A 288,358-nucleotide genomic window follows, 5' to 3' on the forward strand; every position below is an offset into this window, starting at 1 on the left:
AACTCCTGACTCGATGGACTCAGCATCTGTCATCTACCATTACCAGCACACATATACACTAATGGTCTCGCAGAAGAAATTGTGTGCCCATTTCCAGGCACAAATACTGTATATCTCATGCTTTGCTATGCTATATGCAATGGACAGCATTTTACTAAAAATTATAAGACACTCATACAAAAGCAAGGGAAAAACCCACTCCCAAAAGACAAAGCAATCAACAGTACAAAACTAAGAGATGACCTAGGTGTTTGAACAATCTGACAGGAAATAATTACTATGATTAATATCTTAAAGATTATAGTGGAAAGGATGGAAAACACATAAGAACAAAAGGAAAATTTCAGCAGAGAGAAAAATCCAATATAAATGCTTAGAAGATTAAACACATATAATAACAGAGATGAAGCATGCCTTCAATGTTATAATTAGTAGAACTGATGCAGTTGAGGAAAGAAAAAGTGAACTTTAATGGTAAGTCAATTACAATGATCTAAACTGAAATATAAAGAATAAAAAGAATAAAACAAACAGAACAGAGCATCCAAACACAGTGGGACAATTCATGATGTAACATACATGCAATTAAAAATCCAAGAGAGGAGAAAGAGAATGTGGTGGAGGAAGAATTTGAAGAGAGTGTGGTTGAGAATTTTTCAAAAATAATGAAATACATCAAACTATAGATCCAAAAATCTTAGAGAGCCCCAAGTAAGATAGAAACCCCCCATAAAAAGCACATAGACACATCATATTTAAACTTCAATATGTAAACCAAAGAAAAAGAGAAAGTCCTGAAGGCAGCTAGAGGAAAAGAACATGTTGCATCCAGAGAAACAAAGGTAAGAATTACAAAGACTTCTTGTCAGAAACTATACAAGCCCAAAGACAATGGAAAGAGATCTTTAAAGTGCTGAGGGTGGGAATGGGAAGGGGTGGGGAAGTTCAATCCAGATTTCTACACTTAGCAAAAATGTTTTAAAAATGAAAGTAAAATTAAGACTTTTTTAAATAAACAAAATCTGTTCTGAACAATAAGGGTTCAAAAATAGGAAACAATCCTTGCCCTTAAAAGAATCATGGGGTCTAATCAGGAAGATATGCTCATAAAAAGAATTGCGATATAATGTTATAAGCGAAGGAAAGATAACCACTTTGATGTGAATGACATCTGTGTCTGTGAGATGTCCAGTGAGTAAATGGAAATCGGGGTCTGGATTTCAGGAGAAAGGAAGGGGATCTAGGAGTCACTGATATATGGTTAGCAGTGTTTCAGAAAACATTGAAATCACACTGGAAGAGTCTGTCGTGACAGAAGAGATAGGAGGCGGTTCCAAGATGGAGCTGGAGAACACCAAGACTAAAAGACACAGAGAACGAGAACTGTGCTGGGCTCCAGGTTCATCTGCTTTCTTAAACTGACCATGAGCCAAGAAACAAGTGGAAGAGGCCAGATGAAAGGGAAAAGAAGAGCTAACACCATTTGAGCTCTTAGTAATGCCAGGTATTGCTCTCAGCACTTTTCATTCTTATTCTTATCAATTTATTTTATTTAATTCTCACAGCAGCCCCACCAGTCAGATGCTTTATCCCATTTAACAAATGTGAAAACTGAGGCACAGAGGTTAAAAAATTCCCTTATGGTCACATAGTAAGTGGTAGAGCTGGGATTCTGATATGGTTTGGCTGGGTCCACACCCAAATCTCATCTTGAATTATAGTTCCCATAATCCCCACATGTCGTGGGAGGAACCCAGTGGGAGGTCATTGAATCATGAGGGCAGTTACCCTCATGCTGTTCTCATGATAGTGAGTTCTCATGAGATCTGATGGTCTTATAAGGGGCTTTTCCCCCTTTGCTCAACACTCATTCTCTCTCCTGCCACCTATGAGGAGGTGCCTTCTGTCATGATTGTAAGTTTCTTGAGGCCCCCCCAGCCACGCAGAACTATGAGTCAATTAAACCTCTTTTCTTTGTAAATTACCAAGTCTAGGGTATTTCTTCATAGCAATGTGAGAATGGACTAATACAGATCCCAAGCCAGATGTTTAACCCACACCCCTTGTTCTTCCCACTGTGCTATACAACCTCCAAAGGTGATAGGAAGGAAGCACTGCTATACTCATAGCCACACAACCCTCAGTCACAATGGAAGCCTAAAACCTACAGGGGAAGTAGATCCTCCAGCTTTTTCCAAGACACTGACAGAGGTTCCTGATGAAGGATATCTGGCATTGACTTTCCATGAGATACAGGGACTCATATACCCTGAAGGTGTCCAATCCAGACCTTGGCTCCATATTTTGTTTCCTTCTGAATGGCAATGCTGGCCCTAAGGTCATATTTCCTCATTCAACAGAAGCCTGCTGCATATCTGTGGAACTCCTCCTAACAAAACAGGATAAGTAACCCAACCCTAGGAAGATGGGATTAATCACAGAATTTTTAAAAAATAATATAAGGTACTTCTTTAGTCATGAACATAATTTCTATTAGTCTGGGAGAGTAGAACATGGCTCTAAAATGCTAGTTCTGCAAAGCCAGGGAAAAGACTTTATAAACGGAAACAGTGCATTGTAATAAATGAATGATCTGTTTGCTGGCATGAGGGACAGTCTTCTCAGCAATGCTCTATCCCAAGGATATTTTTCCCGACAAAGATGGTGGAATCATTGTACTGAGAGTGTAAGACTAAAGAATAAACAGAGCTTTGTCTTGTGCTTTGGTTTTATTTTAACTACTATACAATGGGGGAAAGAGAACTGGTATTTCACATACCAGAAACTAGAATGGAATTTTTAGAGTGTTAGAACAGGGAGTTTAGCTTTTGGTAGAAACAGAATTTAAAACTAAGGCTTATTTTAAGTTATATCTAAATTGACTAAAAAATACAGTTTATAAACCATTATTACCTTCTATACTAAGTCATGTTTTATGACTTCCCATAATTGTCTAAAACATATTCCATGGTTCTTGAAGGGCACAAATACATGGTAAGTTTACCTGTCACGTGGGCAAAAATGGCAAAGACCTTTACCACCAAGGATAGCAAGGCCAAGTTGATTTGTGACCTTGTCTCCATATGATTAATTAGTAAATATTTAGCTCTTGAATGGCAAAAATATACTAAACTCTGTAGCTTTTCCTATGAGCAGATAGAAAAGAAAACAATTTACAAACAGCATTGGAATTAATGGTTTCAGTGTCTCCTTGAGAACAAAGGAAGACTCACATCTCTGTTTCCTGTTTTTCTTTCTCAGAGAGGAAATTTGTATTACTCTATTTCCAGAGAAGAACATACCAACAGACTGATGGGGAAAGGTAATGAAAATAAACTGTAGGAATAGGACCAGAAGAGTAGAAATAAGAATGCAGAGTCCTAGGCTGTAGGTCTGTGTGGCCTGGGACTCCAGGCTCCCAGGTGATGCTTATAGTGCTGGTCTGAGGACCACACTCAGGACAGCAAGGGCACAGGAAGCATCCCTGCAAGTACACCCCGAGACATTGACTCTGGGTGGCTGCAGCCATGAGCTGGTCACCTTCAGCCTCTGCAGCTTCCCGTGGGGCTCCAAATCTTGCCAGTTTGTCACAGTGTGTAACAAAACTATGTAACAAAAGTGTGTAACAAAAGTATCTTCTCAGTGTGCCCTGATGGGTACAAGGTTGGGAAATACTGCTTTAGAGGTCTGGAGGTGAAGATTTGGCTTTCAGGAGCAGGGGCCTAAGAAAAAGTCCTTAGAGATCATGCAGAGGGCAAAACGTGGAAGAAAATTTGAGTAAAAACAAGCTCAACATGGGAGTGCTCTGAGGCCAAGAGAAGGCCAGGCCAGAGTAGCTACATATGAGTGCACTGGAGCATGCTGGCAAACACTCAGGCCTTAAGAGACATTCCAATTTAAAATTAAAATTAAATTAAATACAATATAAAAAGAGATATTCAGGACTCAGAGAGCTAAAGACCAATATGAGATTTTACAATAAACATAGGCCAGGGCCAGAAGGATGGAATTTGGAAAAAGTGGGCTAGAATCAGATTTGGGATTAGCCATTCCTGGAAGGGTTTGCCAAAATCTTGAGAAGGAATTGGAATTTAAGCAAGAACGCATTTGTCATTATATTAGATGATGGACATGCATGTGACTGCTCCTTTTTTTTTTAATAGACTTTATATCATTCATCCATAGTTATATTGCTGTTCTCAGCTCTTTCATTTTGTTTCCCATGATTGGAGCATTAAGGAATGTCTTCAGATATTGTAAACGAGTCCTGGGTGGTGAACCCTGGACATACTCAGTCAAGCATCTGGTCTTAATGCCTTATATAAGGACTTTCCTTAACTAAGTTAGTCCCATATCCAGTACTTACAAGAGATCTCAGCGCCTGATTGCTTGCAGCAAAGAAACTCTGTGGCTAAGTCCTCCTGTCAGCCTTTCGCCAAAGTCCTGTACCAAACAGGACCTTTGTCAATCCACTGGTTCCCACACTGAAGACGGTGGCCGTGAGCTACACTCTGTCTTCATCATGTTAGTGTCATAACGTCATTCCCTGGAGAACTTTGTCTTCACTCTCCCAGCAACATTAGCTGGGCCTTTTCCAGGGGTTCAAGCTTATCTTCTTTCCTTTCCTGGAATGCTCCTTGAATGCTTGTAACTCTTTGACTTAAAGAAGTCTCAATATACGAATTAAACCTATTTGCTGTTTGTTCCAATATGGTGAATAGTTCAGACATGTAAGGTTGAGTCCATTCAGTCCAACCCACTTGATACCTCAGAGTTTCTCCTTTCTTCCTTGTGTGTTAAACAGGCACAAATTGAGTTGTAATCAAAGTGTAACTTGATTTTTATCACCCACTGACATGTTAAAATCAAATCCCTGCCCTTGGATGAAAACTTGGTAGGTGCCATGGCCTCTTCTGTTCTTTCTTGGGTTGTAGACTCTCCTGGGGCCCATAAATTACAAAACAGTTCAACTGAGTAATTTGAATGTTCAGTCCAAGACATTAGTCAAAACTTCGAATTTGATTTAGTGTTAAATATACCAAATATACTCTCCTTCTCCAGTTCAAATTTTCTTGCAGTGGCAAAAAGTGATGTGATTGGTTTTGTCTCATGACCATTGCTTACAGTTGTGCAAGTTGGGCTCTAGGCAACTCCAGGGAAGTGGGAAAGGGCCCACCATTCCTACTCAGGCCTTTTCCTGTGTGCACAAAGATGCTGTTTGGTGGGACACTTCTTGGCTTCTTCCCCTTCACTCCCCCTGCTCTGGCTTGCCAGGTAAGGGACAGGAAATAGCTTCTCCAAACTGGTGCCCCTCTCAGTTACAGTTACACTCTCTGCTCTAGTCAGAGTTTAAGGCTGGCATTCTTTTGTAGGCTCTTCTGAAGATCTGGGGGGAATTCTCCTGCAGGCCAATCCAGCTGCGATTCAGTCATGGGAGCGACACCAGCTTTCCCCTGTCTGGCAGCTTCCAGTCCCCCCCAGCTCTCCTTTCCTGGGAATTTACCCACACCTACTTGCACTGTTGGAATTCCCTTCTCTCTGGTGAAGACCCTCTTGGTTAGGACTCAGGCAGGTCCAGGCCAGCTCTGTCTCTGGTATGTGGGAATTGCTGCAAGTCCACCCCAGCACAACCTGTTGCCACCACCTGTGAGTTCTTGCGGTTGTGAGCACAGGTCACCTGTGTTCTCAGCTGCAGGGAGCACATGTCAGCCCTCCAGGGGGTCCCGCGGCAGTCCCTCTCAGCAGACTTGAAATGGGGGTAGCCCTCACCTCTCGCCAGAGGGGAGTGGGGCTTACAACCAGATGGCATTTCTCTCCAAAGAAATTCATTTATGCTGTGTCCTTGTTTCATTCCAACCCTCCTCTATTTCCTTAATCTGGCTAAAGGGCTGAACAATATGGAAGAGTTCCACACAATTTCCTATGTAAATGAAGGAATCAGTCTTACACTCGTTTTGGTGCCTGTTGGTTATTGTATTGGGGCATCTTGAAATTAAACCTCAATTATATCCATTTTAGAGCCACTCCACTCTTCTTCTCCTAGTATTAACAAAGCATTAAGAGTAAACTTTCAGGGAAAACCACAATTCTCCTTTCCGACTCAACGGGAAAGACAATAGCAGAGCTCATGGGGTAATAACCTCTGTCCAGCCCTGGGCAGCCAAGATGAAGGTCTACTTGGAGTTCTCTCAGGCATAAGCTCCACGAGAGCCAGGCATGGGTGCATGCTCTAGTGATCCAGGGAAGTTTGAACTTGAGAGTGATGACCTAGAGTATCTGGTAGAATAAACTTCTAAGCAGCAAAGTATTCAAGATGTGACCTGGCTGCTTCTAATAGCCTACATTCAGATGTGGGAGCAAATAAATAACTTAAAGTTGGAATTTATATTTAAAAGGGAAGCAGACAGAAAGTAGAGGTATGGAAAATTTGCAGCCTGGACATGTGGTAGAAAAGAAAAGCCTGTTTTCAGGGGAGGAATCCAAGCAGGCTGTGGAGCAACCACTTGCTAGAGAGATTTGCATAACTAAGAAAGAGCCAGGTGCTGATAGCCAAGACAATGGGAAAAAAAGGCCTTGAAGGTATTTTGGAGATCTCAGAGGCAGCCCCTCCCATCACAGGTCCAAAGGCCTAGGAGAGAATGGTTTTGGGGACCAGGCCCAGGGCCTGCTGCTCCGGGCAGCCTCAGGACACAATAAATCCAAATCTTTGCTAAGGCATAAGAAGGGTGACCTTTGCTCCATTTCCCAATAAGATCTTCATTTCCATCTGAGACCTCAGCAGCCTGGACTTCACTGTCCATATTGCTATCAGCACTTTGGTCACAATGAATTAACCAGTCTGTAAGAAATCCCAAACTTTCCCTCATATTCCTGTCTTCTTCTGAGCCCTCCAAACCCTTCTAACTTCTGCCTCTTACCCAGTTCTAAAGTTGCTTCTACATTTTCAGGTATCTTTATAGCAATGCCCCACTCCCAGTACCAGCTTTTTATGTTAGGCCATTCTTGTGTTGCTATAAAGAAATACCTGAGACTCGCTAATTTATTTTAAAAAGAGATTTATTTGGTTCACAGTTCTACAGGCTGTACAGGGAGCATGGTGCTGATACTTGCTCAGCTTCTGAGAAGGCCTCTGGGAGCTTTTACTTACAGCAGAAGGCAAAGCAGGAGCTTGCACATCACACGGTGGGAGCAAGAACAAGAGAGAGTTGGGGCCAGCTCTCATGAGAACTCACTCACTATCAGGAGGACAGCACCAAGCCATGAGAGATCTGCCCCATGACCCAAACACCTCCCGCTAGGTCCCACCTCCAACACTAGGGATTACAATTCAACATGAGATTTAGCAAGGACATACAGTCAAACTATATCACCAACTGTGAGTAAAACTCATATTTGAGGAGGTTCAGAGGGTAAGGAGAAGGGAAAGGCACAGAGACTGGATATGGCCTATAATTTCTTCATTTTAACCTCATTTTACCCATGGCTAGCCTGAGGCTGAGAGATTGATTGATTGATCGAGAAAGGGTCTTACTCTCACTCAGGCTGGAGTGCAGTGGTGCAACCATGGCTCACTGCAGCCTTGACCTCCTAGGCCCAAGCAATCCTCCTATCTCAGCCTTCTGAGTAGGTGGGACCACAGGTGTATACCACCACATCTGTTCATTTTAATTTTTTTTGTAGAGACAGGGTCTCCCTATGTTGCCTAGGCTGATTTTGAACTCCTGGGCTCAAGTGATCCTCCTGCCTTGGCCTCCAAAAGTGCTGAGATTATAGGCTTGAACTACCACGACCAGCTGAGAACAAGTTTTAAAAGCCAAGTTATTAAGAAGGATTTAAAGTTAAAGCCGATTACCTAGTTCTAGTTCTAGTTACTGCTCTATATTGGACTTGGGCAAGGTTCTTGACTTTTTGGGACCTCAGTCTCCTTCTCTTATAAAATAAGCACGTGGTAGCACCCTGAGAGTAACAGCTTTCAGGATAGCCTGGGCTGACCACAGGATTAAAACCCACCAAGACTAACCCAATCACAAACTGGGATTTGATGCATCTCTTCTCTCTCCCAGCACTCTTCCCTTTCTACACTCAACTCAGATCCAGACTCTCGTCTACACTGCAGCTCCTTCAAACCACAGATCAATATATATTCCCATTTTATAGATAAGAAAATTGAGGTTCAGAGGGGCTTAAGTAACTCATTCAAGGTCACATGGCCAATAAATCATAGAACTGAGATTCTTCTGACTGAAGTATTTCATCTTTCTGCTTTGCCACTCTTTGTAACTCCCGACCTCGTACTTTTTTCCACACACCATACGCTTTGAATCCTAGTCTCAGCCTAGCATACCTGACAATACCTCCATTTGAGCCTGTGCCCCTCCTTTCATGCCCTTCTCAGTTACGAAACACTAAAGCCAGGAAGGGGGCATTTCTTATCCTGCCTGCGTCTTCCCACTCTTGCCACCTGGCATGATGAGCACAGGGTCTCACCATCTTCAGCTGGGCTGTTTTGTGAAAGGTGTAAGCTACAGGATAGAATAAGCTCTGTAATTTATTCCTGTCACAGAAAACTTGAATATTAGCTAGATCACAACAGGAAACCAGCCATTCAAGAGTAATACAATCAAACATTTTGTTCAGTACAAACATACCTGCAGAAGGGAAAACAATTCCAGCTGTCTTCCAATCTGGAGAAGCCAGAGTTTCTTGTATTCCAGGCATGAGTACCTGATGTACTGTCTCCAGGACAAAAAGGTTTTGATTTGAACATCAAGCATTTCTAATTTGGTTTCAGTTAAAAGGCAGTAGCACTCCTCCCTAGGAAAGAAGGGTGCTGGGGCATTGTCCCAAATTGAAAAGCAGGCAGGGCACCCCAATGGCAGAGCCCAGGAATGCCTTGGACACCTTCTTCTGTGACCTCACCACTGTCAGGGGATGAGGCCACCAGGAAGGCATCTGACTACTCAGGACCACCTTATTCCATCTGCTGAAATATAGAAAAGCCATGCCAAATGAGGGCTGGGAAATGAATGTACATGAAGGATTCCAGCATTGCTGAGAAGTGGATATGAGTGTCCATGTACAGTTTTAAATGCTTTGTAAGGAATGTAATCAGAATAGGAGTATTGAAATCACCCTATGGGTGAGGGACACAAATGATAAGAAGAAATAATGAACTCACTTTGAATTGTTTTAAAAGGGCCAGGCATGGTAGCTCCAACCTGTAATCTCAGAACTTTGGGAGACCAAGGCAGGAGAATCACTTGAAGCCAGGAGTTCAAAACCAGCCTGGTCAACATAGTGAGACCCTGTCTCTACAAAATAAAAATTAAAAAATTAGCCGGCTGTGGTAGTAAACACCTGTAGTCTCAGCCACTTGGGAAGCTGAGGTGGGAGGACTGCTTGAGCCCAGAAGGTCAAGGATGCAATGAGCTATGATTGTGCCACTGCACTCCGGTCTAGGTGATAGAGTAAGACCCTGTCTCTAAATAAACAAACAAACAAATAGGGGCCAGGCACAGTGGCTCACACCTGTAATCCCAGCACTTTGGGAGTCTGAGGCAGGTGGATCACTTGAGGTCAGGAATCCTAGGCCAGCCTGGCCAACATGCTGAAATCTCATCTCTACTGAAAAAATAACAAAAATTAGCCAGGCTTGGTGGAGAGCACCTATAATCCCAGCTACTTGGGAGTATGAGTCAGGAGAATCACTTGAACCTGGGAGGCAGAGGTTGCAGTGAGCTGAGATTGAGCCACTGCACTCCAGCCTGGGCGACACAGCAAGACCATGTCTCAAGAAAAAAAAATAGGAGAGGTTGTTTCAATTAAGATGTTTTTCTTATACGTAATTGAAGCCATGAGTAAGAGTGGCTTAGGTAATTTTGTTTATTTACTGTTTTACAGAACAGGAAACGGGTGATAGGAGGTTTCAGGGCTGGTCCAGCCATGTAACAGTATATTCAAACCCCAAGTTTCTTTTTCCTTTTACCTCTTCCATTATTAGAATCAAGGCTTTTTGGTTCCTCCTTGTGTTTGTTGCCTCATGGTCACAAGATGGCTGCCATTGTTCCAAGGATCATATCCATACAGAACTGTTTGAAGGCAGGGTACAATAAGGCATGCCTGGCAGAGACACTCTTTTCACAAACCTCACCCTTAGCAAGGAGGAAAAAGTATTTCTCTACAAGACTCCAACAGACATTTCTTTGTTTCATTAACTAAACTGGGCCATTTGGTCATTTTGAGCTGCAAGGGAGTCTGGGAAGCCAAGTATGTGGTTTTCCCAACTTCTATCATTGGAAGTGGGTAAGGGCTTGGAATGACTTTGGTAGATAGCTAAGAGTATCTGATATGGAGATAAATAAATGTGTGGCCAAAAAAATAAAAATAAAAATTCTTCCCATTGGGCCAAAGAAAAGGTTTTAGAGTATATCTACAGTTTTAGTAAAAAGAAAGTTTCTAATATTGAAAAAAGGCCTGTGTATGTGTGCATATATATATAATATATATACATATGTACATATATGTATGTATATATGTGTGTGTGTATATATATACATGTGTGTGTATATGTATACCCACACACAGGGCAGCTTCAAAATTCTGTATTCTTCTAACCCAACTTACCCCAGGGAAAAATCGTGGACATGTACAAAGTCATAGATATGTGTGTGTGTATATATATATACACATATATGTACATGTACATGTAGACATATATGTGTGTATATACACACACACACACACACACACACACACACACACACACGCACTACTACTACATCATCCTGCTTTGCCAGGCACTGAGGTCAATTACAGAGTTGGTCTGGAGAAAAGAATGACCCTCTTTCCTTTGTGTTACCCTCTTTGTGCTTTGTACCCCAACAGACCAAGTTTTGTGAAACTACTCTTCAGTTCTACCTGGGAAGGTCTCTCAAATGCCATCCATGCTCCATTCAGAATCTTTGCCCCATCCCATCACTTAGGGTTCACCCCCCTCAGTTCTGTCTCCTTCCCCAGATTTGATTCTCTCTGAGGAGAACCTATGCATAGAAACTTTGGTTGAGCCACCATTGCAGTTTTCTCCACATACCCAACCATGCCCAAATCCATGGGTAGGGCCTAGTCTCAAACTGAGCTCTGTATTGCAAATAATAACCAGTTTGAATTCTATTCATTGCAAGGAGATGCTTTAAAGACAGAGGGGCAGCAAGTCTGCACCCTTAAGCTATCAATCCAGTTGAGGGGACAGCAGGATGAGATCTACTGGGACCAGGGGCTTTTCTGAGCAGTGACATACTGCGCTGCTAAAGTTATTTGACTTTGCCATTTGTAGAATGAAATACGAATTGTTCCTTATTAGGGCTTGTGATTTGTTAATTAGCCTTAAAAGAAAATGTTCATGATAACAGCGACAAATGATGTTAAACCTACACAGATAATTAAGGTAAACGGAATGTCAATTGCTCCTAATGCTGTCAGCAGAGTAAAGCTATCTTATTTGTTAAGGAAACATAAGAATATATTTCCCAGCCAACTACAATGCTAGATACTAAGAATACTTAGAAATTTATGCTAAAAATGTCCACAGCCAGTCTGCAAGATGGAACTGAAAACCTATACAATGAAGAAATTGTTAAAGGTGATGTATCAGGAAGCCATTAGCTTGGCCTTAGAAGACTTCTTAATTTTAAGGCCCCTCTAAGCTAATGGAAATGTTCCAACATAGAGTTGAAATTTTAGTACTAAATAGAAGCTTTGAGATAATAGCTTCAATTATTGAGTGCTTACTGTGTGCTGGGTGCTATTTGAAGTGCTCCACATATTTATATAACACAAGAAGTCCATACTACTGTTCTTCGCAGTTCACAGATCATGAACTCCAGGCACAAAGACAACTAATTTGTCAAAGTCACCCAGCCAGCAAGTGGAAAGCTAGGATTTGAACCCCAGCAGTTTGGCTGTAAAGCCTGTGCTCTTCCACATCTCACAGTGCAGAGTCCAACATCTCGAGGGACTGTCTATGGGTTGCCAGTGAGTTACCCGGGTCAAGATAGATGTAGGTTTCATAGGATGCAGCATCATCTCATGACCCCCTCTCTCCCAGGAAACCTGCTCTCCAGATCTGATTGTGCAAACACCCACATCTTGTCCTGACCAGAGATACTGCCCTCCTCACATTGAGAAGGGCGCCTCCACATACCCAGGGCCAAAGGACCTCACATGACCCATTCTGGGACAACAGACAGGCGCTAGTGCATCCTGCTCTATCTCCAGCTCTTCTCAGAATAGGCTGGAGGATTAGTGCTGTCTGACATTTCTGACCCTCCCCTCTCCACCCAACTGGTGGATTAGCAAATATCAAAGTCACAGGTATTCATGACTAGTCCAAGCCACCTGATACTTCGAAAAGGTGTGTGGTGTTGTCGGTTGTTTCATAACTGCTTGGGATCCGTTTATGGAAAGAGGCTCTTCCTCTTTCAGTTGGTACCAAAACAAGAGTTTCCCCTTGATATCATCCCCTAGACTTTCATCTTTGTACAGCCAGTCAGGGGAAAATTCCTCCAAGGGCTCCTACTATAATTTTGCCATCCTAAAGGGCCAGGGCTGAGCACATATATCTTCTGTGTCCGAAGGTATCTCTCCTGCCGGACACCAAGCTCCTCTGGAAACAGAATCTTCTGTCTTGAAAATCTGCATCCTCAGTTCCCTCCGTGAAGGAGCAGGCTCTGAGAAACCAGTGGTTCAAGGGCTCCACCATGAGGAAAGCAGGAAACAAGCCCTCAAGCAAGACATTTCTGTCATTTTCAAAAGCAGGTGCTACTCACAGGAAGGCCAAGCCCAGAGATGGGGAATGGGGACGAGGGGAGCAGCCAGGTCATGGCTCTGGCCTGTCTGGTGAGGAAAGGGACTCGGCACAGTGTCTCTCCTGTCCCCTCATCTGCCCCGCCTTTTGCTTCTCCTGGCCCCAGAGAAGGCAGAAGGCCACAACAGCTTCTGTTGGCTTTCTCCCCACTCCATTCAGGGCACATGGGGGCTACTGACTCTGAGCTCTACATTGGTAGCAGCTGGAGATGCTAAAGCTACTCTTCCCTCTCGGATAATTAGATGCAATTAGCTTTGCTAAATTCTCCCATCAGCCCTGCCCACTAAAGTCCTCACTGACTGTAATAGCATTGCCTACCAGCTGCTGCAGTGTCTGACCCTCACATCTGCTGGCTTCTCCCCTGGAGCCAGATCACTCCTGCAGCTACCAGCTCTCACCACCCACACCCCCATCCCAGGCCACCAACCCTTTGAGATGGGTTGGAACTCTGTGCCAATTAGAGGTGACTGGGGGATTCTGGGGAAAGCATAAGCTTTGGAATCAGTTAGAACTGGGACAGAAATCTGGATCTATCTGTATCACGTTAAACGAGGAGCAGAACTGCTCTGAAACTCATCTCGAAAATGAGAGAAATGTTTTATTTCCTTTTCTCATTTATGTTTCGACCCCACTCTGCGGGCAGACATTGTGTCTGTTCTGTTCATGGTTTTATTTCCAGTACCTAACACGGTGCCTGGCACTTAGAAGATAATAAATATTTGTGGCGGGAAGGAGGAAAAAGACACTTTCCCAATAGGATTAAGAGCACTAAATGAGATAACATGTGTAAGAATCTGGGTTACACATGTTCAATAAATGATGGTTTCTAACCAGCAGCTTATTTTGATTACATGACACCAGTCTTCTCGATTCAATTAATTATGATTGTCACCTCATCCATTCATTCACTGAAGAAATACTGAGCATCTGTTACAAGTCACGCAGGACAATAAAAATGTAAAGAGCATGGTCCCTACCTTAAACTAGTTCAATTACAATTTCAGTACACCATATGCCACAGCAGTCATAAGTACAGAGAGCCATGAGCATGCAGAGACTAGCCAGGAAGGAAGGCAGAAGCAGGGAAAAATCTGGAGGTGGAAAAAAACTTTCTATGTTGAAGTCTGGTGCCCATTGACAAAGCTGAGTCCCTGGAAATGAGTAGATGATGAATTTTATCACACACAAAAGATATGCTTGGAATAATTTTTTACCAATCTCTTTCCTTAGAGATGTATCTGGATGTTGCCGTTAGCTGGTTAGACTGTCTCTTGGAGAACTGTATGAAGGGCAGTCCAAGTTCTCTGAGACTTTTGGCTCCAATAGACCCAAACCACCAGACAGCAGGAATTAGAAACGGGTGCTACGTATGGTCTGTGTATTAGTCCGTTCTTGCACTGCTATAAAGAAACTGCGACTGGGTAATTTATAAAGAAAAGAGGTTTAATTGACTCACAGTTCCTCAGGTTGTACAGGTAGCATGGCTCGGGAGGCCTCAGGAAACTTTCAATCACAGCGGAAGGTGAAGGGGAAGCAGGCATGTCTTTCATGGCCGGAGTAGGAGGCAGAGAGCAAAGCGGGAGGTGCTACACACTTTTAAACAATCAGATCTCGTGAGAACTCACTCACTATCATGAGAACAGCAAGGGAGAAGTTGACCCCTTGATCCAATCACCTCCCAACAGGCCCCTCCTCTAACTGGAGATTACAAATCAACATGAGATTTGGGCGGGTCCACAAATCCGAAACATATCGGTCTGGAATTTAAATAAATTGAAGCAAGCATATCTTTATTTGCCACCACTTTATTACCCTAAGTCCTGGGCAAGACTTCTTGGAAAACTCCTCTAAACCCTTTGAGCAACATCTAACATTTTACACAGTAGACCACATGATGTGTTCTCAGGTTTCCAAAATTTGTCATAAGCAACCACTGGCTGGACATGCCATTGTGAGTTTCACCTGTAATATTTCTTTTCTTAACGCTTTTAAATTACTTTTTTACTTAAAAAAAAAAAAAAAAAAACTTTTCAAGGTCAGGCGTGGTGGCTCACGCCTGTAACCGCAGCACTTTGGGAGGCCAAGGTGGGCAGATCACTTGAGGTCAGGAGTTCGAGACCAGCTGGCCAACATGGTGAAACCCTGTCTCTACTAAAAATACAAAAAATTAGCCAGGCATGGTGGTGTGTGCCTGCAATTCCAGCTACTTGGGAGGGTGAGGCAGGAGAATCACTTGAACCCGGGAAGCAGAGAGCCAGGAGCAGTGAGCCGAGATCACACCACTGTACTCCAGACTGGGTGAAAGAGCAAGACTCCATCTCAAAAAAACAAAACAAAACAAAACAAAACAAAACTTCACAGAGGATTTTCCAAATGTAATTAGCAAACAAGTATCAACTGCCCTTGCAGTCTCGATGTCTTCAAACATTATTGCCATTCCAGTCATGAACTGATGCTCAAACACAATTCTCAGCATGCCATGACGCATGACCTTGAGATGGACAAATGCAGCTCTAAACTGACACCTGCCAATGGAGTGTGTTATGGAGGGTGTGTAGGTCTAAGGGATCATATCCCACCAAAAATTGTCTTGACTTCCACCAGCTGTAACAATAGAAATGTAGGTGCATTCAGTGAAAAGATGATGCAATTTAAACCATGATGCCTGAGTTAGGGTCATGCCTCTACCCCTTACTAGTTGTGTGACTTTGGACAAGAAACTTAACTTCTCTGAGCTTCAAGTCCCAAATATCATTGTTATCATAATAATAATATTATTATGACAGCAATTTCTCATAAAATTGGTGAGCCAATGAAATGATTGCAATGGTATGACTGCAAAATCACCTTGTAAACCCTAAAGTATGTATAAATATTTATTAATTTCTGAGATCAGATGATATCGGGCACGTTCAGGGTGGTATGGTCGTAGACTATTAATTTCCTGAGAAATAAATCCTCAAGATACAGTGAAGCTTACACTTTTACTGTCAGAACTTGGACATTATCATTATTGATGAGAGAGTATAAAGAACATAGCCTTTGACCATTACTCAGACAATTGAGTAAGCGACTGGAGAATGCTTCTCACCCCTTCTTTCTATGATGTGTAAACATGCTAAGCTGGAGAAATGATCAGAGAACAGGAGATGTGGTTGTGAGAGTTGGCACAGGAGCAGAAAGCCCAGATGCGCAATGAGTGCTATCCTGCCATAAGCACATCACCTAGCAAGGTCCCATAAAACCAGGACAACTCTTTCCTTCACATGGTGGATCTTCACTGCACCTCAACCCAGCCAGTTTTAACAAGTCAGTACCACTCCCAGCTATCTACAGTTGCCTCACCATAGTCCTGATAGTGCTGTACATGGCCCCATTCCTGTCCCAGCCTCACTTGTCTACCCCTCCCAAATGCTGGCCCTGAGCCTTTGGGTAATCCCTGCTCCAAAAGCAGTCAGTCGGTGTCTCCCTCTACTGGCCTTATGTTACCTGAAACAGGGCATTGCCCTGGGAACTCTTCCCATGTTGCCTTCGGAAAGAAAGCTTTTATTTTCTCATACCCCATGGACCTCTCAGGTATGTGGGGAAAGTTGCGCTGGAGTCCTCTGATCCCACTGACACCTCTAGACCATAGACACCCCATTCTTTTGTTACAACCCTGCTCTTTTAAGACTCACAACTCAGCTATACCTCCCTCTCCTACTCCTCATCTTGTCCTCCTGACAGTACCTCTCTTTCACTGAAGACTTAAATACTTGGCTCTCAGGATCCACCCAAGATGCAAAACCCTGGACTCAGCTCCCTGATGTTCTCATCACTAATGAACCCACCCGCTTCCCCAGCATCAAACCCCAGCCTCCTTCTCCCACACTTACCATGTTCTGAATCACCAATTCTAGCACCTCACTCTGACCACAATCTCCTCCCTTTCCAGAGCACTTGTTCACCTACTCCCCCCATCACAGTTCTTAGACTTAATCAAGACCCCCAAGTCCTCTCATTCATCTACTTTCTCCCAATCCATGAGCCTCTTCTCTTCATGTCTCTCTAGCCAGCTAAGATTCCAGAGTCCATCATATTACTAGTAGTGCCATTCCTATTAATAGCCCTAACTCTGTTCCTCATCTACATTTTACCATACATACATATATTTTACCATACATAGAAAAATCCAGGAAAATCCCATTTTGAATGCAACAATCCAGTTTTTACATATTTGTACCCTAGCTGCTGCTAGAGAAAAACCATACACTAAGGTAAACTGAATCTACTATGATCTCCATCCTCCACAATTGCTTCTTCACACCTTCCCTTGCTGCCCCTACCCCCACTTCCCAAGGAGGTGACCTTATCATCTCTTTCACAGAGAAATTAAGTCAACAAACAACAAGTTTACAATGTCTCTTCACTAAACTACAGACATACCCCATCACTATCCATTCACCTTCCCTGGCTTCCCTCCTGCTACAATAGGGGAAGTGTCTGAGGTCAAGCCCTCCACCTGCGCTTTCCCACCTTCTCAGGAGGCTTACATTACCTTCTCACACCTCTCTTCTTACCTTTGCCAAGATTGTCTTAATGAATTCTTATCTCAAGAATTTTTCTCAGTCGGGCACAGTGGCTCACGCCTGTAATCTCAGCGCTTTGGGAGGCTGAGTCTGGCAGATCACGAGGTCAAGAGATAGAGACCATCCTGACCAACGTGGTGAAACCTCGTCTCTACTAAAAATACAAATTAGCTGGGCGTGGTGGTGCATGCCTGTAGTCCCAGCTACTCGGGAGGCTGAGGCAGGAGAATCGCTTGAATCCAGGAGGTGGAGGTTGCAGTGGGCCGAGATCGTGCCACTGCATTCCAGCCTGGCGACAGAGCGAGACTCTGTCTCAAAAAAAAAAAAAAAAGAAAAAGAAAGAAAAAAGAAATTTTCTCAATTCCAACCTTATTTTGGGGGTTTACAATCAGCCTGCTTTTTCAGCCCTGCAGGGTACTTAATTTTTTGTCTCTTGATTTCCTTTTGGTTTTTCTTACAAACTTACTAATTGTTTCCTGAGCTCATCTCTTTCTTGTATTTCTTTGAGGAAAGTACCAATAATTTCCAGCACTCTTTGTGACATGTCTTCTATATGTCCTCCGGATCCATTTTCCACCCTCCTCCTGGAGGCTGATCTGTAAGGATGGCATCAAGTTCCCTTGCCCTCTTGTGCCTAGTTGGTTTTGGCTAATGGGGAGCCATTGAAGGAGAGAGGAGGCAAGAGGAACAAGGTGAGAGTATTTATTTTCTGGCTCTTTCTCAGCAAAGTTGCCTTAGGCTTGCTGTCTCCTTTAAATAAAGATCACATCTTATCAGTAATTCTCTCCCTCTGGTTTAACTGCTCCCTCAAGCTTAACTCCTTGAATGCAGGGGTGGTAACAGCCCTGTAATTAATTGGCAGCCCCATGCACTACACTATTTCCTATGGTTTCCTGTCCATAACTTTCTAAATTGTCCTTTTGCCAAACTTCTTTTGAATTACCCTAACTTGAATTGCCATCTGTTTCTTGCTGACCCTGATACTCACATAAATACCCGGATTATTTCCACTTACTTTTTTTTTTTTTTTTCTTCCAGGGATCAACTTCTGTTTTAACTAGAATCCTTTTGGTTGAAAATCAAGAAACATAATTTGACCTATCTTAGGCCAAAAGTAGCATTTATTACCTTGAAAATGAAACAACGCAAAGAACACAGTTGAGCCTCAGAGAGTTTAGAACTAGGACTCTCTCTAGCTTGTCTTTAGAATAAAAGTAGTTCTCTTTCTTCAGTTTCTTTTTTTTTTTTTTTTTTTTTTTGAGACGGAGTCTCGCTCTGTCGCCCAGGCTGGAGTGCAGTGGCGCGATCTCGGCTCACTGCAAGCTCCGCCTCCCGGGTTCACGCCATTCTCCTGCCTCAGCCTCCCGAGTAGCTGGGACTACAGGCGCCCACAACCGCGCCCGGCTAATTTTTTGTATTTTTAGTAGAGACGGGGTTTCACCGTGGTCTCGATCTCCTGACCTTGTGATCCGCCCACCTCGGCCTCCCAAAGTGCTGGGATTACAGGCGTGAGCCACCGCGCCCGGCCTCTTTCTTCAGTTTCAACTAGGAAAACCCTAGGTAAGGACCTGGCCCAGTCTGGATCACATGCTTAAGCCTGTGCCCAGACAGAAGCAGTGCCTACTAGCGGATTGGCAGCCCTGGGAGAACCGCATGGTGGGAATGAGAGAAGCAGTCCCCAAAATTAAATGGCTGTTAGTCCCAGATATTTTCAATCACTCCCTGATTGTAATGACTCCACAGCAGAAAAAACACATGGGAATTTATATCTACTGCTAACTTCTTAAGTTCTAGATTTGGGGCTCTTATATTGTCAAAGTTTTCTACAAACTCTGAGAATACCTCTATGTGTGCAAAGTCCACAAAGATATGGTCACCTCTTTGGGAAACAGGGGTAGAGGTAGAGAGAGGAGGTGTGAAAAAGCAATTGTGCACAACGGAGGTCAAGTTTACCAGGAAATTGTAGTCGGATTTCCAGATAGTGCTGAGATAGGGAAATCATGAATTCGTAGAGAATCTAACTGCCTCGTTGTATGACTTTTCTTCTAGCAGCATTTGGCTGCTGGGGTGCAAATACTGGAAAAACTAACTTGTTTCATTCAAAACGGACGTGAGGGTTTTTCTAAATTTTTCTATGTATGGTAAAAAGCAGATAAGGGACAGCATTGAGGGTACTGCTATGAGTGCCACTACTAGTAATATGATGTTTGTAGAATCTCAGCTGGAAACAAAGAAACATGAAGAGAGGCTTATGGATTGGGAGAAAGACAGGTGAGAGAACTGGGGATCTCATTTAATGTAAAAACTGTGGTCGGGGTGACAGTTGAACAAACCAGTATGTATTTATCTGCAGACACAAATAGTAAATATATACATTCCTTTATTAGGGTAGCCCTTGCACTTCCTCAAAAAGGAAATGGACAAAATGATGAAGCTATGATGGTTTATTTCAACATACTGAACCAAAAAAATAAGAAAACTAATTTATTTGGAAAAGAAACAAATTCTGTACACGCAGGGTTGGCTTGATTGACGATAATGTATTTCAGCAAAAAAAAAAAGAAATTTAGATAGACTACACATAATAAAACTTTCTATGTACACAGTAAATAGTAAATACTTTGGTAAATGACCAGACATTTGAAAAAATGAAAACACAGTTGTAAAACAAAGTACATAAGAATATTGTGACCTTATTTAACTGTACAAAAAGCAATCATTCTCTCCAGTTTTCCATTTTCACTTACATTTTCTTTAACAGGATTAAGCCCCAAATTGAAGGGATTAAATCCTTTCTTCCTAATCCCTCGCGAATATCAGATTCTCTTTCAAATCTTTAACTGTTTACAAAGGAGCAGAGCACTTAAAGGGAAATGGTGGGAAACAAAGAGATTTCAATTCTGTGCCACTTATCCAGATTCTAATGGGGAATATTTCCCAAGTCCACTATCAATTCACTCAACTTGGTTGAAAAACATAATACCTGATTGTAGGACTAATTTGGTTTTTATTTAGCCCATCTGCAGCTTTAGCATTAAAAATCAGGTCCTGACATTAGCCCTTAGCTCAATATCTACAAATGAAATTTGGGAATTATATGACAGTGATATTAGCATATTTAAATGTAAAATGCAAAATGATTAATTTTTAAATATGCAAACTGCTACATTTTCTCAATAATCAATTCATGCACAAATAAAAAATGGCAATAGAAAAAGCAGAAAAATATGGATGTTTCTAAATGAGACAATTATAAAAATTTCATATATTAATATCAAGACAAGACTGGGGTCAGATTACATTGTAAGAAAAACTATTACTGTATATGACTGGACAGCAAAACCCAGTCCTGTCTAAAAGCAATGGATCAAACTGTCTTCTCAAGTCCTTCCTGGCCATATTTCTATGTGCTACAATGAAACATTTTTAATAAATGCAATCTATCATAGAACTACAAGTTTTTATATTCCTAAATAATGAACTTAACTTTATTATAGCAATGATTTAAATACATGTGCTGTAAAAAAGAGAAAACAGCTGTAAACACACTCTTAATTTTTTTCTTTACCTGCAAGATATTTTTAAAAGATTACACAACTTCTTGATTCTTTAAGAACTAAGAACCAAAGTATTGAACATAATAAATAAATGTGCAACCTGGAGGCCTGGAAAAAGAGACAGAATACCAAATAACAAACCAGTGCATTAAAAATCCAGTATGTCAGTATTAAGACTTCTTCATCCAAATCCAGTTAGGTTTATTGCTATTATAAATAAGCTTCACATTAAGGCATCAGTCATTACCTACGAAAAAGATTTAGATTCAAAACAAGGAATATACACTGTACAACTTTTTTTCTCTCATTCTGATGTCATTACAGATATTATCAGTTTTAAATGTTAAGTTTTTGTATGGCAATATATAAATATCTTTAAACATATTACCTGAATATAGTTCAAATGTTTCTCTATATTTTGATACTTTAATTAATGTATATATTTAAAGTATATTCAATTAATGAGGAAACAGACAAAAGCAAATCAACATAGATGGCAAAGGACTAAATATGAGACATTACAACCTCTAAAAAAAAATACTGTACAGTGACGATGAGCAGATCTTGGCCAAGTCATTTAACTTCCCTGAGCCTCATTCTTTCCATCTGTAATATTTCAATTACAGTTGTTCTGTCAAGCTGTTTTGAGATCAAATGAGATGATGTAAAAACACCTAGCAAACTGTGAAGCAATGCAAAAATTAATGGTATTATCGTAGGCCAAAAGATCTCAAGTTTCCGACAGTCTCTCTAACAAATAAAGTTATGGCCTGCTCCTTTTGCATTCACTTGAGAACTCCCAGTTTTGATTAGATTGTTATGGAAAGAATGGAGCCAAAATTTATGCAAAGATAAAATCTCTAAGTTTTAGCATTCAGAACTGTATAAAGTACAGTTTGTTGGGAGTGGGAAACAACTGCTTGAAGGGGTATACAGAACACCAAATAATAATGTATTCAAAATTCAGTATTTCAGTATTAAGACTTCTTCACCCAAAGACAGGTTTAACTTTAACTAGGCTCAGGCTACCTATTGATACTTACTAAAAACAAATAGGGGCAGACTTCTCAAAAACCTTGGTTCCCGGCCTTTCATCAGTCTCTTCTAGAGAAACCTCCTTTTCCCTCATCATTGGCTAGCATGTAGCATAGTCACATTAAAAGAACTATCTCTTAACAACAGCTCAAGAGTTATAAAACCATAAAGAAACACAGCCAAAGTCAATTGCTGGTACATTATTCAGCCTGGCATAAATTTGAAATGATTCAATAATCCCTACCATGTTCTCCCTTTCTCAGTCCATAAGCCCTTCATCTACGTATAAATGGTTCTGGGCCAGCTTTTTCCAATCTTTGTTCTGAGGAACACTAGCTGGGTGAGATGTTAACAGGTAAAAAACATCTGTGTTAAGTATGCTGGGAATATGCAGGGCGAGATAAATTTATGTACCACATTGAACTGCTCAGTCTTTGATGTACTGACTGTACTTGCTAAACAGCATTTCCCAAACTCATCTGACCATAGAATCCCATTTTTCCCCTACAAAATATCTGGAGTTCTTAGAATATTATTTGAAAATGCTATTCTGGCCTGATTCTAAACATTCCAGGGCTAAATCTGGCAATAGTTATGTTTTTAATTTCTGAAGAAGAATCATTTTTCTTACAAGGTCAACTACCATGATAACCTCCTGGTTTCCACTCCGTAAGTAGGCTTCCCAAAGCAACTAAAAACTAAATTTTCTTTACTACATACTGAGGAATTCAAAGAACTTATTCTTGCGTTAATGAGAATTAAGTTCTTTTTAAGGAGATACTTATATTCTTCCCCTAAGCATTAAAAATACAAAGATCTAATTCTAGATCCTAGGGCCTAGAATCACAATTACTTTAAGGAAAAGAAAGTATTTTATTACAACATCACTGCAATTATTATTATCAACGACATGATAATTAGTAGTGGTGCTAACAGTAGTAGTGTTGGTTAAGCATTTATTTTTGCATCCTAATCCTCATATCCACTCTATGAATGTAGGACCTACTATTACTCCCATTTTAAATATAAGTACACTGAGGTTTACCAAGATTAACTGACTTGCCAAGGATCACACATTGGAGTAAGGGCAGAACCTTAAACTCACGTCTGACCCCTCACCCCATGCTCTTAACCACATAATGCCATCTTTTATTTCAGTGACAAGACAAAAGCGTTTAGGCCACACTCTTGCTGTTAAACAGGAAAATTACATAAATGCAAATTGTGTGGAATAAGTTTTGGATTTCCTTTTGAGCAAACCCCCAGTCCTTTAAAGGATATACTTTAAAATTTTTTTTAAAGCAGAGGAAAATAGACTACTATTTACCAATGACAAGTTTATAGAGTTTTAAAACAAGAGGTTTTTTAAAAATCTGCATCCAAGGTGAAGACGTTATCTGTGGTTTCTGCCATAACTGCAAAACGCTGATACTCCGAAACTCGTTTCTCAAAGAAATTTGTTTTTCCTTCTAAAGAAATGTTTTCCATAAAATCAAAAGGATTTTCTGCCTGAAAAATCTAAAAAGGAAAGAAATATCATTAGACATTCTGAACAGATCAAATTACATCCCACAATAAGAGCAAAGATGACCAAAACAGAGGTCAGGTTTCTGGAAACTTGTCTAGTCAGTTACAAGATCCCATCATTCCCCTAAGACCCTGGAGGCACTCAAGGCTGACAAATCGTAAGATGACCCAAGATCGACCACTAACCTCCTCAAGAAACTCTACTAGCATCTCTGGCATTCTCATAAATAGAAAAAAACACAACTATTTCAGGAATTGAAATATTTAATACTGCCCAATTGAAAATGTTCTCACAGCTTGAGATATCCAATACACCATGAGCATTTTTCATAGGTATTACTATTAGTCACACATACATGATACTATAAAATGTTAAATTAGCAACAATCTACTGTGGTTCTAAATATGTTTCTTAGTTAATAAGAGAACAGATAATCAACAAATTGTCATTAAGGGACCATGATCAGGGAAGACACAATAAATGTTATCCATAGTCACTAGATGTCTCCAAATAAAAAGGGGGACTATGCTAACAAGAAGCTTTTTTACTGCTTCAGAATTCAAGAAGCAAGCCCAGGCATGGTGGCTCAAGCCTGTAATCCCAGCACTTTGGGAGGCCGAGGTGGGTGGCATCACCTGAAGTCAGGAGTTCGAGACCAGCCTGACTGACATGATGAAACCCGTCTCTACTAAAAATACAAAAATTAGCTAGGCATGGTGGCAGGTGCCTGTAATCTAAGCTACTCAGGAGGCTGAGGCAGGAGAACTGCTTGAACCTGAGAGGCAGAGGTTGCAGTGAGCCGAGATCACGCCATTGCACTGCAATCTGGCTGACAGAGCAAGACTCCATCTCAAAAAAAAGAAAAAGAATTCAAGAAGCAGACTTGGAGATACAGCTTGATGGAAAGTGTGGGATATTTCAGTGATTCACAAGGGTAACAGAAGAGGATTTCTCAATTTAGGAGTATCCCAGCAAAAAATAAGAACACCACAGATAAACATATATTCAAGTAACCCAATTTTAAATATGGGCAGAGTGTCTAAATAGACAAACTGATACTTCTTTAAAGAGGATATACAAAATGAAAAGATGTTCAACATCACTATCCATTAGAGACAAGCAAATCAAGATCACAATGAGATATCACTTCATACCTACTCGGATGGCTATACTTTTTTAAAAAACAGGTAATAAGTGTTGGTGAGGATGTGGAGGAATTGGAACCCTCATACAGGGTGGGAATATAAAATTGTGCAGCTGCTTTAGAAAACAATCTGGAGTTCTTCTAATGATTAAACATGGAGTTACCATATGACCCAGCAATTTCACTCCTAGGTGTATACTTAAGAGATATGAAAATACATCCACACAAAAATCTGTACATGAACGTTCATAGTAGCATTATTCACAATAGCTCAAAAGAAGAAACAACTTAAATGCCCATCGAATGGATAAATAAAATTTGGTATATCCATACAGTGGAATATTATTTGGTCATATAAGGGAATAAAGCACTGATACATGCTACAATATGAAGGTACCATGAAAACGTTATAATAAGGAAAGAAGAGAACCACAAAAGACCACATATTATTATGATTCCATTTGTATGAAATAGAATATACAGAAGAGGCAAATCTACAGACACAAAAATTAGATTAGTGGTTGCCTAAGACAAGGTGGGTAAGAGGAGGAAAGGGGAGTGACTGACTGCTAATAGGGATAGAGTTTCTTTTTGGGGTGATAAAAATGTTCTAAAATAGGTTGTTATGATGGTTGCACAACTCTGTAACTACGCTTAAAACTATTAATTGTACATTTTAAATGGGTGAATTGCAAGCTATGTGATTTATATCTTTAAATAAAGCTTTAAATATCTATATATCTTTTTTCCAAAAACTCATATGCTGTGTGTGGCTGAGTGAAATTCTATGAAATTCCCCCATCAGAAATTGTATGTAAAAAGTGAGGGAATATTGGAGCTGTGATACACAGCAAGATACAGTGAAAGGGCACTGAACCAACAGTCACAGACTCATTGGATTTTAGAACTGAAGACTTTTCAAAAAATTAGATCTAAGTCATTCACAGCACGGACAAAGTAACCAAGACCAAACTAAATTAAATGGCTTGTTTTTGGTGTTTTTTTGGTATGTGTTTTTTTTTTTTTTTTGAGACAGAGTTTCGGTCTTTTTGCCCAGGTTGGGGTGCAATGGCACAATCTTGGCTTACTGCAACCTGCCTCCTGGGTTTAAGCAATTCTCTCACCTCAGCCTCCTGAGTAGCTAGGATTCTAGTCACCCACCTCCATGCCCAGCTAATTGTTGTATTTTTAGTAGAGACAGGGTTTCAACATGTTGGCCAGGCCGGTCTTCAACTCCTGACCCCAGGCGATCCACTCACCTCGGCCTCCCAAAGTTTTGGGATTACAGGCGTGAGCCCCTGTGCCCAGCCTTATTATTTTTATTTGTAGAGATAGGGTCTTGCTATATTGCTGAAACTAGTGTGGAACTCCTGTGTCAAGCAATCCTCCTGCCTTGGCCTCCAAAGTGCTAGGATTACAGGAGTCAGCCACAACGCCCAGCTCCTACAAGTTTTGATATATAGTAATCATATTGTCATTTACTTTATATTTTCAATTAATTTTTATTTTCATTTTAAATCTCATTTTAAAGAAGATATACGTATATGCAGAGAGAGAGAGAGAGAGGGAGAAAGGGTCTCACTCTGTTGCTCAGGTTAGAGTGCCGTGGCACAATCTCAGCTCACAGCAACCTCTGCCTTCCGGGTTCAAGTGACCCTCCTAGCTCAGCCTCCCGAGTAACTAGGACTACAGGCATGCCAACATGCCTGGCTAATTTTTTGTAGAAATAGGATTTCACCATGTTGCCTACGCTGTTCTCAAACTCCTAGTCTCAAGTGATTCTTCCACCTCAGCCTCCAAAGTTCTGGGATTACAGGTGTGAGCCACTGCACCTGACCTAAAGGATATATATTTTTAATCTCTAAGTAGATGAAGCTTTTGGCAATTATTAAATCAATTTCTACTTTTATTGCATTAAAAATCTAAGGCCTCTATAATTTCTGCATTTTAGAATTTATTCAGATATTTTGAAGCCTGTGGAAAAACAAAGTTTTACATTGTGTTTAGATCTTCTTCTGCAGGAGGTGGCATGTTTTACATACCTACAGTTAGCAAGTTCCCAAAAGGAAAATCAGACCCAAGGGTCAGCAGTTTTCTAATAAGCAGCAGAACATGAACATGTGGATGTGAGGATATGGTAACAGGTTAAAGAATAGCGAATTCACTATAAGGCTTAAATAAGCAAATTCATTTTCTAATAACAAAAATATTGGTAAAAGTTATGAGCAAACACAATTTCTTTTAATACACATAGTTTATAAGTTTTTTTGTTTTGTTTTGTTTTGTTTTGTTTTTGAGACGGAGTCTCACTCTGTCGCCCAGCCTGGAGTGCAGTGGCACGATCTCAGTTCACTGCAAGCTCCACCTCCCAGGTTCACGCCATTCTCCTGCCTCAGCCTCCCGAGTAGCTGGGACTATAGGTGCCCGCCACCACGCCTGGCTAATTTTTTGTATTTTTAGTAGAGACGGGGTTTCACCATGTTAGCCAGGATGGTCTCGATCTCCTGACCTTGTGATCCACCCGCCTCGGCCTCCCAAAGTGCTGGGATTACAGGCGTGAGGTTCATAAGTTTAAGAGATTATATTAACATAGTTATAATCTTGATTTCTCATTAATTAGTAAACACAGACAAGATCTTGCAACTAAAACGTTAAAATGCAGTTTATCTTACCAAAAAAACCTACGCCACACTTGACTCTTTAAGTACCTGGGTGGTTATCAGAATATAATTCTGCTATATCTGCTAATACAACATTAGCAAAATAGGTAATGATTACCACAGCATCATAGATTTCATAAGGATTCTCATTAAAGACAATTTAAACTTACATTTTCACGACAAGAAATCAAAATCTGTAATTTCTAATTACCATGGTATAGTACATAGTGAATTTCTGTGTTTCACTTAAGTACAAAGTGACCATCTAGTGTGAGTTTATGTGTCTAATATTATTTTAAATGCTTTAAGTGTATCAACTCATCAACAATCCTTTGTAGTAAATATTATTACTATCTCTATTTTATAGATGAGGAAATTGAGATAGTTAAGCAACTTGCCAAAGGTCACACAGCTAGAAAGTGGTGGAACAAGGATTCAAACCCAGATAGTGTGGCTGCAGGCTCCATGTCTTAAGTAATAGGAAAATCACACGTGATGAAATTCAGGTACATTATCTCTGATAAATGACAAAAATAACTTGGATAACTCTGTTCAAAGAGTTACATTATGACAGTTAATGTCTTCCTAATAACTATTCCATATTTAAAAGTATTAATTCCCAAACTACAACATAGACACATGGAGATTTATAAGCGTGAATATACGTATGCATATTAAACCTAACCCCTTGAAAATAATCCTATTAAATATATAGCTGAAATTATTGCAAAATAATTTATTGAGCTTATTAGTTCTAATATTTTACCAGCCTCCTACTTCAGTTATTAATTTTAAATTTCAAAGGATTTTGTAAAACCTTGTTCATATGAAACAAGTCTCTGTCATGGACATTTAAAAAATAGAACAGTATGTTACAAATGCTTTCAGTAAAATATATTTTAGGGTCCTTGCTTTCCTATAATATTTTAACTAGTAGTAACACATTTTTAAACACATTACCTTTGAGAATCCAAGTTCCACAAGTAATCTGTCAGCTACAAACTCAATGTACTGTTTCATCAAAATGCAATTCATTCCAATGAGGCCAACTGGCAAGGCTTCTGTTAAAAACTCCTGGGATGAAAACAAAAACAGAATAAAGTATAAACAAAACTATAAATATGTATGTTCCAAATAGAAATAAAACTTTTGTTTTATTTCTAAGACTGATTTTGTCCAAGGAAATATATTAGGATAAATTCTTTCAATGTAGCAAATGATGTCCGTATGTTTAAAAATGGTTGGGGTATTACTATTCACATTTTTTCACATTTTCAAAGAGCCAAAATAAATGGAAATGAACTACCAAATTACTGGATTTCTTAAAGTAGCAGATATAAGACTTGGATTTGTATGCTTTCTCAATAGAAAAAAAAAGATACTTTGTTCTAAAATATCTGGAAAAAGATTCAAAGATGATCATCATAAAGAACAAGACCATGGAAGGGAGCTGGGAAAGAGAGAAAAACTCAATTAACAAAGAAAATGAGAAAAAAGAAAGAAACAGATTTGGGGGTTGGGAGATAAAATGAGCTCTAACCATACTGAAAGACTATGTAGTGGTAAAGTGTTAAGAGGAAAAATAAAAATATATTAACCACTTGGATTTAGTTCTCAAAATGACTAAAGATACCAAAGTGCCTGTTATGCCTTTTTCCTCTTCCAATATACAAACTATGCCTGTTAAACTATGCAGTGTTACCAAAAAAAAAAAAAAAAGTAATTTTAGAATGATAAAAACACATCGTAAGTAGAACATGTAGCTCCTTCTAGTAAGAAATCTTTACATACTCTAACTTAATTGTTACTTTTCATTAATTTACTTATTCTTTCTATAAAAATTTGTGTATGCTTCAAGCTAGGTACCTCACTACATTATTAAAAATACAAAACAAATAAGAAATCATCACTGTTCTCTAGTCACTAAAAATAAATAAATACAAAGCTACTATAATTAGCTGATTATGGCATAAAATTTGACAGAGATCAGTAAGACAGAAAAACAGCCCTGAAACAGGTTTTAGTATACATAAAACCTTAATATATAATAAAGACTGACTGAATAAAGCAAATTGTAAACTGACATAATAATTGTAATATATCATGTACTGGCATTGTCAGATCGACCATAATAAAATTGCTGGTATTTTTATTGACCTACAAAATGACCTACAAAATTTTTATTGACTTACAAAATTTCATATGAGTCAATATAATAGTGGAACAAACATCAGAGAAAGAGAGATGTGCTAATTACACAAACTTCCTGGTTTACCTGCTCAATTTGGACAGCATCAACAATGATCTCCCTGACCCTTTCTTCTGAAGGCTTATTTACTAAGTATTGGAACATCAGGCAAGCAAAGTCACAGTGAAGTCCCTAAAAGAGAAGAAAAACGCCACTGTCAAATAACTGGTCATCAGCTATTTGCACACAGTGATGGGTCAAGCATCATATAAAGTGGTTCTAGGAATATAACGCAGAACTTCTGGAAAATGGAAGAGGGTTAATAGGACTAGGAACTTCCTTCCTTCAAATCTCATTAAATGCCAATACAATAACCTATAACAAAAACGTTCAATGCCAGCAAATCTTAGTTCATCAACATTATAGAAAAACTAATTTATGAACAAACAATCTGCAAATAAAAGCATTTTGGAAAGGAAAATAAAGCAAGAAAGCCTGAAATGAAAATTCACTAATTTTTAAATTTCAAAAATAATTAAGGAATGATTGAAAAATAATGAGTAGTATTTAAATAACAGATTTCAAAAATACAACATTTGTAATTAAATAAGAAAGGCTCAAGATAAAAATAAATTCAGTTCCAATGAAAATGGAAACTAACGTGGGGCTCGGTGGCTCATGCCTGTAACCTCAGCACTTTGGGAGGTCAAGGTGGGCAGATTGCTTGAGTCCAGGAGTTCAAGACCAGCTTGGGCAACATGGCAAAACCCAGTCTCTACAAAAAATAAATAAATAAATAAATAGAAATAAAAAATACCAATAAGCAAATAATAAGAAAATGGAAACTGAACAACGATGAGTATCACCTGAAGTGATATAAAGCAGAGATGATCTTACAGATAACTCAACCAAAAATGAAAATAAACTTGTGAAATACCCGAGTATGGTTATACAAATGCAATAAATAGTATAGAATCTTAAGTAATTGGAGAATAGGCCAAGGAGAGTCAACCTAAAATAATCAGGACTCCAAAACACAGAATAGATAGTATAGAGCTAAATATCAAAAAAACAAAAAGAAAATTTCAAAAATTCAAAATGAAAAGAGAGAGAGCTCAGATATAGAAAGATGGAATTCCCAGGCCGGGCATGGTGGCTCATGTCTGTAATACAGCACTTTGGGAGGCCAAGGTGGGCAGATTCCTTGAGTTCAGGAATTTGAGACCAGCCTGGGCAACCTGACAAAACCTCATCTCTACAAAAAACACAAAAATTAGTCGGGCATGGTGGTGCATGCCTGTAGTCCCCGCTACTCAGGAGGCTGAGGCAGGAAGATCCCTTGAACCTGGGAGGTCAAGGCTGCAGTTAGCTGAGGTCATGCCACTGTACTCCAGCCTGGGTGACAGTAAGACCCTGTTTCAAAAAAAAAGGAAGAAAGAAGAAATTACCATCAAGGCTGAAAGATGTTAAAGTGTTGATGAAAACTGACAGGTAACTTATTACAGAGCGCAATACCAATCAAAATCTCAATGGAATTGGTGTGTGTGTGTGTGTGTGTGTGTGTGCTTGTAATTTATTTTAAAAGGCTTTAGAGCAGAAAAGAACGGAAAGTACACAGAGGTCAAGTCCCAAGCAGGCACAGAGGTCAAGTGCCTAAATGGGATTGTTTTTAATTCAAAAGTTAATCTGGAAGGCTGGGCACAGGGGCTCATGCCTGTAATCCCAGTACTTTGGGAGGCCAAGGTGGGCAAATCACTTGAGCCTAGGAGTTCCAGACCAGCCTGGGCAACACAGTGAGACCCTGTGTCTACAATAATTTTTTTTTTAATTAACTGAACGTGGTGGTACATGCGTGTAGTTCCAGCTAATTAGGAGGCTGAGGTGGGAGGACTGCTTGAGCCCTGGAGGTCAAAGCTACAGTGAGCCAGGATCATGCCACTTGCACTCAGCCTGGGTGACAAAGAGAGACCCTGTCTCACAAAAAAAAAAAAAAAAAGAATAGAATAAATGGACAGAATCTTGTAAGAACACTTTCAAAAGAAAAGTTTCAATATTTACTCTACAAATTATTAAAATATATGAAACTATAATAATTAAAATGGTTTGTTATAGAATAAAATCTGATAGGTCAATAAGGAAGAAAAAATAGCCATGAAACTGATTTTAGTCTAATAAAACCTTAATAGATAATAAAGAAGACAGTGCAAGTCAATGAAGAAAGGATGGATTACTTAACAAGGCAAATTGAAAAAACTTCCTAAGAGTGTTTGGAATAAAATTAAGCTAAACTCTAACGTTTTAATATATTATATTTATGCTAAATCCTACTTAGACTAAACAAATTCCAACTGTACTAGAGAGTTAAAGGTTAAAAAACCGAGAAGAAAATATGTGTAATCAATTTATCTCTGGAAGAGGATTACATAAAATTTAAGGTTTTGTATGTTAAAAGAACAAAAATTTAAAAGCAAAGGAAAAATCGGGAAAATATATGAAATAAATATAAGCAAATGTATATTTTATATTATATTTGTGCTATAAATATAACAAATGCTATAAACGTATACTTGTTGAAAGGACCCAATCAGTCACTGTACATTGGGAATACACCAATGAACAAGCAAGCATGACCTCTTCCTTTAAGGATAATAGACTACTGAAGAAATAACCTTAAAATAGTGAGAGCACTCAGAGTTAAATAAGAAAAATGTTAATATTAAACCGGAAACAAAAGCAAAAGATAAAAGTAGGCAACTACAGAAAAAATACAAATGACTAATATCATTATGAAAAAAGTGTTCAATTTAAGTAATAAACAATGCAAATAAAACCAATAATGAAATACCAATTACCCCTATCAAATTTGCCAAACATTTAGCAAATTAATCTAAATTCTGGTGAGAGTATGGTAGAAAATGTTTATACATTGCTAGGTGGGGCTGAAAATTGTTATAAAATTACTGGAAAAAAAAATCTGCAAGTATGTATGTATGCATGGCTTTATAACTTAGTAATTCTACTTTTTGTGATCAAGCTTAGGAAAATAATATAAAGGGAGGACAAAGCTCATATATATGTAAAGGTATTCATTTTACACCATAGTAAAACAAAAAACCTGGAAATAATCTAAATTTCTAATTATAAAAGTCAAATAAATGATTCATTCATTAGCTCATATATCTAACAAAACTACTATTTTCAAAAGGTGCTTAATGCCATAGAAAAATGATTGCAGTATTTTGCCAAGTGGAAAAAGAACAGCTCAACTCCTAAATATATGAATGATTAAAATATGTTTATATATCTAAATTGAATTAAATGTAGGAAAAAGTCTATAAAGAAATCCACAAAACAGTAAATGTGGTTCTCTGTGTGTTGAGATTAATTTTTTATTCTCTCAATTCTCTATAACAATCCTATATGACATTTCTAACAAAAGTTATTAAAAATTTAAAGACATGAAAAAGCAAAAAGTAATTATACGAAGCATTTTATGGCATTTAAAAAAATACTTTCACATACACTATTTCATGGCATTCTAACAAAATGGTTAATTTTTATAGTTGAAGAAACCAAAGTTCAGAGAAGTTAAGGATTAGCATAGGCAATAAATGTTAACTGAATGGCTATAATAGCCAAAACATTGAGAACAGAAAGATAAATAAAACAAAGTCCCTGCACTAAGGAGCTTAAAGTCTAGCAGAAGAGAGAAATAAGAAGTACAATACATACTATGGACTCCAAGATATGGACAGGTGCAGGTTTCAAATGGATACATAAAAGAAAGAGTGGCCAATTTCACCTAATTGATCAGGAAAGTTTTGAGATGTCTCTTCTGAGAAGGTAATCCAAAAAAGGTTAAAGAAAAAAAAAAGTGGTAAGAAAGATGGAAAGGGTATAGCAAGCAGAGGGAGACCAGGTTTAGTTACTGATTGGATGTGGCTGAAAAAGAAGAAGCAATCTAAAATGACTCCTAGATTTCAAATTAGATGACTGGAAAAGAAGGATAGAGACACTCAATGAAATAGGAAAAACAGAAGGAACAACAAATTTTTGGAGAAAGATGATGAGTTTGATTTCTGAAATAACAGGTTTGAGACACCTGGGGGAACTTCAAGGAGAAAATGTCGAACATGCACTAGCATACATGCGTTTGGCACTTAGCAAAGAATATCTGGGACAAAGGGTAAGTTTTGGGAGTTATGAGCATTTAGATGGTAGCTGATTTCATGACAGTAAATAAGATCAGCCAAGAGGGCATATACAGTAAAGGAGCAAGGCCAGCGCGGGAACCTAGGAGGACACTGATATTAAGAATGACCAGGAGGCTGAGGAGAAATGGTAAGAGACACAGGAGGAAAATGCAGTGTCTTAAAAGCAAGATGACGTGACTTCCTATTTTAATTACCAGGATACCTATGTCACCATAGCATTTTTCAGGAGAAAGAAAAATAAATGGGCTGGGTACAGTGATTCATGCCTGTAATCCAGCACTTTGGGAGGCTGAGGCAGACAGATCGCTTGAGCCCAGGAGTTCAAGACCAGCCTGGGCAACATGGTGAAGCCCTGTCTCTAAAAAAAAAATACCAAAATTAGGTCAGGTGTAGTGGCACCTGCAACAAGGGAAGGCACCTGCAACAGTCCCAGCAACGAGGGAGGCTGAAATGGGAGGACTGCTTGAGTCCAGGGAAGGCGAGGCTACACTGAGCCATGATCGTGCCACTGTACTCTAGCCTGGGTGACAGAATGAGATCCTATCTCAAAAAAAAAAAAAAAGATAGAAAAGAAAAATAGATGAACATCAAATATGAATACAAATATAGCTAGAAAAACATTCCGCTCCTTACTTCATCTCTGCTGATGAGTTCATTGGAAAAAGTGAGTCCTGGCATAAGACCTCTCTTCTTTAGCCAGAATATAGCAGCAAAAGATCCTGAGAAGAAAATTCCTTCTACAGCAGCAAAGGCCACCACTCTTTCCCCTGGGAGACATAAAATCATTTCAGTTTTTGAAATATCAGATACCGCAAACATTTGCATATATATATGCAAATATGTATATTTGATAAATAAATTTAATAAATATTTATTGATGTATATGGTGTATATATATCAATAAATACCATGACTGTTTGCAAAGAAACAAAATACACAAGTTAGTGCCATGGCCAAAGATCTCCATAGGAGAAAATGTGCCACCTCTACCTACTGGAGCAGAAAGGTATGCCTCCTTCAAATCCTCTGTCAGACAATGGACTTCTATAGGTCTTGGTGTCTGGACAAAGAAGGACCTTCCATACTCAAAACAACAGGTGATTTATGTGTGCCCCACACATGACTGTGAGTGCAGGTACATGCATATGTGTGCAGTATGTATACATATGTGTGTGTGTACTAGACTGGTGAGTAGAAGGTAGACTTTATGACAAGTGTCTTCCTCTGAAAGTAGGAGAGGTTGCTTAAGTTTATATTTTCAGAAACTTATGGTATCTTACAGACCATCTGCAAACATTTCAAAAACCATTGGCATGGATCTGCAATTTAAAAAAAATAGATAAGCCCAACTGAGGATAATAAGTATATCTATTAGATAAAATATCACCATAAAATAAGCAAAAGTACGTTTTCTGCTAAATACGAAAGGGCCAATTTTAAAGGTTACTCATTGTTAGGCAAGGACTTCATAGAAATCCATCTCCTATTAAGAAACTGTCTACAGTGGCAGCATATCTGTGACATTATACAGGATGATCAGAGCTCTAACCCAAAAGGTCATTCACAAGGTGCTTATGTCACCACACTGCATATGCTTGAGAAAAGTATTTATATATGTCTAAGGAGAAAGGTTTGGTCTATTAGACTGTGAGATACAGGCAGCTGAGTGCTTGAGTGCATTACAAACCTTTTTCATAGATGACATCACGGTTTATACCTCAGTACATGTCACAGGACCACACACAAAGAAGTCACTTAATAAACAAGTCCTAGGCCGGGCGCGGTGGCTCAAGCCTGTAATCCCAGCACTTTGGGAGGCCGAGACGGGAGGATCACGAGGTCAGGAGATCGAGACCATCTTGGCTAACACAGTGAAACCCCGTCTCTACTAAAAAATACAAAAAACTAGCCGGGCGAGGTGGCGGGCGCCTGTAGTCCCAGCTACTCCGGAGGCTGAGGCAGGAGAATGGCGTAAACCCGGGAGGCGGAGCTTGCAGTGAGCTGAGATCCGGCCACTGCACTCCAGCCTGGGTGACAGAGCGAGACTCCGTCTCAAAAAAATAAAAAAATAAAATAATAAAATAAATAAATAAATAAACAAGTCCTGAACTGACTCATTGGAACCTATAGAAGTACTAGATGAGAGAAGACATTAAAATCCACTCTAGGCTAAGTGCTGCAGTGGCTCACATCTGAAATATCAGCACTTTGGTAGATCGAGGAAGGAGGATCACTTGAATGCAGGAGTTAGAGACCAGCCTGGGCAACATAGCAAAACCCCATCTCTACAAAAAATTTAAAAATTAGCTGGGTGTGGTGGTGCACACCTGTAGTCACAGCTACCTGGGAGGTTGATGTGGGAGGAATGCTTGAGCCCAGGAGGTCAAGGCTGCAGTGCGCTATGATCACACCACTGCACTCCAGCTGGGCAACAGAGTGAGCCCATTTCAAAAATCATCATCAGCATAATCACTATTCTTAAGATAGAGACTTGTCATTAGTTTAACATATAACTTACTGTATCTTTTATCTTACTATTAGGATAACTTATAGTTATTGATACATTTTTCATTGACATTAAGGTAACATCAAAAGGATAATTATCTGTAAGGAAAGTAGACTATAATTAAATACAAACGTGAATAAAAGAAAAATTGATATTTTTATTTTTATTAGAGAGTGGGGTCTTGCTCTTGTCACCCAGGCTGTTGTGCAATGGCGCATTAATGGTTCAAACAGTCTCAAACTCCTGGGCTCAAACAATGCTCTCACCTCAGCCTCTGACGTAGCTGGGACTACATGCGTGCGTCACCATACCTGGCTAATTTTTTTATTTCTTTAGAGCTAAGGTCTCTCTATGTCGCCCTGGCTGGTTTGAACTTCTGGCTCAAGCCATCCTCTTATCCCAGCCTCACAAGTAGCTGGGATTATAGGCACAAGCCACCGTGCCTAGTGGAAAATTGGTATTGTAACCATGCTATACATTCATGTGAATACTAAAGAATGAAAATCATAACATAGTTATAGAAGGCTATTCTTTTTTGGAGAAGATTAAAGGATTACAGGTGGCACATTTTACAATTTTTTGAGATATATGTGAAATAAAAAGAGGGTTCCAGAACATTTCTCCTAAAAACTATAGTGAATGTAAAGGCCTCATGATTCATTTTAGAGAGGGGAAGGTTGGATATATTTTTAAGATACAGCTGACCTCTATGATGGCAATGTACTAAGATTGTGTAGCTAATATTTTTTGAGGCTTGAAATAAAATTTCATTACATATATTAAGTTTTAATCTATATATTTTAAAGTTCTTTAAAAATATTTTAAAAATTAAACAAGATGTCTCAATTTTTAAAAATCTATACAGATATATAATAAGGAAAATTTTTGCTCTATAGGAATTGAATCTTGTTATAACATAAACTTTCAGACAAACTAATAATTTTTTAAGAAATATTCTTAGTTTCTCTTTAGCTAAAAATAAAGGCTTATAAGAGTCTGGATATAAGGAAAGAATAGTTGCTATGCTGGATCTTAGTGCAAAAGGCACTAAGAAGGTCACCAAAAATGTTAGGCAAAACCCTAAGCCAGATGAATGAGCTGTCCTTGTCAACTTATAGCTACTAACGGTGCAGGTAGCCCAATCAGTTCATAAAATAGCACTTCCTCAGCTGGTTAAAGGAAAGTAACAGTGTGCAGCAAAGCAAGGCGATATTTCCATGTTACTGTCTTTTAGCTCCACTCCCAAAAACGAGAGTCACCAATGCACTCTTCACCCTTTCCCCTTTCCCTGTTCCACTCTACATTCATTCAACTCCCCCTCCACAATTTTAGAACATGTTCTTTCCTCTGAGACCCTAAATTAGAACCCGAAATGGGGTTTCCCTTGAGATTAAGCAATATGAAGAATCTAGCTGGAGTCCTCATGTAGTTACATAGTGACTGCCAGCCTTCTCTGTTTTCTCTATTTCTAGGTTGTCCTTCTTGGGTAGTTCATGAAATACATGCTTTCTGTGGGCCTGCTCATCATTTTTCATCACTACTTGTCCATACTAGTATTTTCAGTGTATATGGAACACTCTGCCTTTTCCCTTCTTTTTTCTCTAAAGCCAGCATTTCCCATAGTGTTTCTGAAGCTCCTTGGGAGGGAATCAACTGAATACAAAAATGCAGATTTCTCAGTCCCATCTGGGCCTCCTACATCACTTTTGGCAGGATTCTTAAGAGTTTTTCCACAAATTCTCCAGATGATTTTTACATATATTGAGAACCAGTGCTTTTCTCATTCCTATTTAATTTTTTTTTTTTTCTAGAGTCTGGGTCTTGCTCTGTCACCCAGGCTGGAGCACAGTGGATCATAGCTCACTGTAGCCTCAAACACCTGGGCTTAAGTGGTCCTCCTCCCTCAGCCTCCCAAGTAGCAGGGTCTACAGATGCATGCCACCATACCTGGCTAGTTTTAAAATTTGTTGTAGAGATGGGGGTCTTGCTTTGTTGCCCAGACTGGTCTTAAACTGCTGGCCTCAAGTGATCAACCTCAGTCTCCCAAAGCACTGGGATTACAGGCGTGAGTCACCATGCCCGGCTGCCTTTCTCATTTTCGAAATGAACTGAAGGCAAGGAGGCAAACATATCTGCTTCATCCCTGGTATACTACATGCTGGCCCATATATGCACTACATCACTGGTTCTTCAGTGTGGTCCAGGAGTCCCTGAGAGATCTACAGACCCAGGAGACCTGTGAGGTCAAAACTATTTTCATAATAACATTAAGGCATTATTTATTTTTTTTAACTACCAGTCTCTCATACTTTACAATGGTATTTTCTAGAAGCTACATGACATATTCATAATAATCTGAAAAGCTAAATAAAATATTTCTCCCTTTTCTAACTATAATATGTATTTAAATGAGGCATATACTACATACATATACACTGCAACAAATCGAATGCAAAGGCAGATATGGTACTCCAACTGTTTTCTATTAAGTCGGACATTTAAAAGATTTATAGAAATTTAAAAGCATGCTATCCTTTTTTTTTTTTGGGAAAATACAGAAACTTATATAAAAATGTTATCCGTATTAAAATGTAATGGGTTGATTATTGCTATCTTAGAATGCACTAATACATATTTTTAAATTATCTCAATGTTAATTTCTAATGCAGAAATATCAATACCTATAACCTACCCAAGTAAAGGCACTTTGGAGCTCTTAATAATTTTTAAGAGTACAAAGAGGCCTGAGACCAAAAATTTTGAGACTTGCTTCCTCACATAATGAATAAAACCAAAAAGTAAAGAACACCAATTAAAAACAGATAAGAATGAGATGTGTACTTAGAGCTATCCAAATGAAAGATAGAAATATTTTAATTAAATGTAGTAAATATTTATTGAGCAACTATTATGTGTAAGACATAATATGATACACTTCCTTAAAAAAATGCTATGGGATCTCAAGTCAGCCAGAAGGGTGTTTGCATTTAGCTTACCTATGAAAAATAAGCCTGTTATTACAAATTGTTTTTTTGTCCTGGTTGATTACACTAATCTTTAGTTTTTGAGAAACTAGATATTTGTTTCCTCAAAAATGTTAAGTTTTCACTTGCTTTAAATTCCTAAAATAGGCCAGGCGTGGTGGCTCATGCCTGCAATCCTAGCACTTTGGGAGGCCGAGGTGGGCGGATCATCTGAGATCAAGACTAACCTGGCCAACATGGTGAAACCCCTATCTCTACTAAAAAATACAAAAATAAGCTGGGCATGGTAGCAGGTGCCTGTAATCCCAGCTACTTAGGAGGCTGAGGCAGGGAGAACTGCTTGAACTTGGGAGGCAGCAGTTGCAGTGAGCCAAGATCACAGATCACGCCACCGCACTCCAGCCTGGGTGACAGAGTGACACTCTGTCTAAAAAAAAAATAAAAATTCCTAAAATAAACTTAAAAGCCAGGTACAAACTGTGAATTGCTATAATACTCTTGTTATTGCTATATGACTGACTCCTATTTAACTGTCATTATGCACTAACATCTTAACTTTTCAACTTCCAACTTATTAAGTAGAATAGATAACAGCTTTATTTTACCAACACTTTCTAATTAATTATTAGGAATAATGATTTTGGTAAAGGTGCATTTGAGATATTTGTACTCCTTTTCCATGCTGTAACTTTGATTAGTACTGGCTAGTCACACCACATAAAATATTGTCATATCACCTGAGGCAAATCTGATCATATATAAATTAGAGCCACATACCAAAAGTAGATTTTCTATCTGCTATCCATCGCAAGGCCCAATCTGCTTTTTTCTTAACATATGGCATGGTTTCAATTGCATTAAATAAAAATTCCCTGTAAAAACAAAAGAATGAACAGCAAAGTTATTCACTTGTTTTTCTTTTTTTTTTGAGACAGAGTCTTGTACTCTTGCCCAGGCTGGAGTGCAGTGGCGCCATCTTGGCTCACTGCAAGCTCCGCCTCCCGGGTTCACGCCATTCTCCTGCCTCAGCCTCCCTAGGGACTACAGGTGCCCGCTACCATACCCAGCTAATTTTTTTGTATTTTTAGTAGAGACAGGGTTTCACTGTGTTAGCCAGTATGGTCTCGATCTCCTGACCTGGTGATCCACCTGCCTTGGCCTCCCAAGGCGCTGGGATTACAGCCCTGAGCCACCATGCCTGGCCTCACTTGTTTTTCTTAATTGGACTAAACTTAATCAGAGATAATAACTGTAACTCTATGGTATGATACCAGATCGGCAGTTTTTATACATTTTTACATGCCCATAAAATAGAAATAAAACTCAAATTATTAGTTTGAATCTGATTCATACAAAACCAGCTAAATCTGAGTATTCAGTTTCTAAACAGAAGATGCTACTGAACAGTTCTTAAAGATAAAATATCTAAAGGTTAACTGGTTCTATAACAAGTTTTTTTTTAAACTCAATACATTATTAAGCAATAGAAAATATTATGCTCAGAAACTTCCATACTTGAATCTTTCCTTAACATTGAATTTTGGAATAAATTCTGATCTGAATATAACCAAGCCATAAGCAATATTTTGTAAATAAAATCCCAACAATACCTTTTCTTGGGATCTCTGATGTAAGTGTCTATCAGCAAACTGTACATCTCTGAATGAACATTCTCGATGAGAATTTGAAAGCCATAGAAACAGCGAGCCTCTGGAACCTGCACCTCCTGACTAAAGCGCTCCACCTAAGAAGAAAGGGAAACAGACATATCCAGTTCTATAGGCTCTCATTAAACACTGCAAATCAGAATCCGGACATCAGCATTATCACTTAAAAACTGCCTGTCACATAACAAACAGGTCAGAAAGACCTTATGGATTATTTTAAGCAGTATCCTAGGCAGTACTGTTTATCCATCAATTATCCGTGGTAAATTAGTTGCACAGTATATATATACACATATATATACATATATACACACATACATATCTATATACACACACACACATTTTTTTTTTTTTTTTGAGATGGAGTCTCACTCTGTCGCCAGGCTGGAGTGCAGTGGTGCCATCTTGGCTCACTGCAACCTCTGCCACCCGGGTTCAAGAAATTGTCCCGCCTCAGCCTCCCAAATAGCTGGGACTACAGGAACGTGCCAACACACCCAGCTAATTTTTGTATTTTTAGTAGAAATGGGTTTTCACCATGTTGGTCAGGATGGTCTCAATCTCTTGACCTCGTTATCCGCCCACTTCGGCCTCCCAAAGTGCTGGGATTACAGGCATAAGCCACCGCACCTGGCCTATCTTTCTATTCTTTTTAAAAAGAAATTATGCCTTCTGATCAACCATAGTTAAGTTTCAAAATGGGGAGCCAGAACCCAGTATTCTATTACAGAGCTCCAAAGGTTATTAAAGTGCAGGTTCTCTATTAAGCTTACCATCTGAGGGTAAAAATCAAACTCATGTTACTGCACTGTAAATAGTTTTGATTGGTATAATTTATGCTTGATTTAATAACATTTGCTGGTCAAAGGATAAGCAATTCATCAGAAAAACATTTAAAGAGTTAAGCTTCATCTAGTTCATTTTTTAGACATCTTTCCTCTGGCTCAATTTAATAATCTTAATGACATTATCATCATTTAACTGCTAAAGGAGAACAAAAGTTAAATCAAGCAAAAATCTTACCAAATTTTCATTTACAATTCCATCACTGGCTGCAAAAAAGGCTAAGATGTGAGAGATGAAGTACTTCTCATCTGCTTTAAGCTTGTTCCAGTGAGGGAGATCCTTTGATAAGTCGACCTGGAATAAAAAGATTTTCAAAAATTTTAATTTGGAGTTAAGTTCTTCTCAACGTGTTTGGGAAACTGTTGGGAAACTAACTTCCATTGTAAAGTTAAGTAGGAATATCCCACTACCAGTAAACTATGGAAAAAGAAAGATGTTAGCATTGCAAAGAAATAGAACAAAAATGTTATGCTAATAAGTGTATTATATTGAGAATTTTTGTTAAATGATAGATTACAGCTACTCTTGGTGGGGGAGGGGGAACAGCTAAACTACATGAGGCAAAGGAAATGTTAATTTATTACACCATGGTAACCATTTTACTATATATATGTATCTTATAACATCATGTCGTACACCTTAAACATACACAATAAAATTTATCTTTAAAAAATTACAACAGAATCAAATTTTCTGGCTAAGAAGCTGGCCAGGATGTACTTTAAAAATATCCAAATTAACATAATCTAGTGGCACCAGAGCAAATGAAAGAAGGGCTAAAAGGGGAGTAGGGAGAATAAAAACTAGTCAAGAAGGCACTGAAGTGAATAAGCTAATGATTCTCAACAGTCATTGCTTTAACATTTTATACAATATTTGCTATGGTGTTAGCTAATTAAGCACCTATTAACCAACTGTAGCTGCTACTTTACTGCCAGGTAATCAGTCTACTTTTATATCCAGAAGTAATGCCAGGCAGGTAACAACCTGAGTTTTGTTTTGGGACGGAGTCTCGCTCTGTTGCCAGGCTGGAGTGCAGTGGCATGATCTTGGTTCATTGCAACCTCCGCCTCCTGGGTTCCAGCAATCCTTCTGCCTCAGCCTCCTGAGTAGCTGGGACTACAGGCAGGTGCCACTATGCCCAGCTAATTATTTATATTTTTTAGTAGAGATGGAGTTTCACCATGTTGGCCAGGATGGTCTCGATCTCTTGACCTCATGATCTATTCGCCTCGGCCTCCCAAAGTGCTGGGATTACAGGCGTGAGTCACCACACCTGGCTTTGTCTTGTTTTTTTAAAGAGACGGGGTCTCACTATGTTGCCCAGGCTGGTCTCAATCTGCTGGCCTCAAGCAATCCTCCTACCTCAGCCTCTCAAAGTGTTGGGATTACAGGTGTGAGCTACCACAGGTGACCAATAATCTGGTTTTTTGTTTGTTTTTGTTTTTGCGTTTTAGACGGAGTCTCGCTCTGTCGCCCAGGCTGGAGTGCAGTGGCCGGATCTCAGCTCACTGCAAGTTCCGCCTCCCGGGTTCGCGCCATTCTCCTGCCTCAGCCTCCCAAGCAGTTTATACGTAGGCATGGTTTCCATTGGGAATGGAAATATTTTTGAAAATGTTCATTAGAATTAGTCTTTGGAATTAAGGGAGATATACTTTAGAATTTGGTGAAACCTACAATTTAAAAATTGTCTATTTTTTAAATTTTTGAGACGGGGTTTTACTCTGTCACCCAGTCTGGAATGCGGTGGCACAATCTCAGCTCACTGCAACCTCTGCCTCCTGGGCTCGAGCAATCCTCCCATCTCAGCCTCCAGAGGCACAGGTGGGACCACAGGCGCACAAAACCATGCCTGGCTAATTTTTTGTATTTTTGGTAGTGACAGGGTTTTGCCATGTTGCCCAGGCTGGTCTTGAACTCCTGAGCTCAAGTGATCTGCCCGCCTCGGCCTCCCAAAGTGCTGGGAGTACAGGCCTAAGCCTCTGCACCCAGCCAAAAATTGTCTTTCAATGTACCCTGTCTTAGTCAGTTCTGGGGGCTATAACAAATTACCATTGACTGGGTTGCTTAAACAGCATACTTTTATTCTTCTTTTTTAACATTTCTGGAAGCTAAATGCCCAAGATCAGGATGCCAGCCTAGTTGGATTCTTGGTGAAGGCCCTCTTCCTAATTTACAGATGGCCACCTTCTTGCTGTATCCTGACATAGCAGAGAGAGATCATATCTCTCATGTCTCTTCTTATAAGGGCACTAATCCTATTCATGAGGGCTCCACCCACATGATCTAATTACCTCCCAAGATTCCACCTCCAAACAGCATCACACAGCATATGTAGACATCATTTTGACAGGGACAGGAGGCAGGGAAATTCTGGGCAGAAGAAGGTGGTCCCCGGCGAGGGCTCCACCCTCAATCCTGGAACTGCAGCCCAAAGTGACAACATGCATTCCTGTTCTCCCACTCGAATGTTACCTTTTCCAAAACCATCCGTGGCCCTGCTACCCCACCCTATGCCCATAAAAACCCCAGGCTCTACCAGCAGAGAAGAGGAGAGGAGAAGAGGAGAAGAGGAGAAGCAGCTGGATGCCAGAGACTATGGTTGAACATCAGAGAGAAGCAGCTTAACTTCAGAGGGACAGCTTGACAGCATCCTTTGGAGAGGAGTCCACTCTATCCTCTTTCCAGCTTCCCTTCCCACTGAGAGCCACTTTCATCAGCAATAAAATCCTCTGTATTCACCACCCTTCAATTTGTTCATGTAATCTGATTTTTCCTGGATGCTGAACAAGAGCTCGGGTGCCACAGGTGTGGATGCTAAAGGCTGTCACACTGACCCTCTGCCCTCACTGGTGGAGACCAACTGTTTCATGTGAAAAGGCAGAGGGCCCACTGAACTGTTAAAACAAGCCATCCACGGACAGCAAAAACTAAAAGAGAGTTGACTATAACACATTCCTTCTGGGTCTTCAAGGGTTGTGGGTACTCCCCACAGATACTGCCACGAGGCCTGCATGGAGTTTTGCTCCTGCTGGTGCCCAAAAGAACTTGCCCAAGCTCCTGCACCTGCTCACCTGCATGCTCCCTCCCTCAAGGGGTTGAGCACAGTGGGTTCAAGTGAGTGGAGTTTGCCCCTGCCAGCGCAAAAGCGGCCAGCTAGCTCCAGCATGTGCATTCCAGTTCCCACCTGCGAAGGGATCAGAGAAACTATCCTGCTTCAATTTTGTCAGAAAAAATCTTTTAAATATTTCTCAGGATTAACTTCATAAACAGTTGAAATATGTAACTGTCCTTGTCTTTTGCCTTTCTTCTATTTACTCTAACAAAGCCTCACCTTGGCACAGTAGCTCATGCCTGTAATCCTAGCACTTTGGGAGGCCGAGGCATTCAAGACCAGTCTGGCCAACATGGTGAAACCCCGTCTCTACTAAAAATAAAAATAATTAGCTGGGCATGGAGGCAGGTGCTTGTAATCCCAGCTACTTGGGAGGCTGAGGCAGAAGAATCACTTGAACCTGGGAGGCAGAGGTTGCAGTGAGCTGAGATTACGCCACTGCACTCCAGCCCAGGGGACGTTGGGAGGCTGAGGCAGGAGAATCGCTTGAACCCAGGAGGCGGAAGTTGTAGTGAGCCAAGATTGTGCCACTTGGCAACAGAGAGAAACTCTGTCTCGAAACAACAACAATAACAAAACAAAAAACACAAAGCCTCAATCTCTTTGACCTTTCCAAAAAGGACTTAATGTCCCAACTTTTTAATAACATGCTATTTTCCAAACCCTTTTTCCCATTGATTTATTCTTTAAGTGTTTGCTGAGTACTTATGCTATTTTCCAAACCCTTTTTTCCATTAATTTATTCTTTAAGTGTTTGCTGAGCACTTACTGCACACCTGACACTGTGCTAAGCACTGGGGATACAACGGAGCAGGGTGGAGGAAACATTTGTCTTCATCTTTTAATATGCAACCTAAAAATCAAGTTCTATTCTATTAAAAGCTCAACTTAGGTTTAACTGAAGGACATCTTCTTCATTCTAATATATTATAACCCCTCACTTTTTTTTTTTTTTGAGACAGTCTCACTTTGTTGCCCAGGCTGGAATACAGTGGCATGATCTTGGCTCACTGCAGCCTCTGCTACCCAGGCTCACGCGATTCTCCTGCCTCAACCTCTGAGTAGCTGGGATTATAGGCACCTGCTGCCACGCCTGGCTAATTTTTGTATTTTTAGTAGAGACAGGGTTTTACCATGTTGTCCGGGCTGGTCTCGAACTCCTGACCTCAAGTGATCTGTCCACCTTAGCCTCCCAAAGTGCTGGGATTACAGGTGTGAGCCACATAAAATATATGTTTGATATTAAATGTTAATATTGTAAGATGCTTCCTTTTAAATATTAAAATTATCTCTTTGAACACTCACTTTCAAAGGTCTTGTAAACTTTATTTACACTACATTAGTCATATTTCCTTCCTGCCTAGCTTTTTCTTATTTGAGCAACTTCTCAATTTCATCATTTAAATACTGATTCCAAACTATATAATTATCGTAATTGCCTGAGTGGCTTTAAAGAAAAAAGTCCCAAACCCCAGATTTTTGTCTTTTGATCAGGGTTTCTGTTGATCAGCCATATTTAAGAATTAAGCTCAACCATTTAAGCTTATCAAATGGTAATTTACATAATTTGTAAATGAAAAATATGTGGAACTAAAAATGTGTTTGACTTATCTTCAAAATACGTATTTGAATCTTCCTATAATTACCTAAAAAACATGTATCAACCTGTAGATTTCAGTTTTTAAAAATTAGTGCTTCTTTGTTACAGGTCACATATTATCTTTGCTAAAAGATGCAAGTTAATTTCCAAATGAATTTCAAGAATCCTAAGAATCCTAAGTACCTTTTTAACATGATGAACCAAAAAGCCACCTGTGTATTCCACTTGTTCTCTGAACTGTATCTTACAAAAAAACTTTCTAAAAACCACAGACAGTTAGGGACAGTCAGGTGTGTCGAGCATTATGACCCAGTATGAAAATATTGGGTGTTTGTTTTTGTGTGGTTTGGTTTTTTGCTGTATATGTCAACTATAATATAACAAAGATGTTGACAATATATAACACTACAATGTAACAAAGATGGCATATGGGTAAAATTAGTGTAATAGAACTTCAAACATTGGTGCCTTCTGATTTCTCAGTTAAATTTTCCCCCTTCTGTGCATAAAATAATAGTTTACATTTATTTAGTGCTTACTAAGTGTCAACTACCATTTTAAACATCTCATTAATCCTCATAACAACTCAAATAGCCAAGTACAACTAGCCCAATTTACTGATGAGGATACACAGAGAAGTCATGCAACTTTCCCAGTCCCATATCTAGTAAGTAGTGGCACAGGATTTGTACCTAGGCAGTCTGACCCCATAGCCTGCATTCTTAACAGCATGTATTTAACATTTATAGAATTAACTTCTTGAAAAAATAGATAGATTCAAATCTATCTATCCAAATAGATACATCTATCTAAAAAGATACATATACAAACATATACAGAACAAGAGTGCTGTACAGGTAACACCCATCAAAGATCAAGACAATAACTATTTGTTCAGTTAGACTACAGGGCAATCATCTTCATGACCACTGTCCTTACCAACCAGCAAATATTTTCTAGTTTGCTGTGTTCAACTGATCTCCTAGGTGGAATTAACAGAAAGCATTCTACAGCTGGTCTTTCAGTGGCAACTCTGTCACGTCTGATGTAGCTGAGGGCACGGCCAAACTGGGAGCAGCACTGTGAATTCCACCTGGCTGACTCAGGAGTGAGTCCATGAAGAGTTTGAAGATCAAACTCTTCATGCAGCACCTCCCTTTGTACAATCAGATAAGTCTCTCAGTTGGAAGCAGAGTTGCTCCAGCTTTCACTCATTTTTTGACTAAAGCTGCAATTTTACTTATTCTGCCGACCTTATAAGACTAGTGAGACTAGTCTTACTTGGCCATATCAAACTCAAAGTCTGTTTAAAATTTGAAAATGTTGGCCGGGCGCGGTGGCTCACGCCTGTAATCCCAGCACTTTGGGAGGCTGAAGTGGATGGATCACAAGGTCAGGAGTTTGAGACCAGCCTGGCCAACATGGTGAAACCCCGTCTCTACTATATATACAAAACTTAGCCGGGCGTGGCAGCGGGTGCCTGTAATCCCAGCTCTTGGGAGGCTGAGGCAGGAGAATCGCTTGAACCCGGGAGGTGGAGTTTGCAGTGAGCCGAGATCGTGCCACTGCACTCTAGCCTGGGTGACAGAGTGAGACTCTGTCTCAAAAAGAAAAAAAAAAAGAAAAGAAAAAGAAAAAAGAAAATGTTCTAATACATTGGAAATAAAAATCTGGGAGAATTAGATGCCATTGTTGCAGCAGAAAACTAGTTTATAGATAGTAATCTAAACTAAAACATTGAGAACATCGTATTTAGTCTCAGTAATTCCAAAACTTATCTTCTGCAACTGATCTTCTTCAACGTATAAGTTAAAGTTTTTCAATATCCTGTAAAACAAGAAGGGAACACTGCACTATAGGACATGAATGCTCATGAAGGCAATGCCACGTACCTCTTCTGCTGTCCAGAAGGAAGCCTGTGCCTGTTTATACATTTTCCAAATATCAGGGTACTGGATTGGAAAGATGACAAACCGGCGAGAACTCTTTCTTAGGAGGGGCTCTTCATTTGACTTTATTTCATTGTCGTTGGTATCTGAAGATGATCTCTTTGAAAAATAAAGTACAAACATGCTTTTTATATAGACATTTCTCCTTTATTCATACCTAAACATACATCTAGGGAAGTCAGGGAGACGGCAATGGTTTGAGAGCCTGTCTGCCTGGGTTGAATCCTTACTGTTACCTGGTAGCTGACTAATACTGTTAGGAAGTGCGTGTGTCACCATAGGAAGCTGCTTAACTTCTCTAACCCTCAGTCTCCTCAGCTGTAAAGTAATTCCTGCCTCATAGGTTTATTCTGATGATTAAAAGTGCTTTAAACAAAGCCTGGTATACAATAAGCACTCAAAAATTATTGTAATTATTGCTAGTTTGAGGATAAGTAGAAAGCTAGATCCATAAATGTCATGATGGACAAATTTCTAAGTTTGTGAACAAAATGTCCCTTTAGAGTCTCTCTGATATAGAATGCTGGAATGAATAAGCTACTGGTATAAGCTACTTTATTTTAATGTTTTTTCTTTCTGCTCTTCACTGAAATACTATAATATTTATCTGAAAACTCATTACCTACAACTTAACCTTTGTTCATCTTAACCTTCTGATACTCCAATTTGTTACTTCTATTTACATTTTAACATTACTGCATATGATCTCACTGTGGGCTGTCTCAAAGCTTTGTGAATAAAATGAGAAACACAAACCTGTATTCATACTGCTTCAAAATATGACTGCACTCTAAGAGCAAATGGTGCCATGTAGATATATTTAAAATAGTCAGCGGGAACATCAGAAGAGGACCAGAAGAGTCGCACATGCATGAGAATGAGTATACACAAAGGACATACCAATAAGCTAAACATGTATAAACCAGGATTAGAACACATACAAATTCTAGACTCCTAACCAAAACTGTCTCTCTCTACTGTGACAGGCCCATTATGTTCCTTACTCCAGCCTCCACCCATTGTCACCTCACCAAAGCAAGTGTTATAGAGGAGGAGGCTAAGCCTTCGCAAGAAGAAAGCCCAAAATACAAGCATAAGGCTATGCAAATACCGGGGGACTTGCATGCTTTATACCTACTGCCATCACAGTACAGATTGTCTTGATTTTAACTATTTGTTTAAAGGTGTGGGCCTCCTCAGATACAACACTTGAGCCCTGGAGAAGAGGAACCAATTTTTATTTGTTGTGATGTTCCCAGAACTTAGGATCGTGCCAAGCATGTTAGCTAAGTAAATGGGCTGCTAATTTCTCTTCTTCCTGTACTCAGATTTCTAGGTACCTTTAGAAAATTGTAATTTAACATAGGACCTCAATACATCAGTGACACAACACAATAACCACTAAATCAATCATATTTTCCCCTCTTCATATTACCCCAAAGGCCTGGGTTAGGTTCTAGATATAAGTACATAGCTCATTGCAATGTAATTCCCTGTTAATTGTCTATAGTTTCCTGTGCTTCTTGAAAGTAAAAACCATTTTCCCCCTTGTAGAATCCCTGTGCTTAGCACAGTACCTGGCACTTAGTTGGTACTCATTCCACAAATATTTGAGTAATTTTTTTTTTTAAGACTGGGTCTTGCTCTGTCACCCAGGCTAGAGTATATAGATCATAGTAGTGTGATCACAGATCACTGCAGTCTCAAACTCCTGTGCTCAAGTGATCCTCCTGTCTCAGCCTCCCAAGTAGCTAGGACTATGTGCACACATCACCACGCCTGGATAATTTTTAAATTTTTTGTAGAGATGGGCGTCATGCTATGCTGCCCAGACTGGTCTCAAACTCCTGGCCTTTGCTAGTTTTGTTACTGAAATTTGGGATATACTGAAAGTATGAAAGTTGGGAACTTCCATACTTTTGTTACTGAAAGTTGGGAAGGACACCACAAGTAGTCACTCTTCAGCACCAAATGCCCTGATGATGAATGAAGTTTTTAAATGATGATAAATAAATGATCTGCTGAAGACTAGTACCTTTAAGTTAGAATGAAAGTCACATTTGTATATACATTCTCCTGTTCTATCCTGAAAACCTGTAGACTATTAAGAGGAGGAGCTGGATTAGGAGTGTATTACAAAGGATTTTGCAATGTGAAGAGAAGGAGGTTAACCAACATCAACCCTTGAGCTGGGCTAGAGATGACATATTATTTCATAATGCTTAGATACGTGCACAAACATACATGTAAATACAACTTCAGAAATGTCATGCATCTTGGAACTCTAGGCTCTCCAGAGTACCATCTGTGGACCTAATCTAAGAACCCATATTTTAGAAGAAAAAAACAATGTGAAAAAAGATATGATGAGCAGGGCACAGTGGCTCATGCCTGTAATCCCAGCACTTTGGGAGGCATAGGCGGGCGGATCATGAGGTCAAGAGATCGAGACCATCCTGGCCAATGTGGTGAAACCCCCTCTCCACTAAAAATACAAAAATGAGCTGGGTGTGGTGGCACGTGCCTGTAGTCCCAGCTACTCGGGAGGCTGAGGCAGGAGAATTACTTGAACCTGGGAGGCAGAGGTTGCAGTGAGTTGAGATCACGCCACTGCACTCAAGCCTGGCGACACAGCAAGACTCCATCTCAAAAAAAAAAAAAAAGGTATGATGGTATGTGACATTTTTGAAGAATTAGAAGTCATTTTCTATTTGAAGAACTAGAAGTCTGGACTTCATGGTAGTGGGGGACAATGGGAGGAGATGAAACCTAAAAGGCAGCAGAGAACACTTCCCAGTGAACTCTGTGATCCCCTTAATGTCACAAACACCAGGAGAAAATTTCACTTTTAAATGTTTTTATCCTTTTAAAATAGTAATAAAAATAACCAAAACAAATGTTTTATACTGTACAGAAAGGAAATCAGCAAATCATCAATGCATAAACTTGTGTTTCCAGGTTCTCTTTCTTTTTTTTTTTTTGGATGACCTCAGATGAAAGTGTCTCTTGGTATCTCTGCTTAACTGAAGAATACCATGAGAGTGAAAAATAGGCAGTTAAAAAAAAAAAATTTAAAACCCTGTAACCATTTGTATGGATTTTTCAGAGTTGAACCAAGCTTTTAATTTTTTTTCCAAAGCCAAACAATATTGAAAAAACAATATTTATAGTGACAATAATACAGTAGAGGCTTTATTATGCAAAGCAATCCAAACAGGTACTTGAAAATTGGCTAAAGGTAGGAATCATAAGAAAATGGTGTATTCCTTAAACTATGTGACTTAAACACATCATTTTTTTTTTGAGACAGTCTCGCTCTGTCACCCAGGCTAGAGTGCAATGGCATGATCTCGGCTCACTGCAACCTCCGTCTCCCGGTTCAAGCAATTCTTCTGCCTCAGCCTCCTGAGTAGCTGGGATTACAAGTGCCCGCCACCATGCCCAGCTAACTATGGCATTTTTAGTAGAGATAGGGTTTCACCATGTTGGCCAGGCTGGTCTCAAACTTCTGACCTCAGGTGATTTACCTGCCTCAGGCTCCCAAAGTGCTGGGATTACAGGTGTGAGCCACTGTGCCCAGCCTAAACACATACATTTATTTACATTTATTTTTACTAATCTTCTGCCATATGGTCAAACTTTTTTAAACTTGGCTCACCGACTAAAGCCCCAAGTGTTTTGAATATTCCACACCATAATGTATCACCTACACTTTCGAGCTTTAAAATTTTTCTTTTTTTAGAGACAGAGTATTGCTCTTTCACCCAGCCTGGAGTGCAGTGGTATGATCATAGCTCACTGCAGCATCAAATTCCTGGGCTCTAGGGATCTTCCTGCCTCAGCCTGCAGAATAGCTGGGACTACAGACACATGACACCATGCCTAGTTAATTTTTTTTAATTTTTGTAGAGATGGGGTCTTGCTATGTTGCCTAGGCTGGTCTCGAACTCCTGGCCTCAAGCGATCCTCCTGCTGCAGCCTCCCAAAGTGCTGGGAGTACAGGTATGAGCCACCTCACCCAGCCTCTAGTGGGAACAGAAATATATCAGTGCCAGCTGGATGTGGTGGCTGGCCAGGTGTGGTGGCTCATGCCTGTAATCCCAGCATTTTGGAAGGCTAAGGTAGGCGGGCAGATCACTTGAGGTCAGGAGTCCAAGACCAGCCTGGCCAACATGTTGAAACCCCATCTTTACTAAAAATACAAAAATTAGCCACGCGTGCCGGCGCATGCTTGTAATTCCAGCTACTTGGGAGGCTGAGGTGGGAAGACTGCTTGAACCCAGGAGGCAGAGGTTGCAACGAACCAAGATCACTGCACTCCAGCCTGGGCGACAGAGCAAGACTCCATCTCAAAAAACAAAACAAAACAAAAAGAAATATATGGATGCATGAGAGAGCAGCCTACTAGCCACAGAAACTTCAAAGCTCATGGGTATCTATATTTTTATAGGGTTAGTAAAGGAGCAAAATTGGTTAGTAGTAATCTGATTTTTAAAAAATTGTGGAGCAGGTCGAAGTGGGCTGCTTATATATAAAACACTTTGGCATCTAATAACTCTAACATGTATGCTATTGGGAGCCACTGAAGGTTTTTAATCAGGCAAATAACATAATCAGATGTATGTTTTAAGATTGCTTTTGTAGAAACATTGCTAGATTAGAAGAGAAATTAGAGGCAGATAGAACAATGAAAAGATTATTGTACTACCCATCTCTTGCCTGAACTAGAAACACACAAAAAAATTGATTTAAGTGATATTCAGAAGTAGAATGAATTATTCTTGCTAAAAATTTGAATTTGGGACAAGGGGACAAGGAACAGTTAAAGATGCCCTTGATGTTTCCAGCTCCAGTAACTGGGTGATAACAAGACATAAAAAATACATAGAAGGTGCTCAGTACCTGGAGAATAAATGAATAAATCAGACAAAAATTTTGCTTCTCACATTAGATGTTTAACAGAAGTTTAACTCCTCCCACCAAGCCGGGTGATAACAACAAAGTTACAAACACAATATCCTTACAAAGTCAACTAGGTCATTAGAAAAGATAACGAATTCAGGTCGTGTGTGGTGGCTCACGCCTGTAATCCCAGCACTTTGGGAGGCCAAGGCGGGCGGATCACGAGGTCAAGAGATTGAGACCATCCTGGTCAACATGGTGAAATCCGGTCTCTACTAAAAATACAAAAATTATCTAGGCATGGTGGCGTGTACCTGTAATCCCAGCTACTCGGGAGGCTGAGGCAGGAGAATCACTTGAACCCAGGAGGCAGAGGTTGCAGTGAGGCGAGATGGTGCCACTGCACTCCAGCCTGGCAACAGAGTGAGACTCTGGCTCAAAAAAAGAAAAAAAAAAAAAAAAGGAAAGAAAGGAAAAATATAATGAATTCAGTTTCAAGATGTCCAGTAAGCAGTTAAAAATATAACACTGCAGAACAGGAGTGATGGAGATCCCATTAGTGGCTGCCAAGGGAATGGATGTGATTATCCAGAGAGAACATACAGAGTAGCAAGACAACTAAGGATACAGCTTTAGAGAATGCTGATATTTAAAGGGCTGATGAAAGAAGAGGAGCCAGCTGGGATTAAAACAGACTGAAATGGATGCAGGACAAGGAAAAGCAAAAGTAGGAATGATGTGATTTGGCTAAAGCAAAGGATCCAGACTTTTAAGATAAATCAGACTAAGAAGTTAGGAATCAATTTTATGGCCAAAGATCTTCAAACACTTGGAGGTCTGGAAGGCTCATACTCCAATTCTCCCCATTTGCCCCCATTTGCTGGCGTTCACTGCAGGGTACAGTTTGAAAATCTGTACCCCACAGATTTGGGGGAACAAATAGTCATGGAGAGTTTCTGAATGGGAATTAACATGAATAGAGGTTGCATTAGGAAGACTAATCAGAAACCCACGTATAGGATTAATTGATACAAAACTAGATTTTGCAAGCAACTAACGAAACAATTTCAAAGATGGAAATGAGGACTTGAATAAAGATGTGGCAGTTAGCATGAAAAAAGCAGCTTCAACAAGACTTCACCAGCCTAAGGTGTTGGCCAGGCTTTTTGGTAGGAACTGCGCCCCTTTTGGGAGTTTTTTGGGGGGTACAGGGTCAGTAACACAGAGGCACTGGTCTAATGAAGGATTAACTTGGCAATGGTAATTAGGATTGAATGGCAGGTAATATAGGAGATAGAGAAACAACAAAATTATTGTAGCTGCACAGGTGTGAAGCGATGAGAATTTGAAATAAAGTTTAGCAGTAGGCATTCCTTAGTGACATTCTACTGCCTTTTCCAGAATGGTACTTTCAGTTTCTGACTGACTCAATTTCTGGTCATCCAGTTGGGAGATATGCCTGGGCATGTCAGGACAACAATTTAGGTCAAGATTCCCCAGCAAGCATCTATGATGCCCCAGTCTAGGCTGGCATCATACCAGGCTCTTACCTCTCATCCAGCCCCAATTCTACCACTTCTGTTTCTTTGCCTTTATGTCTCTTCTACATCTGTAAAATATCTGCATGTTGTCATAGTCATACACTACTTGTAAGTATCATTTTCATCCCACAAAATCTGACAGAACAAATGGGATACTGGCCCAGGTGCAAGAACTTGGTTTTAAATTTAGCTCCACTACTGAGTCCTGGGCATGCCATTTAATGTTTTCTGGCCTAAACTTTATCTTGAAAATAGACTACGAATTAGATTAGCAATAGTTAACTCTGAGAAACTGACAAAAACTATGGACCCCTTTCTCAGAAGATTTTTTTTTTTTTTTTTTTTTTGAGACAGAGTCTTGCTCTGTCGCCCAGGCTGGGGTGCAGTGGCCGGATCTCAGCTCACTGCAAGCTCCGCCTCCCGGGTTTAGACCATTCTCCTGCCTCAGCCTCCCGAGTAGCTGGGACTACAGGCGCCCGCCACCTCGCCCGGCTAGTTTTTTGTATTTTTTAGTAGAGACGGGGTTTCACTGTGTTAGCCAGGATGGTCTCGATCTCCTGACCTCGTGATCCGCCCGTCTCGGCCTCCCAAAGTGCTGGGATTACAGGCTTGAGCCACCGCGCCCGGCCTCTCAGAAGATTAACATCTGCACATAGAAAATCTACATACCACTTCAGACTTATAAAGCCCCTTCTAGTCTACCTATGGACTCTTTAAGACAGTGGGGGGTTTTTGTTTTTGTTTTAATATGTGTACCAGGATCAGCTGAAGTACTTGTTAAAAATGCAGATCTCAAAAGATTTTGATTCATTATGTTTGGGGTGTGGGTCCAGCAATTTACATTTTTTACAAAATACTCCAAGTCACTCTGATGTAGGTCTCCTATCATGTATGCACTCTGGCATCTAGAAAAACAAAGTGCTTCAGGCATCCCAGCATCTCAAGTTAAAAACTTTTGGACCACTAAAATTCATTCTGAATCTAAAATTCTGTCTGTCTTTGCGGGTCTGTATCGAGATAGGAGTAATAAATAAAGTTTAATATCCAGGTGTTAAGCCTGAATCACTGCTGGTGTCATTAGCATAAACAGCAAAGTCTGAATTTTCCCCTTTGAGTAAGGAAGTTGGTACTAAACGCATTTGTTTAAAAACAGGAAGAAAATGCTTGAGGGGTATTTACAGTTAGTTACTAAATGCTTACAAAAATCAAGTCAAATAAAATAAAATCCCAAACCTGGAATCTACAACTTTCTAAAGAAATGTAGGGCCAAGCATGAATCTCTTGGGGGTGGAAACGTTTGTTTCCTCCAAATCTTCACAGTATTAAAACAAAGGCACCACAGCAACAGGTTCCAGTAGTACAAAAAGCATTTCTCTTGTTCACAAACGACTTAGAAGTATTTACAAAATGACAGCTTGAAAATTATACAGCAACAGTTTAAACTACCATACAATCCTAGAGTCTAACAAATTCTGGTTTATTTTAGGTACTTTTATCAGCATAAGATCTGTGGACAGGATGAACAACTTGGGCTTAAAAGCACTTACAACTTTCTTGGCACTTTGCATAAAGCATTTTCCTTAATTCTCTGTGAAGTATCACTTCCATTGTATAAAGGAAGAAAGTGACCCCCAAGATTCAGTTAGTTAAGGAGCCGGGCCAGAGCAAAACCGGCCTCCTACCCTGATTTTTTCATTGGGAGGAGGTCATGAGGAATTCGTATCCCCTTCTACGTGTCATCTTCACCCCATCCACCTGTGTCAATTTCCACACGCGTTCTCCATCCCAAATGGTATGCACCTCTCCAGCAGAGCCGCCACAGTCCTCGTTCCTTGCCTCAGTTTCCCTAGCCAGGGCTCCAAAACAGGGAAGGAGGGTGGGAGAGCGTGAGGCGGATAAACGCAGGGGTAAGTCTCACCCCGGCCTGAGGCCTCCAAGCGTCGTCCTTGGCTGGCTCCGGGGCAGAGCAGCGGAGCGGGACGCAAACCCAAAGTCAGCGCCTTCCTCCGCCCTCCCCGGGGACGGCCTCCTCGGCGCTCGCAACTACGAAACCAGGCTGCGGCGAGGGAGGGCGGACAGGCCTGTCCTGACCGCGACGAATAACATTTCCTACAGCGGTCCTGCAACTTGCAATCTAACGGGCTGGCGTGTCTGCGGGGAGGGGGAAGAAGCGACAGCAACATTTACCTCATCCAGATCCAGCCCGGCCGCTTCCGGCCTTTCCGGGTCACCCATCGCGCAGACTCCGCCGAAGCTACAGGCGCCGAAGGAACTGAGCTAAGCAGGCTACCTCCAACTACCACAGGCCGCAGGTGGTCCGCTGGTCCGCTGGGTCCGCCCCGCCCCCAGCGCTAGGGACCCGGCCGGCCCCGCCCCGCCGCGCCGGCCCTGCTTTCTCGCCGGTCCATCGAGTGACTCTCCCAGCGCCGGCCTGGCCCCGCCTCCCCCACCTCGGGACTCCGCCTAACCTCGGCCAGCGCCGCCTCCCCGCCTGCGGCCTAAGGGAATCTCCTCGCCTGGGCCGACCCGCTTCCCCAACCTGCGGCCTAAGGGATCCTCCCCGTCTCTGCCCGCCCTGCCTCCCAGCCTGCGGCCTTAGGGATTCTCCCAGTCTCGGCAGGCCCCGCCTCCCCTGCCTCGGGGCTCCGCCTATCCCGGCCAGCCCCACTTCCCCGCCTGCGGCCTAAGGAAATCTCCCTGCCTCCGCTGGCCCCGCCTTACTCTATTGCACCGCCCAGTCGCCCGGCTTTCCCCTGAGGGACGCCGCCGGCTCTGGACGGCCCAGCCTACTCCAGCTGGCCCCACCTCACCGCATCGGTCCCGCCTCCTCCGCTCGCCCCCTCCGGGCGCCCACTCCTGAGGAGATCGCCTAGAGCCCTCGCGGTCTCTTTTTACTGCCGGCCCCGTGAGGGAGTCGGCTCCCTGCCCACCCCGCCCGGTCCCACCTCGCCTCGCCCTCCCCGGGTTCTAGCCACCTGGTGCGGCAGGTGTCTTGCAGGTCGGCTCGAGATTCCCGAGCTCACCCTCGTGGTGCACCAGGAACACGGTGCTTTGCGCTAGCCCGGACTGTCCTGAGACACTGCGGGAGGCCAAGAGAACGCGCTGTTGCTGTGTGAAGCGCCAGGGACTGGGCAGCTACACCGCCAAACACTTCGGTAGGGAAAGGGCTGGCTGGTTTTGTGCGTAAACAACCGAAAAGGGGAAGTGGCTGGGGGAAAGTGTGTGTGTCAATGCGGGTGAGTGAGGGGGAGAGGGACAAGTTACTAAAGTCAGGAAAACATTTTGAAAAAAAAATTTTTTTTGAAAAAAAATAGTTTGGTCTAACAAAAATAAAATGGAAGAGAGATTTAAGTAGTTTGAAGCTGAAAGACTGACGGGATCTTGCCGTGACCCGAACAGCATGCACCTGTTTTGTGGATGGCTGAAGGATGGTAAATAGGATCAAGATCTCACTGTAAGCGTTGAAAATGCCGAAAGCTCTTTCTCAAACCTGCCATAGAGTGGGGGTAGACAGTCCTTCTTAAAGCAACTACTGGGGTCAAATGCTGAGTGAAATTTTTTTCATCTGTGAACTTTAATAGCCACATAGATTCTACTAAGCAACTGAGTCTCAATTTACTATAGGCCACTTGGCAAATAATCAGATTCATTCACTTAATGTCATCAAACAATATTGTGTGTCGGGCATCATGTTTAGGCGTTCATGATACAAACATGAATGAGTTTGGTGAAAAAGAATCATCGTGGGCATGCATTCTAGTTCCCTCACTTGTTAGCCATGCTACCTTGGGTCAACCTCTCTGAGACTCAGCTTTCTCATCTATAGGGTAAGAATAATAATCCCTTCCTCATAAGGTTGTTGTGTGAATTTAATAATATATTACTTGTTAAAACACTTATGAGGTGGGAAATTACCTTGATGTAATGGTAGCTTCCACGTACAAGTCAGGCCATCCCAGAGGGTCATGGAACTCGAGACCAGGAGTTCAAGACCAGCCTGACCAACATGGCAAAACCCCATCTCTACTAAAAATACAAAAATTAGCCGGTCGTGGTGGCGCATGCCTATAATTCCAGCTACTTGAGAGGCTGAGGCAGGAGAATCGCTTGAATCCGGGAGGCAGAGGTTGCAGTGAGCTTAGATGGCGCCATTGCACTCCTGCCTTGATGTCAAGAGCGAAACTCCGTCTCAAAAAACAAAACAAAACAAAACAAATGTCCTTGGCTTTGCAGTCGTAAACGAAATACATTACAATTCTTCAACTGAAGAAGATAGGCAAAAACTGTTATGGTGTTTTGTTTGTTTTATGTGTGGGTTGTTTTTTGTTGTTGTTGTTAAAATGGAGCAAAATAACGAATATAAAGATAAGACCTCAATGAGCATGGCACTAATGGAGAAGGGATTCTTCACAAAACCATATTTCTTCCCCCATCCTGTCTTCATTTGATGTGGATCAAAAGATAACACTGGCCATTTGGTTAAAAAATGCAATACACTTTTATGCATTATAACTATGGCGTATACAATATGCCATAAAGACTATATGAAGATGTAGAATTCTGTTACTCCTAGAGATCTTGTAGTTACACATTTAATTGTTTACATAGTTACATTGTAACTAATATATACTTTACATACAATAAAGTAATGGGGAAGAGGAAAATGAAAGGATAGAGAAAATTATAGTAGTCAGGGTGTGGTGGAACCAAATTGCAGTTTTCTAAATGAAAATGCATTCTTGGTACCTAAGAACAGAGTTCTGTATTAAAGTAGCAGACTCCTTTTTCAGTCAAGACCTCCTGTCCTTGGAACACATTAATTGTATCTTTAGCCTCCCTCTCCAACTTTACAGGTGTGTCTATTTCATTGATTGGTTGCACATGAAGTCTAGAATCTGATCAGCCTCATTGCCTAACCCTGTTCACAATAGGCTTTCATTAATTTACTAAGCAGTATATGCCTTTTTTTTTTTTTTTTAAAGATGGAGTCTCCTTCTGTCACCCAGGCTGGAGTGCAGTGGCGGGATCTTGGCTCACCGCAGCCTCTGCCTCCCGGGTTCAAGTGATTCTCCTGCCTCAGCTTCCCAAGTAGCTGTGATTACAGGCGCCTGCCACCACACCCAGCTAATTTTTGTATTTTTTTAGTAGAAACGGAGTTTCACCATGTTGGTCAGGCTGATGTTGAACTCCCGACCTCAAGTGATCCGCCCGCTTTGGCCTCCCAAAGTGCTGGGATTACAAGTGTGAGCTACTGCGCCCAGCTGGAATATGCCTTTTAATCTTAAACTGCACCACAGACCCATTCTGCCCTGCCACTTTCAAATTAATAGGATTGTTGTTCTCGATCTTGCCTCCTTCCTTGGGCTTTCCGTCAGCCAGTCTTCTTAGCTGCCACTTCACAAAACGGTTGTCAGTTCTGTGCCAAACAAGCATACAAGCTGTACCCTATTAAATCATTTTAAAACATAACAGCAAGGGGAAAGAGATTGAGGGGACTAACATATTTTGGTTAGGATGTGGGAAGGGGAGAGAGTGGAAGGATTATGCCGTCTGAATCTTAATGTTCATGTACTGTTTGATGCATCAGCCTTCCTTGCTGGTGGAAGGACCATATGGTCACTATGAGGACCATAGTGAGGATGAGCAAGAGTGCTCAGCAGGTAGAAGGTGGAGCCAGCACACATTTTTCTTTTGGAGAACTGCTGGAACCTGACTCCAGCTATAACTGGATTTATAACCAGTTATAATAAACCTACTGAGCAGTTATGGATGGTATCTGTGTTTCTTGGACAGAGCACGTGTGGGGCCAGAGTGGATCTCACCAGTGAGTGGCTGATTTAGGGATAACGTAGTTGTCAATCTGGCAGTAACATGATCATTCCCTTATGAATATTTAAGATTTACTGGGGGCTGGGCACAGTGGCTCACGCCTGTAATCCCAGCACTTTGGGAGGCCGAAGCTGGCGGATCACCTGAGGTCAGGAGTTCAAGACCAGCCTGGCCAACGTGGAGAAACCCCGTCTCTACTAAAAATATAAAATTAGCTGGGTGTGGTGGTGCAAGCCTATAATCCCAGCTACTCGGGAGGCTGAGGCAGGAGAATTGCTTGAACCTGGGAGGCGGAAGTTGTGATGAGCCACGATTGCGCCACTGCACTCCAGCCTGGGCAACAAGAGCGAAACTCCATCTCAAAAAAAAAAAAGATTTACTTGGTCTTTCCAGCCCTTTTAATCTAAAAATGGAACTCTCATGTGTTCCATTATTTTTGTGTATGTTCAATACACATATGTTCCGTTCATCCTATTTTTAACATGCCTCACAGCATAATTATTTATTTATACATAATACATCTTACAAATTTCATTATGTCTAACAAGTCATTTGCTCCCATACTTAGTTTCTCTCAATTTCTGTGGCAGAATTGCATATTCTTAAATAACATAGCAAAAACACACAACAGTATTTAGAATAGTGTAGTCTGGATGAGTTTCCCCCAGGATGTTCAAAGTTATTGGGAGAGCAAATTAAAACAATAACGTGTGCAACTGAAAGATCTCAAGGAGTAAGAGGATTCTGCATCTTCATATGGACTTTATGGCATGTTTTATTTTCCAAAAATGGCCATACACTATTTCTGGTACCATATGCTGTTCCAGAACTTGGATACACCTCCCATTAAAAGGTGATGTCTAATGCACTTCCCTTTGCATATGGGCCATCAATACTAACTTTTGTTTGTTTGTTTGAGACGGAGTCTTGCTTGGGCGCCCGGCTGGAGTGCAGTGGCACAATCTCAGCTTACTACAACCTCTGCCTTCTGGATTCAAGCGTTTCTCCTGCCTCAGCCTCCTGAGTAGCTGGGATTAGAGGCACGCACTACCACGTCTGGCTAATTTTTTGTATTTTTAGTAGAGACAGGGTTTCACCATGTTAGCAAGGGTCGTTTTGATCCCTTGACCTTGTGATCCGCCCGGTGACCCATTTCTCAAGCTTGATGTCTCAACACCCACACCTTTTTTTTTTTTTTTTTTTTTTTTTGAGACAGAGTCTCGACTCTGTTGCCCAGACTGGAGTGCAGTAGCGTGATCTCAGCTCACTGCCATCTCCGCCTCCCAGATTCAAGGGGTTCTCCTGCCTCAGCCTCTGAGTAGCTGAGACTATAGGCACGCGCCACTATGTCCAGCTAATTTTTGTAGAGATGGGTTTTCACCATGTTGACCAGGCTGGTCTCAAATTCCTGACCTCAAGTGATGGGCCTCCCCTGGCCTCCCAAAGTGCTGGAATTACAGGTGTGAGCCACCGTGCCTGGCCTCAACCCCTTTTAAATAAAAAAATTTTCACAGCCACTTTGTTTTTTTTTTTTTTTTTTTTTTGAGACGGAGTCTTGCTTTGTCACCCAGGCTAGAGTGCAGTGGCCGGATCTCAGCTCACTGCAAGCTCCGCCTCCCAGGTTCACGCCATTCTCCTGCCTCAGCCTCCCACGTAGCTGGGACTACAGGCGCCCGCCACCTCGCCCGGCTAGTTTTTTGTATGTTTTTAGTAGAGACGGTGTTTCACCGTGTTAGCCAGGATGGTCTCGATCTCCTGACCTTGTGATCCGCCCGTCTCGGCCTCCCAAAGTGCTGGGATTACAGGCTTGAGCCACCACGCCCGGCCAACACAGCCACTTTGATACTGACTTAAACTACATATGTATTGTTACTTAAGTATGTACAAACCTAAGACCAGTAACAAACTCCTTATTCTTGGAGCTTTACACAACTAAAAGTAGATTTATAAATTAAATACAAACAAGACTATAGAAATGATAAAATTCCAGTTTGCAACCAAAAGCAATGAATGATGATGTTGCTTTGCTAAAACTATATTGCATCAGTGTGAATTTTATAGTGACCATTAATGAAGCATGTTTTTTTGCATCCTAGCCATGGGATAGATAACTTTTTCTATAACTCTTTTTATCAGTTGCCTTTCATAAGGAACAAATGTGTCATTTACATATTAAATTCCATTCTTTAAATTTTTGTCTATTTGACATAAGTGCCATCATAAATGGTTAACCAGGTAATTCAAGATACTGCATATATGTTAAGAATCAAAATAAGATGCTTGTGGAAAATTGGCAGATCCTGAACCCTAGTTTGAAAACCACTAAACAGGTCTATATTTAATGAGCCATTCTTTTATAATTCAGGAAGGCCTCCAGTGTGAAGGAAGGTGAGAATTTTGGAGTTAGGTTGGTTTAGAGCTAATTGGAATAGGCCAAGTGCAGGATAAAGCAAGCTTGAAATAAGGCAGTGGTAGTGAGGAATGCAAGAAGAATCCGTGCATGTGAGTTAAGTAAATGTACTCAAGATGACTTGATCAGTGGTTGGATATGGACTTTAGGGTAGAGGGAGGATTCTAGGATGACTATAAGTTTCTTTTTTTCTTCTTCTTCTTTTTTTTTTTTTTTGAGATGTAGTTTTGTTCTTGTTGCCCAGGCTGGAGTGTAATGGCACGATCTCAGCTCACTGCAACCTCCGCCTCCTGAGTTCAAGCAATTGTCCTGCCTCAGCCTCTCAAGTAGCTGGGATTACAGGCATGTGCCACCATGCCCGGCTAATTTTTGTATCTTTAGTAGAGACGAGATTTCTCCATGTTGGTCAGGCTGGTCTCGAACTCCCGACCTCAGGTGATCTGCTTGCCTCAGCCTCCCGAAGTGCTGGGATTACAGGCATGAGCCACTGTGCCTGTCAATGACTACAAGTTTCTAATCCAGAGACTAGGCAGTTAGCAGTGCCTTTTGCCAATGAAGTCTTAGTAGGAAGACAGTGAGTTGTTTGGACATGTCAAGATCATGATTCTCATGAAATCCAATTGGGGGTTTCTAGTTATGTGGTTCAGAACTGATGGGCTCAGCCGTAGATCTGATCCAATTGTGACAACCTGAAAGCCATACTTAGCAACCCTTCACATTAATAGTAAGTAAAGTAGTTTTTGCAAAAGAATTAGCAAGCAATATATATTTTTTCTAAAAAATTTCAAGTTCAGTACAAAGAACATTTTCCCTCTTAACTATTTCACAATAAGTTGCTAATATGTCTAGGCTAAATGCAGAAAAAAAGAAGTGAGGCAATTTTCTTTTACTCATAAGTGTGAGAGCATTGGAAAGACAGGAGTTTTGGGTCATAAGAGTTGGATAATAAGACAACACTTCAAAGGTGCAGAGTTCCAGGTGAGATAAAATCAACAAGTTACAACAGTATGTTCCTAAATTGCATTGAAGTTGGTCATTTGAATCCATTGAATGAATTTTAACATTCTACTGGGCACTGGAGAGGAAAAGGTAATTGAGATGGAGTTCCTACAGTAAAGGAACCTAGAATAGAGGAAAAGGTAATTGAGATGCAGTTCCTACACTAAAGGAACTTAGAGTAAACGGTAATTGAGATGGAGTTCCTACACTAAAGGAACCTAGAGTAGAGGAAAAGGTAATTGAGATGCAGTTCCTACACTAAAGGAACTTAGAGTAGAGGAAAAGGTAATTGAGATGGAGTTCCTACACTATAGAAACCTACAGAGTAGAAGGGGAAATCAAGCAGACACATTATTCAGAGGGAGTACAAAGAAAGTAAGACAGCTTTGTCAAGGTGGAGGGTGGAGGGCAGGTCAAGGAGAGCACCTCAAAGAGGTGGGTAAACCGGATTCTGAATTATGAATAGGAACTAACCATTCCAAGATGAGGGGCCATGGAGAGTGGGCAGTAAGGTCAGAGGGAGCAGTATTTATACAGTCTCCAAGGTGACAGAGGTCATAACCTACCAGGGAACTGCAAGTCTTTCAGTATAACAAGATAGCAAGTAAATATAAGGCTGTAAAGCAGGATACCAATCATGAAGGGCCTTGTCGAGTTTGAACTTCATTTTACATAGCCATCTGTGGAAAGTCAGTGTATTTTAAACAGGTGAGGGAGTAAAATGGTTAATATGCATTTTAGAACTTGTTCTGCCTCTACATATTAAAGGAAACAAAACAAACAGAAACCAGTTAGTAAGCTACTGACATAATCTAGGTAGAAGGTGGTGGATGTGGATGTGGAGAGAAGTAGATTAACTCAAGAGTTCAATATTTAGTAACTGTAGGGCTTGATGGTTAATATGAACATAGGGGTAAAGAGGGAATTGAATGGAATATGATATGGGAACTAGATAATTTACTGATTCATAAATGATTTTTTGACCAGGCATTGTGGTACACACTGGGCTTAAGAGAAGCGAACAAGGATAGAGTTTCTGATAGCCTCTGCTATTGTGGAGGGTCACTAGGAGAAGTCAGACAGTGAGCACGTAAACTAGTTTTGGATAGTACATGGATGGACCAAGAGTGGTGAGAGTTGGAATATCTGTGAAGCTGTTAAGGTGAAGTCATAGCTGTGGGAGGGCAGGGGCCCTCTTGTTACTGTTTAACTTGCATTGGTTTAGGGCATTAGCAGTAGGGGAAAGTACAGAATGACCAAAATTTGCCCAGAAACCATAGTTCTTTTTCACTTTCTCAGATCACTTAAACACTTCAGCTGCTGTACCTTAAACTTGGCTAGTTTTTGCCTCCCTTAAACAGGTGTCCCAAGATCTGCTGAAGTTTTATTTTAAAAATAAGAGAATCAGTGTTTTACAATGCTTCCAAGAAGTTCATGTGATCAAGAAAATGTACATCTCATGCAAGTCAAGGACCATAGCTTTTCTATATAGTGCTCTACTGATGCACTTATTATAGGTAATATAGTGGTTCCAGGTATTTGGCACCTTTTATAAATAAATTCTTTCATTCAAAAATTATGAGTGAGGGCCAGGTGCGGTGGCTCACGCCTGTAATCCCAGCACTTTGGGATGCCGAGACGGGCTAATCACCTGAGGTCATGAGTTCAAGACCTGCCTGGCCAACATGGTGAAACCCCGTCTCTACAAAAATACAAAAATTGGCCCAGCATGATGGTGAGTGCCTGTAATCCCAGCTACTCAGGAGACTGAGGTGCGAGAATTGCTTGAGCCTGGGAGGCAGAGGATGCAGTGAGCCAAGATTGCACCTCTGCACTCCAGCCTGGGCAAAAGAGCGAGACTCCATCTCAAAAAAAAAAAAAAAAAAAAAAAAATGCTTACTTTGATCAAGGCCCTGTATTTCAGGTTACAGAATTTAACATCTTAAACTTTATCAACATTGGACGTATCTTTTTAAATGCATGCTTCTCCACTTTCTTCCAGAGCATATAGAACAGTTTTGAGTGGATAACTATCCTGACGTAAAGTAAATGTTAGCCTTGAGTGCTATGTTTGAATTGGGTAAGGCTGATGGCATGTCATCCTTATGTAGCAGGCGCAATATTTGCAGTATTCAGACTTCTAGACCTGGTGCTAACCAAATGTTTCTACATTAAATGGCTTAATTCTGTTGTGTTTTTTAATGTTTTCTAGCTTCCTTGATCTTAATTTTGCTATTTCTGGTCTGTGTTAAAGCAGGAACCTGATGATCAAAAACTCTTAAGAATTAAACCCTCTCCTTCTAATCACTGTACTTGGACTTCAGTGCCTATATTTTGAGGTTACTATGACTTTTTTTTTTTTTTTTTTTTGAGACGGAGTCTGGCTCTATCTCCAGGCTGGAGTGCAGTGGCGTGATCTCATCTCACTGCAACCTCCGAACCCCTAGTTCAAGTGATACTCCTGCCTCAGCCTCCCAAGTAGCTGGGATTACAGGCACGCGCCACCACACCCAGCTAATTTTTGTATTTTTAGTAGAGATGGGGTTTCACCGTGTTAGCCAGGATGGTCTCGATCTCCTGACCTCGTGATCCGCCTGCCTCGGCCTCCCAAAGTGTTGGGATTACAGGCGTGAGCCACGTCGCCCGGTTGACTGTTTTGTTTTTACTCACTCTTCCATACCCCAACCTGTTTCTTGGTAGTTGAGGATCACTATGACTGTTTTTATGTAGGCAGAATTTTTAAGAAAACAACACAAATTCAGGTATTTGTTCCATAAAGGTACTAAAAAGTAAATGTATTAAAGGTGATTGTCATATAAGCCTTCCATTTCTACAGGTAGTAACAGTGCCTGTGATTTCACTAGACAAAACTGAACATATAAAAACGTAGTCGGCTACCTGGGAGCCTGAGGCACTTTGTTTACAGATAGTTTCTTAGGGCTAACTCAAAACACATCTAACCAGAACCATGCCATAAGCTTGCCAGAGAATCACAATGCATTTAAACATCATAAATAGCCAAATTTCATCTTCCCCATTGAAGACAGCATTTCAGATACAAGTACATGGGCTGGTAATGTTTTTCCTGAAGAGATCCTACTTGTATCAAAGTCAGCCTGTAGCTGATTGAAAGTTTAAACACTGATTTAAAGTTTAGCAGCTAGAAATAGAGTCTGAAAAAGATTTAGAAAACTGAGTTATTTTACCCACGAAACACACATCTGCCCTTTTAGAGCAAGCAGCTCTTTATACCTTATGAGAAAACTTAAGAACAAAAAGTTAGCTTTTCACTTTAAGGTACCATGGATGATTTTAGACAGTTCTCATATTATCAGAGTTCAAATTGTTATCCTTGGGGATAATTGCGCAGGACAAAAGTGTTTTTTAGAAATATTTAGCAAAAATGTCTGAATTACTGCCTTTTCATAATGCAGCCAGGACTTTCATTGGAATGTTTGATTATCCTATGATCAACTCACTTATAGCTTCCACAGAATAGTACTGCACAACGTGTAGTATATACAAGTTCCAGAATGCTTGGAGTTGTACCTCACTTTAGCACTAATTAGCTGTGTAACTTTGCGGAAGTTGTTTAACCTGTGTCTCCATTCCTCTTGAGGATCATAATAGTCTCTTTCTTATGGGGTAAAATAATATATGTGGAACACTCAACAAGATGCATGGCACATACTAAGTACTATGATAAAAGTAATTTAGAGAAACAGAAGATACTTTGTTTAATCCAAGATACCTTGAGGTAAATTTAAAAGTCACATTTTAAATACATTCCTATTGTTTTTCATAAAACTATCACTTCTGTGGTAATCAAATGGTGTTTAAATAATCTATGTTTATGCCTACTTATATAGGTTGATATAAACAGTAAAAATATTTTCATTCACTACCCAAGCACAGTCTATTGAAAGCACTTCCACCAGCCCCTTATCAGGAGGAAGAATCCAACCTAGGACTAGTTTCTCAACAGATGTACTTTTCCGTAGGTGGTAAGTAGTTGTCAGTAGGAAAGGTTTGTCTCTCAGGAGCTTTCAGCAGGACATTATATTTGTAAATAGAAAGGAAATATTCTTTGGGCAGTGTTTCACAATCACCTGGGATAATCTGAACGAAGATTTCTGGCCTCTACCGAAGACTCACTGAATCAGAAAGGAGGCAAGAGGATGAGGAATGCTTAAGAATCTGCATTAACAGACTCTACAACTGAATCTTACTACAGACGCATGGAAACTACTGCCTCAAGGGATTATCTCAACTTGAGTTTAAATATAGGAATTGCTGACTACCTTTAAACATGTAAAAATAGTAGCTTTATGGGAGGGATGTTGTTTGGGGGCAGCTACTAGTGAAATCATTCCTTTAAAATACCCTCTCAAGTCTGCCCCAGTTATCCATTATTCTGGGTAGTCTTGGTATTCAGATGATTTAGGGAAAAAAATAGTAGTAGCAAACTCTGAAAACACTCAGTAAAGTTCATCCTTGGTCTTCTCTTCCTAAATTTGTTTTCAATTGTTAGATTTAAACACTAAACAAGACCAAAAGAGAACTTTATTTTACATGTCTTTATTTTACATTTAGAACCATTTTATGATTTACTTAAAAAAAAAATCTGTTTTTAATATTACTAAAAGTATTTTTTAACCAAAATCTTGATTTAGGAAGACTTAAGACATTGTGCATTATTTTAAATATTTTCATTTCAGTAACTATTAAAAATAAATTCACAATTAGGGTTTCAAATGTCCTAATCATACCTAGTTTGTTCTCATTTAATATTTTATCAATCCCATCATGTGCATACAGAGGTTAAGGTGATATATAAGTTTTATATCTTTCAAACACATTGATGCTAATCAGCTCTTGATCTAATTACTATTTCATTTATTCAGAAATAGCATTTAGACATAAAAACCAATGTCTCACTTTGTAAAATAACCTTTGGCTAATTTACACACATCTAATACAGCGTGTTATATAAGTTTTAAGTAATACAATGAGTCACTACTATCATTCAGCTTTAAATATTTTTAGTGTTAACAGGGCTGAGAATATCATGTGGTTCAGTCTTCTGAAGGAAGTTATATAATAAAAGCATAGTGCCTTTGAACATGAAGACTATCCTCAAGGCCGGAAGTCCTACAAAGGAACTGAGAGATTCCAGAGAATTGCTCTCCTCATTTTTAATATGTAAAGTGACTGTTTTAAGTCACTTCACTGAAGACTTAGTGAAGAAAACAGTGTTGTTATGCCACTGAATAAAGCTACTTAAACCAGAGTAATTTTGGGATATTAATCCTAGGCTACATAATTAATGGGTCATCAAAAAAAAAACCTGTCAGTTATTAGGTGTAAGTTAACTTCCTATACCAAGTAAGGGGTCACACTTCACTTCCCCCATTTGTAAAAAGAAAAGGTGGCCAGGCCAGTGCCATTTAGGATTCTCTGCTAACTGTAAAATGTGGACTGATTTTCTTCTGTTTCTTATAGTCCAGGTGTATATAAACTTCCAGTTCTTTAAATCAAAATTTTTATGCACATAACCATGTCAGTGTATTGCCCTTAGTTTAAAAATGTACAACTACATAAATAAAAACTATTGTTTCTTCAATGTTACTTGACATTTCTTCTGTAATTTCTTTATTTAAAAAAGTAAATGTAACAAGATACTTAAAAAAGGCTAGATACAAAAGTAGTTAAGCTGCTCACGAACATTTAAAATTTTCCAAAATGTATCTTCAATAATCATGATCTTATAAAACATTTTACAGTTATCAGAAAGTGCCCAGGCTGAGTTTACATAACTGAAATACCTTAGTACAAATGTCTAGTTAGAACTGAAGTGCAGTAACCTCTTGACTGACTGCTCGTTGAAATAGGGATACAAAGAAAAAGTTGATTGTGATAAAAGTATTGTGCATTGGCCCCATCATATGTACAAAAAAAGTGCCCTCACTCAAATGAGCAAATTACATGCAAAATATTAGTGATATCATTTAATATCCTAGAGCTCAATGCAGTCAAACCGCAATAAAAGTGGTTTTTGTAGGTAAAAGTGATTTCATCTCTTAAGATCTGAATGTCGAACTTTTTTACAAGTTCCATATACATGATACACAGTTGCAGCCAACCACAAATTAAACACCATAAAAAAAGTTAAAATGAAAACACAGAACATACTTAATTTTTTATTTTGAAATTCCCTATTCCCTCTATACAAGAACCTTTGCTGAAACAGTTTCCACAAAGGCAGCAGTGAATTTTCAGAACATTTACATTTTTTCCCCCTCAGCAAAAAGATAAATCACAGTGTAAATTATGTTGTTCTGCTGTCATCTTTGGCTGGGGTTAGACCCAGAAGTTGGTGACTAGCAAACCAATATAGCCAAATGTTGCTAGTGCTCCTCAGGCCTTTAAGCTATAAACTGAGAAAGGAATGTCTGCATTTTATCTCTTTAAGGTACCACCAGGGGGGTATGACAGCATTAACTTCCATAAACTTTTATAGACAAATGGAAAAAATCTACAAAATTCGCTAGTAATATTACACAGCAATACACACTTTTTATACTCTACACAAAACCAAAATTCTTGGTCTTAATGGCGAGTAACAATTTCTGTTTGAGAATCTGTTTAGAGGAATAGAGTGGGACGTAAAGTCGAGAAATGCAAGTATTTGCAGTAGGAAGATGTTGGTCATCTGGTGGTCTTATTGTGATTGAGGGCATAGGCTGGAATCCTTCTTCACTGGCTGGCAATGATGGGCTTGATGTCCAAAAGTAAACCTAAACAGGAATTTAACAGGTTAATATTTAACTCTCAACTCTGGCAATATATACACAAAGCCCTATTGTTATGAAAGGAGATATTATTTTGAATTGGGTTTTAAATATATTTTCTTATACTAAAAAGGAAAGGGATCATTCATACCTCAAGACAGGTTTTTGTTGTTTTTTTTTTCCCCAAGGAAGTAAGTCCAGAGTAGAGGAAAAAAAGGTGACTTTCTGTTACAGAGCCTCAGTCTTTTCATCTGTAACATGAGGCTGTTGGACTAAATGGTTTCTAAGAGCCTTTCTTGCAGCTAAATTCCATAAACTGTCTATTAGTGGAAAAAAGGCTACCAAACAAAAGATATGGTCTTAGGTTCAAAACTCACACAGGTTATCTTAAAAAGTTATTTTGCATTAAGGAGCAAAATAATGTAAATAATAAAGCAAATAATAAAGCAAAAAAAGTATTTACTGCTACACTGTGATACGGAATCATTTTATAATAGTAATTATTGGGGAACATCTATGCATCAAAATTCATGCAATAAGCCATGTTAACACTAAGTTATATATCTATAATAAAACTTTGTGCAACACAGTGTAAATGATGCTCAGTAAATGTTAACTTACGCTTTTTAACTTAACCAAGGATACGCCTCCCTGAAATATTTCACTGAACATGTAACATTCCTCATCAATCCATCCCTTCATACATACATATGCATGTGTCTCTCTCTCTTAAGGAAAAGCTTTTTTTTTAATCTAATCATTTTAAAACGCACAATTTAACAATGAAGTATATCCAACTTCCTAGAATGACTAGGAAACCTAAACAAACTTATGATTTCCTGAAGCACAGTTGCATGGGAAAGCTCATCTAGAATTCTATATAAAGGGACAGAAAAAAAAGAGAAAACCTAAGTATCAGGATCTATAAAATCTGAAAAGAAATAGAAAACTGGTACTCTGGAGATGAAGCTGATCCAAACCACTCATTTCATAGATAAGAAACAAGCTTAATGTAAAGTGTTTCTTCAAGGATGAATGTGGTTAACCAGGGTAGATGACCTCACTGCTGGATCTCCAAGAAGTTGGAAGAAGAGAAATACTTTTACTAGTGAATTATACACTCCAAGAGGGAAATAAACTGTAGCGTTACCCAGTAACTCTGGAAACCTATAATTTGCAGGACTAATTAATTCATGGGAGAACTGTTTCAGAAACCCCATTCTTATGTCCTCTAGATGCATCAGGATGAAACCAACAATATGTGAAGGATGACTTCCCAAAAAGAGGAGAAGGGTAAGGGGGAGGAAGATACCATGATATATTGCTTACACCCTAAACACAGATTTTCAATAAGAGTTTAAGGTTCACAAATTAAAGCTGTTGACAGGAAATTCTGAGGTCTTCATAGAAGGTTTTCTTTTTTCTAAGATTGAGTCATTAGCAAATTTTTCTTTCAGTAGAAGGCAGAAACTCATGAGATTTAAGTTGGCTGACTGGACTGAGGAAATACTGGTTTAAAAACGGCAGAAAATTAAAACTTGGGAATAGATTAAAACAGATAACTTAGAACTTATACCGGATAGCCAATCATTTCTATTTCTGTTTTTGGTGGTTCTTACAGACTTGATATGGCCCTTGTCTTAAGGAAACAAGGTGCCCTGAATCTAAAGACTGACTAAAGGTGGCAGAACTTAAGCTATTTAGGTGATCCTGAAACCAACAGGGACAGTTATGGTATATGACACTAGTGGGAACTTTAACAGCCACAAGACTGGGGAAGTCAAATGCTGACCAATTATATCAAACCTACCTGGTGAACAAACTAAGTCAAAATTACCAGGGTGGCTAAAAGCTGAGAAATGAACTGGGTGGCAGTTAGGACTGCTGAACAAACCTATCTCACCATAGCAGAGAAATATTAGAATACACTTAAGAGCCATGTAAAGATGAGTTCCCCTCCTTCCCTCCACCACCTCCAAAATAAACTCTTGCCTATATGAAGGTAACTGGGAATCTGCAAGTTTTTTCTTTCCTGCACAAGTAACCACTTCCCCCTTATTCAAATAAAATAAAGGATATATCTAGAAATCTGATCATTTTAAAATATTTCCATGAGTGGTGTAGTTTAGAACTAAGGCTGGTTAGACAACTAAGGCTGGAAACGTTCCAGGAACCATGAAGAGTACGAGTATAGAAAGGATCTTCCAAGGTTTTTTACATAAGGAATGTCCTTCAGATTTCTACAAGAAAGTCAGCAGCATACTGCCTTTCAAGATGAATGGGCAGGATGACTTGGTTATGGTTTTACTTGATGGGTGGACATCAGTTCCATTGAGAGGCAGACTTTCCACTAAGATCAAAGCTGCTGTTGTCTAATTTATGACTCTAAGTTAGCTGGGGCTCTGTACTAATAACATTCTGAACGATTTAGTACCCACATATCACAATTAAGCTACTCTCTTCCTAGTATGCAGATAACAATCAAGATAATACTCAGAAATTCTGTCAACACTTGGCACTAGTCAAAAGGATTAAGGATGTATACAGGGAGAAGCATACGTAGGCAGTAGAAGAAAGAAAGATAAAAAGCCATGTTGCAACAATAAACTGTTATCTTCTGGGACTAAGGACAGCATATTAACAGCTAAATGTACTTCACTCTGCTTACAGCTTTAGTAATACTTCAGATATTGTTATAGAGCAGAAAAACAAAAACTGCCTTATTTGTGACCTTCTATAATTGCCCTACCCCAAATTAAAATGACCAACCATTACAAATCTAAAAGGCCATCATACATGGTATTTTTAAATTTTATATCCTTCTACAAATCTTGTGAAATTTTGTGAAATAAATTTTAACTTACAAGATCTTGTCGTTCTGTCATGCTCATCTTCTCTACTATTGACCAGAACCAACGCTTGAACTGCAGAAGCTTCTCAGCATTTTCTCCTAAGAATGAAGAATGTAAATAAAATACACTATACCAGTTGTTGTTATTATCTGTAGAACATTACTAATCTTCTTATAATAAAAGGATGCAAGATTAAAACATTATTTAAGACTTGGGGGGAGTGTCTAATTCCTAATACAGGAAATTAAGAGCATTTGCATAATGTAAAACCTCTACAGTTCATTAGTCAATCCTGACTCAATATGACCAAAACAAGACAAATGAACCACCAGCCTTAAACTTGGTATTTGCATGACCTTAATCTCATCTGTATGTCATTATTCTTATGATCTCAAGAAATGCAGATTCTCATTCTTTCACCGGGTGGGGAATGCAGAGAGGGGAGACCAGAGATTCTGCCTGTCTAAAATGCTTTCAGATGATGCCAATGCTGCTGATCCGAGGATCATACTTGGAGTGGTAAGATCTTAGGCAGTTTCTTTCGATACTCTGTCTTCCTTCCTAAATTTTTGGTTTGTAAATGAGACAAATTCTTATTAGTATTAAAAACTGTATTACAAGGTAGCACAAAAACTATTACAATTTATAATTTGGCTGAAGCTGCTTGCAAAATAGGAAAAATAAAGGGGAAAAAATCAGTACCTTTGTGTACATAATAATCTTGGAATATAGGTATAATCCTTTCACAGAGAACTTCTTGGAGCTTCTAATGTACAATCACAGCTAAAAAGCCTATTCCTAGACCATAGGACTTTCAAAAGAAAGAATTGCAGCAAATCAAACACTGGAGACAAAGGTTTTTCTTTCAAGAGGATTATCACTACCACTCCTTATTCTTCCTAGATTCCTAGAATCTAGGAAGTGTTTGTGTGCTACTGTGTTTTTAGAAGTGCGATTTGGGTCCAGCTCTATAAAGCAATCATCATACAAATTCTTTCATTAGGGAGTTTAAGCAACATGAATCAGAAAAGCCCAGAGTTGTCACAGGGATTACTTTTTCTTAATCAATATATACGAATCCTTTTTTACACAGTTGCTCACCATGAAAAATTTTTGTTTGTATTCATATTTTTTGAAATCTAGAAAAATTAAGCAGTAAAAGAGAGTTAAGAATAACCTAATGCTAAGCCATCAAAATACTATTTACTTCAAACATACCTTTAAAAATAATGTAAAAAAATTGTTTTAATGCTTGAGTAATACAAGCAATTTCCCAAACCCTATAAAGAGATCTAAGAACTTCAAACTCAGAAAATGCTGACTGACCTATCTACAGAGTTCATTCTTTAAACTTTTTAAAAATGTCCTACCTGATTCATCATTGAAAGAGGTAAAACTGATCAGCATTTGCACGTTGACTTCACCGCAGCCATTTACCAAAAGCCTAAAATCTTCTGCCGTTAAATCTTCTAATGAATTTTTTGGAAGCACATCTAGTAGACCTTTCCTCATTGCCTAGGGAATTTCAGAAACAATAATACTTCATTTTCCATGTAACATTTATTTATATTATTAAAGCACAAGATCTAATTTTAGCAGCCTTCTCTAAGAATGTTAGTTCCCATTTTAAACCAGAAAGGAAAAAAATTCAGTCCTGTATTTTTTATTAAGATTCAAAAGAGAGAAAGGCAGGAAGTGGGGAGGGAAGGCACAGTGAATAAGCTATAGGTTCAAAAGTGAAGTAGTAGTGTTATATACCAGTGGTTTAACAATTTTAAAAGTTATGTTAATAACAAACAGGCTAGTCATCAAGAATAGCTTCAGTCTTCAAAAGTGGTATCCTGTCAGCATCTCAGGAAAGATACATTGACAATAAACCTCCCAGATACAAACTCAAAAGCTAGATGTTTACTGAGAAATTATCATGTGCCAGGAATTGTCTTAGTACCTTACCTAATTCAATTTAATCTTACCCTCATTTTGCAGAGGAGGGATACAAGGCACAAAAAACTTAATTTGGTAACATCATACAGCTAGAGGGTGGTAGAGCCATGATTTGAACTCTAACAGTACGACTCCAAAGCCTGCACAATTATTGTAGCACGGGGATCAGAAACACTGAACACCACCAGTCATAAAGCTATATAAACATTTTACAGGCTGGGTGCGGTGGCTCACGCCTGTAATCCCAACACTTTGGGAGGCCGAGATGGGCAGATCACGAGATCAAGACCACCCTGGCCAACATGGTGAAACCCCGTCTCTACTAAAAATACAAAAATCAGCTGGGCGTGCTGGTGCGCACCTATAGTCCCAGCTACTCAGGAGGCTGAGACAGGAGAATAACTTGAACCCAGGAGGCAGAGGGTGCACTGAGCCAAGGGTGGGCCACTGTACTCTAGCCTGGTGACAGAGTGAGACTCTGTCTCTCCAAAAAAAAAAAAAAAAAAAAAATATTTAACCCTGGATGGGGAAAGAATTAACGTAGTAGGACTGGTGTTACTCTTCAGAAGGGCCTGACTGTACAGCTGGCGTTGGCTGGTGTCTGAGAACTTGGTTTTTGCAATATTCCAACATTACTGGACAAGGCTGTTTTGAATGTCTGGAGCAATGAACCATGCTGTATCAGACTGCCTGGACTATTTGTGCAAACAATGCAGTTCAAGATGAATGTGTGCTTTCTTCAGGGATTCTGGAATTTCAGTAATCATGGCTGGTTGTGCAGACAGAAAATGCCAATGGAACTAGCCTCAAATAAAAACACTGAGCTCTGACTCCAAAGTGGGCTTCCCTAAGCACAAACAATGTATACATGTTGATACATTTCACTGGTGGAAGAATTGTGTTCTTTGCAATAACTCATCCCCCTGCCTGAGACAGAATTTTGAAACCCTGCACCTGGATTCCTCAAGACTCGGCCTAATATTTCTTTTTTCTCCTACTGATCTTGCTATGGGTCCTTTTGCTACAATAAACCATAGTTGTTAAGTACAACTGCTTCTGAGTCCTGTGAGTTCTTTTAGCAGGTTACCCAAATTAGCTTTGGCAATAAAACTAAAGGTGTTTGTGGTATCGAAAAGATTGGTTTGGGTCCTACCACTAACATTGTAGGACAAAGGACTAAGATATATTATTTTACACATACATTTTAAAATATAAAGACAATTCTTTATCTGACCAGAGCGTAAGCGATGGAAACATTTTGGTATAAAAAGCCTTTGTTCCTCTCAGTCTGTCTCAGTAACTCTACCACTAAAACAGTAGGACCCTACAACAGTCGTTCTGGTACCATAAGCACCTTTTCCACACTTTCGTTTGCCAACGCTACTGTCTCACGATGGCGTGGTTTTTCCAATAGTTTTATCAAAAAGAAAATGAGTACTTCGTCTGAATTCTTAAAATTAGGTGCAATTTACATTGTAAATAAAATATTTTGGTCTAAAAACTTTGGCCTTTTATAAATAAGCTGAATATACTTAGCTAGGTTACCACACATGAAGACACAAATAGCCTCACTGGATCACACAACACTTTCTAGAAACACTTACATGTAAGGGCTGTTCTGCAACTACCAACATTCTGTGTTCTGCATATTTCCGCACATACTCATATACATTCTGTGGAGTGACTGGTATATTTACACCATTAGGAATGAGTTCGACCTGTGAAAAATTTACCAGTGCTATTTAAAGGCAATTTTGTCAAAGCAGTAAAACATTAACTGTTTATAAAACTAGTTCCTAAAATATTTAAATATAAACACAGTTCTTTATTTGACCAGAATCTAAGAGATGGAAACATTTTAGGCCATAAAAAAGTACAAGCCGCTGGGCGCAGTGGCTCATGCCTGTAATCCCAACACTCTGGGAGGCCGAGGTGGGTGGATCACAAGGTCAGGAGATTGAGACCATCCTGGTCAACATGGTGAAACCCCATCTCTACTAAAAATACAAAAATTAGGTGGGCATGGTGGCGCATGCCTGTAATCCCAGCTACTGGGGAGGCTGAAGCAGAAGAATCGCTTGAACCAGGGAGTCAGAGGTTGCAGTGAACTGAGATGGTGCCACTGCACTCCAGCCTGGTGACAGAGCAAGGCTCCATCTCAAAAAAAAAAAAAAAGTACAAGCCCTTCTACCTCAGTCTGGCTCACTAACTCTTGATCCATCTTTAACACCTACAGTATCCATTTCTCCTATGTGTTCACACATGTTCTTCTCTTTCAGTCCCTAACTAAACTGTCTATACATAAGACAAGCACAGTAGATTAACCAAATTCTCTTGCCAGAATCAGAAAAGTGCATATTTGCTTTACCTGTCCTCCACCTTCTTCTTTACATAGGTCAATTGCAAATGCCAAATCCATTGCTGAGAAAACAGCATCAGCATCTGAACTCTGAGAAGCGAGGATTAGTTGCCGCAAACTCTCATACATTACAGGGTCAAAAAAAGCAAAATCATGCCAATTGACCTAAAAAAGTAATCATATGAAACTCAGTTATGAAAGAAACAGCTTCATTCAATTAATTAGTAAATTAAAATCTGATAAAGAATTTTATCTAATTTGAAGATATACCGACATAGAATAACTTCCCACTCGGTATATAACTGTTTAAAGAGGTAAGTTTAATAAATATTTGGCTCTGACAAAATTTGCTTTTCAAAGCATAAGAAGGGTTATATTTTGAAAAAATATAAAGCCAAAAGCATAATAGTTTTAAAGTTCTAAAACTGCAAAACTTTGCACTACTATTAAACACCAATTATGGGGAGCAGCTGGCTCTGAACTTAATATACATCTTATTCTTGATAATAACATAAAATACAGATTATTAAATTCAGATGATAAATCTGACACCCAAGGATATTTAGTAACTTGCCCCAAGGTCACTTTATTGGGTTAAACTTGGGTCTATTTGATTAGCTGTTTCCTAAACCCTGCTGAAGACTCAATGTATCAACCATTTTATGTTGCCAAGCTTTGAGTCTAGTTCTTTAAATAAGGACATTTTAGCTGGAACACTTTAAGAATTTAATTGGGTCAGAGTTAAAAAGAAAAAATCATATGATATTCATGTACTAATAGAAAATTATTCATCAGGTCTGATTAAAGAGAATTATTAGGAGACTACAGCTTTAACATGCTTATTTATCAGATGTGTGACATGTACCTCTGGAAAAAAACTAACATAAGTCCTCAAAGCCACTGGCTGGACATGGTGACTCACACCTATGATCCCAGCACTTTGGGAGGCCGACGGGGGGGAATCACTTGAGGTCAGGAGTTTGAGAACAGACTGGCCAACATGGTGAAACTCCATCTCTACTAAAAATACAAAAATTAGCCAGGCGTGGTTGTATGCGCCTACAGTCCCAGCTACTTGGGAGGCTGATACAGGAGAATCGCTTGAACCTGGGAGGTGGAGGTTTACAGTGAGCTGAGGTCACACCACTGCACTCCAGCATGAGCAACGGGGCGGGACTCTATCTCAAAAAAATTGACTAATTAAAGCCTTGATAGGTTCTTGGCTGCAACTTTGAAATGACAACAGCAGGTTCTCAAATAACATTATTTCATTATAAAGTTGATAAGAAAAAACTGGTTGCATTTCAATTAGAGTTGCAGTTTCCAAGAACTTGTTAACGACAATAAGAACTTACTCAATCCCAGCTACTCGGTAGGCTAACGCATGAGAATCACTTAAACCTGGGGGGTGGAGGTTGCAGTGAGCAGAGATTGTGCCACTGCACTCCAGCCTGGGTGACAGAGACCGTCTCAAAAAAAAAAAAAAAAAAAAAAAAATGACTTAATCTATTCCATTTATTTTGTGTCAAGTAATTTCTCTAAAGTATTTTTAGGAACGTGGGCGGTTTTGTTTTAAATCAAAAGCTGCATAATTAGCATTGTATATTAATTTTAAAGCAAATAGTTTTTCTTTTCCCCCTGCCATCATAAAGGGAAGTGAAGGCTATCAAACTATCAAAACGCATAAAGAAGATAAGCTAATTCCATCATCCACAGATCAATATTGAGCATGCTGTGTTGTACTTCTTACATTCTTTGGCCACCCCCATGTACCTCTTGTATGTATTTTTGAAGTTGGAATGCTCTTTTTTTTTTTTGTTGAGACAGGGTCTCGCTCTGTCACCCAGGCTGGAGTGCAGTGGTGCAATCATGCCTCACTGAAGCCTCAAACTCCTGGGTTCAAGCAGATCCTCCTACCTCAGTCTCCCAAGTATAGCTGGGAGCACAAGTGCATGCCACCACACTCAGTTAACTTCTTACATTTTTGGTTGAGTCAGAGTCTCTTATGCTATCCAGGCTGGTCTCAAACTCCTGGGCTCAAGAGATGCTTCTGCCCTGGCCTCCCAAAGTGTTGGGATTACAGGTGTCAGGCATGAGCCACTGTGCCTGGCCTGGAAGGCTCTTTTCAATACTACTACCTTCTCTACCACCCGGTACAACTAATAATAGTGGATACCATTTACTGAGCACTTACTATTTGCCAGGTACTTACGATGTTGTGTTTCTTACCAATTTATAAATGGGGAAACATGGCAGAAATGTCAGCATATTTGTTGGCAACAGGACGTAGGTCTGTCAGACCCCCAGCCCCGCCTGTGTTATCCACTCTGCTATGCCATCTCCCCATAGTCTTTTTCTGTCATTAATTTATTATTATTTTTGTTGACCATAATTGTATAATTAAATGTTTTAAAGTTACTTATAATGGCTGTAATGCTTTAAGATTTAATAGTTAATTAATGCTATAAACAGTATGCTAGCATTTGATTATTTTATAAAAGAAAATTTCTGCAATTGTGAATACAATTAAGTTCATCAAAATCACTTACTTTTCTACCAAGCAATACTTTAATTACATGTCTATTCAATGTGATAGGACATAGTTCATTCTGTAACAGACATAGTCCAAGAATCCTAAAAACAAAGACAGAGAAATAAGATTTAAATAATTCTAGAATACATATATCCCCCCACACATATTTTGAGAAATTCTCTACAGCCTCCTTTCTATTCAGCATAAAGTACAGCACATACACTTTTTCAAAAAACAAAAAACAACAACAAAAAAAACAACAGGAATAGCAGGCTGAGAATGTTTTGTTTTTGAGACAGGGTCTCACTCTGCCACCCAGGTTGAAGTGCAGTGGCACAGTCAGGTGATCCTCCTACCCCAGCCTCCCAAGTAGCTGGGACTATAGGAATGCAGCACCGTGCCTGCTAATTATTTTTTTTTTTTTTAAGTAAAGACAGGGTTTGGCCATGTTGCCCAGCCAGGTCTCCAACTCCTGGGCTCAAGTGATCCTCCCGGCTCAGTCTCCCAAAGTGCTGAGGTTATAGGCGTGAGCCACCACACCCAGCCTACATACATTTTAAAACAAATATACTTTAGAAAATCTCATAAATTGAAATGTTTTAAAAAAATTCAAACCCAAGATTAAAGTTCTTTTACCTGCCAATGTTTCTGAAACAATTCAACCTTGCTTCTGTGTTCTTGCCAGGCCTTGGAGTGTAAAATCCTCTTTTCCCAGGTTGGTAAAACAAAGGGGCATTGTCATCACCATCGTCTGTATCATCTAAGTCCATATCTACTACACTTCGACTAGAGCCATGACGCTTTCGGTTTTCCTGCTAACAAAGAATATCAGAGAGTGAGCCCCAAGATTCATTGAAAAAACAAAACATACGAAATGGTTCTCTGAAATCATTCAAATGAAGTCAGGTAGGAAGAGCAACATAAATATTTAAACATATGTGTATAACAATATTAAAGGTAAATCAACTTTTAATTTGCCCTTTCGGAATGTGACACACAAAGCTTGTGTATTATTAGGTCTTTAACATCTCTGTTGTTAAAGTCATTTAATGAAAACTGGGTAAGCTTCTTTCACTTTATTACCTGAAAATTCTTTTCACTGGATACAGAATTCTGTCATCACTTTGCTGAATTTCTGGACTTTTGGCTTCCAAAAGTGAGAAATCCACTGTCTTTCAAATCACTGTTTCCCTATAGGTAAAGAACCATTCTTTGGCTGCTTTCAAGACTATTTCTTTATTTTACAGAAGTTTGATGATAATGTATCTGGACATAGTTTTCTTTCAGTTTCTTCTGTTGAGTTCACTGACTCTTGAATCTGGAAATCTATGTCTTTTAACAAATTTAGGAAGTGTCCAGCCATGACTTATTTCTTCAAATATTTTTTCTATAGCAATTTCTTCTCTTCCCCTGAGTATTTCAGTGACATATATGTTAGGTCTTTTGAAGCTGTCCCACAGGTCTCCCTGAAACTATTTTTTTGTTTTAAATATTTTCTCTATCTGTTCTTCGGAAAGGGTAATTTCCATCTATCTTCAAGCTGACTGACACCTTCCTCCAACACCTTCATTCAGTTATTGACCCATCCTGTGAATTTTTTTCTTTCCGATATTGCACTTTTAATTATAAAAATTTCCCTTTGTTCTCTTTTGAAGTTCCTATGTGTCTGCTGAGAACCTCTATCTTTCCATTCACTAGTGTTCACCATTATCTTGCAGAACACGGGATAGTCTCTGATAATTCCAACAAGTGGGTCATCTCGTGGTTGCCATCTATTGGTTCTTTTCCTGAGAGGTGGGTCCAGTCTTTCCTGGTTCTTTGTATGCTGAGTAATTTTAGAGTGTGTCCTGGACATTGCGAAGTAGTTGTGAAAACTCTGAGTCTTAGTAAATCAATATGAATTTAGCAGGCAATCAACCTAGTTAGGTTCAAATTGGAAGTCTCACCTTCTATGTGCAATTGTTTCAATGCCAACTAAAAAGCCTCCCTTATGCTATAGCATGATATGTCACTTGTTTTCGTAACGTTGCCACCAGTTACTTCTTTGAAGAATGAGTCCTAGAACTCCTGACCTCGTGACTCACCCGCCTCGGACTCCCAAAGCTGGGATTACAGACTTGAGCCACTGTGCCCAGCGAATTAGCCCTAGGATTCTATACATCTTTCCCTCTCTGCTCTTCAATTTGTTACATATTCAAAGTAAAGCTTAATTCAAGCTGTGCTCAAATGGACACCAACCAATGGGTGGCATTACACTGAGCCGTAATTAAGCCAACCTTATTATTTGATTCTATGCCTAATACCGATATATTTACCTTTGCTTCTGTCTCTCTACTGTAAACATTCATTTTATTTATAAAGACAGTTTCTTCGGAAATCCTGCTTTCATCCCCTTTATTTAAATTTCCTTACAATTTAAATTCTGTGATTATCAGCACATGAATAAAATGTTCCTTACCTGTACCTTTTCTGAGGAGTCTACTAATCCAAGATCCAGGATACTATCAGCTCCATTTTCCCTGAAAACAAAAAGTCTTTCACATTCCAGATAACGGAGACTTCTAGAATTTAGTGTATAATTTAAATTTAAAAGGACTTACTTAAAAAATACATTCAAGTTTTGGAGTCAATAAATATCCAATGCATCCGCTAGTACTAATGCAGTATGAGCAGAGAAGTTGGTAATACAAATCTTTAAAAAAGTATATCACTAGATCCTACATGTATGATTCAAGATAATGGACTAAAGGCTACCTGACAAAATGAATGTGGTCTTCATAGGGGTGCTGGGACACTTCTACAATGCTCAGAGGGAGCACTATAGAAGAACAGAAAAATGTTCAGAAAGCAATCCAATAGGAATCAAATTCTCTAATGAATTTAATGATTCTAGAACACTAATAAATTCACGGTTTACTCCAGAAAGCCAGGTGAAAGCCGTCAATATTGTTGAATATTGGTTGCATTCAACAGAAAACATGACTAAATATGCAACTCTTAACATATATTCACAAAAATTGTTTTACCAAAAATGTACACTGTTCTTGATTTTTCTATAATGGACTAAGCTATATCAGTGTGCTGTAGCTCCAGAGACAGGGCAGAGGAATAAACAAACAGTACATAAAATCCAGAGAAGAAAACCAGGAGCATCAGCGAAGAAAATACAGTTCTCTCAATAGTCTATGGCTTGGACCATTAAAGGCTCTGGAAGTGGCTGTTTAGCTCTAGTGCACAGCCTACCAGCTTATACATCTCTAGGACTGTATCTAATCTAAATTCCTAACTCAAAATCATGATTAGGAAGAAAAAAATACAAATTTTCATCTAAAATAATAAACACTTCAAAGCTTCAAACTGGGTATCAAGAGTAGCCCCAGGATAGAAACTACAGCATAAATGTGACCAATTTTTTTTTTTAAGACAGAGTCTCACTCTATCACACAGGCTAGAGTACAGTGGCGCAATCTCAGCTCACTGCAACCTCCGTCTCCCGGTTTTAAGCAATTCTCCCTGCCTCAGCCTCCAAGTAGCTGGGATTACAGGCGCTCACCACCACACCCAGCTTATTTATTTACTTATTTTATTTATTTTTTGAGACAGAGTCTCGCTCTGTCGCCTAGGCTGGAGTGCAATGGCATGGTCTTGGCTCACTGCAACTTCTGCCTCCTGGGTTAAAGCCATTCTCTTGCCTCAGCCTCCCGAGTAGCTGGGATTACAGGCGCCTGCCATCATGCCCGGCTAATTTTTGTATTTTTCATAGAGACGGGGTTTCACCATGTTAGTCAGGCTGGTCTCGAACTCCTGACCTCGTGATCCACCCGCTTCAGCCTCCCAAAGTGCTAGGATTACAGGCATAAGCCATCGTGCCCAGACATTTAAAATTTTTTTTTTCAGTAGAGACACGGTTTCGCCATGTTGGCCAGGCTGGTCTTGACCTCCTGACCTCAGGTGATCTGCCCGCCTTCACCTTCCAAAGTGCTGGGATTACAGGTGCAAGCCACCACACCTGACCTTATCTTCCTAAATCACTTTTACTTGTCACCTTGGAAAAAGGGATATGTAATCTGTTACATATTTTTTAGATTTTATATTAAATTCATACTTTACAGAACAGAAAGCAAAAACCTGCATGAATTTTTAAGATAAATCAGGAAGACTAAAAGAAATTTCATGGTTATGGCAAGAACACAGGTATATTATGGCCTTTGCCAGGAGGGTATTCTGGTAAGTGAATTTGAGATTTACTTTCTTTCAAGTAATTTCTAAATAACCTAGATAACTATTAAAACCCTACCTTTCTAATACATGAGAAGAACTAAGCTGTCTCACTATGGAATTTAAGCTATCATTGAAAAATACATTAAAAAAATAAAAATGCATTTAAAACCTTATACTTTATGACATATTTTTTAAGATACGATGGCACCCACATACTGAAAATAAGTAGCTGATGTTTAAACTGAAATGCCTTCCCAATTGTACACATTACCGTCCATGTGCAATAATGAGTTCCATGGCCTCATCCACTCTTGCTCTCAGAGAATCTTCACTTGCTAGAAGGAGAAGCAGTTGAGCTGGGGATAATTCCAACAGCATGCCAGTGATTTTACTTGCAAATGCCTGTAAATGATGAACAAATGTTAACTTGACTACTCTCTAAAACCTCTTGTCTAATTACATCTACAATCTTTTATTTAAAAAATTAATAATAAAACAAGAAACTTGGGTAACACATACAAAAATTTCAGAACCAGATCTTTTATGAAACTGGAAGGTCTTTTATGAAACTGGAAGATCAATCGTAGAAAAATTTGGCAGGGAATAAACAGTCCTTGCACTACCACATCTTGTTAAGGCTACTTATAATATTTGTATGACAAGTTTTCTTTTTAGGTTTTTTTGTATCTCTGAGTTAAACATACATATACTCAACTTCCATATATTTTTTTTCTTCATCAGAGAGCCAGAAATATCTTTTACTTAGGGTTAAAAAAAAAAGGGGGGGATAGGGTAAAGAAAAAGATACCTATGTTTAAGGCTGAGGACTTACCAGAAGAAATAATAGTTTTCTGTTATTCCTTCACTATAAAATGTGTACATACAGTTATGCATAAAGACAAAAAACATAACTAATTTGTGTATTTCGTATCATATAAAGAAAAACTCTTGATAGAACATTCAAAATAAAATTCTTCCTGCTATACTAATCAGCATTAATGTGTTCCAACTACAGTTTGCTAACAGTCTGCTCCAAAAGTAGTAATAATTTGTTCAAATAAAGATACAAATAAATATAATGCACAGCAAATTATTTAGTATGCAAGGAAGGTAGAACGGAGACAGTGTCCCAACATAAGGTGGGTGGAGGAAAAAATAAATTCAAGCTATACAGTTACCCTTCAGTAAACACTGCCTTATTCCCTCCTGAGTTTCCTTCCTACTGCAGAGCTAAAAAGAGTCCTCAACCATGTGGTTTTGCCAGTAGCTGACAACTTTTTTTTAAACACCACCTTTAATTCAAAAGCAAAAAAATAACACAGCCAGTTAAGAGGTAACTAAGTACACAGTACACACTGGTTGCATTGCTTGTACACGAGGATAAAGTCTCTCTCCAAGTGCCTGCCGATGTGCTGGCAAAGGATCGGGATCATCACTGGGATTCCCTTCAGAGGCTGGCCTAAAGGGCCTAGTGTCGATGGAAAGCTGTCTTCTAAAGTCTCTGTAAGAGAAGGAAAACTATTATGGCTTCATTTCCTTTGACTAACAAGTAAAAATATCAGCACAAATAGTAAAAAAGTTAGAAAACTAGAGCATACAGATTGTTCAGTTATGGTACCAAGGTGGCAGAATGCCAAAACAGATGATGGTTAGGAAATAAAGATTATCTAGATTTTTGTTACTTAATTTAAAAATTTTATTGTAAGGGAGTAGGACCTTAACATACCAGATATCAAGAGTCCACACACAATTCTGGAAATTTTAGTCAAAAGTAAAATGCAATCCATCCTAACAAGAGAAAACCTCAAAGATTTTAAACAGCACAATCTGCCAAAATTAAGTTTTTTTTGTTTTTTTTTTTTTTTGGAGATAAGAGTTTTGCTCTTGTTTCCCAGGCTGGAATGCAAGGCAATGGCACGATCTCCGCTCACGGCAACCTCTGCCTCCCAGGCTCAAAGAATTCTCCTGCCTCAGCCTCCCAAGTAGCTGGGATTACAGGCATGCGCCACCCCACCTGGCTAATTTTGTGTTTTTAGTAGAGACAGGGTTTCACCATGTTGGTCAGGCTGGTCTTGAACTCCTGACCTCAGATGATCCACCCACCTTGGCCTCCCAAAGTGCTGGGATTATAGGCGTGAGCCACCACATGTGGCCTGAAAAATTAAGATTGTTTAAGATAAACTTAGGAGAGAATGATACAGGTAAAAAAATTCAAACAGTAACTTGAGTCAGATAAAGAGAAAATAATTTCAACTGCCTCTGGGTTTTTAAAGCAGAACTTTTTATTAGTTAATAGACTATTCTTAGTTATTGTATTTTATTAACAGACTATTCTTAGTTACTATACATATGTTCAAAATTAAAACTTTACTTTTCTAAAAAACAATCCATAATTAAGATTCTTTCATTTACAGGCCTATCTCCAATTCATCCAAAAAGGTGGTACTGAATCAAAGACACAAAATTTACCTATCCCGGTCCCTCCGAGAACCTGCTCGCAAACCACTACTCCTCCTCATTTCCCTTTCTCTCTCCCTTTCCCGATCTCTCTCTCCTCGGTTCCTTAATCTCTGCATTAAACCTAGAAGAAAATAAGAAATATACTGTATTTAGATGAATGCAAATTCAACTACCTTAAATTTCAAAGTCAATGCAAAGAAATGAGACAAACGTAAAGAAACCATGACAGCTAAAGATTATCCTTCCCTCGCATCTGTGTTGTTAACGCCTTTCTCTCCCTATGGGTTTTCAGGGTTAAAGGTGACTGTGTAGAATATACCTGGCACAAAATAGATGTTCACTCAATATTTGTTAATTTTCTCCCTTGTCATGTCAAAGTTGTGAAATAATATAGAGCAAGTGAGGTTATGATAGTGTCACTATAAATAATGCTGAAATTTCTTACATGACTAGACTCATTTAAATATCATCTGTTCTTAGTTTTGGGCATGAAAGCATTAAAGGCAACCAGAGTATTATCTATGATTATGTTTAAATTCCTAAGCCCAAGCCAGAGTACGGTTTCCTGTAAGTGTACAAAAAAGATAGTTTTGAAATGTTATGATTTCCCAGTTTCCTCGAGTTTCCTCATTCACATCTCATTTCTTTTCATTATAACATTAAAGAAAGTGAAATGGTGAAACTGATGAAAAGCTGAGGAACTCTCACCATCAATCCTTTCTATAGCTCATTCAGTCTCCATCCACCTACAAGTCTGATAATCTTCTGCTCCTACTTGATGTGAATCTCCTAAGGCTTTTGTAATTTTCACAAATTTTAAAATTTGCTCATTATAATCTTAAAACTTAGCTAAGAGTCCTAACCCCAAAGTGCTGATCCTCAGTGAGGTAATAAGCTTGCACCAGGATTCTTTTTTTTTTTGTAAGTCTTACTAAACAGTGAGCTTAGTGACACAGTTGATTTACACTTGGCTGCAAAATCTTCTTCTCACTGGGGAACAGCAACAAGTTTGGAAATCGTAATTTGAACAGCACTGCTCTTAGAATAGCATTTTCTTCTCAAATATCCATGTGGGTTAAATACTGAAGTGGAGGAAATGCTGCAATTTGCTCAGTGAATTTTTACAGCACTATGTATTTTACAACCTCTTACCCACCCGCAACATGTAACAATTGAGATGAAAAACTAGTACAATCACAAACATTTATCAAAATAAATTTATCAAAATAAACGTAAAGTAAGAAATTGTCAATTGGAATAGTTTAAATAACATTAAATCAATCTAGAATAAAATTATGTAAAAATGTAAATTTATACTCTCACACATATATAAACCATGATTACCACTGTTGGTTTGAGGGACAAGGAAAGAAGTTTTATGATGCTTGTTATCTGTGGACTACTTACTTGTGTGGGTGCCTTTGTTGGCATTTTGGATACACTCTAGATTTGGCAATTTTTCATTTGACAAAAATGCTTGTGCAATGGCTGTATAAAAACTTCGTGCTACACCACTGCCCTCTCCTGGCTCATCCTTAAATGTGACTTTTACTCTGTGTACAGCCATTGGTGTAGTAGCACATCTTCGACCAAAGTGATTGTTAAGCTGCCTCATAGTCTGCTGAATGAGAAGATCTCGATCCCGATCAACCTATTAAAACACATCAAGAAGTAGTAAATTCAATGTTGGAAAGTAGTTAGAATTTTTTGTAGTTTGAATTTTTCTATTTTCAATCTGAAAATCTAGTTTTAGCTTTTCCTTGAGAGTTTAAAAAACTACAAAGTAATCAGAGTTCTCAGAAGCTTATCCATTACGAAATACAATGTTTAAACCATTAAAGCACACAAGAAGGTCTTGCAAATTAAATCAGGACAACAGAATTTAATTCAATTCTAACACTTTCTTTCAAAGGTTTATTGGAAAACAATAATCTTGTTCAATTTTGGGATACACCAGAATACCAAATAATCAGAGATGTTAAAAAAAAAAAAAAAAAAAAAACAGAAAAAAACACAGATGAATTCCTTGATGACAAGCTAAGTGGGCGGGAGGCTGGAGGGGAATTAACCAAACTGGAAAATTGTTTGCATCTTTTCTCACAAAGATATATATAATCATTAATGAGTGTGTCTATCACCTGTAGCTACATAAAAAGCCTCTGAAATCTGAGAGAAAGCCAACTTAGAAAAAAAAATGGGCACATCAACTGAGTTAAATACAACTATCCTAAATATATGAAATAATGTTTAACTTTGCTCAAAATAAGATAAATTCAAATTAAAACTATACTGAGGTGCTATTTCTTACCTATCAGATTAGCAAAAATCTAGAAGTTTAACAAATGCTGGCAAGACTGAGGCAAATCATGCATTCTCACATTGATGGTGAAAATGCAAAATTATGCAACTGCTATGCAGAAGTATCCGTCAATGTCTAGCAAAATCACATGCACATACTCTTTGACCCAGCAATTCCACGTCTAAGCATCTATCTCAGGGACACACTAGCAAAAAAACACAAGGCCATTCATCACACTATCTGTAATAGCAAAAGACTGGAAATAAGCCTGAATACCTAGCCTGTAAGGGATTAGCTGCAAAAACTGCGATAACAACCATAAAAGTGCAGTATATTAAGCAGCTATAAAAGGAAGGTAGAACATTTCACATTTTCTCTGGGATATACTATTAACTGAGAAAAGCAAGATGGAATAAAATGTATAGTATGTTTGGGGAGGTGGGAGGAAGTATGTAATTAATACACACATATGCTTATATGTTTTAAAAGGGAGGGAAGGAAATAAACTTGAAAAAATGGGTAAAAGAGACAAGAATAGACTTATATTCATTCTTTTGTAGAGTTCACTCTGCCACACTGTAGATATTTTACATTGATTACAAAATAAAACCAAAAGAGGAAAAAGGAATCCCTAAAATCTGAAAGCAAAATGAAACAAAAGGTCCTAATCATATAGAGCTGGTAGCAAAACCTACAAAGAGAAATTACTTCAAGTGACTTTAAAATAAACCTCCTTTAACTGTGTTATCTCTAACTGTATATGATCTAAGTACAAACATCTGCAAATAAATCTTTAATTATTTTGAATAATCATTTTGTTAGTGGTAGTGTTGATGTTATAATTCTTTTTAAGAGACAGAGTCTCTCACATTATGTTGCCCAGGCTGTCCTCGAATTCCTGGACTCAAGCCATCCTTCCACCTCAGATTCCAGTGATGTAATTCTGACTGCTACTGTGTATGTTGTGGCATTAAAACAAATGAGTAATTTGATTAATGTTGTTGGGAAGTTGGATATTCAGTCTGAAAGAAAGGAGATAAAGACTTAAGATCCAAGAAGCAAGGCCAGGTGTGGTGGCTCACACCTCTAATCTCAGCACTTTGGGAGGCCAGGGCAGGTGGATCACCTGAGGTCGGGAGTTTGAGACCAGCCTGGCCAACATGGTGAAACCCTGTCTCTATTAAAAATACAAAAATTAGCCAGGCATGGTTGCAGACACCTGTAATCCCAGCTACTCAGGAGGCTGAAGCAGGAGAGTCTCTTGAACCCAAGAGGTGGAGGTTGCAGTGAGCCAAGATCATGCCACTGTGCTCTGGCCTGGGTGACAAAGCAAGACTCCGCCTCAAAAAAAAAAAAAAAAAAAAAAAAATCTAAAAAGCAAAAATAACAAAAACAACCTTGTGGTCCTACATCTTGAATTTGAATTGGGAGTATCAATATTAATTCATTATTTTATTTTTTTAAAAAAAGAACAAAATAAAATGCACTGCCAAACTGTTATCAATTAAAAAGGCCTAGAAACCATGATCAACCCAGTAGCAATTTGCAATCTTAGAGCACAGACTGTAATCTCAAAACACAATTTCCTACTAAAAGGAATCAAGGCTACTTTAAGAAATGGCTGATTTAAGGTCTGCGACAGGAAATGCACAAGATGAAACATACCAGGAAGTAAGAAAGTTATCAAAAATTACTGGGCCAATGCCAAAAGGACTGAGGAATCAAAATTGACTCAAGACTCCCATTAGCCAAAGAAGACACAATTTGAGCATCAATATGAATAATAATCTCAATGGAATTAAATACATAAAAAAATCTTTAAATCAAGGCATGCATAATGATACTTAAAAACTAAAACAAAAAAATTCATAGAGGATGCTAGGGAACCAAACTGCCAGAGAAAACCACTATTCTAAATTTGATGGTTACAATAAGAAAAAAATAAAAAGAAACCACACACACACACACACACACAAATAAAAAATAAATTTGGCAGTTTAACATGTCTTTTATTTTCTTTAATTTTTTAATTATAAGTACATATACCTAAGTAAAGCTATTGTTATTTTGTATGTTTTAAAATTTATATAAATAGCATGCTACAGGTATAGTATAAGAAAATCTAAATACCTTTACCTCTAGTGATAAATCTCTTGACTGCTGGTTTCTCAGTTTTTCCATTTCTCTACGGAATTTTGATTCTTTCACCTCAAAACCACCCAATTCAGTCAGGATCTTAAAAAAAAAAAAAAAAAGCATGACAGATTATTCCCTGAAATATGTGCTTATCAGGCAGAATGGAATTTAAAGTGCACAAAATACATACTGATCCAGGTTCTGCTCCAACATCTTCCATGAATACCCTGCCGAACAGTTCTAAAGAAAGGCGCCAACGTCCTAGCAGCATATCATGGGAAATAACCATTCCCATAAAGCTACACTGTGGCCTGTAAGAAGTTTAAGGGAAGGGGCGGGGGGGAGGAAATACTTTAGCCAATTTCAAAGACTGATGTTTTTCGTTCAATGGTAGTAACTTACTTTATTTATTTATTTTTTTTAATATTCTGAGGTCTTAACTTCTTCAAACTGCATCCTAACAGAGAACTTTTCCATAGCTACTTGTTCCCCACAGAACTTATTATTTTTCCTCCCTTATTCCTTCTGTCTTCTACATACGGATAAATCCCTGGGCTATGTCTTACCTTCATCTTTCATTTTATCTCCTCTCCTTAAAGTCCAATGTCCATCTCCATTTAGGTGACTCCCAGATTCACCTCTACTTCAAACTTGCACCATGAACCAGAATTTCCATTTGTTAAATAAATATGTCCACGTCAATGATGCTCAATTCAAACTCAGCATGGCTAAAACTTAATATGGCTTCTTCACCACAATGACAATTCTGATTTTTTTTCAATAGTACCATCTCTTTCCCTAATGCCCTGACTTAGAGCAGATTTTAATTTTTCTTCCTCCTGTTCCATCAAAGTAATCAAGTCCATCTTAAGTCTCTCTTCCTTTCCACCATGTCCTTTCTATCCCCAAAGTCAACATTCTGCCTCAGCATCTTTCCCCCAACTAACTGAAACTATTAATAATGACAAACACCTTTCTAACTGGCCTCCTTACCTCTAATTCTCTCCAGTCTGTTTCTGCACATTCTAACCACCTCAATTCAATCCATACTGCTTCTAGGAAGCTTGGGCCACCCAAGTCCACAATTCTCCCCTGCCTTATGTGGTTGTTAGACAATGTATATACAATGTATCTTATTTTCAAACTAGGTTTTAACTCCAATCTAAGCAAAAAAATTATGCCATGTAACCAAAAAACAGAGTCAACAAATCATACTGAGCCACAGTATATACTAACAAATTTTTATTAGATAAATAAAGAACCTACCTCTTGTAAGAGAATTACAGACTTGGAAAAGGAGCACAGATAAGTGTGAATCACAAATCTAGAGAGTTCAACTCTTTCTAATTATTCAGTTTCCCCTTAGCTGAACTGCTAACAGCAAGTCTATAAATAGTAACTAAACATGGATATACATTTTTAACACTGTACTGAACAATAAAAACAAAGGGTCTTAGCAAATACCTGAAAGATGTGAGAGGTGGCCCTTCACTTTCAGTAAGTCCTATTTCTGCTAGTAAGCTACTTTTTAATTGTGCAGCAAGATCATGAGCAGATGGCCCTGGTTTTGAACTCTCAGCTTCTTCTGGCAGCACGGGCTGTTCTTCCCCTTCTTTTTTTTGCCGGTTTTGCATGTTCATTACATTTTTCAGATTGGCAGCATAAGACATTTTTGTTGGAAGAACCTATGAATATTTGCATTTAAAAGTTACAAATGAAGGGAAAAAAACTAACTAGATTTTGTCCTCAACTTAGTAATACAGGAATCATATGCAAGTTTTTTTCCCTTTCTGGAGCTTCAATGGTTCTGATGGCCCTAGCTGACCACCAATTTCAATGCATTTACCAAACCAACCTCAGACAACAATTTTTTTTTTGAGACGGAGTCTCACTCTGTTGCCTAGGCGGGAGTACAGTGGCACAGTCTTGGCTTACTGCAACCTCCGTCTCCTGGGTTCAAGCGATTCTCCTGCCTCAGCCTCCCAAGTAGCTGGGATTACAGGCGCCCACCACCATGCCCAGCTAATTTTTTTGTAATTTTAGTGGTAGATGGGGTTTGGCTATGTTGGCCAGTATGGTCTTGAACTCTTGACCTCAAGTGATCCACCCACCTCACCCACCCAGCACTGGGATTACAGGCGTAAGCCACCACATCCGGCTTTTTTTTTCCCCCTCTTAAATTCACTTTTTGGCCTGAGCACAGTGGCTCACGCCTGTAATCCTAGCACTCTGGGAGGCTGAAGTGGCCGGATCACTTGAGGTCAGAACTTGGAAACCAGCCTGGCCAACATAGCGAAACCCTGTCTTTACTAAAAATACAAAATAATTATCCGTGCGTGGTGGCGGGCACCTGTAATCCCAGCTACTTGGGAGACTGAGGCAGGAGAATAGCTTGAACCCAGGAGGAAGAGGTTGCAGTGAGCCAAGAATGTGCCACTACACTCTAGCCTGGGTGACAGAGCGAGACCCTATCTCACAAAAATAAATAAAATAAAATAAAATAAATTCACTTCTTGCCTTGGAACTTCAGAGAACTTTTAAATAAATCTTTATAATATCAGTGGTACTTAAGTCTCATATATTTTTAATATTTTCAGTACTGCATTCTCTTTTTTATTACTGAGATAATAAAAAACATTCTGTTCAACTACATGTCTTCTAAACCTGCTTTTTAATGTTTTACTACATTTTCAGTGGACAAACAGTAGAGTATAATTTTAGGCTCCCAAATCGGAGCTATATCTGAAAACTAGATCTACCACTTAACTAGTTGTGTGACACAGACATTCCCACATGAAATTTACTTACTCTCTTCAAGACTCAATTTCTTACCCAAAAAATCAGGGTGATAATGCATTCTACCAAATATAGTTATGAAGATGGAGACCAATGCCCAGGAGACAGATTTAGTCCACAAATATTAGGTATCATCATTAATGCTATCTTATTTATCTAGTCTTGATTAAAATTAGTTCAGCAAGTTAAAGTTGTAGCCAAAATTACACATGCTCATCTACAGACTTTTATTATACATGAAAAATTTAAATTTTCAGCCACATACAGCAGTCAGCTCTGTGAAACAGACAAAGCACATAAGGAGGATGGTATTTTATGGATGAAGTGATCTGACAGCAAGTTAATGACAGTGTTGGAATTCTTCCTACATTATATCACAAGGCAGGAAATTCTGACACTTCATTTCAGAAAATATAATAGTCTAAATTAATGCATTTCTAAAAATCTATATGCTGGTACAAGTTGTCCTTAATAAATATTATATTGCAAAAACTTTTACTGTCTTACCTCTAGGCAGTTTCTATCCACTGTAACCTCCATTAAACATTTCCCACTACTGGCAGATGAAGAATAAAGACCCTGACTTGGACGGCCAAAAAGATCCTCCTTTCTAGCATTTGGCTGAAATTTTAACAAAAATACTCTAGTTACATTGAATACTTTAAAGAAAATAAACTCAATTAGAAAGAAACCTTAAGACTAACTTGTTTAATTCACCTGCAACAGATGTGGCTGATCAGCCAAGGGGATGGCTTCAGCCAGAGGCACTTCAAATGGATTTGGGGGTATACACCCAAGGAATGTCATGGAGTCTGAACGTCGGAAAAATGGATGGTTTTGGCCGGTTTCTGCAGGAAGAGAGTCATCATCCTTATCATTCAAGGTAGCACCTAAACATAAAAAGATAAAATGTTTTGTTTTTTAGGAAAATTATTTAATTACTGGATTAGGGTAACAGACCTTTAATCTGCTCAATCCAAAATTCCTACTACCTCTTTTATAAAATTTTAATGCCACACAAAAACAAGTTTATAGTCCAAACTTTTGGTATTTTAAAGTAAATGTAACAGTTTAATATGGTTACAATGTAAGTTTTATGTTATGTGCAAATTTTATGTTATGTGTATGTTACAATAAAAAATGCAAAATAAAAACCAGCATTTAACAATATTGTGCCATTTTGTATTGGACAGAGGTTTCCCATATCCTCCTCTTTATCTTTTGAGATACCCACCACCCAAATACAGTTAGATTCATGAGTATATTCAGGACCCAACTCACTGACAACTCCAAACAGAGGAGATGATCAGGAGCGGAAACCTGAGCATTTGCTAAGCAGAGAGTAATGTCTGAACAATTTACATATCTTGATAGTAAGTCAGTACACTAGCACCAAATCTCCTCAATGGAGTAAAACTTTGGCAGTGCCTTGTTTGCATATCACATATCAACAGCAGTGAGCTATGGCTGGGTTCTCAAAAAATGGCAGTTAGGCCAATTGTCTTTCCACAGGTTGAATAAAAGTACTAGCTGACAATAACAAAGTGGCGAATGCATTATTTAGCCCCATTTGAAATAACTGAAACCCACAAATAAACTCCACTAGACCCCAAAGTGTGATATTGAAACTTTTGGATAAAAGCATGGAGTTGGGGTATTTTCTCTTTTCATTGTATTAATTGCTAGCATTCTGATATTTAGGAGCTGTAACTGGTAATTCTCATTTTCTTGACTAAATCTATTTTGCATCAATATTAACAAAGGTTTTGCTAAGATTTTATTAAATGCAGTAACAGTACATTAAGAGTAAAGGTAAACATAATACTAAGACAAATATAAGATAGAAGATAAAGAAAAAATACTGTTGGAAAGTTTGTAACATTTCTTTAATACATCCTTAGTTTTGCAATGTATAATGCAAGAATGTGTAAGCACAAATGGACAGAAAATGTAAGAAATGAGACATAGAGAAGAAAAGAGAAATTCCCACCCAGACAGAAAATAATGAAGTTAAAAAGCTTGAAGGGGAACTACTGAGGCAGCCATTTCTTGAAGTAGATTAGCAGATTTTCTGTGCACTAACTTTGATTGGTGTCATCATCATTTTCATGTTCTGAATCTTCATTATCAATACCCAGTTCCAAGAGTTCTCGCGTCCTTTAAAAAGACAAGTGAGTCATTTTACCTAAAGTATTTGTATAATATGAACAGTAGCAAAAGTCAGGGAAAACACAAGCAAAAACACACTAAAAAGGTCACTAATGTATCTAACCAATTTCAAACATTGCAATATATTGTCAGAATCTGGGAAATGGTAGAGTGAACAGGTTTATGTACTATTATTACAAAATGGACTCAATAGAAGAAAAAGCAAATCACCTAAGAAATAGCGAGTACCTACATAAACTCTAACAGAAAACATGGACTGGGCATGGTAACTCAGCCTGTAATCCCAACACTTTGGGAGGCTAAGGCAGGGGGATCACTTAGGCCAGGACTTCAAGACCAGCCTGGGAAACATCATGAGACACTGTCTCTCCAAAACATTAAGAAATTAGCCAGGCATGGTAGCACACGCCTGTAAGTCCTATCTACTTGGAAGGCTAAGGCAGGAGGATCTCTTGAGCCCAGGAGTTCAAGGCTGCAGTGAGCTTTGATTGCACCACCACATTCCAGCCTGGGCAACACAGTCAGACCCCATCCGTTTAAAAAAAAAAAAAAAAAAAAAAAGGAAAAAATGAAGATGACAGATAATCAGGCCAAACTATCTCAAGCATGAAGTTTAACCAGATTCTTAGGTTTCCTATTTTAAGTGAAGAGTGGCAATGGGGAAAGGTTGGATAAATTCAAGCCCACTTTCCCACATAAAATGGTCCTGTGCTAGTTCTCTTTTGCAATGCTATTCTCCTTACTTCAAATTTTGACAATGTACTAATAGAGACCATACCAAGCAAGTATTTCTCAAATCAATCTCATGGCAAGAATGGATACCTTTTGCGTTCTAGTTGAGGTGTATCCAATGTTGTCTGCTGATTCATTGCCTTAATCCAGTATATAAGTGCTTGAAAAACATATGCCACATGCTTCAATGAGCAAACATCCAAAACTGGAAGAACATCAGAATGCTCATCATTATGAGACCGCATTAGAGACAGAGCATAATTTAGGAAGTCTCCTCGTGCAGACATCATCCCTTGACGGGCGCTAAGCAAGGTGGCACGTCTATAAGAACAGAAAGAAATGACAATGTTTATTAGAAGAACACAAATGTGAAATTTACTATCATAAATAAGCAAAATTAGGAGCTGAGAATATTCATAAATACAAAGTAGTTAAGCCTGCTGCTCAGCTTTAGAAATATAACCACTATGCATGATTTACAGTCTTATACTTTGTATAGAAAAGGAATTCCAGTATCCTTTGGAAGGGCAAAAGGAACTCCTTCCCTGAAGAGAGTGATTCTCAAACTTCAGGGTCCATCAAAGTCACCTGGAGGGCTTATTAAAACAGACCTCTGGTCTAATCCCCAGAGTTTTAGTAGGTCTGGGGTAGAGCCCCAGAATATGCATTTCTAAATAGCTCTTACGTGAGGTTGATGGTGCTGTTATCTAGGGACCATACTTTGAGAATCACTTCATTAAAATCACACCAAAAACACAAGCAATGAAAGAAAACATAGATATCCTGGGCAACATGGTGAAACCCTGTCTCTACTAAAAGTACAAAAATTAGCTGGGCATGGTGGCAGGCGCCTGTAATCCCAGCTACCTGGGAGGCTGAGGCAGGAGAACTGCTTGAAACTGGGAGGTGAAGGTTGCAGTGAGCCAAGATCACGCCACTGCACTCAGCCTTGGCAAGAGAGCAAGACCCTGTCTCAAAGAAACAAACCAACAAACACCCAGATATAAATTGGAATTTATGAAAATTAAAATTGTACTTTCAAAGGTACCATCAAGAAAGTGAAAAGATATCCCGGAGAATGGGACAAAATCTTCCCAAATTATATATTTGATAATGGGCTTATAAGCAGAATAAAGAACTCATACACCTCAATTTTAAAAGACAAGCCAATTTCAAAAATGGGCAAGGCCGGGTGCAGAGGCTTACACCTGTAATCCCAGCACTTTGGGAGACCAAGGTGGGTGGATCACTTCAGGTCACGAGTTCAAGACTAGCCTGGCCAAAATGGCAAAACCCCATCTCTACTAAAAATACAAAAAAGTTGGCTGGGCGTGGTGGCAGGTGCCTGTAATCCCAGATACTCAGGAGGCTGAGGCAGGAGACTCGCTTGAGCCCGGGAGGCGGAGGTTGCAGTGAGCCAAGATCACACCACTGTACTCCAGCCTGGACAATAAGAGCCAAACTCGTTTCAACAATAACAACAAAAAAAGGTGGGGGGTAGGATCCAAATAAGACATTTCTCCAAAGAAGATAAACGAATGGCCAGTTAGCCCATGCAAAGATGATCAACATCACTGACCATTAGGGAAATGCAAATCAAAGATACTAGGTCACACCCACTGGGATAGTTATAACAAAAGACAGATAGTAAGTGTTGGTGAAAATGTAGAAAAACTAAAACTCTCATACATACACTGCTACTGAGAATGTCTTCCTCTTTGGAAAACAGTATTGCCAGTTCTTCAAAGGGTTACAAACAGTTACCATATGGCCCAGCAGTTCCATAACTAGGTATACATTCAAGAGAACTGAAAATACACATCTACACAAAAATCTATACACAAAAGTTCATATGAGCATTATGCATAATAGTGGAAAGGTGAAAACAACCCAAATGTACAACTGATGAATGGACAAACAAAATATAGTATGCTCATACAATGAAATATTACTAGGAAATGAAAAATAATGAGGTACTGATGTATGCTACATATAGATGAACCTGAAAATCATTATGCTAAGTTAAAGAACCCAGTCACAAAAGACCACATACTGTATGACTCCATTTACAGGAAATATCCAGAATCTATTGAGAGGGAAAACAGATTAACGGTTGCTTAGGAAGGGGAAGGGGGGGAAGTAGGGGAAAATGAAGAATGATTGCTAATAGGTTTTCTGTAGAGAAGATTAAAATATTCCAAAATTCATTATGATGGTTATACAAGGCTGGAAAACTATGGAATTGGACACTTTAAATGGGTGAATTCTATATGATATGTGAATCATTACATTAAAGCTGACAGAACACCGCCACCAATCATGATCCGTTATCAGAATTCTATGTTCTCTGGGGTAAGGACTACAGCCTAACAAAGATAAGGCTTTCGTCTTTGTGAAGCAGCCTTCCTAGGACAGGAAAGCTGCCACCTCTCAAATCTCTATCTTTAGAACAGATACCTTTACCAACCATTCAATTCTGCATAATTGACATTTCTACCATTTTTTCCCCAGTTCTCACGTGTTCAAAAGCAAGTTTGTCCATTACACTACTCTAGGTTTTTCTCTTTAATTTTCCTATTAGTTATTCAGGATCAAGGTCTAAATATAAATGATGCCCCTGCTACTTAATCCCTCAACAAGGCCCTAAATTCTGTTTTTGATTTCAATGCTTCTCTCCCCTCCTTTTGGTCTTCACTGCTCTACTTTAGTAACTATTACCTCTACTGTAGATGCCTATCACTGTCTAAGTAATCTCTTAGACCTTTGTCTTTCCTCACTTTATGATCTGCCCAGAGTAACAAAGTTGTTTATCCTGAGGTCGAGATAGAACCAAATCCTTGGATTTTGACTTTAGGTATGAGGTACTTTTACTATATTACTGCTGTTGCTCTGTTGTTCAATATTTGAGCTGATACCTACTCCTGAAAAAGGTCACTTTATAACTGAATAGAAAAGAATATAACAAATACATAGATATATATTTTAATTATAATTCAACAGGCTAGGGGAGGCAGAAAAAAAGAAATGTGATTTGCGAAAAAAAGAGCAGCACTGGTAATCGCACATACTTTCCCCCTCCTGAGTACAAAGTACATTCATAACCAATCATAGTCAAATAACTTTCTAAGAGGAGAAGGGGAGGTCTTCAGGATAATGAGACAAACATAGAGACCAATAACTTCAAAAATAAAAAGGCTTTAGTATCAGATTCCTATGATATGAATGGATTTTTAAAAATAGCTTGGATGGTAACTAGCCTATTCTGCCTCAACAAATAATGCAAGCAAGTCATTTCTTTCTCCCTTCACAGTAAGATGAGGTCTTACATAACAGCAACTAAAAAGCTTTACCCTTCTAGGATACAAAGATTCTATCTAAACACACAAGTATAGATACTCCTCGACTGAAGATGTGGTTATGTCCTGATAAACTCATCGTAAGTGCATTTAATACCACCAATAAACTCATCATAAAGTACAAAAAAATTATAAATTGGGGACCAGGCAAGGTGGCTCGCACCTGGAATCCCAGCACTTTGGGAGGCCAAGACGGGCGGATCACACGGTCAGGAGATCTAGACCATCCTGGCTAACACGGCGAAACCCCGTCTCTACTAAAAATACAAAAAATTAGCCGGGCGCAGTGGCGGACACCTGTAGTCCCAGCTACTCAGGAGGCTGAGGCAGGAAAATGGGGTGAACCCGGGAGGCGGAGCTTGCAGTGAGTCAAGATGGCGCCACTGCACTCCAGCCTGGGCGAGAGTGCGAGACTCCATCTCAACAACAACAAAAAAATTGTAAGTTGGAGATCCACTTTAAGTTGGGGACGTTCTGTATATATGAAGAATTTCATACCGTCTGCCTTCAAGTGTTCGTAAGCTAGCTTCTTCTCGCGCAGTCATCCTCTCTCTTCTCGCTGAATTCTGAGAAGCGTGAAGAGGATGATTTGGATGTCCAGGATCACCAGCAGATGCTAATGCAGAACCATAACGTAATTGAGCTTCAGTAGAATCCATAATACTGACCATCCAGTTCCAAGTGGGAATAAGCTTTTCTTCTACATAGTTCTATGAAGACCAAACTAAAATAGTTAAAACTATCCAAACAGAGCTAAATTCGATACAGCAGCAGTATGTCAACTTTTAAACATTTGTAACATTTAATTCCCCTAATACTGGAATTCTCATAACTGACAGCCAAAAAAATACACTGGAATGAGAAACTTTTCAGTGCTTTCGTACCTGTAAGTTTACTGCATCTTGGTAAGTCAATTTCACGGCTGCTGGAATCTGAGAGTATACTAGGTGATTATACTTAGGAATAAGGCCCATCAAGTCCGAGATTTGTCTAATGACAATGCTGTAAGCCCTGGCTAAACTGCTTGCAGATGTTAGGTAACTGCTGGCGTTGCTAGCTTCCAAAGCAGCTGCTGCAGCTGCAGCACTTGTACTGATGGTACCACTCCGGCGTAAGTTTGAAGGATCAATATAAATCAAACCCGCTGAACTTGCTATAAGGAAAAACGACAACGACAATGAGCTAATGTTAGTTTTTAATTGTGTTTCTCTGGGATTATATATACTTATGTAAATCTAAATGGTCAATTGTGGTAGCCAAGCAAAAAACTTTGCCCAAACCACACTATTTTGGGGAGGGGAGTATGGAGGGGACAAGAATTAATATAAAGTTCTCAACTGGGGGAAATCTGATCCCCATAGCACCCCCCCCCACACCCTGCCAAAGGGTCTATATATTTGGCAGTATCTGCAGACATTCTTGGTTATCACAACTGTGGGAGCCAAGGGGCGGGGAAGAAGGGTGAGAGGGGTTTTACTGGCATCTAGTGGGTGTAGGTTAGGGATGCTGCTTAACATCCCACAATGCACAAGACAGCCTCCCACAATTATCCAGCCCAAAAATGCAATAATGCAAAGACTGGGAAACCCTGCTATAATCATATGTGCATAATTTTTATATTTGAAACTCAACAAAACAATGAGGAACTATCATAAAACTAATTTTATCCCCAGATGAACATGCATAAGTTTAAAAATCTATCTAAGTATTCTTAGGAATACCAAGTTTTCAGACTTGCCTGCTGGTGTAGATGTACTGGAAGGGGCTGTACTGGCTGCTCGCTGATGCTGGGTGTTGCGGACAGCCCACTGCATTGAGCGGGGAGCTTGGGCAGCACCATTGGCATGGGAGCTATTTGTGGTTCTTTCTAATGGTTCATCGAGCATAAAGGTCTCCTGTTCTATGTCGTCACTCTGACTACTGCTGCTATCAGAATCACTCGAGTCATTCGATTGAGAATCATCTTCAGAAAAGAAGGCAGGAACACTGCTTGCTCCTAAAATTTTTATTTTTAAAACCAAAAACATTGTGAGTTTAATAATTAAAATTACAATCTACTCCCTCATTCAGGAAAACATACATAGTAAACATACATATTAAACACAATGCCAGACTGTATTTAATAATCCACAAAACCCACCACTAAAATAGTTTTTATTAGAAAATAACTTAAGTCTGGCTCTGCGGCTTAGGCAGGAGTGCAGTGTCACCATCTAGGCTCACTGCAACCTCTGCCTCCTGGGTTCAAGTTATTCGTATGCCTCAGTCTCCTAAATAAATAACTTTTAGTTGGGTGTAGTGGCACATGCCTATAATCCCAACAACTGAGGAGGCTGAGGTGGGATGACTCCTTGAGCTCAGGAACTCAAGACCAGTCTGGGCAACATAGCAAGATCCCATCTCTTTAAAAAAAAAAAAAATTAGCCCGATGTGGTGGCTTGCACCTGTAGTCCCAGCTACTCAGGGGGCTGAGGTAGGAGCTCAGGAGGTCAAGGCTGGAAAGAACTCTGACTGCACCACTGGAATATCCAGCCTGGGTGACAGAGTGAGACCCAATTCCAAAAAAAAAAAAAAAGACAAGAAAATACAAATCTTTTAAATAAACTTTAAAATTCATTCATTATTTAATAAGCAGAAAAGCTGGAGAAAGAGTTATTAAAATAATACTTTCTTTTCTAATACCCAGAGAACAAGGATGAAGTTATAAAAATGCTTAGCTACCCTTGCGTATATCACACAAAGTATGAACAAATCCACACTGAATACACACACACAGCCTTAGCATAAGCAAGAAGGTTGTTGGGATAAGGCAACATACCTGCTTCTGAACCAGCAGTTGCTGCAGTGACAACGCTTCTGCGCCCACTAGCATTATCTTGGTTGCTGTGGTTACTTTCACTATCACTTTCTGTTTCAGCTGCTGCTAACAAGTCCAGCTCCATATCACTCCCTAAAAAAATACATTTAAATAAGAAAAAAGCACACACTCACTATGGTTTAAAACAGGGTCTGATAAGTCAGAACATCATAAGGGTGGTAACTAAGAAGGTATGGGGGGTGGGAGTTGGGGAGAAGGGGAATTGTGTGAGAGAGAAGGGATAACTACTAAAAAAAGACTCAGTAACTACTCAACCTTAGAAGAATGGCTAGGGAAATTATGGTAGTCAACAGACTAGCACATCAGGGCAGTGCAGGGGAGGACTGAAAGTAAATATACAAGTTATCAGCATCTGGGTGTAATTATGGGTGATTTATTTTCCTTTTCTTTAATTTCCAAATGTTTCATAATGCACCTATGATTTCGTTTTTAAAAGTCTTTTAAGAAACTGACTTAAAAAGAAAAAACGGAAATTATTTTATATATGTATTATATATAGCACCTAAATTTTCCAAATAGATGCTATAGAAACCCTTGGCAGAAAGTTTAAATTGACCATTTCACTACACATTCAAATGAAGTTTCTCGCTGTATTTAATATCTCCCTTTAAAAGTACCTGATTTACTCATACTGAGTAATTTCTCAAATAACCTGCATACCATCTTCATCATGCTCATCATGTTGTCCCTCTGCCTCAGCATTTTCTTCCCCATGTTCTTCCTGTTCATCGTGATGATCCTCTTCTCCAGCCACACCCTCCACCACCTCAACCTAAATCCAGAATCTTATTTGTAGACAATCAAAGTACATAATAAACCTTTATCTCTACCAGTGTTCTCCCAAAGTAGCTAGTTAACTAAAATGCAAAGATCCCTAACCATAGAGAATTCAAAATCATGTATCAAGCAGTTTTGAAAATCTTCATCTGTTAGTGACAATTTGCTATCAAAAATTACATCCTGGCCAGGCACAGTGGCTCACACCTATAATCCCAACACTCTGGGAGGCCGAGATGGAGACGGGCGGATCACAAAGTCAAGAGATCAAAACCATCCTGGCCAACATGGTGAGACCCCAAATCTGCTAAAAATACAAAAATTAGCCAGGCGTGGTGCGTGCCTGTAGTCTCAGCTACTCGGGAGGCTGAGGCAGGAGAATCGCTTGAACCTGGGAGGCAGAGGATGCAGTGAGCTGAGATCGCACCACTGCACTCCAGCCTGGGTGACAGAGTGAGACTCCGTCTCAAAAAACAACAACAACAACAACAAAAAAACAGAGTATCTTTGCTGTTAACACTGAGACTATCTCAACTCTTAATCCTTAGGTAAAGACAAGTTTGTGTCCAATTTCCTAATATCCAGTAAGTCACAAATTACTAAAATAATTTTACTATGTATAACCACAAATGAGAACATATAACAAACACCTACAAACTGGATGCAAATGCATATAGTAGTCTCAAGCTACTATTAACGTAATTTCTAGTGACTACTCTTCTTTTCCCACAAAATAAAAGCTTTTTAAATCTACCACAATTAAAATCACCTCTTCCACATCCGCTGAAACAATATCATCCTGTTCTTCATCTCTGCCCCGAACAGGCTGTGACTGGCTGATGCGCCTCTGTTGTGGATTCCTGATGATGTAGGATGACTGAGACTGACTGGAGCTGTAAAGAATCAGAAGCTTATGAGTATACTGCTGCCACAGCTCAGATATGCAACACATATTTTTATCTAACTCATTTATTACATCTGAGACACTTGCTAGGATGTGACTTTAAATCTGAGCTGAGAATTCTTGGAAACCAACAATACTTAATCTATAATATATCAGAAAATATAAATCTCAGAATATGTTTTTTTCTTTTTAAGTCATTTCAAATCTGTGTTGATGCACATATTTGTATGAGTCCATCCCATCGAAAAATTCTACAGGAAAATTTTTCCTCCTCCACCAGCAGGTCTCAGTTTCCAAAGGCTCTGACAGCACCATTTGTCCATTAATAGGAAGTGTTTAATACAAGTGATCTAACTTTTAGGAGATCTGACATGATTTCTACTTTGAATGAGCTTATTAACTAATGACTTGCTGATGTTTGTGGGGAAAACATCAGTTCAAAAGCATGATTTTAAAATAGAGTCATAACCAAAGGCAAAGTGGCAAAAGTTTCACTTCCCTAAACACCTGACTTGGAAACAACCAAGAAAAGACAGTTGACTGGATTATAAAAGGAAAAGGGAGAACCAGAAAATACAGCTTAAAATACAGGCCAGAAATCTGAAATTGGCTAAATAACCCTGTCACCTATTATTTATAAAGAAATGGGGGGTAAAAGATGTTGAAATCAAAAGATCTTTAAGTGATTGCACTGACAGGTTCTTTCCTTATCTCAGTTGCTATGAGAAATGAGAATCAAACCAATTACACCTGAGAGTTGACTGAAACATCATGCTTTCAAACAAACAGATAAGTGGTCTCAATATGATGTTTAACACTAGAACTGTAAGTAACTGGTAAAACGGAGATTATGGATTACAAAAGTGGGAAAGGCTAAGAGAAAATCTGTAGAGATGAAAAAGGGTATTTCCAACCACTAAAGAGATTTCAATATTAAAACATAAAAGTCAGCATTGTGTGAAGCCACAACTAATGAGTATTTCTTTTTTAAAACAAACATCCTGGAACAAACATCCAAAGAACTATAGTCCCCTCAAAGTGCTTACTTTAAGAAGTTATGCACTTAGTATGTGTAATACTGCCAAAACAGGCTGGGTATAGTGGCTAATGCGTGTAATCCCAATGTTCTGAGAGGCTGAGGTGGGAGGATTGCTTGAGGACAGGAATTTAAGACCAACCTGGGCAACATGGCGAGACCCAATCTCTACAAAAAATTTAGAAAGAGTAATTTAAAAATACCAATACATAAAACTTATTACATGAACATCCCTTACCTGAAATGCTTGGGACCAGAGTGCTTGATCTTGTGTGTGTCGGTTTTTTTTTTGTTTTGTTTGTTTGTTTGGAGTATCTACATTACATATATTTACCAGTTGAGCATCCTCAATCCCAAAATCCAAAATGCTCCAACAAGCATTTCCTCTGAGCATCATGGTGGTGCTCAGAAAGTTTTAGGTTTTGCAGCATTTCAGATTTCACACTTTCAGATTAGGAATACTCAACCTGTGTAACTCTCCAGTTACTTGTGTGACTTCAACTTTTTTCCCAACAGACTTGCTGGCACAGTGAAGCACAACAGTCCTGAAACCTCGTCTAAAAAGTCCTGTTAATACACTTCTAAGTTTTGGGGACTTCTAGTTCCGGCAATTTGGCAGACTGTGCAGAGAAACCACTCTTGTTAAGGAACACACATATATGCTAGATATTTGGGAAAAAAAAAAAAAAAAAAAAGGACAGCTACACTGGTGATAAAGAGAAATGATTATCCTGTATAAAACTTGGAGAGAATAGTCCCAAAGGTACCTACTGATGTCTCTTGGGCTAGAAGGGCTTCAAGGAACCACAGATTTCACATGAGAGTCCGGAGGCTAAGCAAAGGATAAAAAGTCATCACAGTAATCTCCTCTTCTGTCACCCTCACATATATAACGCTGAACATAAATCTTAAAAGGACAACACCATGAAGCAGTGAAACAGAAAAATCATACCTCAAGAGACTTACCTATCTCAGCCATGAACGGATGCAGAAGTTCTCTTTTGAGAACTTCTAACTACAAGTCTGCATTTTAGAGAGTTTTGGACTGCACTCTACACTATAAAGCCTGGTTCAGTGTTGGTTAACTGTGTGGTGGCTCAACACTATCAGCAAGCACCAAGCAGTCTTCCTCTCTACTCTGTCATCTACTATCCAGGAGAATACAAAAAAAAGGAAGGATCTGTCAAGACAAGTCTAGCATCTAAACCTTAACTAGCTGTGTTACACTGGAGAAGTTGCCTAACTTTTCTGAGCCGTAGTTTCCCCATTTTACAAACTAGAATGATAGTGGTTATCTATGACGTATTGGGAAAATTAAAACAGGTAATGTGTCTACAATACTTAGGAAAGTTCCTAGTACATACTAAAATTTCAGTAACTGTTAGTTACTGTTATATGAAAGACATGGAAAGAAAGTAGAAACAGATTATTTGTTAAGAACATAACAAGAACATTTTCAAGAGGTGGAAAGAAGCAACGGAAAAAACCACTCTTAAGACTTCACACTCAATGGGGTGATATACACCATCTATAATCCAACACAAGTGAAATCCCAGAGAATGGTCAAGTCTGTGTTTTTAAACTTAAGATATCCTTGGAATACTAGTCAAAATACACCCTTTATGGGTAAGAATGTACTGTACTATAATAGAACTTTTAACAGTTGAAGAAAACATTAGCACTATTTCTTGATTATAACATGAGATCTCCTGCTGGGAAGATTTAGGAAGTTGCCTCAAGAAACAAGCAAAGGGAATGGAATAAAGAGAGTTTAAGAGTATATAATACTTTAATAACGAGACTAAGAACAAGATGACACAAAATCTTGAAACTTACTAGGAACAGTTTCATGGGCAGTGTTTAGAGATGAGATGATCCCAAAATCTGTTCAACAGCCATCGATTTTTTATGTTCCAGAACAAGATCAAGGGAAGGATACTAAGAATTCACAAACTAATACCACTTAAGTAACTAATGAGTTCCTCACAGGGTATCAAGATCAGGAAAATCATACGGAGTTCAAGCAGATCTCACTAACAGAATCATTTAACAACGGGATAGATTTGACAAGTCTGAAGATAATACAGCTTGATTTCTAAGTTTTCAACAAGTCCTGGAGGTATATCAGTATCAAGGACACTATGGGAGAGCTCTGTCAGACAAAACTGGATTTAAAGGGACACCTGACATTAAAGGAAAAATTGGGACACATATTATACTGGCATATAGGAGAATAGTGAGAGCAGATACTCAACACCAACCCAGATCAAACCCAAGGATGACAACTTGGGAGCTATCCCAAATACTAAAGCAGGCCGCCCTTAGTAACAGAGATGTTCTCCAGAAAAGGAGGAGAAGGGTCTTTAGATCCTAAAGGTCCCTATTAAAACATCATCACACGTGCACATGGTTATAAAATCAGACTTGAAAAAACAAAATACACTAAATATTTGCCAAAGATCTAGAGCATTACTACTGAAAAGTCTGGTACCTAAACCAGCAGAAGTGGCATCACCTGAGAACTTGAAAGACATACAAAGTTGGAGGCCCCACCTCCCGACCTCTAGAGTGGGCATTTATATTTTAATAAGAGCCCCAAGTCATTTTCATACATATTAAAGTTTGAGAAGCAGTGTGCTAAAGAACGTCAGAAAGTTTTAAGTTGCTCAACATCCTGATTCAACAAGCTTACAGTGTAATTAGGGAAACTATCAAACAAATAGAAAAGATAAATGAAACTTAAGAACAAATAATCTTATAATTAGAAACATTTATAATGGAGTTATTTTAGCCCTGTCCTTGATAATATCGTTGTTGTAGAAAAATATTTAAAATTCCAGCTTTTTGGCTGTTATTTATGTTATACAAATGATCATGTACACCACCTGAGTGCTTATGCAAAGGTTTTAGAAGTCAAACACGACATTTCCAAGGAAAGGATTAATTGGAATCTGTTACCTGGTAGCAATTTTACCTGCTAGACTGATCAGATGACGGTCGTGGTGGTAGTGGTTCCACTGAAAATAATTCTTCACTGCCCTGCATGGCATCTATGCTAGTACTAGCCAGGGTAAATGGTGCAGTTGGACGAGCAATCCCCATTCTGACAGGAACAATCAGTGACTCTGCTACGTTGCACAATTCTTCCACAGCATAAGGTAGCAATGCTTGGAATACACGCTTGCATTTTCCAATTGGCTGTGGAATAAAGTTGCTAGAACAAAAAGAGAAATATAAGCAATCTATCTCTTCATATACATAAATCGCTATCACAAAAACAGTGTGAAAATGGTATCCAAGCCAAAATCAAAAAGGATGCCTTACTTTTTCTTTTTGGATGAAGCCATTTCCACACTCAGAATGACAAAAACTCTTGCCACTGAACGTAGAAACCTCATTGTCACAGCAATAGCTTCTTCTCTACGTCCAGGTGTGTATTTGTTTTGGAGTTCTTTCACTAGTGTACCTAGTAGAGTATCTAAAAGCTTTACAAAATTATATTCACTCTATTAATGTTAAGATATTTTATACGATGTTTAGACACTCATAAAGTTATAAGTTCTAACGTTTTTTAAGCATTAACATTTCATAATAAAACCTCAAAACAAATTTAACCAAAACATTTATAAGGTCAATTTATGAAATATACCTGCCAATGTGCTTGACATATAGTGATTCCTAAATGTATGATTTCTTATTTTTTGTCCCATAGTCCTCGGTATATCAACTAATATTTAGAAGAACAATACCAAATATATCAAATCAGAGGAAGAATATGTTTAACTCAGTCTGGGGCACTTTCCAAAACAGCAAGGCAGACTCAACTGTTCATATGAATAAATTCATAATCCCATCTCTCCCTCACGGAACCCCTGTTACTTTCTAGTCTCTTTTCTGTGCGTAGTTTCTTGTATAAATATTAGCTACAGAAAACACCCAATTTTCATAGTTTGGTTGTTGTTTTTAATGTTATTTACAATAAGATTTATTTTTAAATTACTGCATCACATTCCAGTAAGTGGTCAGGTTATAATTTGATTCAAGATTACACTATTATTGGGCTGATAAAAGTATTTTTCTGTTTTTAAATTTTACATTATTCTGTGACATGCCTTTATTTTTCTCATATCGTAAATTTCTTTATGACAGGTTCTCAGGGCACTGATAGTTTTATGGCTTTCCAGAGAGAAGAAGAGATGCAATCCCACCCCATCCCTGAGTGTGTTATTACCATAACCTCATTAGCACTGGATCTTGAGGTTTAAATTCTTTCCTAGTTTCAGAGCAAAGAAGAGTACTTTAAAAGCATACTTTTCAGGTACTTGCAATACATATTCAAAGAACTTACCAAAATATCTGCTGTACACTTAACTATAAGGCAGTGAGTGAAACAGTCCAGTCGAATTGTGCCACTTTGCTGATTGAGGTATACTTGCTCCTCTGGCAAAAGATGGCCTATTCTACTGCTGGCACTAAGACTTGAGGAGGGAGGAAAAACAGAATGAACTGTAAAAGGTCTACACTAATGTAGGAAATACATAAAGCTAAAAAGGTTTTAATGAATACGTACGGGTCTTTATTCTCCTGCGACCCAAACATAATCATAGATTTCAAGGCATTCCAGTCCTGTAGAACACGCTCCAATGCAAGCTGGGCAAATCTTGGAGGCTCTAAATCATGATCAGGCATATCTGAATCTAAAATGAAAAAGAAATAGTGACCAAAACAAAAATAAAACATATTGCTTCCCACAAGTGTCATAAATGTCTAATTTACTCACCTTCAGGACTGGCTGTTTTTCGGTTACGATCTTCCCTGATTCGAGGTGGTCTGTACTGGCAATGCTCCACCGTCTGCCTTGCGACTGTCTGTACTAAGAACAGTAAGAGATGCTCTCCCCTGCAAAATAGAATGTTGTCGTGAGAAGGGAGGCCGAAAAGCTACTCAGGTATGCTGCGCTCTTCTGATTTAACTTACTGTAAGTCCTAAAAATCCTACTTGCCTGCTGTTTGGCAGAGTAACCAGATTAGTAGCAGTGAGCAGGCGATAAAGTAGATCAAGACGAGCCGATTTCTGTCCAGCAATAAGAGTTTTACATTTACATTTCTCCCAACAATCACAGTAGGCTGTTGGTGACGTCCGTTTGAGTCTATAGAGAATTTATACACAAGTACAAAAACTGAAAGTTTTTAAACATACAAAGGTTTATGTTGACATTATGAAGGTATAACTCACTGAAACCAGAGAGAGCCCCTGTTAATTCCTAAATGCAAAGTATAACTGTCAAAGCTTATATGACAAAAGGATTACTTGGTAGTAATGACATCTATAAACCAACACAGAATTCCTATGAGAAGAGGTACTCTAAGGTATAGCCACTTTTGGAATTTCTTCCCTAATTCCCCACCGCTCCAGTCCAGTTCAAGTGGTCCTCCCATATGACCTAATGAACCCTATAACTCTATGGGCAGATATTTCTTGCTTGTGGCCTCTGATAGGATTGGGAACACTGTCAGGACTATTCACCACCACCACCCTGGCATCTAGTACCCTTGGCAAACAATCAATAACAACAGATTATCACACTTTTAGGTGCTTAAAATAAGGAAGACAAAAATACCAACCAGAATTCTTTTAACAAAAATTATAAATAAGCAATGCAATATCTATTAAAATTTTTCACTTGTCCTATACAATTACTTAATGGTATAGTAGATGGTTTTTACAGTCCAATTCTCTATTATAACATTTGTAGCCATTTATACTGAAGTCCCTATCCATAATCCTAAAACACCACAGATGTTAGTGCTAGGTATTTCATTGCTTCTCAGGTCTGTGAAAACCAACAAAACTAGTTGTGGTAACTGTTGCTGAATGAAAGATTGTTGCATTTAGTTTAAGAAAGACACAGTCCAAACATTCACCATGATTCCCTCCAGGCCTATGGCAATTTTCTCCTAGTACACCCTACTACAGGGCACCTGAGACCTCTGCTGCATAATACACTCGGGAACATTCTGTAGATATATTTCTCAAAATACTAATCTGATCCTAGTTACAATGTATAATCACCTACTTTTATTTAAGGAGGGCAATGTTAGAACTAGCAAAGAAACCAAACATTTCACAGTATAGTTTAAATCAAGAATCACATTATTATACATAAACTGACTTAAACAAGAGAAACATAACCTCATGCTTTCTAAATTAAAACATGACTATCGATTATTTCCATACAGCAATATAAATCTAAACAGTTTATAATATTAAACTAAAGAAAACTAGAATTGTACTCACTTGCAATCATGACCTTTATGACAAACCCTTGCACATTCCGTACAACAACAAAGTGACTCCAGCAAGCCACAAGTTCGACACTCAAAAATATCCTAAAATTAAGAGTGTACTTTTAAAGGAATAATTATAAGTATGCGTATATCTCATCATAATTATCATTTCTGGTATTTTCTAAAACAATTCAATCTCAAAATTATTGTGCTTTGGAAAACTAGGACTTATAAAGGGCTACAGCAAATACACAGTTTATAATATACAAATAGAAATATTACCAGTTGAAAAAAATAATTTGTATCATCCCCAAAAAGGCACTGTAGTTATAAAATCTGTATCAAGATTTGCGGATCAGATTATACCACCCAGTGAAAATTTCCACTTTTCATGGTATGCCATATTTAACTGAGCAATCAGCTCTTCTGCCTCATTTACTTAGGAATTAAATCAACTTTCTTCATATCAGACTTAACAATTCCAAAGCTGAAAACTCTAAGTCTAGTGATAGTCATAGGGAAAAAAGACACAAAGATATGATTAATACAGGAAAATGTAAAAATAACTTACCTGGTTAATGTGCTCTGCTCCAGTCCATGTAAAACTGCAAGTGTCATTACAACATAAGACATATAAAGGAGAGTCATCAGGGTTGGTACCTGATGGGCAAACCATTCCCATGAATACATCTTCCTCTTTTTCACTTGAGGATACTTCAGCTAAAAAAGCAAGAACACATCAGTTCATCTTGCAGCAAAGGACTTAATTAGCCATCCAATGTCTTCAAATGGAAGGCCTTAGCATACACACAGTATAAACCAGAAATTATATATCAATTTTAAAAAGTGATATACAAAGATGACATGCAAAGAAATCTAACCAACTCTGGAACAATGTAAAGCATAATTATATCATACCCACATACGACGCCCATAAACACACTATACATCAGCCATCTGAATCCTTAGCTCTGTTTCAGGCGGTTAAGACTCAAGTCCCAGCTCTATTTAGCAAATTATAGACCATCTCATAAACTATCAGTATTTTAAAAAGATAACTACTTTAATCTTTCAAAGGCTGGAAGGTAAGAATTGATATTCCTTAATGCTTTCTATTTAGTAGGAATTCTAAGTCAGAAATAACAAGACATTTGTCTATTATTCTGTAAAGTTATATCACTTAACACCAATTAACTACCAAGAGGTTCTATGAGTAACCCATCTTATTTTCCAAAGATTTTACACTGTTCATTATGGAGTATTTTTAAATCAATAAATTTATATTAGTTGTATTTTGATGGAAAGTTGGAAGATACAGTACACTTCAAGAAAGAATGATAACACATGAATTTCACACACACACACACAAATCTTGATCGTTTCCAACCAATTGTATCATTTACATATATGGAAATTCAGTCTGAATAATTATAATATGTGTACAGAAGAGAATCTATCCAAACTGAAAAATATGTAACTCACTTAGGATCTGAAATAAATTACCTTTTGCAATTTTCTGAGCAGTTTCCAAGATGGTAATTGCAGCAGGATAAGCTCGGCCACTTACAGCTGACATAAATGGGGTCATCCCTCTTGCATCCCTAAAATAAGAAAAATTATATGTAAAAATATTAATTACTACTTATTTTCCTTCCTGATAAAATAAATGTTCATGATAAAACAAAAACCTAAATTTTTAGTCTTTCACATACAAATATACAACTCCAACAAGCTAAACATAAAAGCCAGTTTGTATTCATTTAGTGTACACTACATGATATTGAGACGGTCTCTTTCACTCAACAGAGCTTAGTAGTAGAGGGAGTATCATGCTGGATTCTGATCAATTGTTTTAAATTTACACAACTGTTGTCCATATAGTGTCAGAAGATAAACTTTAATAGTAAAAGCTAAGCTAAGCTAAATCTTCATATGAAAAATATATCAAAACCTCTTACTTGGCAGAAAGAAGTTCTCGTAGATAGGGCTGGAGAACCACACTGTCACATAACAATTTTAATATAAAATGAGCATTCGCCTTTCGATCCTTGGATTCTACTACAGATGGCTCTGTGGAAGGACCTGTAATTAAGCAGATCCATTTGGTACAAAACAAGAATGAAGAAGACACAGTAAAAGAATATTCTGGGCTACTCTGCCTATGGGGTACATAAGCACATAGATAATAGGGCACACTGCCTATGGGGTAGCTAGCCCTGCTCTGCAAGGAGCAGTTACAATTTTTTTTTTAAGAATATCCTGGAATAATATATCAGGCATATAAGCCACCAGAACAGTATTCTAGTATCAGTAATAAATTAACTTCATCACAAAGAATTTAAACCTATGAACATTTTACAAATCTCATCTGATTTCTAAATGTATGTACACAGACACCACATATTTGCACTGACAGATGGAAGGTAATTCAGAGAATTAGATGTTTTTCAAGCAAAGAAAAGTCTCTGTGAAATAAAGTGTAGATCTGTAGAACCCTATATCCAAACTGTGTCCTTTTTTCTTCCAGATGACTAGGCAGACAAAGAGTACAGATTCTTACCTGGAATAGTGGAGGTGCTTGGTCCTTGACCAGTACCGGTCGCTGCTGTGGTAAGAGATCCCACAGCGGGGGCCAGGATAAAATCAATGTCACCATCTTTCAGTAAACAGAACAGTAGGATGTATATCATTATAGGCAACATATTCCTAACATGTTCTCTTAACTGGCCTTAAGGCTTTTCTCTGCAAGCCAAAGGTCAAACAGGATAGAGTTTAAGTGGAAACTTCTTTTCCAAACTATAAGAGAAGGAATCCACTAGGCAAATCTATTGACTTATCTTGATAAATTACTAATAAAGGGATTATTGAGCTTCTTACCGGTACAGAAATAAATATTTCAGTAAAAGTGGAACACCTGACAAGAGTTCTGGAATTTTAATTTTTAAAATATAAATACCTTAAATCTAATTTTTATAGCTAAACTAGTTATAATATTCATCATACTACTTTCAAATCTCTCAAATTTCTACATATCCCTTTAAAATGTTAAAATTATTTCCTTTCATGACCTGCTCTTTTTGTTAAACACTAAATGAAATTAAATAACAGCTCTTACCAGGATCCATCGCAGGAGGGTCAGGAACCCAACTAGGGGGAGCTATGGGGGGTGAAACTGGATCCTGGTGGTCACTGGATGAAGCTCCAGCTTCATGTCTACCCAAACCAGCTGCTCTCAACGAACGTCTCATCATTTCCCGTAATCTCAAACTAAAAGAACATGAACAAAATCAGAGCTCACTACCATATCTACACATAATGAAATGGTGTACAGAACTTCTCATCTGAGAAGATGAAAGTATGTCCTACAAGCAAGCACTCCAGGCAAGGGAAGTGAAGTACAAATGCCAATTCTGGAATCACAGAATAAGTCAGTGAGGGATAGAAATAAAACTGGGGGCTCCTAGTACACCGTTCAGCACTAAAGTCACTATCTTAAGCTCCCACACAAACTTAAGCACAGGGAACGAAAGCTGCGGTGAAGTAAGATTAGAAATAATCTTTCATACAGTTCAGATAAAAGAACAGCTAAACATTAAAACGAAAAGTTTCTATCCCCCATTTATAATCAGTAATAATTAAGTTTAATAGTAGACATCAGCAATCATACTGATTAGCACAAAACCAGTACTGTTCAACACTAAATCCCTTTTATAATCTCAAAAGCAACTGAACTAATATCCACGCAATGAGTAGTTTTAAAACAAACACCAATTTAGATTTTTACACACAAAAAAAGAATTTTTAACAGTATAACTTGCATCCCAAAGAAATGAATGAATGAAACTAGAGTTTATAAAATGTGTTGTTAGATTAATGTGTGGGCATGATTTTTTTTCCTCCTGCTATAAAAAAAAAAAATACTGTACAGGTGTACACATCACTAAAAAGAAAAAGAAATAATCACAAACACAGAACTCGTTAGGGGAAGTGGGAACTACCTGTATGAAAATCTATACTTTACCTTTGAATAAAACCTTACAACGGCTACAAAATTAATACATTTAGAACTAACAATGATTTAAGAGAGAGCACAAAAGGCAAATCCCTTCACTCAGTCACAATTTTAGAGCTTGTAAATGGATAAAGAGTAAAAATTTCATGTTGAGGGCCAGACAACACATAAGGGACTTCATTCTCCCATGTAGAATTAATCTCAGACATGACATTCTCATGTGAAAGACCTAACACCTTACTAGATACGCATAATACATCTAGAAATAATTTCAAGTTTTATTAATGTTTAAATCTCTATTGCAATTGTTATTTAATTGAGGATAAATGTGTTTTTCCATATCAATACATTTTTAATTTTAGAAGGAACTTTTTTTAAAAAGGCATTCACAAAAATTACTTTTAGAGGCTATGTTCAGGAACATATCTATTTTATAAGACTTATTTATGACTTTTTTTTGGAATAAAAACACTCTGGAAGATTCTGCAATGTAAATGTTACTGTCTCAAATAATATATTTGCCATTATAGTATTCACTATTAAAAAATAACTATAGTTAATTCTTTTATAGTATCAATATCTTTTTTCCAATTTAGAAATTGGAGTTTAAGAGTTTTTATAATGTGGATGGGAGCATGGCACAGTGACTGTTTCAGTCCAGGTCACTTCCCTGTCCAAAGACGTCACCGAGAGGAAAAGGAAGACTCTTTACCAGTAACAGCACACACCATGGTGACTGTTCACACTGTGATGCTCCTATACAATTTTAATTAAGCTCAACAGACACCTGGTATCCTAATGTGTCTTGCTCAAAGCACAAAGAAAAAAAAAAATCAGCAATAATTGGGAGACACTACAAATAACCTGAAAATAAATGCATGTTTTGGCCTTTTCAAGAATGCTTACACCAGAGTCATAAACTCAATGGCTAATGGGTCAGAAAGGTAAAATAAGGGCAGTCAGGTGTAAGAAATGGGGGTAGTGACAAGCTAGAGGCACACATGCTTATCTAAAGGCATTCAAATTAAAGGAAAAAAAAAATTTAACATTGCGCAGGCCAAACAAAAAACATGTGGGCTATTCTCCAACTTCTAGCTTAAAGCAGATTAAGAATAAATGAAGATAAATTGAGACCATAGTCTCATCTTGAACTTGCAAACTCCCAACTTTGTTGCTGTGATGTAGTCAATTCAATATTAAATGAGGGGGTCATTCCTTGTCATTTTTAAAATTGTCCTTAACCTCTTTTCTTCATTAGGTCTTGGGAACATTTTTAAGTACAATGCCCAGCTCCTCATATAGATTCTTAAAAAACAAAAAACAAAAAACAAAAAAAGAAAATTATTCTTCAAGATGTTGTACACAATTCATGAAGATTCACCTGTATCCTCAGTGGCTGAGGACAATACTGAGGAGATACCACCTTGGCTGCTAAGATTCAGAGTTTTGACATTTCTTCGTATAGGCTTGCCTGGAGTCATCGTATTTTCTGACAATATGGAAGAATTCAAGGATGATGTAATTTCCTCTTTGTAAGCACGTTATATCCATGCTACAGAAGCCTTAGAATCCAGTCATGTTCAAACATAACACTGTGACAAAAAAGCGAAGGTCATGTGTCTTCCAGATTAACAATCTCTAGAGTACATACACCTGCAATCAGATGCATCAATCAAGCTTTCCACTAAATCTGCCCTTTGTACTCAGGAACTATTGAGTCACATAATAAAACTTCTGAGTCAAATCATCATCTGAAGGCATTTAACAGTATTCCATTCAATATTGAAATTGCATCAGTTTTGAGCTTACAGCTCATGAATCCCAGCCTGCATACTCATCAAGGGGCATCGCCTAGAAAATCCATTGGAGGCTAGAGGAGGGTTTCACTTCAATGAAGCAGTCTGTGGACTTCCTACTGCCCGGCGTGGATAATAAGACTCCTGTGCTTTCATCTGTTCAACCAGCAGCCCTGAGTTTGAACTGGTTAAGAGCACTGCAGTGAAATCTTCGGCAAATTCCTCAAAGGAGCTTACTCTGCAAATTATTTCTGTGAGCAACACATCACCCACTCTTGAAGCTCCTTTTAGTCTTTGCCTTCAAAATAATCCTGACATGAAAAAAAGATGGCAGCACTGGCATTGGACCAACCATATCAGAGTCCAACTTGATTTGCACCTGTAATTTCCCTGAGGAAATGAAATACCTGAAATAATTCAGACACTAATTTCTTCATGAAGAATTTAAGTTGCTTCCCACTTTAGACCAAACACTTTGTCTGCCTAGTATAGTCCTGAATAAATAAATTGGTGATAATTTCCATTTTGTTTAGTCTATATAACGCTTTTGCACTGTTTCAAATTATAATTTGGTCACCCACGAATACTTTTTGATAAATCTCACTTCAGGATGTTTTTGAACCTGGGAAAGTATCAACTTGGATCAACTTGGTAGCCTTCCTGTTGCCAATTTAAGAATACACATTTTTAAAGGAATAGTTAACTACGAAACAGAAAATAGGCAAGGAGAATCTTCATTTTGCAACCTACCACATTAGCACATAGTAAGCAGTGCTTCCATTAATGATCTTGTCAAGCAGACAATAAATTTTTTTCCTACAGAAAGAAAACTATATCCTGAATTCTTTATATTCATTATCTAGTCAAATACCTAGCAATATTTAATGTGTTATAAAAGTTTGTCCATCCCAAAACTCAGCCTGAAAATTTAAACATCAAACATCCATAATACACATCAGCCTTTCATTTTTTTTCCAGATCAAGATATCTGAGAAACTGACCTAAATAAGCAATCTCAAAAGATTAAGGTTCCTTTAATTATTATACTACTTGTTCTTCAAGTAAGACAGTAACTTCCTAGGAAGCAAGATGATGAATTTAGAACAAATTAAAAGAAACAAATTTAAACTACTTGTCTAAATTATCTCAAATTTATTAAGTGTCCCAGCTCTACCTTAAACTTTAATTTGTTAGATTATTTTTCCCAGGGTGTTATTGGGAGGAACAAAAATGAAACAAAAAAGGACCCACCAATTCATGTACACGACAGGTAAGAGATACACTGCTCTCTGTACTTGGTTTTTTCCTCCAATTAAAGTTTCCTGGTAAAAATCACATTACCTTCGGCTACTTGACGATCCAGCCCGATTACCTGGGCCATTACTTGAGACAACTGATATTGCATTTGCAATGGCCTCAACAGCAGAAAGCCTTTCTGCAAATGTATTTCTTTCAGAACGCTCCGCTTCTGAAAAATGAGAAAAAATTAAGATCAATTTAAGTTTTAAAACTAATACACTGAGTATGTACAGTCCACTAAACACTAATTTCTATATATTTAGTACTCTAATTCACATATTAGATAACCAATTGTTCAGTTTTTCCTCCTTAGAGCAACTAACACTTAAGACAGATTGAACTATAAGATCTTTCATATGTGATTTATTTCCTTATTCCGCCTTACTTCTCAATCCACGAAGGGAAAAAATAAGGTCATTAATAAGAAGACTGAAATTTAGCTTTCACAATTAAATTAGAAAAAGACCTACTTACCAGTATTTCAGTCTTAGTTTATGTATTATGTATAATACTTACTGATTCAATGATAATGATAGAAAGGTCAGAAACCTGCAAACCACTATTCAAAAATGTAGCTACCAGAATATCATCAGCAAATTTAAAATTAATTTAAAAAAAACATTATGAATTACATATTTACACTTTGTTCTCAATTTCTGCCTTCATTTAGCCAATTAAAAAGTTTATGTCAAAAAAAAAAAAAAGCTTATTTACCTTCCAAAAACAAAACACCTCACTAAGTGATTTTTCTCCTCTATATTCTAAAAATTTAGATAAAAGTTGCCTCAATGTAACTTGGCTTAACTTGCTAAATAATTCTCATGTAATAAATGTCATCTGCAATTATAAAATCAGTAAAGTTCATTTAGTATTATATATCCAGTTTGTATGTATCATATAGTATTAAAGACAATAAAAACACACTAGTGGAAAATTTTGTTACATACCCATCTTTACCTTCCGAGAAAGTAAAAAAAAAAAAGACACACAAATCTTTATAGTGATTTGCTTTTCTTTAACAACTGTTACATTTTCAAAATTGCCTAAAAACTCCCTTTAAAGACCTTGCTATAGTTCTTAATCTCACCCTCTTCTTCTTTAGTTTCTTTATTGCTGGTTGGAAAGCAAACTGATACACAAGCATGCAAAATATTTCGATTTCCATCACATCTGTGGCTGATGAATGTCTGTAGCATCTGTAGATTCTGCTCTAAAACAACCGCTTGCTCAAGATTCATTAGATATTGTCGACAGGCCTCATAGTCACAGCGCAGAATGTGTTGCATTAAGGTTTGTTTCTGTGCTCAGACAAATTAGGGGGAAAAAACCTCAATGAATTTGAGTAGCACATTACATATATTAAAAATTTCTCACGGCCAACACAATAATATATAATCAGATTTGCAAATAAGTAGAGACAATTTCAGGTGGCCTATCAAAAGAAACAGAACTTAAGGGTAGACTTTAAGCAGAACATACAATCGACAGGAATAGAGAAGGGAGGATAAACTTTATGTTAAGGACAAGTACATATTTTTAGCTTTCTCAACTAACTCAACTCTGCAACTGAAACGGGAAAGCAGCCACATACAATGCATAAATGAATAGGAGTGGCTGGATTTGGCCTTTGGGCCATAGTCTGCCAATCCCTGGTTTTTACTTCATGTTATGTAACTATCTAATTAGAACCCTATTAATAATGATAGCCAATTAAGCGAAGGATATAAATTTTATTCCAGGCTTACTCTCACCTTCTTAGGCTTTTGTGTGTGTGTCAGACAGCGTCTCACTCTGTCATCCAGGCTGCAGTGCAGTGATGTGAACACAGCCCACTACAGCATCAACCTCCTGGGCTCAAGTAATCCTCCCGCCTCAGCCTCCCATGTAGCTGGCATGTACCACCACAGCAGGCTTATTTTTTGTGGAGGCAGAGTCTTGCCATGTTGCCCAGGCTGGTCTCAAACTCCTGGGCTCAAGTGATGCCCCACATCAGCCTCCCAAAGTGCTGGGCATGTGCAACCTACACCCAGCCCTCTTATGCTGTTAAGAGTTTATATGAAAACCAAAACCTTCAATTCTGCAGGAATCATGACAGGTGTAATTTAATTAACAAAGACACAGTGGTATTGGTAAGTATTTATAGAACATATCATTCGCTTTCTGACAAATAGCATGAACATACCAAGAAGTTCATTCTTTCAGAATGGAAAACTGTAGTTGTGGAATATTTAATGAACCGAATATAGAGCTTTAGTTTTATAAAATAAAGTCATTCATTTTAACTATAACTAGAAAAAGGCAGGTGGGAAAAGAGCATGTGGGAGTATAAACGAAAAAAGAAAACTGCATTTGAACAACTTGTCACCTTCTGGAAAACTGTCAAAATAAGCTCTCTCCTCTCCCCAACTTGAGAGCGGGTGGAGAATAGATGTCCACACAGGAAAACACACTTAAACAACTATTTTCACTAACAACCACACGTGAGATAGGCCACTTTGACTGTGGAACTAACTATGGCTCTGAAGTCACCTCATCAATAGCAAGCTCCAGTACACAAAGGGCTTAATACTAAATGTTCCAAAACATAGGGAAATTTATACATAATATGTTAAGAGAAAATGTCAAACAAAGTCTCCCTGAAAACAAAGAACAGAGTACTTTCAAAGGGCAACTAAAATCAAGATATTTTGTGGTACACTGCTGTCATATACACTAGTTTCACGCAATAGCCAATTATTTAGTCAGAAGCAGCTACTACTCTACAGGAAACTCATCTCCAACCTGCCAGACTGTAGTAGATGGGCTCTCACACTGAGGGTGTCAATACTACTTAGTTGTGTTACAAGCAGAAAAGTTTACTCTGCATCATTGTATGTTACATCTGTCACTTATTCTTATAGCAAAAGGCAGAGTGAGTTCGATAAAAAATTTCTTGTGGGACTACTGTGTGGTAGGCCCTAGTCACTGAGGTATAAAGACTAATGATGACACACCTTATCCCTACCTGTGGGATGATGACTCTACCTGTCAGATGCTGACAAAGTGAAGAGGTCACAGAATCAAATGCCTACACTTGAAGTAATATATGAAGGAGGCTGTGTGTAAAAGAGATAACAGAAGTTGTATACTAAATGGCATCACTAGCACTTGGAGCAACAAACTCTAAGTAGTGAGAACTGCAATGAATTGTAAAGACCAGTCTAATGTTTTTGGGATATAGATTACAAGGCCCAATCTCACCAGATCTTCTATCTTTTGAGAGCAACTGAAAATCTGGATTTTAAATATAAATCCTGTGGTTTTTCAGTATTGGTAACCCATCAAGAATTCTAAAATGATATGAAGGTTATTTCTAGACATCAAGTTCAGACCACAGCTACCTCTATATCATCACCTCCTTTAGTTTGAAACCACTAGTGCAATAGGTTACAAGCAAACCTAAGCTAAGAATGAGTCTGGGTCTCTATTTTAGATGCAGTTCTAAAAAGTACTGTTCACCTCCAACCTAATGGAGGGTGAATATGCCCCCATATTAAACTCCATTTCCATCCTTTATAGAAAAACTGCTCAAAAAAGTTGTATTTATCTTCAGCTCCTCACCTCTCATTTTCTCCTAAGTTCACTCTAACAATGCTTTCATCCCCGCTATCAACAATGACCTAGATGGAGCTAAATCCAACAGTCAATACTCAGTATTCACTTCACTGACCTACTGCATCATTTGACACAGTTGGTCCCAGCATCCTGATTGACACGTGCTCTTCATTTGACTTCCAGGACACAACTTATTCTAGCTTTCCTCCAGCCCTGTGGATGTTCCTTCTCGATCTCTTGTGCTCGTTCCCCTTTATCACCCTGACATTTAAATGTTGAGACTATTCTCAAGGCTCAGTCCTTGGACCTTTTCTCCTCACAACCTCTATGATCTTGTTCAGTATAATTTCTCTAAAAAAACAACTCCCAAGTAAATTTCTCCAGCTTGAGCCTTCCTCTGTTAGTCAGACGTATACATCTAACTTTCTACTCACCATCTCCTCTTGGTTCAGGAATCTGTCAATAATCTTCTAATAGACAACTTAAATTTCACCTGTCTAAAACCAAATTCTTGAACCTTCACCTTCACTTCTTCTATCAGAAGAGAATCTATTACAGTGTCTTCACCTTCACTTCTTCTATCAGAAGAGAATCTATTACAGTGTCTTCACCTTCACTTCTTCTATCAGAAGAGAATCTATTACAGTGTCTTCACCTTCACTTCTTCTATCAGAAGAGAATCTATTACAGTGTCTTCACCTTCACTTCTTCTATCAGAAGAGAATCTATTACAGTGTCTTCACCTTCACTTCTTCTATCAGAAGAGAATCTATTACAGTGTCTTCACCTTCACTTCTTCTATCAGAAGAGAATCTATTACAGTGTCTTCACCTTCACTTCTTCTATCAGAAGAGAATCTATTACAGTGTCTTCACATTCACTTCTTCTATCAGAAGAGAATCTATTACAGTGTCTTCACCTTCACTTCTTCTATCAGAAGAGAATCTATTACAGTGTCTTCACATTCACTTCCTCTATTGGAAGAGACATCTTAAACTTCACATGTCTAAAACCAAACTCTTGAATCTTCACCTCTACAGTCTTCAACTCAATGACAACTTCATTCTTCCAAAATCATTAACCCTCTTGCTTCGTCTATTTGATACCCTACATTTAGCCACTAGCAAATGCATTAGTTCTGCCTTAAAAAGATACCTAGTACAGTCATGTGCTTCATAAAAACATTATGGTCAATGATGGACCACATATATGACTGTGGTACTGTAAGATTATAATGGAGCTGAAAAGTTCCTATTGCCTAGTGACATCATAGCTGTCGTTAAATCATACTGTTCATGGCAATGCTAGCATAAACAAACCTACTGTACTGCCAATCATATAAAAGTACAGTACATACAATTTATGTACAGTATAACATTTGATAATGATAAAAAAACTAGGTCACTGATTTCTAAAGTATTTACTATACTTTCTTTGGTTATTTTAGAGTGTACTTCTATTTTTTTTTTAAAGTTAACTAAAACAGCCTAAGGCAGGTCCTTCAGGAGGTATTACAGAAGAAGGCACTGTAAATTGTACATTTTTTTAAAAGGCAATAAAAAATTTTAAAAATAGAAAAAGTGCTTAATACCTGGGTGATGTAACAATCTGTACAAAAAACCCTGTACATGAGTTTACCTTGCAGTAAAAGCTCACACGTACTCCCAAGCCTAAAAGTTTTTTTTTTTTTTTCAAAAAAGAAAATAAAACTCTGACAAAAACAAAACAAAACAAAAACCTTAAGGATATAGGAAAGAAAACATTTTAGATAGCTACACTGTGTGTGTGTGTTTTAAGACAGTCTCACTCTGTCGCCCAGGCTGGAGTGCAGTGGCATGATCTCAGCTCACTGCAACCTCCACCTCCAACTACCAGGTTCAAGCGGTTCTCGTGCCTGAGCCTCTTAAGTAGCTGAAATTACAGGCACAACCACGCCCGGTTAACTTTTGTATTTTTTATAGAGACAGGGTTTTGCTATGTTGCCCAGGCTGGCCTCAAACTCCTTGCCTAAGTGATCCACCCGCTTTGGCCTCCCAAAGTGCTGGGATTACAGGTACGATCCACTGTGCCTGACTGTGTACAATGTGTTTTAAGTGTATTATTACAAACAAATCAACAGTTTTAAAAAAATTTAGTGTAGCCTAAGTGTACAGTGCTTATAAAGTCTACGGCAGTGTACAGTAATAACATAAGCCTTCATATTCACTTATCACTCACTCACTGACTTACCCAGAGCAACTTTCAATCTTCTAACCTTCATTTGTGGTAAATGCCCTATCAGGTGCACCTTTTTTTTTTATCCTTTAGACCATATTTTTACTATACCTTTCCTATGTTTATGTAAACAAATACTTATCACTGTGTTACAAATGCCTACAGTACCCAGTGTAGAAATACACTATATAGGTTTGTACCCTAGGAGCAATAGGCTATACCATCTAGGTTCATGTAAGTGCACTATATGATGTTTGTACAACAATGAAATCACCTAACAATGTGTTTCTCAGAACGTATCCCTGTCATTAAGCAACACAAGACTATGTATCTAGAATCTAGTCACATTTCACTCATAACTCCATCCCCTGGGCTAAGTCACTATCATCTCCCACCTGGATTATTATCATATCCCTCCTAACTGGCACTCCTACTTACTCACATTCACCCTAGTACTCTCAGCACGTCATAAGTGATCCTTTTAAGATGTTCAGTGATACCAGGTCAATCTTGGCTGAAATTGCTCCAATAGCTTCTAATGCACTGTTTCCACATCTAACAAATACTCAATGACAACATGTTTAAAACTACATTCATCCTTTTCCCTTATCCCATTTGTTCCCCCCTGTTATATTTCCTCCCTACCATCAAACATGTCCAAATCAGAAGCTTTATTAATTCTTCCATTTACAGCTAAAATCCAGTTACCAAGCTTTGTAGGTTCTAGTTCCTTAAGATCTCTTAAATCCATCCCCTCCTTCCTTGTTTCCAAAAGTTGACATTTACTTTGTTTCTAACCTGGATTATTGCCTTAACTTTTTTTTTCTTTTTTTAGTGTTTCTTTTGTTTTGTTTTGTTTTGTTTTGAGATGCAGTCACGCTCTGTTACCCAGGCTGGAGTGCAGTGGTGCGATCTTGGCTCACTGCAACCTCCACCTCCAGGGTTCAAGTGATTCTTGTGCCTCAGCCTCCTGAGTAGCTGGGATTACAGGCGTGCGCCATCATGCCCAGCTAATTTTTGTATTTTCAGTAGAGACAGGGTTTCACCATGTTGGCCGGGCTGGCTTCAAACTCCTGACCTCCAGTGATCTGCCCGCATCTGCCTCCCAAAGTACTGGGATTACAGGCGTGAGCCACCACGCACAGCCTACATTAACCTTTTTATCTGATCTCTAAACTCCTGATCTCTATCAACTGCTCTCTAAACACCCACCAGCCACTGCTCATCTTTTTTAAAAAATCAAAAGCATGTCATTCAATGGCTTATAATCCTCCTCCTCCTCCTCACTTTCAGGCTAAAGTTTAGGTAATGTTAGTGAGCACACAAACACCCTAGTGCCTCTCTCCAGCCTTTTCAGTTGCTACTCACTGACCCATAGGATCCCTACCAGAATTCTGGTCATATCAAAAAAAAGTACTTTCTCCCAATTAAGATTCACAAAGGTTGCTCTTGGTGCCTGGGATAATACCTCCCAACTCCATCCCTGTGTCTAGGGGACGCCTATCTGATCTGTCCAGGTATCGTTTCTTAAAGGAAGTCTTTGGTACAGTCACAGTATGATTTATATCTCTCCCCTTTGTGCTCCTACAACATTGTGTACACCTTGCTCAAACACTTAAATTACATATAATCACTGATGTACTTGTCTATGTTGTCTTAATAGACTATTAGCTCTTTCAGGGAAGAAAGGGGCAATGAATGATCTATTTAAGATTGTTGCAAGATCTATTCAAGACTATTTAGTGGTGTTTTCTGAATAAAAATGCCCAGTAGTTTCAAAACTCAAATTACCTCTACAGCCATGATGATAATAGCAGCTTTCTTTTTGATTGTTGAATTGGCAGGAAGATTTATTAAAGAATGCACACCCATTCCAAGACTACTAATAGGTGGAAGATCCAGCCAATCGGGATCCCTTATTCCTCCCATGCAATCTTTGGCCATTGGATAGATAGTACCATTTCCATCTCGAAGAATAATGGGAGATTCCTATAATAATGGGAAGACGGTAAAGTTTGACTCCTAATCAAAAGATGTATCTGATTTTTACGACAGGCATATTTGTTTTCAAATTAGATTTTAGTAATAACAATAAGAAACCTAGTATTCAAATGTGTTAAATATTCTAAATTTTCGAATAATTAACAAGCTAACCAGAGCCAGACAGACCCCCTAACTTCAGAAAAATGCCACTGTTGTCCTATCACTTTTCAAAAGCAAAAATGAGCCTCTACCTGTCCAGCAGTGAAAATGGCTACATTCCTCTCATTCTGACCAAGGAAAGCAATGCTGCTTGTAGGAAAATTATTTTCCTGTTCTGCTTTTCCTGTAGCAAGATCAAAGATACAGTATCGTACCCAATTTCCAGTCTTCAGAACAGCATGAACACCTTCAGAAGCACATAAATGAGAAGAAAAATTGTTATACATCTTATCTCTAATATAACATCTACAATATTTTAACTTCTCTGGCCACACTTGTACGTCATTTCAAACAGATACATGCCATTCCATAATGTTACAGACAGGAAACAAAAAAATGCCAATGCCCTGAATTATTTTATCATATTCCCATTTCCTGAACAAGTATTAATGGAATATAGAATATGCCAGCTGAAAAAGTTACAAAATTTACCTTTGGAATCTACATTCACTGCTAATATTTCTGTTTTTTCAGGTATACAAAGCTTTTTAGGAGTCCTTTGGAAACAGTCGGGAACCTTCGGTGTTCCACCAGTTTTGACAACCTGCATGACACAAAAGGAATTTTGCTTTCAAACTCCATAATAAACTCAAGGAGTCAGTTCCAATATTCACTTGCTGAATGACTTCTTTACACTTACCTGCAATTCATCAATCCTAAGTAACCTACAATCCTGCAGGAGAGAAGAAGGGTCAGCATCTGGACCAGAACTGCTCTGACAGTTTGTATTACTGGAAGTTCCTGGAAATTTTACAGCAACATAGGCACCATCCACTTTTAGCACCTGGAAGTATAGGCAAATTCAATGAACATTAAAATAAAATCAACACACAAATTCTATTCACTGAACTAATTTAATGTTAAAGGAATCCAATTCTTTGTATGTTTCTTCAGTGATCACCAAGTTATAAAATTAACCTAGACAGACTCACCAAAGTTTTGCTATTGACATCTATATGCAAAGCTCATTTGCTAGAGAAAACTGACCCACGCAGCCACTGATTACAGTCTGCGAATGTTTTCAGCAATCAACTGAAAAACTTAAGTATATAGCCCATGGGATCCTCCCATCTCCCCTCTTAATTACATTAAAGCAGCTTTCTGTCTGACAGAACTTTCTTGAAAATGGCAACATTCTACATGGGCAGTGTCCAATGTGGCAGCCATTAGCCATAAGTGGCTACTGAGCCCTTGAAATGAAGCTAATGTGACTAAGGTGCTGACTTTCTAAGTTATTTGATTTTAACAAATTGAAACAGCCACATATACAGCTAGTGGCTACAATACGGTCAGCACAGGGATAGGGTCAGCAACGCACAGAAAGACAAGCACAGAACTTGAAACCAGGACAAATGTGGGTCCCGCTTCTGCTACTTGATGCTTTTTATTTTAAGCCAGTATCTTATTCTTAGAAGAAAACACCCACCCATAAACTACAGGTCTATTTTGAGAATCAAATGAAATAGTATATGAGAAAGACCTTTGTAAGCTGCAGAACCTGGTATATCTGCTCTTTCCTTTAAGTATAAATGAAAGACTATCACATTTCAGAAACTACTGAGTAATCCTGAAAACCTTTACTTTACAGACATTCTACAACTGCAAGTGCATTTTAAATATGTATCAGTAGAAGAGTGAAATTAATGGCATTCAAACTGATGATTTCTTACAAGGCAAAACTTTCTTCAGGGTGAAGAGAAAAAGTGGAAGGTGACTTGTAATAAGATTTTTCAGTACTATGTAAGAATTTTAAATGTCATGGAAGATGATCTCAATTAGAACTGTCTAACAGATCCAAAGAATGGGCTGTACCAAAAAGTAACGTATCTCTGTGCAACTTTTCTACAAATCTAAAATTATTCCCAAATAATAGGTTTTTTTTAAAAAGCAACAGATCATCACAAATGCTCAAGGAGAGGCAAAATCTCTTTGTCTGTCAGGGACTGAGAAGATAGATCTGCATCAGATGCAGGGTGCAACTAAAGATACCACTGAAGCTAATCAATAAAACAGCCCTGAAGAAAGGACTCAAATATGAACCACAAATCCCTGGATAACCAAGATCATTATAGTTCTGTTAGTAATTAATTCTTAGATATTTTGAACAAACCTTGCCAACAGGAACATTCTTGACATCTTCCACAAAAACCACTTCCCGAAGAGACCACTGCTCTTCATTCACCTTTTCTTCTTCTTTTGGTGCAGGGGTTGACCGTCGTCGTTCTTAGACAACAACAAAATGGTAAGTACCAAAAAGAAAATGTAAAAGAGACTTTATAGATTTCATCTAAATTTATAAGAAAGACTATCTTTAAATGGATACTAAGTGAAGGTTCTCAAAAATTTCCTAAGCTACTGCTTTATGAATTGGAGTTTTCTAATCAATCTGTACTTCAAATAAATTCACAGTGAAAAACAACAATAACCATTAATGTTTAACTGTATTAACACTAGTATAAACAAGTGCAAAGAAATAGGATAAAATGTATTTTGTACTCCCAAAATTAGGGTTATCTAACCAAAGTTTAAAAAGGAAGATCTGCCAGATAGTTTTAAGAAAATTATCGCATAACTACTAAAGTCTAACTTTTAATTTCCTAAATTGCAAAGCAATTACATCATAAAATTTATTTTAAGGGACTTTTGAAAAAATTCTATCCATGGTGTGGTAGTAAGTTTATAAATTCTACAAATTTTGAGCAAAAGTTGTGACCAAGACATAACCAATTTACAATAATAAGAGTCTCAACAAAAGTGAGTAGACAGACTAGCTAGTGGCAATTATTTCCTTCTATTACTATAATGAATTTCACATATCTTTTTAAAACTCTAATTCTGAAAAACAACAGAAATAGTCAACACTGTAAATACCATCTTTCTATTCAAAGAAAGTTATGCAAAAAAAAAAAAGTAATAGAGATACAAATTATATAAAAAGATGTAAAAAATGATGAGTTGCCTTAAATCAGAAACAAACTAAACACAGCTGTCTGCATGAGACCAATTTTGACCAATGTGTACAACAAATAAAACTTACTATATGGCATTGATGCACTGCTGGCAATTGAGGACGCATCACTACAGGTGGATGCTGGAGATGGTGGAGGACCCATTTCTGTTTTCACTGGCTCCTGCTTACTTTCAGGCCTGAGATAAGAAATAAGATTTTCCTTATAATTAGATAAATGAAATAATGGAAACTAGTATTTTTTAAAGACACCACAAGTATTTTCTTATAAGAGAATGAATATTAAAAATATTTTTATTAAATTGTGTATTTATACTAATTTTTTATTGTATATTTTTAAGACTCAAGAATAAAAGGTACACAATGCATACTTTCAAATAGTGGTTTAATATGGGAAGGAAAAATATAAAAGCTACCAACAACTTGAGACAATGATTCAGATAAGCTTTACCTAAAAATAACGACAAAATTTACACTTAATTTATCAACACAGCTTTATCAAAGCCTCTTGAGCACGTAAGTTTCACACTGCAACACTGCTAAGATTTGGATATGGCAATTTAACCGAAAAAAAAAAAATGGTAAAGGCAAGTAAGTAAAAAGCCCATTAGACCATTAATTTCTTAAGAGTTCAAAGAAGAAACTCTAGTCACAACGGTTTATAAAAATTTATTCTTAAATGATCTGGTGACAGGATTAAAAAACTGCCTTCTTTTGAGTTATTTAATACTCTGTTTAAGAAAATAACTACAGCAACTAAACGGCATTCTACAGATGGTACAAACATAAATATTTTTATTCATTAAAGGGTAGAAATCAGTTTTTAATCAGAAAAGCCACTGATTACTCACAAATTTGTTATTTATATACCTCTTATAATCTGGACCATCATCTTAACCCTCTTGTCTCCTATTACTCTCATCAGAAATTTCACCTGAGTTTAGAAACAATCCAAAAGAAAGCCGGTATTATTTTCACTGGGATCTTAACAAGAGTGATCTGGATAAGCACACAGCGAATACTCCTGGCTGCTCCACAAATGCTGCGATGGTGGGGAAAAGCCAATACTGACTAATCACTAGCACACCTTTAAAGTGAATGCATTTCGATGACTGGCAAACAAGGGTACTACTGACATGAAAAAGACTATATTCTTAACATTTAATTTCACTTAGTTCTTTTGCTAATATTTGAAATGGCTGACTTAAAGGAAGATCTTGAAAAACTTCATAAATTACAGGCTTTAAATAGCATGTTCTATTCTAATCTTGTTTATATTTGTACACATCAAAATTATTTCAAATGTTCTTTACAAAGTTCGTAAGACAATGAAAATGTTTTATTACTTTTATTTTTAGTACAAAATTCAACGTAATTAGAAGAAAAGTCTACAAATCTTTTTTTAAAAACCAAGACAGAGAAAGAACACTAAAACTAAAAGCAAAACCTTAATTAGGTATAAAGTGCAATAGCTTTGGTTTGTTAAAAATTACATTTAACTTAACAGTAATCACTGTTTCTACATTTAAGTTTGCACTTTTGACACTGAGAAGAATGACAGCAGTAAAGTCAGTAAATTTATAATCATAACATCTGAGTATAAATGGAAAGTAAACTAAAAAAGTTTGGAACCTTAAAAAGCTGTAGGTACAGTAAAATCCCTATCATTTTTCAATGACTGAATACATTTAGAAAAAAAGAAAATACACTGATGTTTTAAATGTTATTTCTAGAACGTGATTATCACTACTCTCCCACATAACTATACTGGTCACCTATATTTTATAAGATTAAGAAAAAATGTTATTTAACAATTTTACTAAAGTTTTAAAGTTCACATACCAAACAACCAAATTACAGTACAAACGATTATTTTTAAAGATGAGTAGATGTTTCTAAAAGCACAGGTGTTAAGATCTCTGTACCACTCTCCAAACAATAAGCCAGCCCCAGAAATGTGGGGCTATACAAAATTCAGTGGTGTTTCTATTCACAAATCCCTTCAACCCAAAAAACGTTTACAAATTCTTTACAGATATTTCCCTCTTGAGTACATTAACCTGTAAAAAACCATTTCAATAATCAAGATGTAGGGCAGGAAGTTAGGTAGAAATTAAGATGATTACACAAGGAGAGAGGAGAATGTCGGCTTAATAGTAAGGCTTAAACATATTATTACTGCCACAAAACACCTGCAAAGGATATCGCTAATAACAAAACAAGGGCATCAAAAGAACGCTACAATGTCATCTGGATATTAAAATCAACTGTTTTAATACACAAATATTAGCCAAGTTACAAACAGTAAAATTTAGCAATTCCTTTCGAATTTCCTGGGAACCTTAACAAGACCCTATCATATTAAGAGTTTACAACTTCACTATATACCTCTAAGTCTTCCTGGATTATTCCCATTCATATGCAGAGCAAACAAGGAACTGGTGTAAAAGCACGATTAGTTAAGGTATAGTACTTACTTAGCTTCAGTGGTTTTGCTAGCTTTTTCCATGTTTTTCAAGCTTTCAGGAGATCTAAGTTGAAATCTACAGCTGTCATTCATATTCCAAACTGACTCCATTAAGACACCAACTTTAGGAATCCCAGCACTAATTGAAAATGCAACTGCTCCAGCATGATAAAGAGGGTTATTTCTCAAGCATACCTAGCAAACAAAAGAAAACCATCATCAAGATGACATAACTTTAAATATATATATACATATAAAATATTTATTTCAAATGGATGAAATATAATACATAAAAGTACTGGGCTTCCTAGTTTCCCAATATAATCTTACCCAATCAATAAGGCTGAAAAAGCATCACCTTAAAGGTCTTCATTAAGAAAATTTGTTTCTAGGCCGGGCGTGGTGGTGGCTCACGCCTGTAATTCCACCACTTTGGGAGGCCGAGGCAGGTGGATCATGAGGTCAGGAGTTCAAGACCAGCCTGGCCAAGATGGTGAAACCCCATCTCTGTTAAAAATACAAAAATTAGCTGGGCGTGGTGGCATGTGCCTGTAATTCCAGCTACTTGGGAGGCTGAGGCAGAGAACTGCTTAAACCCGGGAGGCGGAGGTTGCAGTGAGCCCAGATCACACCACTGCACTCCAGCCTGGGCGACAGAATGAGACTCCATCTCAGAAAAAAAAAAAAAAAAAAAAGAAGAAGAAGAAAAAGAAAAGAAAATTTGTTTCTAATATTAAGGAACAGGAATAATTTCAACAATTTTGCTAAAAATTTAGCATTAACTTTAAATTTTCATGCAGCAGATATCCCAACTATTCTGCTACAAACAGAGCAGAAACAGCAGAGAAGAAACTAGAAGGCATTATCACTTAAAAAGCAAAATGTGAATAAAACAATTATACTTGTCTGTTTCCTACAATTTGAAATAACTTTTTCCCTTAATTCATGATAGGCTCTATAACTTCATCTCTATAGATGTGTCTTTCTTCCAGAAGACTATTGTTTCTTGCTAGCCAGAAGGTTCCATGAATAATTTTTCTTTTAAATTAAAAAAGAATATGTAGACATTAGTGTCAGAAGTTTAACTGAGTTCAGGAGTAAATAACCTACAGAGGAAAAAAAAAACTCTCACTGTCAGGGACTAACCTCAGGTCATACTCTGAAAACCAATGGCCTTCAAGACAGCACTGTTAAACACACCAACAATATCTCCATCTTAGATAGGAACATTTTTTCTGGAGATACCTTTTGATTTCTCCAATATCCCAATCTTACTATGTGATAGATGACCAGAGGTATATACGAAGATCATGATTTTTTGTGGCTTATAATTAAATGAAACAAACAAAAGAAGATGGTGGTACATTTGAAAAGTGCAGGAACTGGAAACATTGGCTTAGAGGTACAGTTCTACCAAAGAATAGTTGCGTATCATTAACTCTAACTCCGTGGCATAAAATCTTAAGATGACCTATAAATACAGATGCTGCTGAATACTCTAAGTGACCAACAGTTATTTTTGATGTTAAGACATGAATATTTTCCTTGTTCTGCAGCTGCAACTGCCCTCAGCCTCCAGTATTCTACAGGTTTAAAATACAACTTTGGTTCTACACCAAGGTATTTTAATATGTTATCTTTCAGCAATTTAGTGTCAAGCTTTTTTATTGATAGCTTTTCTCCAGTGCATCTTTAAAGTATTTTTTCTGCTCTCCCTGCCTACAGTAATGCCATCCTACCTGCTGATATGGCAGCTGCTGCAACATCCTGCTAGTACATGAGTGCAATTAAAGAATGTCCAGGACATCTGAAATCAGTATTTAAATTAAATAGGCAAAGGGGGGATCCTACAAAGGAGGAAAAGAGGGGCAAAGAGAGGGGGTAGGAGCAGAGGGAAAAAGAGAGAGCATACCCTGTCCAAAGAAACTAATATAAATAATGAAGGCCAATCAATAATATTCAAAATAGTGGGTAATCGCTGAAAATTTTCTGGTTAGAAGACCAATAGGCAGAAGAAAACCATGAGTAAGACCAAGAAAAAAGGTGTCATGAAGAAAGAGAATAGGTACATTTTACTACCTTTGTACTGAGAAAAAAAAACCTGCATTTAAAGTGCTAGATGAAGAAATTAACACATTCTATAATTAAAAACCACCATTTTGTCTTAAGTTTTAAGGATTACGTTTTTAAACCTTCATAACAGCATTTGCTGTAATGAATATAAGCATTAAGTTTTACCCAGAAGATAAACCTCAACCAGAATGTAATAAATTAGACGTTCTCAGACTCATTTGATCTCAAGACCTTTTTTCACTGTTAAGTATTACTGCATATCCCAAAAACCTTATGTTTATATGGGTCATATCTAGTTTTAATAATCAGTAAATTAAAACTGAGTAAATCAAACATATTAGTAATTGAAATTGAGAAAATTTTAAATATTTTACAGTAATAAAACCCCACATTCATATAAACAATTTTTATGGAAAATAGATTTGCAAAAAAACAGCGGCGAGACAAGTAACATTGTTTATATTTTAGCAAATCTCTTAATGTCAGACAGCTGTATTCTCATGTCTGCTTCTGCATTCAATCTGGTGATACCTTCTTCTGACAAAGCTAATTCAGCTAATAGGAAACTAATAGGAACCTATTAGCTAACAGCTAATAGGAAACTAATAGGAACCTATTAGCTAACAGCTAATAGGAAACTAATAGGAACCTATTAGCTAATAGCTAATAGGAAGCTAATTCAGCCTGACACAAATATGTAATAGAAAAAGAAAGGAAATTTTCAGACTCTGAAAGGGTTGAGGAGAAGGCAGGAGTCTCTGGACCACACTTAGAAAACCACTGAGATATTAAGAATATCAGCTTCCAGAAAATAGTACCTGTAGAAGCCTAAAACCATCTCATTCAGGGTCAAAAACCAGAAAGTGGTAGAAATGGGGATTTGACAAAGCCCCCTGCCTCATGCTGACAACATCCCCACAGAGCAGTATCTTTCAAACTGTTTAGTCATAAGAATCACCCGGGATGTTTGTTAAACACAATGATGCCTGGCCCTAACACCAAACAAACTTAAACATTTCAGGTAAGAGGTTCCAGATTCTGCATTTTAAAAGTAGCAAGTGATTCTTAAAACCAGGGAACCTTGCCCCATAGGGAAAGGTTACTAAATCTATACAGTATTACTCTAAAATCTGGAGTAATACTGTATAGATTATACTGGACCAAAATCTATACAGTATTACTCTACTGAATGAAGGAAGAATGATGTGACACATACATGTTACTGGAAACTGATTCTTCAAATGATGCTTACCTGTAAAATTGCTTACAAGGGAAGAAAGTGATTCTGAAGAGAAATGAGGTCCCTTAAGACAGGAAGACAGGCTTAATTCATCACTTACCTGGGTACCAACAGTGATGTTCGGCATTGAAGAAATACCAGCACTGGATTTAGGCTTTTTATTTTTCGCTCTAGCTTTCTCTAACATTTTCTTCCTTTGACTAAAAGGAACTACACCCCTGAAAACGAAAAACACAAATTGGTCAAATAAGCAGTAAAACAGCCCACTAAATAAATTTGAAATTACACATATTATGAGTTAAGCATTTCTGGCATTTCTCCAGTAATTTCGCCTCAGAAAACTATTAACATGTACAATTTCATCTTAATTCTAATTTGTCCATAAGATTAATAACTGGATCTACTTTTATTAAACCTTTATAATTAAATTTTATGGGAAATTCATCAATTGATTTCCTTTTTTTTTTTTTGAGACAGGGCCTTGCTCTGCTGCCCAGGCTAGAGTGTAGGTGGCTGATCTCAGCTCACTGCACTCACTCTCTCCTGGGCTCAAGAGATCCTCCTGCCTCAGCCTCCCAAGTAGCTGAGACTACAGGCACCCACCACCACACCCAGTTACTTTTTGTATTTTTTGTAGAGACTAGGTCTCACGGCATTGCCCAGGCTGGTCTCGAACTCCCAGGCTCAAGTGATCCTCTGGCCTTGGCCTCCCAAAGTGCTGGGATTACATGTGTAAGCCACTGTACCTGGCCCTAATTGATACATTTTCTTCCAAATAATTATACTTCATTAAGAAACTCCCCTGTATATTGTTTCCAAAATGCAAATTTGCTGTTAACTCCTTAAAATACAACACAGAAAAAATGTGAGGTCACCTTCTAACAGTAAAGCTATAATTAAATAAGGTAGAGAATATTCATACAATGAAATAAAAAAAAAATTCTATAACCTATACTTTCAATTATGTAAAAGCAAAGTATATGATTATGTAGAGAAAAAAAGATTTAAAATACCCCCAAATGTTAATTGTAGTTATCTCTCGTGGTAGGATTCTAAAGGATTTATGTTTCTACTTTATATTTTATAAAACTTATTAATTATATTCACTAAGTATGTACTACTTTTATAAATGTAACTGTTACAGTTTTTTAAAATGTTACTTTGTTCCAAAGTGAAATTTCCCTTCCATAAGGCATTATCTTTTAATTGACCTTCTCATGTTGGTATTCCACTACTCAAAGCATCTCTCTATACATATACAAGCATTCGCTGATAAATTCCTCCTCCCTATAGACTCACCACCAATATAAATTGTTCTCCAGCTGAGCGCAGGTGTAAAGGGCACAGCAATGTAAAGAAACTATCCGCTCTCCTTGAAGTTCCGAGTAAGTCTGAGCAGTGTGCTCTAATTTAGAAGCCACAGAACTTAAAGTTTCATCCACCCATGTAGCAACCTAAAGAATAAAATATTAGAACTTTAAAAAAAATCAAGCCATCTTTTCAAAAGGATTGTGGTAAAAACTAGGGCAAGGCATATACACTTTAAAGACTGGAGTTCTAAAATGTTTTGAGTTAAATGCTATAAAAATAAGTAATTCAGAGAGGTTCTTAGTAAGACTAGAAACTAAAATACCTTCTTCACACAAATCAAAATAGCAGTTATTGAAATGAATCTCTAAGGCCATCTTTAAGGTCAGAAGTAAACATCTGCTCTACCAATTTTTTAAAAAATTTAGTGACTTTAGGCCAGGTGGCATGCCTGTAATCCCAGCACTTCGAGGGAGGATCACTTGGGGCCAGGAGTTTGAGACTAGCCTGAGCAACACAGTGAGACTCTGCCTCTGCAAAAAGTTTTAAAAATCAGTAGGGCACAGTGGTGTGTGCCTACAGTATTAGCTACTCGGAAGGCTTGAGTTCAAGGCTGCAGTGAGCTACGACCATTGCACTGCAGCCTGGACAACAAAGCAAGACCCCAACTCAAAAAAACAAAACAAAAGAATTCAGTGACTTTAAAGCCAAACCGATAATTTGAGGCATAATATCCATACTTTCTCATTTGGTATTTCCTAGCTTCTCAACATCTTTTCTTAGCAATTTTCTTGAATATTTTTGCCTTTCCTTAAACCAGAAAGCTTTTTTTTTTATGTGAGACGGAGTCTTGCACTGTCGCCTGGGCAGGAGTGCAGTGAGTGGTATGATCTCAGCTCACTGCAACCTCCACCTCCCAGGTTCAAGCAATCCTCCTGCCTCAGCCTCCTGAGGAGCTGGGATTACAGGCACCCGCCACCACATCCAGTTAATTTTTTGTATTTTTAGTACAGATGGGGTTTCACTATGTTGGCCAGACTGGCCTTGAACGCCTGACCTCATGATCTACCCACCTCAGCATTTCTATTTTTAAAGTTACAGTATAAACTAGCCAACAAAAATATACATTAGATTACTAAGGCTTGAGACACTTTGTATTTATGTTAACATAGAAACATCGAAAATGAAAAGATGGAAAAGGAGCAAAAAAAGAAAAAAAGAAAACAATAGTTAAAGCATGAAATGTTTATCAATGCAAAGTGTTTCATACCTTGTTATTTTCTGTAGCTACAGTTGCTCTTATGCTATTTGCAGACAGGAGGACTATCTTTTCATTGGTTAACCCCAAAAATGTTGCTCGTGGATGATGTAATGAAGGATTCTTTGAAAGCATAAAAAAAAATTACTATTTTATATGCTGATATGTAGAGCTATTCAATCCAAAATTTCATAAAATAAAATACCTGGGCATTTCTGTAAGGCTCAGATTCACTCCATTTCCACTGATAAAGTTCTCCTTTACTGCTGACAGCCAAAAGTTCAGAATATAGAGCCCCAATACAGATGAATTTTGTTCCATCCTATAAAGTAAAATACAATACTATAAATATAAAAATTGCCAAATCTACTGATTTGAACACTGTCACTTTAATCACTTTATCAAATCTAGATTAATTATGAAAACACATAAACCACAACTACATCAAGTCTTTAGCACAGCCTACAAGGTATCCAATTAAGGTGGCCCTGGCTCCCTCCATTAACTCACCTCCATTCACACTGGCCTTCTTCCTATTCTTGGACCATGTCCACTATGACCCTACCCTTGGACCACTGTCCTTGCTGTTCCCTCTGTCTTGTTACTCTTTCTCAGGTGACATTCCCTCAAGAGACTGTCTCTGATGACACTATGTACAGAACCACCACTCTCACATTCAGTTCCTTATACTGCTTTCTTTTTAATCCACAGCACTTCACAACTTGACACATCTGTTTATACACTATCTCACTCAAGTATAAGCTTTGTCTTATTCACCACTGTAACTTAAGAACTTAAGTGTACAAGTAGGTGCTCAATCAATGTGCTGAATGAGTGAAGGGAAAAAAAGAAAAACAGAATAAGGAGCTGACGCAGAGAAAAACGATGTCAAATCAAAAGATTCTTTCCCTGTAAGCTCTTTCAAGCTATGGAAACAAATGCCTATATTTAAGGTAATAATTTGTTCACTTTTATGTTGACATACATGCAGTAAGTTGAAATGCAATTAAATTATAAAAAGCTTGGCTAATAAATGTAAATAAATAATAATTTTCTTTAACATAAAACCAATGATCAGAGCCACAAAGCTACCTAGAAATCTCACAGCAAAATTTGCCAATAACAGATTTTAGGTTGCAAAAATGCTATTGGTCTATACACGTACTTCTCCACTTTCTTTGGGATTCTGACCCCAGGGTATGATAAACAAACGGTGTCTTTCTGGTTTTCTGCCAAAATTTAATTTTATTTGATCAGATGGTAACGTTATAGAGCTCAGCTAAAACTTGTGAAGTTTACAAGATTTATTAATATAACACAATAATAACAGGTTATGCCTGACTGTTACACAGAAATAATACTAATTTTAATCTTCTATTTTACCTGTACCAGTCAACCCTATTTTCAAGTCACTTTTATTGGGGGATGTAAAAGAGACCAAATTTGGAATTCTCCAAGTTAGCAATTCTTCCCTTACCTTTAGCATGGATATCTACAAACCATTACTGACTTTCTCCATAGAAGCTGCATCAAATTTTACCTTTCTACTTCATACTCTCTTCTCAATCCTACGGTTAAGAATTAACTATAATAGAATCAGACTAAGTGAGTCCCAAACCTAGATCCAACACTTATTAAGTATGTGACTTCAGGTAAACTATACAATTTCTCTGGAACCATTTCTTCATTTCTAAAATGGGTATTAAGGTAATGCAAATCAAGGTAAGGGAGAGGGGACTGCAGGGTAAAAATCAAATGGAGTAACATATAGTTGACCCTTGAACAATATGGGTTTGAACTGTTAGGGTCTGCTTATAGTTCTCTTCAGCCTCTGCCATCCTTGAGACAGCAAAAACAACTTCTCTTCTAACTCTTCCTTCCCCTCCTCAGCCTATTCAACGTGAAGATAATGAGAATAAAGACCTTAACGGTAATCCACTTCCACTTAATGAATACTAAATATATGCTCTTTTCCTTAGGATTTTCTTAATAACATTTTCTTCTCTAACTTACTTTATTGTATAAATAGAGTATATACTACATATAACATACAAAATATGTGTTAATCAACTTTATGTTGTTGCTAAGGCTCCCAGTCAACAGGAGGCTATAGTAAGTTTTGGGGGACTTAAAATTACGTGGATTTTCAACTGCATGAGGAGTGGGTGTTTCTAACCCCTTCATAGTTCAAGGGTCAGCTGGATAAAGTACACAGCACAGAGCCCAGTGCAAAAAGCACTCAATCAAATTCGACTATGACTAATCTCCTCCCCTGACTTCATCTCTGACTCAACCAGAAAATGACAGCTCTCAGGCACAGGCTTCCTCAATATTCCTAGCTCTAGATTTGCTTAATGAAAGCGCCATTCTCACCTCTTCCCTTCTCCCCATCTCAGAGAAAGAAGGATTTTCCTCCCCTATTTAAAGATAACCCACAGACGCATTGTAGGCAACTCCTTCTCATATCCCCCAACAACCATCCAAACAAATCTCTCCTTCAGTCCTAACATGGTAAAGTGAATTACTGCCTGGGCATGTTTCACCTTACCAGTTTTCAGTGATGGCTACAACATGTTTTCCAACTGCCAAATCAATGCCCAATGTATTTCATCAATCCATCTTCTCTTTAAACTCTTCAAATGATTTGCCTCAGTTCATTATCTGTTATGGAACCCATCCTTCTCTCCTCACTTCACAGGTTACCATTCTCTACTGGTCTTCCATCTACCCTCCATCTCCCTGGCACTACTACCGTGCACTACTATGCATGGTCTTCCCTCCATCTCCCTGGTACTACCATGCACTCCCTGCCACTGATTCTGTCTTTGTCCCTGTATTCAAATTGTGCTTCACCTTCAGCCTCAGTGACTGCATCCACTAGAGCATCATGCTTTTAAATGCGTAAATCTCGTATCTCCAGACTTACCTACAGCTGTCTTAAAAAGCACAATGACATCTCTAAAATGAATCTGCCATCTCCTGCAAAGCTGTGCCTTCCCTGTAGTCCCTATCTCTATGAATGACATCACCACCCACCTGGTAATGGGAGACATGACAAATTGACTGATGAGAGAAAAGAAAGAGATGAGGGGTGCTCCCAGGTTCCCATGTCTACGATGCTCTCAGATTCTTTTTTTTTTTTTTTTGAGATGGAGTCTTGCTCCATCGCCCAGGCTGGAGTGCAGTGGCGTGATCTCGGCTCACTGCAAGCTCCGCCTCCCGGGTTCCTGCCATTCTCCTGCCTCAGCCTCCCAAGTAGCTGGGACTACAGGCGCCCGCCACCACGCCCGGCTAATTTTTTATATTTTCAGTAGAGATGGGGTTTCACCGTGTTAGCCAGGATGGTCTCGATCTCCTGACCTCGTGATCCGCCCGCCTCGGCCTCCCGAAGTATTGGGATTACAGGCGTGAGCCACCGTGCCCGGCCAGATTCTTCTCTTTCTCTGTCCCCATAACCCTGCTTTGGCTGAGATCCTCACAATTTCCTTGAACAACTGTAGCATTCTCATAACTGACTTTCGATTTTTCCTGTTTCTTTCTCCCATCATGCCAGTAATGTTCGCCTCCTTAAAACTAATCAAATACAACAAAACAAAACCCCACCAATCACATCAAGTCACTTCTCTAAGGACTCTATTGACGTCTAAATTGCTGCAAAACAATATCCTAACTCCTTGCTTGGCAAACTGCCTAGTCATCCCACCTCTTCTCCTTCTCCCCACCACAAAGCAGCAATTCTGAATTTTTCATTGTTCCTCAAACACATCATGACCTTTCGTGACTCTGGGCCCATGCCTAATACGTTTTAAATACCTTTGAGTCTTGGTCAATGCCCACCTCACCTTACAAATGCTGCTTAAATGTCGCCTCCTCTGCGACGCTTTTGCCAGATCTCTCAGGCGGTATGGGCCATTTCCCATTCTGAACCCCTATGGCACTTTATTCATACTTTCAGTCTAGCGTTGACCATACTGTGATCACATTATATTCTATTTAATGTTTGTGTTCCCCACTGAATTCCTTGTGGAAAGGCCAATATCATACTCACAACTACATTACCATATGCCAGTTTGGTATATGACACAAAGCAGGAACACACTGACCAATTGTTGAATGAGCAAATGAATCTTAACTCCAGCTTCTTTGGGTAAAAATGCCTTACGAGAGCAGTACAATCCTGAACAAACCATCCCAGTAGCAAGAGCCTGGTGCATGGTGCATGAGGCCCTCTCGGAACTGCCTTGCCTTTATCTTTCAGAAATAGGGCAATGTCCCCCAGGGTGATAAGGCCTGGATGAGCCAATTAAACCCCTACAGGCCCTGAAAATCCACTATGAACAAATGAAGATGAATAGCACAACTATGAACCCACAGGAAGAGGACAAAAAAATCACCTACTACGTCTTGCCTTCTTCAGATTTATCCATATTAAAGAAAATTATTATATGTAGAGAAATACAAAATAAATACATACACAAGGACAGTATTTTAGCTCACTCACTTCATAAGTCATAGAAAATAATGTTTTTATTAAATATGAATTGCTGCTTCTGAGCAAGCTGACATCTGCTCAATCCAACTAGAGAAAGTGGCTATGCACGTTTCCTTAAAGAGCAGTAGTTTGTAGCTCTATTTTTCAACAAAAAGAAGTTGAATCAGTAAATCTGCAACTGTCCAACATAAATGGATCGTAAATTTAACTAGAAATCCTTCCTCAAAGGGGGAAGGAAAACTATTAAAAATATGAGACATGAAATAGTGGCCAAAGCTTTAAAAAACACTTGGCCCAGCAACACCAACTCTATTAACTGGCCACACCTATGTTTACTAATTTATATTGTGAAAAAGTTAGCCTCTCTATTCCTAAATTTTGCCCCACAAAACTTGGTTTTCACATATTTTCTACTATGAGCAAACACTGGTTTCATCATTAGGTAGCAGCTCCAACTCCTGTCACTAAATACAATGTACTGCATGTCATGATTGGAATGGATGGCAACTACAGGATACACTGCAATTTGGCCAACTGTGTCCATTCACACTTCATTTCTCTCTGCCTATCCACTTTTTCATATGCTTTTTATGCCAAGCTTTTCCTTTTTATGATCATTTTTCATTTTGTTCTTACTTCATATTAAATTACATTTGTGACACATCTAGTTAATCCTGGAAGTTTCCAGATGTCAATAAAATCAAATCAAAGATCTTCCCCAGCCAACTTCCACTTTTAGAACCCTCTGCCTTCATTCTCCTCAGTGTGGGAAGCACAATGAAGGTGAAGCAGTATAACCAGCAAGTCTGATCAGCTGGTTCCAACAGGGAGATTGCTCCAAAGAGCTTAAACAAGGGGTCAAATGAAATGGTCCATTTCCTCTCAACACCATTCAAAGAAACAGAGTAACATACAACTCTACAATATAAAGGGAATAAATCTACTTATTGTTTCCTCTAGACTAGATAAAAATAGACCCAGAACAGTAAGGAATATTAATTTTTTTTAGCGTGGGAACAGAACCTCGCTTTGTCGCCCAGGCTGGAGTGCAGTGGCACGATCTTGGCTCACTGCAACCTCCGCCTCCTGGGTTCCAGCGATTCTCCCACCTCAGCCTCCCAAGTAGCTGGGACTACAGATGCACGCTACCATGCCTGGCTAATTTTTGTATTTTTAGTAGAGACAAGGTTTCACCATGTTGGCCGGCCTGGTCTCGAACACCTGATCTCAAGTGATCTGCCTTGGCCTCCCAAAGTGGTGGGATACAGACCTGAGCCACCAGCCCTGCCAGTTAATGTTAATTAACAGGACTGAGTTGGGTGCAGTGGCTCATGCCTGTAATCCCAGCACTTTGAGAGGCCGAGGTGGGTGGATCACGAGGTCAGGAGATCGAGACCATCCTGGCTAACATGGTGAAACCCCGTCTCTACTAAAAAATACAAAAGAATTAGCTGGGTGTGGTGGTGGGCGCCTGCAGTCCCAGCCACTCGGGAGGCTGAGGCAGGAGAATGGCGTGAACCTGGGAGGCAGAGCTTGCAGTGAGCCGAGATCGCGCCACTGCACTCCAGCCTAGGTGACAGAGCGAGACTCCACCTCAGGGGGAAAAAAAAAAAAAACAGTTCTGAGTTGCTGAATCACTTTTGCATCTTCATCACATAAGTCTCATCGAGCACTTTCTGAGAGCTTAGTGAAAATACAGAATGTATGCACCCCTTAAATTGAAACAGTTTTGTTGCAGAGCACAAAGCAAAGTTTTTATGTTCAGCTTCAGCAAGTTTACCTAGCATAGATTTCTCTGTAATTTTTCTCTCTCCACTCCCATCAACTTTTATTACTTAGCTCTTTGTGTTTGACTTTTAACAGTCTTTGCTACTACTGTGGTTTCATCTTCCCCTTTTAAGTCCCTTTAGATTCTTTCTATTAAAATAAATTTTGGTCAGGCGTGAAGGCTCACGCCTTTAATTCCAGCACTTTGGGAGGCCGAGGCAGGTAGATCACTTGAGGGAGGCCAGGAGTTCGAGACCACCCCGGCCAATACGGCAAAACCCTGTCTCTACTAAAAATACAAAAACTAGCTGGGCATGGTGGCACATGCCTGTAATCCCAGCTACTGGGGAGGCTGAGGCACAAGAATCACTTGAACTCGGGAGGCGGTGGTTGCAGTGAGCCAAGATCATACCACTGCACTACAGCCTGGGTGACAGAGCAAGACTCTTATCTCAAAAAACTAACTAACTAAATACATAAATAAATTTTATTGTGTATATTTGAAGTTTACAACATGTTATAGGATACATGTAGATATTTACATTGTTACTATAATAGATCAACATATCTATCATCTCACAGTCACTATTTTGTGACAAGAGCAGCTAAAATCTACTCAACAAAATCCATAATATGATACCATTTTATTAACTGTAATCCTCATGACATACATTACAGCTCTAGATTTGCATCCTACATGTCTGCTGTGGATCCTTTAACCCCATTTTCCTTCCCTCACACCCCCACACCCCTTGTCAGCCCGTGGTAACCACTGCTTTATTCTCTACTTCTGTATATTTGACCTTTAAATAAAAAATAAAAAAAAGACTTCACATATAAGTGAGATCACGCAGTATGTTTTTTCCCTGTGTCTTGCTTATTTCACTTAGCATAATGTCCTCTAGGTCTATCCATGTTGTGGCAAATGGATCTTTATTAAGCTGAATATTTTTCATTTTTTTCTGTTGTGTCTGTGTGTGTGTGTTTTCTTTATCCATTTGTCCATGAAGGACACTTAAGTTTTTTCCATATATTACCTATTACAAATAATACTACAATGAATATGAGAGTGCAGATACTTTTTTTTTTTTTTTTTTTTGGGAGACAGAGTTTCGCTCTTGCTGCCCAAGGTGGAATGAAATGGCACAATCTCAGCTCACTGCAACCTCCGCCTCCCAGGTTCACACGGCTCTCCTGCCTCAGCCTCCCGAGATGCTGGGACTACAGGCACATGGGACTACAGGCACATGCCACCACACCCAGCTAATTCTTTGTATTTTTAGTAGAGACCGGGTTTCACCACATTGGCCAGGTTGGTCTCGAACTCCTGACCTCAGGTGATCCACCCAGCTCGGCCTCCCAAAGTGCTGGGATTATACACGTGGGCCACCATGCCCAGCCCAAGTACAGATATGCATGATTTCCTCTCCTCTGCATATGTACATAATAGGGATTGCTGGGTCCTACGGTGGCTCTATTTCTAACTTCTTTAGGAACTTTCATACTGCTTTCCAAAATAGCCGTACCAATCTACGCTCCCAATAGCCTATAAGGGTTCTCTTTTCTCTGTATCACTGTCAACATGTGCTATCTCTTGTCTTTTCCATAACAACTATCCTAATGGGTGCGAGATGGTGTATCACAGTGGTTTTAATTTGCATTTCCCTGACAATTACTGACTTATTAAGCACCTTTTCAAATATCTGTTAGCCATTTTTATGTCTTCTTTGAAGAAATGTCTTATAAGGTCCTTACCCGCTTTTTAATCAGGTTATTTTTCTGCTACTGACTTCAAGTGTTCTTTATAAATTTTGAATATTAACTCCTTATGAGATGCATGGTTTGCAAATAGTTTTTCACAGTCTATAGGATGCCTTTTTATTTTGTTGATTGTTTTCTTTACTGTACACAAAGACTTTTTGTTTCATGTAGTTCCATTTACTTATTCTTGCTTTTGAAGTTTGAGTTTTTGGTGTGAAATCCAAAAATCACTGCCATGAGCAATGTCAAGGAGCTTTCCTTAAACTGTCTTACAGTCTGTAAGGTTTCATACTTCACATTTAGGTCTTTTGTCTATTGAGTCGATTTTTATGTATTGTCTAAGATAGGAATCCAATTTTACATGTGAAAATCCAGTTTTCCCAGTACCACTTATACTATCTTTTCCCCACTGGTGCCCTTCTCAAAAATTAGTTAATAATGTATGTTTGAATTTATTTCTGGGCTCTCTATTCTGTTCCATTGGTCTATGTTTCTGTTTTTATGCCAGTACCATATGGTTTTGATTGCTTATAGCTTTGTTTATTTTAAACCAAGAAGTATGGTGCCTACAATTTTCCCATTATTGCCTTCACTATTTGGGGTATTTTATAGTTCTTTACAAATTTTAGGATTGCTTTTCTATTTCTATGAAGAATGCCACTGGAATTCTTATAGAGATTACGTATGAATCTGTACGTTATTTTGAGCAGTATAACAATACTAATTCTTCCCATCCATGAAGCTCTCTAGACTCAAGAGATCCTCTCACCTCAGCCTCCCAAAGTGCTGAGATTATAAGCACGAGCCACAGCACCTAGCCAAGATTATTTTCTTAATTTCTTTTCTAGCTAGGCTGTTATTTGTGTATAGGAATACTGCTGATTTTTGTATGCTGACCTTGTAGCCTGCAACTTTAATGAACTTATTAATTCTAACAGGTTTTTTTGTGAAATTTTGGAGGGGGTTCTACATATAAGATCATGTCATCTGCAAATAGAGATAATTGTACTTCTTCCTTTCCAATCTGGTTGTCTTTTATTTCTTTTTCTTGTTTGATGTTCATTAGTGCTTCTAGTACTATGATGAATGGAACTGGCAAGAGCAGGCATCCCTGCCTTGCATTAAATATTAGTGGAAAACCTCTGAGTTGTTCCCTGTTGATTGTTAGCTATGGGTTTTTTCATATATGGTTTCTATTATATGGAGGAGCTTTCCTTTCACACCTAAACTGTTAAAGAGTTTTATCAAGAAACAATGCTCGACCGGGCATGGTGGCTCACGCCTGTAATCCCAGCACTTTGGGAGGCCGAGGTGGGTGGATCATGAGGTCAGGAGATCGAGACCATCCTGGCTAACACAGTGAAACCCTGTCTCTACTAAAAATACAAAAAATCTGCTGGGCGTGGTGGCGGGCGCCTGTAGTCCCGGCTACTCAGGAGGCTGAGGCAGGAGAATGGCATGAACCCAGGAGACAGAGCTTGCAGTGAGCCGAGATCACGCCACTGCACTCCAGCCTGGGCAACAGAGCGAGACTCCGTCTCAAAAAAAAAAGAATGCTCAACTTTTCCAAATGCTTTTTCTGCGTCAATCAAGGTGTTCATGTGATTTTCAGGTTTCATACTGCTAACACGATCTATCACATTGATTAATGTGTATATATAAAGCCAGCCTCATGCCAGGAATAAATTCTACCTGGTCATGATGTATAATCTTTCTGATATGTATTGAATTCAGTTTCCTGAATTTTTTTGGAGGATTTCTGCATCAATGTTCAAAGATATTATTAGCCTATGGTTTTCTTTTCCTCTGGCGTCTTCGTCTGGCTTAGGCCTTGTAAAATGTGTTTGGTTCAGATTTTTATTGGAAGTAGGTTGGTATAAACACATGTATAATTACAATTTACTTGCAGACATTCAGCAACATACTAAATTTCTAAACTAGAAAAAATAAATTGCAAAAATGACCAAGAGAAAATACAGTCATGTTATAGAACCACCTAATTGAAAGATTACCTCTTCTCACCAAAGTAAATGAATTATCGAAGCTATTCCAGAAATACAAAATGTAACGAGCAGTCATACAAGTCAAAAAAACAGTAAAAAACAGTAGATGCAGAGATGGTTAGATGGAAAGGTGGACGGACGGAAGGATGGAAAGAATGGCTAGAGAAGGGTGAGTAAAGGGAGCAGGGAGAAAGGAGTCGGAGGCAGAGTATGGGAGGAGAGAGGAAGGAAGAGAGGGAGGGGGAGACAAGAAAGAAAGGATGGATTTTAGGGAGTAGGGATAGCATAATAAGAAAGTTGATGTTTTGGGGTAAAAACCTTCAGAAACCAGTATAAACTTGGCTAGTTTGACTGTGAGCATCATAACCTTGGACTTAGAGCACAGACTTAGTTAGGCACTCCCTCCCCTTCTCACTTTGGTACATATAGGCTGCCCTTAATTTCCTATTACACTAAATTATTACTGTAATAAAATGTTTTCATAACTTGAGTTCATTCTAGTCCAGTCAGATAAAGGGGGCATGCATGATCTGTATCTTTTTGGTCTGTGTCCAATTCACTACCAACAGAGAACCTGGCACATAAAATACAACTCCCACATAAACGTACTTGGAAATACCCAACAGGGCTCTCTCACCCTCCCATGATCTGCAGGAACTGCCTGTTCTCCCTTTGTGGGACAGGACCATGTTTCTCCTTGCTCTTTGCACTTTACATAAACTAACTCATTTAATTCTCATAACAAACCCATAATGTAAAAATTATTACTATCTCTATCTATATGAGAAAACCAAGGCAGAGAGAAGAAAGAACTTGATCAAGGTCACACAACTAGACAGTGGCAGGGTTAAGATAGGAAATCCAGCAGCTTGACTTCAGAGTCCACACTCTTTGTAATCATTCTGCGCAGCCTCCTGTGATTTCCCAATGCCTCCTGTGCTATTGTGTAGCTATTATGTATGTATGTATGGAAATCTATTATAGTACTTACTCAGATTACTATTATTTTTCTTCTTCCTATAAAATCTCTTACTCTAACATCTAACAAAAGGTCTAACACATGGCATATATTTAGTCAAGGTTTCTAAATTAATAATGATTGAATGACCCTTACTTCTGTCTTTATGGAGCTTTCAAGATGCCTATAATTTTTAATTATGCTTTTATATTATATTAGTTTTGATATTTAATTCAAAGAATAATTTTGGGAAATCTTTGTATTTTACAGTCACCTCAAATATTTTCAGTTCAATATTATACCACAAAACCTTAAAGAAAAGAGAACATCCTATCATTAAAATAATTTTATTAGCTTACAAATGGTAAAACTGCCAGGCACAGTGGCTCACGCCTGTAATCCCAGCACTTTGGGAGGCTAAGGAGGGTGGATCACCTGAGGTCAGGAGTTCAAGACCATCCTGGCCAACATGGTGAAACCCCATCTCTTCTAAAAATACAAAAAACTAGCTGGACGTGGTGGCGGGTGCCTGTAATCCCAGCTACTCAGGAGGCTGAGGCAGCAGAATCATTTGAACACAGGAGACAGAGGTTGCAGTGAGCCGAGATCGCATCCCTACACTCCAACCTGGGCGACAAGAGCGAAATTTCATCAAAAAAAAAAAAAAGGTAGAATTTTGAGGAACTGGTTGTTCCTCTAAATGGATGCTGGGAAAGTAGGCACTAATCCAGTTCCTTTACCAACAGAATTAACTTTGTACCCTAACAAGAGGCAAAATGAAAAATACTATGAACATTAACAACCATACTTAATATTTAAGAGTATTGTATTAGCTCATTTCTGAAATTAAACTAGGATGCATATTTTGATTGCCCCTACTCCTTAAAAAAAGCTACTCCTTCCCATATTTAAAAAGAAACTTCATTGCTACATCTGCCATTTACAAGCCATGTGAAATAAGCAAAGACATGAAGTTTCCTTCTCCATAAAAATGAATGGATCAGAGGCAAGCCAAAGGTCTTTTCCAGCTATATTCCAAGTTTACTACTGTGTACAAAACTGAGACTATCCTTTAGCAGCCTGGTATGTCAAGAACGTAGAAATAACACTTTCAATCAAAATAATGCAAGTTACCAAGATTTTTTTTTAAAAGCAAACCCCAATCAAGATTATAAAGGAAGCCACATTTTAAGAATATTACTTTGAATGAGTAATCATCACCTGTCTCCTAAACTAAACCTCACAAGTTTCTTAGGACTGGCTCAATATCCAATCTTGTGATTAATATAGCCCCCATAAGTAGCAAGGTACTAGGCAATTAGCAGCAATGTCTGTGGCATGAAGGAGATAAAATGATAGATGCATGCTCTGCAACTGCTCTAGTTTCCCAGTGTCAGCCTTAGTATGACATTCAAACTGTCTTGAGCTGGGAATTCCTACTGGATCCCTCATTAGACAAGCCCCTACTCTTGGCAGACCACTCTCATCTGGTGCTGGTACCTCCTCTTCCCAGTGGTAAATACCAAATGCATCCTGACACCCTATCTCCCTGCATTCTCCACCTACCTCTCTATTCCCTGTCAAGCCTCCCCCCAAAACCTTCTGCTCCTCAGGAATCACTACCCCTAACTAATTTTGGGAAACCAATATAGGTCTCACATATTGCCAGTTTCTGCACGTGGTATTTATCCTGTGCCTCTGTATAATACTTTGTTTTCCTAAAGTTAGTTAAAAACAAGATCTTCTTTCCCTTTAATAGCTCTCTATATTCTCTTGTAGCATTCAGCCCTGCAAACAAGCACCTAATGGTATTTATTGATCACTATGCTAATGCTTAACAGTTTAATTAAAGGCTTAAGCTGTTTTCTTTCCCAGAATTCAAGTATGATTTTTAGATTTCAATCATGTGCTAATAAAAAGTGTTTTTCGATGTTGCTATTTTAAATTTGGTGTTTAATGGAAAAAAGAATATAGGTAGGATATACTTTGTTTCACATACCACTCTTCTTCCATTCACTCGGTGGCTAAACAAACCAAGGAATAATGCACTAAAAGTCTAAAGTGCCAGGATTTCATGATGCACTTACAACTGTCTATAAAAACAAAGTGTACTTAAAAACATATCTATCATATTTTTAGCTAGGCCAACAAGGGCTAGCTAAATCTAACAGAGAGTATAATGACTAGGCTTGCTAAACTTGTACTATTCAGAAATACTTTCATTAATCAAAAATAATACATGACAAAGAAACCTAGATTAATAATACGTGATGGCCCTATTAAAACATAATTCAAGAGTCCTCTTTTACTTCCTGCCAATATGAAACAGACACAGCTCCAGCATGATTCAGGCAAGAGAAATAGGAAACGGTAAATGATGTACCAAAAGAAAAAAAAAAAAGTGAAAGCCCAATGGTTTAAATCACTCCCTACCACATGAAGTAAAAGTAGAACTTGGGACATTTCTAGTTTTAGGGAAATAAGTAAAAGAATGCAATTCAGGGAAAGTTTGGCATTTGCCAAAGAAGACAGAATAACCTTTTGCTTCCAAAGAGACTGATTAAAATTCAGGTTCCTTCTTGCATTCAAGCTTGCCACATGAGCTGAATGCAGAGGAAAATAAATGAACTACAAGACTCACAGTAACTATGGAAACGTAAATTTGGAAAGTTAAATAATATTTCCCTTCAATATTCCAGATTCAAGTTCTAAATCAAAGAAAGGAAAGAAATCCTTATCAGGCTCCCTTTATCTGCTAATAGGGCCCCAAAGTTCCCATCTTCTTTTAGTTTATTTCTGCTTCAGAAAAATTCCTACCCAAATGGTTCTGGAAATAAGAAAAAAGAGACACAGTAAAAAACAAGTGAAAAACATGGGTTCCAATAGGAGCCTCTGGAGATGAACTATCAATTACATACATACCATGAACAGGATGCATCAACTCTGTTTCACTTATGGCAGTGATGGATTTTTAAAGATTCAAATCAATTACCAAATCCTAGATGTTTTCTATAATCCAGTCATTGCACTGTTCCTCAGGATGCAGAGCATACTCCCCTAGACCATTCCTGTTCAGTCAGCTTTGTCTCCCACAGCATTCACAGCAAAGGATCTGTCAGAACTCACTGCCATTAAATGGCATAGTTAACTAATCAAGGAACACAGATCCCTAATCTTGTCATGATATACATGCTGTATCAATGACCAAAAACACGCCCTGCAGAAACTGGTGTCCACTTGACTTTAGAAATTTGACAAAACAAATTTCTACCAAGGAATGTAACATCATTTATTAGAGTAATTATTACCAGAAAGGAAGTACTGGAATAGCATGCTGATGTGTTATCTAGAACTACCATCCTAATTACTCTGATTTACTTCATCAAGCAGTAAGATACGTTGCACCACTGAATACATCTCACTGAGATGACTCATGGAGTGCCAAATAAAGATACATTCTATTTATATTTTAAAACAAAACAAAAATATTGTTTTATATTTGTGTTTTTCCTTGAGTGATACTACAAAAACCAGAATAAATAAAATGGAAACCTTGGAGGGAGGGGTTGTCAGGGATCCACTTAAATGGAAGCGGTGTGAATTTTTTCCAAATACCTTATCAGGCCACCACTGCAAATCTTCTCCTAGAGATACTGGACTTTGAACAGGTGTATTCTTCTTATCCAAGTTTGGCTCTCCTTCCTTGCTGGTAGAGCCCCTTTCATTATCAAATGAGGCTCCATCAAGCCACCTTCGTTCACGTAAACGTAAAACGGATTCACGTTCACGCAACAGCTCAGAGTCTCTCTCTAAGGGAAGAAGGAGAACTGGTATGCAATTGGGTCACACCAGTGGGATAAAAGTAAGCCACTCTCTAGTAAAGACCCTTCAGGATGCAACTAACAGCAGTTTATCTACTCATAAAAATTTATGTAAATGTGTATCTAATAAGGCTGACATGCAACATTCAAAACATCAACCCTTTCAAGTGAATGTATAAAAATTATAACTAGTATTTTAAAAAATTAGAGGCAGACTTTTCTATATTTCAACTATATGGTTTTAGAGCTGAACTGCTTTATTCTGAACTCTATTTGGTTTTTTAAAAAGAATTTTAAATTGTTGGCTTGCATTAGAAATGCTTACTATGAATTCAATTTATATACTAGAAAATATACATTCCTCATTTGTCTACTGGTGGGTTTAAAAAGCACATAAATTTAGAACTTCCACATGTTACACATATAAGCAAACTCAAAAAATGTACACATAGAAAAAACCCTAAAAAGGTTAAACTATGAATCCATTAATATAAGCTAAGTAGAAAGTTTTTAAAAACCAAGCCCTTGTTTAGAGTAATTTTTATAGGACAGATTTTTATGAATAAGTCTTAAATTTTTTTGAGGAACCAGACAGTCTGTTTTTTTAAAAAGGAATCTTTATAAAATGATTTCCTTACCAAAATGCTTCCCATGACTACTGACCTACAAACTATCTAAAGCCAGTTTTTCTGAAGTTGCTCATATATTACTTTTTAAATAACATAACCAAAATAAACTTTCTAAGAACAGGATAAATAAGGATTAGAAACAATAATTAAATTGAACTATACAAAACTGCCATATATATAGGTCAAAAGTGGTCAAGTATTAGTTATTCCATATGGTTCAAACTAAAAGTAATGCCTACATAGAATGAACATAGGAAAAGAGACATTTGGCCAGGTACGGTGGCTCATGCCTGTAATCCCAGCACTTTGGGAGGCCAAGGTGGGTGGATCACTTGAGGTCAGGAGTTTGAGACCAGCCTGACCAATATGGTGAAACCATGTCACTACTAAAAATACAAAATTAGCCTGGTGAGGTGGCCAATGCCTGTAATCTCAGCTACTTGGGAGGCCGAGGCAGGAGAATCACTTGAACCAGGGAGGCAGATTGCAGTGACCCAAGATCATGCCATTGCCCTACAGCCTGAGCAACAAGAACGAAACTCCGTTTCAAAAAAGAAAGGCAGGGGGGAGGGGGGAAGAGACATTTAAAGGAGTTATTTATGTTAGATATGGAATATTTGAAAATATATTACTTGATACAGTTAAGGCAGTAAAGTATGCATTTATTTTTAAATTCATAACGCTATTACATAGTGCATTCAATATATTAAAAGATCACCACAGATCTGTTATTTTAAAACTTTATTCCTAAGTACTAAAAGTATATGCAGCAAGCTCTCAATGTAACATGGCATATTTTCCAGTTTAAAGATCAGTAAATACAGCTAATTTCTGTTATTTGAATCAAGTAGTTTTATATTCTGGAAAGTAAAAATATTGACAATTATAATGTAAACAAGCTATACACAAACATATGCAGAGAAAGGCAGGATTAATTATTTCAAAATCTTTCTAACCTCTACCATGTACTGTATCTTTTAAGGATTTCACACTTTTTTATTTTTTTTTTTGGAGAAAAAAAAAAGCCTGCACTCCCAGGCTGGAGTGCAGTGGCGTGATCTCAGCTCACTGCAAGCTCCGCCTCCTGGGTTTACACCATTCTCCTGCCTCAGCCTCCCAAGTAACTGTGACTACAGGCACCCACCACCACGCCCGACTAATTTTTTTTTGTATTTTTCTAGTAGACATTGGGTTTCACTGTGTTAGCCAGAATGGTCTCCATCTCCTGACCTCATGATCCACCCACCTCGGCCTCCCAAAGTGCTGGGAATACAGGCATGAGCCATCATGCCCGGCCTCAAACTTCTGAAAATAGCATTTTAGGCTGGGCGCAGTGGCTCATGCCTGTAATCACAAAACTTTGGGAGGCTAAGATGGGCGGATCACCTCAGGTCAGGGGTTCAAGACCAGCCTGGCTAACACGGTGAAACCCAGTCTCTACTAAAAATACAAAAATTATCTAGGCATGGTGGCAGGCACCTGTAATTTCAGCTACTCAGGAGGCTGAGGCAGGAGAATCTCTTGAACCCAGGAGGTGGAGGCTGCAGTGAGCTGAGATCATACCACTGTACTCCAGCCTGGGCAACAGAGTGAGACGTTGTCTCAAAAAAAAAAAAAAAAAAAAAAAAAAAAAAAAGAAGCGTTTTAATAAACTAAACATTTCTACACATTTAATACTGGTCCTAAACCCATTCTAGTAAGTTTTTTCACATTTCATTATTTTATCTAACCAGGATTTAAAATAAACAGATCACTTATTTTAAACAAATAAACTAAGACTTGTTTTCTGAATGCTGCATGTCACTGTAAAGTAGAATTCTGCTTTTAGTTCAGAATCCATATTCCAAATTAAAAATACATTTAGGTGAAGTCATAGTCCTTGACATCAATTCCACAATGTAAATAAGATCAACTCTAAAATACTATTGTGGCTCTTCAAAATAATAAATAATTTTAATGCTAAAGCATTCATAAAAAACTAATAATAACTGCAATATTAGAAGTTCAAATACAGTAAGTCGATTCTACCACTATCTTTCCATACAGCTAGCCTGCGACAATAAATAAATAAATAAATAAATAAATGCAAAATTACCTCGAGATGAGCCTAGCCTGGAAAGTGATGAACGACGAAAAGAAGGGTAACCAAAATAGCTAATGTCTTCAGAAAACATGGCATCTGCATCAATAATGACACTTGGGTGGGCAGAATGAATGTCAGCATCAAGGAGAGACATAAGATCCTCTATAAACAGAAACAAACATCACTGAAGGATACACACAAAGAGCATCTGTAGACTGCTGAAAGATCTCTAAAAATTAAAATACATTAAAAAACTAGGGACTGACATCATCTGAGGAAAAACACAACTTACATTACTAACAAATATTTTAAGAACACCAAATGCATAAATGTTGCCTGAGCTACTTACTACATAATCACAAGAAATATAGATCACTCGTTAAGATATAACACTTGTGGCCAGGCGCAGTGGCTCACGCCTGTAATCCCAGCACTTTGGGAGGCTGAGGCAGGCAGATCACAAGGTCAGGAGATGGAGACCATCCTGGATAACTCGGTGAAAACCCGTCTCTATTAAAATACAAAAAACTAGCCGGGCATGGTGGCGGATGCCGGCAGTCCCAGCTACTCAGGAGGCTGAGGCAGGAGAATGGTGTGAACACAGGAGGCAGAGCTTACAGTAAGCTGAGATCACGCCACTGCACTCCAGCTTGGGTGACAGAGCAAGACTCCGTCTCAAAAAAAAATAATAAAAAAAAAAGATACAACACTTGTGACATCAGAGAGATAAGACAGTCAAGATCAAAATGTAGTTCAGTTATTACATATTTTCAGTAATAAGGGTATCAAAAAACAATACTGTAGAGTCATGTGTCATCTAGTTATAAAGCTATGCACATACAGCCATGTCTTTGTTGGGATCAAGCACAAATCCACTGAGCAAAACCACTTCCCCATTTTCCCTTAAAAGAAACTTTACAATCAAATCAAGCAGTTCTACAGTGAAAAATATCTACCACCTTGAAAAGAATACTCAGAAAAGTCTATGTACTTTAAATTCCAATCCCCAGTCCAAAGAGCACTCCAGCACTGAGAAAAACATGACAGTGATCCACCAACCTCCAGGCAAATAAGATTCGCTGGCTGTATCATCCCCATCATCTCCATCTTCATCATCCCGGCTAAGTAAATTATTTACAGCAAGGTTCACATCAAGATTTGTTCGCTGAAGTTCTCGAATAATGACACTTCTGGATTTGCCTTGTAAAACAACTTGGGCCTGAAATAAAAAATAAAAAGAAGTGCTATGGTAATTTTCTTTTGATTAAATTCTTTATCAAAATCAGCTTTCTAGGACACGGCGTGGTGGCTCAAGCCTGCAATCCCAGCACTTTGGAAGGCCAAGGCGGGTGGATCACCTGAGGTCAGGAGTTTAAGACCAGCCTGGCCAACATGGCGAAACCCCGTCTACACTAAAAAATACAAAAATTAGCTGGGTGTGCTGGCTACACCCGTTAATTCCAGCTACTTGGGAGGCTGAGGCATGAGAACTGCTTGAACTCAGGAGACAGAGGTTGCAGTGAGCTGAGATCAAGCCACTGCACTCCAGCCTGGGCAGCAGAGTGAGACTGCCTCTCAAAACAAAACAAAAAACAAAACAAAACAAAACAAAATAAACTTTATAGGATCAAAATAGAAAAAGTTATTTCAGAATTCATGATATGAGTCATGACTACAACCCACATATTCAGTAAAACCTCATCTTGTCCTGTTGTCTGACATTAAGTGTTCTATAAGATCCATACCTGTGAAATCAGCTCCTCTGGAATGACAGATGCTGGAATAACTGGCTGGGGCTGACTGCCCAAAAGCCCAGACCCTCGATCCCGTCCTGTCCGAATAACTCGAGTCTGCCGCCGGGAATCTCGAGCTCCAGCTGACGACCTACCAGAGGATCCTCCACCACTTCCACCCACTCCAGAACTCCAGCGGCTTCTAAATATTGGAGAATTTATAAAATTAGCATTTTTAAACAATCATTCTGATGGCTTGGGTCTCACTGTTATTATTTTCAGCTAAAATAATTTGTCTAATTGACATAACATGTTATGTAGTGTTTTGACAAAAGAATAAGGTAATAGAACTGGGCTTTAAAATAATAATACTGTTTTTTAAAGAAATGGGATCTTGCTATGTTGCCCAGGCTAGAGAGCAGTGGTTATTCACAAGTACAAACAAAATACACTACAGCCTAGAACTCCTGGGCTGAAGTGATCCTCCTGCCTCAGCCTCCTGAGTAGCTGGGGACCACAGGCATGCACTAAGATACCTGACAACTGTCCCAATTTTTTTGTGTTTTTGAGATGAGGTCTTGCTATGTGGGCCAGGCTGGTCTCAAAACTCCTGGGCTCAAGCAATCTTCCCGTCTCAGCCTCCTGAGTAGCCAGGATTACAGGTGTGTACTACCATGCCCAATTCAATTTTTTTAATGCTTAAATATAACTTCACTTTTTATAAAGATAAACATCACACTTTTGCATCCTTACAAAAAAAAAATTTTTTTGAGACAGAGTCTCCCTTTGTCGCCCAAGCTGGGGTGCAGTGGCAACATCTTGGCTCACTGCAACCTCTGCCTCTGCCTCCTGAGTAGCTGGGATTACGGGCGTGGGCCACCACAGCCTGGCTTTTTTTTTTTTTTTTCAGCCTGGCTAATTTTTATATTTTTAGTAGAGACAGGTTTTCATCATATTGGTCAGGCTAGTCTCGAACCCCCGAACTCAGGTGATCTGCCCACCTTGGCCTCCCAAAGTCCTGGGGAAATAATTTTTTAAAGACACCTATGTATTTTTAATCACAACTACAAAATGAACACATCGGCCAGGCACGGTGGCTCACATCTGTAATCCCAGCACTTTGAGAGGCCAAGATGGGTGGATCACAAGGTCAGGAGTTCAAGACTAGCCTGGCCAACATGGAGAAACCCTGTCTCTACTAAAAATAGAAAAATTAGCTGGGCATGGTGGCACGTGCCTGTAATCCCAGCTACTCCGGAGGTTGAGGAAGGAGAACTGCTTGAACCAGGACCCGAGAGACAGAGGTAGCAGTGAGCCAAGATCGCACCACTGCACTCCAGCCTGGGCAACAGAGCAAGACTCTGTCTCAAAACAAATAAATAAATAAATAAAATAAAATAAAATAAATAAATAAAATAAAGTGAACACATCTTGCCTTTGCATGAAAGACCTATCAGACTTAACTACCAACGTTGTTACACAAAAACTAAAATTCAGAGTTTAGAATTCAGTGCTTCCCATGAAATAAACATTCATTTGCTAAGATAGTACTGCATTAATATTCAGTGCTATCAACCACCTTGTCCAAGAGGGAGCTGCTATTTAAATATGGTAATTTTTTCCTGTGAGAAAACAACTTAGAAAGGGCATGACATCTACATCTTCACTTACTGCCCAAACATGAACATTAAGAAGATTCAAATCAACTCATCTAGATAACCATGACTGCCTTCTGTACTTAATCACATCTTAAAGAAAATGGTCACACAAGTCACTTCAGCTTTTTAAATTAGGGCAGCGTCTGTTCTCTTCAAAATGAATCTAATACTTGGAGATCATTTGACCTAGAGAGAGGTATTTTACTCTCAATTCCTACTGTACTCACTGCCTAAGGCTGAAACCTTCAAACTCCCAATGCAAACAGACTTCATTTCAATTTGATTTTCCAAACCATTTCCCCCCTTTAGAAGTTTGGAATACATTAACCAATAATGATTCTTAAATCAGTATATATCAAACTTCCATGGTTTCTCCTCTCACTTGACTGGAAAGTCCAATCTCTGGCTAAACAAAAAAACTGTTTAAATAGTTTCCTCAGTAAAATGAAAAAATAAACCTAGAGAAGCTGTTGTCATCCTTTTGATGGGCTTCTGTACTTGCTGATGCACACTACCAATTCATGTTTATGCAGTATCTGTATTTATAGCCTAAGAACTGCCCAAGATAACTTCGGAGAAAAGCAACATAGTGCATCCTCAAGGCTGCAGTATGAAACAGCATTTATTTCAGTTAATAAATGTCATGTTTAAATAACTGTTCATTAAAAAGCACATTACGTCAACAAAAAAAGGAAATTAAAAAAACAATCCAGGCTGGGTATGGTGGCTCACACCTGTAATCCCAACACTTTGGAAGGCCCAGGAGGGAGGATTACCTGAGCCCAGAAGTTTGAGATCAGCCTAGGCAACATGGCAAGACCCCATCTCTACAAAAAATAAAAAAATTAGCCAGCCATGGTGGCCTCACGTGTAGTCCCAGCAGGGAGGCTGAAGTGGGAGGATGGCTTGAGCCCAGGAGGTGGAGGCTGCAGTGAGCCATGATTGTGCCACTGCACTCCAGCCTTGGCTACAGATCAAGACTCTGTCTCACAGAAAGAGACCAGAGGAGAGAGGGATAGGGAAGAGGGGAGACAGAAGAGCAAAGGGGGAAAGGGCACAGGAAGGGAGAGGGAGAGGAAAGAAAAAAGAAAACAAGCCCCACTTAACAGTAGCATCAAAAAGAATAAAGTACTTAGGAATAAAACCTAAGACTTATAACCTGAAAAGTAGAAAACACTGCTGAAAGAAATTTAAAGACGACACAGATAAGAAAGGTGTCTTGGGTTCATGAATTGAAAGACTGAATATTGCTAAGATGTCTATACCACCCAAAGCATTCAACACAATCCCTACCAAAATCCCAATGACTTTTCTTCTTTAGCAAATAAAAAATTAGCTGGGCATGGTAGCTCATGTCTGTAATCCCAGCACTTTGGGAAGCCAAGGCGGGAGGATCGTTGGAGGCCAAGGTGGGATAATCGCTTGAGCCCAGGAGTTCCAGAACAGCCCCGGCAACACAGCGAGACCTGACTCTAGAAAAAAATCAAAACATTAGCCAGGCATGGTGAAACGTGTCAATGGTCTCAGCTATGCCGGAGACTGAGGCAGGCAGAATGCCTGAGCCCAACAGGTTGAGGCTTCAGTGAGTCATCCATGCTTGTGCCACTGCATGGCCTGGGTAACAGAGCAAAACTTTGTCTTAAAAACAAAACAAACACAAAAAAAGAATGGAAAAGTTTGACCCTAAAAATTCACATGGAATCTCAGGCAAGCCCAGACAGCCAAAACAGTTTTGAAAAAGAACAAAGTTGAAGGATTCACACTTCACAATTTCAAAGCATATAACAAAGCTAAAGTATTTAAAACAGTAAAGGTTGGGGATAACGACAAAAAAGACCAATGAAACAAAATGGAACCCAGAAATAAACCCTCATATATATGGCCAAATTATCTTCCATAGGTGCTAAGACCACTTGGGGGAAAAAAATTGTCTCTTCAACAAGTGGTGCTGGGAAGAGTGGATATCCACATGCAAAAGAATGAAGTTGAACCCTTATCTTACATTATATACAAAAATTAACTCAAAATGAATTAAAGACCTTAGCATAAGACCTAAAATGATAAAACTTCTAAAAGAAAACAAGGGAAAAGCTTCACAGACTTGGTGATTATTGCTTAAATAGATGCCAAAAAACACAGGCAACAAAAGCAAAAATAAACAAATGGCACTACATCAAACTTTAAAACTTTGTGTATCAAAGGACACAATCAACAGACAACCTACAGAATGAGAGAAAATATTTGCAAATCATATATCCAGTAAGAGGATAACATCCAGAATATATAAATAACTCCTACAACTCAACCATAAAAAATTAAATAACCTGATGAAAAAATGGGCAATGGACTTGAAATGACATTTCTCCAAACATGATATATAAATGGCCAACAAGCATATGAAAAGATGTTTAACATCATTAATCATCAGAGAAATCCAAACCAAATCACAACGAAATATCAACTAATACTGATTAGGATGGCTACTATCAAGTAAAAAAAAAAGAAAATTACAAGTGTTGCGAGTATGTGTAGAAACTGGAACCCATGTGCACTGTTGGTGGGACTGTGAAATGGCACAACCACTTTTGGAAAACAATATGGAGATTCCTCAAAACATTAAAAGAACTACCATATGATCCACAATTGCACTTCCGGTATATATTCAAAATAATTGAAACCAAGGTCTTAAAGATACTTGCAAACCCATGTTCAAAGCAGCATCATTCACAATTGCCAAGTAGTAGAAGCTACCCAAGTGTCCAACAAAATGTGATACATACATACAACAGACTATTATTCAGCTTTTAAAAGGAAGGAAATCCTATCACATGCTACAACATGGATGAACTTTCAGAACATTATGCTAACTGAAATAAGCCTGTCACAAAAAAAAAAAAAAAGACCTCAATGGTTCCACTTATATGAGTCATCTTAAGTAGACATTCACAGAAACAAAGTAGAATTGGTGGCTACCAGGGACTAGAGAGAGAGAAAAAAAGAGTAGTTGTTATTTAACGGGTATAAAGTTCCAACTTCACAAGATGAAAAAGTTCGAGAAAGCTGTTTCACAATAGTGTGGACATACTTAACCCTACTAAACTGTATACTTAAAAATGATTATAATGGTAAATTTTATGGTTTTACAATTAAATTTTAAATTCACTTAAAACTGAAGTTGTATTAAAGAAAGTACTACTCTAGAAAGTAGACATGTTTTCAAGTTATATATTAAAACAATTATGCATCAGAAAACAACACACAACCAATGAAACACAAATAGGGAATAAAATCAACTACTAATCAACTACTTGTGTGCCTATAGTCCCAGCTACTTGGAAGGCTGAGGCAGGAGGACTGCCTGAGCCCAGGAATTTGAGGCTGCAGTGAGCTATCAACACACTACTGCACTATAGGCTGGGTGTCAGAGTGAGACCCTGTCTCTAAAAGAAGTTTCTTAAATTGTTTTTAAAATTAACTACCGGCCAGACATGGTGGCTCACGCCTGTAATCCCAGCACTTTGGGAGGCTGAGGTGGGCGGATCACTTGAGGTCAGGAGTTCAGGACCAGCCTGGCCTATATGGTGAAACCCCCATCTCTACTAAAATACAAAAATTAGCCAGATGTTGTGGTGGGCGCCTGTAGTCCCAGCTACTTGGGGGGACTGAGGCAGGAGAATCACTTGAACCCAGGAGACAGAGGTTACAGTAAGCTGAGATCGCACCACTGCACTCCAGCCTGGGTGACAGACTGAGACTCCGTCTCCAACAACAACAACAACAACAAAAATCAACTATTAAATCAGCACTTTTACTTTATAGTTTCCTATGAGTTTTAAAAACTAAGTCTTTCAGGAAAAACTATCTTCAGGCATTTTTAAAAGCATTCAAGAGCTAAAATATATAAATTATTTCAACGTGAAAACAGGAAAAACCACATTAAAGAGTCTTAAAATGATATAATTATAACTATATATACCAGTTTGCCTATGATAGTGCCCGTTTAAGCCTATTGGCTAAGCCTAATTATTAATTTCACTCAAAAACATCCCTGTTCAGACAATAAATTATATGGTCATCATAGATAAAAGGGAAGACTCGGTATTTTCACTAAGAAATCCATCACCAATTTTTTCCACAAGCAAGTACTATTACAAGCCTGATCAGAAATAGCATCCAAGTACACATCTGCTCCTGGGCAGACCTTACAGGCATCTCAAACTCAAATCTCCATGGGAGGGAGGTAAGTTACGTAAACAAGAGAAGCCAAGATAAGAGGGAAGACAAGAGAGACTATCTGCCTATCTAAAAACACTCCAATTATTTTCTTTAAGCACTGCTGATTTAATCCATTGCACCACCAGCAGCTGCCAGTTTACAATCTCTGCTACACAAGCCCTCGATTGAGTTTAAAGACAACCGTCAAAGTATCTCTCTGGTTTCTCCATTCACCTGACTGTTACTATAGAGAATACAGGTATTCCCACTCTGGCCTGCCGTGTGCAGTTTTCTCCTATCAGAATCCAAACCACCTACCAGTCACCGTACCTCAATCACCCCTGAACATTCCTCTAACCAGCTCACTATCTATATAAAGATTGATGTGTTAAACTAAGCATATTCTAATAGAGGTCTATTGGTAGTCACAAAGGATAGTATTAGAATCAGCTGATTTCTTTTATCTATAATTACAATGAGCAAAGTAATTTTTAATGTTAAACTAAAAAATACTGGGAAAACTTGTTTCTACTTTCTGTGGTTTGCTTATCAAATTAATCCTACAATTTTGACCCCATTACACAGTTCTCAAGGTACACAGAATGACTCAAAATGAACTAAGGATATCATGCCTAGTATGCAATTAGTCCACAGCTTGCAAACGTAAAGCCCATGGGCCAAGTCTTGTTCTTAAAGGTGGCTGGTTTAAAATGTGTATGTATCATCAAAAACAAGAAGAGTCTGAGAAACGGTCATAGTCAAGAGGAATCTAATGAGAAATGGTGACTAAATATAATATGGAGTCTTGGATGGGATCTTAGAACAGAAAAAGGACATTACAAAAAACTAAGGAAATGTGAATAACCTATAGACAACTTTAGTATCATTACTCAATCATTAATTGTAACAAATGTACAATACTAACATAAGATTTTAATAATAGTGGAAACTAGACATGGGGTAGGTACATGGGAACTCTCAGTATGATGTTTGAAATTTTTTTGTCAATCTAAAACCATAGGCTGGGTTCACACCTGTAATCCCAGAACTTTGGGAGACCAAGGTGGGCAGATCTTGAGCTCAGGAGATCAAGACCAGTCTGGGCAACCTGTCAAAACCCAGTCTCCACAAAAAAACAATTAGCTGGGCATGGTGGCACATGCCCGTAGACCCAGCTACTTGGGAGGCTGAGGTAGGAGGATGGCTTGAACCCAAGAGGTGGAGGTTGCAGTGAGCCAAAATCACGCCACTGCATTCCAACCCGGGTGACAGAGCCAGATCCTGTCTCCAAAAAAAAAAAAAACCCTATCCTAAAATAGTTTATTTTTTAAATGTACATACACATGCGTGCACACACGTTTGAATGATGTGACTGTGTGTATTTACTTCCATGAAAATATCAATTAGTCCCAACATTTAAGATAAGAGATTATCACACAATCCAGATTTGCAAGTTTTCTTGGGACAAAATAAGGCAGGGAGGGGCACACAGATTTGAATTTGCCAGCCGTGGCCCTGTATTTTCCTACAGCCAACACCAGTTTACCAGCTGCCTCCTTTAAAAACAGGGAATCCAGTTTGTCAGAATCCTGCTACAAACTATCTTACCTACCTGGCAGGGGCTTCAACTATTTGCAAGTAAAAATATACATTTCAATTCATGTGCTATTAGCTCAGAGTAAACCCTAGAGGAATATGGTAGCTCAAATCAACGAAAAGCAGCTTATACCTATCATCTATTGTTCAATGGTCACAAGTAACAGAATAGAACTTTCGACACTAAGAGGTCCATATTCACCTTACTATTTATTAAACACAAACTCCCTTCTCTTCCCCAAATAAATCTGGTGCTCTTACCCTTAAGCAGGTTTAAAATGAGTTTAACAAAAATACCTAGGAGATTTTTTAAATACCTTGCAGGATAAACTTGAATTATTAAAGAAAGAAAACAGTAGCAGCTAGAAATCTTTAGCACACAACTCTGACAATTAGCAAAATCTTCTAAGGAAAAAGCATTAAATGGACCAGTATGTATTCCTAAAAATAATCAGTCAAAATTAATGATCAATTCCCAATTATCCATGCTGGTCGGGCATAGTTGCTCACGCCTGTTATTTCAGCACTTTGGGAAGCTGGAGCAGGCAGATCGCTTGAGGTCCAGGAGTTCAAGACCAGCCTGGGCAACATGGCAAAATCTGCTCTACCACCAAAAATACAAAAATTAGCAGGGTGTGGTGGGACATGCCTGTAGTGGGTCAAGATCACATTACTGCACTCCCGCCCAGGCAACAGAGGGAGATCCTGTCTCTCAAAAAAATCCACGCTAAAAAACTGTACCAATAATCCCAACTCTCTCAAACGTGGCTCTCAAAGAGACCACTCACTCCCTGATCCAGGACAACTCCCAGCAGCAAAAGTGAGTAGGCGCGGACTCTGCAGGATGGGAGTGGGGATCAAGGTCTCCGAGGACAGTCTCTTTCATATTGGATTGTATTTGGTAAATTTGTGGTTTAAAGACTCCCCTTTGAGGACTCAGGATTTGCCTGTTCTAGATTCCCTAATACATGTTATAAATTGCAAGCTTCTTTAAAATTAATTGTAATTAACACAGAAATTGAAAAACAAAAAAAAGAGCATCATACAAATCAAGGAAACATATTATAAAGGAAAATACGTGTGACTGTAAAAAAAATTTGATTTACAAAATAACTTAATCACAATTTCACCTTCAACAAACTGCAAACAATTTTTTCATACAGGCCAAGAGAAACAATCAGAATTTAAGTGCTTACACTTTGTAAACATCTGCAAACTCAAATATAAGTAAACAAATCACTGGCATCAAGTTGGTCAGGAGGTACTACGACACTTTACAGTATTGCAATCACGGACCTAATGCTTAAAGAATGCTTACACAGTCTGTTCTGGCAGAGAGAATAGAGGCACGAAGAGGGGGTTACGGGGAGTGTAAGCAATGGATAAGGGGACTCAGAAAACCAACGATTCTGTCTACATTTTAAAGTCTTAAAATTAGCCCTAATCTCCTTCAGAGTAGGTCTACAGAGGTTTTATTCAAACTCAAGTATACGCCTTTATTACTATATTTGTTGTATATTTTTATTAACAAAGTCACAAAATTCTACCGTTCTACTTCAGTCATTCTGCCATACATTCTATCATAATTGGTTATTTCCAAGTTTTAAGAGGATTTAAGTCTAAGACAATTTGAGCAACATAGTAAGGTAAATGGGTTATAAACCAGAGAATAAAACAAATATCCATGAGACCATAATGATACAAATAACATAAGAGAAAAAGAAATAAAATAGAATAAAAAATAAGGCCAGGCGCGGTGGCTGACACCTGTAATCCTAGCACTTTGGGAGGCCGAGGAGGGCAGATCACTTGAGGTCAGGAGTTCAAGACCAGACTGGCCAACATAGTGAAACCGTCTCTACTAAAAATACAAAAATTAGCCAAGCGTGGTGGTGCGCGCCTGTAATCACACCTACTCAGGAGTCTGCGGTACAAGAATCACTTGAACCCAGAAGCAGAGGCTGCAGTGAGCTGACATCACGCCACTGCACTCCAGCCTGGGTGACAGAGTGAGACTCTGTCTCAAATTAGATAAATAAATAAATTCATAAAAAGTAAACAAATAAAGAAATGGGGTAGAGGAGGGAAAAGTTCTTCCTTACAGTTGAATTCCAATTAATAAATGTAAAAGAAATGATGAGAATCTTTTTTAAAAATCACCATTTGGCCAACACCACAGTAGCAACTGATTCAGACAAAAAAAGAATCATCAACAAATGTTAAACTCAGCGAGCAAAAGTATGATGAGAAATAGGATATTTCCAGAGTCACAAAGTATCTCCCCACAAAACACATATTAATGAAAAATAGGAAAATAGTTAACTTTATAGTGGAGAAACAGGTAAACACCATCTTAACTAATCACAGGACACCTCCTTTCCAGTAATAAAACAATAGTAACATCACATGCCACCTGATATGATGCACTGAAAAGGGCACATCATCACTTCTGTGGTATTCTTGCAAAAAATATATCACTTAAGTTTAATCACGAGAAACGATAGACAAATCCAAACATTCTACAAAATAACCACTGGTTTTTCAAACTCATCAGGGTTGGAAAGATAAAAACAGAGGATCTGGCCCGGATTAGAGGTAACTAAAGAAGCATGGCTGCCTGGGGAACATAGTGAGAGACCCTGTCTCCACAAAAAATTTAAAAATTACCTACAAAGAAAATTTTAAAGTTAGCCAGGTGTGGTGGTGGCCCATGCCTATAGTCCTAGCTACTTGAGAGGATGAGGCAGGAGGACTGCGTTAAGTCCCAGAGTTCAAGGTTATAGTGAGTTATCATTGTGCCACCGCACTCCGGCCTGGGCAACAGAACAAGATCCTACCACTATTTAAAAAAAAAAAAAAAAAAGCAGCAGCAGCACCATGACAACTCAACGCAACTGGGATTCTGGACTGAATCCTGGACAAAACGGTATTAGTGGACAACTGGAGAAATTTAAATAAACTCTGTATATTAAGCAATGATCAATGTTAATTTCTTGGTTTTGATAAGATGATTATGTAAATGTAACCATTAACATTTAGGGAAGCTGGGTGCAACACATACAGAAATTCTTTGTGCTATTTTTGTAAACTTTTTTTAAGGTCAAATTATTTCAAAATGAAAAGTAAAATTTAAAAATAAATAAGAGTAGGTCAGGTGCAGCGGCTCAGGCCTATAATCCCAGCACTTTGGGAGGCCAAGCCGGGTGGATCACCTGAGGTCCGGAGTTCGAGACCAGCCTGGCCAAAATGGTGAAACCCCATCTCTACTAAAAATACAAAAATTAGGTGGGCGTGGTGGCACACGCCTGTAGTCCCAGGTACTTGGGAGGCTGCGGCAGGAGAATCACTTGAACCCGGGAGGCAGAGGTTGTAGTGAGCCGAGATCACGCCACTGCACTCCAGTCTAGGTGACAAGAGACTCCGCCTCAAAAAAAAATTAAAAATTAAAAATTAAATAGAGTATAGGATTAGGAACAAATCCCAGTATATAAACTGATAAGCAAAACCTGGAATGAGCAGACTTTTACTGTAAAGGGCCAAATCATAAATAGTTTATGCTTTGGAAGCTAGTCTGTCCCAGCTACTCATCTCTGCTGTTTTGGTACAAAGACAGCCACAGATAATAAGTATGGCTGTCTTTCAATAAAAACAGGGGTGGCTGGATTTGGCATGCAGGCTATACTTTACTGATCCTTGAACTAAACAAAAAAATGTTCATCTTTAAGAAAGGTACTATTTGGCAATGGTATAACAGGTAATACTTACTCTTAAATGTAATCAAAATGTTTCCAGTTTTATCACATGAAATAAAATTTCATGTTATTACATGCTACTTTCAGAATTCTTTATCATACACTGTGTGCCTAGGACCATTAAAAGAGCACATATAACATTTTAATAAAGACAAGAGCTACATTTAGTATAGCTAAAGGATGTACTCAACTAAATAACTTTCCTCACATTCCAAAATAAATTTAGTTCAGCAAGAAAACACAAACGCAAAGAAAGTAATCATTTTGGCATTCCCCCTCAACTCCTTTTTTCTTTTTTGTTTTTGTTTTTGAGACGGGGGTCTCTCATTTCCATTGCCCAGGATGGTATACAGTGGCATTATCACGGCTCACTGCAGCCTCAACTTCCTGGGCTCAGATGATCCTCACACCTCAGCCTCCTGGGTAGCTAGGACTACAGGCATGCGCAACCACATTCAGCTACTTTTTCGTATTTGTAGTAGAAATGGCGTTTTGCCATGTTGCCCAGGCCGGTCTTAAACTCCGAGACTCAACAGATCCACTCACCTTGGCCTCCCAACGTGCTGAGAGGTGTAAACCACCATACCCAATCCCAATTTTCAAATCCAACTTTTACTTTACCTACCAATTTGTGGTCTAGAGAAAAAAAAGCCAAAAACTTCCTCCTCTATTTAATCATATTTTGAAACTAGTTAAACTGCTTCTAGTTTTCTGTGAGCAGCCTTTGAACACACATGCTGACTGAAGTAGCATAATCTAATCATTAACTGGTTACTTTCAGAAAATCTGGCCAGTTACACCAATCAAGGTATAAAATGAGTAAAAGCATCTGGCTCGAAATTTGTATATGGCTTCTTTTCTTTTTTTTTTGAGACGGAGTCTTGCTCTGTCGCCCAGGCTGGAGTGCAGTGGCGTGATGTCAGCTCACTGCAACCTACGCCTCCCAGGTTCACGCCATTCTCCTGCTTCAGCCTCCTGAGTGGCTGGGACTACAGGCGCACTCCACTACACCCGGCTAATTTTTTGTATTCTTTAGTAGAGACGGGGTTTCACCGTGTTAGCCAGGATGGTCTCGATCTCCGGACCTTGTGATCCGCCCGCCTCAGCCTCCTAAAGTGTTGGGATTACAGGCGTGAGCCACCGTGCCTGGACGTATATGGTTTCTTTAGTTTAACAGTATACAAACTTTAGATAAAAGTGGTTGAGTGTAATGGCTCAGATGTGTAATCCCAAAACTCTAGGAGGCCAAAGCAGGAGAATCACTTGAGGCCAGGAGTTTAAGACCAGCCTGGGCAACACAGCAAGACCCTATCTCTACAAAAAAATAAAAATAATAAAATAAGTAAGGTTTAATTACATCATTTACAAACTTCATTAAATTGATTCAGAAAGAACTACCAGATTTGGATGCCAAAAATAAATAAATGTTAGACTTTCTTTTACCCAAGAATAAGTTGTAAGAGAGGACCAAAGATAAAATCATTTAAAATTTTAAATGAAATAAATGGCATGATATTATAAACACATATAAACATTATACACATTTTTTAAAGATCAAGAGCCTAAATTAATTGTAATTAGCCTGTGTGGGTTATTTTTATCATGGTGGCTCACCCGAGCAATATGAACTCCTGCCCAGAGTTCAGGAGAATTTTCTCACTCCATTGCTAGATACAATGTTGAAGATGATCATTCAGACTGAGAGCACTCAAAGGAAGATGATACAGACCATCAGTAAGATGGTGCCTTCAACAGGCCACAACTTACCCTAAGGTGTTGCCTGCCAGCCTGCCCAGAGTCTCAGAACCTGAGAGAAACCACGGGGAGTCGCTTGTCCTACCAGGCCTTGACGTCCTCCCTGCCCCCGAGTTGCTGTTCAACTTTGACCTGGGGGAAAACAAGAGGTAAATTTTTGAAGACCAACATTACAACCCGGTTATTTCAAATTGCATTGCTTAATTTGGAAATGATCTATAAAATCATTTCAGTTAAAGAGTAGATGTGACTTGATACCTACTAAACATGTACTATCAATCTTCTGATAGCTGCTTCTGTTAAGTGATAACCAGCTACTCTGCTACTTTAATGTTACTACTTTGGCTGTAAATCACTGCTTGCATAAAAATTAAAATTAAACTACAAAGTAATAGTTTCACTGTTTTAAAAGCATATAATTTTCTGCGATGCTTTAAGTTGAGGGTTACCAAAATCAAAACACAGGTTTAATATAATACCTAAGAGCTAAATACATATTAAATAGAAAGGACATAATATCTTACCCATCATTATTATCAGGTTTACCCAATTCCAATCTGTCTGGCTGTACTGAAAAACCAATCCTGCAAACTCTACCATCCTAAAAGCAAAGAAAACAGAAAAAATTCTCCAAGTAAAAATATGTATTAAAATTTGAATTTATTCAATAGATTCTGTGCCCATCACTGTCAGTCAATTCAGAAGACAATAAACTCCCTTCCAAAAGGTGCTCACACCTGAGATGGGGAAATATGACATACATACACTGTCAAGAAACCAGCAGAAAATAATTTACAACATCTCAATCTGACACAATTCAAACTAAGAAAATGACCGGATTTAGGAGCCTCCCCCATTCTGTTACTAATTAGTTTTACACTCTGGCAAATCATGTAAGCTTTCTCTGGGCCAGAGGAGGAAAGAGAACTGGGAGATCTTCAAGATAACTCTTTCAAGTAACTGCTATTTTCCTGTTACAAAGGAAGAAATACAATGATGCACAATTCTATTTTAACTGTTTATTTTTCATTTCTCTGAGAGTGAATAATTTACCTCAAGAAGAAAGGCAGCATGATTTGGTCCCACCACACACTGTTTAATAGTAGCCTGTTCCAATACATTCAAAGGGGGGTGGCTGAGAGATTAAAAAAAAGAAAAAGTAAGTAAAATTATTTTTCAAATGGTAAATACGTCATAGGGTTTATTCTTAAAATCAATTAGAAAAAAAAAGTTGGCAAAACCTGTTTTTTAAACTAATATTTACTTTAAAGCAATAATTTAAAAATATCTCCATAATCATTTATATCTCCCTGTATGCCAGATTTAAAAAAAAAAAAAAAGCATGAATGTAATTTATAATTAAAATAAGCCCAACTCATAAAAAGCTGATAGATTAAAAGATTCTTAAAGTCTAACAATCACATTAATCTTAATCATATCAGGCTGCTGCCTAAATATGAGTTTTTTCTTAATAAAGAAAAATGGTTCTTTGTCAGAAGATTTAAATATTTTAAAACTCTTACCTGTTTAAATTATATTTGTTCAGCTTCTCAGAAACTTCCCGTAACCTTTAAAACAAAACAAAACATTAACAAATCACATGGACAGATCTTTTGTAAACAAATAATTCTGACAGGTACTTGTACTATTATTTTGGTAATTTCCAATAGTAGCACACAAAACAATTGCTATGGTAAGAATGTTTTTCATATTCTAGAATGTTTTTCATATTCTTTCATTTTTTTCCCAAAAAGATCACAAGCAGACTCTGCAATTTCCTTCCCTCACCACCCCATTTGCAACCTCAGTAACAATAATAATCGTATTAATCCCATTTTCTCATTAATCCCAGGTGAGAAAACTGAAGCTTCTAGAGTTTATAGAAAAGGTAGCATAAAGTTGTTGGTACCTGAACCAATGCCCAACCAAAGGCTCATTTGTTTAAAAAAAACAAAACAAAAACTGTGTTATCCATGCCAAGAGATTGAGTGCACATGGATATCATGAAATGAAAATAGAAAGCCTAATTGACTTAAGGCATCATCTCAAGTTCTTGAACGGTCTTATAACACAATACTGAACAAACCAGAGCATCAATGTCCTTATCTATATAAAGTAAGGTCAACACCTCCCATTTCTAATAGCATTTAAAACAGTATTGAACAGATTTAGAAAAATCTCAAAGGGCTACATAACAAAGAGATATTAACTTGTATTTTCTGTTATGATTTTATTGTTTCTCTTAAGAAAACAGTCTTGAATATAAAACACTATAATAGCTAAACTAAACTAGGTACTTTGTCAACCTAAGGAAGTCATTTCACAATGTAAAGATATAATCAAATGTAGATTTTAAGAGTTCAATTCTATTATCAAAAAATAAAAAAAAAACACTGCCTGATCTGATCTTTTAAAACTTTTTTCAGAAATAATCCTTGTAAAAGCTGAGAATTGTAGAAAGCAATGGGAAAAATTAGAACATTAAATCAATAGAAAAAGTCCACGAATTCTGACAAAAATGAATAAAATCAAATTTCAATCATTTGTACTAACAGATAAAAATGTTATACATACTCCAAAAATAAATGACATTAAAGCCAGTTTAGGACTTAAAAACTGCCACAAAGCATATATAATCTATGGGAAAATAACCTAATTATTTCAGTAAGAGATTCAATTAGGAGTCAGCTGTTCTTTAACTTTATCCTGTGAGTTCTATTCTCCTAGTGAAGAGCGTCTTTCAAAGGTGCACAGTAACTGTCTCATATCGAATTGCATTCAGTATCTAAAGTAACTTTCTTTTTTCTGAGTCTCGCTCTGTTGCCCAGGCTGGAGTGCAATGGTGTGATCTCCGCTCATTGCAACCTCCATTTCCTGGGTTCAAGCGATTCTCATGCCTCAGCCTCCCGAGTAAGCTGGAATTACAGGCACCTGCCACCACACCGGCTAATTGTTGTATTTTAGTACAGATGCGGTTTCGCCATTTTGGCCAGGCTGGTCTCAAACTCCTGACTGCAATAGATCCACCCAACTCAGCCTCCCAAAGCACTGAGATTACACGCATGAGCCACCACGCCCAGCCTAAAGTGACTTTCAAATGCGGCCATATTTTATTTCTCTGTGAAGAAGTAGATACTTACTGGTGACCTTATTCTCACTCCTAAAGAACAGTATCTGATCATGTGTGATTTGGCCCCCAATAAAATACATTTTCATTTTTGTAGCCCAGTTTTGCATTTACTGCCATTAACAAAACATGTTTTCACTGGTTCAAGAAAGTTAAGATTTTCAAAGAATTCCAGTTTGCCCATTTACAAAGCACACTTCTGTGTTCCAAGATAAAACACCTTAAGAGTAATATACTGTGGAACCCATGAGCTCTGAGAGAAGGCTGACTAGAGAAGGCTGACTAGAAAATAGGGAGAAGATAAACAACGGTGGGTTTGCTCTGGAAAGTAACAGCAGCCTTTAGAAGACCTTAAGAAGCAGAAGGAGCTCTCACTTTCCTGGGTCCACATTTACTATGAGTAATCACAGTAGTGACACTTTCAGAAGATAATCTGTTCACTGGCATGCAACTAAACTCATTCATTTCCATTCCTTTGTTAGTAGCTCAAAAGTGCCTCCAGAGCTTTCACAAAATATATAGTATTGGTAGAGAAAAAAAATTGTCAAGGCCTTTTTCAAAACTGGACAATGCCTGAGAATAAGAATTAAATGTTGTTTCCATGGCTCCAAATATTCCAGGCAATTATTTGTAAAACTAAAATAAGCTTTGAGGATATCAGAAAGCTAAAAGATATTTGAACTCAAGAACTCTAATTTCAGGCTATCGGGAGAGACAGTACAAATGGTTACTGCTATCAATTAAATTTTCTAATCTTAAAAGTCCTGGTGAGACCCCTAACCACATCTGAAATACATGTCTGAAATGCACATCAATTTGTATGGGAAACAATGCCACCAAACAGCAAGAAATCTGGGGTTTACTCCCAGCTCATCTACTACTACCTGGACTCACTAAAAGTCCACTAGGTCTCAAGTTCTCATCTATGTGAGAAAGAACTCTTTTAGTCATCTCTGGTTCTGAAAATTCTTATTCCTGAAATTCTGTTTTTTTGTCTCTTTTGAGACTGGGTCTCACTCTGTCGCCCAGGCTGGAGTACACTGGTGCAATCACGGCTCACTACAACCTCATCCTTCCAGGCTCAATCTAGCTTCCTGCCTCAGCCTCCTGAGTAAATGGAACTACAGCCTGTAGCTAATTTTTCTATTTTTTGCAGAGACAGCATTTTAGCATGTTGCCCAGGCTGTACTCCTGGGCTCAACGGATCCACTCGTCTTGGCCTCCCAAAGTGCTGGGATTACAGGCATGGGCCACAGTGCCCAGCCTCAGTCCTGAAATGCTTATGAATATATGAAAAGCAAGTGTTTCAATGGAAGATATATATGTAATGTTTACAAAGAAATATTCAATTTTTATCATACCCATTTGAAACTTTCAAATGATTTTATACAGACATTTAGAATGCTTCCCCAAATATCAAATTTTAAAAAACTCTTAAATTCAGTCCATAGATTTACATAAAATGTATCATCCTTTCAAATCTCAAGACAGTTATCATGACTAAACTGGGCCCTACAAATTAGTTTACATGAATCCAGATAACAGTAACAAATAAATCTTCACCGCCAAAAAAGTAAGCTATATTTAAGAAGTATTTATTTATCTTTTACATTATAGAGTCCTCAGTAGACAGGCAAATCACAGAATCACTGCAGGCCTGTGATAACATTCGTTTAAATTTGCTAACTTATCCATGCTGTTCCCTTCCTTTAGCCAAAAAAAAATGAAGTTTTTTTAGTTTGCTAATTATTTTATATAATAGAGATTCGCCTACTTTAAAGGATCTTCATACAATGTTTACAATAGGCAATACTACATAGGCAATATTAACAAAAGTTTACTCTCTCTTTAAAACAAAAAGAAACTCACACCGAAGCTCACCAAATTCCATTTCAGAATAAATTTTTACATGTGGTTATGATGAAAAACAATTTTAAGAGTACAGCATAATATTAGAAAATAACCTCATTGGCCAGGCACAGTGGCTCATGCCTATAATCCCAGCACTTTGGGAGGCCGAGATGGGCGGATCACCTGAGGTCAGGAGTTCAAGACGAGCCTGACCAATATGGCAAAGCCTCGTTTCTACTAAAAATACAAAAATTAGCTGGGCACGGTGGTGCATGCCTGTAGTCCCAGCTACCCAGGAGGCTAAGGCAGGAGAATCACTTGAACCCGGGAGGCAGAGAGCCAGGATCAGTGAGCCGAGATCATGCCATTGCACTCCAGCCTGGGTGACAGAGCAAGACTCCATCTCAAAAATAATAATAATAATAATAAAATAACAAAAACAAAGAAAATAACCTCATAATAGCATTTAATCTCATTCAAGGACCGACAGGTGAACTTTGGTGAGGTGGCTGTAACACACAATGAATAAGTTAGCAAAAAGCTTCTGACAATCCTTGGTACTCTACACTTCTATTCTCTACGTTTATTCTATATTCTGATTAAATAAACTATTTCATTTCTTTAAATGTATAGATCATTTTACAGATATAGAGGCTGAAATTTTTCTTTAAAGTAACAAAGTAAGGTAACAGCAAATTGATGTTAATTAACAGAGACAGGGAAACAGTGTAACGGTACTTGGTAGAAGCTAACATATTTCATTGCTATACTTGAAATCCCCTATAAGTTCAAGCTCATTCTCCCCAAATTTAACATTACAATTTCAAAGGTTATTTATCTTTTCACTGATCCTCAACTGGCAACAGCACTAAGTGCAGGTTCTTCAGTTTCATAATTCTCTGCCTACCTCTGTCATATAACATATCTGCATGTTCAAATACCCCTAAACTGGACTAACCCTGACGGATCCTTTCTTGCTGAATTTCTAAAGCCAAAAAAAAAAAAAAAAAAAAGATATAGTTAAATCCTTCAAAGGCTTCAATTCTCAAAGACAGAAAGATATTTCTGACATCACATTCTCTACAAGGTGATGGTTTCCATATACCTGGAACTGTTAAACAAGGTACATCCACTCATGTTTCGTGACTCTCAGCAATCACCTTAATGACAAAGGTGGCATCATCTGCCACCAGTGCATTTCCTCCAGTCTCATTCCACTTATTTCCCACCCAGATCAAATGCCACCTCCTCCATGAACCTTTCCTAGTAATTTCCTTCCTACAGAAGTCTACAAATTCTCTCATACCTAGTCATTTGTGTTTCTATCTGAACTGTCTTCACAGACTCTAAGCTAAGACAGAATACAACTTGCCAAGTCTTTCCTTACCCCTCTGCTTTTATGGATACAGTTCCAACAATGAAAAAAGTACATTACTGGTACATAACTCATTTCAGAGGTAGAAAATGTTCCTGATCTTAATCTCAACAAAACTAACTCTCCAGGTCTTCCGTCTCAAATTAAACACGTGAACAGTGTGAATATACAGATTTAAGATAGTTGCCCATGTAACTCTTAAAAGATCACTTACCATGGAAGGAAAAAAAAACACTAATCATCATTTCCTAACAATCATATTAGGAAACTGCCTTTAAAGTGACCCCACCCCACCCCAACTCTGGATATCCACTCATGGAATAAAACTTTTACATACCTGTATAATTTTATTTTGAAGTAAAGGGCTTAATAATTCATGCAAAGAACCAATAGATACAATCAGTGAAGGTTACCTAAAACACTAAATCACAGACTCCTGCAGAAAAAGTCTTAAAATTCACCTCTTGTCATCCATGTCAGAGAAAGCAGGTATTGCCAAAACAAAAATGCAGTACACTTAAAAAATCTGTGACCAGCTATATTCTGGTAGAAAAAGAAATACTGTAAGAATATTTCTGGCATTTCTCCAATGGCAAACTGTCTAAATCTAAAAGCCTACGTCTTGGAGTGGTGATCTTGCCTATACTTTTTTTTGTTTTGGAGCAACTACTGTGTACCTACATATATGGTAGAGACGAGCACCTCTCTAACAAGACAACGTATCTCTAACCACAGAACATGGTCCACAGTTAAATATATCATGCACTTTCTTAAGTATAGAGGCAGTCAGTCCTCAATTTTTACACAGTTCTTTTACACAACTTTTGCACCATACCATAAACACTGCCACTTCTTAAACGCTTCTTCTCATGCCAACTGTTTCATGTTATCACTGATATCAATAAATTTCACACTATCACGTGGGGTGGTCCCACCTGCCAGCCACTATACCTGGGGGAAAAGGCTACATAAACTTTGGACCCTTTCTGATGATCATTTACTTCTAGATGCCAACATCTAGAAGGCACATCCCCACTCCAGCCCCACCCCCAGCAAACTGACATCCTGGGCTAGTTTATTCAATGCAAAGGGTATCCCAACCCCAAATCCCTTTCCACACAGTCCTGGAGGAAGCCAATGGCGAACCACCCAAGGCAAGTTCATAGGGGAGCCCAAAGGAGATCTTTGTTATAAGACCTCCTATACCAACTGAGTCTTCAGCTCATGTTGCATCATGGATTTGTTTCTGGGTGAAGGGAGCAATGCCTTTCCCCCTATGCACTCTGTATTACAACAAACATTAGGAGCTACCTTGGCCTATGAGGTTGGGAATGGCAAACAGCCAGGAAGGATTATTCCTATAGCCTTAGAAGTATCCTTTCCCCCAGATGAATTACAATCTCACACAAATATATACACTCCACTGGGGCTGGGGCTACCATAAAGAGTCACACTAGCCTTCTGTTTGCCTCAGCCCAAGCAAGAAGCACCAACCAGTGAGGAAGGAGTCTCTTCATCTGTGTATGAAAAACTTGCTCGTTATATGCCTGAAAGTTGAATTAGACACTCGATTTTCAGACACATTTTTAAAAATCCATTTTTCAATGCTTGTATCTGAATTTAACCCTGATCTTCGGTACTCCAACTCTAGGATTTCATGGAACAGTAAACGTGAAGTGAGGGTAGGAAAATGAGAGATGCAATATAATTATTTTGACAACACACACAGAAAAAAAATCACTATGTTTTCACATCAAAAAATGTAGGAAGGCCATAATCTTAGAATAAATAAATATAAATTTAGCTATATTTAAAACTCCCCATTTGGTCCTTAATTTTTCTCATCTCACAGGTGACCACAGGAGACTTAAGAGTTTAACAATGAGGAACCAATGAGTAAGACTCTTGTGATGGCCACACAGGAACTAAAAATGTTACCAGGAACAAAAGAATTTAGGCTTCAAGAAAGCAAAGACCATATATGTTCATTTCTTTCTAGCTCTTATAGGAGGGTTTCTGTTTTTGTTTTTGTTTTTTTCTCAAGGGACACAGTCCTGCTCTGTCACCCAGACAGAGTGGTGGTGCAGTGGTGTAAGCATAGCTCACTGCAGCCTCAAACTCCTGGGTTCAAGAGATCCTCCTGCCTCAGCCTCCTGAGTAGCTGGGATTACAAGCGCATGTCACCACACCAGGCTAATTTTTATTTTTTGTAGAGACAAGAGTGGGGTGGGTGGGCATAGGGCGGAAGTGTCTTGCTATGTTGCACAGGCTGGTCTCAAACTCCTGGCTTCAAATGATCCTATCTGCCTTGGGCTGCCGAAGCCCTGGTATTACTGGTGTCAGCCATCATGCCCAGCCTAGGAGGGTTTTCTCTGAAAGTAAATCAGAACCTTTGGTTGTGGTGGAAAATGCATATAATATTCTTTAACACAGTTTCCTCAGCAGCTTCCTTTCTTCACCTCTTATAAGGTTTGATTCTCAAACTTGTTAAATCTCAGGACCACCTTATACTCTTAAAAACTATTGAGGACCCCAAAAATCTTTTGTTTATGTGGGCTACATCTGTTGATAACACTAAAGTTAACCAATAAAATTTCTGAATATTTAAAAAATAAACTAATTACATATTGACATAAATTACCTTCCTGTAAAAAATTTTCCCAAAAATATTTGACAGGCAGAGTTCTTTCACATTTTTGCAAACCTCTTTATTATCAGGCTTCATATAAATTAGATTCTCTGATCTGCTTCTGCCTTTATCTATCACAGTATATTGTTTTGGTATATGAAGTATATGAAGAAAAGCTGGCCCTTGATAGAAAAGTTAGAGAAAAGTGAGGTATATTTTAATATCCTTTCCAGATAACCACAGGCATTATTTCTTTGAGATTATACCAAAACTCCGCAAATGATTTCTTAAAGGTTGAGAGCAATGTGGAAATCTGAAACCTATTAATGAACTTTGAATAACTCGAGCATGATTTTGTCATTTGGACCAGCATACACTGGTCATTTGGAAAACACTGATTTACTGACTGACACAGATACTCAAAAATCACATTTGCTAATGTTACTGTCAATCTACAGTGTCAAACTCACAGCGATGGGTACAAGTTTCCCAAAATTCTAAAATTTGCTTGAAAGCTCAAATTTATCACTATAAACAAAGACCTTCGTTGTTTTCCTCAAGGTAACAGGCTTGCTTACTCATTTTCAAGAAAATGTCTATTAAATATCCAAGTCTGAATAACCATTATTTGTCAGTCAGTCTCAAATAAAAATTGTTTCCATGAAAAAAGGGGCTTGTTCAGTGTGCAACTCAAACAAATGCCAAAGTGCTTTTAAAACGATCTTATGCTCAAAGGTAAAGATTTAATAAAGTTAGTAACTTCTGTTTCATCAAGGATACTTTGAAGTGAAACTGGCTTTTTCCCCTACAAGTACAAGAAAAGCAAAGAATACAATGACAATTAGTTGTCCAGTTTGGTGCCACTGTTTTGATTTCTGCCAAAAAGCCAGTATTTTAGCCACCACTGCTTTTAAACCACAGCACAGATGTCAAAATGGTGAAAAAGCCTCCGTTTTATTATAAAGACAGTTTTGACCTCAGAGCCCCGTAAGAATCTTGGAGGTTCACAGACCACACTCTGAGAACTGCCATACTCTAAATGACAGTGCCATTAAAGTGACCAATATTAAATCGACATTGGGGGGAAAATGAATAATAGTTCATTCTTCTTACTAAAACAGCCACAAATGCCAACCAAAATAACCTCCTACTTCTATGCCTTTTAAATGCTTCTCAAATTATGGATATTCTTTTTAGTCTCCCTCTGTCGCCCAGGCCGGAGTGCAATGCTGCAGTATCAGCTCACCGCAGCCTCCGCCTCCTGGGTTCTATCAATTCTCCTGCCTCAGCCTTCTAAGTGGCTGGTATTACAAGCACACACCACCACACCTGGCTAATTTTTTAGAGATGGAGTTTCGCCATGTTGGCCAGGCTGGTCTCAAACAAACTCCTGACCTCAGGTGATCCACCCACCTTGACCTCCCAGGGATATTCTTTTCAACCGATAGATAAATTTATGGGGTGCATGCATACAACGTGTACATGTACACAACGTGTATACGTGTATACATGTATACAATGTGTAATAATCAAATCAGTATAATTGGGATTTCACCTCAAACATTTATCATTTGTGATAAGAACATTCCAAATCTTCTCCTCAAGCTATTTTGAAATATACAACAAATTATTGATAACTATAGTCACCACACCGTGCTACTGAACACTAGAACTCATTCCTTCTTAACTGTATTTTTGTACCCGTTAATCAATCTGTCTTCATCCTACCTTCCTCACTACCTTTCCTAGTCTTTAGTAAACACCATTCGTTCTACTCTACACCACTATGAGATCAACTTTTTTTCGCTCCCATATATGAATGAGAACATGCAGTTTCTGTCTTCCTGTGCCTGGCTTATTTCACTTAATATAATGTCTTCCTGGCTCATCCATGTTGTTGCAAATGACAAGATTTCATTATTTTTTATGGCTAAACAGTATCCCACTGTATATATACACTACATTTTAAAAATCCAGTCATCTGCTGAGGGGACACTTAAGTTGATTCCCTATCTTGGCTACTGTGACTAGTGCTGTGATAAACATCTCTTAAATATACTGATTTCAATTCTTTTGGACATATACCCAGCAGTAGGATTATTGGATCATATGGTGGTTCTATTTTTTAGTTTTTTGAGGATCCTCCATGCTGTTTTCCATAATGGCTATACTAACTTACATTCCCACCAACAGTATATGAGAGTTCTCATTTCTCCACATTAAATTACGGATATCCTTTTCTCTTAAAAAAAAAAAAAAAAAAAAAGACAAGGTCTTACTATGTTGCTCGGGCCTCAAACTCCTAGACTCAAGTGATCCTCCCACCTCAGTCTCCCCAGCAGCTGAGACTATGGATGCATTCCACCATGACCAGCATTCGATATTCTTTGATACTACATCAAAACTCGGCAAGTCATAGTTTCTCAAAAACTAGTTACAATGTTAAATCTGAAACCCTATCAATGAATTTTTCATACTGTTATAAAAAATCTGTTGGTGTAATCCTGTACTTTGAATACATTGCCCATGCCTGATTCCGTGTGTGTGTGTGTGTGTGCTTTTTTTTTTTTTTTTTTTTTTTTTTAAGACAGAGTCAGAGTCTCGCTCTGTCGCCCATGCTGGAGTGCAGTGGCACGATCTCAGCTCACTGCAACCTCTGCCTCCCGGGTTCAAGCGATTCTCCTGCCTCAGCCTCCTGAGTAGCTGGGATTACATGCACCCATGCCTGGCTAATTTTTGTATTTTTAGTAGAGACGGGGTTTCACCTTGTTGGCTAGGCTGGTCTCCAACTCCTGACCTCATGATCTATCCGGCTCGTCCTCCCAAAGTGCTGGGAACACAGGTGTGAGCCACTGCGCCCGGCCTCTGAATCTGTTCAGATTATAAAATGATGTAGCAGCTGGGTATGATGGCTCATGCCTGTAATCCTAGCAACTCAGGAGGCTGAGCAGAAGGATCTCTTGAGTCCGGGAGTTTGAGGTAAAAGTGAGCTATGATCGCCACACTGCACTCAAGCCTGGACACAGAGCTTAGCAACTACAGGCATCCGGGTTTGACACGTAAGAATTAAAGAATTACTACAAGGTTATTTCTTTGGCGAAAAGCAATCTGATCACAGTCTTATAATTCAGATTTCAGCTTGCACATTGATCCTTGTTAACCTTTGCTCAGTCACAAGCCTTAACCACATTTTATTTCTTTAAATTTGGCTCAACAATTTCTAAAACGGTAGTATCACTTTTCTCACTTACTGCCTACCCAAATAAATCTGTGCCAAGTAGCAAACATCTGACTGACTTTACTCTTGGGTTAAATGACCCCAAATTGAAAGACAAAACAAAACACAGAAAGACAAAACAAAAGGTGGTTTTTGTGCGGCAAGTTCCATCTGTTGGCTTCTTCAATCACAGTTTGTAAGGAGGACTTACACTTTTATTAATGCTTATGGAGATGATAAATGCCAGTTTATATATAATGCATTCACGTTATCCTAAATAACATTCACCTTCAAGATGCATTCAAAGAAGAAAATGAAGTTTCTAAATAAATATTGTAACTTCATAAAGGGATATAAGCGTTTTTAATGTGAACTACTTCTAACTATTCCCCTTAGTATCACTTTTAGTTGAAACTGTCAAAAACATTTCTATTAAACTGAGAAAATGATGTTTCTCTAGTTTGCAGAGAAAAATGCTCTGCAAACTAGAGAAAAATTACATTATTCATGGTCATTTCATTGGCTAAACTTTGTAAAAATTTATACCTACAACTAATTTCTTCCTCTAACCTGAAAAATACTCTGATTAGAAATTCTTATATTGTATCACAAATAACACTTTCCCTAATTAGGTGAAAACGAGACCAAAATCCCAAACTACCAGGGCCATTTGAAAGATAAACACATCTCTGAAAAACGAAATGCTGAACACACACACACACACACAAAAAATGAGTCATGTTTCTTTAAAGCAAAATCAATCATGTTATTTTCAGCTCCATTCAAAACAGGAAAGGGGAAAGTATACACATGCCAAACAAGAAGAAATTTGGTAAGAAAAGATTCAGGATACGGCTTTTATACACTACTTATTCTTAATAATTTCATAAGTCCTTCTGTCTTACCTGATTTCATTTGCTTAACAGTAAGACTATATATACATACATGCAAGAATCAAACTATGCTAGCAGATAGGACCAAAAGACTTCTTCAGAGCTCCTGACCAAAATAGTGTAGCATCCGACCAAAATTTCAAGAGAATATACTAGGCTTTCTTCACCGTAGACCATCCACATTCTGAATACCTGTGACTTCATTCCTTAAAGCATCTCCCAAATGGGGATAATGTATTCAAATTACCACAAACCCAAACTTAACTCTCCATACAAATAAAATGTCTAATGAGATAGCTGATGTACTTCACACTACAAACACTGCTATTTGGTAAGTTATTCAGTCCTCGAGAAAGAACTGTAAACTGAAATAATACCTGTAATGAAATCTGATTTCTCTATAGAAACAAGAAAATGAGGGGGTTATATTCCCTGATCGAGGATCTTGATGCCATTAGTTTCTGGAGAGATTCTTTGTACAAGATTTACGGAGATGGCTTCTTGTTGCCATTTTATTAACATCAAAGATGAAATCGCAGTTTTGCTGCCTTTGAAACAGTCATTTTATGTCCTAAGCTGCCATCTCATCAGCCCTGGGCACCACACCTACTCTTTGGTGAGGGGTAGCCTGGTGAGGTGGGAAGAGTATGCTATAGTGTCACAGAAACCTGGGTTTGATTCCATCTCTACTTTAACTGGCTCTGGAACTTTGATACAGCTTATTTTAACATCCCAGAGGCATGGAAGGTTTCTTCTTCTATTAAATGCAGATAGAAACTACCACTTGTCTGGTAGTGTTGCTGTAAGGATTCAAGATAATTTTGTAATGTACCTTGGAAAGAGCAGGCTTAAGTGTTCAATAAATGGCAGCCATTTATCAACATTACTGAAATGTATTTTTCATCCTTGGATAGCTCACTATATTGCTACTTCAACTCTGCCAAGCTCTGGCTTGAAGTGGTTCTCAAACTAAATAGGGCCCTATTTGATTCCTAAGATCTGCTAGGAACTTAAGGATCCAGGGAATGACAGCTAACTCTGGGAGTTCTTCGAAAAAGAAAGCTGTGAACACACTGTAACTCCCTGCTTCTTATACATGAGTTTTTATTTCAGCGTTTTTTTCTCTTTTTGTCACTGTCACTCTAATCACATCTCTCTCTCTCTTCCAGAAGGAGCCTGTACTCCAAACACAATTCCCTAACGAAATTATACTCACAAACCACTCTTTTATTTTTGTTTACATAACTATTCCCTCGGCCTTAGAATAACCATATCCCTTCTGAATGGCACTGTCAGAAAAAAGAAAACAGGTAGGTACGTAGGTAGGTAGGTAGGTGACAGATATTAGACAGACTGATGGAATAACTATATCCCTACGGCCTTCTGCACACGTAGCTACTAGTCTCAAGCCTACACTGAAACGAACTGTGGGAAACTTTAATTTACCCTTCATTCCAGACTAAACTAGGCATTTCTCTAAATTCCAATATACCTAGTGCATACTTCCCAACAGCGCTTCTCATACTCAAACTACTTGTGCAACAAAATATCTGTCTCCCTCACTGCCAAACAAACTCTAAGGCAAGAACCATGTTTTATTAATTTCAAAATTCCCAATACCTGACACATAGTAAATGCTTATTTATCTGGATGGGGGGAGCTTAATAAATGGGCATTCATGTCTTAGCTCTAAGCCCTACATTGCCTCAAAACGGTGGATTTGTGACTTTTTAAAAAATCTTTCTTTCAAAATTTTTAAACGCTTAAAAAGTAATTTTTGGCCAAGCACAATGGCTCACGCCTGTAATCCCAGCACTTTGGGAGGCCAAGGCGGGCAGATCACTTGAAGCCAGGAATTTAAGACCAGCCTGGGGTAACAGCAAAACCCCATCTCCACTAAAAATACAAAAATTAGCCAGGGGTGGTGGTGCATGCCTGTGATCCTAGCTACGCGGGAGGCTGAGGCACAAGAATCACTTGAACCTGGGAGGCAGAGGTTGCAGTGAGCCAAGAGTGTGCCACTGGCACTCCAGCTTAGGCAACAGAGTGAGACTCTGTCTCAAAAAATAAAAATAAAATAAATAAAAAATAAAAAGTGGTTTTAAAACATTCTGCTGTGACCAATATTAGCAGACTAGGTTTTATAAAACACACCAAACAAATGTTGTCCTGCAAAATAATCCCCCGTAGGCTACACTGTAATTCAAATGGTGCTACAAGAATATGAGGAATTTTTGAAACTCTAAGAATTAGCCCCAGAAAGAGTTTACCAGATAAACAGGAAAGTCACTCAGTACTTTATAGTCGTGGGATACTCCCAGTCCTCTCCCCTAAGAAGACAATCTTCTTTCTCCTCTCCCTCTCCCTCCTCTGTGGTTTATATCTGGGTTGGTGTTAAGGAAATGTGCTGCAGGGACCAAATGGAAACTGGAAGCAATAGCAAGGGGGAAGGAGAACTCATCAGGAAGCAAAATTACAGATAAAAGCCTATTATAGTGCAGAGCCTGGCTGCCTAAACGCCTTACATTGGTAACAGGAATCTAACTGGTGAAGTGCCTTAATACGAAAATTACAGAAAGTCCAATCACTGGAGGTCTTCCAATGGGCAAGTAATACAATAAAATATTCTAACATCTAATGCTTACCAGAATAGGAATAATTGGATATAAACATACACATTAAATTGTTTCTTTGGTTTGGGCAATCAACAACATTGTAGCTTTCGTGAAAAGGCAAAATTAGTGGTCAAAAGCCCTGAGTTTTGACTCCTAGCTCTGACACTGTGTAATCTTGGATACATCATTTAAAATTTCTTGCTCTCATGTTCCCACTTCTGTCAAAAATGTATCTGTTTCACAAAGTTGTTTGGAGAAATAGGTAACATCACATGCAAAAGTAATGTGTACCCTCTAAAATAAGAGTGCCTAAATATGGATCATCGAAATCCCCGGGCAACAATTAAAATGACATATTCTTAGGCCCCATTTAAACCTACTATATCAGAAATCTCTAAATACAAGGCTCAATAATTTATATTCTGGCTAAATAAATATTAGTACATGCATGAAATATCTCTGGAAGGAATAATACTAATCACCTATGAGGAAGGGAAGTAGAAGGCCAGGAAACAGAAGAGGGATGGAGGCTTTTCACTGTATGCCAATTTACAATTATTTATTTATTTATTTAATTTATTTATTTACTTTTATTTTTTGAGACGGTGTCTCACACTGTTGCCCAGGCTGGAGTGCAGTGGCATGATCTTGGCTCACTGCAACCTCCGCCTCCCAGGTTCAAGCGATTCTCCTGCCTCAGCCTTCTGAGTAGCTGGGATTAGAGGCGCCTGCCACCACACCTGGCTAATTTTTTTGTATTTTTAATAGAGACATGGTTTCACTATGTTGGCCAGGCTGGTCTCAAATTCCTGACCTCATGATCCGCCCACCTAGGCCTCCCAAAGTGCTGGGATTACAGGTACAATTTTTTATTTTTAGACCACATGAACATATTACCAACTTAAAATTGTTTTTAAAAAATGTCTACACATCCACAGTAATTCTAATGGCTCAACTGGGTTTGGAACTCACGACTCACTCTAAAACACCATAAATACACAAAAGGATTAAAATATTCACAAAAGTAGGGGTCCGTTTAGGGAGGCAGTAAATAAGCATACTATTTCTGGAGAATGTTGCTTAGGACAACAACTGTTGCTTAGGACAGCCCCCTCTTAGAAATTCACAATTCACACCTCCATTAAGCCTCCAATAAGCCCTACAATGAAAAGGCCTGTTTATGCTTAATCTTATGCTTCCCAAATTGAAGCTGAACATGGAACACTCGCTATTAAGATCTTGGGGAACCAGAGGACACTGGTTTGAGAGCTAAGGTTCCTGAAGTAGAGCAAGTCTTAGTCATCTCTCTACCCCAGAACCCAAAAGAGTGTATCTAGAACATAGAAACCTCCTCCAAAAGGTAGAACTCAACAGTGACAGTCTGCTTTTCCTGTCTTTTCTCCTCATCTAAAAATGGTTTCCCAATTTCCTTATCAACTGAAAGGATTTTTTAAAGAGCATAATAATCTACTGTGCCTAAAATCATATTGTTAAAAAGTGTAAAATACTGGCCAGGCATGGTGGCTCACACCTGTAATCCCAGCACTTTGGGAGGCTGAGGCAGGTGGATCACGAGGTCAGGAGATCGAGACCATCCTGGCCAACATGGTGAAACCCTATCTCTATTAAAAATACAAAAATTAGCCGGGCGTTGTGGGGCACACCTATAGTCCCAGCTACTCAGGGGGCTAAGGCAGGAAAATCGCTTGAACCCAGGAGACGGAAGTTGTAGTGAGCAGAGATCTCGCCACTGCGCTTCAGCCGGGACAACAAAGCAAGACTCCATCTCACCAAAAAAAAAAAAAAAAAAAAACAGGTAAAATACCTACAGCCCAAATAAATGTTTTCAATCCAAATAATACGGCAGTAGGTATTTTTATTCCTTTAAGTGGGAAAATGAAAGATCTTTATGATTCAAAAGTGCCTTGTTTTAGGAGACAGCAATAGATTTCAGTATTGTTTTTCCTTCTCCAATATAAGCAGACCCTGCTGGGCATCTTTATTCCCATTAAGCCAAACTAATCAAGTGAGCTGTACAATCAAACCACTTGACAACCTCATTTTTTACTGAAAACCTACAGATCTGCATAATCAGAATGGGTCTAAAAGCTATATCAAATGGCTCTTTGAAGTCTGCACCTACTTCAATGCACTGTAATGGGTCTCTAATCTAGAAACCCTTCCTTCAGCTATCTAAACCAAAGGAGTCAAACAAATGTCATCAAAATTTAAAAACCTGCCACAGCCAAATTTAAGGACTCTATCATTGTGTTTTGTCACTATGGAGCACAAATTAACACAAATGATTCCTCTCTGTGTGGTATCACAACTTCCATAATAAAAGCTTGGTTTTAGTCTTCAAGGATCCACCAGAAAATGCTTCCAGTTCTTTGTCTTACAATAAATATTAAGTTGGTACAAAAGTAATTGCAGTTTGCCATTAAAATTGCAAGAACCAGGTCAGGCGCGGTAGCTCACCTGTAATCCCACCACTTTGGGAGGTCAAGGCGGGTGGATCACTTGAGGTCAGAAGTTCCAGACCAGCCTGGCCAACATGGTAAAATCCAGTCTCTACTAAAAATACAAAAATTAGCTAGGCGTGGTGGCGCACGCCCATAATCCCAGCTACCTAGGAGGCTAAGGCAGGAAAATCACTTGAACCCAGGAGGTGGAGGCTGCAGTGAGCTGAGATCGTGCCACTGCACTCCAGCCTGGGTGACAAGAGTGAAACTCGGTCTCAAAATGAGAAAAAAAAAAAAAAAATTGCAAGAACTGCAATTACTTTTGCACCAACCTAATAGCTCAATGTACACTGACTCAACAGATTCAACAAGCGGTCCCAGACTAATATTTTAGTTTACAGACTTAGTTTACAGACTAATATTACTGACCAAGTAACATCTCACCCCATCTCAGTGTCCTCTCATCTTCTCTCAGTAGATACGGGGGCGAGGTGGGGGCAGGAGGGACAAGTGGGTCTTTTAGATAGTGCATGGATATGACAGTAAGAGAGCTAATCTTGGGAAAGACTATGAAGAAGAGCTGCCTACCTTCCAGTCCCTAATTATCTTCCCCAATACTGCTGCCTTTTTTGCCGTGCTTTTTTAAAAAATGCCTGGAAATCACTTACTAGTCACAGAGATACATCTCAAGGCATAACAAGTTTGTTGGTATAATCAGCTACCTCCTCTCTTCGGGTTTCTGAAAGGGGAAGATGGTGGAGGAGTGAGTAGGGGTATATGCAAACATTAAACTCATCTCCAGCCAGATGCTCTTTGTAACTGCTACCATCTCAAACCCGTCCTAGTAATTAATCCCTCTGTTAGGAGAACACAAATGTTTGTAAAACGCAGTCACCATCATCATAGCTACAACACAGCAGTGTAGCCCTCCTGTTTCCCACAAAAATAACTGGCATCTGTTTAATACTTCAGTGTGTATAAAAACAGAAAACAAACCTAACAAAATGGAGGCAGTCTTATTAGAATATTATCAATAAATAATAGTGTCATAATATTGTCATAATAATAAGTGTCAATTCACACTTGGACCATACAGATCCTTTGTCCTAGACTAAATTCTCTATACTTCCTTCTTACCCTGACCACCCCACTAACCCGGATTGTGGACAGTCTGTGTAAAAACCATTCTACAGATGTGGTTGGTCCTGTTATCTCCACTTTCTCTCCTTTCCATCAAAAGCTGAAAAAAGTGAGTAAAACTAAAACAAAAAGGAAAACAATGTACGAAACACTTCTTAACAAGTATTTACTGAATATTATGTGCAGATATGCAAATCAGTAGAGTGAAAGAATGGCTGAAGTACGGATGATGCACTGAGTTCCCCCTGAGGAAAACGTCTCCTACTCTATGTATGGAGCTATGAAAGGCAACTGTAAAAAAGAGAAAACCGAAAGACAAAGCCGAGATGAAATACAAGATGAGTATCTCCACACAAGAAAAACAGAGTAAAAGAGACTGGGTGCCAGAGCTGGGTTCATCCTAGAAGCCAGTTAGGCCCACATTTTTAGTAGAACACTATGTAACTGAAACTTTTAATAGTAACCATTAAAATAATGGAAATACAGTCTATAACTTTTGAATCAAGAGGGAGGGAAAAAAAGGAATGCAGAAAACTAACCATCTAACAGAAGAGGAAAAAAACAGCAAAGAGACCGGGCATGGTGGCTCATGCCTGTAATCCCAGCACTTTGGGAGGCCAAGGAGTTCGAGGTCAGCCTGACCAACATGGTGGTCAGCTTGAGGTCAGGAGCTCGAGACCAGCCTGATCAACATGGTGAAACCCCATCCATACTAAAAATACAATATTAGTCACACATGGTGGTACATGCCTGTAATCCCAGCTACTGGGGAGACTGACACAGAAGAATCACTTGAACCTGGGAGGCAGAGGCTGCAGGGAGCCGAGATCATGCCACTCCAGCCTGGGCAACAAAGCTAGACTCAAAAAAAAAAAAAAACAGCAGCAGCAGCAAAGTAAATGGATCAAAAAATATGAAATTCAGAGAGCAGAAATAAGTCTACTTATTCAAATAGATTAATCTCACATATTACAAGTCAAAGATTAAGGGGAAAAAAGTCAGGTATCAGTAGCGAAAAAGACAGCATTAATAGGGACAGAGATTATATAATAATAAAAGGAACAAACTACAAAGAACACTGAATAATGTTCATGAATCTGAAAGTTTCTAATACCACAGCCTCAACAACATATATAACAAAAACTGGCCATTTGAGAAGCTGTCAACTCTAATGAAAAATTTAACATGCCTTTTTTTTTTTTTTTTTGGACGTGGGATCTCCCTATGATATTGCCCAGGCTGATCTTAAATGATCCTTCCACACCTCAGACTCCCGAGTAGCTGGGACTACAGGCAAGCGCCATCACGCTCAGCAGAGAAAGTTAACATATACTTCTGTATTAGTCTGTTTTCACACTGCTATAAAGACATACCCGAGGCTGGGTAATTTATAAAGAAAAGAGGTTTTATTGACTCAGTTCTGCATGGCTGGGGAAGCCTCAGGAAACTTACAATTATGGCAGAAGGGGAACAGACACGTCTTCCATTGCAGCTAGAGAGAGAGCGAGCAAATGAGAACAGGGAAAACTGAATTATAAACCAAATGAGAACAAGGAAAACTGAATTATAAACCAGTCAGCTCTCGACTGGGCATGGTGGCTCATGCCTGTAATCCCAGCACTTTGGGAGGTCGAGGCAGGTAGATCACTTGAGGCCAGGAGTTCAAGACCAGCCTGGTCAACATGGTGAAACCCCGTTTCTATGAAAAATACAAAAATCAGCCAAGCGTGGTGGTGTGTGCCTGTAATCCCAGCTACTGGGAAGGTTCAGGCATGAGAATCTCTTGAGCCCAGGAGGCAGAGTTTGCAGTGAGCCGAGACCCCACCCCTGCACCACTCTGCCTGGGTGACAGAGCAGGACCTTGTCTCAAACAAACAAACAAACCAAACCATCAGATCTCATGAGAACTCACTATCATGAGAACAGCATGGGGGAACTACCCCCATGATCCAATCACCTCCCATAGGGTCCCTCCCTTGACATGTGGGGATTATGGGGATCACAATTCAAGATGAGATTTGGGTGGGGACACAGCCAAGCCATATCCACTTCTTTCAGATACTGACAGTTCAAGCAGACAAAATATCAGTAAAGGCAGAAACATTGACAAAGAACATCAACAACCTTTCTTTAACGAATATACAGAAACCCGCTCCCCAAAGTGAGGAGTCACAGATTTGTTTTTAAGGCATAAAGCACTTATCTCTGACTTCTGAATTTAACAGATAAGTAAAACTTCCTTCAAATTATAAGAACAAATATAATTTTACCAACTTTTTATTTTTCCAAATGAGATTCAGAAAAGAACAACTACTATTACTAACATTTAAGAAAAGATGGTTTTTAAATTTTAAAAAGTCAAAAAAGAAAAAAGAGCAATCTAAAACAAAACCTTTTTCTCACTAATCATGGACTGTGAAGATTTTCTTAGAAAATGGCACCACAGCAGAGAATTGTACAATTCAATATTTCTTAACTGTTTTGATCTCAGGGAAAAGAAACATACAGATATTTCCATTTAATAGTGAGTCTCTGGTATAACAGTCTCCTTGTTTTACATTTGAGAAAACAAGTGACTACAGAGGTTAAGTGATTTACCTGTAATTACTCAGTTAAGAGGAAAAGTGGGAAAGAAGGCATGTAAGAAAACCTTCCCTCTATCCTTGCCATCATGCCACAATCTGCCACAGGTCCAATTCAATTAACAAAGACTTCCTGAATGCCCCCAGTATAAGGTTTTACAAGAAATAAAATGAACTATAAAATACAGCAGGGGAGAAGGTCAGGGAGAGGAGACCAACAGAATCACCCATGGAGAGGGCTTCTCTACATACTCGGGAATACCACCCTTAATAGTGGGCCACAGTTACAGAATCCAGCGTAACCTACCCTTCAAGAAGCCTAAACTTCAGGAAAAAAGGAAAGCTGAGAACCACTGATTCAAATCCACACATCTCAAGTAGTTTATAATCTACTTGTAAAAGCAAAGTAAGTAGAAAAACATTTCAAAAAAGAAATATAACACAAGGGTAGAGGGAGACAGACACACACACACACAAAAATACACAAACCCTGATTACAGTGACTTTAGAATAATTTTTTTAAAGCCTGAAGATCAACAGAAGCCTCACAAAATTAAATCTTGAGTGAGGCTTGAGTGCACTTTGATAAGTTAGTTATTAAATGCGCATATCCTGGGATACTCATATTCAGGAGGAAAATGCAGAGTTATTGCAACGTCAATAGCAGGCTTCAAGCCTCTCCTTGAGAGCAAACAACAGACCACGGTCAAGAACCACAGATACAAGAGCAGAGATTATGAGAAAAGTGTGTGCGCAAGAGAGAATCACATTAAAACACACACACGGTACGGAGAAGTTGTATATTTAGAGAAAACAGGAATAATTTTCATGCATGTAACTTCTAGTTAAATGTATGTATATCTTAAATACCTCCTGCAATTCCACTAAGATGACAAATTTTGAAACACAAATGAATTCTAAAGTTACAAGGACAAAGAGAAAAAGGAGGCTAGTGCATTCAACAAATTTTGGAAGCTGGAAAGCCGACAGACAAGTGGTCAATGAGTTCACAACAAAACCTAAACCCTACATGGTAGGAGGAAGCCGAAAAAAAGCCAGGTCAATTTTTAGGAATTGGAGGCATCACATTCCTCTAAAGCCTGAAGATAACGCAAAACAGGAACTGTTGGAAATGAGCATAAGGAGCAGTTAAACCCCTAGCTCTCCACCCTCTACACAGGAGACTGCTCCCCTTCCAGAAGCTAAACATTTCCTACTTAGCAAAATTCAACCAGAGTAATAATAGCCTGGGAACACACCCAGAATTGGTGTGGGAGGGAGAAGGGATGTCAGAGACCAGAAGAAAAAGTGAAAGCTGTCTGTTAAAATCAGTAATCAGCCCCCATCCCAGAATGCTTACAGTCACTCTCTTACCTGACAGGATTCCTCTTTGGGGAAACCAGTCCAAAAAGAAAAATATATATATTTAACAGAATATTTTTTAAGAAGTTGGTCTGATGGAAAACAGGGGAGAAAAGGTAAGAAAATCACCGTAGCTATGAAGGTGTCACACATTCAACCACTAGGAATTCCAAAAAGAGAAAAATGGTAAAATGGATGGGGACAGAAAAGTATTAAAGAAATAACAAGAAAATTTCCTGAATGACAGGAGCTTCCAGAATAAAGGGACCCATGAAGTATTTGGACCCAAAATACAATGAATAAGGAAAAGACCTACATCAAGGTACGTCAGTGTGAAATTTCTCAACCAAGGGACTAAAGGAAGACCCTAAAATATCTCAGGGCATGAGGTCTTAAGGCATAGGGTTAGGGGGATGTCAAGCAGAAAGAATCAAAACAGAACTGAACTCCTCAAAAGGGATACTGGAAGTTATGAAATAATGATGCAATGCCTTCAAAATTTTGAGGAAAAATTATTCCCAATCAGAAATCATATATCTAGCCAACACAATGTACAGCCAAAAAAAAATTTGGTTTCATCTTAATAAACCAAAAAAATGGCATACCAAAAACAGAGTAGGGACAAGCCTTTCTGAAAATGACACAGAACTTTTTAAACAATCAAAATGGATCCAAAATTCCTTAAAATGCCACTGAAACAGTTAAGTGAAAAAAACAAAAATCAATCCTGCCTTTTTGGATGAAGTACTGTACATAGACTCACTAGTCCAACCAACTTTACAGCAATGATTCTCATCTTTTCCTCAAAGGTGATAGAACATTAAAGGTACTATTTGTGTTTAAAATGTATACGAGCAATTTTAATCATCTTTCAATATTTTAAAGGTTAGTATACATTAACAGAAATCATCAGGAGTGCCCTAAAAATTTGAACTGTGGCTGTGCACGATGGCTTATGCCTGTAATCCCAGCACTTAGGGAGGTCAAGGAGGGAGGAACACAGAGTCCATGGGTTTGAGACCAACGTGGGCAACATAGTGAGACCCCGTCTCTACAAAAAACTTAAAAATTAGCTGTGCATGGTGGTACACGCCTATAGTCACAGCTACTCGGGAGGCTGACGTCAGAGTATCGCTTTTGAGCCTTGGAGGTTGAGGCTGCAGTGAGCCATGATTGTGCCACTGCACTCCACCCTGAGTGACAGAGCAAGACCTTGTCTCAAAAAAGAAAAATCTGAATTGCGTACATCAATAAGTAGACGTAGACAACACATTGTTACAGGGTTCCTAGGCTCCATGAAGCCACTGAGAAGCCCCAAGATGCTCTAAAAGGAAGGACAGCACCATGTAAGACAGAAGGCATGAGAATATAATACCCACAATGCTTCAGTCAAGGGTGGAAGAGATGGGTAAACAGCCATAGAGCAGATGGAAGACAGGAGCTTGGGGTGAAGAAGAGCGAGGAACAGAGCAAAGACCAAAATAAAACACACACACAGACAAATTTAGGGACAAGTCTCTTTAAAAACCAAAAGAACTCTGCTGGGCTACAAAGGAGTTCCAAGTTCCACCTAAAACCAGCAAGTCTAAAAGGGCCTTGACCTTACTTCTCTAAACTCTCTTACTAGTTTGAGTTATTGGCTTGACCAGACAAGCAAGAAAAACTCTAACCACAACAATCAAGACCTAAAGGCCTGACCTTTAAACTAAATCAAGAGCTTTCATCTGAAACACCAACAAAGGGTTACTGAGTCGCTCAACACATACCAAAAAATAATTTGAAACAGCAATTCACTGGAATGATGGCAAAGGTTACTTAGACATTTGCATCAACAGGGTATTACAGCACACAATATGCTTAGTACAGAGCCTAGCACAAAACGTTAGCTGCTCCTGCTGTTTCTTCTGTTACCATTTCTGACTGAAAGAAAAACTGTTAAATGAGACTGGTAAAAAGGAATTTGGGGATGCAGAAATGCTGTTATTACAACTGCTACTTCTTATAATCAGTACCACTTTGGATGAAGAGATCACAGGTGAACCCAAATATCTATCATTACATCCCATTAAAAAATAAGCACTCTTGAAAGATATTCAAAATAGATCTCATAACTAACTCAATACCTGGACATAACTGAAGTTCATGTATAAATTGTTCTGTATTTCATATTTACTGTAAAAATAATGTGAAGCATGGAATCTATCAAATTCCTGGTTATCTCAACTTCTCCAAATTACATTTACAATTACCTCTATCCCACCCAAGTGACCTATCAAAAATACCTACAACAAGTATAATTAAGGTACCACAGTCCAGTAAGCACTTCCTCTTTTGACCTCTTCCAGAATTTCTCGGCTCTATTTCTTTTTTGAGACAGGACTCACTATGTTGTCCAGGCTGGAGTGTAGTGGCTATTCACAGACACAATCATATACTGCACTACAGCCTCAAACTCTCAAACTCCTGGGTTCCAGTGATCCTTCCACCTCAGCCTTCCCCAGTAGCTGGGACTATAGGAACAAGCTACTGCACCCAGCTAATCCCATTCAATTTTGCAATTAATCATTTATTGCTTTGAATTGTCATCTCTGATACTGCTATTCTACCTTTTACATTTCTATTTTCCGAACTATATAGTAAGCTTACCCTTAAGGATAAGGCCTGTAACTTTTTGCACATCTAGGCATTTAGTACAAAGGAGGTACTGTGTGGATTGACTAAAGATATTAGAATATTATACAAAACCAGAGACCAACTGTTCACAAACTTTCTCACCCAAACACATAAAAGATAGAAACAATTCAGTGTTACTATGGTAATGATATAATGATTATAATATGATGTGCGTAGCCCGCCATATCACACCCTAGCATGTAAGGATGGAGAAGCAAGAGCTTCATAAATAGGTGCTGGCACACTGACTTCAAACATGAACCATGGTCCCTGTTTCAACATTCACATGGAGGCCAGGTGCGGTGACTCACATCTGTAATCTCTACACTCCAGGAGGCCAAGGCAGGTGGATCACCTGAGGTCAGGAGTTTGAGACCAGCCTGGTCAACATGGCCAGGCTGATAGAAATCCCGTCTCTACTAAAAATAAAAAAATTAGCTGGGTGTGGTGATGCACGCCTGTAATCCTAACTATCTGGGAGACTGAGGCAGGAGAATCGCTTGAACCCAGGAGGCAGAGGTTTCTGTCAGTCAATCACAGCACTGCACTTCAGCCAGGGCACCAGAGCAAGACTCCGTCTCAAAAAAAGAAAAATGAACATGGAGACTGTCACTTTATACATGGTGTCCTCTCCCACGCAAAAGGGAAGAAAATATATGCGATAATGATCCTGTCCTCTGCCAACAGATTAAAATTTTAATAGTTTTTTTTTTAAATTCATGTAGACAAAAGCTAACAGTTAATGTACTGTTTTTAAAGGCTGGAGCACAGTCTTTTACTATGACATTTTGTTTTTATCTACAAATATTTAAAACTTTAGTTCATATAGGCCAGGCACGGTGGATCATGCCTGTAATCCCAGCACTCCGGGTGGCCGAGGCAGGCGGATCACAAGGTCAGGAGTTCGAGACCAGCCTGGCCAATATGGTGAAATCCTACCTCTACTAAAAATACAAAAATCATTCGGGTGTGGTGGAGGGCTCCTGTAGTTCCAGCTACTCTGGAGGCTGAGGCAGGAGAAATGCTTGAACCCGGGAGGCGGAGGCTGCAGTGAACCAAGATTGCGCCACTGCACTCCAGCCTGGGTGACAGAGTGAGACTCTGTCTCAAAAAAAAAAAAAAGACCTGTGCTCAGAGACCCACCACTACGCGGCTGTACAGCAAGAGAACCACACTATCTCCTTCAACTCAAATTTCTTCCCCAAGAACAGTGTCAGGATGTGAAATAAAACAACGTTTGGAAAACACAGTGCTTCATGCATAGTAACAATGCTAAAAATAACATTGCATTAAAACATTGCATTAAAACATTAAAACATTATAACATTAAAATGTGCAAACCTCATGATTTACCTAATCAGCCTCTAAATATTATATAATTCTAGCCCAGAAACTTACGTTCTTCAATCTCCATAGGGAGACCTCCACGAAACAATAATTTACTATAATGTCAGTTTCTACCAGTGTTCCATGTAATCACACAAAGAAAACTTCTGTATCGATTATAAAACTCACAGCCCATTAGGCTTTCAAAATATCTCTAATATAAAAGATTCTCCAACATTTATGTCAAACCATGATTAAGAAAAAGTTCCTGGTCAGGGGCGGTAGCTCATGCCCGTAATCCCAGCACTCTGGGAGGCCAAAGCAGATGGATCACTTGAGCCCACGAGTTCAAGATCAGTCTGGGCAACATGTTAAAACTCGAAACTCCATCTCTACTAAAAATACAAAAATTAGCCAGGTGTGATAGCACGCACCTGTAATCCCAGCTGCTCGGGAGGCTGAGGTATGAGAATCACTTGAACCTGGGAAGCAGAAGTCACAGTGAGCTGAGATCACACCACTGCACTCCAGCCCTGGCAACAGAGTGAGACTGACAAGAAAGAAAGGAAGAAAGGAAGAGAGAGAGAGAAAGAAAGAGAAAGAAAGAGAGAGAGAGAGAAAAGGAGGGAAGGAGGGAAGAAAAGCTCCTCTGTGATACACTGAGCTTTTTAACTTTTTAGCCACTGTTTCTGTCTTGGCTTCAAGAAAGTCTAAAAAATGATTCTACTTAATTTGACACTTCGCTAACATTTCTATCATCTTTCCCATCCAGAACTTCTTACTCCTTCCCCTCTGTTAGCCCTAGGCAGACCCTTAAAAACTGTCTAGTCTCACACATCCTTGTCTTATGAGTAACAAGAAGGCTTTCAGATATAAGGCCTCTTTTGATTAGAAACAAAATATGTGTATGTATAAAGCGTATGTATAAAATAAACACAGGATCTTTCTCACATTCACACAAAAGATCCTGTAACTTCTTCACATATTCGATGTAATAAAAACTGCAAAATACCCAAGAAAAATGGCACATATGACTAACAACCCCTTGAAAACTGACGACAAATAGTATCAAAATACTCCCTTAGGCACAGCTATGAAATAATAAGCCCTATTTCCAATAAACTTTACATGCAAACAGATGTGTCTTCTTCGTATTAATCATACTGGCAAGCTACACATTTATTTCAACAATAATGCCCCACACCCAAAATATTTTTGGAGTTTTCCTTTTGGAAGTGGCATTAAGGTTTATTTAGAATGCCACTGCATACCCAGTCCCCAGTACAATGCCTGACACACAGTAGGCACGCAAACTATTAAATGAATATACACAATAGTAGTATTTCCGGGCAGATGTGTCTCTGAAAATAGAAAACATTCAGTCCTAAAGCTTACTAATTAAATGGATGATGAAGCCGAGTAGTTCTTTTTCCTTTTTTTTGTATCAGAAGGGTAACGTGCTGATGATGTCATAACAAGGTTTGAGGGTGGCACATCCCACATATGCATACGAAGACCCAATCATCACGCTTATAATAGACTACAAAAGGATCCTGAGTAGTTTTTATAAAATACTATTTCTTAGAAAATACACCCTGAGTCTGAGCAGAGTCATAGTAAAGAACTAATCACTAACTCACATTTCAATCTTTAAGTCTCAGAAGACATCACATGTTTCACATTTCCTAAACGATGTACCTAATCAATCCCCTGACTATATGAGTAATACTAGTGATGTCAAAGAAACACATTTATGTTGACTTGCCTTGTGATTCGGACCTAGATGCTTTTAGGGGGGCCTCTGTGATGGTAAACCAATTGTCGAGTTCAATAATTCTCTCTGGAAATTGTTCATTAGTAGTTATACTTCCATAATATGCATTATTCTGTCCAATGCCATAAATGTTAAGTCCTTATAGTTTGTTTTCAAATACATGGTATCAGTGTTTTCTAAAACATTCATAGTACCCAAATCTCTTTCTAAATAATTATGCTTTACTATTAATTTATCATTTTTCTTAATGATCACCGTGGTTTAAAAGAAATCCATAAATTATTTGATACTTCTCCCATCAAGAGGTAGAGTCTAATTACTCTTCCTCATACATAAGCTAGCCTGATGACTTGCTTCTTGCAAAGATAATAAGGCAGAAGTGACACTGCAAAACTTCTAAGGCTAGGTCATAAAAAGGAATTCCAGCCTGGTTTTATTTCTTGGGATGCATGCCTTAACATGGTAGCCCTGGCTACCATGTTAAGGACTCTGGCTAATCGAAGTCTCCATGTTAAAGAAACTACACAGATAGAGGTGCCTAAGGAATCCCAGCTGTTGCAGACCCCAGTTGTTTGAGTCCTTAAACGAAGAAGCCTTCTAGATGACTCCAGCGTTTGACTGCAACTGCATGAGAAACACAGAGTAAGAACCACCTAGCAAGTACTGTCAATTCCCAGAAGTGTGAGATAATAATAATATATGATTGTTGTTTTACCCATTAAGTTTGGGTTGGTTTACTGCCCAGCAATAAAAAATCAGGATGATGAACAAAGAGAGAACTTCAATATTTTCTCGGGCCCTGGCTCCATTAGTGTATGACTAAAGCCTCATTTATGCTTCATCTTTACTATCTTCCTTACCATCTTCCTTCTACTGTACTACAATTTAAAAAACAAATTTTCTTCCTATTAATATTAAGGATTTTTATTTTCTTTTTTTTTGAGACGGAGTCTTGCTCTGTCACCCAGGCTGGACTGCAGTGGCACACTCTCGGCTCACTGCGAGCTCCACCTCCTGGGTTCACGCCATTCTCCTGCTTCAGCCTCCCAAGTAGCTGGGACTATAGGTGCTCACCACCACGCCTGGCTAATTTTTTGTATTTTTAGTAGACTGGGTTTCACCACGTTAGCCAGGATGGTCTCGATCTTCTGACCTCGTGATCCACCCGCCTCGGCCTCCAAAAGTGTTGGGATTATAGGCATGAGCCACCACACCTGGCCAAGAAGGATTATTTTTTAAAACACATAAAAACTTTCTATTAATTTATACCTATGAACTTCCTTCAACATTTATTTCAAATACTTATTTACAAATCTATTTAACCATAGACTCATCTGAGTAGTACATTTGCTCAAAATAAAAGACAATCCTTTTTTTTTTTTTTTTTTTTTTTTGAGACCGAGTCTCGCTCTGTCGCCTAGGCTGGCATGCAGTGGTGCGATCTTGGCTCACTGCAAGCTCCACCTCCCAGGTTCACGCTATTCTCCTGCCTCAGCCTCCCAAGTAGCTGGGACTACAGGCGCCTGCCACCACACCCAGCTAATTTTTTGTATTTTTAATAGAGACGGGGTTTCACCGTGTTAGCCAGGACTCAGCCAGGTCTCAGTCTCCTGACCTGGTGATTCACCCGCCTCGGCCTCCCAAAGTGCTGGGATTACAGGCGTGAGCCACCGTGCCCGGTCAAAGCCAATCCTTATGTAGTATCAAGAAGCAACACTTTGGGTCAGGCATGGTGGCTCAGGCCTGTAATCCCAGTACTTTGGGAGGCTGAGGTGGGTGGATCACTTGAGGTCAGGAGTTCAAGACCAACCAGTCAACATGGTGAAACCCCGTCTCTACTAAAAACACACAAATTAACCTAGCGTGGTGGCAGGCGCCTGTAATCCCAGCTACTCGGGAGGCTGCGCTGAGATCGTGCCAATGCACTCCAGCCTCGGCAACAGCGAGACTCCAGCTCAAAAAAAAACAAAAAAAGTCACACTTTTATATATACAACTGACAGGCCAACTCTCAACAATCACACCCGGTAACGAATACTGATAGAAATGTTATTTCCTCGTCCCTGCAATCAGGAGACTGCATAAGGAAACAAAAGTTGACAAACCCAAAACCCTCACCAACCATTAATCTCTTAGTAAAATGGTCTCCAAACATCCCTGTAAATGTAACAAGTGCACAAACTGGCCTATCGCTTCCACATCTTTTGAAGCTAAGCCACTGCTAGTCACAGGCTGTTAAATCTGACAATACCATGTAGTCCGATGCAAAATATTTGCAAAATGAAATTGCCAATCTTGCAAAAGCTACAAGACTTCATGAGATCTAGAGAAAGCAATGCTGAGAAATTCAACAAAACGTACATACACGTCAGTGGCAAACAAACATATACACAGACCAATTAAAAGACAATGAATAGGCCGTACGCGGTGGCTCAAGCCTGTAATCCCAGCACTTTGGGAGGCCGAGACAGGCGGATCACGAGGTCAGGAGATCAAGACCACCCTGGCTAACACGGTGAAACCCCGTCTCTACTAAAAAATACAAAAAACTAGCCCGGCGAGGTGGCGGGCGTCTGTAGTCCCAGCTACTCGGGAGGCTGAGGCAGGAGAATGGCGTGAACCCGGGAGGTGGAGCTTGCAGTGAGCTGATATCCGGCCACTGCACTCCAGCCTGGGCGACAGAGCGAGACTCCATCTCAAAAAAAAAAAAAAAAGACAATGAATATCGAAGATGGGTGTGGTGGCTCACGCCTGTAATCCCAACACTTTGGGATGCCGAAGCAGGATAATCCCTGGAGCCTAAGAATTTAATATCAGCCTGGGCACCATAGTGAGACCCCATCTCTACTTGGGAGGCTGAGGTGGGAGAATCATTTCAGCCCGGGAGGTTGATGCTGCAGTGTACAGTGATGGTGCCACTGCACTCCATCCTGGGCAGCAAAGCAAGACGCTGTCTCAAAGAAAATTAAACTGAAAGTGACAATTGTACTTTAATATAGAATGTCAACATCAAATGATTACATGTAGCCCTTGGAAAAACCACAAATATGTTTGTAAAAATTACTCCACGATAAAATTCAAATGAAACCAAATGCAGCATGTGAACTTTGACTGAATTCTGGTTTAAAAATTCCCACTATTATACACACACATTTTGAGGACAGGTGGAGAAAAATGAATATACACTGAGTATTGGATGGTATTAGGGAAGTTTTGTTAATTTCCTATAAAGTGTGATAACAGTACAGTGGTTATATAGAAAAAGGAGAAAAAGGTTCATATTTAGAAGATACAAGCACATGTATTTAAAAATGAAGTATTACAATGACTGCAACTTTCAAATAGTTCAAAGTTATTTACATACACACATATTTTGCAAATATAGCAAAATCTTAGTAAGTTAGGCAGGAATATCATCACCCTTATTCAGCCAAGAAGTTACAGAAGATCCATCTTCCTCCCTTTACAATCCTTAGGATTAAAGATTTTCTTATAAAAGGGAGGGGGAAAATATGTCAGAAGCGTTCGAACCACAGCAAATCCATCCTGAATTGTAGACGCTGGTTAAAGTAAGGCTGAGACCTACTAGGCCGCGTTCCCAGACAGTTAGGCATTCTAAGTCACAGGATGAGATAAGAGGTCAGGACAAGATACAGGCCATAAAGACCTTGCTGATAAAACAGGTAGCAGTAAAGAAGCTGGCTAAAACCCACCAAAACCGAGAGGGCAATGTGAGTGACCTCTGGTAGTCCTCACTACTACACTCCCAACAGTGCCATGACAGTTTACAAATGCCATGGCAACGTCAGGAAGTTACCCTATATGGTCTAAAATGGGGAGGAACCCTCAGTTCCTAGTAACTGCCTACTCCTTTCCCAGAAAAACTCATGAATAATCCCTATTATTAAGATCAGGAAATAACATTCTATCGGTATATATTACCAGTATGATGGTTGACAGTTGGCCTGTCAGGTGTATTATTTACTAGGGTATATGCTACTGTTTAGCATATAATAAAGAAATAACCATAAAAATTAGCAATCAGCAGCCTTTGGGGACTGTTCTGCCTACCAACTAGCCATTCTCTTTTCCTTTACCTTTTTAATAAACTTGCTTTCACTTAAAAAAAAAAATTTACTGAACCTAGAAGGTATTATCTACCTTCTAAAAGGTTATCCAGATAATTCATTGTTCTTTCAATTCTTCTGCATGTTTGAAAATGTTTACAATAGAATACTGGAAAAAACAAAAATAAAAATCTCACTAAAACTACACAAACACACACACACACCCCAGTCAAGAATCTCCATTTAAGGAATGCCTCCTAAAGAAAATACAGAGGAAAAAAAGAAAAAGGTAAAGTTATAATGTGCTACCTTTCACCTGAACCTGGGAGGCGGAGGTTGCAATGAGCTGAGATCATGCCACTGCACCCTAGTCAGGGGGACAGAGCAAGACTCTATCTCAAAAAAAAAAAAAAAGAATTATATTTCTTTTAAGAAGTTTCTAGGGCCAGGTATGGTGGCTCACACCTGTAATCCCAACACTTTGAGAGGCTAAGGAAGGCAGATCACTTGAGGCCAGGAGTTCGAGACCAGCCTGGCCAGCATGGCGAAACTCCATCTCTACTAAAAATATAAAAACTAGCCGAGCATGGTGGCACATGCCTGGAGTCCCAGCTGCTCTGGAGGCTGAGGCACAAGAATTGCTTGAACCAGGAAGGCGGCGGTTGCAGTAAGCCAAGATCCTGCCACTGTACTCCAGCCTGGGCAACAGAGACTCTGTCTTTAAAAAAACAAAAAATTTCTGGAGGAAAAAATATTTTAGATGAAACTAAATCACCATTCTTTATTCAATGACTTTCATGTTCTTATTTTAGGTGAATAGTTAAATAAGCTAAAACACTTTCCTAGGAATGTATTCTTTTTCTTTTTCTTGTTCTTGAGACGGAGTCTCGCTCTCGCCCAGGCTGGAGTGCAGTGGCACACTCTCGGCTCACTGCAACTTCTGCCTCCCGGTTTCAAGCAATTCTCCTGCCTCAGCTTCCTGAGTAGCTGGGATTACAGTCGCGCACCACCACGCCTGGCTAATTTTTGTATTTTTAGTAGAGACAGGGTTTCACCATGTTGGTCAGGCTGGTCTCTTAACTCCTGACCTCGTGATCTGTCCACGTTGGCCTCCCAAAGTGCTGGGATTACAGGCATGAGCCACCGCGTCTGGCCATAATTTATTCTTTTTCCATTATTAAAATAACATATATACATATGCAAAAGTATATAAAATACAAAATCATATCAAGAAATATCAAAAGTAATCAACCATAACCCAGAGGCAAGTATACCATCATTTTGTTTTAGCACTTAAGAAACTTTAGTCTTTACCACGGTTAGTATCATAGACTTTTTCACCTCTTAGATAGAAAAATACATTGTCTTTTATTCAGTTCAGTGATTCTACTGGTCTCTCCGAAAGATTTGCAGGTTTTTTCCCAACGACAGTGAGGCATTTGACCTGAATCATCCATTCAAGCTTGATCGTCCTAATTAACAATAGCAAACACCAACAACTTGGCTGGAGAGAGGTGAAGTACATTCTTTGTAGCCGTGAAATCAAGCAACTTGCCTACATGGAAAATGGAATTCACACCCCTTAGTGCACTGGTTCCACTATTCTATGCCTAACCAACTATATTACCAGTTATGGCCAATTTATGGCCTAGCACGTCATATTTACTTGATCATGATATTACCAAAGTCATTATTGAAGATAATTAACAAGATATCCTTTTCTACAAGAAAATTATTCAACTATTTGAAACTCTATGTACACATCAGTCTAAGCATTCTGGGCTTCTTTTAGTTCCTCAAATACACAGCAGAGGGTCTTCGCATGTGCTCTTCCTTCTGCCTAGAGAGCTCTTCTAGTTCTTAACACCTTGTCCTACATCCTACAGCTCCCCCACCAACCCCTCAGCCTACCTCCTTTTCATTCACTATCCCGATTCTCATTTTCAACACTTCTTCAGGTAAGTATTTTCCCTGCCCAAGACTGAACTGGTGCCTCTAGTGAAGAATCCTGAACTTTCCCCTTTTACTGTACTTGTCACACGGTCCTGTAATTGTCTCTTTTCATGAACCAACCACCACCACCAGATACCCAAGACTAGAATGACAGGCACCAGACGCCCCTAAATCTTGCTGAATAATTAAACACCATTTTAATGACTTCACACACACACACACATATACACACACACACACACGCGCATACGCACACACACACACACACCCCTGTTTGGATACATATACACAAACACCGTGTATTCATATTTATAATTACATAAATACACAAACATACATATACACAGTGTGTGTTCACATTAATACATAATTACATACACACACACACACACACACACACACACACACACACACACACACGAAGAAAAACAAGTAACTTCCTCTATCCTTTGCAAAGGAAATGCAATAAGGCTAAGTTAATGTAGGGTGGAGTCTTTGCCACTTAACTAATCACCTAAGCACTCCGGCCCTCAGTTTCGTCAGCTATAAAATAAAACCTAAAATCCTTCTTGGTGTAAAGTTTCGATGAACATCTCAAAACATTCTACTTAGCAGTGTAAAGTCACAAGGTAATATCTATTACAGTCTAATACACAGAACAATGGGTTTCCTGGAAAACAGAAGTTAAAAAGCTTCTCATTGAGCATTTGGCAGTACTAGGACCTCCTAAACAGCCTTCCCAAAAAACAAGAGCAACACCCTTAATCCATCAGAAATCAAAGGTAAACAAACATTTTCAAACTCAGGTGATATGCCATCATCAATGCGCTTTTGCTTTATCACATACTTGATAAAGCTGCACTCCAGCCTGAGCGACAGAGCGAGACTCCATGTCAAAAAACAAAATAAAATAAAGGGGGAAGGGGTGAGGAAGCAATAAAGAAGACCTGGGGATGCTTTTTAAGAGCTCCTCTTCAGTTAAACTAACAGATAGCAAGAGTTTAGAAAGCTCTATTTTCTGTCCGCTACTACTAAATACCTGTTAGAATAAGTACAAAAAAAGTAAAAGGGCAGGTCTGAGGCAGGAAATAAAAATCAAACCTTAAAATGGCAGAACTGGCCAACATATATCAAATATAACTCATAAAACAGTATCTATAGCTCTACAATCACACAGAGTCAAGGCTGAAATGGACTTTCAGACATTAAATATACCTCCTCATTTACAAACAAGTAAAATGAAACTCACTGCATGAAAATGACTATGTGACTGGTCAGTGGAATGACCAAGCCTCCTAACTCCAACTCTATAGTCTTTCCAGTTCTCAGAGCTCTCTTCCATAGGGCCTGTCTGTGGTAGGCACACAGTATCTTTCAGATACACAGTATCACTCTACAAATTCTGCAGGAATTGCAATACTTGATAATTAGTGTCAATATCATAAAACAAACTTTCGAAAGATAGATAAAATGTTATTACAAAACTTAACAGATATATCTAAATTCAAATTATCTATCTATCTATCTATCTATCTATCTATATGCACACTTTTTTTTTTTTTTTTTTTTTTTTCTTGAGACAGAGTCTTGCTCTGTCACCAGGCTGGACTGCAGGGTCGCGATCTAGGCTCAGTGCAACCTCCAACTCCCTGGTTCAAGCGATTCTCCTGCCTCAGCCTCCCAAGTAGCTGGGATTACAGGTACACACCACCATGCTCAGGTAATTTTTTTTGTATTTTTAGTAGAGACGGAGTTTCACCTTGTTGGCCAGGATGGTCTCGATCTCGTAACCTCGTAATCTGCCTGCCTCGGCCTCCCAAAGTGCTGCCCGACCCGGTCTCATTTTTAAGTATCTCTGTGCGAGCAGCATTTGAAGAGGCCATATAGTCAATTCCAGCCTGTGCACAATGAGCAAACAGACTCCCTGCAAGGCTCAGGTATCCTATCTTCCCTCCATCAATGCCTATAGATCAAAATTCAAGAGAACTTAAGGAAGAGGATAAACCAGTCCACAGGTCCTGCAACCTTGTCTTCAAAGTCCTTCCTACGCAACCATTAGATCCTTCTTCCCTATCACTTATATTATCAATTAGCACTTAATTCCTTCTTTACATGTCTGTCTCCTCATTAAACTGAAAGCTCCATGAGGGCAGAGGCCAGCCATCTTTGTATTCCAATGTATACACAGGTTAGCTGGCAAAGTATTTGTTGCACTGAGTTAAAGAATAAAAATCTGGCTGGGTGCAGTGGCTCACGCCTGTAATCCCAGTACTTTGGGAGGCCAAGGCAGGCAGATCAACTGAGGTCAGGAGTTCGAGATCAGTCTGGCCAATATGGCAAAACCCCATCTCTACTAAAAATACAAAAAATTAGCCAGGCATGGTGGCACGCGCCTGTAATCCCAGCTACTCGGGAGACTGAGGCAGGAGAATCGCTTGAATCCAGGAGGTGGAGGTTGCAGTAAGCCAAAATCGCCACTGCACTCCAGCCTGGGCAACAAGAGTGAAACTCTGCCACAACAACAACAACAACAAAAAGAATAAAAATCTTTTTCCCACTTTCCTTGTTCACTTATTTTCCATTCATCAACATAATTAAGTAAAAGAAATCATGGACAATCATAGATTCACAGTTCTTTCTTCCTCTGAGTCATTCTATAATACAAAAACCCTTTTCCAAATATTCCATGTTCATGGATTAGAAGAATCAGTATTGTTAAAATGTCTATACTACCCAAAGCAACCTATATATTCAATGCCATCTCTATCAAAATACCAATGACGTTCTTCACAGAAACAGAAAAAACAATCCTAAAATTTATATGGAACCACAGAAGACCCAAAATAGCCAAAGCTATCCTGAGCAAAAGAACAAAATTGGAGGAATCACATTAGCTGACTTCAAATTATACTACAGAGCTATAGTAACCAAAAAGCATGGTACTGGCATAAAAACAGACACACAGACCAATGGAACAGAAAAGAGAACCCAGAAACAAATCCATACATTTACAGTGAACTCATTTTCAACAAAGATGCCAAGAACATACACTGGGGAAAAAACAGTCTCTTCAATAAATGGTGATGAGAAAATTGGATGTCCATATGCAGAAGAATAAAACTAGACCCCTGTTTCTCACCATACTCAGAAATCAAATCGAAATGGGTTAAACTTAAATCTAAGACCTAAAAGTTTGAAACTTCCCAAAAAAAAATTGGGGAAATTCTCCAGGACATTGGACTGGGCAAAGATTTCTTGAGTAATACCCTACAAGCACAGGCAACTAAAGCAAAAATGGACAAATGGGATCACATCAAGTTAAAAAGTTTCTGCAGGCTGAGCGCGGAGGCTCATACTAGCACTTTGGGAGGCCAAGGAGGCTGGATCACAAGGTCAGGAGTTCGAGACCAGCCTAGCCAACATGGTCAAACCCTGTCTCTACTAAAAATACAAAAATTAGCTGGGCATGGTGGTGGGTGCCTGTAATTCCAGGTACTCGGGAGGCTGAGGCAGGAAAATTGCTTGAACCCAGGAGGCAGAGGTTGCAGTGAGCCAAGATCATGCCACTGCACTCCAGCCTGGGCAACAGAGCAAGATTCCATCTCAAAAAATAAAAACAAATAAATAAATAAATAAGCTTCTGCAAACTAAAGCAAACAATCCACCAAGTGAAGAGACAATACACAAAATGGGAGAAAATATTTACAACTATCCATCTGATAAGAGATTAATAATGAGAATATATAAGGAGCGCAAACAACTCTACAGGAAAAAATCTAATTAAAAATGAGCAAAAGGTCTGAATAGACATTTCTCAAAAGACATATAAATGGCAAACAGGTATATGATGAAAAAAAGCTATTCCCTACCACAACCACAAGAACATGGAAATAGGAGTTAAAAAAAGACCAAATGATCTAGCCCAACTCTCTCATTTTACAAATGAGTTGTATCATTTATTCAAGGTCATATCATCATATGGCCAGTGTCGGATACAAAGAACAAATTCACGATCTTGCTTACTCCAACTTACATTCTATCTACCACCATATCAGCCTATCTAAAAATTTAAATCACTACATATTATCTCATCAATTTTTTTTTTTTTTTGAGACAGAGTCTCACTCTGTCGCCCAGGCTGGAGTGCAATGGCATGATCTCGGCTCACTGCAACCTCTACCTCCCAGGTTCAAGTGACTCTCCTGCCTCAGCCTCCTGAGTAGCCAGGATTACAGGCGCTCACCACCACGCCCGGCTGATTTTTGTATTTTTGGTAGAGACGGGGTTTCGCCACATTGGCCGTGCTGGTCTCGAACTCCTGACCTCAGGTGATCGGCCCGCTTCGGCCTCCCAAAGTGCTGGGATTACAGGCGTGAGCCACTGTGCCCAGCCTATATCTCATCAATTTACAATCACATCTAAAAATGCAAAGTTTTCTTTAAACTTATGTCTTCTAATCTATGTTATCTTAGAATAAACCATTTTGGCTGGGTGCAGTGGCTCACACCTGTAATCCCAACACTTTGGGAGGCCAAAGGAGGTCAGGAGTTTGAGACTAGCCTGGCCAACATGGTGAAACCCCGTTTCTACTAAAAATACAAAAAATTAGCCAGGCGTGGTGGCAGGCATCTGTAGTCCAAGCTACTCGGGAGGCTAAGGCAGGAGAATTGCTTGAACCTGGGAGGTGGAGGTTGCAGTGAGCCAAGAAGGCACCACTGCACTCCAGCCTGGGCGACAGAGCAAGACTCTGTCTCAATTAAAAAAAAAAAAAAAAAAATCAAAAATGCACATGCGGAGAATGTTTCTATCTCTAGTATTCTGACATGGATGCCAAAAATATCTAGCATATTGTGTTACCACTGAAGGAAGTTGGGTGATAGATCCATGGTACCTCTCTGTACTAATTTGCATCTTCTTTTGAGTCTGTAATTATTTCAAAATAAAAGGTTAGAAAAACAAGCTAGGTGCAGTGGCACTCACCTGTAATCCTAGCTACTTGTCTGTAATCCCAGCTACTCCCAGGAAGCTGAGGCAAGAGGGTTGCTTGAGCCCAGGAGTTCAAGATCAGCCTAGGCAACACAGCAAGACTCTGTCTCAAAAAAAAAAAAAAAAAGATACAAAAACAATACATGGCATACCCACCTGATGCCACTCCCTGAGCTTGCTAATCTACAACCTCACTCTTCTCCAAGCTTTCCCCATGAGCCAGAAAAAGTTCCAAACACTTCTCAACCCAAAGTTTCAGGATGGTTTGGTACGGCAATTGAAACACACCAGCCATCCCTGGCGTAGCACTTTTTGCACATGGGAAGAACACAAGCATTTACCCAACAAGAAAAACTAATCTAACACTGTTCTCAAACTCTGTGCAGGCAATAGCATGGAAAACATTTACACAGCCCAAACTCTACCTCTTGTACCAGTCTTTCATAGTGCTACTATCTATGGATGAGCCTCATTTCTCCCAGCTAGACTGTGACCTTACAAGCACCCAAATGCATTTTAAAAAGCTATCCTTTCAGTATCTCACAGTTGTATAGAGGACCTAGAATTTATGTAACTTAATCTAAATTTTTCCAATTTCGTGGTTAAAAAAAAAAGAAGCGAACAAAAACACACTACTCTAGCTTAAAGTCTTCTCTCTTAATTGGGAAAATTATTTCCTCGCATTTTAGTTTTACCACGCACACACACGGTGGGAGTAAAATTCAAGGAACAGAAGAGAGGAAGAGAGAGAGAGAGAGAAAATCAAGAACAGGAAAATATTCTATTCTCAAACAGACAGGTATAAAACCTGTAAGTCTAACGGGAAAAGGAAGGTTGGAGGCAGTGAAGAACTGGCAAGTTTGGCCCTATTTGCCATCATCAACTAATGTTAAGACAAAGAAAAGAGGTCTTCAAGCTCTGCTGCTCCTGAAGACTACACAGTGGTCTTCAAGCTTTGCTGCTCCTTATGACAGTCCATCCCATGAGATGCACTGCTTTAAATCAAGAGACCTCCTAACTGGGAAAAAACACCACAATCCATGATTTTACTACAATTTGATTAGGTATGTTACAATAATTTCAATTCAACTGTCAGAAAAACCTTCTACTTAAAAAAAAAAAAAAAACTTAAACAAATCATGTCCCCAATCCCCAAAACATGCTATTATCTCTCAAGAATGTCTTAAAATTGATCAAAGAAAGACAAAGACTGAATCTTCATGTCAATTGAAGAAGCTTTTTACATTCCCAGAGCCCTCTGAAGAGCAGAGAGACCCTAGAGAAAAGCAAAATACCAACTGTCCTCAAGTCCCTGCCACTCCAGAGTTTCATGAAACCAGAAACATTCAGGGACGGTATGGGGTGGCTGCTAATTCCTGTACTGTACTACAGTACTGACTCCTGTCTCTGCATGCAAGTGTCACATGTACTCTTCAGCAGCTCTCAGCTCTCAAAAGTAGCAGAAAGATGAGTAGATGCCAACAAAATCAGCCCACATGTCATCTCTGACCTACAAACCATGGCCTGCCAACCTATACTACAGGAATCACTCATTTCTGTTTCTGCATCCCCTAGGCAGTGACAGAATTCTACCAGCGATCATTTCATGTAGCAGCAATTTGGGTTCATCCTCCTATTGACAACTATAGGAGGCAAAAAAAAAAAGTACTTCCCCCAAAAAACAACTACAGAAACAAAAGGTCCCACTGCCCATACTCCCCCTACTCAATTACTCTCTAATCTACATATAATAATCAGAATACCTGATAAGCAGAAAAAACACAATCACTTAAGGAAAACATCTATGAATTTCCTGGAGATGAAGACAAGTTTAAACATCACTAGAAATATAAGCCTATTAAGAGAATGAATATTTAGCCAGGCATGGTGGCTCATGCTTGTAATCCCAGCACTTTGGGGGGCTGAGGCAGGAGAATCACTTGAGTCTCAGAGTTTGAGACCGGCCTGGGCAACATGATGAAACCCCATCTCTATGAAAAATACAAAAATTAGCCAGGTGTGGTGGCATGCACCTGTAGTCCCAGCTACTAGGGAAGCTGAGGTGCGAGGACTACTTGAGCCTGGGAGATTGAGACTGCAGTGAGCCAATACTGTGTCACTGCACTCCAGCCTGAGTGACAGAGTGAGACCTTGTCTCCAAAAAAGAAAAAGAAAAAGAAAAAGAAAGAGAGAGAGAGAGAGAATGAGAGAACAAATGTTTAAACTACAATTGCCCACAATTTCATAAAAATTGTTTGATTGGTAATGCTTCCTTAAAAGACTTAAAGTAGGGTTTGTAGAGGCAAAGGATGTTACAGAGCAATAATTGGACAAGTTCGAATTACTTCTGGACAAGAAACAAAGTCACTACTACAACATAAGAAAACAGATAATGAGCTGAAAAAAACCTAATACCCCTCTCCCCAAAGCCTTCCATATAAAACTCTGTTTTCATCATTTAGAAATTAAAATAACCCTACCATATTGTCTGTGCTTTCTTAGCTTTCTCCATCAAATTAACTTCCTAATCTCAAATTTAGCTTTTCTTTAGGCTTAAAAAACCATCTTCCTCCACTTCTCACTTCATAACAAGGAGGCTGTCACAGAAAACACCCAAATGAATTTCCATCATGCCTGTAAGTAAGAGTCTTGAAGACACAGGTAAGGCCATCTCTGGAGTTCCAGGTTGTCTGTGAGGTAGACCTGGTATCTGAATTCAAGTAAAGACCTGGAATACCTCATCATCTGAATTCTGAACAGCAGATTCATGCTGGAGCAGAGCCAGTTTCTTGAAACGGCAGGTTCTCGACACTTCTATATTACAGAAATGGGGTCTGAACTCATGGGGAAGAAAATAAAAACTTATCTACTGATCCATTCATCACAGTGCTTTGTAGACTAACCATTATCATAATCGTTATAACTAGCAATCTAGAATACAACCATTACATTTAATGGAATTCTAAAATATAATCTTTTTACATATACTAGTATGTTTTTTAATTAACACAAAAATTTGCTGTCAAGAAAAATCTAGGTTTTTATTATCAGTGGATTTTTCCTATGAAAAATATTGTAACAAATTGAAGCCAAGAAAAACTTCAGGCCAGCCACGGTGTCTCCTGCAAACCACAGTGTCGGTTAACAAACCCCTTCAGTTTGTTAACCACTACACTTGGGAGGCCAAAGTGGGAAGACAGCTTGAGGCCAAGAGTCTGAGACCAGACTGGGCAACACAGCAGGACCATGTCTCTAATTTTAAATAAATAAATAAATAAATAAATAAGGCCAGGCACAGTGGTTCACGCCTGTAATCCCAGCACCTTGGAGAGGCTAAGACAGGATAATTGCTTGAGCCCAGGAGTTTAAGACCAGTCTGGGCAACACAGAGAGACTCCAACTCTACAAAAAATTAAACATCAGCCATGTGTGATAATGTAAGCCTGCAGTCCCAAATACCCAGGAGGCTGAGGCAGGAGGATCGCTTGAGCCCAGAAGGTCAAGGCTGCAGTGAGCCATGTTCACATCACTACACTTCAAGAGCCTGTCTCCAAAAAAAAAAAAAAATTAAAATAATAAACAAGAAAAAAATAAAGATTAGAGAATAGCTAGAAAGAGCAAACTACCCAAATTTACATCAGCTAGAAAGCAGATTTAAAAACTGTGGTACAGTCATGAAATAAGTACTACCTTTTTTGTTTGAGACAGAGTCTCACTCTGTTGCCCAGGCTGGAGTGCAATGGCGTGATCTTGGCTCACTGCAACCTCCGCCTCCCTGGTTCAAGCAAAGAAAATACTACTTTTAATATAAAAGAAAAAACCACTACATGCTGCAACACAGATCTGTCGCAAAAGCATTGTTCTAAGCAAAAGAAAACATACATGATTCCATTTCTATGAAATTCAAAAAGGAAAAAATTACAGTGAGAGAAAGCGGAACAGTGGTTGCTAGGTAGTCAGGACCTAGGGGGACATGACTGAAAATACAAAGGGACACCAGGTAACTTTTTGGGGTGATGAAAATGTTTTGTACCTGGATTGTGGTGGTGGTTACACAACTGTACACGTTTGCCAAAATTCATCAAACTGTACACCTAAAATGGGTTAATTTTACTGATTGTAAAGTATAACTCAATAAAGATGAAAATAAGAGTCAAAGACATTTTATCAAGTGAATGATACTGTCAGAAATTGAACAAATAACAGTATTTTAGCTGTGCAAGTAACATAAATTGTATATTTACAAGTAAAATAACATTAAATATTAACACCTTCTTTAATATCCTGACAAAATGACAATGTTACAAAGCATGGTTATCTAAGAATTTATTGTATTTCTAATTTTGAAGGGGTTTGTTAACCACCACACTGATTCTCTCCAGAAAGTAGTAAGAAATATGATCTCAGAGAATAATTTCTTATAGCCAAGTCCAGTTGACTAATACCTCATCTGTCTATTAATTTATGAAAATGCTGCAAACTTTTCACATGACAATCTTATTTCTCAAAGTGACGAATCACTTAATTTCAAGAATCCTATCTTATCATCATTATCTAACAACTACAAGAGACTGCTGACAAAATGCTGTCTTTCTGGAGGTTAAGAAGTTATAGCACTGAGGCCAGGCATGGTGGCTCACGCCTGTAATCCCAACACTTTGGGAGGCCAAGGCAGGTGGATCACCTGAGGTCAGGCATACAAGAACAGCCTGACCAACATGGTGAAACCCTGTCTCTACTAAAAATTGGCTGGGCGTGGTGGCTCACACTTGTAATCTCAGCTACTTGGGAAGCTGAGGCAGGAGAATTGCTTGAACCCGGGAGGCAGAGGTTGCAGTGAGCAGAGATCATGCCATTGCACTCCAGCCTGGGCAACAAGAGCGAAACTCCAACTCAAAACAAAACAAAACAAAACAAAACAAAACAAAAACAAGTTATAGCACGGAGCTTTTTTCTGAGGTTTTTTTTTTTGTTTTTTTTTGTTTTTTTTTGAGACAGAGCCTCGTTCTGTCGCCCAGGCTGGAGTGCAGTGGCGTGATCTCGGCTCACTGCAAGCTCCGCCTCCTGGGTTCACGCCATTCTGCCTCAGCGTCCCAAGTAGCTGGGACTACAGGTGCCCGCCACCATGCCCGGCTAATTTTTTTTGTATTTTCAGTAGAGACGGGGTTTCACAGTGTTAGCCAGGATGGCCTAGATCTCCTGACCTCGTGATCCGCCCACCTTGGCCTCCCAAAGTGCTGGGATTACAGGCGTGAGCCACCGCGCCCGGCCAGCACTGAGCTTTAAGGAACTAAATAATTCCCCAGTGGCCCTTTCTTCTAAGGTTACAATCCAAGCAAGTTTCTCTTATTCTACGAATGTCAAATTTTTTAACATGTTAGAACCCAATCAGCTTTATTAAGTAAAATTATCAAAATTGTCAATCACAAATAAACATTGATGAGACAACAGGAAAATCTGGGCAATTCTGTTATTAAGGATTTTTCAGGTTTTTTTTTTAAAGGCTTCATATTTTGAGATATATAGTGAAGCTATAGCAAATTACCCGAGAGAGGAGAATAAATGGAGAGAGAGTTGAAATCAGATTGGTCATGAGTTGACAACTCTTGAGACTGGGTGATGGCAACATGGTTGTTCACTATATTATTCTCTCTACTCTTGTATATGCTTAAAGTTTTCCAAAATAAAAAAGCTTAAAAATAATACTCGGGAAAACTTAAAGAACAGTTCTAAAAATAAATCAACAATTCATAACCACAGTGAGCCAAGAGAAGTGGCTATTTTCATTTGACCAGAATGCCAAGGAGTCAAAATTACAGAAACATGGATGCTAACTGGAGTCTGTCTTCTTAATGAGAAATATGTGTAATATGGCCGAGCACAGTGGCTCATGCCTGTAATTCCAACACTTTGGGAGGCCTAGGTGGGCAGATCACGAGGTCAGGAGTTCGAGATCAGCCTGACCAACATGGTGAAACCCTATCTCTACTAAAAATACAAAAATTAGCCGGGCATGGTGGCTGCCACCTGTAATCCCAGCTACTCAGGAGGCTGACGCAGGAGAACTGCTTGAACCCAGGAAGCAGAGGTTGCAGTGAGCCAAGATCGCACCAATATGCTGCCACTGCACTCCAGCCTGGGCAAGAGCAAGACTCAAAAAACAAAATAAATATGTATGATAAAATGAGGGAAGCGAGATATTAAGTACATCCTCCTGCAACATAAAATTGCTCCCTTTAATATACCTTATAAGACCTACGTCCGTGTAACTCAGTCTTCAGCAATTAAATTTTCCTTTAGAGACTATTTCCTAAATAACCTAACTGTCTAATTGTTAGGGGAAAAAACTCTGACCTTTCCTAATTTCACCCATTATTCCTAGTCATATTCCTGTGTATCCTGTAATTTTCTTCACAAGTGTCTGTTTATTCCTAGTCCTATGATTCAGCCACAGATTTCCTGATTTATAAAATTGCTCTGCCTTTGTTTTGATTTTCTATTTTTGTTTGGTTATTCTATACCCTGTTGTTAATCTTACTTAAGCAAATTCATTTGAACGTATTGACTTCTTTTCCAATACAATAAATCTAGTATTGGTTTTTTATTGTCTGTTTTTGTTTTCGATATGGAGTCTCGCTCTGTCACCCAAGCTGGAGTGCAGTGGCACAATCGTGGCTCACTGCAACCTCGGCCTCCCAGGTTCAAGCAATTCTCCTGCCTCAGGCTCTTGAGTAGCTGCAACTACAGGCGCCCACCACCACGCCCAGTTAATTTTTGTATCTTAATAGAGATGCGGTTTCACCATGTTGGCCAGGCTGGTCTCAAACTTCTAACCTCAGATGATCCGCCCACCTCAGCCTCCCAAAGTGCTGGCATTACAGGTGTGAGCCACTGCACCTGGCATAATGAATTTAGTATTGTTTTTAGGTAACAATTTCAATAATCAAATGGTGAGATTTCTCACTGATTTGGTGATATGATGCTCCATCCCACACAACCTAATGTCTGGGGGGGGGGGTTTGATTGATTTTTGTTGTTGTTTTTGTTTTGTTTTTTGATGCAGCACAATAAAATTTCAAGCAGCTTTCAATTATCATAACCTCTACTCACCTCAACCTTTGTTGTGGTTCATATAATCCCTGGCATATTTTCTGGCTCCTACTGAGAGGGTGAAGATATATCTGAGTCTTTAAAACCTAAAAGTTCTTAATAAACATAACGAACACTCACTAAATGCCAAGACTTGTGCAAAAACACACTTTCTATGCCAACACTATCCAAGAGAACTTTCAGTGACGATGGCACTGCTCTGTACCTGCACTGTCCAATGTGGTAGTGAGTAGCTACGTGGGGCTACAGAGAATTTAAAATGTGACTAGTTACGGATGAAGTGACTTAAATTTTTATTTAATTTCAATTAATCTTAATTAATTTTTTCCTTTTTTTTTTTTTTTGAGACAGAGTCTTGCTCTGTTGCCCAGGCTGGAGTGCAGTGGCACGATCTCGGCTCACTGCAAGCTCTGCCTCACGGACTCAAGTTCTGCCTCATGGGCTCAAGTAATTCTCCTGCCTCAACCTCTTGAGTAGCTGGGATTACAGGCGTCTACCACCACACCCGGCTAATTTTTGTCTTTTTAGTAGAGATGGGGTTTTGCCATGTTGGCCAGGCTAAGGGGTCTTGAACTCCTGACGTCAAGTGATTCGCCCGCCTCAGCCACCCAAAGTGCTGGGATTACAGGCGTGAGCCACTGGCCAGACTTTAATCTTAATTTAAATAATCATGTTTTAAAAATTAAGAATATATATTACGGCCAGGCACGCTGGCTCATGCCTGTAATCCCAGCATTTTGGGAGACTGAGGCAGACAGATCACCTGAGGTTAGGTTCAAGAGCAGCTTAGTCAACATGACGAAACCCCACCTCTACTAAAAAATACAAAAATTAGCCAGACAGCAGTGTGGGTCTATAATCTCAGCTACTCGGGAGGCTGAGGAGGGAGAATCACTTGAACCCGGGAGGTAGGCGTTGCACTGAGCTGAGACCGGCCGGGTCACTGCCTCCAGCCTGGATGACTGAGTGAAACTGTGTCTCAAAAAACAACAAAAAAAGAATGTATATTGCTTGAAATATTCTTCATAAAAGTCATTTTCACTTATTTTTACAACTAAATGCATTGAAGATCATCTAGGATGGGCTTCCTTAACCTTAGCACAACTGACATTTTGGACCCCGTGATTCTTTGCTGTGGGGGCTATCCTGTGCGTTACGGGAGGTTTAACAGCATCTCTGGCCTCCATCCACTAGAGGCCAGTAGCAGTGCCCCAGCTGTGACAATAAAAAAATGTCTCCATGCACTGCCCAATATGGGGAGGAGGTGGGGTGTGGAGGGTGCAAAATCACACCAAGCTGAGAAGTACTAATCTAGAACTAAGAGTCAATTCTGCTCTCAATGCTAAGGATATTCTAGGGCAACTTTTTTGAGTTCCTGCTTTGCTATCTGGAAACCAAGCAACACATAAAAAGTTAAAAGTAACCATCTCTTCATAATGTTTTCCACAGAATCCACATTATAATATTGATCTTTTCCCATCCACTGTCTCAACTGTTCCTCCCTGACCTTGAGGAGAGTGCTACACCTAATTCAGAGACTGATGTGGGAGGTTCTAAGAGGTTAAACGACTAGGCTACCAGCACAGTTTCAAACTCCTGTCTATAGTATCTTACCTTGTGTTATAACACCTGAAAGGGAAACTCCTTAGAGAAAAATCCTTTTGATATGACAATCTCAATAAAGACTGTTTATGATTGCCCAATACATTGTAATGCCAAAAGGCAAATCTCACAGGAAAATCCCACATACAGACAAGCAATAAGAACTGGTTTGTTTTGTAACTAACCTGCATCTTGAGGAATAATTCAGGACAAGGACAACAAATGTCATAGCCACATCACCTTAAGATGACCTAGCCTAACCTAGTACCAAGAAAAGGTTAAGAGGGTCAGCCTCTGAAAAAAAGGCATGAACAGATCAGGAGCCCTAGAGAGAGCAGTTGAGGGGAAAATGGAACCAAAACTCTAAGACAGGTGGCTGCCTGAAGCCTGGGATGTCTGAGACAGCAAAACCATTCTGGAATACAAGCCACGTGAAGTGGAATGGAGCCCTGAACTTAAAAAAAAAAAGGTCAGAAGACCCATCATGTGGACCTCAGCTGTCTCTCAGTAGCTGTACCCCTGGATAAATGCTGTAAATCTCTGTGCCTATTTTTTCAGCTCATTAGTGAGGCACTTTCCAGGCTATTAGTGAGCAGGCCTTTCCAGCTCTCCCCTCAAGCTCGACATGCAGAACCACATTCTTTATATTGTTTTACTGTTTCTCCGAGACAATGTTTTAAGCAGGAACATAGTACTAACTCAAGAAATCCACTGGAAAGGAGATCAAAATGTCCAAAGTATCTGAGCACTGAATGGTTTCAATTCAACTCAATGAATATTTGCTTGAGGGCCCAGCATTCTGTGCCAGGTACCTTGTAATCATTCTCGGAAGTCACAGCCAACATCCTCTTCTTTCCACCCCAGCCATCCCCACCTGTATTCATCAATTTCATTCAGGCATCATTATTATTCATTATTGGCAAGTCTGAAAACACAAATTATAAAAAAAAAAAATACTTTTTCATGCTTTGTACATTTTAGACACTTGAGACATCAGGCTATTATGCTGAAGAAAATATTTGACTTTTTAACAGGATGTGGGTAAAGAAAGAAAACGTATTTGGAGAAGAAAACACTACTGTTTTGGGAACCAAAAGTTTTCTTCAACTGAGCAATTTATTTGCGGTACCATTCTGCCTGTCTAATCTTATTACTTTTAGACCAAAGTATAAAGTCGATTTACACCCTTTTCATACGTAACTATGATGATCATTTTATTTGTGACTCTCATACATTTCTCATAATAAAAAAAAAGTCAAGTTACAGTAGCAGTCTCTTTTTTATTGGCCAAACTTACTAAAACTTGGTAAAGTTTTTATCTTTAGATGAAAATACGCTTATTCTAGTTAATCAAAAGGTTCCAGAAAACCAGTCTCTTTTGGAAACAGATTTTTCTCAAGTGACAGGTTGATCCTATTACTTTACAACTAGGTATGCAAAAAGGAGCCTTCCTTTTGAAAGGGAGACACAGAACAGCTCCTGTCACAAATCAATTACTTCAAAACTTTGGGTATGTGCCTATCTTAAATGCTGCCTTCACAAATCTCAACGGACAAGACATGTTTACCACTACTAGATACAACCATATAGGTCTTTATCATTTCACCTACAGTACCTTTCTATTTTTCAAATATCTGCCACCTTGATGCACATGGTCAAGTTCACTTTTTTCCTAATTTCATGAAATTAAAAGTCACAATGATCTAAATATTTTTAATGCTGTATAATGATAAACAATCAAAGCTGATTGTTTATACTAGGAATGGAAAAAGAAGAATTAGCATTTAAAAAGATACATTACTCATAAATTTCTCAAATAGATGAAGCAAAAGGAATGCTCAAAAATGAATCAAAATGCCCAACACAACCACAAAATAGGTTTTGGCATGCAGAGTCAACTGAGTAAGCTAGTCAGGATTTTTGGTACATAAAGTTAAGACTAATATAGAAAACATGCCCTACTTCTCTCCTACTCTGGTGTAGTTTTGTAAGTAACAAGACAAGCACTACCAACATGGTTCTATTAATGACCGTAGAGTTATCCTCACTACTAGCCTGTTTCTAAATTTTACCAAAATATCTTATGTTAATGTCTCCAAAAGATCTTTAATGCAGTAAAATCAGACTAAGAACCACATAACAAAATGTTAAATAACTTAAAAGTTATTTCAGAATTTTAAAAAATTATGTGACAACTGAGTGGTTAGTATTTTCAGTAAGTATTTCAAAAGATTCCCAAACATGTTAAATACAATATGGCTACAGCAAAGATTAGGCAAATCCGAACCAAGTGCAGAAACTAAACCGCCAGCTCTGGATTTAAAAGCTGTCTGCTCCACTTGAGGCGGTTAGATACAGAGACAAGAGGCCAGTATCTCAACAGCAAGTTAGGCCTCTTCCTCCCTCCGGGAAGCGCATAACAAATAGGGCATCTGCAACTTAAGTCACCCGGTCACTTAGCAAAAATCCTAACTTCTAAACTTGGGACCAGATGGCCTTCTATACGCAAAAGAAATGTAGAGAGCAGTGAAGTATTGGGGGAGAGGAAGACTTAAAATGCTCCACTTTCTGATCCTGTAAACATTTAGCCCATCATTAGATCTGAGCCTGAGATTCTAAGACATGCTTTAATGGAGGCCTCCCTCAACCACCTCCTGAGTCTGTTTTCCAACAGTGAAGGAACTTTTCCTGCTTTATCACAGTTCCCTGAGAGCATGCGGCACTGCAATTCAATATCCTAAACTGGCAAGGAACGGTGGCGGAAGAAAGGGAGAAATCCAAACCAAAGCAGCCTTCTCATAAAAGACAAAAAATAAAATAAAATCATAATTCATCCTCCGCCCATAGCAAACCCAACCCAGAAATTTACAGCGCGTTAAGAAAAGCAGCATTGCGAACTGCAAACGTAAGAGTTTTCCTTTGACACTCTACGCACGGTTTTCAGCTGTCAAATTACAACTCAGGAAAACACTATCATTAGAATAGAAAAGGAAACAAAAAAGCTCGCATCACAGGGGCTGGTAGCAGGAGCTGCCAGCACCATTTCAGGAGGAGAGCAAAGGGAATCCAATGCACTTCCCCACCCCCGCTTGAATCCATCCCCTCCTGGGGCAGACAAACCTCACTGCAGGGGCTCAAATTTAATAATAATAACAATAATCATGGCGCTTCCTCCCTCACTCCCTCCCCCAACCATCACCTCCCCCCTGCCCCCAGCGATATGCCGGGAATCGGCTTCTCCCCCCTACCCCACCCCGGGATTCCCAGGTCCAGACCACCCCACCGGACACAGCTGCCGGGGGCACGGGACGAGACGAGCCCAGCCCAGCCTACCCCGGGGCCCCTGGCCCCGCTTCTCTTCTTCCCTCTCTTTTTACCTCCACCATCCCCCATCCGCATTGTCTGTCTCAATTCAACTTTGACTAATATGGATTCCTCGGGCCTTGGCCGGGCAGTAATTACCGCCTGCCCCCCGGGAGCCAGAAACCATCCCCCCATCCCCGCCGAGTTCAACGCCGCTCCTCTCGGGAGGGGGGAGGGGGTTTACAGCGCGCTCTCCGGTCTACACCGCGAGTCCCGCGGCCCCCTGCCCCCGGGATCAGAAGTTTGCCCCGGAAGGAGCCTAGCAGGAGGCAGTAAGGACCCCCGCACCCCACCCCAACTGGCCGGCCGGCGCGTAAACACCCGCACCCGCCCGGTAAGGCCCGTGGGGGAGGGGAGGGAGGGAAGGCGCCCCTCCCCCCGCGCCCGCCGACCCGCCGCCCCTATTACCTGTCATTGAGCTGGTCCTCGGTGCCCGGCAGCGGGTGAACCACGAAATGGATGGACGTCATGGTGCTTTCCTTCTCGTCCTCCTCCCGAGGGCGGCCCCCTCCCGCTCTCGCCCGCCCCCCAGCCCTCTACCCCTCCCCAAAACCCACAGCCGCCACCGCCTCCCAGTCCCCAAATGGAGGGAAGCAAATACGCAGGGGCCGCCGCCGCCTCCCTGCCGGGCGTGTGTCCGTGGCCCGGAGGGGTGGGCAGGAGGGCGAATCCACACGCCACCCGCTCCCCCGGCGACAGCCCGGAGTGCGAGGCTGGCGGCCGGGACCAGGGGCGCGCCGCCGGCCAGCGGCAGACGGGCGTTGGGAGAGGGGCGGCCGGGGGAGGAGAGGGGCGGCTGCTGGCTGCGGGCTATGGGGACGGTCTGGTCCCGGCGGCGGACGGGGTCCGGACTAGGGGAGGTGGAGAAGGAGATGAGCCCGCACCGCGCGTCACTAGCGAGAAGCCGCCGCCGCCGCCGCCAACACCGCCGCCGCCATCTTCACTTCTGCCCCAGTTTCTCCGTCTCGCAGGCTCCGCTCCGGAGCGGCGGGGGAGGGGCGAACGGGAGGAGGAGGAGGAGGAGGGAGGAGACCGGCGGGCGGGGGCGCGGCGGCGAGAGGCGGGGCTCCGGGAAACGGGCGGTAAGGCCCCCTCGATTGGGCGGCTCAACGTTGTCCGGCCACGACGCTGTAAGGCGCGTGCCGATTGGTCCGTTCAGCTCCCGAGCCCAGCCCCGCCGGGGGTGGGATGTCTCCAGAGTGAGTGTTCCGGAGAGCACGTGTTAGGGAAGGAGGTGGCTGCGGGCGAGCCCGCCGGGAGGGAGGGTAAGTGTGAGTCCCAGAGGAGGTGAGGAGGAAGAGGGGCTCTTGCGTTCTCTCGCCCGTATTCCCCTGGAGCAGCCCTAATTATTTGGCGGATCCTTAGGAGTTTCTTGTTGCCTCTCATCTTTCATCCGCAGTTGTATTTAAAGTGGAAGTTGGTAAAATCAGTTAAGGGGCAAGACATATACAGGCTTTTATTGGAAAAGTAAGTAGTTATGTAAGGGCCTTTCCAGAAAGAGATGGTAGGATCATGGAGTTGACTTTGCAGCAACTTCTATTTCCTCAGTCTCCCCAGTTTCCTCACCACCATCACATGTCCAAAGACAAAATGTGGAAATTTCCACTAATTTCCTGATATAAATGATTCCTGATTTTTTATTACTTTTTAATGAAAGACGATAAACCTGTTCTACAAAGGAGTTCAATTTGTCATCAGTGGAATCAGAACGGAAAATTATATTTTTTTTTTCTGAGACGGAGTTTCGCTCTTGTTGCTGAGGCTGGAGTGCAATGGCGAGGTCTTGACTCACCTCAACCTCCGCCTCCCAGGTTCAAGCGATTTTCCTGCCTCAGCCTATGGAGTAGCTGGGATTGCAGTCGTGCGCCACGGCTAATTTTGTATTTCTTTTTTAGTAGAGACGTGGTTTCACCATATTGACCAGGCTGGTCTCGAACTTCCAACCTCAGGTGATCCACCCGCCTCAGCCTCCCAAAGTGCTGGGATTACAGGGCTGAGCCACTGCGCCTGGCCAAGATAGGATCTTTTAAAACTGAATTCCTTCTATCAGACACGTTCAGAGTTTTGGCCACCGCGCCTGGTGGCTCACGCCTGTAATCCCAGCACTTTGGGAGGCCGAGGCTGGCGGATCACCTGAGGTCAGGAGTTCAAGACCAGCCTGGCCAACTTCGTGATACCCTCATCTCTACTAAAAATGCAAAAATTAGCCAAGCGTGGTGGTGCGCGCCTGTAATCCCCACTATTCAGGAGGCTGAAGCAGAAGAATCGCTTGAACCCGGCAAGTTGCAGTGAGCTGAGATCACGCCACTGCACTCCGGCCTAGGCAACAGAACCAGACTCCATCTCAAAAAAAAATTTTTTTTTAATCGAATAAATCTTTTTTTTTTTTCCTCCCTCTAAGGAACCAATTCAGGACTTTCTTCTCAAAGGTCTATGACCTCCTTTAAAAGATCAAGTACCTCTTCGAAGGCAAAAACTGAGAACATGAAGTTCCTTCTACAGAGGTGGTCTGTTAATGAATTACACACACACAGAGTTTTGCTTAGGAAGTTCTTTTGAGCAAAATGTGTGAAAAATTACTTATAAATCAGGATAGACCGGTACCGTTGAGGCAGATAATGGAACACTTTTGTAGGTTACCAGCTCAACCATTGGCCCAGATTAGTTTAGACTAAGAAGTGATTTCAAGGTCACTATTAGATGTCCCTGTGAGTCCTGAGGAAGGAGGGTAAACCAGTAGACACCACTAGATTTCAAGCCAAACTGATCTAAAAAAAAAAATTTTTTTTTTTTTTTGAGATGGAGTTTTTGCTGTGTCACCCAGGCTGGAGTGCAATGGCGCTATCTCGGCTCATTGCCACCTCCGCCTCCTGGGTTCAGGTGATTGAGGTGCCTGGGATTACAGGCACCTCCACCATGGGTAATTTTTGTATTTTTAGTAGAGACAGGGTTTCACCGTGTTGGCCAGGCTGGTCTCGAACTCCTGACCTCAAGTGATCCACCCGCCTCAGTGTCCCAAAGTGTTGGGATTACAGGCGGGGGCCACTGCGCCCAGCCCAGATCTAAATTTCAGTTCTGTTTCTGCTACTTAACTACGTGGCCTTACTTGGATTTAGATTAGATTTGGCCAGGTGCGCTAGCTCACGCCTCTAATTCCAGCACTTTGGGAGGCCGAGGCGGGTAGATCACCTGAGGTCAGGAATTTGAGGCCAGCCTGGCCAACATGGTGAAACCCTGCCTCTACTAAAAATACAAAAGTTAGCCGGGAGTGTTGTGGCCGTAGTCCGAACTACTCCAGAGGCTGAGGTAGGAGAATTGCTTGCTCAAACCCGGGAGGCGGAGGTTGCAGTAAGCCAAAATCGTGCCACTGCACTCCAGCCTGGGCGACAGAGTGAGAATCCATCTTAAAAAAAAAATAGATTTAACCTACCATTGCATCTTTTTTCCTCATTTGTTAAATATTCCATAGTAATTATCTATCTACACAGGGTTGCAGTGAGGTCTAAATAAGGTAATGTATGTCAGACACCTAGGCTCAGCAAATGGAAACATTTACTTGTCAGATGCTATGTTCCACTTTTTTTTTTTTTTTTTAAGGCAGGATTTCATTCCCATCAGCAGGCTGGAGTACAATGACATGATCTCAGCTCACTGCAACCTCTACCTAGCAGGCTCAAGCAATTCTTCTGCCCCCGCCTCCCGAGTAGCTGGGACTACGGGCACAGGCTACCACGCCCGGCTAATTTTTGTATTTTTTTGTAGAGATGGGGTTTTGCCATGCTGCTCAGGCTGGTCTTGATCTCCTGGGCTCAAGCGATTGGCCCACCTTGCCCTCCCATCTATGTTCAACTTTTACACTTTATACCTTTTAATACTTGAATCACACTATAGGGTAAATTATAATATCCCCATTACCTAGATGAGGACACCAGGGCTCAAGCACCTGAGGTAAGTACTGAAGCTGAGACTGAAATCCAGGTCTTCTGACTTGGATTCCATTGTTCTTTCCACTGTACCACAACTGCCATCTAGAAGTTAATAATTTAGAAGGAGCAGACTATTCAAAGCCAATAGAGAAAAAAAAATGATATGATAAATGGAAGAAGAGTAATGTGGAGGTTGAAGGAGGAAGTGATTCCAGCCAAGAGAATTAAGAAAAGTCACTTAAGCTGAGCCTTCTTTTTTTTTGTGAGACGGAGCTTCACTCTTGTTGCCCAGGCTGGAGTGCAATGGTGCAATCTTGGCTCACTGCAACCTCCGCCTCGCAGGTTCAAGCGATTCTCCCGCCTCAGCCTCTCAAGTAGCTGGGACTACAGGCGCCTGCCACAACGCCCAGCTAATTTTTTGTATTTTTAGTAGAGATGGGGTTTCGCCATGTTGGCCAGGCTGGTCTTAAACTCCTGACGTCAGGTGATCTACCCGCCTCAGCCTCCCCAAGTGATGGGATTACAGACTTGAGCCACCACACCTGGCCAAGCTGAGCTTTCCAGAATGTTCTGAGCAGGCCGGGCGTGGTGGCTCACGCCTGTAATCCAGCATTTGGGGAGGCTGAGGTAGGCAGATCACGAGGTCAGGAGATCGAGACCATCTTGGCTAACACGGTGAAACCCTGTCTCTACTAAAAATACAAAAAAAAAAAAAAATTAGCTGGGCGTGGTGGCATGCACCTGTAGTCCCAGCTGCTGGGGAGGCTGAGGCAGGAGAATGGCATGAACCCAGGAGGCGGAGTTTGCAGTGAGCCGAGATCCCGCCACTGCACTCCAGCCTGGGCGACAGAGCGAGACTGGGTCTCAAAAACAAACAAACAAACAAAAAAAAAAAACAAAGAAAAAAGAATGTTCTGAGCAAATAGAATACCTGGCTTAAATCTAATCTTTTTAGAATTGCCCCCTAACCACACCATGCCCATAGTTTGCCTCGCTTCTCTTTCTTCCAAATCTCTCCTTCATCTTTTCATTATGCTTTTATCCTGCTTTCAACTTGATTTACCCACTCCTAGTTTCCTAGAACTGAGACTTTTTCTCCTGGTTGAAAGTTGGTCTGCTCCCTCGAGAGAGCCTATTGGCAAACTGCCTCTCTGGTCTTTGATAATCATCTTGGCTTTGCTACCTTTTTGTTGTCCCAGATGGCATATTAGGAAGAATTTTCCTCTTCCAGGGCTGTAACACCTTGGTGGGTCACACTTTGAACAGAGAAAAACAAGTAAAGGCATGGAGTTGTGAAAGACCATCACATGTGTGGGGGCTGAGGAAATACAGATAAGGGAATGGAGATAAGCAGGGGTCAACAGAAGCTCTTTGAAGAGTAAAGTGCAGTACAACCTTAGAAAACAGACTCCTTTTTAAAGGGAGCTCCTTTCTAATAATTTGAACTAATTCTCCCTTCAAGGACAGCTGGAAAAGTCAGGCAAAGTATTTCTTCACATTTGCTTAATGGCCCAAGAAAGCTAACAAAATAATGATGAATTACCAAAGCAGGGTCCAAAGAATGAATAAGACCCAAGTGAGTCCTCTGTTTGGAGCCACTTTTTCCCCTGGGATGCATCTCAGTTCCAGAAATACAAACTGAGAAGCTGAGGTAGAGCAGGTCTGACAGGTACTTGGGGCTAAGACAACAGGGATTGATGTCTAGTTTCACCCAGTGCAGTGGGGAGTGCTAACAAACCCCTCTTACTCGTTCATACCTGAAGAACTGCCTCTCTGAAATAGGCCATATCTTAGATTTGGTTTCCCCAAAAGCAGACCTTGAGACAAGGATTTGGCTGTAAATCGTTTATTTGGAGGCTGATTGCAGGAAGCACTGTGTGGGAATGGAGAAATGTATGAGGATAGGAGAAACGCCAATAAAAGGTGGGCTGATAAGTGTTTTACTACCACAGGCGACTGGGACCCAATCCCAGTCCATCTCACAGTAGTTAAGGGTTGCTCCTAGGTTGTTCAACTAACTAAGCTGTTAATAGCTAGGTTAATGTCCAACAAAAATTCATTGTCTTATATACAAAAAAAGAATTAGGAAATTAACATTTTAAAACACCATTTAAAAAATATTAAAAATGATTAAATAATATATAAGAACAACCAATAAAAGATGCACAAAGCCTGTACACAGGTTTAAAGTATTTTTGAGGAGCTTCCAGACCGCTGACAACGTGGAGGTGCTGGGAGAGTGGCATGAACACAGAAGGCATGGAAGCTTCTTACGCTTCTCTCCCATACCTAGTCCTATGCATCTCTTCCATCCGGCTGTTCCTGGGTTGTATCCATTAGGGTAAACCGGTAAACACCTCTTGGGCTCAATGAGAAGGAAGAGAACACATTCTGCTCTTCAGATCTATATACTGATCCCCACTACAACCAGTGAACCGAAATGTTGAATCTGGATGGGGGCCCTGGTGACTGAGATGGCATCCTCTAAAGATCTAGGGCACTCTCTTGGCCCTGCTCTGCATCCTTTGCAGGCTGTGTGTACACAACAAGGATATTTCCTGGAGGGAATTCATGAAACAGCACTACCTAAGTCCAAGCCAAGAATTCAGAAAATACAAATGCGCGCTGGGTGCGGTGGCTCACTCCTGTAATACCAGCATTTTGGGAGGCCGAGGCAGGCGGATCACAAGGTCAGGAGATCGAGACCATCTTGGCTAACATGGTGAAAACCCGTCTCTACTAAAAATACAAAAAATTAGCCGGGCGTGGTGGTGGGCACCTATAGTCCCAGCTACTCGGGAGGCTGAGGCAGGAGAATGGCATGAACCCAGGAGGTGGAGCTTGCAGTGAGCCGAGATTGTGCCACTGCACTCCAGCCTGGGCAACAGAGCGAGACTCCATCTCAAAAAAGAAAGAAAGAAAGAAAAGAATATACAAATGCAGTGTCCTCATGAGGGAAAAAGAAGCTCTGAAAATAAGAGCTCTTGGATGTTCATCTATACCCATGGTACAAATGGAGCATATATGCGTCAATGGCAACTGAAATGACCGCTACAGAAATGTATGTATATAGACCCAGAATGCCCTGAAAGAACTCAGGTGTCACCAGGAGAATTCAAAAAAAGCAACACATTGTCTGGGTACAGTGGCTCACAACTATATTCCCAACACTTAAGGCCAGGAGTCAAGACCAGCCTGGGCAACATAGCCAGGCCCCATCTATACAAAAAAGAAAAAAATTTACCCGACATAATGGTGCACACGTGTAGTCCTAACTACTGGGGAGGCTGAGGCAGGGGAATTGCTTGAGCCCTGGAGATCGAGGCTGCTGTGAGCCATGATTGCACCACTGCACTCCAGCCCAGAAAGCAGAGCAAGACCCTGTCTCTCTCTTTTTTTTTTTTTTTTTTTTTGAGACAGAGTTTCACTCTTGTCACCCAGGCTGGAGTGCAATGGCACAGTCTGGGCTCACTGCAACCTCCACCTCCTGGGTTCAAGCAATCCTCCTGCCTCAGCCTCCCGAGTAGCTGGGATTACAGGCACCCACCACCACGCCTGGGTAATTTTTGTATTTTTAGTAGAGACAGGGTTTCACCATATTGACCAGGCTAGTCTTGGACTCCTGATCTCAGGTAACACCTTGGCTTCCCAACGTGCTGGGATTACAGATGTGAGCCACTGCACCCAGCCAACTCTGTCTCTTTAAAAAAAAAAAAAAAAAAAAACACAGAGCAGAAGCTTCAAGTACATTGAATTTCATTGTAACATGGATGAGTAGGTTGATAGCACAGAGGACCAGAAGACGGATGAGACTGTCAGCTACTAGAAGGTCTACCCACATCCCCAAATTTTGGTTGAGTGTTCTGTGCTTCCCAGGTAGTGACCCCTGTCTACATCAGTCGCCCCTGCCACTCTCTTCTTTGCATTTATGTATCAGTGTTTTCCAACTACTTAGAGTTATGTATCATATGGTTTCTTGATACCATACCTTTGCCTGTGTTGTTTCTCTGCCTGGAATACACTTCTGTCCTATTTACCTAATTTACTCTTACATTTTTTTTTCCAAGATTCAGCTCATATGCCATCTCTTCTTGACTAACCCAAGACTTTTTCTGATATCAATTCTCCTTATATCTACCCAAGCTGAATGATCTTCCCTTCCTTTAAATAAATTATATTATATCAAAAAGAATTTTTCTTTAGAGAAATCAAAGATGATCTAAATACATGGAGGGGCCAGGCATGGTGGCTCACACCTATAATCCCAGCACTTTGGGAGGAGGAGGCAGGAGGATCACTTGAGCCCACGAGTTCAAGACCAGCCTAGGCAACATAATGACACCCATCTCTATTTAAAAAAAAAAAAAAATTTTTTAATAAAAAATAGGCCGGGCGCAGTAGCTCACGCCTGTAACCCCCACACTTCGGGAAGCCGAGACAGGCGAATCACCTGAGGTCAGGAATTCAAGACCAGCATGGCCAACATGGTGAAACCCCGTGTCTACTAAAAATACAAAAATCAGCTGGGTAGTACATACCTGTAATCCCAGCTACATGAGAAGCTGAGGCAGGAGAATTGTTTGAACAGAAAAGACACAGAAAAAGATGTTCATAGCAGCATTCTTTGTAACAGCCCCAAACTGTAAATAATCCAAATAACCATGAAAAATAGAATATTATGGCATGTTCATGCAGTGTAATACCATGCAGTAATAAATATGAATGAACCAAAGCTCTTTGCAAAACCTGAATGAATCTCACAAAAATAATGTTAAATAAAAGAAATCAGAAATGGTACAATTTCACTGATATAAGCTTCAAAAACTGGCAAAGTGACACTCTGTTGTTAAGGATGCATGTTTAGGGAGCAAAACTAAGAAAAGCAAACGAGGTTACCTTAAGGGGTGGCAGTTACTTTATGGGGGAGGAAGGAGTTTTCATTAGAAAGTAGCACAAGGGGAATCTCTGGAGTGCTGACAGTGATCTATTTTTTGACCTGGGTTTTGGTTACAGGGTGTTCATTTATTATCATTTACTTGGCTGTACAATTTTTTTTTTTTTTTTTTTTTAATACAGAGTCTCGTTCTGTCACACAGGCTGGAGTGCAATGGTGTGATCTCAGCTCACTGCAACCTCTACCCCCTGGATTCAAACAGTTCTCCTGCCTCAGCCTCCTGAGTAGCTGGGATTACAGATGCCCGCCACCACGCCCAGCTAATGTTTTATATTTTAGTAGGGAGGGGGTTTCACCATGTTGGCCAGGCTGGTCTCGAACTCCTGACCTCGAGTGATCCACCCGTCTTGGCCTCCGAAAGTGCTGGGATTACAGGCATGAGCCACTGCGCCCAGCCTTAGCTGTACTTTTTTATTTTGCATACTTTTCTAGATGTGTGCTAAATTTCACTATAAGAAAAGATTTTTGGCTGGGCACAGTGGTTCACGCCTGTGATCCCAGCACTTTAGAAGGCGAGGCAGGCAGATCACCTGAGGTCAGGAGTTCGAGACCAGCCTGACCAACATGATGAAACCCCGTTTCTACTAAAAATACAAAGATTAACCAGGCGCGGTGGCAGACACCTGTAATCCTAGCTACTGGGGAGGCTAAGACAGGAGAATCGCTTTAACCCAGAGGCAGAGGTTGCAGTGAGCCGAGATCACGACACTGCACTACAGCCTAGGCCGCAGAGCAGGACTCTGTCTCAAAAAAAAAAAAAAAAAAAAAGATATTTTTACGGTGGCTCATGCTTGTAAACTTAGCACTTTGGGAGTCTGAGGCGGGTGGATTACTTGATAGTTGGAGACCAGCCTGGGCAACATGGTGAAACCCCGTCTCTACCAAAAACACAGAAAATTAGTCAGGCATGGTGGTGAACGCCTATAGACCCAGATACTGGGGATGCTGAGGGAGGAGGAACACTTGAGCCTGGGAGGTGAACTGAGATTGCGTCACTGTACTCCAGCCTGGGTGACAGAGCGAGACTGTCTCAAAAAAAAAAAAAAAAAAAAATAGAAAGATAAAAATAATGTTTTATATGAAAGGAGAGAACATTAGCACTCCCCTTGACAAGGATGGAAGAGGCTCTCAGACCTGACAACATGCATGAGGTTAAGGCATTGCCACCTACTTCATGGCATCTAAACATCATGTTGTTGTTGTTGTTTAAAGACCAACCCTACCTGATACCTATATACATATGGAAATATTAACCCAAGGTGAATTGTAAACCTAAATGCAAGAGCTAAAGCTCTAAAATTCAGAAGAAAACATATGAGTGAATCTTTGTGACCTTGGATTAAGCAATGGTTTCTTAGATATAAAAGCACAAACAGCAAAGAAAAAAAAAGATAAATTGAATTTAACTCATTTTATTTTAATTCGATAGATAAATTGGACTTAAACAAATTTAACATTTTTGTGTTTCAAAGGATGCCGTCAAGAAAGGCAACCCATGGAATGGGATAAGATATTTGCAAATTATATATTTGATAAGGGACTAGTGTCTGGAGTATGTATATATGTGTGTATGTGTGTGTGTGTGTATATATATATATATCTTACAACTCAACAATAAAAAGACAAATAACCCCATTTTTAAATGGGCAAAGGGGAAACAAGAGGCTGAAAATGAGCTCGAATTTATTTATTGTTTTCAGACAGGGTCTTTCTCTGTCATCCAAGGCTGGAGTACAGTAGCACAATCATGGCTCACTACAGCCTCAACCTCCCAGGCTAAAGTGATCCTCCCACCTCAGCCTCCCAAGTAGCTGGAACTACAGGTGTGTGCCACTATATCTGGTATTCCTGGGCTCAAGCAGTCCTCCTGCTTCAGCCTTCCAAAGTGCTGAAGGATTACAGGCATAAGCCACTGCACCTGGTTTTAAACGTATGAAAGAAGATGAGTAAAAAACAGTAAAGTCCTGGGTTGTGAAGATGTAATAATACAAAAAGTAGAAGGCAGGATATTTGACTCCCGACTGTTCCATCAAGGACTGTAGTCTGGAAAATAAGTATTTTGAAGGTGAAAAATTAAAGCTCATATTAGGATAAAAGACTATCAGAGAGCACTGAGTTGTCTGAAATTAAGTCAAGCCTCCTAACCCGGATAAAACACATCATAGTGCCAAATAAAGTTAAAAATCCAGCCAGGCGTGGTGGCTCATGCCTGTAATCCTAGCACTTTGGGAGGCCGAGGCGGGTGGATCTCTTTGAGCTCAAGAGTTCAAGACCGGCCTGGGCAGCATGGTGAAATTCCATCTCTACAAAAAATACCAAAATGAGCTGGGTGTGGTGGCTCATACCTGTGGTTCCAGCCTGTAATCCCAGCTAGTCGGGAGGCTGAGGCTGGAGGGTTGCTTGAAATGGGTGGCGGAGGTTGCAGTGAGCTGAGACACATCACTGCGCCCCAGCCTGGGCAACAGAGTGAGACATTGTCTGAAAAACAAATACATACATAAATATATAAATAAAATAAAGTTAAAAATCTGAAAAAATAAAATGGGTAAATTATTTCCATCAGTATTTCTCTAAGGAATATATACAAGTGGCCAATATGCACATGAAAATATTCTCAACATCATTAGTCATCGAAGAAATGCAAATCAAACCAATGATGTGATACTGCTGCTTCTCAACTGCTAAGATGGCTAACATTAAAAAGACAGATAAATGTTGGCAAGGATGTGGAAAATTAAAACCTTCATATATTCTTGATGGGAATGTAAAATAAAGCAACTACTTTGGAAAACAGTTTGGCAGTTTTGACACTTCCTCAAAAAGTCAAACACAGAGTTACCATAAGCCATTCCTAGATACCATCCCAAGAGAATTGAAAATGTATGTTCACACAAAAACTTCTACACAAATGTTCATTATAGCATTATTATTTTTACTATTTTGAAATGGAGTTTTGCTCTTGTCACCCAGGCTGGAGTGCAATGGCACGATCTCGGCTCACTGCAACCTCCGCCTCCCAGGTTCAAGCGATTCTTCTGCCTCAGCCTCCCGACTAGCTGGGATTACAGGCACCCGCCACCATGCCCAGCTAATCTTTGTATTTTTAGTAGAGATGGGATTTCATCATGTTGGCTGGGCTGGTCTCAAACTCCTGACCTCAGGTGATCCACCAACCTGAGCCTCCCAAAGTGCTGGGATTACAGGTGTGAGCCACTGCACCCAGCTTTTTTAATTACACACTTTAAATGGGTTAATTTTATAGTATGTGCATTATATCTCAATACATTTGCTATTTTAAAAAGAGGGGCCAACCACAGGGGCTCAAACTGTAATCCCAACACTTTGGAAGGCGAGGTGGAGGATCGCTTGAGCCCAGGAGTTTGAGACTAGCCTGGGCAACACAGGGAGACCTCATCTCTACCTAAATAAATAAATAAATAAATAAATAAATAAAGGAGGAAAGATATGTATCACTTTTAAGTTTTCAACTAGCAGCATACTGAGTTCAGGTTTATATATACAATTTTTAATTAAGCTAGCTTCTACCTTTTCACTGCATTAAAAAAAATCCCTATCATTCATCCAATAAAGTGATTTATTGGCTGGGTGAGGTGGTTCGTGCCTGTAATCCCAGCACTTTGGGAGGCTGATGCAGGCGGATCATTTGAGGCCAGGAGCTGGAGACCAGCCTGGCCAACATTGCAAAACCCGTCTTTACTAAAAACACAAGAAAATTAGCCAGGCGAGGTGGCACACACCCGTAATCCCAGCTACTGGGGAGGTTAAGGTATGAGAATTGCTTAAACTCAGGAGGCAGAGGTTGCAGTGAGCCAACATCATGCCATTGCACTCCAGTCTGGGTGACAGAGCAAGACACTATCTCAAAATAAATACATACATACATATATATAATCTATCTATATATATATATGAGACTATATATGACTGTATGCCAAGCACTATTACAGATACATGCTATGGGATAAGTAAGGTTTCTGCCAGCCTCATGGGGCTTACAGTCAGTGACAAGAAGTGGGAGAGGTGAGATTTCAGATGCTTCAACAAGAGAAGTAACTTGCCCAAAGTCACACAGTATGTAGTAGTCATTATGGAAAGCAAGATCAATCCCATGGGACCCTAGTGGTCATTTAACCTAATGCCCTCTTTTCACATAAGAATCTGAGGCTCGGGGAGGCTAAATTGCTCAGTGACACCTGGCTTGTTACACACTGCCACAAATATACAAGCGTCTGAAGTGTGGGAGCGCAAGGGGACCCTAGGTTCTCAGGGTCAATCCTCTAAGACCTCTTTCAACTAGCCTAATGGGCCTTGGCAGCTTAAGGTGCTCTCAGAAATATTAAAAGACCTCCAAGATGCATTAACAACTGTTTGTCACTCTTTGCCACCTGCTAGGCACTGTGCCGTCCACTGAGAACCCAGCAATTACCAAGACAGTTGCAGTTCATGCCCCGTGGGTGCATGGAATCTGGTCGTGCACAAGTGCAGGTTTGATAGCTATTCCAGTGGCTACCTGAGACTCATCTTTGGAGACAAAGATACCTACAGATTTCTGGGCTGCTCCACACTGCTGTGATTTTGTTGATCTGGAGTCAGCCTGGAATCTGTGATTATTCCAGTTTGTGAATTATCCAGGACTTTTGCTCCCCTAGAAACTCTTTGCAGGTGTTTCTAGTGTACCAGTGATTTGAGGAACCACTGACCTGCTATACCCCACAACTTGGCTTTATTTTTTTTCTTTTTATTATTTATTTAAATATTTATTTATTTTCACAACTTGACTTTTAGAACTGAGAGACTTACGCAATCCCACAACCAGATCAAATATGTTTAATGCCCAAACCCCAGGGCAAAGCATTCATTCATTCACTGAACAAACATTGAGCTCCTACCATGTACCATGCAGTATGTTGGGCGCTAGAACCACAACAAAGAATAAGAGCACAGGTCCTGCTCTCATGGGGCTTCCATTTGGTGGGGGTGGGAGTAGGAGGCAGAGAGAAAGACAGAAAAGAAAAAAACTGTTATTCTAGTGATGGAAAGTACTACAAAATGAGACTGAGCGCTGAGTCAGGAGAAGGTATACTAGGTTGAACCTCATAAAATAGCCAGTATTTCACCATTTTTGATCTACAGAAACAACAATTTCTTGTGGTTCAGCTTTATAAATAGGAGTTCAAAGGAGATTGAGTCCTTTCTCTCCAGGATAAAAAGGGAAGGTGGCTGGCCAGACACAGTGGCTCATGCCTGTAATCCCAACACTTTGGGAGGCTGAGGCTGCAGATCCCTTTGAGTTCGGACATTCGAGACCAGCCTGGCCAACATGGCGAAACCCCGTCTCTAATAAAAATACAAAAATTAGCCAGGCATGGTGACACATGCCTATAATCCCAGCTACTCGGGAGGCTGATGCAGGAGAATCCCTTGAACCCGGGAGGTGGAGTTTGCAGTGAGCCGAAATCGTGCTACTGCACTCCAGCCTGGGCGACAGAGCGAGACCCTGTCTCAAAAAAAAAGCGGGGGGGGGAAGGTGGCCTCACAAGATGGATATGATTTGAACATGTGAAGGATAAATAAAAGCCTAGAGGAAGGATGTGGTTAGAGCAGTGTCTCTGAGGAGAAATTGTGGACAAGAAATGGGAAAGCAGGACAGAATGAGACATTGATTCCATGGATATAGAGGGAATACTGTGCTGGGAGCTGCACAGCTCATGAAAGAAGTATAATGCACACTTGCTGTTCTTAACAAGCCTACGAGACTGGGCTCAGTGGCTTATGCCTGTAATCCCAACACTTTGGAAGACCGAGGTAGGCGGATCACCTGAGGTCGGGAGTTTCAGACCAGCCTGACCAACATGGAGAATCCCTGTCTCTACTAAACATACAAAATTAGCCGGGTGTGGTGGCAGATGCCTGTAATCCCAGCTACTCGGGAGACTGAGGCAGGAGAATCACTTGAACCCAGGAGGCTGAGGTTGCAGTGAGATCGCGCCATTACACTACAGTCTGGGCAACAAGAGTGAAACTCCTGTCTCCAAAAAAAAAAAAAAAAAAAAAGCCTACACTTCGGTTAAAGACATGGTAAAACCCATGAATAATAAAAAATCAAATACCCACTTCCACACAAAGATTCATGCCCTAAACACCCTTCCTGCCATTGGTCGGTCGCCCTGCCGAAAGCTACCTGTCTGCACTCCCTGACCCCAATGCTACTTCCTCTATGATGTTATTCTCTTCTCCACAGTTAGGAGAGATGGCTCCCACCCCTGATTCCATGGCTCACTCTTTCTAGTTCTTCTCTTTTTCTTTATTATTATTATTATTATTTTCTGTTGAGACAGGGTCTTGCTCTGCTGCTCATACTAGAGTGCAGCAGCACAATCACAGCTCACTGCAGCCTTAACTGTCTGAGCTCAAGTGATCCTCCTGTCTCAGCCTCCTGAGTAGCTGGGACTACAGTTTGGCGCCACCATGTTGGCTAATTTTTTTTTTTTTTTTTTTGAGATAGAGTCTTGCTCTGTCACCCAGGCTGGAGTGCAGTGGCATGATCTTGGCTCAGTGCAACCTCCGCCTCCCGGGTTCAAGCGATTCTCCTGCCTCAACCTCCCAAGTAGCTGGGATTACAGGTGCCTGCCACCATGCCTGGCTAATGTTTTTTATATTTTTACTAGAGATTGGGTTTCGCCATGTTGCCCAGGCTGGTCTCGAACTCCTTATCTTCAGTAACCCACCCGCCTCTGCCTCCTAAAGTGTGGGATTATAGGCATGAGCCACCACGCCCAGCCTAATTATTTTTTTTTATTTTTTGTAGAGACAGGGTCTTGTTATGTTGCCCTGACTGGTCTCGAACCCCTAGCCTCAAGCCATCCCCCTGGCTTGGCCTTCCATTCCTCTACTTTATACCACAGTTATTCACTAAGCTTGTCTTTGTTCAGTGTACTTCCTCATGGAAAAACTGAGGTGATATTCATCCTGGTTTTTCTACCAGTGTGTAAGTGTCACTAGCCCAGAAGATAAGAAATGAATGAATGAGTAATGACTATCACTATGTTGCCCAGGCTGGGCTTGAACCCCTGGCCTCCAGTGATCCTCTCACCTCAGCCTCCCAAGTAGTTGGGATTATAGACGTGCCCCACCATGCCTAGTTCAGAATTTTGCTGTATATTTAGGGTTATGTAAGGCTGTAGTAAATTGTTATAAGGAACAAATTTAGGGATTAAAGTACAGTTTAGTTCTGGGGTGAGCTACCTGCCAAAGTAAGGTCCCTGTCCTGGGGCATCTTTTAGCTCCATCTCACAAAGACAAAACTTTCACTGTGAGGGGCCAGCCTGTTTATTCAACATGACCAAACTCCGTGCTGCTGTCTCCCCTGCTCTGCTCCGCCTGCCGGGGGCTCTCAGCTGAGTACATGACCAGCTCATAGCAGCTCTAGAGCCAGCTTTGGCCTGCTCCATTGCTGTATGGTACAGAAAACTCCCACTCTGTCCCTCCAAACAAATCCTCACCAGACACCTGTCAGCCCCTTCTCTTTGGAAATGGTGCGCATCTGCTGGCCACATTTCCCAAGGCTGCCTGTGTGTACCTGGAAAGCGCGGGTTCCTTCTCATCTATCTTTTCTATAGAAGAAACAGCCCCTTCAACTTTTCCTGCTAGGCCTCATTTTCCAGCCACTGCAGTTGCTACCAGAGCTCTACATTGGACCCAGGTTGGCTAAGTCTATATGATTCAGGAGTTGATTATTCCAGTGTGTGAATTATCCAGGCCTTTTGCTCCCCAACCTCCGCCACGCCTCTCCCCCCACCCGCCCCCACCAATTCTCTCTACTTCTGCTGTTTACGTGTCAGGAAATTTTAGTGCTCAGTAACATCTCCCTCAGTGTCTGGGAAGAATACCAATTCTTACATTTGTTTGGTGCTTTGCAGTCTACAAGATGACATTTCATGCACAAACTTACTTTAGCCTCCTAAAAGTCCTGCAGAGTAGATTGCATTATTCTCTTCTCCAGCTAAGCAGTGATAAATGACTTGTCTGTGACCACACAATCAGAAAGTACAATTGGGCCTTGAACTCAGCTCACAATTCTCTATCCAGTGTTGTCACTATCAAACCCACAGGGAATGCAAATTTTCCAATTTTGCTATCCATTGGAAGTCATGGAAAGAGCTGCTTGGGAGACGGATTTCCTGATACTTACAATGAGGTTGATTTAATTCTGACTGCCTCAGTGGCTGGAACATTTCGCTTTGGCAGCCCTTGAGGGGTCCACAGATTCAACAACCATATGCACCGACCCTAAATGGATACACTTTCTGAGAAGTGTATTTTTTAAAATTGTCACTCTTGGGGTAATAGTGTGTATCCGTTGGCATTCTGTCCACTGGATCATGTAATAATCATCCAAACAAACAAAAATCAACATCTACATCATGTTTTACAACTTCTGAAGCATTCTGCAATAACTCTCTAATCTATACATGGAAGGAAAATAACTGTATGACTATCCCCACTTTACAGATGAGAAAAATAAGTCTGAGAGAGCAACTCTGAGTAACTTTCCCAAGGTCACACAATTAGGGACCATTGGGGAAGAGTGGATATTTGACTCCTAATCTTTGGACTAGTTATCCATAATATCTATATTCCATATACTGATGCTAATTAACATGTGTATAGGCCTTTAAAGTTTGTGGGTTTTTTTGTTTTTTGTTTTTTGTTTTGAGACAGAGGGGTCTTTTGCCAGGCTGGAGCGCAGTGCACAATCTCGGCTCACTACAACTTCTGTTCCGCCTTCTCTGTTCAAGCAATTCTCCTGCCTCAGCCTCCCAAGTAGCTAGGACTACAGGCACACGCCAGCACGCCCAGCTAGTTTTTGTATTTTTAGTAGAGACGGGGTTTCACCATGTTGGCCAGGATGGTCTCGATCTCTTGACTTCACGATCCACTCACCTTGGCCTCCCAAAGTGCTGGGATTACAGGCATGAGCCACTGCACCCGGCCAGGGCTCTAAAGTTTTACTGGACATTTTCACAATATTAGTCCATTCCATCTTCAGCAACACCTGTGAGTAGATACTGTTATTAATTATCCCAATAGTGTATTTATTTATTTATTTATTTATTTATTTATTTATTTATTTCGAGACGGAGTTTCGCTCTTATTGCCCAGGCTGGAGTGCAGTGGTGCAATCTTAGGTCACCACACCTCCTCCTCCGGGTTGAAGCAATTCTCCTGCCACAGCCTCTCGAGTAGCTGGATTTACAGGCATGCGCCACCACGCCCAGCTAATTTTGTATTTTTAGTAGAGACGGGGTTTCACCATGTTGGTCAGGCTGGACTCAACTCCTGACCTCAAGTGATCCTCCCGCCTCAGCCTCCCAACGTGCTGGAATTACATGCGTGAGCCACCACACCGGTCCCAATATTGCTTTTAAATTCTGTCAGATTATCACTATACCCTTTCACCTTGGTGTAGGAAAGACAATTCTCAAAAACATGTATTTATTCATTCAGCAGATGTTTTGAGTACCTCATATGTAAAACTCTACACTCACTACTTTGGTCAGAGCCTATGACTTCTGTATTCCTGATTTTCCTTGGTATTTAGCAGAATCAGAACATCATACTTGTGATTAGCTAGAAACAAGGGCAGACGGACTAACCTAGTATTTTGTAATCAGAAATAGATGATGAGTTTTGCAGAAGGGAAGTGACTAGGCAAAATAGGCAGGTGCACAAATGGCACCAGATGCTTTAATGAGTGGTTGTTTCCACAGACTAGAAATCGGTTTTATGACCGGACGTAGTGGTTCATGCCTGTAATCCCAGCACTTTGGGAGGCCGAGGTGGACGGATCACGAGGTCAGGAGATCAAGACCATCCTGGCCAACATGGTGAAACCCCGTCTCTACTAAAAATATAAAAATTAGCTGGGTGTGGTGGCATGTGCCTGTAATCCCAGCTACTAGGGAGACTGAGGCAGGAGAATCGCTTGAACCAGGGAGTCAGAGGTTGCAGTGAGCCGAGATCACACCACTGTACTCCAGCCTGGCGACAGAGTGAGACTCCATCTCAAAAAAAAAAAAAAAAATTCGGTTTTATATGTGCAGTCTATACAGGACCATTAGCCTAGCCTTGGTCTTTCAGCCATGTTCACGCAGAGATACCAATCATTATGAGTAATGTCATTGTCAAATGTTGAGAATAATATTACAGAACATGGTTATTGAATCAACCAATGATTAAAGGTTGGCTCTGGCACCTACCTTGAACTAGCTCAAGTTCTGGAGTTCCCATGCATAGGGAAATCAGTGGTGTATTATTTCAGTGATTAAGAGAAGAGGAAAAGGTCACACACCTTTTCTTTATCTTTTATTCACTTCTTCCTTCTCTTTCTCTTTTTACCCTCTTTTCTCTATAGCTACTCAATGAGGGAAGGTCAGTGATTAAATGGAGACCCAGGATTGGAAGAAGGTTATCAAAAGACAAAGTTACAACAAATGTAGTTTTAGATTTTTTTTTTTTTTTTGAGACAGTTTTGGTCTTGTCACCCAGGCTGGAGTGCAATGGTGCAATCTCAGCTCACTGCAACCTCCACCTCCTGGGTTCAAGCGATTCTCCTGCCTCAGCCTCCCGAGTAGCTGGGACTACAGGCGCCCACCACCACGCCTGGCTAATTTTTGTATTTTTAGTAGACACAGGGTTTCACCATATTGGCCAGGCTGTCTCAAACTCCGACCTTGTGATTCGCCCACCTCGGCATCCCAAAGTCCCAAAGTGCTGGGATTACAGGTGTGAGCTACCACGACTGGCCTCAGTTGCCTCTTTTTTTTTTTTTTTTTTTTTTTTTTTTGAGATGGAGTTTCGCTCTTGTTGCCCAGGCTGGAGTGCAATGGTGTGATCTTGGCTCACCGCAACCTCCACCTCCCGGGTTCCAGTGATTCTCCTGCCTCAGCCTCCTGGAATTACAGGCATGCGCCACCATGCCCAGCCAATTTTATATTTTTAGTAGAGACAGGGTTTCTTCACGTTGGTCAACCTGGTCTCAAACTCCTGAACTCAAGCAATCCACCCGCCTCGACCTCCCCAAGTGCTGGGATTATGGGCATGAGCCACCACGCCCAGCCCAGATGGCACTCTTAAAAGAGGTAACTGAGCCAGGTGCCATGGCTCATGCCTGTAATCCCAGAACTTTGGGAGGCCAAGGTGGGCAGATTGTCTGAGCTCAGGAGTTCGCGACCAGCGTGGGCAACACGGTGAAACCCCATCTCTACTACAATACAAAAAATTAGCCAGGCGTGGCAGCGGGCACCTGTATTCCCGACTACTTGGAGGCTGAGGCAGGAGAACTGCTTTAACCCGGGAGGTGGAGGCTGCAGTGAGCCGAGATCGTGCCACTGCACTCCAGCCTGGGTGACAGAGTGGAATGAGACTCCATGTCAAAAATGTGTGCCATGATTCCAGGCAGGTCCCTAACTTTTTTTTTTTTTTTTTTGAGACAGAGTCTCACTCTGTGGCCCAGGCTGGACTGCATGATCTTGGCTCACTGCAACCTCTGCCTCCCAGGTTCAAGCAATTCTCCTGCCTCAGCCTCCCGAGTAGCTGGGACTACGGGCGTGCAGCATCATGACCAACTAATTTTTGTATTTCTAGTAGAGACAGGGTTTCCTTATGTTTGCCAGGCTGGTCTCAAACTCCTGACTTCAGGTGATCCTCTCACCTCAGCCTCCCAAAGTGCTGGGATTATAGGCATGAGCCACTGTGCCCTACCAGGTCCCTAACTCTTATACATCCCAAAGCTTCAACCTGTCTGTGTCCACCTTCCGCCCCTTTCCTGAGATCCTCTCTCATTTTCCTCCTGCTTTCCTCTGTTTCTCATTTTACAAAAATCAAAGCTCATCTTTTTCCTTGTCAGTTCCTTTAGCACTAAGCTGGGTCATTTCAGTTGATCTATACTAAATGAAGGCAATGTTTCTTGACCCTAACAACAAGAAAATCCCCTTTAACAGAATTATCAGGCCCACTTTTGAAGTGAATTTCATCCAAAACAAATGTAAAGCAAATCAAATCAATACGTTAAAGGCAGCCTTGTAAAGTAGGCCCTCCTCTCATTTTAATAAGCCCAATAAAAGGGGTTGTCTCCCCCAGTGCCTGGGAATCTCTAAAATATGGGTGAGATTTCATGTCAATAAGGGTCATTTGCATTAGGTCTTGCTCTGTTGCTCAGGGTGGAGTGCAATGATGCGATCCCGGGTCACTGCAGCCTCAACCTCCTGGATTTAAGTGATTCTCCCACCTCAGCCCCCTGGATAGCTGGGACCACAGGTGGGTACCACCACACACAGCTAATCTTGTTTTTTTTTTTTTTTTTTTTTTTTTTTAATAGAAATGAGGTCTCACGATAATGCCCAGGCTGGTCTCAAACTCCTGGGCTCAAGTGATCCTCCTGCCTCAGCCTTTCAGGATGTTGGAATTACAGGCATGAGTCACCACCTGGCTGAAATTGTTTTTTAAATTCTAAATGAACTTGCAAAAGTGAGAATAAAATGAGACTTTGAAGCTGTCCTCACCGGATTAACAAAAATTCTGTGACTCACGCCTGTAATCCTAGCACTTTGGGAGGCTGAGGCAGGCGAATTGCTTGAGTCCAGGAAATCGAGACCAGCCTGGGCAACATGGTGAAACCCCATCTCCACAAAAATATACAAAAATTAGCTGGGCATGGTGGCGCACGCCTGTAGTTCCAGCTAGTCAGGAGGCTGAGACGGGAGGATTGCTTGTGCCTGAGAGGATGAGGTTGCAGTGAGCCGAGACTGTGCCACTGCACTGCAACCTGGGCAACAGAGACAGTCCTTGTCTCAAAAAAATAGAATAAAATAAACACACACGCACACGCGCGCACACACACACACACACACACACACACAAACCTCTCGATATAATTAAGCATGAATCAGGGTGCACTAATACTGCGCATTTGCATCCTGATTGTTCCTACGCATAGTATCTCTGACCTTAGAATCATAAGGCTTTAAATAATTGCTTAAGATGTTTTTCAGATCCTGAATTCCAGCCAAACAACTGACATCAACCAGTTTGAAGACCCCCATAGAAGAATGAAATCAGCATGAGAACACAGTTTCTTCATCCCTGTCCCATGACTTCACCTTGCCCTCTTTGGCCCACTCCCAAACTCTTAAAAACTCTAGCACCAAACGGTCGGGCCTGGTGGCTCACACCTGTAATCCCAGCACTTTGAGAGGATGAGGTGGGCAGATCACAAGGTCAGGAGATCGAGACCATCCTGACTAACACAGTGAAACCCCGTCTTTACTAAAAACACAAAAAATTAGCCAGGCGTGGTGGCACGTGCCAGTAGTCCAGCTACATGGGAGGCTGAGGCAGGAGAATGGCATGAACCCGGGAGGCGGATCTTGCAGTGAGCCGAGATCACGCCACTGCACTCCAGCCTGGGTGACAGAGCGAGACTCCGTCTGAAAAACAAAAAAAACTCTAGCCCCAAACTTCTTGGGGAGATGGATTTGAGGTTTCCCCTTGTTGCCTTGTTCGGTGGCCCTATGATGAACCCTCTTTCTCTGCGTGTACCATGGTGTCTCCACGTATTGACATGTTGAGTGCATCCGGCAATAGACCTATTATGGTTGCATTTTGGGGTGTTTTCCCTGGAATCTATTCCCTGGGGTGACTTCTGGTACTTTACAATTAACAGTAAGTGGAATAAAGTATTTAATCCAGGAGATCTGTGATGAGATTTATTGTGTAGGAAGGATGCCAACCAAATTTGGAACTCTTATCCATATTCTAGACAGGGGAGTCTTTGTTCTGAAAAATTCAAAGACTCCCGCATCTTGAATATGGAGAAATACAAAAAAAAAAAAAAGAAGAAGAAGAAGAAGGAAGACTAGAACTGCATGAATTTCCATTTCTAGAACTACTAGGGGGATAACATAAAAATCTTGCAGCCAAACATGGTGGCTCAGGCTTATAATCCAAGCGATTGGGAGGCCAAGCGGGTGGATCACTTGAGGTCAGGAGTTGGAGACCAACTTGGCCAACATGGGCGTGGTGGGCGTGGCGGTGGGTGCCTGTAATCCCAGCTACTTAGGAGGCTGAGGCAGAAGAATCACTTGGACCTGGGAGGTGGAGGTTGCAGTGAGCCAAGATCATGCCACTGCACTCCAGCCTGGGCGACAGGGTGAGACTCCATCTCAAAAAAAAAAAAAAATCTTCCTGCTACAAACTTCTTTAAATGCTGGATAAAACACAACAAACATCCCTTTAAATGTGTAGCTGAGCCCCTGAGAAAGCAAGGGAAATCTCCAAAGGCCAAAATCAAAGCTGAAACTGGAAACTAGAGAGAAGGGCTAAGGCTGCCGCTGCAGCAGCTTGGCTGCGGGTATTGGCCTCCATCTAGGTCATCAGGGCACTTGGTTTTTCATGACCACAAGGGGACAGTAGAGTAGGCATAGAGTTGGAACTGAGACCCCTGCTTGTAGCTAAAAACTTTGAATGGTTATGCCCTTAGGGAAGGGAAGAACTAGAAAACATCCACTCACTAACACAGGGAAATAATAAGGAAGCTTGTCTGTTTCAGCTTAGACTTTAAATAGGGATTAAAAAAAAGTCACGTCTGATCATTTCACACTATGGCTTGCCCTAACATGAGTTTGGGGCTCGGTTTATTCCACTTCCGTGATTCGCACATCTTCAAGCTATGACATTAATATAGAATGTGGAGCTGAGCGTGGTGGGTGTGCACTTGTAATCCCAGCTATACAAGAGGCTCAGGCAGGAGAATCATTTGAGCCTAGGAGTTCGAGACAAGCCACCAGCAGCCTGGGCAACACAGGAAATTCATGATTCAAACAAAACAAAGCAGGACTCTGGCAGAAGCAAACACACACACACACACACACACACACATTTCTGAAAAACAAACCTTCAACTCAGGTTGCACAGAGGCTGTCCTGGTAAAAGCCTGCTTAAGCTGAAGATGAAATTACAATAGAAATTTAGTATTCACACAAAGTTCCAAGCAGAATACATTTTTTTTTTCTTCTGAGATGGAGTCTCACTCTGTTGCCCAGGCTGGAGTGCAGTGGTGCAATCTTGACTCACTAAAACCTCCGCCTCCCGGACTCAAGCAATTCTCCTGCCGCAGACTCCTGAGTAGCTGGGGTTACAGGTGCATAGAGATGGGGTTTCACCATGTTAGCCAGGCTGGTCTCGAACTTCCGACCTCGAATAATCCGCCTGCTTCAGCCTCCCAAAGTGTTGGGATTACAGGTGGGAGCCACTGTGCCCGGCCCATAATAAATAAAATTAACTCTACACCTTGACATGTTGTAGAAAATTTCAAAACATCAAAAAGTATGAGCTGGAGAACAATTTACCTACAGAGGCTGACAAGAAAAGCAACAATAAAAACCAAAAACTAATGGAATAATATCTTCAAAGTGCTGAGAAAAAATAACTGCCATCCTAGTTTACCTATCATGGTGGAGAAATAGTGAAGTATAGACATTTCAAGCATATGAGAGCGTTCACCATCAAGAGAACCTCACTGTAGGGACTACTCACAGAGATATATTCAGAAGAAGGACACTGAACTCAGGAGAGAGCAACACTCAAGAATCAGTGATGAACAAACAAATCAGGAAACACCTGGGCAAATTCAACAAGTGTTGATTATAGGAAAAACAGTGAAAACAACGTAACAAGAAAAAGCGAGACTAAACTATGAAACAATATGGAAGTGAGGGGGAATAATCCAAGTGAAGTCACTCTACAGTCTAGTATAGTTTCAGAGAGGAGGAAAGCTATGGCAATGATGATTAACTTAGACATTGTCAAGTTACATGTGCTTACTTAAAAATTTAAGGGTAACCACAAAAGTAATAGAAATTCAGTGAATGGCTTCTAAACCAGAAGAGATGAAAATAGATGGTGGTTTCAAAGAGGAGAAAAAGAATTTTACCAGAATAGTTGGGAAGGAATTTTCCACACCCAGACTGGCCAGTGCACGTGGAGGAGTCCAGGCTGTGAAGAGGGGAAACTCATTCTTAAATGACAATGAATCCAGATTGGGTCTTCCAAGAGACCAGTCAATGGAATTCCAGGAAAGTCAAGAAGCCTCGGTAGGGACACAAATGTCAAAGCTCAGGAGTTAAGCATGGGATGAATGAACACTTAGTGGCTAAGGTTGTCCAGGAAAGCTGTTCATCCAAGCTGTTTGCAGACCAGTTAGTGTTTGAAATGTATGTGCTATCTACTATTTTCTATTACACTTCAAAAGTAGCATTTAATTCTGACTTTAAAATAATATATATCAAATGTCGAACATTCTAGACATTCAGAAAGTATAAAGAATAATTCAACTTCTAAATGCAACTATATGGTTAGAGCATCTCTACTATATTTTAAGTGTTACACCAACTCAGCAATATGTCCTGAAAACTACCTCCTGTGGAACTTTGCATTCAAATGCAGTGAGAGAGGAAATTCCTGCAGTAACTCCACCTTATCCCAGGAGGTGCCTCCCAATCTCCATTGTGAGTAGAAAAGCAGAAAAACAAAGGGTCAAAACTCAGACGAAGAGCTTAGCCATCTCAGTAAAATCTGAGGGTTTTGAACTGGAAATCAAGTTCACAAATGCAGAGACCCTTTCCACATCTAAATCACACAAGGAAAATAAAAATAATGTAAAAAATAATGTAAATAACATTTACATTACATTGTTCATGCAGTCTTCTCTCAGTGTGTGTTCTCTTAAATACAGTATTCTGCTTTCATACTGATTTTTCCGCCTATTATAGTTAACAGATCTGTGCTAGGTCATTTGTGGTCCATTTATCACTTGATTTGTTTAATTGTCTTATGAGACATTTTGCTACCTGTAGAAGTGATTATCAATGCTATCCTAACCTCTCTAAGCTGCAGTTTCCTCATTGTGTTATAGACATGGTTGTACCTAGTACACTGAGTTACTTGAAATATAAATAAACTTATTTTATGTATATAACCTGGCATTTAATTAATGTAAATGTCATCCTTCTTCTGGTAATCTAGAGATGATCGGCAAGCTGAATCCAGGCAGTATAGGTTTTGCTGGATTCACGGGTTTTTTTTTTTTCTTTTATTTATTTAATTTAATATTTATTTAGTTAGTTAGTTAGTTAGAGACAGAGTCGTGCTCTGTCACCTAGGCTGGAATGCAGGGGCACAATCTCAGGTCACTGCGACCTCCACCTCCTGGGTTCAAGAGATTCTTCTGCCTCAGTCTCCTGAGTAGCTGGGATTATAGGAGCCCGCCACCACACCCAGCTAATTTTTGTATTTTTTAGTAGAGACAGGGTTTCACCATATTGGCCAGGCTGGTCTGGAACTCCTGACCTTGTGATCCTCCTGCCTCAGGCTTCCAAAGGGCTGGGATTACAGGTGTGAGTCACTGCGCCCAGCCAGCTAATTTTATTTTTTAACTCCATAAGTGCTAACTGCCAGGTTTTGTTTTGTTTTGTTTTGTTTCTTTGAGACAGAGTTTCACTCTGTCGCCTAGGCTGGAGTGCAATGGCGTGATCTTGGCTAACTGCAGCCTCCACCTCCTGGGTTCAAGCAATTCTCCTGCCTCAGCCTCCCAAGTAGCTAGGATTACAGGCACACACCACCATGCCCGGTCAATTTTTTATATTTTTAGTAGAGATGGGTTTCACCATGTTGGCCAGGCTGGTCTCGAATTCCTGACCTCAAGTGATCCACTCTCCTCGGCCTCCCAAAGTGTTGGAATTACAGGCGTGAGCCACCACACCTGGCAAGTTTTTGCTTTAAATTGAAATATTTGCTAAATTAAAAATCAGGAGATGCCACACAAAAATCCCTATATCCAAAATCACTTAAAATTTTTGGAGATCATGTCACCCACCTTCCCATCTGTCAACAGCTGTCCCTTTCTAATCAAATTTACACTCCCAGTTGGTCCCTGTCTCTGTGCTCTCATACCAGGCCACCCTCATTTACTGTGTCCTGTACCTGGCCATTGTGGGCATATGACTTTGACACTAATCTTGTATTTCCTGTCCTGGATTATTGCCTAAAATAATCACTCAAAAACTCAATATTTATGGCAAAACAGTCTTCTTTAAGTACACATAAGTTATAAAATGTCAAAAACTAAAGTCCCCTACTATGTGTTACATTTCATTTTATCTAGTTACTTAAGGTTACAATATAAAATATTTTTACCTTTAATATTAACAACCCATTAATTATACAAGTTGTAACTGATTTGCAGTTATTCTAAGTTTTATATCTAGATGCTGCTGCTTGTTTCCTATTAGTGACAAACCGCCTCCTAATCACGTCCTGCTTCAAACAAGGTAACATCACAAAGCAGCCTCCGAAATTGTAACTGTTTGAATATCCTTAATCTTCAGCAACTTCAATAACTCCCCAAAACATACGTAATCAGAGAATTAACTTTTACACCTTTTGGTTATTGTTTGCTTGAACCATAAAACAGAGCTCTTTCTGGGTGTTTGGTTCTGATGCATTTTAGTTAGTTTTTAATTTCTTATTACTACAACTCTAATTTTCTTACACAATTATCTACTTCTAATAGGTTTCATTAAAAAAGGCATGTAACTGATGCCTAATTTTATACTGCTTGTCTATTTGTTTTGTTTTAGCCAGAGTTTGGCAGACTTTGTAGACAAAATGAAACCTTTGTCTAAAACTTTTAACACTTAAATAATCATAATACACTCAATTTTTGCTCTGCCGAAAATCTTCACACTAATGCTCTAATGCAATTGAGTGGTGGAAAACAATAGACACAGTTTTTTCTCAAAGGGATTTGGAAGTCACTCAAAATTAATTCCTCACTGATGAGCAGAGAAGAATCTCTCAAGAAGAATTTCTCAAAAGCACGTGGAAAATTTCCATGACCTCTGCAGCGTATAAGACAGTATTTAAAAAGTCACTGAGGGCCGGGTGTGGTGGCTCACACCTGTAATCCTGGCAATTTGGGAGGCCAACGCAGGCGCATTACTTGAGGTCACAAGCTCGAGACCAGCCTGGCCAACATGGTGAAACCCCATCTCTACTAAAAAATTTAGCTGGGCATGGTGGTGGGTACCTGTAATCTCAGCTACTCAGGAGGTTTAGGTAGGAGAATCGCTTGAACCTGGGGGGCGGAGGTTGCAGTGAACTGAGATGACGGCACTGCACTCCAGCCTGGGCAACAGAGCAAGACTCCATCTGAAAAAAAAAAAAAAAGTAATTGAATATCATTGAACTTACTTTGAAACAGACTGTGTACCCATAATCTAGAAAACTACATTTTCTGAGTCACAAAGGCCGTGTTTGTACTGCCTCTCAAAATTTTTATTTTGCTCTTCTTTATTTTTCAGTTCTGTCTTCTTCAACTTCCCAATTTCTTTTCCCTTTTTTGAGAGAGTCTCTCTCTGTTGCCAAGGCTGGAGTACAGTGTTGCAATCTTGGCTCACTGCAACCTCCACCTCCCAGGCTTAAGCAGTTCTCCTACCTCAGCCTCCCCAGTAGCTGGGATTACATGCGCCCACCACCACACCCAGCTAAATTTTGTATTTTTAGTAAGACAGGGTTTCACCATGTTGGCCAGGCTGGTCTCAAACTCCTGACCTCAGGTGATCTGCACGCCTAGGCCTTCCAAAATCCTGGGATTACAGGCATAAGCCACTACACCCAGGCCCTTTGTCCTGCTTTTCTCATGTGGGTTACCTACTTTGCCCCTAAAGCATTTCAGTTTCCAGACCCTGAAACAGTAACAACCTGAGACGCTGCAGACAGGAATGTATCAGCTCAGTAATTCAGGGACTTCTATGCAGTGGGGAGACTGTTTCAGATCCTACCCCACCTGGAAGTGAAAAATTTCTGTGAAAATTCATGGCAACTGCCAGGGCACGGTGGCTCACGCCTGTAATCCCAGCACTTTGGGAGGCCGAGGCGGGCAGATCACCTGAGGTCCGGAGTTCAAGACCAGTCTGGCTAACATCGTGAAACCCCGTCTCCACTAAAAATACAAAAATTAGCCGGGTGTGGTGGTGCATGCCTGTAATTCCAACTACTCGAGAGGCTGAGGCAGGAGAATTACTTGAACCTGGGAGGCGGAGGTTGCAGTGAGCCGAGATCATGCCACTGCAATCCAGCCTGGGTTACAGAGCGAGACTCTGCCTCAAAAAAAAAAAAAACAAAAAAAAAAAACAAAACATCGTGGCAACCAATTACACCTCCTCACCGGTATAACATAGAGAGCTATAACTGGAGAGCTGCAGGTCAGCATGGTAAGGAAAGCTCCCCCACCATGATAGGCACCTTTCCACTGAGTGCACAAAGTGAAAGACCCCACTCTCGCAAGCCTGAGACAACAGGGGTTTAGAGGTTTTGAAAAGCATTTGATGAGTCACTATTTTACGGGAAAAGCTCTCTTTCCAGAGGCAATCAAGATGGATAGTTTGCCTGATAATCAAAAGACTTGCTTACAAAATCAAGGTTTTTGGGGAAAAAAAAACAAAAACAAAAGACACATAGATACATTTTATTTTAATTCAAAACATAAAAGCATGTATAACATATAAACACCAGTCTTTAAATGTAGAGCGAAATCTTTTCTTTTAGCATGGATCAATAGGTTGCAATTCTGAGTTGTCTTTCCTGCGTAAGCCAGACCCATGATGCCCTTGATAAGGCAATCAGATGGCAGGCATTCCTCTTCCTCAACCTTTTTGTTCTATTCAGGCCATCAACTGATTGGATGAGACTCACACATACTCGGGAGGGTAATCGGCTTTACCCAGTCTACCAACTCAAATGTCAATCTCCACCAGAAACATCCTCACAGACATACCCAGAATGATGTTTGATCAAATATCTAAACACCCTATGTCCAAGTCAACTGGCAGATGAAATTAACCGTCACAGTTACTCATTAAAAACAGAGACACCTATGTTGAATTCAAAGAAAGATGTTTATATAAAAGATGCATTTAAAACAGAAAGAGAAGTTAGAAATAGAAAGATAAAAACAGATACATACCAGGCAATCATAAGAAATTAAGTGGCCGGGCATGGTGGCTCACGCCTGTTATCCCACCCCTTTGGGAGGCTGAGGCGGGCGGATCACGAGGTTAGGAGATCAAGACCACCCTGGCTAACACGGTGAAACCCCTTCTCTACTAAAAAATGCAAAAACATTAGCTGGGCGTGGTGGTGGGCGCCTGTTGTCCCAGCTACTCGGGAGGCTGAGGCAGGAGAAATCCCTTCAACCCAGGAGGCTGAGATCATGCCACTGAACTCTGGCCTGGGCGACAGAGTGAGACTCTGTCTCAAAAAAAAAGAAAAGAAAATAAATTAAAAGAAAGCCAAGGGAGCAATCTCTTTTTTTGTTGTTGTTGTTTTTTTTTTGAGATGGAGTCTCACTGTGTTGCCCAGGCTCGTGTGATCTTGGCACACTGTAACCTCCACCTCCTGGGTTCCAGTGATTCTCCTGCCTCAGCCTCACAAGTAGCTGTCCGCCCCCACACCTGGCTAATTTTTTGTATTTTTAGTAGAGACGAGGTTTCACCATGTTGGCCAGGCTGGTCTCAAACTCCTGACCTCAAGTGATCCACCCACCCCAGCCTCCCAATGTACTGGGATTACAGGCTTGAGCCACTACGCCTGGCCTGGGAGCAATCTTAATATCTGACAAAATATAATTTAAGTAAAAAATAGCATAAGAGTTAGTACAGGATAGTCTATGTTAATAAATACAAGATGGTATAACCACCATGTACATATAAACAATAAATCAGCTTCAAATACATATTAAATGAAGAATGATAGAAATAGATGAATCAACAATTATAGTTGGATTTTTTTAAATTTTTTAAGAGAAAGGGTCTCACTATGTTGCCCAGGCTGGAATGCAGTGAGCTAGTCACAGGCATGATCATAGCTCACTGCAGCCTTGAACTCCTGGGCTCAAGCAATCCTCCAGCCTCAGCTTCCCAAATAGCTGAGACTACAAGTACACACCTTTTTTTTTTTTTTTTTTTTTTTTTAGTTGTAGTAATGGAAGTGTCCCTATGTTCCCCAGGCTTGTCTTGAACTCCTGGGCTCAATGATCCTCCCACCTCAGCCTCCCAGAGTGTTGGGATTATAGGTGTGAGCTACTGTGCATGAGCTGCTACTGTGCATGAGCTACTACTGTGCCTGGCCTGAAAAATGTAATTAATAAGCTTGAGCTGATTGAAAAAAAAATAAAAAGGTGACTAAGATCTTTAGCACAATTTCATTTGTGTAGATTAAAAATAAGTTTACAAAGAATAATGATGCCTGTTTTATTTGGATGCATACAAACAGACAAATTTAAAAAAATGAAAGGCTTTGGATGAACCCATAATTACAGAAATAATAACTCAGGTCTTAGAAAATAATGATAGAGGCTGGGTGCAGTGGCTCATGCCTGTAATCCCAACAATCTGGGAGGCTGAGGAGGGTGGATCACCTGAGGTTGGGAGTTCGAGACCAGCCTGACCGACATGAAGAAACCCCATCCCTACTAAAAATACGAAAATTAGCCAGGCGTGGTGGTGCATTCCTGTAAACCCAGCTACTAGTGAGGCTGAGGCAGGAGAATCACATGAACCTGGGAGGTGGAGGTTGTGGTGAGCCAAGATTGTGCCATTGTACTCCAGCCTGGGCAACAAGAGTAAAACTCCATCTCAAAAGATAAATAGGCCAGGCGCAGTGGCTCACGCCTGTAATCCCAGCACTTTGGAAGACAGAGGTGGGTGGATCACCTGAGGTCGGGAGTTCGAGACCAGCCTGACCAACATGGAGGAACTCCGTATCTACTAAAAATAAAAAATTAGCCAGGCGTGGTGGCGCATGCTTGTAATCCCAGCTACCTGGGAGGCTGAGGCAGGAGAATTGCTTGAACCCGGAAGACAGAGGTTGTGGTGAGCTGAGATCATACCATTGCACTCCAGCCTGGGCAACAAGAGTGAAACTCTATCTCAAAAAAAAAAAAAAAAAAAAAAAGATAAATAAATAAATAAAATAATGACAGCAACACCTCCCTGTCCATAACTCTTCTTATCCCCTCCCAAAAGAGATATTCCTCTGTATGAAGAGTAAATCTCAAATAATGTTAAACATGAGTTGAGGCTGGGCACAGTAGCTTACCCCTGTAATACCACAGTATTTTAGGAGACTGAAGCAGAAGGGTTGCTTGAGGCCAGGAGTTCGAGACCAGTCTGGGCAACATAGTGAGACCCTGTCTCTACAAAAAAATTAGCTGGGCATAGTGGTGCACACCTGTAGTTCCAGCTGCTCGGGAGGCTGAGACGGGAGGATCATTTGAGCTTGGGAGGTTGAGACTGCAGTGAGCCATGATTGTGCCACTGCACTCCAGCCTGGGTGACAGTGAGCTGATGAGAGAGGTCATCCATGTTTCTGGAGACAGAAAGCAGAAAATGGAGCGGTAGCTGACAAAGCACAGGGCTGGAAACTGTATCGTGAATATTTCAGGTGTGGTTTTCACTGAGGAAGGGGCTGATTTCCCTGTGGAAACTCAGAGACATTCAAGACTCAAAGACCCAAAAATGGCAAGTATAACAGAGGGCAGATGTGAAGTGCAAAACAGACTCCTGAAAACAGGAGTCTGCCTGTGGAGCAGTTGCCTTTCCTTCCCCTGCTTACAGAATGTCAGGCTGCCTAGTGTTTACCCTTGAGGCTAAAATAAATAGGAAGATCCTTCTCTAAGAAAACTGACCAGCCTGTCTGGAGAGAACTAGATGACAGTGTAGGAACTCTGCATTTTAGTATTTTGGGGTCCCAAAGCAAATTGGCTGACTCCCAACTACTCATCTGTGATCAAAGCCTTCCATTCCGGCCGGGTGCAGTGGCTCAGGCCTGTAATCCCAGCACTTTGGGAGGCTGAGACGGGCGGATCACGAGGTCGGGAGATCGAGACCACGCTGGCTAACACGGTGAAATCCCGTCTCTACTAAAAAAATCCAAAAAAAAAAAAAAAAAAACTAGCCGGGCAAGGTGGCGGGTGCCTGTAGTCCCAGCTACTCCGCTGAGGCAGGAGAATGGCGTAAACCCGGGAGGCGGAGCTTGCAGTGAGCCGAGATCCAGCCGCTGCACTCCAGCCTGGGCGACAGAGCGAGACTCCGTCTCAAAAAAAAAAAAAAAAAGCCTTCCATTCCACACTCCCACATAGTCAAGTTCCCAATAAATAAGCTTTCCAATTGCTTCATTTTTAATATCAATGAGCAACCCAGGATCACTAGACAGTCAAGAAAAGGCTGCAGCAAGAAAGAGAAAAACCAAATTAAACAGAGAAATCGGCCCTAGAAGAGACAAATGATTCAGAGAACGTTGGATAACTTAAAAATAATACCCTATTATATATTCAGATACAGTTGGGAAATAAAAATTGCACCCTAAAAACTAGAAAAATATAAAAACCATTGAATCAGAGAACAAGAGAGAAATTTAGGGAATTTTATTTTTATTTATTTTTGAGATGGAGTCTCACTCTGCCACCTAAGCTGAAGTGCAGTGGCATGATCTCGGCTCACTGCAACCTCCATCGCCCGGGTTCAAGTGATTCTCCTGCCTCATCCTCTCAAGTAGCTGGGATTACAGGTGCCCACCACCATGCCAGTCTAATTTTTTTATATTTAGTAGAGACAGGTTTTGACCATGTTGGCCAGGCTGGTCTTGAACTCCTGACCTCAAGTGATCCACCTGCCTTGGCTTTAAATGATTGTTAAATTTTAAGAGTTTAATAGAAGGCTTGGGAGATAAAGTTGAAGAAATCTCTTAGAAAGTAGAACAAATAAACAGAGGAAGGAAATGTGAGAGTACGGTAATGAAGTCTTTCTCTCATTAATTAGAATTACAGGAAAGAGAACAGAAACAAAGGGGTAGAAATAAAGTCATGGAGAAGAATTGATTTTTGCCAACTCCTTGTATCCTCAGACAACCTAAGGTTGCAACTAATTCCAAATTAAATATTTGTTTTTTCTTTTCTTTTCTTTTTTTTTTTTTTTTGAGATGGAGTCTCGCTCTGTCGCCCAGGCTGGAGTGCAGTGGCACCATCTCTGCTCACTGCAAGCTCCGCCTCCCAGGTTCACGCCATTCTCCTGCCTCAGCCTCCTGAGTAGCTGGGACTACAGGCGCCCGCCACCATGCCCGGCTAATTTTTTGTATTTTTAGTACAGGCGGGGTTTCACCGTGGTCTCGATCTCCTGACCTCGTGATCCTCCCGCCTCGGCCTCCCAAAGTGCTGAGATTACAGGCGTGAGCCACCGCGCCTGGCCCCACTGCCCCCTTTTCTCAACTATAGGATAATAAAATACTTAAGCTTTTAGAAAAATATCATACGCTAAAAACCAGGCTTATGCCTAAGTGGTTATTTGGTTTCTGGAAGAACTGTATGGTGTCAATGTAGGGAGGGGCATGAGCTAGTGGTAGAGATTGGGGAGGCATTGCCATGGGCCTGCTATGCATCCCAGAAGCATAACAATAATTATACCTCTCAAACAAGCTATGCAAATTATAAAATATAAGTCATGGTTCTCTTTGCCTTGAGAAAACATAAAAATATCCCATTTTTCATCTAGACAAAATTTTAAAACAAAGTAAAACTAGGGACATTACTGAGCATCTCACCTAAAATGATAGCGAACCTGGCATTGTTCTACAGTTGGTGTTTTGCCTGCTCCCCACGTGGTCTAATTTGTTTTTGCCAACAACTGCACAGTTTTGCAAGGCTTGGTGCACACAGGTTTTTGTTATTGTTCTCCTTTTGTGTCTGATTTTTCTCAGCTGTTGTCAGTTGTGTATACCTATGTGAGTTTTGTTTGTTTTGGAACTGTCACTATTTTAAAACATTGTCAAAACAAAAGTCTTTTATTATCTTTTACAAAATGTGCTAATATTTCATTGTATATCAAGGAATGATGCCAATGATGGTAATGTGCAGTGAAGAGCTTTATCATTATTAATAATTAATCAGAGTTCATCTATTGGCCAGAGAATGATTCAGCTTCCAGTAGAATGATTCAGTTTCCACTTGGGAAGTTATAGAAAGCTTGAAGTTCATAAAATTATGTGATAGGCAGTATCAATGCAAACTTACCTGCAAATTACAAAACATCTTAGGTAAATTGCAAAGCTTTAAGGATACAATTTTGGTGGGATATGGACTTCAAAGAATGCAATATTCTGTTACTTATTGTTCTCTCCCACTTAAAAAAAACATCAGTCATGAAGAACTTCTGATGGAAAATTGCTTTGACAATTTTTAGGAAGCATTGAAATTTTTCAGAAAGCATGAAACAGTTGAAGTTTATTTTAAAACATTGCAACTTGAGAGTACACATTTATTTATTATTTTATTATTATTATTTTTTGAGATAGAGTCTTGCTCTGTTGCCAGGCTGGAGTAGAGTGGCACGATCTCGGCTCACTGCAACCTCCGCCTCCCGGGTTCAAGTGATTCTCCTGCCTCAGTCTCCCGAGTAGCTGGGACTCGGGAGAGCTCCACTATGCTTAGCTAATTTTTGTATTTTTAGTAGAGACAGGGTTTCACCATGTTGGTCAGGTTGGTCTCAATCTCTTGACCTCATGATCCACCCACCTCGGCCTTTCAAAGTGCTGGGATTACAGGTGTGAGTCACCATGCCCTGCCTGATATTTGTGGTAAAACCACTGCAAATAGATTACCTTTACTCATTCCAGACAAGTTGAAAAGAGTAAGACATTCTTAGGTGAAAATATTTCATGTTTCTTGGAAAACAGCTTTTTTTTTTTTTTTTTTTTTTTTAAACAGGGTCTCTCTCTTTTGCCCAGGCTGGAGTGCAGTGGCACAATCTTAGCTCACTACACTCTCAACCTCCTGGCTCAAGAGATCCTCCCTCCTCAGCCTCTTGAGTAGCTGGGACTACAGGTGCACACCACCACACCTGGCTAATTTTTAAATATTTTTTTGTAGAGACAGGTTTTCACTATGTTGCTCAGGCTGGTCTGGAACTCCTGGGCTCAAGTGATCTACCCATCTCAGCCTCCCAAAGTGCTGGGATTGCAAGTGTGAGCCACCATGGCCAGCCAGCACTTGCTTTTAAGAGTTTATTTCCTCTGATAATAAAAATTATTTTTTGGTGTCCATGAATTGATTTCTATAAATATATAAATTCACAATCATTGAAATGATAAAGACAGGATAGTTGCAGGACATCATATATATGATTATTTTTCTCAGCATATTCAATACTGTATTATAAGACTGATAGTACAAAGAAAAAACTATTGGTTTATGCAAGATGACCACAGAAAATATCAAAGACTACTTTTTTTTGAGAGGTTACAAGATGTTTTCTTATCATGTAATCTAATCGATACTGACATCAATGCTACAAGATAGGTCGGGCAAGCATTTAGCATCCTTCATTATTTCGTTTTCCTTTTAGTTGATACATAATAACTGTACAAATTTATGGGTTCAGAGTAATATTGCGATACATGTATATAATGTGTAACAATCAAATCAGGGGAATTAGCATATAGATCACCTCAGATATTTATCATTTGTTTGTGTTGGGAATATTCAAAATCTTCTCTTCTAGCTTTTTGAACATATACATGAAATTATTGTTAACCAGCCAGGTGTGGTGATGCGTGCCATAGTTCTAGCTACTCAGGAGGCTAGAGTGGTGGAAGACTAGCTTCAGCCCAAGAGTTGCTGGGCAACACAGAGCATCTCCCTTTAAAGAAAAAAAAATTGGCAGGTTGTGGTAGTTCATGCCCGTAATCCCAGTACTTTGGGAGGCTGAGGCTGGTGTATGGCTTGAGCTCAGGAGTTCGAGACCAGCCTGGACAACATGGCGAAACCCTGTCTCTACAAAAAATACAAAAAAAAAAATTAGCTGGGCATATCTGTGAGTGCCTGTAGTCCCAGCACTCAGGAGGCTGAGGCAAGAGGATCACTTGAGTCCAGGAGGTTGGTGCTGCAATAAGCCATGATCGCGCCACTGCACTCCAGCCTAGGTGACCGAACGAGACCCTGTCTCAAACAAAATAAAATAAAATAATTTTTTTTTTAATTTAAATTATTGGAGGTCTCTACTTGCAGGGCAATGTGAGAGCAGAGTACTATTGGTGGCAGCGGGAGCACTTAGAAGTTCTTTCCACTCTTTAACAAAGTATTGGTTGAAAGAAGTGTCACTGAAGCTGTGACCAAAGGGGGCATTGTGCTTCCAGAAAAATCTCAAGGAAAGGTATGGCAGTGGTTGTTGGATCAGGCTCTAAAGGAAAGGGCGAAGAAATTCAACCAGTTAGTGTGAAAGTTGAAGATAAAGTTCTCCCACAATATGAAGGCACCGAAGTAGTTCTAGATGACAAGGATTTTTCCTTCCTTCCTTCCTTCCTTCCTTCCTTCCTTCCTTCCTTCCTTCCTTCCTTCCTTCCTTCCTTCCTTCCTTCCATTTGGCAGGGTCTCACTGTGTCACCCAGGCAGGAAGGAGTACAGTGGCACAATCACAGCTCACTGCAGCCTCAACCTCTCAGGCTTAAGCAATCCTCCCACCTCAGCCTCTCGAGCAGCTGGAACTACAGGTGCACGCCACCACACCCAGCAGATTTTTGTATTTTTTGTAGAGATGGGGTTTCACCATGTTGCCCAGGCTGGTCTTGAACTCCTGGGCTCAAGCCACCCCCTTGGCTTCCCAGAGTGCTGGGATTACAGGTATCAGCCACCATGCTGGACCCTGCCAGGAATTATTTCTTATTCAGAGATGGTGACATTCTTGGAAAATATGTAGACTGAAATAAATCACTATTAAAATGCATCAACATGAAGCTGCCCATTCCACTGAACTTCTGAAACCTTTCATCACGTAAGTAGTTTCCATGTCTCTCTTTTATAATAAACTAATGATAGCTAATGTGAATAAATAAAATAAATTCTTGTTAACCATACTCACCCTACAATGCTATAGATCACTAGAACTTACTCCTCTTTATCTGGAATTTTGTACTTGTTAACCAATCTCTCCCTACCTTACCCTCCCCTTTACCCTTCCCATCCTCTAAGAACAACAGTTCTGCTCTCTATTTCTATGGGCTCTTTTATTTTTTTTTAGCTCTCACATATGAGTGAGAATGCATGGTATTTATCTTTCTGTGTCTGACTTATTTCACTTAACATAGTGTCCTCCAGGCTCATCCATGTTGTTGCAAATGACAGAATTAATTCCTTCCTTCCTTCCTTCCTTCCTTCCTTCCTTCCTTCCTTCCTTCCTTCCTTCCTTTCTTTCTTTCTTTCTTTCTTTCTTTCTTTCTTTCTTTCTTTCTTTCTTTCTTTCTTTCTCTCTTTCTTTCTTTCTTTCTTTCTTTCTTTCTTTCTTTTTGAGATGGAGTCACGTTCTGTCGCCCAGGCTGGAGTGCAGAGGCGCGATCTCTGCTCACTGCAACCTCTGCCTCCTAGGTTCAAGCAATTCTCCTGCCTCAGCCTCCTGAGTAGCTGAGATTACAGGCACGCACCACCACGCCTGGCTAAGTTTTGTATTTTTAGTAGAGATGGGGTTTCATCATGTGGGTCAGGCTGGTCTTGAACTCCTGACTGCATGATCCGCCCGCCTCAGCCTCCCAAAGTGCTGGGATTACAGGCATGAACCACTGCGCCTGGCCAAATTTCATTCTTTTTTTATGGCTGAATGGTATTCCATTGTGTATATATGCCACATTTTCTTTATCCATTTATCTGTTGATGGACATTTTTAGGTGGATTCCATATCTTGGCTATTGCGATAATGCTGCAATAAACATGGGGGTGGACGGTGCAGATATCTCTTCAATAAACTGATTTCCTTTCCTCAAAGAGTTTTTTTTTTTTTTTTTTTTTTGAGACAGGGTATTGCTCTGTTGCCTAGGCTGGAGTGCAGTGGTGTGATCTCAGCTTACTGCAGCCTTGACCTCCTGGGCTTAAGGGGTTGTCCTGCCTTAGCCTCCTGAGTAGCTGGGACCACAGGTATGTACCAACACACCTGGTTAATTTTTGTATTTTTAGTAGAGACTGGGTTTTATTATGTTGCCCAGGCTGGTCTTGAATTCCTGGGCTCAAGCTATTTACCCACCTCAGTCTCCCGAAGTCCTGGGATTACAGGCATGAGCCACCACACCTGACCAAGACACTCTTTGAATGTAGTCTTTTGCTGGGCATAGTGGTTCACGCCTGAAATTCTAGCACTTCAGGAGGCTGAGGTTCGCAGATCACTTGAAGTCAGAAGTTTAAGACCAGCCTGACCAACAGGGTGAAACCCTGTCTCTACTAAAAATACAAAAATTAGACAGGTGTTGTGGTGTGTGCCTGTAATCGCAGCTACTTGGGAGGCTGAGGCAGGAGAATCACTTGAACGTGGGAGGCAGAGGTGAGTGAATATCAATATCAGTGAGCCAATATCATGCCACTGCACTCCAGCCTGGGGGACAGAGTGAGACTCTGTCTCAAACAAAAAAAAAAGGAGGCCGGGCGCGGTGGCTCAAGCCTGTAATCCCAGCACTTAGGGAGGCCGAGACGGGCGGATCACAAGGTCAGGAGATCGAGACCATCCTGGCTAACACGGTGAAACCCCGTCTCTACTAAAAAAAAATACAAAAACCTAGCTGGGCGAGGTGGCGGGCGCCTGTAGTCCCAGCTACTCAGGAGGCTGAGGCGGGAGAATGGCGTGAACCCGGGAGGCGGAGCTTGCAGTGAGCTGAGATCCGGCCACTGCACTCCAGGCTGGGCGACAAAGCAAGACTCTGTCTCAACAAAAAAAAAAAAAAAAAAAAAAAAAAGGAAAGAAAAACAGAAAAAAAGAGAGTGTCTTATTGATGATGAAGACATGGCCAAGACTAGCTCTCCAGGGTTATATAATTTTTTGCAGGAAATCAAGGTCAATATGAATAAGACACAAGATTATGCCTAAGATACTGCTGCTAACATGAGTGAAAAGTTAACAGAGTGTTGTAGTCAAGTGTATGTAAGAAAAGTCAAGACTGTTATTCCAGGTGGTCTTGTCACACTCATCCTCTAAATTAGTCATATGAGGTCTAGAAGGAAATGAAAGAACATCACAATTTTCTAGTTTCAATTTTTTATATTCTACTTCTCCTGTATCTGTGAAGATACTGGCAGCATAAAATAGTTTATAAGCCTGGGCGAGATGGTGAAACCCCGTCTCTACAAAACCTTTAAAAAAATTAGCTGCAGTGGTGGTATGCACCTGTAGTCCCAGACATTCAGGAGGCTGAGGCAAGAGGATAGCTTGAGCCTGGAAGGTGGAGGCTGCAGTGAACTGAGACTGCACCACTGCACTCCAGTCTGGGCAACAGAGCAAGACTCTGTCTCAAAAAATAAAATAAAATAGAATAGAATAAAATAGTTTATAAATGTAGTTGAAATTGTAACATGCTAGACGATGTGTAATTCTTTCTAAACCTATAGAATTGGTCATCATAGTTCATTATATAGTTCACTACTGTGGGGAATTTCTAGAGATTATTCAAAGACTCCCAAGCTGTTGCAATCAGCTCTTTAATTACACAGGTAACTAGTGAATTGAGCAGTTTGCTGGAATAGATTTTCAAATTAGACTTTCTGCTTGCTTCAATTGTCTTTATCACATGAAAAGTAAGTATGTGGTTGGATAATACACAATTGTTACTGTTGCTACTTTAAGACTTCTGAAATAGTTTACCATTGATGAAAATGAAATAAAGTATACCCTATTATTTTGAATAAAAATGTCTGTCTTTGCTTTTGTTGGGTCTAACTTAATTTTTAAAATGTTGAAAAAAAAAGAAAGTACAGTGTGGCTAAATTTTCATGCCCCGTGATCTTTCATTGCTAATGCAATCTGATACCAACTCTCGGTGCTTCTAATGAGGGAAGATTGTGCCAATGAGAACCTGACTCCGACAAAGCTGAAAAAACAGCTGACATCTCCATATCCTGAAATATATCTCGGAAAGTGTGGATTCATGAGAAGGATCCTGTCTGGGGAAGACTAGAATCTTGTCAAATGGATTCATCTCAAATTAAGAACCTTATTTGGAAGCATCTTATAAGATTTTTTTTTTTTTTTTTTTTTTTTTTGAGAAGAGTTTTTCTCTTATCACTCAGGCTGGAGTGTCACTCAGGCAATGGCGTGATCTCAGCTTAGTGCAACCTCCACCTCCAGGGTTCAAGCAATTCTCCTACCTCAGCCTCCTGAGCAGCTGGGACTACAGGCACACGCCACCACGCCCTGCTAATTTTGTATTTTTAGCAGAGACCAGGTTTCGCCATGTTGGCCAGGCTAGTCTCAAACTCCTGACCTCAGATGATCCGCCTGCCTTGGCTTCCCAAAGTGCTGGGATTACAGGCATGAACCACCACGCCCAGCTGCAACTTTTTTTTGAGACGGGGTCTAGCTCCATCCCCAGGCTGGAGTGCAGTGGTGCGATCTTGGCTCACTGCAAACACCGCCTCCCAGGTTCATGCCATCTCCTGCCTCAGCCTCCTGAGTAGGTGGGACTACAGGCGCCCACCACCACGCCCGGCTAATTTTTTTTTTTTTTTTTTTGTATTTTTAATAGAGACGGGGTTTCACCATGTTAGCCAGGATGGTCTTGATCTCCTGACCTTGTGATCTTCCCGCCTCAGCCTCCCAAAGTGCTAGGATTACAGGCGTGAGCCACCGCACCCGGCCTCCGGCTGCATCTTGTAAGATTTCTTATCCCATTACCAAGCCAAACAATCTTTGTGTGATTGGAGAGATGTTGGTGAAGGCACATGTCTTGAAATTGGTCTCTTTGAGGGCTTGAAGCTGAGGCAGAATATTTCCATTGGTGTCACCCACTCCAAAATGTGTAATATTCCTTTCTTACATTTTATATGTATAATATTTCTTATGTTTTAAAGCAGATCTTTGAATAATTGAAAGTGATACTCTTTCTCTGCAGCATGGAAAAGAACAAAACTACAAACATTTGTTTATGACTTTCTGGGTCTTGTGCATTATTTGTATACTGACCAATGCCTTCTAAACAAAAACAAAAATGAAAACAAAAACCATGTTTTCGAGGCCATTTTGGAAAATATAGATACTACTAACTTCTTCAAAACTGTGAAAAGCCTTCGCCAAGTACACATTGATGGAAAGAAAACTCCAGCTCGGGTCCTGGGAGGGACCCTTTTGAGGTGTGGCAGCCCATCCAGTCACACTGCCTTTTTATTTTTATTTTATTTATTTATTTATTTATTTATTGAGACAAAGCCTAGCTCTGCCACCCAGGCTGGAGTGTAGTGGCGTGATCTCAGCTCACTGCAACCTCCGCCTCCCTGGTTCAAGTGATTCTCCTGCCTCAACCTCCCGAGTAACTGGGATTACAGGTATGTGCCACCATGCCCGGCTAATTTTTTTTTTGTATTTTTAGTAGAGACAGAGTTTCACCATGTTGGCCAGGCTGGTCTCAAACTCCTGGCCTCAAGTGATCCACCCACCACAGCCTTTCAAAGTGCTGGGATTACAGGCGTGAACCACCACGCCAGGCCTCACACTGCCTTTTAGAGGAAAGCAGCTCTGCATGTTGGTCAGCGAGCATTGGTGTCAAAGACCCTGTCAACAGCCTCAACCACATTGTCTACTGCTGTGGATATCTTCAACTTCCTCCAAGCCAGATCCCCAAATCACCATCTTTTCAAGAGGTTTTGTCAAGTAATAGTAGCACAATATCATCAACCACAGGTGCTGAAGTAAGGGTAAGGCAGGTGATGAAGTCCTTATTGAACTTGAAGAGAAGCTCGTGTGTGTACTTAAGAAAAAAAAAGGAAGGCCAATTTTCCAAACAATTCTACAGGGAGGAGTTCACTTACCGCTTGGCTTGTTAGTCAGATAGTTTGGTTGTACTGAAAGAAGAAAATCTTCCAGTTCAGGTCCTGGAATCACAAACATATTTCTGGTGGAAAAAAAAACAAAAAAACAAAAAAACAGAACTACAGGCTTTTGGCCAAGCCTATATAGTTGGAAGAATAACTTGGAAGGACAAAGCTTCAAACTTTTCATCACTGAAGCAGATTCTTCCGCAGGCTGGAATTGAGTGTGACAAAGACACTTTCTTGATTTCTCTGCAGTCAGGAAACTGTGGTAACCTGAAAACCCTCAGAACACTTTGGAGTGTTACTTCTGTTTCAACAATCTTCAAGTGGAAAGTGAATCCGTAATCCCTTCCCTGCTGACAAAGACAGCAGTAATGAGGCCAGTACTGCCAAAAATGACTTCATTGACTTGAGAACAAAGGAAATGAAATAACAGGAATTGAACTCAAAGAGTTGTAGAGGATCCTGGTGTTCTAATTTTTTTTTTTTTTTGAGACGGAGTCTCGCTGTGTCACCCAGCCTGGAGTGCAGTGACGTGATCTCGTGATCTCATGATCTCGGCTCACTGCAACCTCCACCTCCCAGGTTCAAGCAATTCTCCTGTCTCAGCTTCCCACGTAACTGGGATTACAGCCTCACGCCACCACACCCGGCTAATTTTCATATTTTTAGTAAAGATGGGGGTTTCACCATATTGGTCACGCTGATCTCAAATACACCTGCCTTGTGATACACCTGCCTCAGCCTTGACCTCGTGATACACCTGCCTCAGCCTCCCAAAGTGCTGGGATTACAGGCATGAGCCACCGCGCCCAGCCTTTTCTTTCTTTTCTTTTTTTTGAGACGGAGTCTCGCTCTTGTTGCCCAGGCTGGAGTGCAGTGGTACGATCTCAGCTCACTGCAATCTCTGCCTCCCAGGTTCAAGTGATTCTCTTGCCTCAGCTTCCTAAGCAGCTGGGATTACAGACACCCACCACCATGCCCAGCTAATTTTTGTACTTTTAGTACAAAATTGGCCAGGCTGGTCTTGAACTCCTGACCTCAGGTGATCTGCCCGCCTTGGCCTCCCAAAGTGCTGGGATTACAGGCGTGAACCACTGCACCCAGCCTCCTGGCCTTTTCTTTTTTTTTTTTTTTTTTTGAGATGGAGTCTTGCTCTGTCACCCAGGCTGGAGTGCAGTGGTGCCATCTCGTCTTGCTGCAACCTCCACCTCCCTGGTTCAAGCAATTCTCCCACTTAGCCTCCTGAGTAGCCGGGATTACAGGTGCCTGTCACCACGCCCTGCTAAGTTTTGTATTTTTTAGTAGAGATGGGTTTTTACCATGTTGGCCAGGCTGGTCTTGAACTTCTGACCTCAGGTGATCTGCCTGCCTCGGTCTCTCAAAGTGTTGGGATTACAGGCGTGAGCCACCATGCCTGGCCAATCCTGGTGTTCTTGATCCCAGCCCATCCTCAACTGGTCACTGGACCACGGATTCCATTTACTAACACAGACCTTCATGAGGCAGGGTTTCAACACTCATTTCCATCAAAGCAAGACTTAAAGTCAATTCTATGGTAATGAACATATTTGTCTTATTTTTATTTATTTATTTTTTTTTGAGACGGAGTCTTGCTTTGTCACCCAGGCTAGAGTGCAGTGGCCGGATCTCAGCTCACTGCAAGCTCCGCCTCCCAGGTTCACGCCATTCTCCTGGCTCAGCCTCCCGCGTAGCTGGGACTACAGGCGCCTGCCACCTCGCCCGGCTAGTTTTTTGTATGTTTTAGTAGAGACGGCGTTTCACCATGTTAGCCAGGATGGTCTCGATCTCCTGACCTCGTGATCCGCCCGTCTCGGCCTCCCAAAGTGCTGGGATTACAGGCTTGAGCCACCGCGCCCGGCCATTTGTCTTATTTTTTAAAAGATCACACAACTTATTAAGCCAAAGGGGCAGCATTGTTTTTGTTGAAATTTCTTTTGAGCAGAATTAAAATTTACTTTTTGTTCTGTTTTTCTCTATGTGCACAACTTGTATTTATTTTAATTTAATTAATATTAAAATTAATGTATTTTACTTTATTTACATTCATTTAATTTTTAAATTTATTTTAATTTTCAAAAAGTGGTCATTAGTTTTTACTTGAAAAACCAAATTAGAAAAGCAAAACTTTTTAAATAATTTTCTAAGAGAAGGAAAAACATTTCCAAGGCAATACAATTAATTATATGCAAAGTTTTATGTGTGTATTTATATGCGTTTTTCTGGGAGTAAAATCTATAGCTTTCATTAGACTCTCAGAGTGGTTTATAACTCAAGAAATGTTCATAACTCAAGAACCACAGACATAATTGGAAATTACATCTTAGTTTTCATAATGTAAGTAAGAATCAAGATTGATGTTTGGAAATCTTTGGGTGCGAACACATGCACCCATTGATATCTACTTTCACCAATGCCAAACATCCTTCATTTCCTCTCCTACCGTCTAGGTTTTAGTACGTTTGATTTTGTTTTTTATTAGTGATTAGGGAATTTAAGCCCATTTTGTTTAGATGATCTTAGGTTGCTTTCATGTTTTTTAATTTAAATGAGTGAGTAGCAGTAAGGATAACTTTTAGGCCGGCTCATGCCTGCAATCCCAGCACTTTGGGAAGCCAAGGTGGGAGGATTACTTGAGCCCAGGAGTTCAAGACTAGTCTGGGCAACACAGTGTGATCTCTCTTAAAAAAAAAAAAAAACACAAGCCAAGCATGGTGGTGTGTGCCTTTAGTAGTAGAGGCCTAGGTGGGAGGATCTCTCTTTTTTTTTTTTTGAGACAGAGTCTCACTCTGTCGCCAGGCTGGAATGCAGTGGCACGATCTCGGCTCACTGCAACCTCAGCTTCCCGGGTTCAGGTGATTCTCCTGCCTCAGTCTCCTGAGTAGCTGGGATTATAGGCGTGCACCACCACGCCCAGCTAATTTTTGTATTTTTAGTAGAGACGGGGTTTCATCATGTTGGCCAGGATGGTCTAATTCCTGACCTCGTGATCTGCCCACCTCTGCCTCCCAAAATGCTGGAATTACAGGTGTGAGCCACCGCGCCTGGCTTGAGGTGGGAGGATCTCTTGAGCCAGGAGTTCAAGGCTGCTGTGAGCTGTTTGCACCACAGCACTCCAGCCTGGGTGACAGAGCTATTTCCTGTCTCTAAATAAACAAATAAAAATGAAATATAAATTTTTTGAAGACCCTGTCTTATTAAAAACAAAAAGATAAGTGGAAGCAAAACACAGATATGATGTCCAGTTCTATTCATTTTGTGATGTATTTTTAACGGAGAGTGATGGACAGAGAGACTTCCAAAAAAGCATACGGTAAAGCTTATTCATTATACAGAAAATGACCAAACAATTTTGAAGCAAGCTCAATAAAAAATTACTTGACTCATCTATTAAAAACAACTTTATTATACAAAACAGTCTTTCATAGATGAAGGCACCACTACCCACGTACTATCAAGACATGTGCTTTGAGATATTATTTTAATTGTAGGAGAGACTATTTAGTGCTGATCTAGCAACAGCTATCAGTCTGTGGTCTGCATAGGCAGCATTTATCCTTGGCTTAAAATACGAAAACCCACTGGTGCACATGAAGATTTCATCCACAATCACAGCATTATTAGCATAGCCTTGTCCAACTGAGAGAAAGAATTAAAAACTACTATTAATGACAATAATAAGATTTAATGTTTTTCTTATTTATTTATTTATTTATTTGAGACAGAGTCTTGCTCTTGTCACCCAGGCTGGAGTGCAGTGGCGCAATCTTGGCTCACTGCAACCTCCGCCTCCCGGGTTCAAGCGATTCTCCTGCCTCAGTCTCCTGAGTAACTGGGATTACAAGTGCCCAACACCATGCCCAGCTAATTTTTATATTTTTAGTAGAGATGGGGTTTTGCCATGTTGGCCAGGCTGGTCTCAAACTCCTGACTTCAGATGATCTGCCCACCTCGGCCTCCCAAAGTGCTGGGATTGCAGGCATGAGCCACCATGCCCAGCCAAAATGTAATGTTTCTAATTCTCCGATTTCCTTAGTTGTCTGTCCCCAGCAGCCTATCTCTGACACCACTTTTTATAACATTGCATTTCACAGACATATCACTTCCAACAAGGAAGACTTCAAGGCTCCTTCTGTCTTGTGGTTCTGCTGCCTTTTAGAGCCTGGGAGAGCTCCACTGCACTGTTTGCATCTGGTGGCAGGAGATGATTGCACCAGAGGTTTTAGGGGCCATGCCTGATATAGTTAGGATATTTATTCCCTCCAAATCTTATGTTGAAATTTGATCCTCAAGGTTGGAGCTAGGGCTTGGCAGGAAGTGTTTGGGTCATTGGGCAGATCCCTCATAAATAACTTGGTGCTGTCCTCGAGATAATGAGTGAGTCCTTGCTTTATTCGTTCACAGGAGATCTGGTTGTTAAAAAGAGTCTGGGGGTCGGGCGCGGTGGCTCACGCCTGTAATCCTAGCACTTTGGGAGGCAGAGACGGGCGGATCACGAGGTCAGGAGATCGAGACCACCCTGGCTAACACGGTGAAACCCCGTCTCTACTAAAAATACAAAAAACTAGCCAGGCGAGGTGGTGGGCGCCTGTAGTCCCAGCTACTCCGGAGGCTGAGGCAGGAGAATGGCGTAAACCCGGGAGGCGGAGCTTGCAGTGAGCTGAGATCGGGCCAGTGCACTCCAGCCCGGGCGACAGAGCAAGATTCCATCTCAAAAAAAAAAACAAAAAAACAAAAATTAGCCCTGCGCGGTGGCGGGCACCTGTAGTCCCGGCTACTCGGGAGGCTGAGGCAGGAGAATGGCGTGAACCTGGGAGGCGGAGCTTGCAGTGAGTGGAGATTGCGCCACTGCACTCCAGCCTGGGCGACAGAGCGAGACTCCATCTCAAAAAAAAAAAAAAAAAAAAAAAAAAAAAGAGTCTGGGGCCAGGCATGGTGGCTCATGACTGTAATCCCAGCACTTTGGGAGGCCAAGGCGCAGGAGGATCAGAGCCCAGGAATTCAAGACTAGCCTAGGCAATGTAGTGCGACCCATCGAGACTAGCCTAGGCAAGGTAGTTCGACCCATCTCATATATATTATATGTATTATGTATATATAGGCCCGGTGCGGTGGCTCGCGCCTATAATTCCAGCACTTTGGGAGGCCAAGGCGGGCAGATCACCTGAGGTCAGGAGTTTGAGACCAACCTGGCCAACAGAGTGAAATCCCGTCTCTACTGAAAATACAAAAACTTAGCTGAGCGTGGTGACATGTGCCTGTAATCCCAGCTACAGGGATTGGGAGGCTGAGGCAGGAGAATTGCTTGAACCCGGGAGGCGGAGGTTTCAGTGAGCCAAGACTGCACCACTGCACTCCAGCCCGAGTGACAGAGTGAGACTCTGCCTCAAAAAAACAAACATATATATGTGTGTGTGTGTATGTAGCCAGGTGTGGTGACATGCACCTGTAGATCCAATTACTTGGGAGGCTGGAATGGGAGGATTGCTTGACCCCAGAAGGTGGAGGCTGAAGTGAGCCATGATTGTGCCATTGCACTCTAGCCAGGATGACAAAGCGAGGCTCTGTCTCTAACAAACAAAATAAAACAAAAAAGAGTCTGGGACCTCCTTCCCATTGCTCTTTCTCCCTCTCTTGCCATGTGACCCACCTATTCCTCCTTTGCCTTCCACTATGATTGAAAGCTTCTTGAGGCCCTTGCCAGAAGTTGATGCTGGTGCCATGCTGCTTGTATAGACTGCAGAACCATGAGTCAAATAATCCTTCTTTCTTTATAAACTGCCAAGCCTCGGATATTCCTTTATAGCAATGCAAAATGGACTAACACAAGGCCTAAAGTTGCATACTATTCTGTTGGACAGCATACATTCTACTGGACAGGACACAGTCACATTGCTCCACTTGGATGCAAAGGAACAAGGAAACATGGCCTACTGGTGTGCCAAGGAAGTGAAAGCATAGGTGTTGGGGAACAGCCAATATTTGCTTCTGCTAACCAAATATTTGTTTCATCTTTCCTTCTACACATAGAATACTGCCCCTTCCACCTGCGAAGATGAACAGTTCAAAGTCCCAGCCAGTTACTACCTTCAGCTCAAAAAGGGAGACCTACAAGGTAGGTGTTGATGTGCGTCACCTACTGTCAGGTATGGATGTGGCTCCTTCTGTGCCAAATCAGCACTTACACCAGCCTGAGAATGAACACCCCCTTACATTTTGTGCCCGAGCCATCTCACTTGCCTCATTCTAGTACTGGCCCTGCCTCTTGCCATGCTAATATAAAATGATGGAACACAGAATTGCTGCCTTTATCACTCACGTTTGGAAGAGAAAATAGAAGACACACAGCAGTCATTGGTCAAGAGAAAATGTGAAATCCTCTAGGTGTTCATGCCTTCAATTAGGTTCTAATTTTTCTCTCTGGGAGGAACTTTCTATTGCTTTCTGTGGCTCCTGCAGCCACCCTCTAGCATGGTTTTCATTCATTGCACATCATCTTCCCCCGCCACAACTGAAGTGTATATCTGGGGAATGCCCTTCTTGAGCAAGATTGGGGGCTTAAAACTTTGAACAGTCAAAAGCAAAAAACTTGGGATCCTGGATTCAAAAACTTTGTAGGCTTCCCATCTCTTTACCTCCAGTCAGTTCCATGTGCCAGTAACCCAAAGTTTCTTCCTAGACATAGTTTTTAAGCCTGCCTTATTTTCTTTAGTTCCCTTCTGCCTCCCTCTTCCCCCACACCTCTTCCAACTTAATGGTTGCCACCTCACACTACCATACCTGGCTTAGAAGGCCACTCCCTTAATTTGATCTTTGGCACAAAGCGCATCCACTTTGTTCAACTCATAAATTTTCTTGGAACTTTGTTACTCAAAGCCTTGTTTGTTCTCATATCTTCCAGTTCAGAGTCTAAAAAATGTTGGGGTTTCCAACTCAGCAGGACACTGAATTTCTGGACTCTATTCCTTTTTTACTTCTGCTTGTAAATTGGCCAGTTTTTCTGGTGCTCATCACTTTCTTGTAATAGTCTGTCCAGTGCAGTCAATAACAACCAACACACAGTACTAATGTGCTGTTTTCTAATTTCTTCCTCCAGAGCTACAGGTTCAATAGGCACAGGTGACAATTTTATCAAATTTTTTGCCAGTCTTTTTTTTTAATATTTATTTTTATTTTTGACACAGAGTCTCACTTTGTCAACTAGGCTGGAGTGCCATGGCACGATCTCAGCTCACTGCAACCTCCGCCTCCCAGGCTCAAACAATTCTCCTGCCTCAGCCTCTTGGGTAGCTGGGATTACAGGCGCCCACCACCATGCCCAGCTAATTTTTTGCATTTTTCTTTTTTTTTTTTTTTTTGAGATGGAGTCCCACTCTGTCACCCAGGCTAGAAGGCAGTGGTGCGATCTCGGCTTACTGCAACCTCCGTCTCCCGGGTTCAAGCATTTCTTCTGCCTCAACCTCCCGAGTAGCTGGGATTACAAGTGCACGCCACCATGCCCGGCTAATTTTTTGTATTTTTAGTAGAGATGGGGTTTCACCATGCTGGCCAGGCTGGTCTTGAATTCCTGACCTTGTGATCCACCCACCTCGACCTCCCAAAGTGCTGGGATTACAGGCGTGAGCCACCGCACCTGGCCTTTTGTTTTTGAAAGAGAGTCTCACTCCTTCACCCAGGCTGCAGTACAGTTGCATGATCTCTGCTCACTGCAACCTCCACCTCCTGGTGCAAGCAATTCTCATGTCTCACCCTCCCAAGTATCTGGGATTACAGATGTGTGCCACCACACCCGGCTAATTTTTTATTTTAGTAGAGACGGGGGTCTCACCATGTTGGCCAGGCTGGTCTCAAACTCCTGACCTCAGATGATCCACCCACCTCGGCCTCCCAAAGTGCTGGGATTACAGGAGTGAGGTACCGCCCACAGCTTGCCACTTTATAAAACAGATCTCCAGTCATCCACTCTGCCAAATCTGTTCCCTTGCTGCCTACTAACTGAGGCACAAGTTTGTGTGTGTGTGTGTGTGTGTGTGTGTGTGTGTGTGTGTGTGTGTGTGTGTATGTGTTTTAACAGCACTTTTGGTACTAATTTCTGTATAAGTTGGGATGAGCAATTCTGGCTACTGTTTCAAACAACCCTGAAACCTCTCTACTTTAACCCAACAAAGTATTTCTTGCTGGCTTCACAGTCCAGGCTGGGGCTGCAGAAGTGCTCTGGCCCGGCGCGGTGGCTCACGCCTGTAATCCCAGCACTTTGGGAGGCTGAGGCGGGCGGATCACGAGGTCAGGAGATCGAGACCATCCTGGCTAACACGGTGAAACCCCGTCTCTACTAAAAATACAAAAAATTAGCCGGGCATGGCAGCGGGCGCCTGTAGTCCCAGCTACTCGGGAGGCTGAGGCAGGAGAACGGAGTGAACCTGGGAGGCGGAGCTTGCAGTGAGCTGAGATCGCTCCACTGCACTCCAGCCTGGGCGACAGAGCGAGACTCCAACTCAAAAAATAAAAAAAAGAAGAAGTGCTCTGCACCCCGCCCCGCAGTCACTCAGGGACCAGCCTGCTATCTGGGCCTCCGGTATGTTCCAGGGCTTCAGACTCCATCTCAGAATCCTCTGGATTTGGGGACATGTGAGAGAGACAGAATGAAGTATTTTACAAGAAATTTTAAAGACCGTATCTGAATGCAGCACATTTTGTCTACATTCTGTTGGCCAGAATCCTAATATGCTTGGAAATTGGAAGCTGGGTAACATGCTTATAGAACTGTGTGCAGTACAAGATTACATGGGCTGTGAGTCAGGATCCAGTGGGTATGCTTGGCTTCTTTAGGGAAAAAATGCACAGATGCTTATAAAATCACAGGCATCCCTCAGAGATATTGCAGGTTCAGTTCCGGACCACCACAATAAAGCAAATATTGTAGTAAAGTGAGTCATACAAATTTTTTTGTTTCCGAGTGCATATAAAAGTTATGTTTACGCTATACTGTAACCTATTAAATGTGCAATAGCATTATGTTTAAAAAACAGGCCAAGCGCGATGGCTCATGCCTGTAATTCCAGCACTTTGGGAGGCTGAAGTAGATGGATTGCTTGAGCTCAAGACTTTGAGACCAACCTGGGCAACATGGTGATACCCAAAATACGAAAATTAGCTGAGCATGGTGGCATGCGTCTGTGGTCCCAGCTACTCAAGAAGCTGAAATGGGAGGATCATCAGAGCCAGGGAAGTCGAGGTTGCAGTGAACTGTGATCACACCACTGCCCTCCAGCCTGGGTGACAGAATGAGACTCTGTCTCAAAAAAATAAAAATAAAAATAAACAGAAAATTTAAAAATGCTGTATTTAAAAAACTCCAATGTACATAATTTAAAATATTTTATTTTTTTGAGACAAAGTCTCACTCTTGTTCCCCAGGCTGGAGTGCAATGGTGCGATCTCGGCTCACTGCAACCTCCACCTCCCGGGGTTCAAGCGATTCTCCTGCCTCAGCCCTACAGAGTAGCTGGGATTACGGGCGCCTGCCACCATGCCCGGCTAATTTTTGTATTTTTAGGAGAGACAGGGTTTCACCATGTTGGCCAGGCTGGTCTCGAACTCCTGACCTCAGGTGATCCACCCAATTACAGGTGTGAGCCACTGCACCCAGCCTAAAATATTTTATTGTTAAAAATGCTAATGATCATCTGAGCCTTCAGTGAGTTGCAATCTTTTCGTTGGTGAAGGGTCTTGCCTTGATGTTGATGGCTGCTGACAGATTAGGGTGGTGGTTGCTGAAGTTTGGGGTGGCTGGGGCAATTTCTTAAAATAAGACAATAATGAAGTCTGCCACATTGACTCTTCCTTTCACAAAGGATTTCTCTGTATCATGCAACACTGTTAGATAGCATTTTACCCACAGTAGAACTTCTTTCAAAATTGGAGTCAGTTGACTCTGGGCACACTGCCTGGGAGTTAGCCGTGCTCTGTAAGGAGCAGCCAAAAAAGAAAAATAAAAAAAATGGAAGCAATCCTCTCAAACCCTGCCCGTCCTTTATCAGCTCAGAAGGTGGAATATTCTAAATCCTTTGTTGCTATTTCAACAATGTTCATAGCATCTTCACAGCAGGAGTAGCTTCTATCTCAAGAAACCATTTTCTTTTTTCCTTTTGAGACAGACTCTTGCTCTGTCGCCCAGGCTGGAGCGCAGTGGCGCGATCTCGGCTCACTACAAGCTCCGCCTCCCGGGTTCACGCCATTCTCCTGCCTCAGCTTCCCGAGTAGCCGGGACTACAGGCGCCCACCACCATGCCCGGCTAATTTTTTGTATTTTTAGTAGAGACGGGGTTTCGCCGTGTTAGCCAGGATGGTCTCGATCTCCCAACCTTGTGATCCACCCGCCTCGGCCTCCCAAAGTGCTGGGATTACAGGCGTGAGCCACGGCGCCTGGCCCCGTTTCAGAAGGTTTTCAATTTACTTTCCCAGAGGAATCACTCTATGGCAACTATAGCCTTATGAAATGTATTCCTTAAAGAGTAAGACTTGAAAGTCAAAATTACTCCTTGACCCATGGACTCTCAGAATGGACGTTATGCTAGCAGGCATGGAGACAACATTGATTTCCTTGTACATCTTCACTAGAGTTCTTGAGCAGCAACATTTTGAAAGGAATTTTTTTTTTTTTCCCCTGAACAGTACGTCTCAACAGTGGGCTTAAAATATTCAATAAACCATGCTGTAAACAGATATGCCGTCATGCAGGTTTTGTTGTTCCATTTATACAGCATAGGCAAAGTAGATTTAGCATAATTCTGAGGGGCCCTGGGATTTTTAGAACAGTCAATGAGCACCAGCTTCAAATTAAAGTCACCAGTGGCATTAGCCCTTAATAAGAGAGTAAACCTGTCCTTTGAAGCTTTGAAGCCAGGCATTGCCTACTCTTCTCTAGCTATGAAAGTCCTAGATTGCCTCTTCTTCTAATAGAAGGCTGTTTTGTCTACACTGAAAATCTGTTGTTTAGTGTAGCCATCTTCATTAATGAGCTTAGCTAGATCTTCTGGATAACTTGCTGCAGTTTCTCCATCAGCACTTGCTGCTTCACCTTGTACTTTTAGGTTATGGAGATGGCTTCTTTCTTTAAACCTCAAGGACCAACCTCTGCTAGCTTCAAACATTTCTTCTACAGAGTCCTCACCTCTCAGCCTTCATAGGACTGAAGTGAGTTAAGGCCTTTATCCGGATTAGGTTTTGGCTTAAGGGAGTGTTGTGGCAAATTTGATCTTTTTTTTTTATTTTTGAGACAGTTTCACTCTGTCACCCAGGCTGGAGTGCAGTGGCACTATCTTGGCTCACTGCAGCTTCTACCTCCCGGGTTGAAGTGATTCTCCTGTCTCAGCCTCCTGAATAGCTGGGATTACAGGCATGAGCCACTGTGCCTGGCTAGTTTTTTTATTTTTAGTAGAGACAGGGTTTTACCATGTTGGCCAGGCTTGTCTCGAACTCCTGATCTCAAGTGATCTACCTGCCTCAGCCTCCCAAAGTACTGGGATTATAGGCATGAGACACTGCACCCGGCCTGGATTTGTTCTTCCATTCAGACCACTCTTTCTCCATATCAGCAATAAGTCTGTTTAGTTTTCATGCCACTCATGTGTTCACTGGAGTAGCACTTTTAATTTCCTTCAAGAACTTTGCCTGTGCATTCACAACTTGGTCAACTGTTTGGTATAAGAGACTCGGCTTTCATCCTACCTCGGCTTTCAACGTGGCTTCTTCACTAAGCCTAATCATTTCCAGCTTTTGATTTAAAATGAGAGATATGCAATTCTTCCTTTTACTTCAACACTTACAGGCCATTGTAGGATTATTCATTGACCTAATTTCAATATTGCTTTGTCTCAGTGAATAGGGAAGCCTAAGAAAAAAGACAGAGGTGGGGAATGGCAGGTCAGTGGAGCAGTCAGAACACACATGTTATTAAGTTTTTCATCTTATATGGGCACAGTTTGTAGTGCCCCAAAACAATTATTTAGGTTGGTGAAAAAATAATTGCAGTTCTTGCTATTACTTTTAATGTCAAAAACTGCAATTACTTTTGCACCAACCTAATACAATTGTAACATTAAAGATCACTGATCCCAAATCACCATAACAGATATAATAATGAGAAAATCTGAAATATGAGAATTGCCAAAATGTGACACAGACATGAAGTGAGCGCTTCTTGTTGGACAAATGGCGCTGATAGACGTGCTTAAAGCAGGTTGGGAGGCTAAGGTGGGCAGATCACCAGACGTCAGGAGTTCGAGACTAGTCTGGCCAACATGGTGAAATCCCGTCTCTACAAAACATGAACAAACATTAGCCAGGCGACGTGGTGTGCACCTGTAATCCCAGCTACTCGTGAGAAGTGCAGTAAAGTGGCATGCAATAAAATGATTTTCTCATAGACATGTGTGGTTCAGTTTTTTTTTCTTAGCTGTGTTCCTGAGCAGCTGCAGATTGCTGAGCCTAGAGAAGTGAGAGGTTGCGAACTGGTAAACTTTTACTTTATTTTATTTTGAGACAGGTTCTTGCTCTTTTGCCCAGGCTGAAGTTCAGTGGTGCAATCATAGCTTACTGCAACCTCAAACTCCTGGGCTCAAGAGACCCTTCGGCCTCAGCCTCTGGAGTAGCTGGCTTTACAGGTGTGTGCCACCACACCTGGATAATATTTTTAAAATCTTTTTTAGTGATGGGGTCTTGCTAGATTGCCCAGGCTGGAGTAAACTTTTATTTTAAAGCAGAGAAGCCTCAGCAGACAATTTTTTATTTTGGTAAACTTAAGAGACAGCTACTTAGTTCTTAGTCCCTGGTGCCATGGCAAGTGGGTATTTGAAAATTCTGAACCTTTTAATGTTGTTTTTTTCAGGTGGGTTATCACATTGTATGCTTACAACTGACCCAGACTTTTTTTTTTTTGAGACAGAGTCTTGCTCTGTCGCCCAGGCTGGAGTGCAGTGGTGCTATCTTGGCTCACTGTAACCTCCACCTCTCAGGTTCAAGTGATTCTTGTGCCTCAGCCTCCTGAGTAGCTGGGATCACAGGTGTGTACCACCATCCCTGTATAATTATTTGTATTTTTAGTAGAGACAGGGTTTCACTATGTTGGCCAGGCTGGTCTCAAACTCCTGACCTCAAGTGATCAGCCTGCCTTGGCCTCCCAAAGTGCTGGGATAACAGGATTGAGCCACTGTGCCTGGCCCTGACTTAGATTTAAAATAAATCATCCTGTATTCATGGATTTATTTTTCCAATTTTGGAGGGAAATTATAAGAAGGGTGGATTAGTCACTCAAATCTCTGCTAAATTCAAGGAGACTGGAGCTTCCTACAGTTTAGATCTGGCTCCCTGGCAGATTGCCTGTGATTTGCTTTAACATTTATATTTCTCCTGCCAAGGGCATGCTATTTTCCTGGAATTGTGGTCTCTTTGCCATGATATTTATTCTGTATTTATCCCACAGACTCCATGGCCGAGTTAATCGCTGATGTAGCCTGAACTGAACCCAAAGCCTGCCGGTGATTCTGATCACACACTTGAAGCCGCTAGAGAAGAAAAGCCATCCTTATGGGCTCTACTCTTATAGACAGATACAGTCATCAAATGGAAAAATCCTCAATGTCCTTGTTAACGGCAGCATGTGAAGGTAAATCAGGGGTCACCCATAGACTTCATTATGAATTCTTATTATTGTTAATCTCTGAGACAGAAATTACTTGCCTCCAGGCCAAGCACAGTGGCTCATGCCTGTAATCCCAGCATTTTGGGAGGCCAAAGTGGGAGGATTGCTTCAGGCCAGGAGTTCAAAACCAGCCTGGGCAATATAGTGAGAGCCTATTTCTACAAAATAATTTTAAAAATTAAAAAAAAAAAAAAAAAAAAAAAAAAAAGGCCAGGTGCAGTGACTCACTCCTGTAATCCCAGCACTTTGGGAGGCCAAGGTGGGTGGATCACCTGAGTTCAGGAGTTCGAAACCAGCCTGGGCACATGGTGAAACCCCATCTCTACTAAAAATTAAAAAAAATTTAGCTGGGCATGGTGACACATGTCTGTGATCCCAGCTACTTGGGAGGCTAAAAGCAAGAAATTTGGAAGGGGTCTGGGTCCCCGATGAATCCAGAGCTCCCATTCCGGTTCTGGACTGCCCTTCCAGATTTTTATGTAATAGAGAAATGAATTACTATCCTGTTTAAGCCATCCTGTTTAAGCCACTGTCACTGTGATCTTCCTGTCACTTGCAGCTGAGTGGAATCCTAAATGACAAAGGCCTCCATCTTTAGAATGAATATTCTGGATCAAGTAATCTTTTCTCTTTCTCTTCGCTTCTTTTCTTTGTCTTTCTAAGTCTGAATGCACATGTGATTGGAATGAGGAGGTCAGGTCTTTCGATTGCTGACCTTTTGCTGGCTGAGATCTCCTTAAAACTCTGACTTCTTCTCTCACCACTTAGCCATTGTTGAGAATCAAAAATCAGTTCTACCCGTAAAATGTCCTGGCAAACCTGGTAGACATTCTCCAAATATCTGTGTGGACAAAGCTTGAGGATGTGACTAAAATACCATCAAAATTAAAGTTAATTATACATTTCCCATCACCTAAGAAAAGTAGGAATTATAAATCCCAGTTGGTGGATGTGAATTTGGCTGCTAGCAATAGTGATGAGTGTAGATTCTGGGGATAGTTAGTGAAGACATAAAACTTGGCAACTAAAGTCGTGGAGACAAAGCTCCTGCTTGAGACATGGGCGACCCGCACTGTTCAAAACAACAGCGACCACTCAGATCTTCCTCTGACTGGAAACTGGTAATTATCCCTTATTTTAAATAGTTGATTTAAAAAACATCAAGCAGCCAGGCGTGGTGGCTCACGCCTGTAATCCCAGCACTTTGGGAGGCCAATGCAGGTGGATCCCTTGAGGTCAGGAGTTCAAGACCAGCCTGGCCAACATGGTGAAACCCTGTCTCTACTAAAATACAAAAATTAGCCAGGCGTGGTATTGCATGCCTGTAATCTCAGCTGCTTGGGAGGCCGAGGCAGGAGAATCGCTTGAACCTGGGAGGCGGAGGTTACAGTGAGCCAAGATCATGCCACTGCACGCCAGCTTGGGTGACAGAGCGAGACTTCATCTCAAATAAATAAATAAATAAATTAAATTAAATAAAAAACATCAGACCAAATAAATGGCTGCAGGAGATTCCTGGCCCCCAGAATTACCAAGAGTAACACCCGGAAGAGTCAGCTCAAATGCTCAGCAACCTTGGATGGTTCTCTCTGGTTTGCCCCAGAGTATGGGTTTTGTCTGTTTTTCAAGATGGCCAACTACGGACATCTGGTTCTGGGAAGATGAAATACACATATTTCTCCCAGTTTTCCCACTGAGTATAACTAAAAACCCTGAAAATTATATAAAAACAAACATAAGAAACCTGGAGAGATGGAGAGAAGAAAACAGATCAACTAAGGACATTGAGTCCCAGGGAACAGCATGGTGGTGAATCCCTGGGTTTTCCTTTTGACTCTGGTCCTCACCCCTGCAAATGCTACCAAATGTTGAGTAGGAGGCTAGATGTCCCATCTCATGAGGCTGTAATGTAAACTGTGAATGTAAAATGCATATGTAGAACCTACTGCCAGGGTGGCATGAGAGACGGCAGAATAGAGGGCCAAGAATTTCATCCCTAATAGGAGATAATGACCCCCACCCCCACAACCCCACTTTATGGAATCGATGGAGACCACGTGAGGGTCCTGGACTTCTACCCCTAACTCACAGTAATGACCCCCCCTCCAACAGCCTTTCCACTGGAGTGGTGGCAGAAGAGCCCTAGCGGAGGATCAGGACTTTCACCATTGCCTAGCAATAACAAGGTCACTCTGCACCTTGTGGCCTCAGTGGCCACACGTAGTGTAGTACCCAGGTATCCCTACCTCTACCAGCCAGGAAAGTATCAGTGCAAGCCTATTGGAAGGCTGGAACTCTCATTCCCACCTAGCAATAATAATAAGCACCCTTTCCTCTATCAGATATAAACAGAGCCGACTGAGAGACCTGGATTTCTACCTCCATTTAGCAGTAACGAGGCAGCACTCCTTCTTCCCTTGCCAGAATAATGTCACAGAAAGCCACTAGAAACAGAAGGTATTGATAAGATCCAAAGTCTCATAACTCCCCCAAATTCCAAGTTTAAATAAAAAATCGTTCATTATGAATGATACCAAAACCATGAAGATCTCAAATTGAATGGAAAAAAAAATCAGTGGATGCCAACACCAAGATGACAGAGATGTTAGAATGACCTTGCAAGGATTTTAAAGTAGCCATTATAAAAATACCTCAATGAGCAATTAAGAACAAGCTTGAAACAAACAAATAAGCAAACAAAAGCACTCAGCAAAGAGATAGGAAGCCTCAGCAAAGAAGTGGAAGGTATAAAGTAGAACCAAATTAAAACTTTAGATGTGAAAAATACAATAACAGAAATTGTAAACTCAATGAATGAGCTCATCAGCAAAATAGAAGGCACAGAGGAACAAATCAGTAAACTTGAATATGGAATGATAGACATTACCCAATCTGAACAGAGAGATAACAGACTTTAAAAAAAATGAACAGAATTGCAAGGACTTGTGGGACTATAACGAAAGGGCTAATATTTGTGTCACTGAATTCCTGGAAGAAGAAGCAAAGAAAGAGGGCAATGCTGAAAAATATTGGAAGAAATAATGGTGAAAACTTTCCAAGTTTGGCAGAAGACATAAGCTACAGATTCCAGAAGATGAGTAAAACCCAAACAGAATAAAACAACAACAACAAAAAATCCAGGCCAACACTCTTCATAATCAAATTTCTAAAAACTGAAGATGAAGAAAAAAATCTTGAAAGCAGCAAGAAAAGAACAACATCTCACTTACAGAGGGAAAGAAATCAATGTTAATGACAGTGGATTTTTCATCAGAAACCATAGATGCTGGAAGGAAGTGGCACAACATTTTTCTAGTGCTGAAAGAAAAGAGCTGCCAACCAAGAATCTTGTACACAGTGAAAATATCCTTCAGGAAACAAGGGGAAGTCAAGGCATCCTCAAATAAAGGAAAACTAAAACCGTGTCATCAACAGACATGTTTTAAATAAGGAAAGGGAGTTCTTGGAAAAAAAAAGAAAACGATAAAAGAAGTAATCTTAGAATATCTGGGAAGAAGAAAACACATGGTAATCAAAAATATGGGTAAATATAATAGACTTTCCTTTCCTAAATTGTGTTTGATGGTTGAAGCAGAAATTATAACACTGTTTGATGAGGTTCTAAATGTATGTACAGGAAAAACTTAAGACAATTATATTAGAAATAGGGAAAAGTAAAGGAGCATAAAAGGAGGTAAAGTTTCTACCCTTCATTCAAACTGGCAAAATGAAAACTGTAAGAAGTTATGTATATATAATAAAGAGCAACCGCTGAAAAAAGATTTGCAAAGAGATAGACTAGAAAACACTGGAAATAGGCTGGATGTGGTGGCTCATGCCTGTGATCCCAGCACTTTGAGAGGCCAGGGTGAGAGGATCACCTGAGGCCAGGAGCTTGAGACAAGCCTGGGCAACACAGTGAGACTCCATATCTAAAAAAAAAAAAAAAAAATTAGCTCGGTTTGGTGGTTTGCACTTGTAGTCCCAGCTATTCCGGAGGCTGAGGCAGGAGGATCACCAGAGCCAAATGAGAGAAGTTGAAGGTTACAGTGAGCCATGATCACACCACTGCACTCTAGTCTGGGTGACAGAGTGAGACCTCTTTTCTAAAACAAACAAACAAGATAAATCAAAATGGAATTCTAGTAAATAAGTAACGCACAAGAAAGTAGGAAAAGGAAAACAGAGAAATAAATTTTAAAAAACCAGAAAGAACAAACAGAAAACAAAAAGTAAAATGGCAAACTTAGGCCGGGTATGATGGCTCATGCCTGTAATCCCAGCACTTTGGGAGGCAGAGGTAGGTGGATTGCTTGACGTCAAGAGTTCAAGATCAGCCTTGCCAACATGATCTCTACTAAAAATACAAAAATTAGCCAGGCATGATGGTGCATGCCTGTAGTCCCAGCTACTCAGGAGGCTGAGGCAGGAGAATCGGCTGAACCCAGGAGGCGGAGGTTGCAGTGAACTGAGATTACGTCACTGTACTCCAGCCTGGGCAACAGGGTGAGACTCCATCTCAAAAATAAATAAATAATAAAAATAAAAGAACAAAAACATGACCCAACTATATGCTGTATACAAGAACCTCTCTTCAAATATAACAACACAGGCAGGTGGAAAGTAAAAGGATGAAATATCAAAAAGATTAATCAAAGGAAAGCAGAAATGGCTATATTAATATTAGATAAAGTAGACTTTAGAGAAAAGAAAATTACTAGGGACATAGAAGGACATTATATAATAAAAGATTTAATCCTCCAGTAACACACAGCAGTGTGTATGCACCAAACAACTGAGCTGCAAAAATATATGAGGCAAAAACTAATAGAACTGTGCTACGCTTTGAATGTTTGTTCCTTACAAATCTCATGTTCATATTTAATCCCCATTGTTGGAGGTGGGACCTAGTGGGAGGTGTTTGATCATAGGGTAGGATTCCTCATGAATAGCTTAGCAGCATCCCCTTGGTGATGAGTGAGTTCTCGCTCTGAGTTCATGCAAGATCTGGTGTTTAAAAGTGTGTGGCACCTTCCTCCCCATCTCTCTCTCCTGCTTTGTCTCTCACCATGTGATATGCCTGCTCCCTCTTGGCCTTCTACCATGACTGTAAGCCTCCTGAAGCCCTCACCAGAGGCAGATGTTGGCAGCATGCTTCCTATACAGCCTACAGAATTATGAGCCAACTAAACTTCTTTTCTTTATAAATTACCCAGTCTCAGATACTCCTTATAGCAATGCAAAAACAGCCTAACACAACTGAAAAGAGAAACAGACAAATCTACAATTATGGCTGGAATTTTCTACACCTCTCTCTCAATAATTGCTTAGAACGAGTGGACAGAAAATCAGAAGATTGTAAGAAGGCTTAACATCATCATCAACCAACAGATTCTAATTAAACTTTATAGAGCACTCCACCTAACAGCAGCAGAACACACATTCTTTTCAAGTACCCATGGGACACATACCAAGATAGATTACATCCTGGGCCATGAAACAAACTTCAGAAAATTTTAAATCATTGAAAACATAAAGTGTGTTCTCTGACCAGTGGAATCAAATTAGAAATCAATAAAAGAAAGATGATGAGTACAACTACAAACACTTGAAAAATAAACAACACACTTTGAAGTAATCTATGAGGAAGTCTCAAGGGGAATGAAAAATGCGTTGAACTGAATGAAAATAAAATGGCAGCCTATCAAAATTTGTGGGACACAGCTAAAGCAGTGCCAAGAAGGAAATCTAGAATTTTGGGGCTCAAGCGATCCTCTTGCTTCACCCTCCAGAGTAACTGGGACTATGTATGCCACCAAGCCAGCAGTTTGGCAGTTAAAACAAACAAACAAACAAACAACCATGCAGCTACCACGTGATGTAGCAATTGCACTTGTGGGCATTTAACTCAGAGAAATGGAAATTTATGTTGACAGAAAACTAACTATACATAAATATTTATAGAAGCTTTGTTCATTACTGCTAAAAATTGGAAACAACCTAGATGTCCTTCTATAGATGAATGATTAAACTTTGGTACATCTGTACCATGGAATACTACTCAGCAATAAAAGGAAGCCAACTACTGATACACATATTGATGATGTGTGTGAAGCTCTAGAGGATTATGCTGAGTGAAAAAAGTCAATCCACAAAGGTTACATACTATATAATTCCATTTAGATAGCATTCCCCCCACATTTCTTTTTTTTTTTCTTTTGACATGGAATTTCACTTTTATCGTCCAGGCTGGAGTACAATGGCATGATCTCGGCTCACCACAACCTCCGCCTCCTGGGTTCAGGCAATTCTCCTGCCTTAGCCTGCCTTGGCAGGCTGGTCTTGAACTCCAAACTCCCAATCTCAGGTGATCCTCCCACTTCAGCCTCCCAAAGTGCTGGGATTACAGGTGTGAGCCACCGTGCCTGGCCTTTTTTTTTTTTCCCCCAAAATGGCGTCTTGCTGTCGCCCAGGCTGGAGTACAGTGGCCTCTCAGCTCACTGCAACCTCCACCTCCAGGGTTCAAGCGAGTCTTGTGTGTGCTTCAGCCACCAAGTAGCTGGGACGACAGGTACACCACCACGCCGGGCTAATTTTTGTATTTTTAGTAGAGACAAGGTTTTGCCGTGTTGGCCAGGCTGGTCTCGAACTCCTGGCCTCAAGTGATCCACCCACCTCGGCCTCCCAAAGTGCTGGGATTACAGCAGTGAGCCACCATTTCTGGTATACTCTTGAAATGACAAAGTTATAGAAACGGAGAATAGATTAGTGGTTGCCAGGGATTACAGAATGATAGGAAGAAAGGCCCATGGCTATGAAAGGGCTTCATGATAATCCTTGTGATGGAAATGTTCTGTATCTTGACTGTATCAATGTCAATATCCTGGTTGTGATCCAGTTTTGCAACATGTTACCACTGAGGGAAACTGGATAAAAGATACACAGGATTTCTCTATCCTTCCTTCCCTTCCTTCCCTCCTTCCTTTTTTCCACACCCAGGAAAGACCTGAGCATCTATTTCTTTCTTTTTTTTTTTTTTTTTGAGTCAGGGTCTCGCTGGGTTGCCCAGCCTGGAGTGCAGTGGTGCTGGTGCAGTCTTGGCTCACTACAGCCTCCCCACTTCTGGGCTCAAATGATTCTCCTACCTCAACCTCAGGAGTACTTGGAATTACAGGTATGCGCCACCACATCCGGCTTACTTTTTTGTTTTTAATTTTCTTTCAGCTTAGTTTTGTATTTTTTGTAGAGACAGGGTTTCGCCATGTTGCCCAGGCTGGTCTCAGACTTCTGAGCTCAAGCCATCTGCCTGCCTCACCTCCCAAAGTGTTGGGATTATAGGCATGAGCCACCGCACCTGGCCTGAGAATATATTTCTTTTAATTGCATATGAGTCTACAGTTATCCCAAAACAAAATTATTTATTTATATATTTTTTACTTTTTTTGAGATGGAGTCTTGCTCTGTCACCCAGGCTAGAGTGTAGTGGGGTGATCTCAGCTCACTGCAACCTCTGCCTCCTGGGTTCAAGTGATTCTCCTGCCTCAACCTCCCGAGTAGCTGGGAATACAGCTGCACGCCATCACGCCTGGCTAATTTTTGTATTTTTAGTAGAGACCAGGTTTCACCATGTTGGCCAGGCTGGTCTTGAACTTCTGACCTCAGGTGATCCACCCTCCTCGGCCTCCCAAAGTGCTAGGATTATAGGCATGAGTCACTGTGTCCAGCCCAAAACATATTTTTTTTTTCTTTTTAGACGGAGTCTCTATCACCCAGGCTGGAGTGCAGTGGCACGATCTCGGCTTACCACAACCTCCACCTGCCAGATTCAGGTGATTCTCCTGTCTTAGCGTCCGGAGTAGCTGGGACTACAGGCACATGCCGCCACACCCAGCTAATTTTTGTATTTTTAGCAGAGATGAGATTTCTCCATGTTGGCCAGGCTCGTCTTGATCTCCAATCTCAGGTAATCGGCTCTTCTTGGCCTCTCAAAGTGCTAGGATTACAGGCTTGAGCCACCACTCCTGGCTCAAAACATAAATTTAATTAAGCACAGTGGCTCACGCCTGTAATCCCAGCACTTTGGGAGACCAAGGCAGGCGGATCACCTGAGGTCGGGAGTTCGAGACCAGCCTGGCCAACATGGAGAAACCCCATCTCTACTAAAAATACAAAATTAGCCAGGTATGGTGGTGCATGCCTGTAATCCCAGATACTCGGAAGTCTGAGGCAGAAGAATCACTTGAAATCAGGAGGAGAGGTTGCGGGGAGCCGAGATTACACCATTGCACTCCAGCCTGGGCTACAAGGGTGAAACTCCGTCTCAAACAAAAAAGAAAAAACAAACCAAAAAACACCTGAAAACTTGAGGCCGGGTGCAGTGGATCAAACCTGTAATCC

At 40.0% G+C, this 288,358-nt stretch overlaps 2 protein-coding genes, 1 non-coding gene and 1 pseudogene across 13 annotated transcripts; 1 reads left to right on the forward strand and 3 right to left on the reverse strand.

Moving 5' to 3' along the window:
* Positions 1-19,859: 19,859 nt before the first annotated feature.
* Positions 19,860-57,285, reverse strand: RRM2B (ribonucleotide reductase regulatory TP53 inducible subunit M2B). 2 transcript variants are annotated; one of them, XM_077943942.1, is made up of 10 exons: positions 57,054-57,285; positions 48,367-48,522; positions 41,937-42,053; positions 40,857-40,990; positions 40,024-40,118; positions 34,390-34,523; positions 29,630-29,734; positions 28,315-28,428; positions 23,350-23,540; positions 19,860-21,234 (listed from the first exon to the last, which is right to left on the reverse strand). In XM_077943942.1, the coding sequence occupies exons 1-9, from the start codon at positions 57,099-57,101 to the stop codon at positions 23,388-23,390; spliced, it is 1,056 nt and encodes a 351-aa protein (XP_077800068.1). In that variant the 5' UTR covers positions 57,102-57,285; the 3' UTR covers positions 19,860-21,234; positions 23,350-23,387. The 2 variants fall into 2 exon arrangements, with proteins under 2 accessions (XP_077800068.1, XP_077800069.1); XM_077943943.1 differs by lacking the exon at positions 57,054-57,285 and adding an exon at positions 49,180-49,211 and having other exon boundaries at positions 19,860-23,540.
* A 12,444-nt stretch (positions 57,286-69,729) lies between these two features.
* On the reverse strand, positions 69,730-224,342 carry UBR5 (ubiquitin protein ligase E3 component n-recognin 5). 10 transcript variants are annotated; one of them, XM_077943939.1, is made up of 59 exons: positions 223,803-224,342; positions 172,812-172,856; positions 172,342-172,423; positions 171,813-171,889; positions 171,301-171,420; positions 158,325-158,514; positions 157,639-157,798; positions 156,592-156,741; positions 153,662-153,855; positions 139,271-139,387; positions 139,078-139,188; positions 137,799-137,953; positions 136,600-136,717; positions 133,197-133,381; positions 130,789-130,898; positions 129,862-129,974; positions 128,392-128,535; positions 128,184-128,295; positions 127,784-127,938; positions 127,341-127,538; positions 120,829-121,039; positions 119,784-119,910; positions 115,750-115,901; positions 115,195-115,239; positions 114,593-114,716; positions 114,138-114,235; positions 113,206-113,354; positions 112,645-112,736; positions 111,350-111,496; positions 111,128-111,246; positions 110,918-111,044; positions 110,696-110,825; positions 109,672-109,832; positions 109,322-109,561; positions 105,177-105,300; positions 104,291-104,402; positions 103,571-103,702; positions 102,491-102,748; positions 101,637-101,905; positions 101,251-101,462; positions 97,487-97,717; positions 96,579-96,652; positions 95,213-95,385; positions 95,003-95,116; positions 93,164-93,384; positions 91,890-92,010; positions 91,700-91,798; positions 88,672-88,915; positions 87,274-87,385; positions 86,161-86,305; positions 85,076-85,206; positions 83,042-83,102; positions 81,220-81,398; positions 80,600-80,684; positions 78,060-78,215; positions 77,296-77,409; positions 75,118-75,262; positions 73,760-73,845; positions 69,730-70,901 (listed from the first exon to the last, which is right to left on the reverse strand). In XM_077943939.1, exons 1-59 carry the CDS (start codon positions 223,862-223,864, stop codon positions 70,689-70,691), a joined length of 8,331 nt encoding a protein of 2,776 aa, XP_077800065.1. In that variant the 5' UTR covers positions 223,865-224,342; the 3' UTR covers positions 69,730-70,688. The 10 variants fall into 10 exon arrangements, with proteins under 10 accessions (XP_077800065.1, XP_077800064.1, XP_015001293.2 ...); XM_077943938.1 differs by having other exon boundaries at positions 91,694-91,798; XM_015145807.3 differs by having other exon boundaries at positions 81,220-81,395; positions 115,195-115,290.
* LOC114680523 (small nucleolar RNA U13) lies at positions 199,983-200,092 on the reverse strand (annotated as a pseudogene).
* Positions 224,343-233,345: 9,003 nt separating the features above from the next.
* LOC114680510 (U6atac minor spliceosomal RNA) lies at positions 233,346-233,471 on the forward strand. Its single transcript, XR_003732728.1, has one exon. It is a non-coding gene; the product is annotated as a U6atac minor spliceosomal RNA (small nuclear RNA).
* Positions 233,472-288,358: the final 54,887 nt, after the last annotated feature.

Source organism: Macaca mulatta, chromosome 8 (assembly GCF_049350105.2).
Source record: "Macaca mulatta isolate MMU2019108-1 chromosome 8, T2T-MMU8v2.0, whole genome shotgun sequence".
Lineage (NCBI taxonomy): Eukaryota > Metazoa > Chordata > Mammalia > Primates > Cercopithecidae > Macaca > Macaca mulatta.

Excerpts from the sequence above, each read along its gene's own strand:
- UBR5 (XM_028852803.2), bottom strand. The coding sequence starts at position 223,864 with ATGACGTCCATCCATTTCGTGGTTCACCCGCTGCCGGGCACCGAGGAC. Across the intron at positions 137,954-139,077 it reads TAGCTACAGAAAATAACAAG|GTTGCTACATGGGTGGATGA; the intron begins GTATGAAACACT and ends TTTATTCTTTAG. Across the intron at positions 70,902-73,759 it reads TGACAGAACGACAAGATCTT|GTTTACTTTTGGACATCAAG; the intron begins GTAAGTTAAAAT and ends ATTCCTGTTTAG.
- RRM2B (XM_077943942.1), bottom strand. The coding sequence starts at position 57,101 with ATGGGTGACCCGGAAAGGCCGGAAGCGGCCGGGCTGGATCTGGATGAG. Across the intron at positions 42,054-48,366 it reads CCTTCTGGACAGCAGAAGAG|GTCGACTTATCAAAGGATCT; the intron begins GTACGTGGCATT and ends TTTTTATTCCAG. Across the intron at positions 28,429-29,629 it reads ATGCTGTCCAAATTGAGCAG|GAGTTTTTAACAGAAGCCTT; the intron begins GTAAACCAGGAA and ends TTTTCATCCCAG.